The 288,358-nt window shown below is 36.8% G+C and overlaps 9 protein-coding genes and 1 long non-coding RNA gene across 11 annotated transcripts in view; 5 read left to right on the top strand and 5 right to left on the bottom strand.

Moving 5' to 3' along the window:
• LOC135155493 (uncharacterized) overlaps positions 1-13,347 on the top strand; it is a 15,256-nt gene extending 1,909 nt beyond the window's left edge. Inside the window, exons 2-6 of the long non-coding RNA XR_010294637.1 lie at positions 4,357-4,413; positions 10,878-11,102; positions 11,905-11,940; positions 12,381-12,415; positions 13,094-13,347. This is a non-coding gene — a long non-coding RNA (uncharacterized LOC135155493). The remainder of the gene's footprint in view (positions 1-4,356; positions 4,414-10,877; positions 11,103-11,904; positions 11,941-12,380; positions 12,416-13,093) is intronic.
• Positions 13,348-27,507: 14,160 nt separating this feature from the next.
• LOC129268822 (uncharacterized) lies at positions 27,508-46,555 on the bottom strand. The gene is made up of 7 exons (XM_054906317.2): positions 46,329-46,555; positions 44,811-45,019; positions 43,157-43,356; positions 33,555-33,714; positions 31,234-32,308; positions 30,333-30,533; positions 27,508-29,060 (listed from the first exon to the last, which is right to left on the bottom strand). The coding sequence occupies exons 2-7, from the start codon at positions 44,999-45,001 to the stop codon at positions 28,716-28,718; spliced, it is 2,172 nt and encodes a 723-aa protein (XP_054762292.2). The 5' UTR covers positions 45,002-45,019; positions 46,329-46,555; the 3' UTR covers positions 27,508-28,715.
• Positions 36,387-41,440, top strand: LOC129258891 (uncharacterized). The gene is made up of 4 exons (XM_064104305.1): positions 36,387-36,462; positions 38,460-38,821; positions 40,257-40,373; positions 41,053-41,440. Exons 2-3 carry the CDS (start codon positions 38,460-38,462, stop codon positions 40,258-40,260), a joined length of 366 nt encoding a protein of 121 aa, XP_063960375.1. The 5' UTR covers positions 36,387-36,462; the 3' UTR covers positions 40,261-40,373; positions 41,053-41,440.
• A 5,752-nt stretch (positions 46,556-52,307) lies between the features above and the next one.
• LOC129267787 (pneumococcal serine-rich repeat protein-like) lies at positions 52,308-88,244 on the bottom strand. The gene is made up of 14 exons (XM_054905412.2): positions 83,970-88,244; positions 80,039-82,945; positions 76,125-79,160; positions 72,692-75,124; positions 70,281-71,732; positions 66,449-66,588; positions 63,823-64,060; positions 61,986-62,042; positions 60,886-61,025; positions 59,097-59,337; positions 57,641-57,845; positions 56,602-56,779; positions 53,898-53,963; positions 52,308-53,472 (listed from the first exon to the last, which is right to left on the bottom strand). The coding sequence occupies exons 1-14, from the start codon at positions 88,234-88,236 to the stop codon at positions 53,428-53,430; spliced, it is 15,405 nt and encodes a 5,134-aa protein (XP_054761387.2). The 5' UTR covers positions 88,237-88,244; the 3' UTR covers positions 52,308-53,427.
• Positions 88,245-88,456: 212 nt separating this feature from the next.
• On the bottom strand, positions 88,457-157,068 carry LOC129267797 (mucin-2-like). The gene is made up of 7 exons (XM_064105064.1): positions 157,018-157,068; positions 155,145-155,342; positions 154,461-154,634; positions 152,660-152,771; positions 97,482-97,568; positions 88,867-96,941; positions 88,457-88,765 (listed from the first exon to the last, which is right to left on the bottom strand). The coding sequence occupies exons 1-7, from the start codon at positions 157,066-157,068 to the stop codon at positions 88,457-88,459; spliced, it is 9,006 nt and encodes a 3,001-aa protein (XP_063961134.1).
• Positions 155,251-169,889, bottom strand: LOC129261421 (uncharacterized). 2 transcript variants are annotated; one of them, XM_064104615.1, is made up of 3 exons: positions 168,508-168,697; positions 163,018-167,940; positions 155,251-155,342 (listed from the first exon to the last, which is right to left on the bottom strand). In XM_064104615.1, the coding sequence occupies exon 2, from the start codon at positions 167,786-167,788 to the stop codon at positions 165,206-165,208; it is 2,583 nt and encodes an 860-aa protein (XP_063960685.1). In that variant the 5' UTR covers positions 167,789-167,940; positions 168,508-168,697; the 3' UTR covers positions 155,251-155,342; positions 163,018-165,205. The 2 variants fall into 2 exon arrangements, with proteins under 2 accessions (XP_063960685.1, XP_063960686.1); XM_064104616.1 differs by lacking the exon at positions 155,251-155,342 and adding an exon at positions 162,223-162,450 and having other exon boundaries at positions 163,018-169,889.
• Positions 169,873-181,448, top strand: LOC129268823 (carbohydrate sulfotransferase 4-like). The gene is made up of 2 exons (XM_054906318.2): positions 169,873-170,190; positions 177,764-181,448. The coding sequence occupies exon 2, from the start codon at positions 177,828-177,830 to the stop codon at positions 179,280-179,282; it is 1,455 nt and encodes a 484-aa protein (XP_054762293.2). The 5' UTR covers positions 169,873-170,190; positions 177,764-177,827; the 3' UTR covers positions 179,283-181,448.
• A 2,499-nt stretch (positions 181,449-183,947) lies between these two features.
• LOC129268321 (carbohydrate sulfotransferase 4-like) lies at positions 183,948-187,144 on the top strand. The gene has a single exon (XM_054905889.2). The coding sequence runs from the start codon at positions 184,247-184,249 to the stop codon at positions 185,699-185,701; it is 1,455 nt and encodes a 484-aa protein (XP_054761864.2). The 5' UTR covers positions 183,948-184,246; the 3' UTR covers positions 185,702-187,144.
• A 30,322-nt stretch (positions 187,145-217,466) lies between these two features.
• Positions 217,467-225,073, bottom strand: LOC129267795 (uncharacterized). Its single transcript, XM_064104304.1, has 4 exons — positions 224,467-225,073; positions 221,885-222,061; positions 220,505-220,619; positions 217,467-220,256 (listed from the first exon to the last, which is right to left on the bottom strand). Exons 1-4 carry the CDS (start codon positions 224,582-224,584, stop codon positions 220,025-220,027), a joined length of 642 nt encoding a protein of 213 aa, XP_063960374.1. The 5' UTR covers positions 224,585-225,073; the 3' UTR covers positions 217,467-220,024.
• Positions 225,074-228,546: 3,473 nt separating this feature from the next.
• Positions 228,547-247,752, top strand: LOC129268825 (centriolar satellite-associated tubulin polyglutamylase complex regulator 1-like). Its single transcript, XM_064104614.1, has 7 exons — positions 228,547-228,695; positions 237,758-237,860; positions 239,263-239,393; positions 240,539-240,709; positions 241,037-241,244; positions 244,120-244,296; positions 245,375-247,752. The coding sequence occupies exons 1-7, from the start codon at positions 228,638-228,640 to the stop codon at positions 245,436-245,438; spliced, it is 912 nt and encodes a 303-aa protein (XP_063960684.1). The 5' UTR covers positions 228,547-228,637; the 3' UTR covers positions 245,439-247,752.
• The last annotated feature ends 40,606 nt before the right edge of the window (positions 247,753-288,358 follow it).

Below are 288,358 nucleotides of genomic sequence, written 5' to 3'. Positions count from 1 at the left end.
CTGTCCAAGTGTTCGAGTTCAAGCTTGTTCCATTCAACTATGCCAGCAGCATATCTCACTAGGGCTACTGCCCAAGTGTTAACAGCCTTCACCATGTTTCCAGCATTTAATTTGGATTTGAGCACCTTCCGAATTATCCTGATATATTCTGCCTCAATCTTCTTCTTCGTTTCTTGATGTTTCAACTGATCTGCCTCTAGTATTCCGATATATTTATAGCTACCACCGTCTTCGATTGATCTGATATCTTCTCCGTTCGGCATTTGGAAGCTGTTGTCATTGGCTGGCTTACCTCTCTTGAGAGTAATCATTGCACATTTATCCAACCCAAACGGCATACCGATGTCTTCGCTGAAGATCCGCACAGTGTTGAATGAGAGACTCCAAGTCACTTTGTGTCTTACCAAACAGCTTCAAATCTTCCATGTATAATAGATGGTTGATTTTTGCCGTGCTCTTGAACTCATATCCTAGCCTGGATCTTCTGATCACCTTAGTTAATGGTGTCATCGCCATCACAAACAGCAATGGAGATAGATATCTTCCTGAAAGATTCCTCTCTTGATACCAAGCTCTCCAAGCACTTCACCATTACTTTCCAACTTAGTTCTCCATCTCGTCATACTTGTAATGAGGAACCTTCTGATATTGTCTGCTACCCCTAATATTTCCATAGACTCGATGATCCAAGAGTGCGGAACCATGTCGTATGTTTTCTTGTAGTCAATCCATTCCATTGCAAGGTTCGTTTTTATTTTCTTGCTGTCTTTCATAATTCATTTGTCGATGCATAGTTGTTCTTTTGTTCCTCTACTTCCTTTTCTACACCCCTTCTGTTCCCATGGTAGTATCTCTTGATCGTCCAGGTGTTGACATATTTCTTCTGATATTATGCCAGTCAGTAACTTCCAGAGAATCGGCAAGCAGGTAATTGGACGGTAGTTTGACGGAATGTTGCCTTTGGTAGGATCCTTTGGGATGAGAACCGTTCTTCCTTTTGTCATCCATTCACGACAATCTCGTTCATTTGCATGCTCAGCCTTTCATGAAGATTCGGGAACCTCTCAACCCAGAAAGCTTGCACACCGTCTGGACCGGCAGCTTTCCATGGCGCCATTTTCCGAATGATCTTTTCTAGCTTGCTGTTGTTAATTGTCAGATCATCCTGTGCAACTATAGTTGCACATTCCTCTTTCGTTGTTTTCAACCACATAGCTTCTCGGTTGTGATTGTGTGGTTGGCTCCAAATGTTGCTCCAGAAGGCAATTGCTGCAGCTGGATCTGGTGGTGGAACTTCGTCTTTCATCTTTCCATTAATATCTTGGTAGAACCTCTTCTGGTTGTTCTCAAACAAGGAATTTTGTTTATACTGTGACACTCGATCGGTGTACCTCTTTACTTTTGTTGTAGTGTTGTTATTCTTTGTTTTAGTTCCTCCACGACGGTCTTCCTTCCTTTCCTTCTAAAACTGTACTTCTCCTCAATGTACTTAAAATCATTGATATCTGCGTTGCCAAGGTTTATCTCTGTCAGTCTTGATAGTTCTGTCCTCCATCCCTTTATCCGATAACCAGAGTAATAATATATATGTAAAGCGCTTAGACACGCCGCACCGTTCCGATGTATTCAGCGCTACATAACATCGGATTATTATAATAATAATACATTTTCATATAATTGTTGTTATTATTATTGTTCATGCTACTGTTGTTGTTGTTGTTTTTCTTCTTGTTCTTGTTCTTCGTATGATTATTATACTTATTGATAAAAGAGTAAAGTCAAACTCGACATTAAAGTAACAACATTCAAGCATTTTTACATCTTTATGAGTTCATAAAGACAGAGCATCTATATGGAATATAATGATGTAATTTTAAACATTGTAAATGTATATGGAATATGTCGTAATGAAGTTGGTATGACATTATTCATATGATACATCGACGAACACACACATACACAACAATGAAAATTTCCACCACGATAATACATTCAGTCAGATGGTAAAAATGGATTCTGTCAACTCCATCAAGGAATAAAATTGAATTTGTAGGACTAGGGGGATGGAATCACTTTTGACGTTTCCAATATCATCAGAAGTGTACCCGGATGGGAATCCCATTTCGGTAAAGTAAGCCTCTTTGCCGGGTGCATTCCTTAGAAGGCTGGGACAATTTCACCAGGTATTTTGGCTATTTCAGTCACAATAACCTCATTAGTGTTGACCTAGGTAAGAGCTGCCTTCTTGGGTTCCTGACACAAAACCTAGTAATTGATCATAATGTCGAATTTTACGACCGATTTCATTTATCGTTTTGATGCAACCATTCTAAGACATATAATGAACGATCTCTGAGATTTGTGTTAAGAATTCAAGAAATTAGTCGGTAAAAGAAGATTAAACCTTAATTAATACCGGTTTTCAAATCGTAATATATTATGTAAATCTATTCTCACCCTTTCTCCTTGTCATTCTACGAGAGAGAGTGGAGGAGGGGGGAAGGGGTAGGGGAAAACGGGAATGCAGGACTGCGAGATAAAGATAAAGAAGCGAGAGGGTAACATTTTCTTTTTTCCAGAATGACTGTATGAAACAAAATCTGTTGTAAAGCAAGCGAAATCCCCTAAAAAACTTGGTGGATAATGGGAAGATGATTAAAAAGGGAAAGACCATTATACCGTCAAAGGAATATGAAATTGTTATTTTTTTCATTAATATCCTGATGATGGTAAGTGCAAAATGAGGAGCTGAGGTTGCACTTATCCTTTTTTCGGTATTGATCGGTATTAAAATAAGGTCACTTCTAAATGCTACTTTTTTATAAATTAGGGCGGATTCTGTTACTTTTTTGGGGGATGTTGCTTTAAAATTAGTTATAATGATCATCTCCTGATTATGACAATGCACGTAATCTCTATCTATGTTGCTGCATTTTCATAGTTGTGAATGATCGGAACAATCGCAATGTTTGGCAAGACGGGGGGCCCTGGAGTCGCTTGAAAGCTGCGACGAGGCAGGCCATTGATCCACATCTACCCAAGGTTACTGGCTTTATCATAAAATGGCTTGCAAGAAAGATAATCAATCGATTCGGGAGTAAAGACATGCTGAAAACACATGGTGTACCTTCTAGTTGTATGAGAAACAACGTCGCCTTGGTTTAGTACCATAAAGTGATACATTATGCCGACATTCTGGAGCGGGTGCAGTATATGTATCATGCTTAAATATAGTAGCTGGAATGCTTAAATAATTACTTGTGTACAAATTGTACTAAAATTGTACGTTTTATCAAACATTTATCTAAATCATTAATGTATGTCCTGTTCATTGGAGGGCATGTAAAACAGGTATATACATGTAAGTATATTATGGACAAAGAGTTTTTAGTATCTTTAGAATTAGCAAGAAATTGTGTTTTTGGGGTATGATGTCAATGCACGGAGGGGAGAGTAGTTGTTGTGTGACGTCACAAATTTTGGACTCCATTGCTTGTTGGAAGATCTGCATAACATTAGTGGTTGCGACATGTAAAACTAATATTGGTTCTTTTCGTTTGTCCAGTTGTAATACTTAAACTTTCATTGATTAGTATTCCTTGAATTTTCTGCTTTGACACAATCTAGCTTACACCAAAGGTTTCGTTCTCCTTTTTTTACATGTTTTTATATTTCAAAGGGATGAACCAATATGGGAGTCTACGAAACATCTTTATCACTCTTATGTTTGACATTGCTTTCATATAATTATGATAATCAAAGCGATATAGTGTTGAATAATCAATTGTCCGAACACAACACCGAATTACTATAGAGGGTTTCAAACTGACATCACAAGCGGCCACGTTAGAGGACATAGAGGACATCTGGCGATGCACAGCGGCTGCCGGGCCCACGATCAATTGGGCAAAGCAGATTTTCGGAGTATTTCATTTCATGTCTATTTCGAACAATAAAATATGGATTTTCATCATCATTCTCATCATCATAACATTTGGTTCCGATGCATCAGACCATGAAAACAGTAAATGATGCACATCTTTTACTGTTTGTCCTCTAACATGGCTGCTTGTTAAAACTCTCCATAAACTTTATCTTCAAAAAAAAAAATACACAAGTTGAACGAATTCAGAAACAACGTTATTTAAAATTTCATAAAGACAATCGATCGGAAGTTTGGAACGCATGATTAAAACCAAGGAAACATTGTTAGAATTCATTATAGTACAGAAATCTTAAACTCGGTCACCAGCCTCACAACTATATATAATTGCATGAAGGAAAACAAGAAAATGAGACGAATGAAAGAAAAACATATCTGGTTCGTGTTGCTCTTTTTTCTTTTCCTTGAGACAGGAATGACGTCATATTTAGGTCGCAGTCAACTATCAAAATACCCAGGCGCCTATCCTGGTAAGTCACATATTTTCTTTTCTATGGAATTCCTGTTCACTCAAACAAACCCTCACTTAACTGTTTCTATTCTCATCATAATCAACACACACACACACATATTCCTTTTTTTTTGCTATCTCCCCCTCCCCCCTTTTTTGTCTTAGTTAAAAAAAGGTGTCCCATAATGTATACAATACTGGGTTGAGGAGGAATAGTTAGAAATCATGTTCACATTAACACATAGAATAATAAAATTGAACGTTGTGACCTCGTTATGATCTCAGAAGACTGCATTATAAAACTTTTACACTGTAAAAAGAGTCGACAATAAAATTATCTTCACATTGTTAAAGTTGAGAATATTAACTCTGGGTGTCCTGTGTTCACTTTACACGCACAGTGAGTACCCTATGAATTCAGTGTCAAAGCAAGTACAATGTAAAACACAGTCAACACATAAACACACTGTGAACACATTATGAATACCAATGGCGTAATGAGAGAAAAAGAAGGGGCTAGATTTTGCGTATCGGGCAACATTCATTAAAAACTTGCGAGAAAACGATGCGATGTTGCAAACACTTCGACATTTTTACTACAAATATCCCACTTTGTGAAAGATTTTGACATAATATTCAGACAATTAAATAATGTTTATTCTTTTTTTTTTCTTTCTTTTCTTCCTTTTTTCACTGGTCGTGATTTTTATTTTTTTATCATCATTTTCATTATCTAATTATTAATTTCTTATTATCAATATATGGTTTTTTTGGAGGGGAGAGGAGTAGGGGCTTCGAAGTCCCACCCCATCTCCATTCGCCATTGGTGAAATACACAATGGACACTTTGTAATCACGGCATAAAACACTGTAAACAAATCAAATCGTGAATTTTTGTGAGAACACTCTAAACACACTGACCCGTACTCTGAAGACTGGCTTAACTTAGCCCACGGTCTAAATCTGTGCTTAAACTATGGGGGAGCCCAAATTTCAGAATTCTGTGTATTTTGTATATTTCTTATGTTCACTATTTGTTTTCCTTTTGCTTTCATAATGAGGAAAGATACTTCAGTTATCATTCCTAGATAATTGAAGAGCTCACTTGCAAAAGGGGTTAGTAGGTCCATTTTTCATCAATGTATAGATTTTCAGTAGCTCTATAAGATGATACCAAAGAAAAGATGAAATTCCCATTAAAAAGTGGAATAAAATGGCAACGAAAAATCCTTCTTTTTCAAAAGGGGTTAGGTCCATTTCAGTTTAGTTCCAAAAGGGGTTAGGTCCACACAGATTTTGCTTGGAAAAGAATATTTAAAAAATATGAAGACAGGTAGATTTCTTTTATACCAAATTGTATGTTCTCATGGTAGGGTATCATAAAAATTTAGGTTCGCATAAGAATATTGCAATATGGGAGAATAAAAAAAAATCATTTTCTTAGAGTGGACCTAACCCCTTTTGCAAACAAACTAACCCCTTTTAGCAAACAAACTCTTCTGAAGAGCTGATTTGTCAAAAGGGGTTAGGTCCATTGTTCATACATTTTATTGTTTTCTGTCTCAAAACCTAAAAAAAAAGGTTAGTCGCTCTGATTAAAACATAGAACATTTGAAATTCACATGAAAACGTGAATAAAAGTGGCAAAGAAAAATCACCTTTTTAAACAAAATAGATTGGATCCAATTCAGTTTGCTTGCAAAAGGGGTTAGGTCCACAATGATGATTTTTAAAAGAATGTATAGAAAAAAAAATGAAGACAGGTACATTTCTTTTATACCCAATTTTATGTTCACAATGTTCACATGATAGGGTAGTACATCATGACCATTTATTTTCTCATAAGAATATTGCAATAAATGAAAATAATTTTTTTTTTTTTCTCGGAATGGTCCAAAGTGGATCTAACCCCTTTTGCAACCAAACTCTTATAAACAATTTGGGTGTTGTATGAGTTAATGCATTGGATGGAACTGTTCGTGTATTGTGCCCCGATCGGATTTCCATATTTAAACCACAACTTTTAACCAGGGTTCAATTTAAACCCGAGTTCAGAATACGGGCCGCTGTCATTACACTGGAAACACAATGTGTGACACTGTTGTATTTCAAGAAGGGGGCATTACCATCGTCATAAGATATTAACTTACTCGGAATCATAATCAAATTATTTAAACCACACTTAATAAAAAAAAAAGTAAATAGATAACTTAAGCGATAACAGTAATGATCTTTTTTGTATTCATAGATGAGTGAGTACGCAGTCTGAGTGAATATTAACTATAAAGGATTTTTTAAAGTCACAAGCCTACTTCATAAGTGAAAACAACGATAAAAAATAGAAAACATTTTCAAAATAAATGTCTAAATGAATAAATAAAAATAAATAAAAATGAATAGGAAAAGTAAATAGATAAATGGCATTTGTATAAATACATAACATATAGAATGGAAATGCACGGTAAAGCCTCTTCAATCGATGTGCTTTTTAAAGGAAAAAATAACAATCATATCTTACTACCATTCAACAGCAATCGCCAGTTTTTGCAGAGAGACCTGTTTACAGGAGCAATTAAACGTTTGTACTTTTAGGGAAATTATAATGAATTATTAAAGGGGAATCCAGCCTTGGCCATAAAAGGTTGTGTTGGGAAGAAGAAAAATAAATTAAACAGAATGGTGAAAGTTTGAAAGAAATCGGACAAGCAATAAGAAAGTTATAGCTGCTTTAAAATTGAGATCACTAATACTATGTAGATTTCAAATTGGCAACTGGGTAAGTAAATTATGACAAGGGGCAAGGACAACTTTCCCACAGGCCATGTACTTTATTATCAGGGATTTGTGGTTTTCTCCTAAGTACCCATTCCCCTGGGGCAGTAATCTAAATATAACCCAGGTAGTATATTGTTTTATGTCCTCATGAAAGAAAAATATAATTTGAAATAAGACTTTTGGGAAAAATGACATTTTAGCCAGAATATGTATTGGAGTACATGGAAGAGTAGTCCTTGCCTTACATCACTATGACATCACACATGCGGCCAATTTGAAGTCTCCATGGATATAGTGATCACCAATATTTACAACTTTTAAAAATCCATAACTTTCTTGTTGTTTGTAAAATATTGTTCAAACTTTCACCTATCACCTTGTCTGATTTTTCTTTTCCTCACAAAAACAGGTTTTTGTTTGGGTTGGATTCCCCTTTAAGTATTTCGTCGATAACTTTCGGTTTCTGTATGCTTATTCAAGAGAAAGGCAAACTACTCTATTTTACTCTCTACGAAATTGACATGATCAGACTAAATTAGGAATTTCCCTGACGGAGGTGGGGGGGGGGGGCAAGGGTATATAAACACTACCCACACAAATAAAAAAAAATGTGGAATAACAATTCACATGAGTTTGATTTGGCATGTATTGAAATGTCAAGGTAAAATGAAGATTTGGTACTAAAATAGCTAATCGTAATAGTTTTGTGGCTTTACTGCGAAAAAAAAACCCTCTAAAAACAGTACGCCTAGCCGCTTGGAGGACTCTTGTTATAATGAATGGGAGCAAATATTCTCTTGTGCGACACATTATGTGTGCGATGGAACGTTAAAATCTTCTTTCCTTTTCTGTATTGATTGCCCCCCAAACTCGCTGAAAATACACACGCACAAGCTTTGCGTGTTTACAAAATGCAGGCTGAATAAACCACAGCGTGGGTTTTTGTTTTGCGCCTCTTGCCAGCGAAACAATTTGACTTGCGGGAGAAAATACAGCTTAACTTAGAGTTGTCATACATGTACATATGCCTTCGCGTAAAGCAGTCTTCGGAGTGATGCACTTTGGGGTTAAAATAGATATGTACCTGATTTTCCCCCAGTTCTCAAGTGAGTGTTTGATAGAACCCTTGTTCTTCTTACCTCTGAATAATATTGCGAGGGCAAAATCCAATCGAAGCCTTGATTTACCTTTCCTTCAGCCAATGTCGTTTTATTTCAAAATACACTCCACCCTCACTGGTTTATTGGGTAATTGGTAGAGAGTGAAATGGATGGAGAGAGAGAGAGAAGGGTAGACGGAAGGAGCACCAGTTCATATATGGAGGAGGGGGGGGGGGTTATGAATTGTAGCATTAGCCCCGAAAATGTTCCTCGTGTCGCCCTTCTCGCCCCCCCCCCCCCCCCCCGAAAAAATAGAAAAAGAAGGAAATTGAAGAGAGAAGGATAAAATGTGACATAATTTTGTATACATTATTTCAAACTCTAGTGGGATTTTTTTAAGTCGAAAAGTCTGCTCGCTTCCTTCGTACTCTCGATTTTTTCTTTATTTTGTTTGAAATTTTGCCCCATACGATGTACGATATCTTGACCCACTCAGAGCCTTCTTCTTTTGCTTATTCTAACACTAGGAGAGGGATGAGATGTAAGACTAGGGGGGGGCAACTTTTAATGCAGTTTAGTAACTGTAATAAGAATGATAATATTTGCAATAATAGTAATGAAAATAATATTAATAATGATAATGATTATATATGTACTAATAATGATTAATAAAAGTAGTATGATAAAAGTGATGGTAATACTATTATCTCGACGTAAAACGAAATATATATTCGAAGATTCTCGACCAGTTTGACATTATCAAGAGAGAGAGAGAGAGAGAGGGGGAGAGAAGAAGAAGTAGAAGAAGAAGCAAACATAAAAGGAAGTATTAATTTATATCTTTGTTTAGGAGAAGTACTGGAAAACATAAATTAATATTTTTTTATTTGTGGTCAGGGGGAGTTCAAAAGAATATAGAGTATCAACAACAAGAAAGAAATCTGAGCAGTAAATGGCAAATGATTAATTTCAAGACCGGATATTAAAACTACCGAGTATCGGTCTCTCGGTGGACTTTGAACCTTGTTTCTTATCCCCTTTTGATGACCCCATCTCCTTAAATCCAGGACCAATATGATTATTTCATTACATTGTGAATTTCAAAATCTGACAATCAACAGGCCCTTGAAAATGTATAAACGGTCAGTACAATTTTTTAAATACTTGGAAATAAAGAAAAAAAGTTGGATTATAAACCAAAACATGACTGCATAAGATTTTTTCTGGTCAACATGTTTGTTTTCATTTTACCACGAAAAAATGTATTGTCCCCATCCACATGAAACTAATGCATACTAGAAAGAGGTAGTCTGAGCACTGCATTTTCATTTTTTTTTCATAGTGTATTATGTAGAGATGAGATAAATGGTGTTAAATGTTCATATTTACATGTGCGAAGATGATATTATACTGTGGACATCTCTACAGGCTAAGTATACACAGTGTGATAACTTTGTGGTTTATGTGAATATATGGTCCACACTATCAAAATGCTAAAATATAGAGGGTGTGAAGAAGATATCATACTGTGGACATCCCTACGGTGCAGATCAGGTTCACAGTGTGCTCAAATAGCATGCATATAGTGGACTATGTGGGATGTCATTCAGGCTGCTAAAATGGTCAACTTCAAATTTTGCAGCGATGATATCATAATGTGGACACCTATACAGTCTATTATAAAGTGGTCACAGTGTATGCGTCAAAATTTGATTTACACTGTAAAAATGCTCCAAAAACACTCTGTAAGAATTATATCATACCGAGGACACCTGTACAGTATGTGTGTATGATATACTGTGGACACTTACACAATCTAAGTGATTACAGTGTGTTCATCAAAATGTGATTTACACTGTAAAAATGCCAAAATAAACTGTGCAAGAATCATATCATACCGAGGACACCTGTACAGTATGAGTTACCACAGTACATTCACATGTGATTCGCAATGTTAAAATGTGAAGATGGTATACTGTGGACACCTCTATAGTGTAAGTGGACACAGAGTGTTCATCAAAATGTGATTTCACTGTGAAAATGCTCAAAATAAACTGTGTAAGAATTATATCCTACCGCGGACACCTGTACATTATGTGTGTATGATACACTGTAATCACCTCTACTGTCTAATTGGTCACAGTGTGTTCATCAAAATGTGACACTGTAAAAATGCTCAAAATAAAATGTGTAAGAATTATATCATACCGAAGAAAATTGTACAACCTGAGTGTTCATAATGCAGATGGGCATACTATGATACATGTGCGGTGTGATTGTTCACAGTGTATTCACATAGGAAGCAATGTAAAAACTTGATTCAAACATTAAAATGGTAAAATTTAACAGTTTCACTGTGAACATCAACTTCGGTTAATAGGAAAAGCTGTGTTCCTAACGTGGCGCCCGCAAAACACAAATCATAAAGTATCTTGCTCAACATGCTTATGATGTTCACATCTTTTCTACCTTGCGCAACCCTTTTCTACACAAAGAGACTTTGCACGAACGGTTCCATCTATGTAAATTAATTAATATGCGTGTTAAAATATTTCTAAGCGTCATGTCGAAAGTATAATGGCTGCCGTGTGTTTTACCCTCGTTACAGGTGAGTCATTGGGCGTTGTGACGTATATCGGAAGGACGATGTCTGCCCCATGCAGTAGCTGTGCACGCTGATCAATGATTAATACTGGAGTAGAAAAGATGAGTGGAAAGTGCTACATTCAACGACGGACACACAACGAGCTTAACACACGCACCTCCATAGCCACGAACACACCCACACTCTAAACCGCCAGATACACAGCGAGTCAACGGTTATATGGGTTTTGTATGCATGCATTGATTTCGTATAATAAACTATTCTTTCGCTTTTCAGACAAAATATTTAGTCACATTGCTTTCATGGCTTCTACCACAAAGCTCGTTATTGTCATTATTATAATTATTATTATTTTACTATAATATCTTCTTTGAATAAAATTCAATTCACTAAAACGATTTCAGAATAAGACTTTCTACCTCAATGAGCATTTTCACGTTTATGTTTACAATATTTTTTGTTTACTTAGCGGTATTTCTAAGACCTTTTCCTTAATGATTGATATATACATATATTTTTTTAATATTCCATCTTAATCCAGGGGCAACGAATGGGTTTTAATGAACGTTAAAAAAAAGTACTAATTGTCAATTAATTGTGATGTTTCTCTATGTCCTATTAAAGCTTTAAGGATCGCTTGATCCACTTTTTTAATTTACGGATTAAAAGCGAGCAGGGCTACATACCGCCGTTTGAAAATTACCTTAAATTCTGAGAGTTGTTGAGGGGGGGGGTGCCAATATTTGGTCATATTGCTTTCATGGCGTCTACCACAAAGCTCGTTATTATTACTATTATTATTATTACTATTATTCTTATTACTATTATTATTATTATTATTATTATTCTATTGTCTTCTTTGAATAAAATTCAATTAGCTAAAACGATTTTAGAATAAGACTTTCAACCTCAAAGAGCATTTTCACGTTTATATTAACAATATATTGTTTTACTTAGCGGTATTTCATTAAGACTTTTTCCTTAATGATTGATATTCATATATTTTTTTTAATATTCCTTTTTAATCCAGGGGCAACGAATGGGTTTTAATGAACGTTAAAGAAAAGTAAGTACTCATTGTCAATTAATTGTGATGATTTCGCAATGTCCTATTAAAAGTTTAAGGATCGCTTGATCCACATTTTTAATAACCTTAAATTCTGAGAGTTGTTGAGGGGGGGGGGGTGCCTTCCGTGTTGAGTCACATCCTCATTCGTTTTAATAAATCTTGCAAATGTGACCTCCTCTGAATATCAACAGTATATTCAAGCTTTTCGTATGTTTTTTTTTACAAGAAAATTCATTTTAAAGGTCTTGAATTTGTGACATCACAATTTTTGCAGCTGCCCTTCGAGTGTTTATCAAATTTGCAAAAAAGAATAATCCGCCCTGATAAGCTTTAATTAAGATCACGGTTTTATATAACAGTAATGTATTTTGTATTTATATATTTTTTCTCTGTCTTTCCTGTCATTGATATTTTCCTTATTTTTCCACTATATAAAGGGAATACGGACGGCCATTAAAGAGACCCTCCTTTGGTAAATACAAATATGTCGTAACAATGAACGATAAAAAAAACATACATTAAGATCATAGTTCAATGGATACACGACCATTGTTTGCATAGTTTTTTTAATATAATTATGATTGAATAATAATATGTCTAATTGGATACAATCGAAATGATTATTTCTATTGCACTTACTGCTTTTATTGGTTTAGAATTAAAACGGCAAAAATTTTTACGGGATCCATTTGTTTTATTTCTATGATGTTGAACACATAATATCTACTGTGTAAGCTTTGGTTCATGGTCGCTTCCCTCTTGTCTTGCGAAAAATAAATCCAAATAGAAATGACTGAGGGAAAATAACTTATTGGAGGAGAGCCATAAAGTTTGGGGAATGCATGAGGTGGGTAAATTTATTTAGAATTTCCCTTAGACGGAAAGGGAGATATTAACATGCAAGCGGAACGTATCTAAACAGGTTCAGGCATAATGTTTTGGTTCGTTTGGGGAGGGCAGTTTATAAACTTTGTCCTTATACAAAAATAAATGATATTGGTGGCTACATTAAAAAAATATATTTAAGATTTGTAATGAAGATTTTGTTAGAAGGATATTTGTTCTAAATTTAGCAAAAGTAGAAATGCAATCCTTCATGTATAGCTTTGCAATCACCGTGTTTAATTATCTCTGCATATTTTCATTGCAGAAACGTACCTAATACGACAGATAAGATGATCGTCGTCATCGCGTTCTTATCATCGATCAAATCAACAACGACTTCTTTAATGACTTCATCAGTCTCACCAAACTGCCGAGGACTGTTTTACAATTCATCAATGAAACTTGCAAAACTAATTCATCGAAGAACTTACGAATCATTCTACATTTTTTTCAGCGCAATTCATCGAATGCAACGTGATGTTTGAACGAGCAAGAATTGCTATAACGCGTTAACTATATAAAAAAAAAAAATATGTGAATTAAGAAAATATGAACAAACCCCCTTTCTTTTGAGTTGAGTCCCTATTTTGGAAGTATTGTTTTGTTACACTTTCCTATAAGCATAAGTAAGGCACTGATAGAAGACGTCTCTTTTTAAACACCCTTTGTGTTATATCGCAATTATCTTTCGATGTTTTTCTTTAACTCCAGATATATTTCATATTTCATATATTTCATATTTTATTTTGATAATAACATGAAATTGCAGTTAGATATACATTTCGAAATTATTATAGTGCCCATTCAACTATGTTTTGTGAGCTCTATCTATTTGATTGAAACTATACAAAATTGTTTACTTCCAATAATAGGAAAACGTCATGACATCGTGATTAGGGCAGGGGGGGAATAACCTTAGGGGCCTATTTTTTCTTTTTCTTTCTTAATAAAGGAATACGGCACAGCCATCAGTTTTCAGCACTCTTTTAAATGCTACAGTTTTTCCATTCCGCATATTACATATATATATATATATATATATATATAAGTAAATATATATGTATATATAATCTTATTGTCAATAATCAGTAGAAAAAACCAGGGGGTTGAGGCCTGCTTACCCCCTGCCGCCGCTATGTAAATGGCAACATCTGTATGATGAAAAACCTTTATTCAATTCAACTAGACATTACAGTTATGTATATTCATATACCACCTTCAATTCCTCGGTTGAGTTCATAAATATGGTTATACCTCCAGTACAGACACCACTTTTGCAAGGGAATCTTAACATGTTAAAGCAATGCAGTTTGTACACTGTATGTACATCGCCCCCTTCTCGTACAACCTGCCATTTTAATAATACCCTAGGAATTTAAAGGAGATCATTGGCTTCGTTTCCATAGCAGCGATGGTGGTAATAATGCTATGATTGTGAGGTAAATGCTTGGTTTATTTCACATCCTAGGAAATATGTATTTCGAAAAAGATTAAGGGAGGGATGTTAGGAAAAAATATTTCTGCATAAGCAACGCATTTTCCCTTCTTGATGGTGACGTCAGCACTCTGCGGGTGCCTGGAATCCATTGACTATACACATCCAAATTACCGGTGTCAATTTGACACCAGCATGTGATATAGATGTTGCCACATCGGATAGGTGCTAAAACAAGAACACCTTGAAATCAAACGGGTGAACCGCTTTAGCAATGGAAGGTGTTGTGTAAATACCAAGTGTTGTGTACGCTCTAATTCGGTGAATGAATGGTTCATCTCATTGGTGAGATAAAGGTATAAAGGTTTTCCTACGTAGAGTTGATCAAAACTGGTTTTGTTGCAACCCTTATCCGGTATCATTGGCTGGTGTCACGTTACCACCGACGTTTCTTTTGTAGCAGATAATTGATCACGGACCTCAACATTTTTCAAGGAGTGTCTATCTGAATACATAAGAGGTAGGCCGTGTTCAATGCAGTGAATAAGATTAGAGGATTTTTAGTATTGGGGGAAAGAGGTTGATTGTATTTTGTTAATAGGAATTTTCGCAACCACTATGTAGACGCCTTCTGGAACGCAAGAAATCTATTGTCAAAATATCTTTATGACAAAGAACTCTTTGTCGAGAATCGGGGATTCATAACAGGCACTGAACAAACGACACGTGGAAAAGAGTTAAATGACATGTCCAATTGCTTATCTACCTTTTTTAAACAATTACAAATGATTTCCTAGTGAGGCTTATCATAATTAAAATGCAATGAAGAGCACATGGACCATTTCTCCCAAGAGTAAATCTTATATGTTTCATTTCATTTCATTTCATTTATTTTATTTTCCACAAATCAATCAAAATACAAAAACATATAACTCATTCCAAAATAGTATGCATAATTACAATATAAATGCAGATTCAAAGTGGATGGACCTAAAGTCCGCTTGATATGCGGGAATGTTGATGTCATTTTCCTCTGAGGAGTATTCGTAGTATGCACCTGATTCTGAGAAATATAATAGAGATAAGATGGGATAAATTGTGAAATAGTTCTGTCTGAACTTACCAGCCGTATGCTGATAGGTGACAAGATACGATTATAAATGTTTGTATATATTTCATTCTGAGGCAAAGGCCCGTATTCTGATAGCAGGTTTAACTTAAACTCGGGTTTAAAGTTACGGTTTAAGTATGGATAGCCAATTGTTACATAAATCACTAACAGTAGAGATATCATACTTCAGCTCATTTGGCTCTCAAATCATTCATAATTGTCTCGGAAGTATAAGATATATGATTGTCCTCACCATCGATGAATCAGGAAAGAGCACAGTAAACATACGAAACATACAACTTAATAACAATTTTGATACTTTTGGCTTCACATACTTAAACCACAACTTTAAACCTGAGTTTAAGTTAAACCTGCTATCACAATACGGGCCAAAGAGTGGATTCGTCGAACCTACTGTGAACATTCCAAATTAGGCAGATAGGGTTTAAAGAACAAATCACCTCCCTCGTCATACTGTGTTATTCTATCTAGCGTTCGTTCTCCATGTTATGACGTCATAACAAGACAGCGAACGAAACTTCGATCGAAAACCGTAGTTGTCTTTGTTTCTTTAGTTACGTAAGACGGATGTACATGCGATGAATAAATTTTGAGCTCTAACTTTTCTCTGGTCATCTTTTTGCATCTAATGAGAAAGAAATCTTACATCAAGAGGGTAATTCTTAGTTATGATATATTCAATAAGTTAAGAGCAAATCTACGTGCAGAAGATTATTATTTTTTGTGAACAAATGAAATAGTGAGAATATAATACGCTTGATATCATTAAAATAGATTTTGAAGATGTTTATTTTTTTCTGATTAGGTGTTTTACACTGCAAAGATGTGGTCTAAGAACTGGTGATAAAATTGTACTAAGAATATTGCCATTGGTGAGTTAATGGTGGTACTTCAAAAGCAATGGATGTTTGTTTTTAGAACCGGTTGATGTTATCATAACATTATGTAAGTGAAACATAATACTGTTTTATGTTATGTTACAAAACCGTGGTATATGATCGACAAAATACGATGTTATTTTCTCACATCAAAGGTTGGTGTTGATTTTACCCCGTAATTTTTATAGTGTATAATATCAGAGTGACTTTCTGCAATCGTCGCTGCCAATTGAGATTTAAATTTTGTTTTAGATTTTGCTAGGAATGCCAAAAATGTAATGATTATTGAATATTATACAATGGATATTTGTATAGCATTCACAATTTAGTGACTTTTTAAAGTGTTGATATTATACGAGTAATTATTGTACTTATGATACAAATCTATGCAAAAATATTATATAGTGATCACATAGTATGATAGAACTTGTATATCAAGATAAATTATTACTTTTGTTTACTTTATTTTGCTTGGGTGACAAGTAGTATTTTCCCATCCATTTCTCCATTTATTACTAATTTGTATCTTTAATGGTCATAAAATAACGTATATATGATATTCCCTTATTGTTATCATCATTGATATAATTTTTATTTTAGGTAATGATTTTTAAATTTCTTATAATCGAATCTCATGCTGATATTTATTATCATTATTAATATCATTATCATTTCTTTATTTTTGTTACTGTCATTTTCATTGTCACAACAATCGTCGTAATTACTTTGAATTTCGCGATATTTTGTGATATTGTTTCGTCTTGTTGTCACTCAATTTTAAAAGGGGTGCTCCAGTCTGAAGTAAATATGATTTGAAGAGATAAAGAAATTTCAGGCGAACAAAACACTGAAAACATGATCAAATTCGGACAAGGAAAAACACAATTATGTCATTTTATTGGGGTTTCTTTTAAGTGAAACAAAAACAATTCTAGGCATGTCTTCATGAATATTCAATCAAATAGACAATGTCTTATCCCCACTTGTTCGTTTGTTTTTTTTATTATATGAGATTAGGTTTATTTAAATTCATCCCTCCAAAAAAAAAAAACTTGGACTGACAACTGATTTAGTGCATGAGATATGCAGTGCTGCAACATGTTTCATTATAAGGGAGACATATTACTCACACATGTATGAAATAATGAAACAATAATGATTTCATGTAAAAACATAAGAAAAGGAAAGTGGAAATGTGACATCATCAGCCTACATTATGAATATTCATGACGATGTGCATATTTGTTTTCAAAAACTATTACTAAACTTTAAAATTCAATAACGCTGTTATTTGTTATCCGATTTTTATGAAATTTTCGTCATTTAGCTCTGTAAAGTTTACCCTATTTATTCAGATATAAATATTTTCAGCCCGAAGCATCCCTTTAACGTTCTGTTTCCCAATCACATGTTGCCGTGAAGCATTTTTAATTTAGTAGCATATTCAATTTCGTTCCCACATTTATGATCTGCCACCCTTAAACCAACAATAAGTCGTCGGGGAAGAATCCCTATCAATAGCCAAACTAGTAAGTTGGCCTTCAAAAGATAAACAAGAAATTGACTCATCTAAAAGAGTGATTTCTTATTGTTTATACTGTCATATTTAAAGTTGTAAAGTGAAACAACAGACGACATATGGGATTTGTTAACACAACTTTTTCTTGACTGTTTACATATCTTGCATTGAGATTGTATAGTGAGCCGATATCATGCTTGACATAACCTTGCACTCGACAAAATGAAGGGTAAAAAATTCACCCAATATTGGGTAGAAAGGGAACAAGCATGTTTGCTCTGTAATTTTCCCTCAATATTGTTCAAACTGCAAGTTTAAAGGGTATATTTCAACGCAACATTGCCAAAGGTCTGTCAAGTATTTGGTATCATTTTCCCCTACAAACAGACGTCCCCATTTTACCCGATATTGGGTAAACTTTTTAAAGAGTGTATATCAATGCTTGTTTTTACCTTGGTCAGTAACTATCTTTTAATTTTTTCTACAGTCAATCAAATACTTGGGTGGGTTATTCCTTAAGTTTGTCAAGTTTCAAAGTTATACACTGTATCATTTTAAAGCTTTTTTTTCAAGCCCAAGGGAAAGTCTGAAAATTAGTTTTGGGTGATTTATTGTTGGTTTAGGATGGCAGATAACAGTTGTCTTTTCAACCATTTTTTACTATTATCAGTAAAATTCGACTTGGTTTTATTTGAATTATCACAGTTATTAGATAAATTTATATGAGATCGATATTCCTTAGTACTAAGTGTGTATCTATTCATTATGATATATATAATGTAATTCACATGTATAAAGGTCTTTTTGTTATACCCCTTGTATATACTTCGGACATGTTGTGTCTGATTTATACACTATTTATATAAAAGAAAAATACAAGTAGTTAATATAATATTATATTATCAAATACCATTGTAACAGTAACAATGACTATCATACACAATTATATATCATGCTTGTTGGTAAATGTTTATCGATACTATATAAAGATGCATATACAACAAACTATTAATCTGTGAACGCGTTGTTATTTAACGTTGAAGAGATAGTTTATTAAAAGGTTGATTTTAGATTTTTTCTGAAGTTGAAGTCCGCAGCAGAAACCTGCCGATTTTATATTTTTAAATAAACAAAAATACAACAGTGCGTGTTTGGCTTTAAGCGATTGAAAATTGCTTATTAAAATAATAAATTTGAATATTATCCTTAATATAAAAATTGTTCTTTGCTCAACGTCATTTTTATGGAAATAAGAAAGTACAATACGTCAATACTCCCCCCCCCCCCCCCATTTAACACCTCTCATACAATATGGAAAAAATAGTAAATTGAGTCTTTAAATACATTTAAAATCCATATGATTGCTTTGGCCTTAATCTATGCGATTTCGATTAAGGTTTTTATATGGCAATTCAAGTATTAAGATTATGTCGATTTCGAGATACCTTTTTTTACATGCAATCTTATTTAATGATAATGGCAATTTAACAAAATGGGAACAAGCATGTCATGATTTAGTACCATAGTTCGATATTTTTTCTACACATTTTCAAATGAAATGGAACTATTTTAAAGTTCATAATATAAATAAATAAAAAGAAAGTAGTAAATGGCATAATATACTTTGTAGTCGCTAGCCTTTTTGCATAACACTGTTTTTTTTGCTTTAAATCATCTTTTATGGTGGACTTTGCTCTTTCAGAACTTGTTTTTGTTTCTTTCATTCCTTTTTATAGGGATGGTCCGGGCTGGAGATATTTATATCTCAATAAATAGAGTAAAATTCATACAGCAAAATATTAAAAATTTGATCAAAATCGGATAACAAATAACAAAGCTATTGGATATTAAAGATTTGCATTATTCCGGTGAAAACAAATCTTGGCATGTCTTCATGAATAATCGTTAGGTTGGCTGATGATGTCATGTCCCCGCTTGATTTTTTTTAAATTTTATTACTTGAAATCGGGTTCATTCAAAAAATTTCAACCAAGAACTAAAACAATTTGATTGACAACTGATTAAGTACCTTATAGTTATTTATTGCCGCAACTTGTTTCATCATAATGGAGATATCATTTACACATGTTTGAAAAAATGAATCAATTATGATTTCATGTAATAACATAAGGAAAAGAAAATTGGGGATATGACATCATCACCCCATCTAATGAATATTCATGATGATGTGCATATAATTCTTTTCACAAAATATTGATATACTTTAAAATTCAATAACTTCGTTATTTGTTTTCCGATTTTGATGAAAGTTTCAGCATTTCAGCTCTGTAAATTTTACTGTATTATACTTTCAGCCTGGACCATCCCTTTAATTTCTTTCTTTCTGACTGCCTCCCTATCTTTCTTTCTTTTTTCCTTTCTTTTTTTTCTTCTTTCCCATCTTTTTATTATTGTGGTCTTTTTTCACTTCCCCTTTTCATTATTGTACTTTTTTTTTTCTTTCATTTGTTTTTTTCTTTTTTACTCTTCTAGTCTAAGACTGCTGATTTTGCAAAACATACGTGTTAACTTTTCCATATTTCTTTTTTAATAAAAAAATTTTAAGAACTATACGAACTGCATTTCTCAGCCAATCAAAATTAAGAAAAGATGCAGATCCGGCAACTTGGCGGGGAAAATGCTATTGAAACGTTCTCTTGAGCCCATAGGCGGCGGGGGGGGGGGCGGGTCCTGCCCCCCCCCCCTAAATTTGTAAATTTGAGATGGGGGGCGAACCCCCGCCTTATAATTTCTGTTGATAACCTTTTTTTTTTGCTTGTCCAATTTTTTACCTGTGTCCATCCCTAAATTTCAGGTGGACCCCCCTCAATTTGTTGGCTTCCGCCACCAATGCCTGAACCCCTTCTCACAAACAGTTGCAATTGTTCCGATAAATCATAACCACAACAAGCCAGCAACGCCGACATCTTAAATGAAATTTTGTTCAGAATATGGTCCAGATATCATCTTATAATATATCATCACTCGTACATTCATCGTTTTGCTGGAAACTCGGTGTGCTCCACTTTATTTACAAAGGACATTGTGCAATTGGCTGTTGGAAAATTATGAAAATTATAGTTAAGGTTGATTGGACCTATCACAACTCTTTGTAAGACGGAATCCTGGTAGCATTTCTAGAAGAATTTCATCGTTTTAAAAAACCAATGAGATACAATACATCAGTACCTTTACAGATGTCAATGGAAGTTAATGGCAAAAATCTACAACAAACGCTATCCTCTTTCTTCAATTTTATTTTCTAAATTTGAATGAAGTGCTTCGGGATGAGCTCCGTCTATTACGTATTGAGTTGCCCAGCCAAACTGCAAGTACCTCTGACAATTCCTGAGAGGGCGTTCTACAAAGGGAATTAATGTTTGTGATTGAGTATTGGCCACAATACAAGGTTTCAGACGCACCTCTTAGTGTAGTGGTTGCCAATTTAAAGAGACATTACCCCCCACATTCAAATGGGGAATACCCGCAGCAGACAATTATGGTATAACTGTATGCATACATTTAATTCATTTACAAAATATAATTATGTTTTATTACCCAAATTAGTTTCATTGATTGAATTTGATTGTATTTTTTTTATTTACATTTACATTTATGTTTGTACTTATTTTGAATCCTTTTTCCATTTGTTTTTCGTTTATTTCGTATTTGTCTATTTGTTCGTTCATTTCATTTCATTTCAAAATGTATGAAGGGGGAGGGTCCGCATTATTATGTCAATCTGGTCATGCTTATTAGGAAAATAATCGCACCGTGGCATCACTTCTGGAACAATAGTTCCCAAAACACCCCTTATTCTGTTAGACATACATATTTGTTCAATGTGTCTTCGTTTTTAGATAGGCTTGCCCAATCCCGATCAGAAATATCCTGGCACTTGAGCACTTGCCCTGATAAAACAGCCCATAACAAATAAGAGAGAGAAAAAACACATGTTTGCGTAAAATACTCATTGAAATAAAACTTCAAAGAGAAACATTTATTTTGTTATTTCAGATTAAATCGATAACAAAGCAAAACACATAAATATGGCACAGGCTTATTTCACTCAGCACATGCTATAAATATATACACAAGATGTATACATAACTCTATACATTGGGATAAAAATCAATCAAATTGATAAGGCAAATTTATCTAATCAAATAGAAACGACAGAAATTCTGACACCAAAAATGAAATTTCTACAAAGCATCACAGTCCAATTAAAAAAAAAAAAAAATAAATAAAAATGAATATTACAAAATATGCAATTTTAGCCCAGTTAAATGTAAATGTAAATAAAAAAGGATTTTAGCATTGTCTACATTCCATTTGAAGCCCATAAAGTGACTGAAGTAAGGTACTTCATATTCAGATCCACAATACACACAAAAGAAAAGAATCAGAGACCTGCAAAAACCCAAGCCTGCGTACCTGGTCTCAATATTTATAATAATAATAATAATACATTGTATTTATATAGCGCTTAATACATGGTGTTTCTAAGCGCTTTAAAAAAAAATATATTTTAAAGGGGAATTCAGCCTTGGTCATTGTGTTGTGTTTGAAGGGAGAAAAATAAATAAAACAGAATGGTGAAAGTTTGAAAGAAATCGGCCAGGCAATAAGAAAGCTATGGTTGTTTTAAAATTGAGATCTCTAAGACTATGTAGATTTCAAATTGGCAACTGGGTATGTAAATTATGACAAGGGGGCAAGGACAAATTTCCCATAGGCCATGTACTTTATTATCAGTGATTTGTGGTTTTCTCCCATGTACCCATTCCCCTGTGGCTGTAATCTAATTATAGCCTTGGTAGTATATTGTTTTATGTCCTCATGAAAGAAAAATATAATTTGAAGTAAAACATTTGAAAAAAAATGTGATTTTAGTCATTTTATGTAGTGGAGTACATGGAAGAGTAGTCCTTGCCATACATCACTACAACATCACATTTGTTGCCAATTTGAAATCTCCATAGGTATAGTGATTACCAATATTCACAACTTTTAAAAATTCATAACTTTCTTATTGTTTGTCCGATATTGTTCAAACTTTCACCTCTAAAAGCAATATTTAATTTGGGTTGGATTCCCCTTTAAGCGCTTTAAAACATTACATTTTAAGAATACCCTTGCTAATAATAAAAATTATTATCAGAAGCTATTCAGTGCTCTACTTTATCTTATTGCTATCAACTTTCATTCGAGGAGTGTATAAATTTGACAGATTTGGTCGTTTGGAAAGACATTTTTAGATGAATTACCGTTTTCGTTAACGGAGATGGAACTTAGCACGAGACCAATGTACATCGTTTTTAATCTAGATTTATTGAATAATTGATATTGATCACAAAATAAATATTTGATTTGATTTGATTTGATTTATTGTTTTCTTCTGCATCCATAACATTTGTTGCATAAAAACATTAAAAGGCCTATTGCACATTAGTACACCTAAATCCGACATTCTCAGAGCTTATACATGTAGATCGGAGAAATATGGGATAGTAAGGGCAAGGTATTTATGAGGCGCCGAATGTACCAATATTATATAGAACAATTATTTGTTATATAATCATTATTTATTAAATAATAACTATTATTTATATATAATTTACATTTTATTTGTAAATAACTACTATTATATAAAATATCATTTCTAATTATTTATATATAATTCCAAGTAATACTTCATTATTTGTAAATAATAATAGTTCGACATTCCATTATTTATAAATAATGATTATTTGTTTTTCATTATTTATAAATAATGATTATTTGTTTTTCATTATTTACAAATAATGATTATTTGTTTTTCATTATTTATAAATAATGATTATTTGTTTTTCATTATTTATAAATAATGATTATTTGTTTTTCATTATTTACAAATAATGATTATTTGTTTTTCATTATTTATAAATAATGATTATTTGTTTTTCATTATTTATAAATAATGATTATTTGTTTTTCATTATTTATAAATAATGATTATTTGTTTTTCATTATTTACAAATAATGATTATTTGTTTTTCATTATTTATAAATAATGATTATTTGTTTTTCATTATTTATAAATAATTTGTTGAGTTTTCCATTATTTATAAATAATGATTATTTGTTAAATAATGAAAACGTCTACTTCATTATTTATAAATAATCATTATTTAATGTTCGAGTTTTCCATTATTTATAAATAAAGATTATTTGTTAAATAATGAAATATCTACTTCATTATTTATAAATAATAATTTTGTTTCAATATCCCATTATTTATAAATAATCATTATTTATAAACAATTTTTACAGTTTGCCATTATATACAAATAACCATTATTTATTAAATAATGCCATTATTTATTAAATAATGCCATTATTTATTAAATAATGCCATTATTTATTAAATAATGCCATTATTTATTAAATAATGGAAAACTCGCTATAACATGCAAATGTGGGACCGCCCATGATATGAATATTCATGATGCAATTTCCTTTTTCGTGATTTTTCTTCACAAATTTTTGTCCATTTCCTCTTCATAATGACATTTCTTGAAGCAATTTTCTAGGGATATGGTCTGATTGTAATATTCTTCATTTTCTATATAACTTCGTCTTCGTAGAAATATCAAAAAGTGTAATTTTATACGATTTTTCCTACAGTTCACAATCCCCATAGGCGCGCGTGTACTGTAGGGACAACCGGTGAATCGACGGAGTGCTCTTCATCGAAATACTACGTTGGTTGGTCCCCGGAAGTGGCGGGCGGAATTTAGCCCGAATCCTCGATGGAAGTCGATCAAGTGCATATGAGCTGAGAGAGTGAAATATCAGTGTACTTGTACAGGCCCTTCTACTTTTTATAAATATTTCTTGTTGCTTTTTTTTAAGTTAATTTTTCCTGGTGTAGAGATAAGTTTCAGTTCTAATAATGCACTTCAAATACATTTTGGAGTGTCTGTTTGAGGCGTTTGGGGCGATTTCACCCTGGCCCCAAAATGCTCGCAACGACAATACGGGGGCATGATGACCCCTAAATTTTTAAAAACTTATTTTTTTATTGAAAATTATCACAAAATTCACCAAAAGTGTGCACGAAAGCCTTCGTATTTCACTTTTAAAACTCCAAAAAGTGCCCAAATGACAAGCTTGGTCGCTTCGCTGTGTCGCTAGCTTTCAACTTGAGAACGTTTACGCGTCTGCTTCCCCCCCCCCCCTCCTCCGAAAGAAATTCTGTATACGGCCATAAAATCTTGAAAGCGAGACAGCCACGGGACCAAGCCCAAATGACAAGCTTGGTCGCTTCGCTGTCTCGCTTTCAACTTGAGAACGTTTACGCGCGTCTGCCCCCACCCCCCGAAAGAAATTCTGTGAACGGCCATGCTCAAAAGAGCATATATGGCACATTGATTTATATGTACTTTTCATTTTCATTATTTTTATCACATTATCATCATGGCCTTACACAGAATTTTTACCGGGGGGGGGGGGGAGCAGCTAGGACGCGCGTAAACTTTCTCATAAAAATCTTGAAAAAGCGAAGCGACCAAGCTTGTCATTTGAGCTTGGTCGCGTCGCTGTCTCGCTTTCAAGATTTTTTTGAGAAACTTTACGCGCGTCCTAGCTGCTCCCCCCCCCCCGGTAAAAATTCTGTGTAAGGCCATGATGATAATGTGATAAAAATGATGAAAATGAAAAGTACATATAAATCAATGTGCCATATGCTCTTTTGAGCATGGCCGTTCACAGAATTTCTTTCGGGGGGTGGGGGCAGACGCGCGTAAACGTTCTCAAGTTGAAAGCGAGACAGTGAAGCGACCAAGCTTGTCATTTGGGCTTGGTCGATCCCGTGGCTGTCTCGCTTTCAAGATTTTTTTGAGAAAGTTTACGCGCGTCATGCTCCGGCCCCGGCCCCCCTGGAAAAAATTCTGCGTAAGGCCATGTTGATAATGAGATAAAAATAATGAAAATGGAAGTATACATAAATCAATGTGCCAGGCTCTTTAGAGCATGGCCGTATACAGAATTTCTTTCGGAGGAGGGGGGGGGGGAAGCAGACGCGTAAACGTTCTCAAGTTGAAAGCGAGACAGCGAAGCGACCAAGCTTGTCATTTGGGCTTGGTCCCGTGGCTGTCTCGCTTTCAAGATTTTATGGCCGTATACAGAATTTCTTTCGGAGGAGGGGGGGGGGGGGAAGCAGACGCGTAAACGTTCTCAAGTTGAAAGCGACACAGCGAAGCGACCAAGCTTGTCATTTGGGCACTTTTTGGAGTTTTAAAAGTGAAATACGAAGGCTTTCGTGCACACTTTTGGTGAATTTTGTGATAATTTTCAATAGAAAAATAAGTTTTTAAAAATTTAGGGGTCATCATGCCCCCGTATTGTCGTTGCGAGCATTTTGGGGCCAGGGTGAAATCGCCCCAAACGCCTCAAACAGACACTCCAAAATGTATTTGAAGTGCATTATTAGAACTGAAACTTATCTCTACACCAGGAAAAATTAACTTAAAAAAAAGCAACAAGAAATATTTATAAAAAGTAGAAGGGCCTGTACTTTTGTACAAGTACACTGATATTTCACTCTCTCAGCTCATATGCACTTGATCGACTTCCATCGAGGATTCGGGCTAAATTCCGCCCGCCACTTCCGGGGACCAACCAACGTAGTATTTCGATGAAGAGCACTCCGTCGATTCACCGGTTGTCCCTACAGTACACGCGCGCCTATGGGGATTGTGAACTGTAGGAAAAATCGTATAAAATTACACTTTTTGATATTTCTACGAAGACGAAGTTATATAGAAAATGAAGAATATTACAATCAGACCATATCCCTAGAAAATTGCTTCAAGAAATGTCATTATGAAGAGGAAATGGACAAAAATTTGTGAAGAAAAATCACGAAAAAGGAAATCGCATCATGAATATTCATATCATGGGCGGTCCCACATTTGCATGTTATAGCGAGTTTTCCATTATTTAATAAATAATGGCATTATTTAATAAATAATGGCATTATTTAATAAATAATGGCATTATTTAATAAATAATGGTTATTTGTATATAATGGCAAACTGTAAAAATTGTTTATAAATAATGATTATTTATAAATAATGGGATATTGAAACAAAATTATTATTTATAAATAATGAAGTAGATATTTCATTATTTAACAAATAATCTTTATTTATAAATAATGGAAAACTCGAACATTAAATAATGATTATTTATAAATAATGAAGTAGACGTTTTCATTATTTAACAAATAATCATTATTTATAAATAATGGAAAACTCAACAAATTATTTATAAATAATGAAAAACAAATAATCATTATTTATAAATAATGAAAAACAAATAATCATTATTTGTAAATAATGAAAAACAAATAATCATTATTTATAAATAATGAAAAACAAATAATCATTATTTATAAATAATGAAAAACAAATAATCATTATTTATAAATAATGAAAAACAAATAATCATTATTTGTAAATAATGAAAAACAAATAATCATTATTTATAAATAATGGAATGTCGAACTATTATTATTTACAAATAATGAAGTATTACTTGGAATTATATATAAATAATTAGAAATGATATTTTATATAATAGTAGTTATTTACAAATAAAATGTAAATTATATATAAATAATAGTTATTATTTAATAAATAATGATTATATAACAAATAATTGTTCTATATAATATTGGTACATTCGGCGCCTCATAGGTATTAGCTATGAACGTGGAAGCGTCGTGGTGTAGCGGTTCTGTCTCTCGCCTTGTAATCAGAGGGTCGTGTGATCGAATCACATCATGACCTAGCGTCCTTTGGCAAGGCGTTAATCCACACTTTGCCACTCTCCACCCAGGTGTTAAATGGGTACCCGGTAGGATGTGAAAGCCTATTATGTAGTATGCCTAGCAATTGAGTCTTGGAACTCTTGTTGGAATGCTCCCCAGGGAGTGGAGAAGGTGCATACATTTGTATGCGGGCATGCAAGGATCTGATGACCGGGGTAATAATAATTATGTAAAGCGCTTAGAGACGTCGTTTCGATGTATTAAGCGCTATATGAATGCGGAATATTATTATTATTGTTATTAAACCATAAATAGTGCATCATTCTTCTGTAATAATCTATTAAGACTTTCAAAATCTTACAAATTTCATTTACAAAACAAATTAATAATAACGTGTCTGATGTTGCCCCTTGGGGTATTCCAGATCTCGCCGCCATTTTATCTGATCGACCATTACGAAATAATAAATACTGTTTATAGTATTTATTCCATAACAAATAAACTATACACAAGAACAACTCCCTAATTCCATGACTATCTATTTATAGGTCTTCAAAAATCTCAGAAATGTAATCTATAAAACTATTCAATAATAAAGGGTATCATGTTTCCCTTTGGGCATTCCCGATCTCTCTGCCATCATTTTGATTACCGTTAATGAAATAATAGATACTAATATTTCATAAACAACTAAGCCACACAAATAAAAAACACCAATCCATAATTGTGTAACTTGCTTTAGAAAACAATACTACACTCTTAAAATAGTTGGGCAAAAATCCCAAATTATAACCCACCCTAGGCAACATACTGTCCACACAACTTTTGGCTAAAATCTACCCGAATTGGGTAATTAAAACTAATAATTGAATAATGAATGTGCTTAATTTGATATAAAAATTCCCAGAATATGTATTTTCCCAACATACACTACCCAACACAGTGGACAGTATATTGCTCAACATTTTAAGTGTGTATGATCTAGAAAATCAATTGCCTAACTGTAGTATCCGGTATCATAAATATGCGACTTGCGACACAAAACATAATGATCAAAAGAATCAAATGCCCTAATATTTCCGGCAATACAGGATTGAATGAAATCGCTATGCATCCGACAAACTTTGCGAATCCATTTCCATATCGAGGGATCCATCGTCTACATTTTCTGCAATGTTTACAAGTCCACACGCCCTCAACGACTGACTCAGTCTACAGCAGGTGGCATCCTTCCCTTTCATTTGACGCCACATAAGAAGCATCTGGTACTTCACCTCTCTGACGTCATTGTGCTTCGTCTGCAGCTCTTCGATCAGTGATTCGATGTGGTTATCACCGATGAGGAGACGGCGGCATAAATCTTTCCACTTATTCAAGGGAATTTGAACAGCCACTTTTCTCACGAGGGTGGGACTGATGATACCAGGAGTTGATGACACTGATGAATGGGTCTGGGAATTGAATAATGGATAGAAAGATAATGTAAGGACGATGATAATGTTACTATCTGTAATGATCGCACTCATAACAACAATCAAAATTGTTATGACGATAATAATATTAACAAAATATAACACTAGTAATGATAATATTAATAAGATAATAATAGTAATAAAAATAATAGTAAAAATAATAATAAAATGATGATATAGCTACAACAACAATAGTAATGATGATGATCAATGATAATAATAATACAAAACTATAATAGCAACAACGATCAATTACTTTACATCTAACGTCGGGGGAAATGCCCCTCCCTCTCTCCGTAGATTTGGTTCCCCTTAACGCCATCTGTACCGCTGTTCTCTTAGGATCTCCCTAACGTTGACCCCCGTCACATATCACAAGCAATTGTGTTTTCAATAATCGATTTCAAATCACACACACATGCTTTTGAAACAATCACTGGTCCCCCCCCCCAAAAAAAAAAAAAAATGATATTAGACTAAAGAAAAAAAACAATAAAGGCCATCACATAGTTTTGGCATTACCTGTTTATTAGTTTTGAAAAGTCTATCAACATTTTGTTTCAAATTATGATATCTATTTTTTGGTGTTAATAGATGCTCTGAAGTCTTATCTTCCGAATGCCATTAAGGAAATAGGGTTTGTTCATGCTTGAGCAAACAAGAAAAGGTTCGATCGGGGGTTCAAAAAGAGGCTTGCGCCAAAATGGCAAAAACAATATTACCATATTAAAGGCTTCTTGTCAATTATCATAGCAGGTTTCCTCTTAGAATTCTCAGTATCTTTGGCATAATTTTCGATGAAAACGTATAATGTTCGTTCATGCATAAACAAACCCTATTTCCTTAATGGCATTTGGAAGATAAGACTTCAGAGCATCTACTAACTCCAAAAACTAGATATCATATTTTGAAACATAATTTTTTATATTCTTTTCAAAACTGTTCCGTTTTTATACACACTGTACTATTGTCCGTTTGATAACAGTAAAGTGTCCTTCTCCTGTTTGGCCCTCCCCTCAAAAAAGAAAATAATAATAAGTTGGATATTAGGGTGTGTCACATCTGGACATTAATTTCAGGCTAGGTCGACGTAATTTATGTGTGGCCAGCCGTTTTTTTTTATCAATCATTCCATTCTTGAGAGGACGAATTTAAAAAGTGGTAATACGAGAACGCCTTGCCATAACCTTATAAAATCGAACTACGCTGGCTACAATTTTCAGGTATGACAGACTCTTTACTTCAACTCACATTGCAGGCGTGCCCCCTCAGATCGAAGGCAATTGTAATCGGTAGGTCCAAACCGGTCTCCTTCTGTTTGTAAGAAACCGCTGACTCAAAGAGACGCGATGGCATCGACGGGCTGTTTGATGTCTTTGGTCTCAATGAAAACGTCACAAAGTACGGCACGGCATCGGAGCAACATCGAACAATATTCCGTATTGGAATCGCCTGGTTTAGACACAAGGAAATAACAGGTGGGAGTGTTCCCATGTAATAATGGTTTAGAAGGAAATGTAAAATATGAAAACAATATGGAATTATTCAAGTGACGATGCCTGAATCATTATGAAGCAGTTTACTGGGACTCGTTGCCCGATTTCTTCATCGGAAACTCTTAAACTACCACTATTAAAGATAACAATAATCAGCATCTATTCAACATTTATGGATTCTAAGGGCGCTACTCCTAAAGGCAATGTTAAAACATAAGATGCATTTCAAAGGTTTCCTTTTTTCAAATATTCGTTATATCGAAGGTACTTTATTTCGAATAGTTTGCTTTTATATAAAGATTGTCGTTAGTCAGGAAATCACAATTGTTATCCGAATGTTTTCAAAAGTTTTATTATTCCGAAAGGCCATTAATATGACAATGAACTATTTTTTCAGAAGGTTCGTTGGACCACCAATAAATAAAGGATCGGGTCAGAGTAAGCCCGAGAATATGATCAACAAACGATGGGAAACTTACTTCATTTTTGGAGTAACAAATTAAAGGAATAACGTAACGTATTGCCTTTTTTGATTGACAACAGTCGGAGTAACGAATAATCTTCAAAATCAGACTTTGAAGTAGTTGAATTATGAGACTAATGAGCTTTCGGAATACGAGCTGTAACAACGTGGAGCTAATAGAAAAATGGCTTACCACAGTTGTTGGCCTATGTCCCCCCAGAGTCCATGGTATCCATTCGCCACCATCTCGTTCAGTCTCGCTTTCCGTCAAGAGAGAAACTACAAGTGGCTCTTTGCTCTTCAAATGAATAGGATGCCTCTCCGAGCGAGGGCGCTGTCCTTCATTTTCATTAACCCGATGCCAGTAGTCTTTGATAGTATCCGCAATGTAGCAGTTCAAGTCAACCTGTTGGCGGTTAGGCAGATTCAGATATTTTGCGGAGACAAGCGCTTCTAGATTGAGGTGCCGTTTCTTGCCGCAACCGGAGCAAGCGTATTTCGAGAAGTGCGTGGTTTCGATGACAAAGTGAGTTTTGTTCGTCCGAAAAGAGACATCTGAGTGGAAAGGCTTTAAGGAAAAACTGCGACGGTTGTCAACATCCTCGTCGATTGTTTTCCAAGGTTCTTCTGTCTTTCCATGAGAACAGGTATAGTGAACCTTAAAATTCCAATCAGGGTCCATGCGCGCTCGATGCGGTATATGGATGACTACCCTGCTCTCGAAAGAAGCAAGTCCAGGCGATAGGAGTTCAACTACTGGAGACAGACACACCTCATCCTTCTTAAGCTTGAAGTCGAATCTGGATGTGACCAAAGCCACTTTGGCTACTATCTCCTGTCGTTTTACAGTTTTCGGTATCGCCCCTGGAGGTATTTCTAAGTAGACATCCGATTCTTTGCATCGGAGCACGCCACCTTGGGGCGTGAACCAGCCTCGCATCACCAACCAGTAAGGGTCCTCTCCATCTGTATTTACATTAATATCTTCGGCGACAGGAAGATCTGAGGAATTCATCAGTTCTCCCTCCTCGTCAGCAATATCACAATCCATTTTAACCACAGAAATTATATCCAAACTAATAACAGAATTTAATGTAATTGAATTGGCAGTGCTTAATCCATCCATGAAATTTTCGCACCTCTGCTGATATGGCTCAGCCAAAGAAGTAAATGCGTATTTAGAAGACTTCCTTTGGTTTATTGGATTACGCTGAGGTAGAGATGACCGTGTACAGCAAAGCTTGTTTGGAGAAGCAATGAGGTTACCTCTAAGAGAATTAGGGACATAGGGAAAGATGCAAGAGTAAATATGAAGAAAATAAGCAATCATATATGCATATATAAATATATATATATATATATATATATATATATATAGTGCGTCCTACAAAAACGAAACCGAGATTTATCGATGGGTTATTATAACTTAATCACAAATACAATAGACAAGCGACCTACCATTGTAAAGCTTAGAATCTCTTCTTTCATAGATTATTCCTCATTCACGCATAAGTGAGCAAAAACAATTTGAAGAAAATATACCAACAACTTATATGGCAAGGGTATCTAAATTTCAAAAAGAAAATCACATTCCAAAAAGAGTTCAATATCTGTTCTTTTATTTGATACCTTAATCACATAAAATGGTCAAGAAGTAAAAAAGTTCTGTTTCCTCGAAACAATGCTTGTATTTCCATAATTTCATTAAAAAAACGTGTGTTCACCAGTTTTCCACAGAAGGTACCACACGGTTAACAAAAGACTTAATGCATGGCTGATCGTCAACAAAAGGGAGTGTCGAGTGAGTCTGACCGCTAGCCTGTAAAACCTCTTCATTTTATGAAATTATTAAAATTATTATTGAAATTCAAGATTTATTTCAATTAAGCAGAACTTTGTTATTTCTTGACTATTTTCTGTAATTGAGGTATCATATTAAAGAGCAGATATTGAACTCTTTGGAAATGTGGTTTTCTTTTTGAAACCCAGATAGAGCCCGCCAAGTGACTTTTTAGCATCCCCTCTTCAAATTGTTTTTGCTCATTCATGCGTGAATGAGAAATAATCTAAGTAATTTCAGATGAAAGGGGATAGTCTAAGCTTTACAATGGTAGGTAACTTGTCTATTTTATGTGTGATTAAGTTATGATAAATCATCGATAAATCTCGGTTTCGTTTTTTCTTGACGCACTGTATGTATATATATATATATATATATATATATATATATATATATATATATATAATTATATATATATATATATATATATATATATGTGTGTGTGTGTATATTATACACACACACACACAGGGAGAGAGATATGTCCTTAATCAAAGCAGTTGGTAAGTGTGCGGTTTACGGAAAAGGGTTAAGTAGAGAGAGTCACTCAACTGAAACAAAGAAACAAACGCAGGTTTAAAAATGAATTTGATCAATACAACAAAATTAAATATAAACTAAATTAACAAATTTGACAAAAATGGAATAATGCAAATGAGTACTATTCCATTTACCTTCTGCGGGCAATCAAAATGATCACCGCTGAACCGAGGGCGATACATGCGACGACTCCCGAAGAGATGCCGAATGCACGAATGGGTGATATATTTGCTTTCGATCTCGCAGTGACGGTCTCCAAAGCAAAGGTTGATACTGTCATTGTTGTCGGGTAATCTGCAGATATTTGAATAACAATAGGAAATTGGAGTGGATGAGTGACGGACAAATTGTATATTAAATCGGTAATATAATCAAATCAACATGTTTATAATGACCAGTAACATATCTTTTCAATTATTTACTGAAAACCTATTCACATGGTTAATCGCGACTCCAACATGCTGTATTCTAGGCAGACTATAATGAACATTTCCGCAAGGCCGGCATACAAATGAAAAATTTGAATGACAGGCATTTGCATGTAAATATTTGTTTACCTATTTCCTACTTTATTTGACAAATTCTTATCATATGTCATGTATGAACTGTCCTCTAGTTCTGGACAACTTGCTATAAAATTGCTTATTAATGACAATGAAGTCACTCAGCCTGAAATAGTAGCTGAAAAACTTAATGATTACTTTATTGGTAGTGTTTCGAAATTGCTGGGTGACGTGAAGGAAGGTGATTTTGTGCCCACATATACAAATATAGTAACTGACAATTCATTATCAGAACTAAATTCTGATAATCAGAACGAAACTTTTGACATTCCTCTTATATCATACGATTTTGTTTCAAAAGAAATCGATGGTTCTTCTGTGAAAAAGGCCACAGGGCCTGATGAAATATCGGTTAAAATTTTGAAAATGATGAATTGTTCCACATCTGTAATAGATAGTCTTATTTATGTCTTTAATCTTTCATTATCTAAAGGGTACTACCCGGAAGCCTGGTGTCTTGCCAAAATTCGTCCAATCCACAAGACTGGAGATCGATCATGTGTAGAAAACTATCGTCCAATATCCTTGTTATCAATTGTTTCCAAGATTTTGGAGAAGTGGGTACAAAAGCATTTGCAGGCACATTTATTAGATATCCATTTTTTTAGTGATAAACAATTTGGCTTTAGACCAATGCATTCCTGTGAAAGTGCTTTATTGTGTATGGTCGACGATTGGGCAACTGAAGTTGACAAGAGTAAGTTTTGTGGAATTGCTTTTATTGATATGCGAAAGGCTTTTGATTCTGTAAACTATGATGTTTTACTACAAAAACTGGTTGCAATAGGATGTTCTGATAATGCTATCGCTTGGTTTAAATCTTATTTTTGTTTTAGGAAACAATACACAGAAATAGGAGGGATCAAATCATGACGAAAAACCTCCCTTTGATTACACTATACCCCAGATTTTCTCAATGAATTCTCTTCTCCAATTACGAAAACCCTACTGCCCGAGGCATGCAATGTAAGTATCAAAACACCTGTTTCTTGACCTCGGTCCGAAGATAACAAAACAGCCCGAGTGCGGTCCGGGAAAACATGTCGCCATTTTTATTCACTTACTTTCCTTATTTCGAGGTTGATTTTCTTCGTTCGAAATTGAAAATGGGCTAGCATTGAATTCCTGAATACAATATGCCTTTGAAAACGTGATTAAATATCGAATACAATAATTTAATTCCGAAGGTCCTTCTACAGGCGGAGAAGACTTACGTAATAGCACAGCTGTTGTTTATCATTTCGTCCTTGGCTCAACGCTCATAATCTGGCCTGTGGGGATTACCTGGCCAAGCGGGGTTGATCAGGCGGGTGTTTCATAAGGCTGTTCGTAAGTTAAGAGCGACTGGTGATCATGTCTTGCGGTAAATGGTACAAACCATTGGCGATGATCACCAGTCGTTGTTAAAGTCGCTCTTAACTTACGAACAGCTTTATGAAACGACCCCAGGGCTTGGAAATGATGTTTTAGATTTTCAAACGCAAAATGGGGTGAAATACCGCAGTTTGCAATCTGATCTGCGGTCCGTTCCCAAACGGGGGTAAGACGTAATGTCGAGTATAAAATCAACCTCTTCTGGGGTTCCACAAGGCTCAGTTTTAGGGCCCCTACTATTTACAATTTATATTAATGATCTGGCTTCTTGTATCAAATCAGGGAAGATTGTTATGTTTGCTGATGATGCAACGTTGTATGTTAGTGGTAGTACCATAGAATCTGTAGAAAATCAGCTTAACTCCGCAATGAAAGAAGTATATGAGTGGACATGTAAAAACAGATTGATATTAAATGATAAAAAAACCAAAGTAATGCTTCTTGGTTCTCGACAGCGGTTATCAACCTTGCGGGCCAAAACACTATCTGTAATAATAAATAACACCAGTTTAGAGCGTGTATCACAGCACAAATGTTTGGGCGTGATAATTGATGATACTTTGACATTCAAAAACCATGTTGATTCAATTGTAAAAGTAATGAAACAAAAGCTTGGGTTAATTAGAAGAAACAAACATATATTTAATGTGGAACAACTTAAACGATTATACATAGGGTTTGTTCTCCCTCATGCAATGTATTGTTCAAATGTGTGGTCGTATAGATCTGAATCTAATTATAATACGGTGCAAAAACTCCATAAACGTGCTGCTTACATCGTGAGCGGTTATACATGGGAAACCCCATCAGAGCGTATTTTTCAAATTCTCTCCTGGGGCCCGTTTCATAAAACTTTTGACTTGCAACTGTAACATCTCCCATATCTATGACAAATCTTGTTATTGCAATGGCAACTTGTCATAGTTGCAAATATCCGTTTCATAAAAGCAATAACAAATTGTTATCGTAAATAAAAATAAATAAATGAAAAATAGTTCGTGAACGAGCCTGATTTGCAGCTAACAGCCGGTTTTTTTCTTCACACACGTCGTCTGCGATAAAATGTTGATGGTGACAGAATTGAAGTAAAATTTGAATCGGAGATGTAAGTACTTTCTAATTATTGTATTTATTCAATTATTACATCATTTGATAAAGTAGTAAATAAATCACTTCCAAAAGAATGACATTGATAATACATATCATATTTCCATCGTTTTCTACGAGGTAAAAATGCATTTTGCCCGGGGATATCGTGGAGGCATCATCGAGATGCCGAGTGGTCGCTATCCCGGAGCTTCGGCGTAGTACACCGTACGGCAGTAGTGTTGATGTGTGTGGGGCCGGAGTGGAGCTCGAATGAGCGGCGTTGCGACTTGAGTTGCATCTGTCTTTCTTTCTGACTTTAGTCTTTAATTACCTAATTCAGTGCGATATGTGAACAGCTGTGTGAGAGTGAGCCTTTATTTTTTTGTGGCTTGGGTTGTTGTGGGCGACAAAAATACAGTCAAGAATCGAGGAGCATTGATGGGTGTTGATTGGTATTCACGCTCATGTTTGGCCTCGGCTTTGGCATGTTTTTTTTTTTTTTTTTTTTTTTTTTTTTTTTTGGGGGGGGGGGTGACTGTCACAAATATTGTACTCTGTAACTGTGAGGGATTGTTTTTCTTTTGGTTTTCAGGGGGGTGGGTGGCTTGCGAGTATAAACAGTTTGGTGGCCAGACAGTAATAAAAAAAAGGCAAAATTTTTTTTTTTTTGAAAGCTGTGAGTCAGTTAGCAAAAATTTGGGCCTTTTTTAGAGGATCTAAGTACTTCTAGATCTAGACTCTATACAAAATCTGATTTTGTGATAGATTTCGAGTAACCCAGGCAACTGCGGCCCGCTGTACGGGCTGCAGCCCAGGAGCTGCCCGTGTATTACACGGACAGCTCCTGGGCTAGCGCTAGTTGGCAGACAAATGGGGTAGAATTGTGGTCACCATATCACCCCAAATTAAAGGGGGAAAATTATGCACTTGCCTCTATTACATTGATGAAGATCTATCGAGACACAATACTATCGTCGATGCATAAAGTGTAAGCTCAAAAAAGGCGAAAGTTATGTCGCTTTCGTTCTCCTGCTTTCAAAATTGAAAACAAAATGACAGATCGATACCGGGGCTACTTTTGCTTTTTTGAGCTTACAGTTTATGCATCGACGTTAGGAATGTGTCTCTCAATAGACCATTTTTTTTTTTAATTTAGTCAATACAACACTTCTTTGTGTGAATCATATCTAAATGCATAACTATTAGTGTTGTATCCTAGGCTGGGTCAGCCGAGACAGAGACCGCTAAAAAAATTTGCATGTTTTTTTGTTGAATTCAATTGACCATTGACCCCCCCTCAAGAAAAATAAATAAATGAATAAATGAATGTAAAAAATTGAAAATAAATAAATAGAATAAATTAAAAAAACAGGCAAAATATATATATATTACCGGTATAATCTATAGAGAGGGGGGGGGGTGGGGTGGAATCTAGATCTAATAATAGTGTGTGCATTAGAAATTCACATTGCGTTGATGATGGACACAATTTATGTGCTGGAAATGACTGCATTTGTCAGGCCTCGGAGCCGAGACATCAAGACAGAGCAACCGAGGTCGAGACATCAGGCTTCGAGGCCGAGGACGCAAATTCTGGTCCCGAGGCCGTCCTCGGTACACAACACTGATAGCTATAGAATCAGCATGCTCTCTATACCCTACAAGATTTTTAACAAAGACATATGTGTTTCAACAAGAAATAATTGGTCAACGTATATCTGAATGGGGTATTGTACAGTACTATTGATCAACCAATGATACGAGTTGTATTCTGAGATTTAAATCCATGTTCCTCTTTGACCAATGTTGTCAAATAAAAACCTTGCTTTGAGCATAACATCCTCAAGGTGGTCTGAAATTCTATTAGAAGAAGGTACATGTACTCTTCTGTAGAAGTTCATTTTATGCTTTGACTGCTATATCTACAAGTTTTATTATCAATATACTAGTGTTCTGAAGTTGATGTGTTAATAATCAAATGTTTTAATGTTTATTCTACTTAAAACATAATAGATGGCAGCAGGAGCAAATGTTGGTCGTGATGAGGCGTATACCACCATCAACAATGCTGCAATTGCAGTCACCACCACCACTGCTGCCACCACCATCAGTGCTACTAATGCCACCACCACCAAGTCTGCTTCTGCCACTGCCATCACCATTGCCACCGCCACTACCAAGACCACTCCTGACACAAAGCCCCCAAGTCCTCAACTGACCAGATATTTCAGCTGGAGAAGGATAGACAAGGAACTTCAAAGCCAGGGCTTGCCGGTCTCCTACAATAAGAAAAATGCCAAGGGCCCATCTAATGAACTTGTTGCAGAATATTTGGCCACAGTTGTAGAAAAGCAGAGACTAACATGCAGCCACAGGTAAAAATCAATGTCAGATATGATGGATAGTCTTTGAAATATGGGTTGCAGAATGAATATCAGTAAAACCCATCATGATGTGCAATCTGATTTAACCGTAAAAAGGCGGTGGGGGGGGGGGCTCAAAAATTTTCGCGATAAATCCACAACGTGAAAGATGGTGCCGCGTCATTATATGCCTTTTTTTTTAAAGATTCATGAGTTTTCAGACAAAATTTGTGACACGTGGGTACCCGGTTCTGTAATTACGCAACGTTGTGTAATTACATGTCAGAATTACTTTAAAATGTGATTTCATGAACAAATCCAATGCAAATTCTGTTTCTAGCCAAAATTCATAATTGTATCATACCGGTAATTTTTATTTTTACTGATTAAAATCAATTACTTTCAAGTTGCTTATGATCAGAAAATTTTGTCAACAACATAAAAAAAAAGTAAAAAAAAACAACAAAGAAATACTTCAGAAAAAAAAAAAAACAGATGAATGGAATTTGATATCATTTAACGTTTATGTGTCTGAACAAAAAAAAAACACTTCAAGGGCTTTGTTTATAGATTTCCAGCCAAATTCTAATTTCATGCATGAATAAGTAAAATTTATTAATTACAAATAAATTTAAATAATTTTAGAACGATCAAATATACAATTTTTTCATCTGTGACAGGCATGTTGCATTTTTTCACAATTGCGCAATTAACGGTCAAGATCTTGAGGGCCCCCACCCCCCTTCCGCCCATCTTTCCTGCCTCCAAAATACCCTGGCAGTCTTATTAGGGTTAGATTAGGTTTACATTAAAATATAAAATTCTTACAATGGATTTCAGTGGCGTAATGAGCCAAATATTTTGAGAGGGCTAAATATGGTGGATGGAACAAAAGTTCTCCAAAGATGCAAGAGAGCGAAGGGAGTGAGCAAAATTGTTGAACTTTTAAATACAGAAATCAAATTTTTAGAAAGATTTTGACGTAATCAGAAAATAATAGACTATTTCACCCTTTCCCATTCCCTTTTTTTTTTCTTGGTCATGAAACATTGGGGGGGGGGGGAGGCATTGCCCCCTCATCTATACACCAGTGATGGATTTAATACTTTTTGCATGTACGATGACAACGCTCGCTCTCTCTCCCTCACCCATCCTCACTACGTGTACATGTGTGTGCAAGATAAATTATGAGGAACAATTGCATAGCATATGAAGTGATGTTTCTCAACCAGATATTCCTTATATATTATCTATTGTTGCATGTTTGCATTTTTGTTCATCATATTAACCCATCTTGATCCCTTTACCCCCCCCCCCCCCATGATAAAAACTTAGTAGTCAAATGACGTTTCCTCTTATTTTCTTTTGATATACATGCAATGTATACATGTGAGAGAAAAAAGTGCCAAACATTTTTTGAAAATTTCAATTTAATTTATTCCTTCAGGTGAGGCTTTGTCCACATTTCCAGAAAGACACAAGATAGTATCAGAAAGCCATGCCAAAATCAACGACTGAAGGGTTCGGAGAGCCATTCAAAGAGCCTAGAAATGTGATATCACCTGTAAGTTAAACACTCTTGATTATAATTCTGATTCACTTTGGCATAGGAAGTATGTCACATGATAACAATTTGAATGATTTTTGTCTTCTTGATTTGCTCTTCGTCAAGTGTTAAATTGATATATGATATTTCTTTTCCAGCTGCAAAAACAACAAACCAATATCAATCATTGGTAGATAATGTGACTTGCTTTCTCTTGCCAAAGTGGTACATGAATATTCTGCATTTCTATAATTATTGACCCCCACCACTACCACCTAAGATGCAACATGTCAAATTACTGCAAAGACATAGATGCTAGTTATTCACTTCATCATATTTTTAATTATTAATTTGTCAGTAAAGGAGTAATAGGACTCAGGTAGATTACCCGAAGAAGCTCACATAATTTTTTTTACTGGTAGACCCTTTACATTCATTTGATGAATTGAGTTGATGCAAAATCAACTGAATGTAAGGAGTACAAAATCCTGTTAATAAACCTTACTAGGTGAGGCTATTCTGGTAGATCATCCCGGGGGCGCCTGAGGATCTTGTCCATTTTGAGAAATCTTGCAAAGTATCGAAAGGTGCCTCCACCCCCCCCCCCCCCAGTCTATTAAGGGTTAACAATGAAAATGAAATTAGGAATAACTTTGGTATCTTGCTTATATGCATTATGAATTAATTTCTATTTCAGGTACTTCAATCACATGAACAGCAGCAGGAGCAACAACAACAGCAGCATAAACAATTTCTGCAGGAGGTGCAAAAACCACACCGGCAACCTCAACAACATCAAGATGTCCAACAACCACTCCGGGAACATTAACAGCAACCACAACTTCAGCAAGAGTTTCAACAAACACATCAGCAAAAACCAACAGCAGCAGCAACAACAGCACTTATGAAATGAATTTAATTAAAACTCAAAAGCCAATGAGGAAACATCTTTTACAAAATGAGACATCATTTGTTCATTCTTTTACAGGATAAAGGAAAGCTTTTTTGAAAGTGTAAATTTGCAGGAACGCAATGTATGTTCCCTCTGTATCTATTTATTGAAATAAATTTGACTTTAAAAAGAATGAATGATGATTCAATAAATATCTACTTTTTATTTGTCAATGAGTAAAAATACATGTATTTTCTATTTAGAATGACAAAAAGCAATTTATCAAATCAAAATCATCAAAAAATTGACCAATATGGCTCTTAGGCCCTCAAAATTGTTGGTATTTTGATGAAAAAGCTGTTTCTGCGGCAATATTGCCGCAGAAATTGTCATTTGCCGCAGCTCCTTGAGCTGCGTCAAATATTGCCGCTGAAATTGTCATTTGCCGCAGAAAGTATCTGCGGCAAAGTTTTATGAAACGGAAACTTGACGCTGTTTTAAGATTTGCCGCAGAAACACAGATTTGCCGCAGAAAATGGGAGTTGCCGCTGCGGCAAATGTTTTATGAAACGGGCCCCAGGTCTTCTTTAAAAGAATTGTACAGGAAATCTACATTATGTATGGTATATAAGTGTGTAAATGGATTAGCTCCCCATTTATTAAGTACCAAATTTATTTTTAATGATGATGTATCAGTGCGTATAACACGAAGAACTAATAAATTAATGCTACGAGCCCCGGAATTAAAAACGCAGTATTACAAAAACACATTTATACCGGTAGGCATACGTGAATGGAACTGTTTATCTCAAGACACTCGATCTGCTCAATCATTAGCAATATTCAAACGTCTTCTGAATTCTTAAAAATATTCCCACACCATTTTGTATCTTAATTGTATATTATTGTAAAATTTGTTTTCGCTTAATATGTAATATTAATATGTAATCATAATGTTGAATTTATTATATGTTACAAGTCTGCAGAGTGTAATGGAGGTGTGTGTGTGGGTTTGGGTGCTTCTGTGTGTTTGTGTGTTTCTGATGAGGATTGGGATTTTTAAAGGTTTATTTCTTGTATATTTTGCATATTATGTACTTTATAATTTGTATGTATTTTGATTAACAGGGCCCAATTGCAAACCAGCTTTTTATCTTTGTTAATGTTTTTATCGTGTATAGCTGAATTGGTCACCCTGTATAAAGATGTGAAAAAAAAAAAAAAAAAAAAAAAAAAAAAATGATTGCACTGTGCCTTTATCTGGTGCTACCGCAGTTTTAACGATTTGTTGAAATCGTGTGTGTGTGTGTGGGGGGGGGGCTTACCACATTACGTGCAAAACAAAGGTTTCCTTACTTTATAATGGAAAAAAAATGGACCCTAATTAATGGTGTATTCAACATAATGCAACATTAATGAAAACATCCCATAAAGGCCAATGAATCCTTCATAATGTCAATAAAATATACAAAATATCATAACGTTGGGATTGGATTAAGTTTAATTTCTTTAATAACATTAATGACTGTATCTACTTGAATACTCTAATATCGACGCCTCTTTAGTGTTGAAAAAAAAAACCTTTCTACTTTCAATTATATGATTTAATATTTTTGACGGGCATCCGAAAGACGTTGTGTAAAGAATGACCTCTCACCCCCCCCCCCCCCCCTGGGTTTGAAGCAGACAAGGCAAAATTGAAACAAAAATGGAATCATAAAAATGAAGAGAGAGTCAGTTTGATAAAATAAGGATGGTTGGCACGTCCGGTCGATGTAAAATTAAAAGGTTAATTTTGCTCGTTTCTGATGGCATAATCATAACAATAATGGCAATAATAAAAATAAAGGTGTAGATTATAGCCATACCAATAATTATAGTACTATTTGATTGATGTAACGATAGTTACCATTGCTGAGGTTGACACTTTGTTCGCTATGGGAGCAATTTTCAACTTCTCCAAGCGATGAGACACACGCCCTCAGAGTTCGGTTGATGACAGCGCTTGGATCTTCACACTGTTGAGCGCATACAGTATCCATCGTAGAGTTACACTCTCGCATTGTTTTGACACCACATGGGCAGTTTGAACACGGTATACACTTGTGACTACACAAAGATAAAATAGATGCAATTAGTCTAGGGACCTTTTCACACGTAAATCTTGAATCATCATTGTAATGATGATTGCTACTGTAATCGTGACTGTGATTAGCGTTCGTGTTCTAATCATGCTCTAGTGTGGTTTCACACGTGCTAATTATTCGCCATTAGCCTTTTTCACTGGAATCATTCAAATTACGATTTTTCTGTGTGAAAGGGTGGTTAGATAATACAAACAAAACAAAAAAATAATTTGAAATAATGTTCACAACATGAAATTTATGGATTTCGTATTTTTAACAGCCCGATGCATAACACGTTTGAGAGATGACGCACTTTTCTTGGTAAGGGCGACACAATTAGTATTTCATTTATTCGCAGATTTGGCAGAAAGGAAACTATTCATTGGAGCACAATGACATGTATTGCATGAAGGGCAAATCCACATGTTCAAGGCAGGAATCAAATCTAGTTTCACATCATTATGAGAAAAACCAAATATTTCCCAGTGAAATGCAAAACATATTGGGCGGGGGTGACGTCATCGACACCGTCATTTATATATCAACCAATATTTGCTTATTACTGATTTTTGTTATGATTGTGCAAAGCGTAGAAAAAAAATTCTTACATCAATATTGATGATACAAAAAATATTGTTTATTAAGGCTCTGATGCACCGCCCCCAGGACAGAAGGAAAGAGAAAGAATTATGTTTATTCAATGAGAAAAGGACATCAACATAACAATCCGAACTGGAATCAAACAAAAGGGGGTATGGCAGGCCCCCATTTTGTTTGATTCCGGTTCGTATTGGTCTGCCATTTCGAATGACGAGACTTGAATTCAGACTTTGGACTTTGCGCACAATAACGTCACACTTATATAGGCAAGGTGGGGAAATCCCCTTTAACCATTATCTATCCATCGCGCGGCCTGCCCGTTCGTTTCGTTTCTCAATTGGTAAACACGTAATCCTTTTTTGTCAATGAACATCGATTTATTTTATCTTATTGTTCCTAGGATAATCGTAGTGATGGCAGAGGAGGCACAAGGGGGGGGGGCATTGGCGGTCACGACTCTGATTTTTGCAGTCGTGAAAAGCGACAACAAATATAAGAGAGAGAAAAGGGAAGAACGGATAAAGAACAGTATGATAAGACAGATCTAACCCTTGTAGCTATATTTCATCCCCGGAAAAAGAAAAAAATAAGAATAGAAACACTCTAAACTTCTTAAAATATCTCACCCGCTTGAGTTTTTTTTTCAGTTGTTTTTCTTGAATTTTAAATTTCTCATCCATTGCGTGAAATATTTGGATTTATAGAAATAGCCCCCCCCCCCCCCCCATCATGCGCTGTTAGGGGGGTGGCGGGGTGACGCAGCGTCGAAAGAGAAGAATCCCCGTCAGTGGCTGTCATGAAATATAAATCTCCCGAATAATTATAACAAGAACTTACCTTGCTCGTCCCGATGCCAGGTACGTAATTTCTCTGAAGGTACCGTTGCCACATTCCAACGACGTCCCATTTTCTCCAGGCGGCATCGTACTCCCGAGCGGGATCACTCCCGCTGTAGCCGGGTACATCTGTCTTGAGAATCCGAAAAGAACGATTATGAGAAGCGGGAAGCGGCTCAGCAATTGCACCATTTTCAGGACTTGCGTGGACTATTATAGAATGAGAATGGGTGAAATAAAAGGGAACGTTTTTAGTCTTACAGTCGGTGCTGTAATGAATAGCCAGAAAAGCTCGTTAGACCCTTCATATTTGAAATTTTCCTCGTCATGCCCGGTGGTTTCGAAATATTTATGTGCCCTGTATGGGGGGGGGGGTTGGCCAAGATGACCCTTTCTCGTAGGCCTTGCTCAGAATTGATGTTGAAGGGAGGGATGGGGGGGGGGGCGATTTGTATACAATGTTATTTGCCCCCTCCCCCCCCCCCAAATAAAAGAAAAATCAGTCACTTGGAGTAGGCTATCAGTTAGTCTCATCATTGACTTTTATGGCTACGTCTGTTTTCATTTTATTCGTTATACGTGGAATACATTACCCTTTAGCCACTTGTTATTATTTCCAACTTGTCCATATTTTTTCCTTCGTTCCCTCTCCATACTATTTGGGGCCCGTTTCATGAAACCCATGTAAACAGCAATTAAAGAAACATTTTAAAGCTACTGATATCGTTAATTTTGATTGGTTAATAAAGGAATTGTGCATTTTTCATTACAAAATTAATTTAAGAAACGTGGCCTTGTTGATGAGTGTCATTTTCGTAACATTGTCTATTTTTTTTATTTTATATGAACTTATGTATACTCGGATAAAAAACACAATGCAATAAAAACATGCCTATTGAACAGGGGACGTTTCATAAAAGGACTTGTCGGACGTTTTATCCGACAAGTGCTTCTTTATCCGACAGTTACCATAGGAAATGTACTTCTCAGCCAATCAAAATCAAGGAAATCTGTAACATCTGACAATTTTTTTGATAAAAATGTTGATGAAAAGATCCCTTCATTTCAAACTAATATCAAAGCACCATAATAATAATAATACGCATTTATATAGCACCTCACCTGGGTTGAGTGCAGCACAGTGTGGATGAATTTCTTGCTGAAGGAAATTGCGCCATGGCAGGGATTCGAACCCAAGACCCTCTGTTTCAAAGTCGGAAGACTAATCCACTGGGCAACAATGCTCCACATTGTGCATAAAATCTTTACAATCTTACTGCCCTGTGTAAATTTATTTGGTAAAATTACTGAAAGTTGAAAGTTGGTTTTCTTGTATGAAACTTTCCAAATTCCTTTAATTTCTTTTCTTATTTTTTTGCATAAAGACCTATTTTATTAAATGACAACAAATCTATGTTGGAAACATTTTTATAAATTCTTATTTTTTCTGTAAAGTCTTTTAGTGTATATAATTTCTGTAAAATTCTATATATATTTTTGTATAATGTGACTAACTCACCGTCTGGGTAACAAGAACAGAACACTCTCTTCGCTGTGGCCAAATTCTGATATAAAATCCAAGTTAGAAATTATGCGTCGCATTCGACTTTCTGGTGTCCGTAATGTATAACCAAAGTTTGGTGTATGTTTCTTTTGATGTAAAGAGTCCTTTAAAAAGAGCGTTTGCTATAATCCTGGTACTTGATACATATCAGTGAGCGAGGAACAAGTACTTTTTTGCAATACGTGATAGGGTGGAGTTAGCATATACATATACTTATCAGCTGAAATGCGTTTTTATACCAAGCTTCCTTTTGAAAACGAAAGCTACCGGTCTTGTTAGTTCTCCACCCAGTGTGCGCACAAACGGAACATTCCCGGAGGACTAGCATCCTAAAATAGATCTGGGGGATTTCTCAGATGATTTCGAAAGACCAGGGTGAAATAGGATGTCCCGTTGACGTGATGAAGTTATTGTTATGCCCATAACAAAGACAAAAAACATGGAGTCACCTGACTTTCAATAAATCCCCACATTCACTAAAATGTTGTTAACCAAGCTATAGGGTTGGTTAAAGTGTGAACCAACGATATGTTGGTCAAGGAAATTCTCCATTCATTTACATGCAAGTTTCTTTCACCAACATCTTAGCTAGTCACATATTTAATTTTCTTGAGAGTGCATGAACTCACTTATGATCCAATTTAAACTTCAAAGCACTATAAACAAGAATTAGCAACAGAAATATAACCTCTTATTCCAAACAAATGACTCCCTCACACCTTCCCTCAAAATTCTATTGATTTGTTTTTTGGTTTATGTAATTGATTTGTACGTTGAAAAATGGATATGAAAATTAAAAAATTAAGAAATACATGTACATGGAGAAATAAACTCAATTCCAACAGCCTCTCCTGTGCAGTCGGGGTATATCTATTAATTTATTTCACCCAACGTGTATTTTTTTTCTTAGATAATCAATTTCACATCTCATATGGTAGACATATCCTAGCTATTAAATAAAAAAAAAACATACATTACGGTAGCAACGGATGGATACGAGAAACCTGAAATCGAACATTCGCTGGATGCAGGAAGCATTATTACACTGCAAAAATTCCGGTGTTGATTTACCACCAGCCCAGAATATACATGTTCACACCGGAGAAGTATTAAAACGACACCAGTTTGGAATCAAACCGATACTGTTCTAATACTAATTGGTGTTTTATAAACACCTAAATGGTGTTAACCGAAACCGAACTGGTGTTGTTTAACACCTCTCTGGTGTGGACATAATAGATTTCGAGCTGGTGGTAAATCAACACCAGAGTTGTTTGAAGTGGTGTTGGTGTTGGTGGTGATTTTTTACCTGATTGGTAAGAAAGCATGAATGCTTGTAAGCAAGCAACCAGAGGACCGACGGCTTAAGGTCCTCTCCGAAGGACCTGGTACTGAGGATTAATGCCTTACCAAAGGGCACTAGCGCACCAAGTGGGACTCGAACCCGGGTCACCGGAATACGAATCCCCCGCTCTACCGACTGAGCTATCGCGCCTCATAGTATATGCTATAATGTACAGATATCAATGGTAAATGCATACCATTTGTAAATGTGTTAGATTTACTCGGTCTGGGGTACGTTCACCAGTTTGACTCTGGCACAAAAGCTAAGGTTATAGAGTTGACAATGGTTAGATAATGAGACAATTTATCTGGTTGTGGGTCTGTGAATTGCTTTTGAAAATAGATTGAAAAGGATTTGTTGATAAAACATAAAGATAATAACGAAAGCAATACGAATAACAGTAGCAGAAAAAGCAGTATTAGTAGTAGCATAAGTGGTGGTGGCAGTTGTAGTAGCAGCAGCCGGAGTAATACTCACCAGTACGCACACACACAGACACGCGCGTGCGCTCCTCAAACGTACTCACACACACAAACACGAATAAACTAACCAATACACTTATACAAGATCGCAACAATATAACAGAAAAAAATATGAACTGAAATGTTTTCTTAAGAAAATTTCATCATAGCCAAAGGCTATCTTTCAAAAAGTTAATTACAAAATATGTGACCTGCCACCCAAAAATAAATCGACCAAAATGAATATTGCAATTTTTATTGAGCTTGAAAATTCATTTCCTAACCTTTAAAATGACATATATTATGTTAAAATTGACCAAAAATAACCATTACAAGTACTTGATTGAATGCAGAGGAAATTCAGCAAGAGTTTAAAAAATAAAGAGAAAACAAGGTTTGAAGTTTGGGGTTCACTGAAGCATGAGATGTGCATACTGTGTCATTCCAGCGAAACTTCCAAGCAGTCTGAAAAAGAAGTGTCCAAGAAACTCTTGTATCTTTTATTTTATTCAACTTCACGACTTCACTTTTTTACACTATATGAAGACGAGAATTATATGCTTTTCACACTGCACTTTTTGTCCTAAATTGGTGGGGCTAAGGGGGGGGGGTCTTAGCCCCACCAATTTCCCAGGGTTAAGCTTAGCCCACTTCGTTTTCACACTACGTTTTAGCAAAGTGGGCTAGCACGGTAAATAGTACGGTACTATATGGCCCTGCAAAAAAGCAGGGTTAGCCGGCATATTGCGGTGCTAGCACCACAATTGCAGTGCTAAGAGATGCAGTGTGAATCGAAACCGGGCTAAGGAAAAGTGGGGCTAAGCATTAGCCAATCACAGAAGTCGAAATTGCACGTTAATCGCGCTCTGTATGGTAAAATCATCAATATTAATGAGCTGTGTGATTGCCCGGGGTTAAGGCGTTAACCCCGGCTAAGCAAATAGTATGGGGTTAAGAAAGACAGTGTGAATCGAAAAAAAGATAGTATGGGGTTAAGGATAGTCCGGGGTTAAGGATAGTATGGGGTTAAGGAAATGCAGTGTGAAAATCATATAGGCTATCTTTTTTTAGACTAAATTACTAATTTGGCTATTGACAGAGAAGCTTACCTGGCGACCTAATAGTGGTTTTGGGGTGGAAGGTCACATATTTACAATATCAATAATATTTGATTTTTTTTCTTATTCGTTTATTCATATATAATAATCAAAATTATTTTTTTCATTTATGATATTTAAAACAAAACAGAAATGACGTGGGAATAATAAAATCATTGTTGCTAGGTGGAAGAAAAGAATGATTCATATATACGTACACACACACACACACACACATACATATTTATATATAAACAGTAATCTTAGATGTTTGTAACCATTGCACTGTCTTGGGATAAGTAAAAGACAAAAAAAATTGTTATATGATTGTATAACTACGTAATGTTTTACTTCCAAAGGCGGAGAATGATGAATTTTTCCATTACAACTTTATTAAAATTGAACTAGGTTAAAAAGATGTACTAGACGGAGCAATATAAAGGTAACAATTAAAAACGATTTACATCTGGCTTAAACGAAACAAAATATATATGAAAGAAAAGACGTAAATAAAACGAAAGATAGAAAGAAAAAAATAAAGAAAAAAAAAAAAAAAAAAAGGAAGGAAAAAAGAAAGAAAGAAAGAAAAAAAGAAAGAAAAAAGAAAGAAAGAGAGAAAGAAATAAAGAAGACATAATATAAGTTTATAAAAGATGATAGCCAACAGTGGTAAATACATCTAAATTTATAAAACTGAACAAATTATTTCACCACATTGCAATTACTACCGTTCCCCGAATTGAACTGTTAATTCTTTGTCTATTGTTGCGTGACATCATCTTCCAAGCCTGTTTGGGATTCCCCTCTCCTCTTAAATGATGAGTGACGCATTGTGTACAGAAACCAATATGCTCCATTTTTTTTCTCTGCCGAAATCGGGCAGAAGATTGTTTTGGAATTTTCTAGGCTATTCTTCTTTCGCTTTATCAACGACGTTATATTTATATATATTTGCCCAAGCTCTACAATAATTATGTATAATTGTGAATAATTGTGTAGGTATTAACAATATTTTCTTCTTTTTTCATAACGAGAACATTAGAGCCTTATACAGCTTTGTTTATGGAATGCTCATTCCTTCTACAAAGAAGAAAAGGAGACATAATATATGTTTGTAAAAGAGGATAGCCAACAGTGGTAAAGACATCTAAATTTCTAAAACCGAACAAATTATTTCACCGCATATTTGTCTATCGTTGCGTGACGTCATCTTCCAGGCCAGTTGGGGATTCCCCTCTCCTCGTAAAAGATGCACTGTGTACATAAACCAAATATGCTCCACTATTGCTCACTTCCGAAATCGGGCAGACGATTTCTTTGGAATGTTCTAGGCTATTCTTCTTTCGCTTTATCAACGACGTTATATTTATATATATTTGCCCAAGCTCTACAATAGTTAACAATTATGTACAATTGTAAATAATTGTGCGAGTATAAGCAATATATTCTTCTTTTGTTTTATAACGAGAACATTAGAGCTTTATACAGCATTGGTTATGGAATGCTCATAGCAATTTCTCTACCACTTCAATTCTACAAACCTGTCTGTTAAAATTACACCACTTTTCCCTCATCAAGATCTAAAACTATTTTTTAATCATGTATTTTTACGTAGTGAAGCCATTAGCAAATAAATATCATGATAGAATGTATTGCGAAAATAACGAAAATTTTGTAGAATAGTTGCAAAAGGATGAGAACGGTTTTTGTGTGGATTTTAATAGCTTTCTCTTTTGGTAATGCAATCGATTTTCTAGGCAAAGATCCTTTGAATATTTGTCTTAACACTCTAAATTGGCTTCTGATCCCTATTAAGAACTCCATGATTGGACCGGGCGAAATGTTTGAAAAACGTTTTATTTTACTGTTATTTCATTTTTTATTTCATTTTAATATTTATTTTAATTTAGTTTTAGAGCAACCCGATTCCCTTATGGACAATTTGCTATTGGGTATGGCTAGATACCTTGATGTAGATCGCATCTTTCATCTTACGTGGGTTTTATGACGATCTTTCATTATGCATATTTATATACTAATCAATTCTAAATTAGAATATGAGGTTTGTACTGGACAAGTTACTACGACGTCTCTCTCTCTCTCTCCCACTCTCTTTCAACCCTCTTCCCTCCCGCCTTCTTCCCCTCGCTCTCTCACTCTACACACCTCTATCGGTTTATCTCCCTCTATCCGACTCTCTCATTCTCTTCCTCTTTTCCGTTCTCTCTCTCTCTCTCTCTCTCCCTATCTTTCCTTTTCCCCAACCTATTTTCTCTTTGCTCCCCCCCCCCCTAATCACTTCATTAAAAAGCCGCTCTTAAGACCTCGACATCAAAAGAACAATATGCGTCCATCTGGCTTGTTAAAATTGAGTTTGAATTTAGCTAAAGTATACACAGATTGATCAAATGCATTCCAAGACTGATTTCCATACCAATATTTCAATAACTCAAATGTCCCAATCTTAACACTTCTGCAAACTTTCTTTTGCTACAGTGGATTTAAAACCTGTTTTAAGCTTTGATAAAGAACAGTAATGCTAATTAGAATAATCTAACATTACAATATTACAAGACGAAGGGAGATTGGTCCATGTGGACATTAGACCTAATGCCAGTTAGAACAAATGAGCATTAGACAAAGTAATGAATGGATAAACTGCAATTATATAAATTTGGTATAGTAGAGAAAGAGAGTTTAGCCACAATGGTTCTACACACTCCAGTAATCAGACCGTCTAACTGAAGGGTTACATGACATTTGCTCCTGCGACAATTGCTCCACTCAAAATTCCACACATTAATCGAATGACCAACTTCAACACTGGATTTAACACTATACCCTTTCCTAAACCTAACCCTAAACCTAACATAAACCCCTACTGCAACACTAAACCCAACCCTATATCTTAGACTAAATAAAGCCCGGAGCAATTGTCGCTGGAGCAAATGTCGTGTCACCAACTGAAGACCGTGTAGATGTACATTATCTTTTACATACAGCACTCATTTAACAAGACATTTAAAGAAAGTCACGATGGAGAGAAAAATATCTTTATTAATAACATAATGTTACAAAAGAAAATAATAGTTGCATAGCACATAAAGAAAACACAAAAAATCAGCTCTAGAATAAATAAATAAGTTTTAAAATTAGACTTCAGTTCATTATTTCACATCAACGGTTTAGTCTAAATCATCCTTACCTACGTTTTAAACGATGTAGATTGACTTTAACGTAATTCTAATTGTTTCGTAAAAGGATTCCACATTTTCATTAAAATTGGAGCAATTCACGAATATGAATCATTATACAAAGATCAATACTGTAATAATGTTTCATTAAAAGCAGCAATTAGGCCTATTTGGAACATAAACTTGTTGTTTAGATAAGAACATACAATCATTTATAGATCACGATAATCAAAAAATCTAAAACATATTCATAAATTCATGATTAATAAACGCTTCATTTTCTGAATAACCGGAATGCCTGAAACATGAATATAATCAAAATAGAAATAACACATAAAATTCTCTTCTGCAAATCGTATTTCGCAATCATCATACGATATAACGTAAAAAAATATTTATAAACGCATGTTTTTTAGATCAAAGTCCTTTACATGACTGGAAGCTCACTAAAATTGAAATTCATGAAAGATAAAGAACAAAGCTTCAGTTTGTTCTTTGTGGAAGACTACATTTAATGTGGGGTAGCTTTTTTTTTCTAAGAGAAGAACATAATGATCATCGATTATAAAGAATACAATTTAACGATTCTGTTTCTAAATTGTACACATATTTACTACCAGGCTTGCATAGACATATACTTTTTCAATATAAGAACATTACATTCCATTTATTTTTCATAGTTTCATCGAAAGAAAATCAATCAACTATAAATTATTATTAGAGGAGCATCGCTATCTAAACATATATTGACTATATATTATCCTTCTTAGATAAAGAATACAAAAAATATTGTACAATAAAATTTCAGTCTCTTATTGACATACATTTTTTTTCACTTTATATAGAGCTTCATTGGTCTAATATTTATCGCATTATGTACAATATAAATAAATAATTACACATCCCTCTCGATGTATGGTAGGAATAAAAATCGCATTTTGGCACTGCGTATTCCAATTACCACATGTGCGAGGCATGTAGTGGGTTCCTTTCAATGGCTTCCTGTAATGAAGAGGGTTTTAAAAGAAAAAGGCCGTTAAAATAATTACGTTGAATAAGAAAAAAAATTGAAATGAGATAAATCACTCTAGTCCCGGCGTTTTGTTACACCATGACGACCCCCCCCCCCCCTCTCTCTCTCTATCGCTTTCCCTCTTTCTGTCTATTTCAACAGCACTTTGAACATTTGAACCTACTTTGAAATGTCACGGTAAAGAAAAAGGATTGACATTTCTTACTCCGCTATATTAAAGTCATCCTTATTGATTTAACTCCATTCCTAAGCAGGGATTTGGATTCAACACCTTAAACAAATACGATGGCAGGGCTTTCTAGTAAACATGAAAACTGATGATGTGATGATTATTTGCTTTATAATATTATTCCAATATCTCTAATTATTTATAAAGGTACTGTGAAACACTCACCCCATCCATGCCGTCCGTGACATATGGTCTTATGTAATTCTGTGCTCCAAATCCTTCCGATGTATCCTGCAAAAAATAATTATAGTTTTAAAAAAATGTTACTATACATATTCAGAAAATAGGTGTCAGAAAGCACATTTTTACGTATCAACTATGCAAAAATTACGTGTTTGAAGTGTGTCAGTGCAGAAGATTTTAGATTTGTTTTTTGTTTACATTGTGAAGACATTGTGGAACGCAGCGTGTCATAATATGTTATTGTGAGCTGGGATAGAGATAAGTCCTACTGTCCTACTATGTATTCACAGTGTGGAACAGAATGTGAATTCGCGTCCACATTGTTAAATGTGAGCATTACGACAGTGTGAATCACATATTCACATAGTCGGTCATGTGAATACGCTGTGACAGTCCCACTGTCTACGTGTTCAGAGCAGGGCGGAAATCCCAGGGGGGCGCGTCCCCCAACCAAAATGGTAGGGGGACACAATCTCAAATGTCCCTCTACTATGTTTCATCTTTTATGATGGAATAAAAATCATTCAAAATCGAAATAAAAAAAAATTTGGACGGAATGACCATATTTTGGGGGTGATAACCTTTTTTTGTTTGTTTGTTTTTGCTTGTCAAATTTATTTTCGTCGAAATGACCTTACATTTGGAGTGATAATTTTTTTTTCTTGCTTGTCGAATTTGTTTCCATTTTTCTACGATACCATTTACAATTTAGACGTTAATATGTCTATTCTCGTTGCGCATTCATATAGTTTATCTTTGTCTGGGATGCGGTCGAGGCCGGCCCAAAAGCAAAAATCGGCCGGCCATAGCCTTGGCATCGGGCCGACTCACGTGTACAAAGTCTATGGGAGAAGGTTTTTCTCTAGATTCCTCGTGACTAGGTTATAGGTAGTTTTCGCATTTACCATGGGGGAAACTCTACAACGCTTCGTTTCCTTGGAAGATGCAATCAAAATCACAATGGAGAGCTGAGAGGCATTTGTCGAAAGTTGGTGGACAGGGGAAGCAGATTATCAGAAGATTTGCACCGGACGAACAGTTGCAAACATGTTGTTAACCTGAGTCACTCCAAGTCCACCAACTTTCGACAAAAGCCTCTCAGCTATCCATTGTGATTTGACTTGTACCCCGTTTAAATTTACCACCAAACGCGAGGTAACCAAGGGGGCTACTGGAGGTCGTCCTTTGTCCACTTTAGATCTAAACGGTCTCGGCAAAAAGCACAGAGCACGAATCTTAGGTAATCGCGAGGTAAAAAAAAAACCTAGACAGTCTATCACAATCGCAAGGTCACACGGCGTGATCCTCTGTTGGACTGTTACAGTAGATCTAAACGGTCTCGTTGTAAACTCGGCAGAGAAAGCAGAAGTCCTTTAATATCAGGGCGATCCGTTGTACAGCGCGCGCATTTCCCCGCGGTTGATATTTTTGCCATGGTAAAAGTTATTCGCCAGTCCAAAGTAGTCTACAAATGAAGAGTTTAGTTGCAAAAGGGCTTAGGTCCACTTTGGACCATTCTGAGAAAAACCATGTTTTTTATTCTCACTTACTGAAATATTATTTGTGAACATAAAATTGGGTATAAACGAAATCTACCTGTCTTCAATTTTTTTCTATAAATTCTTTTTAAAAATAATCATTGTGGACCTAAGCCCTTTTGCAAGTAAACTGAAATGAATCCAATCTATTTTGATTAAAAAAGTGATTTCTCTTTTCCACTTTTTTCACGTTTTCATGTAAATTTCAAATTTTCTTTGTTTTCATCAAAGCGACTAAACATATAGAGGTTTTGAGACAGAAAACAATAAAATTTATGAAGAATGGACCTAACCCCTTTTGACAAATGAGCTCTTCGGTAGAGTTTGTTTGCAAAAGGGGTTAGGCCCACTCCAAGAAAATCATTTTTTTATTATTCTCCTATTTTGCATATTCTTATGCGAAACTAAATTTTCAAAATTCCCTACCATGACAACATAAAATTGGGTATAAAAGAAATCTACCTTTATTCATATTTTTTTAAATATTATTTTCCAAAAAAAAATCGGTGTGGACCTAATCCCTTTTGCAACTAAACTGAAATGGACCTAAACCCTTTTGAAAAAAAAGGGATTTTTCTTGCCATTTTTGATCACTTTTAAATAGGAATTTTAACTTTTCTTTGGTATCATCTTATAGAGCTACTAAAATTATATACATTGAGACCAAAAATATCAAATTTGATGAAAAATGGACCTAACCCCTTTTGCAAGTGAGCTCTTTAAATGTAGACACACATCTGCAGTGTGTGTACCACAGCTGATTCAAGGAGTCTGCATAGCAGACTAGGTCTACCGTGGATGCAGATCTAAACGGGGTATTGCATTTTCAAAGGAATTGGTGCGTTGAGTTTCTCCGTAGTAAATGCAAAAAGTATGGAGTTAGTCTGCCGGTCACAACCAATTCCTAGTCTGTTGCGCAAGCCCTTCACTCGACTTAAGGGTCTGAAGGTGCAGCCTATAATGCTCTGCGTATAGAACGCCCTAACCACGGCAAATTTTATATGGTCTAATGATTGCGTGGAGATCCACTTTTTGATCAAAGTTTCACTCACTCTCCCTACCGGCAGACTAACTAAAAATCCCTCAGGCTTGTTGTCATGTTGATTACTTGAAATGAAAAAAAAAATATCTGAAGCTGAACTATTTACCTGTGAGTATTCCGACATCGGGTACCTCGTTTCACCCATCCTGCGTAGGGCCTGGCCTACCACGAACCGTCTATCGTCCAAGGAAGAGCCGCCGGAAAGGTCTTCAGAGTAGAGCGTCTCGTCTTCGAGGAAGCTCAGATTGTCATCGTAGAATGCCAGATTGGGTTTATGACGTCCACTGGTGGTTGCATGCAATGATTACAATAATAATAATGATAATAATAATAATGATAATGATGATGATGACGATTATAGGCATTTATATAGCGCCATCTATCTAGAAATAATATATTCCGAGGCGCATTGTTTATTATTGTCTTTGTTATTACCCTGGCCTTAGTTCGAGCTGCCTCGAGCAGATAATTATGGCAATTGTCGTATTGGTAGTGTCGCGTAAGCGTCAGCACAAAGGATTATCCTTTTTTTATTGGGGAGGCATCTATTGCTGCCCCCCCCCTTTGCTGTCGACCACGGGTAGTGATAATTAAACTAACCATTTCTATCATCAGGATTCATGATTTTTGTCATCATCGTTATCATTATCAATATCTTAATATCATTTCGCCTCAACTTATCTTTCCATTGTAATATCTATGCAATAATTCTCAAAACCAGTTTATTATGTCCTTAATTAGTTGTATGCCACTTCCAATAATTGATTTAGTGAAATATACGCCACATTATCTTTATCTTTGTTATTATTATTATCAGTATTATCATTTTTATCATATTTAATATTATTACCCTTTTTATCAATATTATAACTATTATATTAATACTGCTATTTTCATCATTGTTATCAGCTTTATCTTGCTAAACAAATGCAGGGAAATGAACGCATAATTCAAAAAACCTAATGATTTATTTTCTGCCCCAAAGATACCCTGAATCTTGAGATTAAACAACAAAAATAACGATAACAATGAGAAAAGAAATAAAATAAATAGATGCATATAGGTGAAATTAAAACAAAATAACCAACTGACCAACTAATCTAATTAAAAAGAACATCAAAGGAAAAAAGTAAAGGACTCCTTACGCAATAATAATCTTTTCCTGTTGAAGTCTCCTCATGCTTGCGATGAAACAGGTACAGAACAAGATAACAGCGATCATAACAAATGCCAGGACACCAAGCACAATGCCTACAATGGCTCCAATCGAGATAGTAGATGAGTCGACAGAGGGCGCTGTACCCACTGTAGTTGTTGGAGCTTGCGTTGTTGTAGGTATTGTAACGGTTACTGAAAGAGAGAGAGATATAGAGAGAGAGATGGAGAGAGAGAGATGGAGAGAGAGAGATGGAGAGAGAGGCTTAGTGCAGAATGATAAACATTAAACATATCTCATAGTATAAGATCGTTAACAGATTTCAACGTATTCCATTCTGCGTTAAAAACATCCATTGTAAAAAGCAAATGACATTAGCCTTACACAAATATTTTTTTATTCACACGCATAGAGACTATCAATATGATAATACCCGAAGATTATTGCTCATATAAATACATACTTTTATTATAAAAATGATACCTCACAAAAACTTAATTTAAAAAAGCAAATACATGTCATGGACACAAAATTATCAAATATGACAAGAAAAGACTATCTTCAACCAATAAATTTGATATCTACTTGGTATGTGTTAATACTCTGGTAATGTTAATTGGCGCCGAAGTTATGTAAGGCGTGTTTATGATAATGAATCCAGATCTCAATCATGTCATAATCATGCCATAATATAGAAAGGTTGCATTAAAACTCATCGCATAAAAAAAAAGTTTTCAATCATTAACAATTAGATTGTTTAATTCACTTTTTAGTATCAATTCTCAAGTAAATTTTCTTGAAAATGGATTTGCAAATATTTTTACTAATTCATGTAGGATTATGACATCATTGACATCTGGAATCATTCATTGAGCCATGCCTTACTTTGGCGCTCATCTATTTAACTGTATATCACATTGAAAAAAAAAACCTCTTGATTATCCAAGCGTTAACTCATACTGCATAAGTATGGTATCAAATTATTTAGGAGAAGACACTCTTTCATGCCATTATTATGTGTTCAGTATTTTTCTTGAAATTGAGGATTTGTGAGGTGTCCAGTTCTTTTTGACTAACACGGAATATGCAAATCTTACTTCGAATGGGAAGGTCTTGTTCAATAGTGGCAATTGAGTCCAATATTTGGATTCCTCGTGATCAATGCATTTTAACAGTATATCGAACCGAAATGATATTTAAAGCACGTTTACATAATTATTACAAATTATTGTCATCTTAGACATGATATAATAATAATAATGATTAACTACAGCTGAACCTTGACAATCAGTAAATACCCGGGGAAAGGAAGAAGCGTGGCCACTTAAGACAGGTGAACTGGCCTTTATAAACATGTACCAAAACTTTTATTCCTTTCAATTGGGAATGAGTTTCTGTGGCCAGTACTACATGTGTGTATCAATTGAAAGCATTAAGAGTCTTACTTGTGTAGGAGGACCCGACTCCAAAGAGGGTCCCATTCACTTCTATTGAAGTCGGGAATGCTATGTTCTCTAGGGCAGCTATATTTTGCAATTGTGCATCAGTAACTGTTCCCCGTATGGCCGTCAACAGCGCCAGAATATTCCCGATGACACTTCCCGGTTCGAAGCTAATGGCAGTACAATTGAAGGTAATGATCGGGTTGAGGTCCGTCGATAATTGAGATCTAGAGACGTTTTCAACCTGCGTTTGATGAGAAAAGATAATAATGCACGATGTTTACATGGCGGACCAATATGGAGTTACAATCGATCTTATGTATTGACCTGATCATGCTGATCGGGCCGCCATCTCGGAGGCTGAACCTTCGCCTTGCGTTGGTGATCTGAAGCTGGCGCATCTTTGGCAACTCCATATACGCTTTTCCCTATATCCTCTGAGTGAGGGCACTATATAATTATGCATAAGGCCAATGAATGCAAAATCATAGATTCTTTCGGATAACCTCAAACCTCTGTTCACGACACTTTTCTTTCTTGTTTACTTTGACAATTACTGGAATGGCAAGTGTCACATGGGATTAGGCAGGGGGTGGTGACATTCCTTCAGAGAGTTTTCTGACAATAGAAGAAAGGGATGAACATGTGAACTAATCGTTATTTGGAAGAGAGGGCATGATATTGGAACAGAATGACGTCCTTTATTAATTTTTATAATAAAGCGAAGAAGTTCCCATTTAGATGAACCACCCCTCTCGTTTAAACCATCAGGAGACCCGTTATAACGGGCTGTAGAAAGATTTGGGCTTAAAAGCCAAAAAATAAAATAAGTAAAAAATAAATTAAAATCCTAACTATGCGAATTTAATTGATTTATAAACTTCATTCTTTTTGGCAATCGATTTCATCTCTTTATGCAAGTAGCCATAGGATACACCGACCTGCCTAGGGGACAGTGAATAGAAAGGGTTAGACAGAATGAGAATATACGGAAGCAATTACATGGCTTAGGCCAGTGAGTAGATGAATATCTAAAGCCTATGAAACACAGCAGCATTTCAAGACTAACACTATACCGACATCTGGTTTCATATTCAGGATGAAAAAATCTGATCATGTAGTCTTGAAGATTATACCTACTTGAATGGTGAGTCAATTTCTGTCAAAAGTCTATGAAAATGTTTTTTTTTTTATTCAGTTTCAGTTGAAAAGTCATAATTCATTATAAAAAAGGTTTATATTCAATTCGTCCAATTACCAACTCGCCTACCATCAGTTCGTCCACTATCCACGTTGTCTAATTGCTATTCTGGTCCACTCACAATCTCGTCTAATAACCAGCTGGTTAAAAGCCATTTAGTATATATACCATTTGGTCTAATTGGACTATGTGTTAATTGGGTGAAATGATTGAAAAGAAAATGGGTATTACTCCAAATGGTTATGAAACGAAATGGTCATAGACGAACTGGTGGACCAAATGGTTTGTCAGACGAAATGTTGATTGACGGACTGGCATCATTGGTCTAAATTAAGATAGACAATGTGATGAGTGGATGAGTTGGTAATAAACTAATCGACGATCCCACCCCCCCCCCAAAAAAAAAAAAAAAAAAAAAAAAAACATGAAGAAGTCCGCGTAACAGGACTCAATAAACATAATGGTGTACGGACTGTAATATGAGTATCCCCTGTAACCAATCGCCTACTGGAACCAAGTGATCATTGTATCAAACTTATGGGAACAAAGACATTCAGTATTCAGTGAGCAAGGATCGTTAGGTAGACTTACGGCTCGGCAGAAATAATCCTGGAGTTCGAGGAAGCGAGCTGAGGTTCTGTTGTTGAGGTCGTCGGTGAAGTTTAGTGGTTGTCCGTCCTGGGTTTCATATGCCAAAACGAACGTAACGGAAGCAACCACCTCTACCACAACTGTTACACGAGGGAATCGAGAGGAAAGGTTATTTGACATATGCAATCTGAAAGTATACTCGATATAACGTTATGACCAAACACGATGGATCAGCGGTAGAGCACCCGCCTCATGAGCCCAAGGTAGTGGGTTCAATCCCCGGCCGAGTCATACCGAAGACTAAAAAAGCAAAACATTTCCACTCTTTTTGTATTTAAAGTGGAAAAGGCCGAACAAAACAGAAATATGTAATGTTAACGGAGCCCGCTATCAAAGCAGTTATATATATATATAAATATATACATTATATTATCCTGATTATATATTTCTATTTTACAATAATGTGAGAAGTCACTCTCTATTACGAATTACTTTTGTTACCAACGCAAAGGTAAAAAAAAGTAATAATAATCATACATATCTTTAACCACCATCAGGTCGAATTGAATCAAAGATGTTCACATAAAGCAATCGGGATATATAATGTTTAGAATAGTTGACGCAGATAAAAAAAATGAGAACTCAGATTATATCATCATTCTTTTCAATCATCAAAGAAGGGTGACGATGTTATCAGTGTGAAGATATTTAAAACTCTGGAAACCTTAACAGTGTGTCTTTTCACAGTGTGTTCACATGGTCGACTCGGTTTGTTTGTTTCTTTTTTTATTTCCATATAGGAAGAATAAAATATATACATGATCAAATTTAACAAATCGTCAAAAACTGGAGATTGCCCAATTAACCGTATTAACAAAATATCAATCAATGTTCTTAGTTATGTTATTCACACTGTTGAAATTGCTCAAATTCAATGTTGTTAAGTTGATTTTACATCCTGTTTTACATTGGGAACACGATGTCACCCGGTGAGACATTGTGTTCTTTTTAGTGCGGTTTTATTTTTTATTTATTTATTTTTTTTTTTTTTTGGGGGGGGGGTCAAATTATGTATTATGAAAAGAAAGATGATTATTTACCAGGCGTCGTTGGAGTTGTAGTTGGAGCGGGCGTCGTTGTCGGTATCGTAACATTTGCTGTTAAGAGAGCAGAAATGAAGAGGCAGAAGGGGAGAGGGGGAGAGAAAAAGAATAAGAGAGAGGATGAAAAAAGGAATATAGTAGAGAGGATGAGAAGAGAAGGAGAAGAGAGCGAAGAAGAAGACGAACAAGATGGAGAAGCAGAAGACGGAGAATGAGTAGGAGGCAAAAGGAAGAGAAGAAGACGAAAATAAAGAAGAGAAGATGCAAAATAAATAGACGAAGAAGAATAAATAACCGAAGAAGAAAGAGAAAAAAGGGGAAGAAGACAGTTGATGTGAGAGTAAATGAGAGAAAGAGATAGATTTAACACGTTACTATTTGTTATAGCATTTGTTGTAAGCGTACATAATCATACCCACTACATGTTTTGTTTCATTTTAGATAATTGACAATTACGCCATGATCACAAGAAGCAAAATAAACAAAAATTTAAAAAGGAAAAAAAAATTGTGACAATGTCGCCTATATGCATTTTTTTTGCTGATATAAGAGTTGATCAGTAGTAAAAGTCGAATTGATTTCGAAAATCTTCCTCTGGCCTACGATTTCTTACTGGAAAAGTTTTAAGAATAATAATTCAAAATCAGGAAAATTTATGATATTCAAAGTTTCTGTGGTTATGATCGGATGTGATTGTGTGTGGTAATGGTGCTTTTGGTGAGGTGTATGTCCAATCCAAGAGTTTCTTCCAAATTAAGGATAGCGAAAATAGATAGATAGTTATTGTGTAGCGCATAACATATTTAGTCATGTCATTTTTTTTATGATAACATAATTATAACGATGTTGTTCTCATAAATGTCCTTTGTAATGATAAATAATTGAAGAAATTACAATCACTGCTAAAGGCAAATAAAAAAATTAAAAAACTGTTAACATAATTTGTATATTCACTATGAGGCCCCGTAAAGTATCACGTGAAGGCTTAATTTAAATTCCAAAATGTGTTATTGCTGAATTTGTATATAATGTAATTGTCATTCAGGATGTCATTGGTAATTCATATCCTCAAATCTCTGCACTCTAAAATAAAACTTTAAAACTTTACCCAATATTGGGTAAAAAGGGAACAAGCATGTGGATTCCATGCGCGACCATGGGCTTTCGAAAAGCACCCTAAACAAGTATTCTCCATATTCTGAAAATGCACCCCTTAAAAAGTATTGGCGTGTGAAACCCTACCCTTAACAAGTATTAGAAACAAAACGATACTCTTAGCAAGAATTCCATAAATTGAACCCCTAAACAAGTACAGCGATATTTTAATTGTTATATCACGGACGTTGGTCGTGAGTTTTATCTTTACCTACATCATGTACACCATTGGGTACGGCCCCACCTCCCACAAGTACGGCCCCACCTCCCACACCTCGCGCAAATCGTACTCTAAACACGTCGTGTTGAATGTTGGGGCAAAAAGTACATCCTTTATAAAACATTCAAGTATTTATTATTTTATAAACCCTCACAAATCTGACCCTAAACACGTAGCTTTCCTAGCGATATAGATACCTTTTATTCATTATTTTAGTGTTTTAGACAACCTTATTACGTTACGTACGTAACGTGCCCTGTATTGAAAAAGTCATCCTTTTTACGTGTTTTTGGTCGCGCATGGTATCCACTCGTCAATGAAAGTGCGCCCCCCCCCCCCCCCCCCCGGGAATATGGGTATTTTCATTGGTTCAAGTTGCGTTTGATTTTTAGAGTTTGGTTTGATTGCAACTCTTTCTGCAACCGGCCCCTGAACTTGTCTGCTACACAGAACACTTACTACTTAAAGATCCCACGGTGAATATGGTGCCATTGACCACAATAGTATCAGGAGCTGTTGTGTTTTCCAGTGCGGTAATATTTTCCACCTCTGCCTCGGTAATCGTTCCCGACGGCGCCGTCAGCTCGGCTGAGAGGTCCGCTACCACACTGCCTGGAGAGAAGCTGTTCACCACACAGTTGAAGGTGAGGAGGGAATTCAAAGAGCTGGACAATCTCGAGCGGTAGAGGGCTTCAACCTGCATTTAAGAGAGAGAAAAAGGAGTTACGAAAAAAACAGAACAGTGCAAGATGACACCAGCGCATTGTGAAATATGTTCTTGTATTTTCAAGTGAGTGGGAATGTTTTCAGTTGTTTCTCTGGAGGTTAACACGAAGTCAGGCATTATACAAACTCTTCTGAAGAGCTCATTTGTCAAAAGGGGTTAGGTCTATTGTTCATGAATTTTATTGTTTTCTGTCTCAAAACCTCTAAATTTTTAGTCGCTTTGATGGAAACAAAGACAATTTGAAATTTACATGAAAACGTGAATAAAAGTGGCGAAGAAAAATCATTTTTTTAATCAAAATAGATTGGATTCATTTCAGTTTACTTGCAAAAGGGGTTCAATTCAATTCAATTCAATTTATTTCACATTTGCATAAAAAGACAATACATACAATTAAAGTGATAAAAGGCATATAATACATGAGATCACACAAAATACAGAGAATACAAATGTGTGGAATTTAACAAAGGCCAAAGGCCTATCAAAGGCAAATCCCAAACGGTTGCAAGCAGGAAAAAAGTTTTATAGATAAAAAAAAAAAAAAAAAAAAAAACTAACCAAACACAAAAGGAAACGACAAAACGGCTTAAGGAACAATTCATGAGTTTACATGAGGTCCACAATGATCATTTTTAAAAGAATTTATAGAAAAAAAATGAAGACAGGTAGATTTCTTTTATACCCAATTTTATGTTCACATGATAGGGTAGTACATCATGACAATTTAGTTTCTCATAAGAATATTGCAGTAAGTGAGAATAAAAAACATGTTTTTTCTCAGAATGGTCCAAAGTGGACCTAAGCCCTTTTGCAACTAAACTCTTCATATAAACAATATATATCCTACATACATTAAATCCTGCATGCTGATTGATGTAAATATCATCTTGTGACTAAAAATATTCTCACTATTTTGCCATGATGTTGAAAATGGAACGCCTACTTATACGCGTTTTGCGCGCTGAGTGCGTGGCTTCAGGAAATGTAGGATAGTCAGTGCAGCGGGTTATCTATTTGGTTCAGAAAAAAAAGGATGAACTACGAGTACAATAACTAAATTATCACGATATATTGCTTATTAAAGAAGAATATAACAAGAAAATATATCAGGCCTTTATTTCGAAAGTATAGAGGGGATTATTCATCCTCGGTTGGACTGGCAAAATTACTATTTGCCACTCTGGAAAAATAGAAATTCCAGTCCAACCTCGGATGAATAATTTCCCGCTACACTTACTCAAAGCCTGGTATATTTGTATTGTATATACATGTATATATATAACACTTATTTGTTGTACTACAGTCACACTAGAAAGCATACCGATTAAAAAATTACGTTATTGCGAATGGCATATTAATAGTGGATTTTGAGTTGTTTTATGAGGTATGAACACTCTCACAAAATTAAACCCATTATTGGGTAGAATGGGAATATTCCTATTGCTTGGATTAAAAAAAATTGTAAATTTTACGCGATGTTGCGTTGAAATTTACCCTTTAAATATGCATTCTGCCCAATATGGAGTAAACAAATAATACCCTGCAAACATGCATGTTTCCTTTTTTACCAAATATTAGGTAAAATTTTACTGTGTTTTAGAGTTAATGAACATTGATATGGGCGCATACTCGTGCACTTGATTATACTATCTTTGTCATGTTTGTTATAACAATGCATGAGTCAAACTAATAAACACAGTATGACACCAAGACCGACTGATGCTACGTCACTCCAACTAATCTAACAGCCTTGGTCGGACTCTGGGGTAGGTTAGGGAAAGGGAGTGTAAAATGCATTATCAAATGCCCTTCAAATGAAAAAAGAAAGAAAACTACCTGGAAATCTTTAAGGGGCAATTGGTGAACTGAAACTTTCGTTTCAAGTTTCAGAGATAACAAATTAATGGAAATAAGTAGTTTGTCCTCACTCAAGGGCTCCTCTTTTGTAGTTCTTTATATTGACGAGCATTTGGCATCACAGTTTACTCCGTTCTTGAATTTTCTGTACGTCGCTGAGTGGACATTTCCTTTGGCGGTTATACCTCAGTCACATTACCCCACCGGCTGCCGTACGGCCAGTCCAAAACAGCCGTTTTAACAATTTTGTGTACCTGCTTCATAAAACATGTTATAGACAGTTTGAATTAAAAAAAACATAAAACGGCTGTTTTCGACTCGTCGTACGGCCGCTGTAATGAAAATGTGACTGAGGTATAAGGCTTGGGCATAATCATACAGTCACACGGGCAAAATTGGCCCAAAACTGATCAAAGTCACATGACCTTTTAAATGGCATATCATGGTTCGGTTTGGGTGTCGATTTTCTTGGTCTGACTGTGTCGTATTTTAAAGTCTTACCCCTTCACAGAAGAATTTCTCGAGGTCCAAGAAGCGAGCCGAAGACGAATTATTGAGGTCGTCTGTAAAGTTTAATGGCTGGCCGTTTCGCGTTTCAAACGCTACCACGAAGGTGACAGTAGCGACGATTTCGACCACAACTGCGAAAGTGAAAAAAATACAAGAAAGATTACTTTTACTTTTGTCTATTACTAATGCGGAATTTTGGATGTGCCACGTTTGGCTTTCTACCCCCATGAGTTAAATAGGTACCCGGTGGGATGTGCACACCAATGTGGTTAGATCTGCACCGGTGTATTGGAAAACATTGTTGTTTGGCTAGATTGTGCATATGCTTCTGGTTGCGTGTGGAACAGCGGTTCGTCCGATGACCGAATAATAATAATGACAGGAGAAACCCGCTTGCCCGGGGCAAGTGAAAATGACGTGCGGGCAAGCATTCCTCAAAGTCAATTGCCCGATCGGGCAAGTGGTTGTTTTGGAAATAAGATAATAAAATATCAGTGATAATCACAACTATCCCTCATATAATGTCAAACCAGTCAAGAAACAGTGGAAACTGATGTAAACTCAGCGCCAATACAGGTAATTTATCGCCAGGTACCTCGTTCGAAGAACCGTGCCATCTCCTGTTACGTTCTATGTGCGCATGCGTTACTATCTTGGGCAAATTGCCGATGCAACCCCCCCCCCCCTCAAAATAAAAATAAAGAAACGGGCAAAAGTTGCTAAAATTTCACATTTTTAATCTTTAGATACATAAAATGGCCATCTATTTTCCATATTACCTTGAAATTGTTTTGATTTGGTTGGAACAACCGAAAAATGAAAAATATTCAGCTCTTCCTTGTCTCTGATTTTGATGATGTTACACCCGGTAAATGTTTGTTTTATTATTGTTGTCCCACATGTAGACTTTCATGGTGTTGACCAAGTGAAAAATTATCATAAACGAGCAAACGATCAACGATCGTTTTCAGTTAATGTTGCAACACCATGAAAGTCTACATGTGGGACCACATTAAAAAAAAATGACCGAATGTAACATCATAAAGCGATGAAGAAAAGACAGGAGAGAGGTGATAATTGTAAATTTTAGTTTCCAACTAAATCAAAACAATTTCAAGGAAATACGGAAAATAAATTGCAATTTCATGGATTTAAAGATGCAAAATGTGAAATTTAGCCACTCCATTTTTGGTGAAAGCTTTTTTGTAACATCATAAAACGATCTCACCAGAGTCAAGAAAAGCTGAATATTCTTAATTTTCTTAAAAGTTTCCAAATAAATCAAAACAATTTCAAGGAAATGTGACAAACAGATGACCATTCATGGATTTAAAGATGAAAAATATAAAATTGTAGCAACTTTTGGTGAAGGTTTTTTTTACCTTAAACGCCCATTTATAGCGTAAAATAAAATAAACTTCTCAATGTGTGTTCCTTATGTACATGATTCTCAATTATTTTAATTTTGTACTGACCTTCAAAATAATAGTACCATCATAAAAAATAATGAAAGAAAATAATAAAACAAACTGGGCAAGCAGTCTTTTCTATTGGGCAAGGAAACATTTTCATCACTTGCCCTGTCGGGCAAGTGATGAAAACAAAATTTGTAGAGGCCTAAATTTAATGATGATAAAAAATACCTGTAAAGTGCTAAAAAATGCAAGCGTTAACTAAAGCGCTCCGAAGTTAATGTAACAGCGATATCTACCACAAACCGCAAAGATTCGTTTTTTTATTCCTACTCCCATGACTGCGGAGGGGTAATGATGTCCGGAATAATTCCACAGCTTTAACAGTGGAAAGACATAAACATATATATATATATGGTTGTATGTATGGACTTGGAAACTCTGTTGGAACTAGTACAATGCATTACCTCTTTGCCTCTTTTATCTGATATATATATATATATATCTTTATTTATTTATATATGTATGCGTGTGTGTGTCAGAGGGGGAGGGTGAGTGTGTGTGCAAGAGGGAGAGAGTGAGTGTGTGTGTATGGATATACAGAATCGTACAACGACTGAGTGAGGGTCATGATTGGATATGCATGATTAGATATGCGAATGTAGATGGCTACGTTAACATTGAAATTAAACAAGGTTTTGATTTCCCATTATAAAAGCTTGTGAAAGGCGTATCTATTTGACTGCAGATTAAGATTCTTAATATTGAAAATCATCATTGCTGTAACTGTTGGAGAATGTTATTAGTATTATTAATATGATTATTATTATCATCATTATTGTCATCATTATTATCACCATCCACACCATCATAATCATTATCATCATCACCATAATCATTTACGGACCCTGATGAGGTACTCCTGACTCTCGCCTTGCTATTAGATGGTCATGTGCTCAAATCCCAGCCCAGCATAGCGTCCTCGGGCAAGGCGTCGACCACACTCTACCACTATTCAGGTATTGATAAGTACATCAAAGGCACTCTTTAATTGATTATGCAGCGAAACTGTTTCCCATGGCACTATTATAAGCAACATGTTCTCTGCTAGTTCTAAAATGTTGAATATTTCATGCAATGTTGGGGGGTCAGCTTTTTCAATCACCCTAACAGTAATGTACTTCAAATGGTTGAGATTTTTTTTCAGAATCAGTTCATCCATCGAGAGCTACGACAACGTTGGGTACAGACAGATAATTCGAAGCTTTAATAAAATGAGGTATTTTAAAAATAATGATTCAATGTGTTATTTTTTAGCTACTAGCTGGCTTAGGCCGTTTAAGTTGCACATAAGTTTCGGGTAAATTTGTATGGGCAGGTGTGAGGGCCACAATTAAACGACCGATTTAGTGGAGCGTAAGCTAGCTAGTCAATAGCTGGCCAATTTTTTCCTAGTCCTTCAAAGAACAATCTACCAAGAAATTACACAAGTAGTAAACATTCAAATTGTGCAATTTTCCCAAATTTTCCGTAACAAGTCCGCGGATAAATCATGTCAATCAAATCCCCAATTTTACAAACCCAATTGCATTGCGCACGGCTCTAGGAAGACAGCAGTGGGACGCCCGACCATTCGCATGCATGCATGGGGCGTCGCTAGGGAGGGCGAATGTCTACATACGCTTGTTAAAGAAGTGGGAAAATAACAAAGAATAAAATGATGAAATAGAAAAAGGAAGGAAAGAAAAAATAAAGACTATCAGGAATTCAGATATGAATTTGCCTCACTCTATATATTCCCTCTTTTTCAATTTAAACAAAATGGCATCCCATTTTTGTCTTTTTGCCCCCCTCAACCTATCAAAAAATCCTGACGTTTCCCTTTGCATACACACGTACAATTTGAAATGGAGAATGCAAAATTAAAATGAAGAAATTCGAAGGTTATGACTTTTGGGGGGATTTAAGAAAAAAAACATTGTTCTGTCTTCTTGAATTCATACAAATAATCTATAAAAGTAAAAGAAAAAAAAATTGTAACTCTTGAATGGATAATTTAATCTTAATCTGATTCAATATTACAGTGTCTCACCTTTTATTTAAATTTAACAGCTGGCTAGCTTACATTTAACTTACACTGACGTCTGATTTTGGCCCTTACAGCTGCCCATAGAAATTACCCGAAAGTAACGCGCAACTTACCCTTTCTTTAAAAACGAGCCAATTAGCTTTAAAAAATAACATATCGGATTTGCAGTTAGAATACAGATCTCAGGATGGGAATGGCTTGATATATGGGTATCATGATGCCCACAAATATAACCGTGGAGCGTCCTTAATCTGGATAACTTTTTCTGAACCTCATTAAATTTGGGAGACCACTAAACGTAAGAAAAAACGCATATCCTTACCAGAACTTGAGGTGGTTGCTGTCATTGACGAAGTAGCGGATACTGTCGTTGTAGTTGCTGAAAAGCTAGGAGTCATTGAGGAGGTGATAGTTGTTGGTGTAGTACTAGGCGTAATTGGTGATGTAGCAGTTATGGCTGTAGAAGTAGGTGTTATTGACGAAGGTGCCGTTGTTCTTGTACTGCTCGTGGGAATTGAAGTAGAAGGTGTTTCTGTTGTGGTCGGAGTCATGGACGACGCAGTAATACTTTCAGTTGATGTTGGGGACATGAAAGATATAGAAGTTGTTCCTGTAGTGCTCTGCGTCATCGAGGAAGTTGCAGTTGTTGCTGTAATACCCATCGTCACTGACGATGTAGCAAATGTAGTTGTAGTGCTCGATGTCATTAAGGAAGCTGCAGTTGTTGCTGTAGTACTAGGAATCATTGGTGAGGTCACAGCTGTAGAACTGGGCGTCATTAAGGAAGGCGTAGTTGTTGTTGTTGTTACAGTACTTAGCGTCATAGAGGATGTTGTTGTTGTCACTGTAGTGCTAAGGTTAATTGATGATGTTGCAGTGGCTGCTGTAGCACTAGGGGTAATTGAGGAACTAACAGTTGTTGCTATAGTGCTCGGGGCCATTGAGGATGTTACAGTTGTTGTTGTTATGGTTGTACCCGGAGTTATTGAGGAAGTAGCAGTTGTTGTAGTGCTCGGGATCACTGTTAAAGTAGTACTTGGGGTTATTGAGGATGTAACACTGGTTGCATTAATACTAGGAGTCATTGAGGAAGTTGCAGTTGTTGATGCAGTGCTCGGGTTCATTGAAACTGTTGCTGCTGTAGTACTAGGAGTCATTGAAAATGAAGCAGCCGTAGCTGTAGTACTAGAAGTAAATGAGGGAGTAGCAGTTGTTGCTGCAGTGATCGGGGTCATTGAAGATGTAGCACTGGTTGCTGCAATACTAGGGGTTATTGAGGAAGTTGCAGTTGTTGCTGTAGTGCTTTGTGTCATAGGAGAAGTGGGAAATGTTGCTGTAGTACTTGGATTCATTGACAGAGTTGCAGTTGTTGTTATAGTACTCTGTGTCATTGAAGATGTAGCAGTTGACATAGACGTTGGAGCCATTGATGATGAAGCAGTTGATGTAGTACTCGGGATCATTGCGGAAGTTGAAGTTGTAGCTGTAGTACTAGGAACCATTGAAGAAATCACAGTTGTTGCTGTAGTACTAGCGGTCATTGCGAAAGTTGCAAATGTTGTTGTAGTACTAGGGGTTATTCCGGAAGTTGCACTTGTAGTTGTAGTACTTGGGGTCGTTGCGGAAAATGCACTTGTAGCTGTAGTACTAGGAGCCACTGAAGTAGCAACAGTTGATACTGTAGATAGAGTGCCTGGCGTCATTGAGGAAGTTTCACTTAATGCTGTACTTGTAGGTACCATGGAAGACGTTGCCGTGGCTGTTTGCTGTATTGCTGTAAAAAGAGGAGAATGAAAAGATATGTAAAAAAAATTAAAAAAATCGTACCACAAAAACAAGAGAACTTTCAAAAGCTTTTTTTTAGGTTGATAATTAATAAGCTCTGGGGTTTTATTGTTAGTGCCGTATTGCACGTGGTATTTGATTTGTATTTCTTTTTCTCCATGGAAAAGATAAGTAGTTACGTAGTTAGTATTAACATGATTATTTATCATGACAATTATCATATTTGTTTTGGTTGTTGTTCTTCAGTGCTGTTGTCGTCATTATCATCGTCGCCATCGTCGTCATTACCATTATCAATATCACAGCTAATACCATAGCAATGAGAAATGGTAACCCATTGCAGTGTGAAGATGCTATTTATTATGACAATGTTAGTGCTCGGAATATAAATATCAATTTTTCGTTGATATCAGCAATTGATATCCTATCGCTTTGAATAGGCCTATAATAATTATTGATATTGTTATCATTTTGTTATATTCAAGAACTCACGAGATCATCGGAAAAGCTCTTACTTTTTTATGTTCTATGACTTATTTCAATAGCGGCATTAGCTTGCGTAAGCTGTCTATTAAATTTAAAGACGGGTGGCATATTAAAAAAAATTAGGCAATGGGTTGGGAGTCTATTTTATTGTATATACCTAACATGTATATATTACACTACCAATTTTTGCGGCATAATGTTCAAGAACGAGTTCAATCCATAAAAACGTCATATTGTCAATTCAAAATAATAAATTTTCGGTTACGGAGAAACATCAAATATACATTCCGAAAATGCATTTAATGGCTGTTCCTTTTGCTCAAATATGTGAAATATTTTTGTAGAGCAACAGCTCAAAACTGTTAAGTGATACAAAACTTTCAAAAGATATTTCACACTTAAATTGGATAACTTTTTATGATACCATTTTTCAGTTTAAAAACAAAACATATTGATTCTTACTAGAACTTGTGGTGGTCGCTGTCAATGATGATGTTGCGGACGCGGCCATTATGGTTGTTGTAGTAGAGCTAGAAATAATCGAAGAAGTAGCAGCTGTTGATGTAGTGCTCGGGGTTATTGAGGAAGTTACCGTTAAAGCGGTAGTACTAAGGGTAATTGAGGAGGTAGCGGTTGGTGTAGTAATACGTGTCACTGAGGAGATAGCAGCTGTTGCTATAGTAGTAGGTGTCACTGTTGCTGTAGTACTCGGGGTCAATGCTAAAGTTCCAGTTGTTATAGAACTGCTCGGGTTCGTTGGGGAAGTTGCGGTTGGTGTACTTGTTGAAGGGTTCGGGGTCATTGAAGATGTAGCAGTGGTTGTTGTAGTGCTAGCTGTCATTGATGAAAACGCAATCGCTGATGCAGTACTCATTGCCATAGAGGAAGTTGTAGTTGTTGTACTAGGTGACATTAAAGTTGTGAATATTGTAGTACTAGTAGTGATTGAAGAAGCAACGGTTGTTGCTGTTGTGATCGGGGTCATTGAGGAAGTAACAGCTGCTACTGTAGTACTAGACGTCACCGAGGAGGTAGCCGCTGTTGACGTAGTACTAGGTGTCACTGTTGCAGTTGTTACTGAGGTACTGGCGGCAATTGATGAACTAGTCATTGTTGCTGTACTAGGATTCATTGAGGAAGTAGCAAATATTGTAGTTGTTGTAGCGCTCGGGGTCGTTGAACTGCTAGCTGCCATTGATGGAGATGCAATCGTTGACGCAGTACTCATGGCCATAGAGGAAGTTGCAGGTGTACTTGTTGTGCTAGGTGACATTGAAACTGTTGATATTGTAGGACTAGGAGTCATTGAAGAAGCAAATCCGGTAGCTGTTGTTGTCGGGGTCATCGCAGAAGTAGCAGTTGTTTCAGTAGTACTAGACGTCACTGAGGAGGTAGCTGCTGTTGACGTAGTACTAGGTGTCACTGTTGCAGTTGTTGCTGAGGTACTTGCGGTAATTGATGTACCAGTCATTGTTGTAGTACTAGGAGTCATTGAGGAAGTAGCAGTTGTTGTAGGGTTTGGGGTCATTGAAGGTGTAGCAGTGGTCACTGTAGTGCTAGGGGCCAATGAGAAAGATGCAATCGTTGATGTAGTACTCGTGGCCATAGAGGAAGTTGCAGGTGTAGTTGTTGTGGTAGGTGACATTAAAGTTGTTGATATTGTAGGACTAGTAGTCATTGAAGAATCAATTGTTGTTGCTGTAGTGCTCGGGGTCATTGAGGAAGTAGCAGCTTCTACTGTAGTACTTTGGGTCATTGAAATTGTTGATATTGAAGTAATAGGAGTCATTGAAGAAGCAACTGTGCTTGTTGTGCCTGGGGCCATCGAAGAAGTTGCGGTTGTTCCTGTAGTACTAAAAGTCACCGAAGAGGTAGCCGCTGTTGATGTAGTACCAGGTGTCACTGCTGCAGTTGCCGCTGAGGTAATGGCGGTAATTGATGTACCAGTCATTGCTGTAGTACTAGGAGTCATTGAGAAAGTAGTAGTTGTTGTAGGGTTCGGGGTCATCGAAGATGTAACAGAGGTTGCTGTAGTGCTAGGTGCCAATAATGAAGATGCAATCGTTGATGCCGTAGTCATGGCCATAGAGGAAGTTGTAGGTGTAGCTGTTGTGCTAGATGACAATAAATTTGTTGATATTGTAGGACTAGGAGTCGTTGAAGAAGCAACTGTTGTTGCTGTTGTGCTAGGGATTATTGAGGAAATAACAGCTGCTTCTGTAATACTTTGGGTTATTGAAATTGTTGATATTGTAGTAATAGGAGTCATTGAAGAAGCAACTGTGCTTGTTGTGCCTGGGGCCATCGAAGAAGTTGCGGTTGTTCCTGTAGTACTAAAAGTCACTGAAGAGGTAGCCGCTGTTGATGTAGTACCAGGTGTCACTGCTGCAGTTGTCGCTGAGGTAATGGCGGTAATTGATGTACCAGTCATTGCTGTAGTACTATGTGTCATCAAGGAAGTATCAGTTGTAGCTAGAGTACTAGGAGTCATGGAAGCTGTTGATATTGTAGTAAAAGGAGTCATTAAAGAAGCAAGAGTGGTTACTGTTGTGCTCGGGGTTATTGAGGAAGCAACATTTGTTACTGTAGTGATTGGGGTCATTGAAGAAGTTGCAGGTGTAACTGTAGTACCTGGAGTCGTTGAAGATGTAGCAATTGTTGCTGTTATACTAGGGGTTATTAAGGACGTTGCAGTTGTTGCTACAGTGCTCGAGGTCATTGAGGAAGTTGCAGTTGTAGGTGTAGTACTAGTAGGCATTGTTGTTATTGTAGTACTATGAGTCATAGAAAAATTAGTTGTGCTTGTTGTAGTGCTCGGGTTTATTGAGGAAGTTGCAGTTGTTGCTGTACTCGCAAGTGTCGTGGAAGATGTTGCAGTGGTCGTTCCAAGTATTGCTGTAAAAAGGATAGAATGAGAGGATATTACAATAGAAAATAAAAATTAAATTGCAAAAAAACTTGTCACAAAATCAAACCCGTAATGCAGTGGATTCACAATACGGTGCGCCATCTATCGGGCGGAGGAAGAATGCCCCGATTTTTTTTATTTAGCACAGAATATGCGGCAAATTCCGTTCCCATCTCCTGGACCCTGAAAACCGCATATGCAAGTCGGCCAAGGCACGTTGGCCAGAGAATGATATACACTGTATGCACTACTACTAGAGCGCGCAACAGATGCCGCCTTTTTTCGTAAGAGGCATTGACAATTTCGGCCAGTCCATTGCACCCCCTAAGTGGCGCACAGTGTTGTGAATCTACCGAATTAAATTTGCAAACCTATTTTCTTATTTTGATAATTTAATAAGCGTTGGGTTTTTGCTGTTAGTGCCCTCTTGCACGCGGCATTTCATATATATTTTTTGAAGGGGAAAATGCTGTATATTTGGTTAGTGTTATAATAATTATTCATCATGACATTATCATATCTGTTTGGTTCCTGTTCAGTGGGTCTTGCTTTATTGGGTTGTATGACTAATTTTCACAGCGGCATTTATGTGTCCATATTCGCTATCAAATTAAAATAGTTGAATATTTTATTGAAAACAGGGGATGGACTGGGAGTCTGTTGACTTTTTAATACCTGACATGTAGTCAAAAAAACAAAAAGAAAAATGTTGCGACAAGAAAAGTTAAATCATATGGAATATTGCACACGCTCAATTTGACTAAAACTTTTTTTAACATCAATGAAAAATTCCAAACATGCGTTTCATAGCCGTCCATCGTTTTAAAATGTGTGAAATATTGTTGTGGAAGAGCTCAAATTTGTTAAATGATATTAGAATAGATGCTTCCAACTTAAACTGGATAGCTATTTAAGAACCACATTTTTTTTTTTTGGGGGGGGGGGGAATAACTCAAAATGTAAGAACAAAAACATGGTGATTCATACCAGAACTTGTGGAGGTCGCTATCACTGAAGACGTAGCGGATGCGGCCGTTGTAAGCGTTATTAAAGCTATAGCAGTTGCTGTAGTGCTCGGGACCATTGATGAAGTCGCCGTAGTAGCTGTAGTGCTGGGCGACATGGAGATCGTTGCAGTTGTTGTTGTAGTACTAGGATTCATCGAGAAAAATGTTCCTGAAGTACCAATTGCCACTGAAGATAAAGCAGTTGCTGTAGTACTAGCCGTCACTGAAGATGTAACAGTTATTGGTGTAGTACGCGACGTCCTTGAAGATGTAGCTGTTACTGTAGTGCTTGTGGTAATTAAAGAAGTTGTTGTTAATGCTGTAGTAGAAGGATTCATTGAAGATGTTGCCGCTGTTGCTGTAGTACTCATCGTCATTGAAGATATAGCAGTTGCTGCAAAACTAGGGGTCAATGAAGATGTCGCGGTTGCTGATATACTAGGGGTCATTGAAGATGAAGCAGTTACCGTAGTGCTCGGAGTCATTGAGAACATTGCAGTTGTAGCTGTAGTGCTGGGAGCTGAATTTGATGTTGTTGCTGAAGTACCCATTGTCGTTGAAGAGGTAGCAGTTGATGTAATAGTAGGCGTCATTGAAGATGTAGCCGTTGCAAATGTGCTCGGGGTCATTGAGGAAATTACAGTTGTAGCTGTTGTGCTGAGTGACATTGACGACATTGCAGTTGTTACTGAAGCACTAGGATTCATTGAAGAAGTAGCAGTTGTTACAGAACTGCCCGAGTTCATTGGGGAAGCTGCTGTTGTTGCTGAAGTACCCATTGTCATTGAAGAGGTTTCAGGTGATGTAGCACTTAGCGTCATTGAAGATGTAGCAGTTGCTGGAGTAGTGGGACTCATAGAGGAAATGGGAGGTGTAGCTGTAGTACTCGGAGTCATTGATGAAGTAGCAATTGTCGATGTAGTGCTGGGGGTCATTGAGGAAATTACAGTTGTAGCTGCAGTGCTGGGCGCCATTGGCGAAGTTGCAGTTGTTGCAGTAGTACTAGGGTTAAATGAGGAAGTAGCAGTTGTTGCAGAAGTGCTTTGGATCATCGAAGAAAATGTTGTTGCCGAAGTAGCCATAGTCATTGAAGAGGTAGCGGTTGATGTAGTACTAGGATTCAATAAAGATGTAGCCGTTGTTGTAATACCGATCGTCATTGAAGATGTAGCAATTGCTGGTGTACTAGGCGTCATTGAAGATGTAGCAATTGCTGTAGTACTAGGCGTCATTGAAGATGTAGAAGTTGTTGCAGAGGTGATTAGGGTTATCGAAGAAATTGATGTTGTTGCTGAAGTTGATGTAATAGTAGGCGTCATTGAAGATGTAGCCGTTGCAGTGGTGCTCGGGGTCATTGAGGAAATCACAGTTGTAGCTGTAGTGCTGGGTGACATTGACGACATTGCAGTTGTTACTGAAGCACTAGGATTCGTTGGAGAAGAAGCAGTTGTTGCAGAAGTTCTTTGGATCATCGAAGAAGATGATGTTGTTGCTGAAGTACCCATTGTCATTGAAGATGTATCAGTTGCGGTAGTACTAGGCATCATTGAAGATGTAGCCGTTGCTGAAGTTGTCGCGGCCATTAATGATGTCGCCGTAGTACCTGCAGTGCTGGGCGCCAATGAAATCGTTGTAGTTGTTGCCGTAGTAATAGGATTTATTGAGGAAATTACAGTTGTAGCTGTAATGCTGGGAGACATTGACGACATTGCAGTTGTTACTGAAGCACTAGGACTCGTTGGAGAAGTAGCAGTTGTTACAGAACTGCCCGGGTTCATTGAGGAAGCCGCTGTTGTTGCTGTAGTAGAAGGACCCATTGAAGATGATGGAGTTATTGTTGTTGTACTACCGATTGTCATTGAAGAAGTAGCAGTTGCTGTAGTACTAGGCGTAATTGAAGATGAAACAATCGATGTAGTACTCGGATCCGTTGAAGATGTAGCAGTTGTTGTAGAGGTACTTAGGGCCATCGAGGAGGTTGCTGTTGTTGCTGAAGTATCCATTGTCATTGAAGATAAAACCATTGTTGTTGTAGTGCTGGGCGCCATTGACGACGTTGCGGTTGTTAATGTGGTACTAGGATTTACTGAGGAAGTAGCAGTTGTTGCAGAAGTGCTTAGGGTTATCGAAGAAGTTGATGTTGTTGCTGTAGTACCCATTGTCATTGAAGAGGTAGCAGTTGATGTAGTAGTAGGCGTCATTGAAAATGTAGCTGTTGCAGGAGTGCTCGGGGTCAATGAGGAAATTACAGTTGTAGCTGTAGTGCTGGGTGACATTGACGACATTGCCGTTGTAACTGAAGCACTAGGATTCATCGAAGAAGTAGCAGTTGATACAAAACTGCTCGGGTTCACTGAGGAAGCTGCTGTTGTTGCTGTAGTAGAAGGATTCATTGAAAATGATGGAGTTATTGTTGTTGTAATACTCATCGTCATTAAAGATGTAGCAATTGATGTAGTACTATGATTCATTGAGGAAGTAGCAGTTTCAGAAGTGCTAAGGGTCATCGGAGAAGTCGCTGTTGTCATTAGAGAGATAGCAGTTGCGGTAGAACCAGGCGCCATTGAAGATGTAGAAGTTGCTGTAGTAGTGGAACTCATTGAGGAAATGGGAGTTGTACGTGTAGTACTCGGAGTCATTGACGAAGTAGCAGTTGTCGCTGTAGTGCTTTGGGTCATTGAAGACGTAGCAGCGTTTGCTGTAATACTAGGGGTCATTAAGGACGTTGCAGTTGCTGTTATAATGTTCGAGGTGATTAAGGAAGTTGTAGTTGTAGCTGTAGTACTAATAGTCATTGTTGTTGTTGATATTGCAGTACTAGGAGTCATGGAAGAAGTGACTGTGTTTGCTATAGTGGTTGGGTTCATTGAGGCAGTTGCAGTTGTAGCTGTAAAAGCAGGAGTCATTGAGGAAGTTGCAGTTCCTGCTGCATTGGTCATTGTCATTGTAGAAGTTGCAGTTAATTCTGTACTCGTAAGAGCCATGGCAGATGGTGCAGTGGTTGTTTCCAGAATTACTGTAAAAAGGGGTGAATGAGAATATATACAAAAATAAAATAAAGAAAAATAAAATGTACTACAAAATTAAATCCGCGATTCAGTGGATTCACAATACGGTGCGCATTCTATCGGCTGCAGCGGACAGGTCAATTTATAAATTTCGGATCGACAGGCAGCGCATAGTGCCAGTGTACTGTAATGTGACAGTGATGCTTAAAAACTGGTGACTATAAGGCGAAAGCGGATGGAAAAAATCACCGATATTTCTCTAAATTTAGCCAAGACTTATGCGGCAAATTCCTCTCCAATCTCCTGGACCCTGGTAAGCAGCATATGCAAGCCAGCGAAGCATATAAATTGCATGCATGTACTAATAGGAGTGCACGCAAGGGATGCCTACTTTTTCCCAATAGGCATCGCAAATTTCGGCCTGTCTGCTGCAACTGATAAGTGGCGCACAGTATTTTGAATCTGCAGAATTAGTAGTGCAAATCATATTTCTTATTTTGATAATTGAATAAGCGTTGGGTTATTGATTTTAGTACTCTCTTGCTCGCGGTATTAGCAGATATATATATTTTAATGGCGAAAATCGTGTTATTTATTTTATGTCACATATTTAGTAACTATTAAATATTTATTCATCATGACAATTATCATATTTATTTGGTTCTTGGTCACTGCCTCTTGCTTCATTTGGGTTGTATGACTAGTTTCAACAGCGGCATTTACGTGCACATGCTCTCTGTCAGATTGAAAGCGTTGAATATTTTGTTTAAAAAAGAGGGGATCAAATGTGAGTCTATTATCTTGGTGCCTAACGTGTATTACACTATGGAATCTAGCATGGCTTTTGAGAGACCTCGAAAACTAAATGATAAATGATTATTCTTACCAGTACTTGTGGAGGTCGCTATCTCTGAAGACGTAGCGGATACGGCCGTTGTACTTGGTGAAGTACTTGGCATCATTGAAGAGGACGCAGTTGCTGAGGTGCTCGGAATCATTGAGGAAATTACAGTTGTAGCTGCAGTGCTGGGTGACATTGACGACATTGCAGTTGTTGCTGAAGCACTAGGATTCATTGAGGAAGTAGCATTTGTTGCAATACTGCTCGGGTTCAATAAGGAAGCTGCTGTTATTGCTGTAGTAGAAGGATTCATCAAAAAAGTTGATGTTGTTGCTGAAGTACCCATTGTCAATGAAGAGGAAGCAGTTGATGTACTAGGCGTCATTGAAGATGCAGTCGTTGCCGTAGTGCTCGGGGCAATTGACGTTGCCGTAGTAGCTGAAGTGCTTGGCGCCAATGATGACGTTGCAGTTGTTGCAGTGGTACTAGGACTTACTGAGGAAGTAGCAGTTTTTGCAGAAGTGCTTAGGGTCATCGAAGAAGTTGCTGCTATTGTTGAAGTACCCATTATCATTGGAGAGGTAGCAGTTGCCATAGTGCTCGAGACCATTGATGAAGTCGCCGTTGTTCCTGCAGTGCTGGGCGCAATTGAAAACGTTGCAGTTGTTGATGTAGTACTAGGATTCATTGAGGAACTAGCAGTTGTTATAAAAATGCTTTGAGTCATCGAAAAAGTTGATGTTGTTGCTGAAGTACCAATCATCATTGAAAATGAAGGAGTTGCTGTAGTGCTCGGGGCCATTGATGAAGTAGCGGTAGTACCTGAAATGCTTGGCGCCATCGAGGATGTTGCAGTAGTACTAGGATTTATTGAAGATGTAGCAGTCATCGTTGTATTGCTGGGTGCCAAGGATGACGTTGCAAGTGTTGCTGTAGTACTAGGATTCATTGAGAAAGTAGCAGTTGTTGGAGACGTGCTTAGGGTCATCGGAGAAGTTGATGTTGTTGCTGAGGTACCCATTGTCATTGAAGAGGTAGCAGTTGCGGTAGTACTAGGCATCATTGAGGACGAAGCCGTTGCCATAGTGCTCGGGACCATTGATGAAGTCGCCGTTGTTTCTGCAGTGCTGGGCGCGATTGAGGATGAAGCCGTTGCCATAGTGCTCGGGACCATTGATGAAGTCGCCGTTGTTCCTGCAGTGCTGGGCGCGATTGAGGACGTTGCAGTTGTTGATGTAGTACTAGGCTTTATTGAGGAAGTAGCAGTTGTTATAGAAGTGCTTTGAGCCATCGAAAAAGTTGATGTTGTTGCTGAAGTACCGATCATCATTGAAGATGTAGCAGTTGCTGTAGTGCTCGGGGCCATTGATGAAGCAGCAGTAGTACTTGAAGTGTTTGGCGCCATCAACGATGTTGCAGTAGTACTAGGATTCATTGAGGAAGTAGCAGTTCCTGCAAAAGTGCTCGGGTTCATTGAAGATGTTGTAGTTGTTGCTGTAGTGCTGGGATTCATTGAGGAAGTAGCAGTTGTTGCAGAGGTGCTTAGGGTCATCGAAGAAGTTGCTGTTGTTGCTGAAGTATCCATCATCATTGAAGATGTGGCAGCTGCTGTAGTGCTCGGCGTCATTGAGGATGTAGCGGTTGCTGTAGTACTAGGAATCATTGAAGATGTAGCAAATATTGCTGTAGTGCTAGGATTCGTTGAAGATGTTAAAGTTATTGCTGTAGTGCTGGGATTCAGTGAGGAAGTAGCAGTTGTTGCAGAGGTGCTTAGGGTCATCGAAGAAGTTGCTGTTGTTGCTGAAGTATCCATCATCATTGAAGATGTAGCAACTGCTGTAGTGGTCGGCGCCACTGATGAAGTCGCCGCAGTACCTGCAGTGCTGGGCACCATTGACGATGTTGCAGTTGTTGCTGTAGTACTAGGATTCATTGAGGAAGTAGCAGTTGCTGCAGAAGTGCTTTGGGTCATCGAAGAAGTTGCTGTTGTTGCTAAAGTACCCATCATCATTGAAGATGTAGCAGCTGCTGTAGTGCTCGGGGCCACTGATACAGTCGCCGTAGTACCCGCAGTGCTTGGCGCCATTGAGGAAGTTGCAGTTGTTGCAGAAGTACTAGGATTCAATGAGGAAGTGGCACTTGTTGCAGAAGTGCTTGGGGTCAGCGAAGAAGTTGCTATTGTTGCAGAAGTACTCATTACCATTGAAGAGGTAGAAGTTGATGTAGTAGTAGGCGTCATTGAAAATGTAGCTGTTGCAGTAGTGCTCGGAGTCATTGAGGAAATTACAGTTGTAGCTGTAGTGCTGGGTGACATTGACGACATTGCAGTTGTTACTGAAGCACTAGGATTCATTGAAGAAGTAGCAGTTAATGTAGTACTAGGATTCATTGAGGAAGTAGCAGTTGCAGAAGTGCTTAGGGTCATCGGAGAAGTTGCTGTTGTTGCTGAAGTACCCATTGTCATTAGAGAGGTAGCAGTTGCGGTAGAACCAGGCGCCATTGAAGATGTAGAAGTTGCTGTAGTAGTGGTAATCATTGAGGAAATGGGATTTGTAGCTGTAGTACTCGGAGTCATTGACGAAGTAGCAGTTATCGCTGTAATGCTTTGGGTCATTGAAGATGTAGCAGTGTTTGCTGTCATACTAGGGGTCATTAAGGACGTTGCAGTTGTTGTTATAATGTTCGAGGTGATTAAGGAAGTTGTAGTTGTAGCTGAAGTACTAATAGTCATTGTCGTTGTTGATATTGCAGTACTAGGAGTCATGGAAGAAGTGACTGTGTTTCCTGTAGTGCTCGGGTTCATTGAGGCAGTTGCAGTTGTAGCTGTAAAAGCAGGAGTCATTGAGGAAGTTGCAGTTCCTGCTGCATTAGTCAATGTCATTTGAGAAGTTGCAGTTAATGCTGTACTCGTAAGTGTCATGGCAGGTGTTGCAGTGGTTGTTCCCAGAATTACTGTAAAACGGAGAGAATGAGAGGATATAGAAAAATGAAATATAGAAAAAAAAAGTACCACAAAATTTAATCCGTAATTCAGTGGATTCATAATACGGTGTGCATTCTATCGGCTGCAGCGGACAGGTCAATTTCTAAATTTGGGATCGACAGGCAGCGCATAGTGCCAGTGTACTGTAATGTGACAGTGATGCTTAAAAACTGGTAACTATAAAACGAAAGCGGAGGAAAAAAAATCACTAAAAATTGTCTAAATTTAGCCAAGAAATATGCGGCAAATTCCTCTCAAAACTCCTGGACCCTGGTAAGCAGCATATGCAAGCCAGCGAAGCACATGAATTGCTTTCTTTTTCTAATTGTAGTACACGTAAGGGATGTCTACTTTTTCCTAAGAGGCATTCCAAATTTCGGCCTGTCCACTGCAACTGATAAGTGGTCGCACAGTATTTTGAATCTGCAGAATTAAATGGGCAAATCTAATTTCTTTTTTTTAATAATTGATAAGCGTTGGCTTGTTGGTGTTAGTACTCTCTTGCACGCCGTATTTGTACATATTTCAATGGGGTAAATCGGTGTTATTTATTTCATGTCACATATTTAGTAATTATTGCAATATTTATTCATCATGTCAATTATCATATTTGTTTGGTTCTTGGTCACTGACTCTCGCTTCATTTGGGTTGTATGACTAGTTTCCACAGCGGCATTTCCGTGCACATGCTCTCTGTCAAATTGAAAGCGTTGAGTATTTTATTAAAAATGAGGGGATCAATTGTGAGTCTATTATCCTTTTTACATGTATTGCACTAAAAATTGTTGCAACAAGAACTAGCTCAATCCTATAAAAAAATTGCACATCTTCAATGCGTTTCATAGCCGTTCACCGTGTTCAATTATGCACAATATCTTTGTGGAAGCAAAAGCTCACATTTGTCAATTGACATTACAATTTCATAGATGTTTTAAATTTACACTGGATGGCTTTTGAAAGACCTCAAAATAAAGGAGAAATACTTATTCTTACCAGTACTTGTGGAGGTCGCTATCTCTGACGAAGTAGCGGATACGGCCGTTGTACTTGGTGAAGTACTTGGCATCATTGAAGATGTAGCAGTTGCTGCAGTGCTCGGAATCATTGAGGAAATTACAGTTGTAGCTGTAATGCTAGGTGACATTGGCGACATTGCAGTGGTTGCTGAAGCACTAGGATTCATTGAGGAAGTAGCAGTTGTTGCAATACTGCTCGGGTTCAATGAGGAAGCTGCTGTTATTGCTGTATTACTAGGCGTCATTAAAGATGTAGCAGTTGTTGTAGTATTAGGAATCATTGAAGATGTAGAAGCTATTTCTGTAGTACTAGGAGCCATTGAAGATGTAAAAGTCATTGCTGTAGTGCTCGGAGCCAGTAATGACGTTTCAGTTATCACTGTAGTACTAGGATTCATCGAAGAAGTTCCTGTTGTTGCTGAAGTACCCATCATCATTGAAGATGTAGCCGTTGCCATAGTGCTCGGGGCGACCGATGAAGCCGCCGTAGTACCTGCAGTGTTTGACGCCATTGACGACGTTGCAGCCGTTGCTGTAGTACTAGGATTCATTGAGGAAATAGCAGTTGCTGCAGAAGTGCTTAGGGTCATCGAAGAAGTTGCTGTTGTTGCTGAAGTACCCATCATCATTGAAGATGTAGCAGGTGCTGTAGTGATCGGGGCCACTGATGAAGTCCCCGTAATACCTGCAGTGCTCGGCGCCATTGAGGACGTTGCAGTTGTTGCAGTAGAACTAGGATTTACTGAGGAAGTAGCAGTTGTTGCAGAGTCGCTTTGGGTCATCAATGAAGTTGCTGTTGTCGCTGCAGTGCTTGGCGCCATTGACGACGTTGCTACTAATGCTGTAGTACTAGGATTCATTGAGGAAGTATCAGTTCCTGCAGAAGTGCTGGGATTCATTGAAGATGTTACAGTTGAAGCTGTAGTATCCATCGCCATTGACGATGTAGCAGTTGCTGTAGTGCTCGGGGTGACTGCGGAATTTGCAGTTGTAGCTGCAGTGCTTTGCGCCATTGACGACGTTTCAGCTGTTGCTGTAATACTAGGATTTATCGAGGAAGTAGCAGTTCCTCCAGATGTGCTCGGGTTCATTGAAGATGTTGCAGTTGTAGCAGTAGTACCCATCGTCACTGAAGATGTAGCAGTTGCTGTACTACTGGGCGTCATTGAGGATGTAGCGGTTACTGTAGTACTTGGAATCATTGAAGATGTAGCAGCTATTTCTGTAGTACTAGGAGCCATTGATGATGTAAAAGTCATTGCTGTAGTGCTGGGAGCCAGAGATGACGTTGCAGTTATCACTGTAGTACTAGGATTCATCGAAGAAGTTGATGTTGTTGCTGAAGTACCCGTCATCATTGAAGATGTAGCAGTTACTGTAGTGCTCGGGACCACTAATGAAGTCGCCGTAGTACCCGCAGTGCTGGGCGCCATTGAGGACGTTGCAGTTGTTGCAGTAGCACTAGGATTTACTGAGAAAGTAGCAGTTGTTGCAGAGGTGCTTTGGGTCATCAATGAAGTTGCTGTTGTTGCTGCAGTGCTCGGGGCCACTGATGAAGTCACCGTTGTACCTGCAGTGCTTGGCGCTATTGACGACGTTGCAGTTGTTGCCGTAGTACTAGGATTCATTGAGGAAGTAGCAGTTGCTGCAGAAGTGCTCGGATTCATTGGAGATGTTGCAGTTGAAGCTGTAGTACCCATCGCTATTGAAGATGTAGCAGTTGCTGTAGTGCTCGGGGTGACTGCGGAATTTGCAGTTGTAGCTGCAGTGCTCGGCGCCATTGACGACGTTGCAGCTGTTGCTGTAATACTAGGATTTATCGAGGAAGTAGCAGTTCCTCCAGATGTGCTCGGGTTCATTGAAGATGTTGCAGTTGTAGCAGTAGTACCCATCGTCACTGAAGATGTAGCAGTTGCTGTACTACTGGGCGTCATTGAGGATGTAGCGGTTACTGTAGTACTTGGAATCATTGAAGATGTAGCAGCTATTTCTGTAGTACTAGGAGCCATTGATGATGTAAAAGTCATTGCTGTAGTGCTGGGAGCCAGAGATGACGTTGCAGTTATCACTGTAGTACTAGGATTCATCGAAGAAGTTGATGTTGTTGCTGAAGTACCCGTCATCATTGAAGATGTAGCAGTTACTGTAGTGCTCGGGACCACTAATGAAGTCGCCGTAGTACCCGCAGTGCTGGGCGCCATTGAGGACGTTGCAGTTGTTGCAGTAGCACTAGGATTTACTGAGAAAGTAGCAGTTGTTGCAGAGGTGCTTTGGGTCATCAATGAAGTTGCTGTTGTTGCTGCAGTGCTCGGGGCCACTGATGAAGTCACCGTTGTACCTGCAGTGCTTGGCGCTATTGACGACGTTGCAGTTGTTGCCGTAGTACTAGGATTCATTGAGGAAGTAGCAGTTGCTGCAGAAGTGCTCGGATTCATTGGAGATGTTGCAGTTGAAGCTGTAGTACCCATCGCTATTGAAGATGTAGCAGTTGCTGTAGTGCTCGGGGTGACTGCGGAATTTGCAGTTGTAGCTGCAGTGCTCGGCGCCATTGACGACGTTGCAGCTGTTGCTGTAATACTAGGATTTATCGAGGAAGTAGCAGTTCCTCCAGATGTGCTCGGGTTCATTGAAGATGTTGCAGTTGTAGCAGTAGTACCCATCGTCACTGAAGATGTAGCAGTTGCTGTACTACTGGGCGTCATTGAGGATGTAGCGGTTACTGTAGTACTTGGAATCATTGAAGATGTAGCAGCTATTTCTGTAGTACTAGGAGCCATTGATGATGTAAAAGTCATTGCTGTAGTGCTGGGAGCCAGAGATGACGTTGCAGTTATCACTGTAGTACTAGGATTCATCGAAGAAGTTGATGTTGTTGCTGAAGTACCCGTCATCATTGAAGATGTAGCAGTTACTGTAGTGCTCGGGACCACTAATGAAGTCGCCGTAGTACCCGCAGTGCTGGGCGCCATTGAGGACGTTGCAGTTGTTGCAGTAGCACTAGGATTTACTGAGAAAGTAGCAGTTGTTGCAGAGGTGCTTTGGGTCATCAATGAAGTTGCTGTTGTTGCTGCATTGCTCGGGGCCACTGATGAAGTCACCGTTGTACCTGCAGTGCTTGGCGCTATTGACGACGTTGCAGTTGTTGCCGTAGTACTAGGATTCATTGAGGAAGTAGCAGTTGCTGAAGAAGTGCTTAGGGTCATCGATGAAGCAGCTGTTGTTGCTGAAGTACCCATCATCATTGAAGATGTAGCAGCTGCTGTGGTGCTTGGGGCCACTGATGAAGTCACCGTAGTACCTGCAGTGCTTGGCGACATTGACGACGTTGCAGCCGTTGCTGTAGTACTAGGATTCGTTGATGAAGTAGCAGTTGCTGCAGAAGTGCTTAGGGTCATTGAAGAAGTTGCTATTGTTGCTGAAGTACCTATAATCATTGAAGATGTAGCAGGTGCTGTAGTGCTCAGGGCCACTGATGAAGTCACCGTAGTACCTGCAGTGCTTGGCGCTATTGACGACGTTGCAGTTGTTGCAGAGGTGCTTTGGGTCATCGATGAAACTGCTGTTGTTGCTGAAGTACCCATCATCATTGAAGATGTAGCAGCTGCTGTGGTGCTTGGGGCCACTGATGAAGTCACCATAGTACCTGCAGTGCTTTGCGCCATTGACGACGTTGCAGCCATTGCTGTAGTACTAGGATTCATTGAAGATGTTAAAGTTATTGCTGTAGTGCTGGGATTCAGTGAGGAAGTAGCAGTTGTTGCAGAGGTGCTTTGGGTCATCAATGAAGTTGCTGTTGTTGCTGCAGTGCTCGGGGCCACTGATGACGTCACAGTAGTACCTGCAGTGCTTGGCGCCATTGACGACGTTGCAGCCGTTGCTGTAGTACTAGGATTCATTGAAGACGTTAAAGTTATTGCTGTTGTGCTGGGATTCATTAAGGAAGTAGCAGTTGTTGCAGAAGTGCTTAGGGTCATCGAAGAAGTTGATGTTGTTGCTGAAGTACCCATCATCATTGAAGATGTTAAAGTTATTGCTGTAGTGCTGGGATTCAGTGAGGAAGTAGCAGTTGTTGCAGAGGTGCTTTGGGTCATCAATGAAGTTGCTGTTGTTGCTGAAGTACCCATCATCATTGAAGATGTAGCAGCTGCTGTGGTGCTTGGGGCCACTGATGACGTCACAGTAGTACCTGCGGTGCTTGGCGCCATTGACGACGTTGCAGCCGTTGCTGTAGTACTAGGATTCATTGAAGACGTTAAAGTTATTGCTGTTGTGCTGGGATTCATTAAGGAAGTAGCAGTTGTTGCAGAAGTGCTTAGGGTCATCGAAGAAGTTGCTGTTGTTGCTGAAGTACCCATCATCATTGAAGATGTAGCAGCTGTTGTAGTGCTCAGGGGCACTGATGAAGTCGTCGTAGTACCTGCCGTGCTGGGCACCATTGACGATGTTGCAGTTGTTGCTGTAAAACTAGGATTCGTTGAGGAAGTAGCAGTTGTTGCAGAAGTGCTTAGGGTCATCGAAGAAGTTGCTGTTGTTGCTGAAGTACCCATCATCATTGAAGATGTTAAAGTTATTGCTGTAGTGCTGGGATTCAGTGAGGAAGTAGCAGTTGTTGCAGAGGTGCTTTGGGTCATCAATGAAGTTGCTGTTGTTGCTGAAGTACCCATCATCATTGAAGATGTAGCAGCTGCTGTGGTGCTTGGGGCCACTGATGAAGTCACCGAAGTACCTGCAGTGCTTGGCGCCATTGACGACGTTGCAGCCGTTGCTGTAGTACTAGGATTCATTGAAGATGTTAAAGTTATTGCTGTTGTGCTGGGATTAATTAAAGAAGTAGCAGTTGTTGCAGAAGTGCTTAGGGTCATCGAAGAAGTTGCTGTTGTTGCTGAAGTACCCATCATCATTGAAGATGTAGCAGCTGTTGTAGTGCTCAGGGGCACTGATGAAGTCGTCGTAGTACCTGCCGTGCTGGGCACCATTGACGATGTTGCAGTTGTTGCTGTAAAACTAGGATTCGTTGAGGAAGTAGCAGTTGCTGCAGAAGTGCTTAGGGTCATTGACGAAGTTGCTATTGTTGCTGACGTACCCATCATCATTGAAGATGTAGCAGCTGCTGTAGTGCTCACGGCCACTGATGAAGTCACTGCAGTACCTGCAGTGTTGGGCACCATTGACGATGTTGCAGTTGTTACTGTTATACTAGGATTTACTGAGGAAGTACCAGTTGTTGCAGAGGAGCTTTGGGTCATCAATGAAGTTGCTGTTGGTGCTGCAGTGCTCAGGGCCACTGATGACGTCACCGTGGTACCTGCAGTGCTTGGTGCCATTGACGACGTTGCAGCCAATGCTGTAGTGCTAGGATTCATTGAAGATGCTAAAATTATTGCTGTTGTGCTGGGATTCATTGAGGAAGTAGCAGTTGTTGCAGAAGTGATTAGGGTCATCGAAGAAGTTGCTGTTGTTGCTGAAGTACCCATCATCATTGAAGATGTAGCAGCTGCTGTAGTGCTTAGGGCCACTGATGAAGTCGCCGTAGTACCTGCAGTGCTGGGCACCATTGACGATGATGCAGTTGTTGCTGTAGTACTGGGATTCATTGATGAAGTAGCAGTTGCTGCAGAAGTGCTTAGGGTCATTGAAGAAGTTGCTATTGTTGCTGAAGTACCCATCATCATTGAAGATGTAGCAGCTGCTGTGGTGCTTGGGGCCACTGATGAAGTCACAGTAGTACCTGCAGTGATTGGCGCCATTGACGACGTTGCAGCCGTTGATGTAGTACTAGGATTCATTGAAGATGTTAAAGTTATTGCTGTAGTGCTGGGATTCAGTGAGGAAGTAGCAGTTGTTGCAGAGGTGCTTTGGGTCATCAATGAAGTTGCTAATGTTGCTGCAGTGCTCGGGGCCACTGATGACGTCACAGTAGTACCTGCAGTGCTTGACGCCATTGACGACGTTGCAGCCGTTGCTGTAGTACTAGGATTCATTGAAGATGTTAAAGTTATTGCTGTTGTGCTGGGATTAATTAAAGAAGTAGCAGTTGTTGCAGAAGTGCTTAGGGTCATCGAAGAAGTTGCTGTTGTTGCTGAAGTACCCATCATCATTGAAGATGTAGCAGCTGTTGTAGTGCTCAGGGGCACTGATGAAGTCGTCGTAGTACCTGCCGTGCTGGGCACCATTGACGATGTTGCAGTTGTTGCTGTAAAACTAGGATTCGTTGAGGAAGTAGCAGTTGCTGCAGAAGTGCTTAGGGTCATTGACGAAGTTGCTATTGTTGCTGACGTACCCATCATCATTGAAGATGTAGCAGCTGCTGTAGTGCTCACGGCCACTGATGAAGTCACTGCAGTACCTGCAGTGTTGGGCACCATTGACGATGTTGCAATTGTTACTGTTATACTAGGATTTACTGAGGAAGTACCAGTTGTTGCAGAGGAGCTTTGGGTCATCAATGAAGTTGCTGTTGGTGCTGCAGTGCTCAGGGCCACTGATGACGTCACCGTGGTACCTGCAGTGCTTGGTGCCATTGACGACGTTGCAGCCAATGCTGTAGTGCTAGGATTCATTGAAGATGCTAAAATTATTGCTGTTGTGCTGGGATTCATTGAGGAAGTAGCAGTTGTTGCAGAAGTGATTAGGGTCATCGAAGAAGTTGCTGTTGTTGCTGAAGTACCCATCATCATTGAAGATGTAGCAGCTGCTGTAGTGCTAAGGGCCACTGATGAAGTCGCCGTAGTACCTGCAGTGCTGGGCACCATTGACGATGATGCAGTTGTTGCTGTAGTACTAGGATTCATTGATGAAGTAGCAGTTGCTGCAGAAGTGCTTAGGGTCATTGAAGAAGTTGCTATTGTTGCTGAAGTACCCATCATCATTGAAGATGTAGCGGCTGCTGTAGTGCTCGGGGCCACTGATGAAGTCACCGTAGTATCCGCAGTGCTGTGCGCCATTGAGGACGTTGGAGTTGTTGCTGTAGTACTAGGATTCATCGATGAAGTAGCAGTTGTTGCAGAAGTGCTTAGGGTCATTGAAGAAGTTGCTATTGCTTCTGAAGTACCCATCATCATTGAAGATGTAGCAGCTGCTGTAGTGCTCGGGACCACTGATGAAGTCGCTGCGGTACCTGCAGTGCTAGGCACCATTGACGATGTTGCAGTGTTTGCTGTAGTACTAGGATTCATTGAGGAAGTAGCAGTTGCTGGAGAAGTGCTTAGGGTCATTGAAGAAGTTGCTATTGTTGCTGAAGTACCCATCATCATTGAAGATGTAGCAGCTGCTGTGGTGCTCAGGGCCACTGATGAAGTCACCGTAGTACCTGCAGTGCTTGCCGCCCTTGACGACGTTGCAGCCGTTGCTGTAGTACTAGGATTCATTGAAGATGTTAAAGTTATTGCTGTAGTACTAGGATTCACTGAGGAAGTAGCAGTTGTTGCAGAGGTGCTTGGGGTCATCGAAGAAGTTGCTGTTGTTGCTGAAGTAATCATCATCATTGAAGATGTAGCAGCTGCTGTAGTACTCGGGACTATTGATGAAGTTGCCGTAGTACCTGTAGTGCTGGGCGCCATTGAGGACGTTGCAGTTGTTGCTGTAGTACTAGGATTCATTGAAGATGTTAAAGTTATTGCTGTAGTACTAGGATTCACTGAGGAAGTAGCAGTTGTTGCAGAGGTGCTTTGGGTCATTAATAAAGTTGTTGCTGCAGTGCTTGGCACCATTGACGACGTTGCAGCTGTTGATGTAGTACTAGGATTCATCGAGGAAGTAGCAGTTCCTGCAGAAGTGTTTGGATTCATTGAAGATGTAGCAGTTGCTGTAGTACTAGGCGTCATTGAAGATGTAACAGCTGCTGTAGAGCTCTCGGCAACTGATGAAGTCGCCGTAGTCCCTGCATTGCTGGGCACCATTGACGATGTTGCTGTAGTACTAGGATCCATTGAGGAAGTAGCAGTTGTTGCAGAAGTGCTTGGGGTCATCGAAGAAGTTGCTGTTGTTGCTGAAGTAATCATCATCATTGAAGATGTAGCAGCTGCTGTAGTACTCGAGACTATTGATGAAGTTGCCGTAGTACCTGTAGTGCTGGGCGCCATTGAGGACGTTGCAGTTGTTGCTGTAGTACTAGGATTCATTGAAGACGTTAAAGTTATTGCTGTAGTACTAGGATTCACTGAGGAAGTAGCAGTTGTTGCAGAGGTGCTTTGGGTCATTAATAAAGTTGTTGCTGCAGTGCTTGGCACCATTGACGACGTTGCAGCTGTTGCTGTAGTACTAGGATTCATCGAGGAAGTAGCAGTTCCTGCAGAAGTGCTCGGATTCATTGAAGATGTAGCAGTTGCTGTAGTACTAGGCGTCATTGAAGATGTAACAGCTGCTGTAGAGCTCTCGGCAACTGATGAAGTCGCCGTAGTCCCTGCATTGCTGGGCACCATTGACGATGTTGCTGTAGTACTAGGATCCATTGAGGAAGTAGCAGTTGTTACAGAAGTGCTTGGGGTCATCGAAGAAGTTGCTGTTGTTGCTGAAGTAATCATCATCATTGAAGATGTAGCAGCTGCTGTAGTACTCGGGACTATTGATGAAGTTGCCGTAGTACCTGTAGTGCTGGGCGCCATTGAGGACGTTGCAGTTGTTGCTGTAGTACTAGGATTCATTGAAGATGTTAAAGTTATTGCTGTAGTACTAGGATTCACTGAGGAAGTAGCAGTTGTTGCAGAGGTGCTTTGGGTCATTAATAAAGTTGTTGCTGCAGTGCTTGGCACCATTGACGACGTTGCAGCTGTTGCTGTAGTACTAGGATTCATCGAGGAAGTAGCAGTTCCTGCAGAAGTGCTCGGATTCATTGAAGATGTAGCAGTTGCTGTAGTACTAGGCGTCATTGAAGATGTAACAGCTGCTGTAGAGCTCTCGGCAACTGATGAAGTCGCAGTAGTACCTGCAGTGCTGGGCGTCATTGACGACGTTGCAGCTGTTGCTGTAGTACTAGGATTCATTGAAGATGAAGCAGCTGTGGCTGTAGTACTAGGATTCACTGAAAATGTTAAAGTTATTGCTGTAGCGCTGGGATTCATTGAGGAAGTAGCAGTTGTTGCAGAATTGCTAAGGGTCATCGAAGAAGTTGCTGTTGTTGCTGAAGTACCCATCATCACTGAAGATGTTGCAGCTGCTGTAGTGCTAAGGACCACTGATGAAGTTGCCGCAGTACCCGCAGTGCTGGGCACCATTGACGATGTAGCAGTTGTTGCAGTAGTACTAGGATTTACTGAGGAAGTACCAGTTGGTGCTGCAGTGCTTGGCGCCATCGACGACGTTGCAGCTGTTGCTGTAGTACTAGGATTTATCGAGGAAGTAGCAGTTCCTGCAGAAGTGCTCGGGTTCATTGAAGATGTTGCAGTTGTTGCTGTAGTACCTATCGTCATTGAAGATGTAGCAGTTGCTGTAGTACTAGGCGTCATTAAAGATGTAACAGCTGCTGTAGAGCTCTCGGCCACTGAAGAAGTCGCCGTAGTACCTGCAGTGCTGGGCACCATTGAGGATGTTGCCGTTGTTGCAGTAATACTTGGATTTACTGAGGAAGTAGCAGTTGTTGGCGAGATGCTTTGGGTCATCAATGAAGTTGCTGTTGTTGCTGCAGTGCTTGGCACTATTGGTGACGTTGCAGCCGTTGTTGCAGTACTAGGATTCATTGAGGAAGTAGCAGTTGTTTGAGAAGTGCTTAGGGTCATCAAAGAAGTTGCTGTTGTTGCTGAAGTACCCGACATCATTGAAGATATAGCAGCTGCTGTAGTGCTCTGGGCCACTGGTGAAGTCGCCGTAGTACCTGCAGTGCTTTGCGCCATTGACGACGTTGCAACCGTCGCTGTAGAACTAGGATTCATTGATGAAGTAGCAGTTGCTGCAGAAGTGCTCGGATTCATTGGAGATGTTGCAGTTGAAGCTGTATTACCATTCGCCATTGAAGATGTAGCAGTTGCTGTAGTGCTCGGGGTGACTGCGGAATTTGCAGTTGTAACTGCAGTGCTCGGCGCTATTGACGACGTTGCAGCTGTTGCTGTAGAACTAGGATTCATTAAAGATGTTAAAGTTATTGCTGTAGTGCTGGGATTCATTGAGGAAGTAGCAGTTGTTGCAGAAGTGATTAGGGTCACCGAAGAAGTTGCTGTTGTTGCTGAAGTACCCATCATCATTGAAGATGTTGCAGCTGCTGTAGTGCTAAGGACCACTGATGAAGTCGCCGCAGTACCCGCAGTGCTGGGCACCATTGACGATGTTGCCGTTGTTGCAGTAATACTGGGATTTACTGAGGAAGTAGCAGTTGTTGGCGAGGTGCTTTGGGTCATCGATGAAGTTGCTGTTGGTGCTGCAGTGCTTGGCGCCATCGACGACGTTGCAGCTGTTGCTGTAGTACTAGGATTTATCGAGGAAGTAGCAGTTTCTGCAGAAGTGCTCGGGTTCATTGAAGATGTTGCAGTTGTTGCAGTAGTACCTATCGTCATTGAAGATGTAGCAGTTGCTGTAGTTATAGGCGTCATTAAAGATGTAACAGCTGCTGTAGAGCTCTCGGCCACTGATGAAGTCGCCGTAGTACCTGCAGTGCTGGGCGCCATTGAGGTTGTTGCCGTTGTTACAGTAATACTGGGATTTACTGAGGAAGTACCAGTTGTTGGCGAGGTGCTTTGGGTCATTGATGAAGTTGCTGTTGGTGCTGCAGTGCTTGGCGCCATCGACGACGTTGCAGCTGTTGCTGTAGTACTAGGATTTATCGAGGAAGTAGCAGTTCCTGCAGAAGTGCTCGGGTTCATTGAAGATGTTGCAGTTGTTGCTGTAGTACCTATCGTCATTGAAGATGTAGCAGTTGCTGTAGTTATAGGCGTCATTAAAGATGTAACAGCTGCTGTAGAGCTCTCGGCCACTGATGAAGTCGCCGTAGTACCTGCAGTGCTGGGCGCCATTGAGGATGTTGCCGTTGTTGCAGTAATACTGGGATTTACTGAGGAAGTAGCAGTTGTTGGCGATGTGCTTTGGGTCATCGGTGAAGTTGCTGTTGGTGCTGCAGTGCTTGGCGCCATCGACGACGTTGCAGCTGTTGCTGTAGTACTAGGATTTATCGAGGAAGTAGCAGTTCCTGCAGAAGTGCTCGGGTTCATTGAAGATGTTGCAGTTGTTGCTGTAGTACCTATCGTCATTGAAGATGTAGCATTTGCTGTAGTTATAGGCGTCATTAAAGATGTAACAGCTGCTGTAGAGCTCTCGGCCACTGATGAAGTCGCCGTAGTACCTGCAGTGCTGGGCGCCATTGAGGATGTTGACGTTGTTGCAGTAATACTGGGATTTACTGAGGAAGTAGCAGTTGCTGGCGAGGTGCTTTGGGTCATCGATGAAGTTGCTGTTGGTGCTGCAGTGCTTGGCGCTATTGGTGACGTTGAAGCCGTTGCTGCAGTACTAGGATTCATTGAGGATGTAGCAGTTGTTTGAGAAGTGCTTAGGGTCATCAAAGAAGTTGCTGTTGTTGCTGAAGTACCCGACATCATTGTAGATAAAGCAGTTGCTGTAGTGCTCTGGGCCACTGGTGAAGTCGCCGTAGTACCCGCAGTGCTTGGCGCCATTGACGACGTTGCAGCCGTCGCTTGAGTACTAGGATTCATTGAGGAAGTAGCAGTTGCTGCAGAAGTGCTCGGATTCATTGGAGATGTTGCAGTTGAAGCTGTAGTACCCATCGCCATTGAAGATGTAGCAGTTGCTGTAGTGCTCTGGGCCACTGGTGAAGTCGCCGTAGTACCTGCAGTGCTTGGCGCCATTGACGACGTTGCAGCCGTCGCTTGAGTACTAGGATTCATTGAGGAAGTAGCAGTTGCTGCAGAAGTGCTCGGATTCATTGGAGATGTTGCAGTTGAAGCTGTAGTACCCATCGCTATTGAAGATGTAGCAGTTGCTGTAGTGCTCGGGGTGACTGCGGAATTTGCAGTTGTAGCTGCAGTGCTCGGCGCCATTGACGACGTTGCAGCTGTTGCTGTAGAACTAGGATTCATTGAGGAAGTAGCAGTTCCTGCAAAAGTACTCGGGTTCATTGAAGATGTTGCAGTTGTTGCAGTAGTACCCATCGTCATTAAAGATGTAGCAGTTGCTGTATTACTAGGCGTCATTGAAGATGTACCGGTAGCTGTAATACTAGGATTCATTAAAGATGTTGAAGTTATTGCTGTAGTGCTGGGATTCATTGAGGAAGTAGCAGTTGTTGCAGAAGTGCTTAGGGTCATCGAAGAAGTTGCTGTTGTTGCTGAAGTACCCATCATCATTGAAGATGTTGCAGCTGCTGTAGTGCTAAGGACCACTGATGAAGTCGCCGCAGTACCTGCAGTGCTGGGCACCATTGACGATGTTGCAGTTGTTGCAGTAGTACTAGGATTTACTGAGGAAGTACCAGTTGTTGCAGAGGTGCTCTGGGTCATCAATGAAGTTGCTGTTGGTGCTGCAGTGCTTGGCGCCATCGACGACGTTGCAGCTGTTGCTGTAGTACTAGGATTCATCGAAGAAGTAGCTGTTGTTGCTGAAGTACCCATCATCATTGAAGATGTAGCAGCTGCTGTAGTGCTCGGGGCCACTGATGAAGTCGCCGCAGTCCCTGCAGTGCTGGGGTTCATTGAAGATGTTGCAGTTGTTGCTGTAGTACCCATCGTCATTGAAGATGTAGCGGTTGCTGCAGTACTAGTTGTCATTGAAGATGTAGCAGTTGAAATAGTGCTAGGAGATATTGATGATGTAAAAAGTGTTGCTGTGGTACTGGGATTGATAGCAGACGCAGCAGTCGTTGCTGTAGTACTAAGAGTTACTGAAGTTGTTGCTGTATTACTCGGTGTCATTGACGAAGTTCCAGTTGTTGCTGTAGAACTCGTGGTCATTGTGGATGTAGCAGTTGTTACCACAGTATTTGTTGTTATTGTTTGAGTAAACGTCTTGGACACTGTAATGATATGAAGAAGAAAGAAGACTGTATGAATATCATATCCATTTTTTATTCTAAATAATACAAGTTCTTGATTTCAAAAATGTCTTGATCCTATCTTACATTTCGTATGTATTTTTATTTTATTTTTTTTTGGCCCCGGAAGCGAAAAAAATATATATATACATATCTATTGTGAATGTAATAAAGAAATATCTATGCACCTGAGAAAATGTTAGGAATAACTTACATGTATTATTTTAGTAATACATTATTCATCATATTCTTAACACTAAAGCAAATCATTACCAAGTGATCTTTAATTCTGAAATAATCCGTACATTTTCAAGGAATATCCTTCTGAAAATTAAGTTTTCAAATACACATGTAATTGATTCATGCCTCATAGAACGCTCTCTAATAATAATGTCCACTTGTTTTTATGATTTGATGTTTATTCTATCTAAAAACAATAATAATAAAAATAGTCGAAAGCGCATTTAAAAGGTAAAAATTTACAACTATACTAATAGTCTTAAACATGCATCATTCACTTACCGTTAAGTAATACAACGAGGATGAAAAATAATAACGCCACCATCGACGTTCGCCTTCCATTGAAGTTGTTTTTCTCAAAAGCCATATCTGTTGAATAAGCAAATAAATGAATTAATTAGTACATCAAGGAATGATGAGTAAGAGGGAAACGAACACAAAACAATTATGACCATCGATATAAAAAAGATGGATAGAGCCAAAAGCGCTTTTTGTGGTCAGGGGAAACACTAAGTACTTCAAAATGTCTCCCTCTCTTTCTCTCTCTATCTCTTGCAAGTGAGTGCGATTGCTTATCTGTTGGTTTTGGCCCCTCATACCTTTAAATGTGCCAGGAATACTTTTTCCGTTAGCTTCAATGTCGTTTGTGCGGTAGTTTACAACGAGCTCTATCCGGATTTTTGATATCGATGGTTATTATTCTTTATGGTACATCCGCACAGCCTATATGGATTTCGAACCATCAATAGTTATTGTCATTTACATATTAATGTTATCAAATTTTTTCTGACCATCTTAAGAAGTGAAAAATTTCATAATAAAAAACAATATACAATAGGATAATAAAGAAAAAGTTTTAGTATAGAAAATTTGTGAGGTTTAATACACCTTTCTATAATTTTACACAATTCATGTAAGATCTGCTTCATTTTTTTCACGAGAAATAAGGGGTGGAGGGATGATGGGTAATGTTTTAAAACTACTGTTTAGGTCTCTCCTTCCTTCCCCTCAAATCTTGTTCTTCTTGCTATTGTTCATCTTTTCTTTTCTTTGAATCATTCTCCTTCTATTCCTTTTCCATTTTCTTCTTGGTTTATTCTAATAGGACTCGGTGTTTCTTGTGCAAATGAATTTAAATGACATGAATATTACACCAACTGGTTATGAGACGTATTGGTCATAGACGAAATGGTAATTAGACGAAATGTTGATGGACGACAGGGACTAAACGAAAGTAGACCATGTGTTGAGTGGACGAGTTGGCAGTAGACGAACTGACAATATACGAATGGATCATGACGTCAAAGGAGAATTTAAAATCAATGCCGTTCATTGTCTCCCGTTTCCCCTAACTCGTTTGGACACACCCAATAGGCATGATAGGGGGTTATGACCACAGGGCAGGTCAAGCGATGCGACGGTGCAAACGCAAAATTATTTCCGCTAAGCGTATTTCAGTAGTAATCGGAGCAGTTGAAAGGCAATAGAGAGTTTTCGCAATTACTACGTACCCCTCTCTGCAACGCACCTATTTTTTTAATGCAAGTCAAATCAAATTAATAATAATGATAATAATACCAACATGATAATATAGCGCATATCACTGTCAAATGTGTCCCTGTGCGCTTTTTGAAGAAGACAAAAAAAAAGCAAAGAAAATAAAATTTGCTGGCAATCGTGGCACTAAACCGGTTTTTAGGTGGATTTGAACTTGAGAGTAGAAGAGTTTTTTTTTACATATGATGGGGTGGAATTTCAAAGTGAAAGGACATCATGCAGTGAGAAAAGGATCGTTCTCCATAAATCTTTGTCTGAACATTAGGAAAATTCAAAAGAACCTTCTAAAATATTTTGAGATGTTACATTCCTTACCATGGTGGTAAAAATAAAAGGGAGGGACAACTACAAGGACATTATTTAGAAACAAACCTGTCATATCTTTTGGCATCATATTATACTTTGGAACTCACTTTCACAAGCTGTGAGAAATAAGCTTACAATTCATAGTTTAAAAAGAGCAAGAAGAAATATGGGACGTATACTGAACACACAGTTAAACCATATTTACAAAAGGATGTGTTCTAATAAATTGAGTTTAAACTTCGATAAACATAATGTTTGTTGATTGGATCCCGCACTATGTTAAATAAGTGTTCCCCACTTCAGATATGTATACAGGGAAAGTGGACCCAACCTAAAGAAATAGCTAAATATCTTGGAGTGGTTATTGATCAGCAGTTAAAATGGGACAAACATATTGAATACTTAACAGTATAAAGCGAGCAAACTCTTTTTTCGGCCGCCTTCGACACAGTTTTAATAAGGCTAGATTCAAATTTATCTCCCAATAAATTATTCTTCCTATTTTTGACGATTGTACTAACAAAGGATGTGTTACCAAGTTGCGAAAGTTGCAACACAGAGCTGGACGAATAATACTTGGGATAAGTCCATTCAAACATATACCGAATTGTAATATAAACCAAATATTAAACTCGGAATCTTTGATATGTCGTCGACAAAAACATTTAAACTTCATGGTTTTGAAAATCATTCATGATATCAGTTCCCCTTACTTAAAAATGTCATCTAATACTATTTATCACAATTATTCTTTACGCTCAACTGGAAATGTATCTTTACCTAATGACCTTAGCCACGTACTGAATCGTACCGTGGGGCCTCGCAATTTAATTATTTATCCCCTTCTATAAAATCATCTTCAAATTAAAATACATTTATTAGGACACTTAATGACCAAATCCCGAAAACTTTTTCCCTTTAAACCAAAGTTCAAAAATATAATTTGGGGGTACTTTTGGGGTGGGGTTAGGTACTAGGTTTCTACTGTAGGGTGGTGTGTGATTGCCGCCCTTTCTCCCTTTAACTAATGTTGATTTTATGTCATACAAATTTGTTAATGAATTTATATTTGTAATATGAATTTAACCTTGTTAATTTAATATAGCTGGACCCTTGGCAGAACAGTTGTGCTGTAATAGCTCAGCTGAGTAGGGCGATGCATCCAATGTTATTTTATCATGTATTATACATGTATTATGTTGTAGTTTTATATGCATTGTTTTTATATTATTAAATCAAATCAAATCAAAGCATTAAAGTAATCTCATCAATAATTATGAGACTCCTATTATGCTTTATGTTTAGCATATTGTGAGTTTCTTCTATTCTTCCATATTCTTTTTCACCCCTTCCCCCTCCCTCTCCACCTTATTCCGTCTCTGTCTCTTTTCATTCTATCTACCTGTGCAGTTTTGTGTTTTATTTGTTGTTCTTTTGTTTATTTATTTCGTTTTTCTCGTTTGTATGGTCCTTTGTTATATTAATTTTGTTATACATGTATTTTATCCCACGTTGTAGTTTTTTGTTATGTCTTGTTCGTGTATAGTTTTTGTCATGCTTTGCTCTTGTACCGTACCGTTCTGTTATGTCCTGTTCTTGTAACGTTTTGTTTCGTGTGTCCGTTTCACTCTTTTGTCATATTTTGTAATATTGTTCAGTCTTGTTTATCTTTTACCTGGGAGAATATGAAAAAAAATATATATATATTTTTACAATGATTTATAATTAACTTCTACCATAAAGATATGATGATTTTTATATTGTACATAATTGAAACTTCGTAACTTGTATTAATATGTCTTATTTGTTGTCATGGTTGTAGGAAACCTTAATTATCAAGCTTTGCTTTTCACTATTCACTTTTCCATTTCATTTTATTATGTTATATTATAATTCGTTTTACTTTGTAATTTTGTTGAAAATTTTAAAATGAAATAAATTCGCTATCAATCGATATGCGAATAGCTTCCAATTTCCAACAAGTACAAAAAGAATACACAGGTGCACTGCACATACATTCGTAATTCCGACGCTTCGTTATTCCGAAGGTTCAGATATTCCGAAGGTTCGTTATTCCGAAGGTTCGTATTTCCGAAGGTTCGTAATTTCGAAGGTTCGTTAGTCCGAAAACAAAATGAGGTTCGTAATTCCGATGGTTCGTTAATCCGAAAAAGAAATGAGGTTCGTATTTCCGAAGGTTAGTTAGTCCGAAAACTAAATGATTAACGAACCTTATTTCGTGTTCGGATTAACGAACCTTCGGAACAACGAACCTTATTTCGTTTTCGGATTAACGAACCTTCGGAGCATCGAGCCTTATTTCGTTTTCGGATTATCGAACCTTCGGAATAACGCCACAAATGTTCGGATTAACGAACCCTTTTACGTTTTCGGATTAACGAACATCGAGGTATAGGCAATTTACGTGTTTCGGAATTACGAACCTTCGGAATAAAGAACCTTTGGAATTACGAACCTTCGGAATTACGAAGTGTAAGCGGTGCACTGTAGCAATTGGTGGTGACCTGTGATGCTGCCAGTTTCATGCGAAAACTGAAAACTGATTGTCTTAAAAATATATAGTTTGAATATGTTCATTTTTATTTGAGAACAAAACATATATTGAACACATGGCGAAATATTCATCAACAGCTTATTGTGTCCTGGAATCGGGCGAATTATTGAATGATAAAATGTGATTAAAAAATAATATGACGGGTTTTTTAATCCCACAAACTGCCACTCTAAAAAAATATCATGATTAGTTTCTTGGAATGTATTAATAAAATGATGCTATGTTTCAGAACTGCAGCCAAACGCGGCCAGTAGAGTAATTTCAAATCATATTTCAAGAAATATTGCAACATTTATTTTTGCTGTATCCTGTGAAAGTGAGCAATGTGTCTGCTCATATTGTCCAACCAGAGTCAGCGTAAAGTAATTATCATTGAAAAATCATGTCTCCGATGTAATTCGCCTTTAAGTCTGTAGTAAGGCAGGAATTTTTGGTCTACAATCTGCAAGAAATATGCAATGAAACACATGTGTAATAATATGTTATCATTGCGGCATCAAAGTGGCTTATAAAGGGAAAGTGTTGGATTGTTGTCCGTGTCCTAAAACTCGTTGACTTAACTAAACATTCAATAACATGGTTTGATTTGTACAAGGAATAGATGCGTTGGAGAGAGCGGTACTGTAGTAAATGCGAAAATCAAACAGTAGATTTATTAAATTCCCAAACTAAGATAAAACCTGTGTGTGAGTACATGTAATAAAACAACAATTATAAGATGAGCGTCGAAATCTAAAAAATAAGTTTAGCCTCGAGCTTGGTCGATCTATACAAAACAAAAAAGTAAGTCCCCTCTTACACAAACATCAATCATTTCCGAACCACTGGGAGTTTTTGAATATATCTTTACATGAGGGTGATGGTAATTGTATAAACTACCCATTACGTTACGGACGTATTTTATGTCACGCTTCAGTGAGCACCACCAGAAGACAAAATTATCACTCTTTAAAATTCACAAGCCAAATATCGTGACTTTAAATCAATTTCATTGGAACGAATTTCACATTTACATCATGAAACCTCGTCAGAAGTCCTTTAGAAGACACTTTCTAAAAGATGATATATTTTTTGTGCTAAGTTTCACGGTTGAATAAACACAAGTTAGAATTGTCTAGAATTTGATTTCGTGCACATTTCTATCGATAAAAATGATCGAATATGATTACAGTTATATTGGGGAAGAGTGTCTTCGTAACATTCATCATTTTACGGTTCAATGAACATTTAATGAAAAAATATGATCTTCTGATATCATAGGCAAGTATTGTTTGATTTTGGGAACTGAAATTGACCTATCCACTTTGTTTTAGTATGTTCATGACCAATTAGCATGCTTCAATGATTCAAAGGCGTTTGATTAAACGTTCACGCTTGAATGAACATGTAGAATGTGAATAGCTCTTTTTTACGTTATTGGAAAAAAATCAATTGCTCACTATTAATATATCTTCTTGCATAGTTCATTTTATTTGATTTTTATGAAAATCCCGATGTCTAATGCTTCAGTGAGCACAGAATAATCGAAAATTATGCAAATGAGAAGAATTGTCAAGGCCTTGGCCTTACATTGTGCCGTATCAGATGATTATTTTGGTGTGCCCGCCTTTTGGATAGTATAACTTTGAAGCCATTTGCGAAGTTTCGTGAAAAAGAAACTGTTGGCAGAATGTAACAAAAACCGTCTTTGAAACAAATCCTCATTTCACGTTTGTTGAAATTTTGATTTCCTCTCTCATAGACATTGTGTACACTATGGGTGCACATGTTCAAGAATAGGTAACCCATTATTCCGTTTGGTGTACTTTTTTTCAAACTGTCTTTGCCAATGTCATTTGGCAATGTTTATTAACATACAGGTAAAATGTTCGGTGCAAAAATGAAATCAAAAAGTATGTTTGTGGGTGAGTGAGCACGCATCAAAGGGGAGAAAGGGGCATTTTCAATGTTACAGAGTCATTCAGATGAGTTAATATAAAGTGAATAATGAGAGAAAATTTGGTTTCAAATGTAACTTAATTTCTATTGTTTTTATCATTAATCATTTTTATCACCACACACTTTCTGAAATATTTATGTTTTCATGGTTGAGCGAGCACATTCGAAACCTAGAAATGGATACTCTTTATATTGCATAAGTGCATTATTTTCACATGCAGGCGACCCGTTCCAAGGACCCTCGTTTTCACAAACATTTGTAGTTCCGAAGCCCGTTCCGAGGACCCTCCTTTTTACAATAAGCCTGCTCCAAGGCCCCCGTTTTTTGTCTCGCCAGCGGCACATACCTACTACTTTTTTGGTAGAGTACCCCCCCCCCCCCCGGGATGGTATCACAGGCCTGATTCATTTCCCATAGACTCGTGTGTTAAAGTGGCACTTAAAAAGAATTCATAACAAATAAGGAGGAAATTCGAGGGTTGAATGTTTACTACCAGTGGATAGGATAATTGTCTGACATTCCATATCTGACCAGAAAAGGGTACCTCGACCGGCTCATTTTGAAAATAAATCAGAATTTATGAAGACTACACCTGACGGGATCAAATTCATCACTTGAGAAAGTAAAATGGCCCTAATACTTTCGCCAGTAAAAAAAATAGTTCCAAAGTAATGATATATCTTTCCAATTTGGAAAAAAGAAGTTCAGTAGATATTCTCCCTAGAATCAGTGTTAGATTGTCAATCATATTAATTCATTTTTGTCAATCAGCAATATCAAATTTAAAAATTGAGCTACATGTATGGGTTGGCTCGAATGAATATCTTATGCCTGCCAGTTGTAGTTAGGTCCATGTGACCCGACGAAATGTTATTTCTCAAAATTATTCCGTTCAAAAGTTACAGCATTTTGATTTAGGGGGTACTTACTTTTTTTGTGTGATCATTGAGATTTACTAAGTAGAGATAGAAAACGGAGATCTTTGGGAAGTATTCTTCCTTGGTTGGTATGGCAAGTTTACTTTGTTTCCAGAGGCTTCGTTATAATCGGAATAAAAACACAATAAGCCAGTTCACGGTTAGCTCATGATCAACTTTTCTCAAATGACCTTTGTGATTTTTCATTAGGATAAGCATTATCATTTTTAAATGTTGCGTAAGCTTTACCAGTAGAGTATTCAAATTCTAATAACAAAAGGCGATGTATAGCCCAGGTGACTAGAATAGTACCTCAGTGATAAAGTTTGGAAATCTGTTTTATTGTCTGCCTTTGGCACATTTGACTATTTTTTTTTCATTTCATTTCATTTATTTCACATTAAAAACCAATACACACAATTACAAAAGGAAGAAAAGGAAATTACTCCATGTATATATAAAAGAGAGAGAGAGAAAAAAAAAATTCAACAAAATTAAAATACGATGGTAAATAATGTGACCGGGGCTAGAAAAAGCAGAGCTTATCGAGGCTAGCCCCGGCAGAAATGGAGAATACGAGAAGACTATTGTTTAGGCTACTGTCAAATACCAGTGATTATGAAGGCTCTATTTATTACTCTTCAGCTTGGATGTGATAAAATGAATATTTTGAAAGGAATACATGAATAATCATCAAATCACAAATGCCCATGTCAGTGAATTTGAAAGCCACCTTCATGGTTTATCTCAAATGACCTTTTTCTGCTCGTGCGCAGTTTACAACCGTGAACAGGCTTATTGCCGGACCAACCGTGGGATAGAATTTAGACACGGATGGAGAGTGTCGGACCTCGAAACGATGCATTCATCCAGAAGGGTCAGTAGTAAAAATGGTGGAATGTTTTATTCATTTCAGCAAAAATATGACAAGCAAGAAAAACTATTTAAAAAAATATTTAAAAAAAAGGAATCTCTGATATTACAAGATGTGCATTAGACCAGTTTGGAGTTACCTCATGGGCAATTTTGGTCAAATTACCTTTCATTTGTTCTTTCGTTATGATAGGCAGATTTCAAAGCAAGATATTATGTAAGCGTGCCTTACGTAGCAGGGTGCAGAAAATGCGTAGGTCAGGCGACTAGAATAGCAAACCAAGGAACACTCTGTGAAGGTATTTGTTACATTTCTACTTTGAATGCATTGCCATGTTGTCAGAACAATGTACTTGGCCAACTGTGAAATACCAGTCGATTATGGACGCATTGTTTTGTGTGGTTTTTTGTGGATCTCGTAAAAAACACAATCCAAAAGAATGCATGAACAATCAAGATATTAAAGAGGGTGCTTATCTCATTAAATATTAAACCACCATGTTATTTTAGTAATAGTACCAATGACCTTCTTCTGATCATGATCAGAAAGGAACTCCGAACTGGCTTATTGAGGCATTCTACATGCTACTGCGCCCACCATTCGTGACCCTGGGAAGCGGGGGTGTCGGGGGCGCTTAATCCCCCCCCCCCACAGATTTTCGTAGGGGTGATGCATGTATTGTCCTTCATAGGCAGCACCCCCTGGAAACCTGGTAGGTGTGAAACAATGGAGAAAATTATACAAACTGGCCTTCATTTTGGAGTAAAACCCTTCTAATTTTATTGCTCGTCAAATTCCTAGGGACCAAAATGTCCTTCATTTTGTAGTGAGAACCCCCTTTTTTGTTTGGGGGGTGTACAATTTACATCACCCCTCCCCCCTGTTATGACATGCGTTGTACTTTCCTCTAAAGCGGCTGCGACAAAGACTACTAAATTACGGGGAGAAGAGTTTTTGCTTAGCCACGAGTAAGTGATACGCTCGACGTGTCGTCGGGTTTCGTCAGATTTCTTTTAAAATTATCTAGAGTTATGCAATAAAAGGAAACATCACACAGTTGTTGAATTTTTTGTTATTTGCTACTTCGTTAAAACAGAGAGTTGAAACTAGAAATTAAACAACACAAGACTTTAAGGACAGTTTCCACCCATCTTATTATTGCAACAACGTGTTATTAAGTGTTACATCGCTAATTCGCCCCCCCCCCCCCCCCCATTAAAAAGAATCCCAGGGCCCTGCCACCATTACAATGAAGCATAGAGCTATTACAGTAATAGCTCTATGCTTGAAGGCATCACCGGGTACGCGGTTCTAGCCAGTTCGTAGTTCCTTTCTGCGCATGATCAAAATATTGAGGGGCCCACATTGTACAAGCATTGCTTTTTAGTGGGTCCCTCCATTTCCATCTTAAAGGTAAATTGTGACATTGGTTTATTTCAAAACTTTCTTTTAGATTTCACTCTTCGCTTTTCAAAATACTCATAAACAAGTTCTGAGTCCATAAAATGTATTGCATTGGCCAAAAGAACTGTTTTTATTCTCAAAAAAATATATAAAGAAGAGAAATTTTGCCAAGTGAGCTTTCTTTTGATGCAGATTTTGAAATTGATATAAAAAATGAAGAGCGCCACCTTGAGACCAAATGACATCAATACCTGCTCATGAATATTCATATCCATCGCCTCTGCGCTTGTCTCACGTGCCGATCTGTATACCGGCTATACAGTACAGTATCGGATTGAACGGCGGAGTCTGTTTGCGACTTTTTCATTCATATCCTGTAGGAGCGTGTGCATTCGCGCAGTCCCTCGACGGCAAATTAAATAACTTGGAAACAACCAAGGAACTTTTTTAAATGACCATCATAATAATTGTGATGTTATGCACGTTGTTTTTCAAATCGCGGAGAATAGGTCCTACGTACATCTTGATATCTGGGCAGAGTACCAGGTACCGAGAGACGGCTTCCTTCCCTTTCCTTGCTTTTCATCTTTGCTTCGTTTCTCTAGCTGTATTTTTTTTTCTTTACTTGTCCAGGGTATGAAGGGAGGGAGAATTATGGTTGCTTGTGAAAGGGCTATTCTTATTTTTTTTCCCGTTTTTTATTTCTATTTTATAATTATATTTACATACGCATTTTTGTTTCGATTCCGATTCACTGAATCGTTATCAATTTCTTCAGGTTCTGTATTTTGATTTGTTCATTATTATAACGTGTTGTAACATTTTTTTTAAAGGAAAAGGAAATCATTTTGTATTGAACTAGCTTTGCCGCCATTCTTCATTATTTTGCTTTGTGCGTTATATAGGCCTATAAGATGCTCTTTCTCTTCCAGTGATTATTTGTCAATATACTGCCTCAATGTATTTATCACAAAAAAATGACAAATACCGCGTGGCCTATGCCTTTTTTTTAAAACAATATATTCTGGGGCGGATCCAGCTTTCACTAATAACGGGGCCGGGGTGAACAATATTTTCATCCACATTTTTCCCGATCGATCGGCAGCTCAAAGCTAGTTTTTGTTGGAATCTATAGTCGTAACAGTACTAAACCCTATAAAAAATGCGAGCGTGAGGTATTATTTTCGGACTGTGTATTGTGTCCTGAAAATTGATCTGAGCAATATGATCATTAAACAATTAAGATGCACACTGACGGATAAGGTGCTCAAAAATTTGAATAAGTAAAGGCCTATTTAGTTCCCTTGTTCGTTTTACTATAAGCCCTTCAACAATGTTTCCGTGTTTTGTATTACATTGATCAGTTAATATTTCTTTATTTCTCATACTATTTCGATATGAATTATACCTTGTCATTGTACTTGTTACTATGATTTTATATACTAATAACTCTGAACTTGTGAACCTGTTTAACCATGACTGAATGAATAAATCAATAAATGAATTGGTATAGATGAAAATATGTTCCATCGAACAGGCAATGCGAACACAAAGCGCGGGCTAAATTGTTTTTATACTTGTGTAGTGACATGATTGGCTCCCACCCCTCCCCAAGTCTGAATTCCCCTCACCTTTTTTTATTCATTCTTCCTCTTATATCCCCCCCCCCCTCTGCTTTCGTTCATATTACTTTGCGCCGCCAATATCGGGGGGGGGGGCGTAACGTCGGCCTCCTGGATCCGCCTATGATACCGGTGCGTAGGTCTGTATGTTATAACCATGTAACATCGATCCCCCTCCAAGTTTCTCTTTGCATTTTTCTTTTCAACTTGTTATGGTAGTATACTGAACAAGAACAAGTATGACGTCTCCTAGGTGCCTCTCCCTCCACCCACTCCTCCTCGGTCCGCTGCATGTGCTCGGATAATAAAATTACGTACTTATCATGGTGATATATATATAATAAAATTGCAAATTTTATTGCAAAAACTGCATTACTCGTGAATTTGTGTTTCGCATTTCTGATGTCTTATTAAATATATATATATATATTCGAGGACATACAGCTAGGCGGAACTATTTGGGGGAAGGGGTCTTCCATCTCTGTGTGATTCCGAAGTTCCGATGATGGTTCAGAGAATGTACTTCATGCAAAATCACGTTTTGGCATGACCTCTCAGCGCTGGGCATATCGACGGACAAAAAAATGCAAAAATGTGATGGATCGAAATGGTAAAAAATATATATTTTAAAGAAAACCATCGTTATAAAATGCAGTCATACCAACATATTTTTGTTAATACCAGTTTGAACTTAGATAAAAATTATAACCCGAGGCTATATTAGCAGCAGGGGCGGCGGAACCGGGGGGCGGCAGGGGCACTTAACCCCCTACATAAAAAAATCCCAGTAGGAAAAAATGCCTTTTTTAAATGGAGAGTGCACTTATTTCAAAATGATGTACATGAATGTCCCTTTTCAAAATAAAATACCCTTTTTGAAGTCAAACGATACATTTTAGGTTGGAAATCACAACATTTTTGGCTCGCGCTTCGCGCCCACATCATTTATTTTTTAGGAAGGCACTCACTTTGTTTTGGTTACAACTTGTGCTTATAATGTTCAATTTACAGGTTTAAATGTCAAAAATCTTCAGCTCGCGCTTTCCGCTCGCATCAAAGGTACACATTATGTTCTTGGTTTCAAACTGCTTAGAATATCCAGTTTTCAGGTTGAAATATTACAAATTTTCGGCTCGCCGCGCTTCGCATCAATTATTATTTATTAAGACACACAATTAAGTTCTTGGGTTAAAAAAGTGCTTAGAATGTCAAGTTTTCTGGTTGGAATATCGCGCTCGCGTCCATTCTTCAATTAGATGCACATCTTTTTCATAACAAAATTGCTCGGAATGTTTGATTTTCATGTCTTATTAGTCATGTTAGTACAAGCAATGTCTAGAATTTATAGCTCGCGATTTGCGCTCTTAACACCTCGCAAGAATGCTCTTTTAACAATAATTTGCGCGATTTGACCAAAAAGCGGCGAGTTTCACAACTTCAGATTTGAAAATGTTCAAACTGTTTGCTTGCTACGCTCGCTCCCGGAAAAATAAAGCCTAAATAGATATTTTATCAATCAGAAAAGACTTTAAAAAGGTTTTGCTCAATTTAATTACTACAAAACGCACAACTACTTAACACAGATGATAATCTCATGGTGAAAATATAAGTTTGCATAAAAAATGCAATTTTTTGCATATAAGTGCCTTTTTTCGCTTTGTCCCCCCCCTCCCCCCAAAAAAAAAAAAAAAAAAAATTGAAAATACGTTCCGTCGCCTATGATTCCGTCACCTATGGCACTCGCTGGTATTTGAATATATCATCATTTACACCCTCTCAAAGAAAGCAGACTTACTTTTGCCCTTTATTTTGCCCACAATGGAACTTACAGGAAAGCATATCAAACAGGATGCAAATGGAGGTCTATTCAGCCGGACGTTATTATACGCTTTGGAGTTTGGATTCTTGTTTGCCTAGAAAACGTAAAGTATTTCAAGAGTTTTTATATTTTCATTACATCTTTGTCCTTATTTCTCTATATCCGTAGCTCTACCATGTGCGTATTCGGGGGCGCCAAAATAGGGAGAAAAGGGAAGGAAAGAAAAGGGGTTGACGAATTGCTGTTTGACATGGGGGGGGGGGGTGGATGCGCCGAATTGATGTTCAACCTAGAGTATGTATATAGCGGGTGCCGAATTTATGTTTTGCTTAGGGGCGCCGAATTGATGTTCGACCTAGGATGTGCCAAATTGATCTTCATCCTAGGGGGGGGGGGCGAATTAATGTTTTACCTCGGGGCGCCGTATAGATGTTCGACATAGGGGCACCGAAGGGCACCGAAATGATGTTTAACCTTGGGGATGGGGCGCCGAATAATTTTTTTCTATATACGGTTGTCGAGTTGCTGTTTGACATATAGGGGCGCCGAATTGATGTTCAACCTAGGGGGTGCCGAATGGATATTCACCACACGCCAATTTGATATTTGTCTCGGTGCATCAAATTCAGGTTCAATTTACCTAGGGAGGGGAGGGGGTGCCAAACTCATGTTTGCTCCCATCAATTACCAATCATGTTCATGATTACCAAAAGTGCCTAGAAAGTCCTAATTTTAGATCAGAATATAAAAACAAATTCATCCTACTCTTCGCATTAATTGTTTAGTAAGGTGGCGATCCTGTTCATGGTAAGATAAGTGCTTAGAATGTCTGACTTTGTATCAAAATATATAGATTTTTATTCAGCTCGCGCTTCGCGCTCGCATAAACTGTTTTGTTACTGATCATCCTTTTCATGATAACCGAAAATGCTTACTCAAATGTCCAAATTTTAGGTAAGAATATGAAAAAAATTTCATCTCGCTCTTTGCGGACGCATCAATGTTTAGTTAGATGACAATCCTGTTCATGATTACCAAAAGTGCTTAGAATGTCCACATTTTAGGTCAAAATATCAATCACTTTTTAAGCTCGCGCTTCGCACTCGCACAAATTTACGAGGTCAGAATATCAAAAAATTTGAACTCGCGCTTAGCGCTCGCATTAATTATTTAGCTATATACCCATCCTGTTCATGGTTATAAAAAGTGCTTATGATGTCCAGTGTTGGATTGGGAATTCAAAAATTGTCAGTTCGCACTTCGTGATCGCATAAAATGTTTTGTTACTGATCATCCTTTTCATGATAACCGAAAATGCTTACTCAAATGTCCAAATTTTAGGTAAGAATATGAAAAAAATTTCATCTCGCTCTTTGCGGACGCATCAATGTTTAGTTAGATGACAATCCTGTTCATGATTACCAAAAGTGCTTAGAATGTCCACATTTTAGGTCAAAATATCAATCACTTTTTAAGCTCGCGCTTCGCACTCGCACAAATTTACGAGGTCAGAATATCAAAAAATTTGAACTCGCGCTTAGCGCTCGCATTAATTATTTAGCTATATACCCATCCTGTTCATGGTTATAAAAAGTGCTTATGATGTCCAGTGTTGGATTGGGAATTCAAAAATTGTCAGTTCGCACTTCGTGATCGCATAAAATGTTGATAGATACTCATCCTGTTCTTGATTGCCAAAAGTGCTCATAGATTTTTTTCCCCTCAAATTTTAGGTCAGAATATAAAAAAAATTCAGCTCACGTTTCGCGCTCGTATCAATAATAATTGTTTAAATAATTCATATACATATCATGTTCACGGTTGCAAAAAGCGTAGAATGTTTGATCGGAAAACAGATGAAAATATCCCCCTCCCCTATTGGCGAAAGCTGGATCTAGCCCCGGTTAAGAAATTACAGCTCCCGCACATAATTTTAGTATGGTCTACCACTCTGCTGAAAAGTTGAACTAAATTGAAACCTCAAAACGCTTAAAAATTCTATGCTTTCTGGTCGCATTCATTCTTTTCAAGAAGTGGATACAACTTTGATCTTTTTTTACATGGACACACTATGGACACATTAAAAAAAATGGTCTTCGATTGCCTTTTTCACGTGGTTGTGGAATAAGACAATTCAAAATGCATTTAGGCACTTTGGGATTGCCTGAGTGGTCGGGTCGGGGTGCAATTTTCCGAAAAGTTCACAGGGGCGCAAAAATAGTGACCCCCTCGTGGTGCAAAATCCTGGATATGCGCATGTCCGTCGGGCATCGTTTCCACTTTTGTACCTCTTTATCTATACCGGTGTGATACTATATAAGTCCATGGATCAGTTTACTTCCATTTCGTCTGATGCCAAATCGTCAAATTGCCAACTCGCCTACTATCATTAAAGTCTACCATAATTATGTTCATCCACTATCGTCTAGTAACCAGTTGGTCCAATAGCCATTCAGTCCATATACCATTTGGTCTAATTGGACAACGTGCTATTGTGCAAAATGAATGAAAATGAATTGGATACTGGACCAAATAGTTGTTCGACGAAATATTGATGGACGGAATGGATATGGACTAAATTAAATCAGACCATGTGGTGAGTGCAAGTTGGCACTTGGCAGTCGACGACTTGGCAATTTACCAATTGACCTACTAGGCCACTAAATTGAACTTGTCCGAGTGTGCCATAACACCTAAACTGCAGGCTTTCTCATATCCGATACCCCCCCCCCATCCCCGCCGCCCCAAGAAAGGGAAGGGGGGCATGGAGGAGAGAGAAGAAATAAAGAAAGAAGTAGATTGTTGAAAGGGAATCAAAATAATATGAATCAAAGGGAATGTAAACGCAATATCATACTCTGTTTGAATCGCTTCTCTTTCATGGAATTTATATTTTGAATTCAATTCAAATTCAAATTCATTTATTTCACTTCCATCAAACAAAAACAAATTGTATACCATATATAAAACATAAATATTTGTATCCGTTGCAAACAAAATTAATTATACATATGTAGTGAAAAAAAAAAAAAACACTTAGACGATTTGGGCAACACATTGTAGGTTTTAAATATATATACTATTTTTCAATATAAATTAAATTAAGATGGAAATGGAGGGACCCACTAAAAAGCAATGCTTGTACAATGTGGGCCCCTCAAGAAATAGATAACACAACAAATAACAAAATGACAAAGTATAAATACAGATAATCAAATGAGAAAAGAATGAATAAATGAGAGGGAAATACTCACAAAATAAATACAAAGTAATAAAAAATATACAGTTTGGTGAAGGACAAAACGACCCGTCCTAAAAATATCTACCCTTCCCACCCCCCCCCCCCCCAGAAAAACTTGAGAAGAAAAAAAAAAAAGGGAAAAGGGGGAGAATGCCCTGAGAAGATGGATGGGTGCTGCTGTACGTAGATAGAACACATGCCGTCGTGGACTCAAGCAAACTGGATTCAATGATGTGTATAAGAGGAGAAAAAATATATAAAATAACCTGGAAAGAATATAATGCACGAAAAATGTGATTGATGCCGTTAAACAAATAACCGGTAGGAAGGCGGATAAGCGGACTGGAGAGGAGAAAATAGAGGAGAGGATAGACACAATAATGAGCACATCTGAGAAGGACCTGTGTCAGATTTTTTTAATAAAAAAAGGATAATAATTTTATGTTTTAATTTTAGTTTAAAGTAATAATGATGATGACTTGACATAATAATGATGATGACTTGACAGAAATGATGAATTAAAATGAATAGATCGTTTCATTTCAGTCTTTCACATTATTTTACTTTCAACCCTGTATTTCATCAGCTTTACTATCAAAAGCCTGCGTAGCGAATTACAAAACGTCCCATCCTTGTTTCACCACCCATGACATTACGTAATTATCATTTTATTATTATCATGTAATGAAATTCATACTGTGTTTACACGCTGCATCTGCTGTCAGTTTGACTACCTTGTAAATATTTATTTACAAGGTAAAGCTTATTTCCAAGGTAATATTTATTTACAAGGTAAAGCCTATTTCCCCACTGGAAAATAGCTTTAGAGCTTTCGTGGGTCATCCTGTGTAAGCCTGTTGTTTTTAATGCTACTGTATATATATTATGGTGACTTACGAAATAAAATCAATCAATCAATATTTTTTGACGATATCCAGTTGAAATCAGTGGCGTTCAAAATAATGGGGAAGGATTGGGGCTATATGGATTCCCAAATTTGTCACGGCCAATACAAAAAGAAAGCGAGAAGGGGAACTAATATCTGAATATTATGTCAAAATCTATCACCGATAAAAAATGATTTGTGCCCGACACATATATCTGGCCCCTTAATTCATATATTTTACGTTTATTATTTACGCCAATAGTTCAAGCAAGGTTCCTAACATCTTTCTGTATTTTTCGATGTTTACACAATTCCTAGCCTTGGGTTGGGGGTTGTGTGTATTCCTTATGTTCGCATTTTTTAATGTTATTTTTCTATTTATTTCAATATTATCCTCTCCAACTTTATTATGGTATGACTATTCAAGGAATTATAATTACTCGTTTGCTTGCATGCTCCATGACCGCTTTGCCTTCACTCCGGGGGGGGGGGGGGGGGCACTTACATTGACGAGTGGATACCATGCGCGACCCCAAAAACACAAAAATATTAAAAAAAGGGTATCTATGTTGCTAGGAAAGCTACGTGTTTAGGGTAATATTTTCGGGGATGATGAAACAAAATTAAAATGTTTTATAAAGGATGTCCTTTTTGCCCCAACACTACGTGTTTAAAGTCCGACTTGCGCGAGTTGTGGAAGGTGCATGGGGCCGTACTAAACCAAAATAATGATGTGTAAAGGTAAAACCAACGACCGACGGACCCGACATAACAATAAAATATCGCTGTACTTGTTTAGGGGTTCATTTCGGGAATACTTGCCAAGAGTATCGTTTTGTTTCCAATACTTGTTAAGGGTCGGTTTGAGACGCCAATACTTGTTAAGGGGTGCAGTTTGAGAATATGGAAAATACGTGTTTGGGTGCTTTTCGAGACCCCATGGTCGCGCATGGTATCCACTCGTCAATGGAAGTGCCCCCCCCCCCCGGCCTTCACTTCTCTCAGTGCGTATTCAGAACTATTACTGTATTCTCATTGATCCCCCTGGAGTTGTAAAAAACCCATAAAGGCAAAATATTATATTTTCATCGGCAGCACATGTGCATTAATTACATCATCATAAATTAAGTACATCAGGGTCCATGATCAGAAAAAGCGTATACCCATTAAACCTCGCCAGATGGGGCTTGTCCCAAAATAAAAATTTTATTTTTGTCTCGTTTCGAAATTTCATTTTTATTTTGGCTGCTATATGCTTCAAGCACATATTTGCTTACTGTATATAGTTTGCCTATGCATTTTACTCATTATATATATATATTTTTTATATATTGTATTTCTCCAGTCACTACATATACGATTGTCACTTGTATTATGATCATGTCTCAAGCATTGTAAATTTGTTTTGTATATTATTCCAATAAATGCAAAAAAATCCTGCAAAAAAAGCCACATCACCACATAGTTGAACCATTCCAACTATTTATACGATCAATACGATCGCCTCGACTGATCTGATACGATTAATTATTCCGCGATTATAATTAAGGCCCTTGGAACCGGGGGTGCAAAGCACCCCCAAGATTTTACAATGGGGTGCGGCGTGCATTAGTTTTCCATGTAGGCAGCTCCCCCTGGGATTCTGGTATAGGTGTCGAATTTGATAAATGTAGGAAAATTACCAACATTTTGTATTGGAACCTTTTTTAATGTTTTTCTTTTGCTTTGTCAAATTTTCCTCAGCACCGCCACCAAAAAAAAAAATCGTGACAGTGTGAACTTGGCACTTTTTTTTCAATCATAAAAAATGATTATATTATTTTCCCGCATGAGTTTTGAAATATTGACACGTACGCCAGAATCTCTTTGGTCCTAATATGAAGCATAAATTTCCACGTCTATAAAACAACAGTTATCATTCGTTTTTCCTATAGTTATAGCAGGGAAATGGGAGTTACAATTCCATTGATAAATAAGTCTAAAATGTTATGCCAATCAAGATGCAAGTCCCGGATGCAAGTAATGTCTTTGTCCTGCTCATGTCGCAGTCATTCACATTTTTTCAACGGTTGAACTGCTCGTGCACACTCTGTATGCGTATAGGCCTTTCCCGGAGGCCTTTCTTCCTCTCATTTGTTATAAAATTTCATCTTTTTATCAATTCTTTCTACTTGTTTACTGTCTATGAAGGGGTAGCAAGTTGATCTCCCATGGGGTGCCCCTATCTATTGCTGCATCATTTGTATCCATTTCTCTTTGACCATCCATTTCTTGGGAAAATACATCAATTGGATGATCCATTTATATATGCCTATCCATCCATTCTTTCAGTCATCCATCCACCGGTCGTGCTGATGGTTTGATTATAGCATGGACGTAATAGGTCCATGATTGTATAAAGTATAAAGCGCCCTACTATATCATTATAGGCTACCCCCACCCCCTCCCCATACTACATAAAAACTCGGCAACCCATGTACACATTTCAAAGCAGACGTAATGTACATGCACAATTCCCTTGTACATGTTGCACCTTGCTGCTTCTCCAGGTTTGCTTAGTCTTCTTTCACATACGTTGTTGCACTTTGCCCCACGGCGTGCCTTGTAAAGTTCTGTTGTAAGACTCTACATGCTGGTCGGCCCTGGAAATCACAACTCTGAAGCACGTGCACCGCGCAATACTCAACTTCTCATTTTTCCATATCTCGATGCAAGCTTTCTTGTGTGGATGCAAAAATAAGAGTTTTCCCAGAAATCTTGTCCCTGACGTCATGTCTGCCCCCCCCTCATTTTTTGACTCATGACGCCTTTACTCTGCTTGTTCGACCTTGAGCCGTTGGTCCCCTGGTTGCTTGCTCACAGGCATTCGTGCTTTCTTAGCAGTCAGGTAAAAACCTCGGCACAGAAATAACAGAAATTAGCAACTTGATGCGTACGTTGGTCACATTCATGCTATCACGGTCTACACAATGTAGACTACACGTACGTACTTCGCATCAACAGGTTTCTCAGCTCACCTTTTGACCTCGCGAGTTCAATCTAAACAAACGAAGAGTAGTCAAGTGTTGCATTGGGATTGTATCTTCGTTATGTTTTACTACAGGCCTATATTTAACCCCGCATTGGGGTTGCATCTTCGTTATGTTTTACTATAGGCCTATATTTAACCCCGCATTGGGGTTGCATATTCGTTATGTTTTACTATAGGCATATATGATTGCATCTTCGTTATGTTTTACTATAGGCCTATATTTAACCCCGTATTAAACAAACCCTGTTTTATATCGTAGAACCTGCTCTGAAAGTAATCGTTTTTCTCTTCGCCCTTTCCCTTCATGCTTGGCTGTAGACAGAATGGTGGTGGCCGTCTGTTTAGAGTTTTAAATATTTTTGGTCTAACTTTTTTTTCCAATTTCTCCTCTGTACTTTGCGAGTGGATCTAAATAATCTGAAACTGACTGAAACATTCAGGAAAGATAAAAAAAACACCAAAATATCAAATTAGGGTATGTTGTATCCATATCCCTTTATGATGGCTCTCCTGATTCTCTTTCACCAATCCACTTCTTTCTTTCTTCTCTCTCCTCCCTCCCCCTTTCCTTTGGGGAGGGCCAAGGAGTCAGTATACAGAGTATACATACAGTGAGCTGCGCTATAGCGCCTCGCTGTAGTTCCCGTATATGTATCACGCCAAGCTATACATGAAGGGAAAGGTGCATAAAAGAGCTACAATCCACATGAATAAAGATCAAACTCGGAACTCGGCCCTTGCCCATCTCTGGGATTCTCGTATCTCTTTTAGTCTTGGAATACTTTCAGATTCATGACATGAGAGTCCGAAAGTAAGCCGTATTGGGCAATCCTTTGCTTCGTCATTCACGTCAGATAATCAACGTGTCTGAATCCTTTTTCACGCGTACGAGTACGATACATTTATGGATATAGCTCAATATAGTATTCTTATCCTGTGTGTGCTATCGCAAATAGTGGATTATATCTGAAACTAATGCAGAGCGCAAGCATGTCGCTAGCCGCCTAGCATCGGCTCATTGAGCTTGCACGCACCGTTCGATGTTTGCTTTCTACTCAGCTACACACACAGAGTACTGCACTTTGTTGATACGGGGATTTCTTGATACTGCGCATGCGCCATGACGTATTTCATCAATATGCATGAGTCGTAATGAATATGCATGATTCGAACGGTGTTCTAATATCAATTTATTTTTTAACCCGAGAGGGCGTCAATAAGAAAGTTCAAACTTTTATCGTTTAACCGAGATTTGTTATAATATATGTTTCACCCCTCAATATCATGAGAATATAAAAGTTATGCAAGTTTCTTTTCCGTGATAAAATAGAGCAATAATATAGGTATTTAATGAATGTAATAATTTCAAAATTGATTCATTGCCCTTGTCTGAGATCAACCAATCATACACTATACCTTTAATATAATTTCTATTGAAAAATAGTATACTTACTTTAAAACCTACAATGTGTTGCCCAGATTGTCTAAGTGTTTTTTTTTTTCACAACATATGTATCATTATTTTCTTTTTTTGCAACGTATACAAATATTTATGTTTATATATGGTATACAATTCATGTATGTACAATTGATGGAAGTGAAATAAATAAATTTGAATTTGAATTTGAATTTGAATATTCTACGCATGATCAGAGGAAGGTCATTTGTACTAAAGTGACATGGTGGTTTAAAATCTACTGAGATAAGCACCAACTTTGATGTCTTGATTATTCATATATTCTTTTGAATAGTGGTTTTCATTTACATCCACAACAAACACCAATGCGTCCACGAACGACTGGTATTTTACAGTTTGCCACGTACAGTGTGCAACATGCTATGATATGCATTCAAAGTAGGAATGCAACAAATACCTTTATAAAGTGTTCATTGGTGTGCTATTCTAGTCATCTGGTCTATTCAATTTATTCATCCTGCTATGTAAGGCAAGCTTATACGTAATATCTTGCTTTGAAATCTGCCTATCATAATGAAAGAAATGAAAGGTCATTTGACCAAAATTGTCCATGAAGTAACTACGAACTGGTCTATTGCTAAAAATAAACCGTGGATTCGTGTATAAACTTAATGCAAATATCATTTTGAGCAGGGCCCTGTCCACGGAGGAGTATTTTATTGTTACTGGGGGTGTTGAGCATTGTCACAGCACCCCAAGTAACATTAGATAATCCTCTGTGGTCAGGTATATGGTTTTGAGCCAAAGTTCATAAATGTATAATTATTACTACTTTTACTAATTGAACTCAATTAATTTTATCTTGTTCATGGCCAAAATATAATTGCAGACGATTTTTACAGTTAGTTAGTTTTATTCTTTATTAAAGGACAAGTCCACCCCAACAAAAAGTTGATTTGAATAAAAAGAGGAAAATCCAACAAGCATAAAACTGAAAATTTCATCAAAATCGGATGTAAAATAAGAAAGTTATGACATTTTAAAGTTTCGCTTAATTTCACAAAACTGTTATATGCACATCCTGGTCGGTATGCAAATGAGGAGACTGATGACGTCATCCACTCACTATTTCTTTTGTATTTTATTGCATGAAATATTAAATATTCTGATTTTCTCCTCATTGACAAGTGATACAATGATTAATTCCTCCCTGAACATATTGACTTAGCATTGTTTAATACTATATGGTTCAGTCAAGTTGGTCCCTATTGTCAAATTTATAAAAATTGAAATATTGTATAATTCAAACAATAAAAAACAAAAGAAAAAGTAAGTGAGGGACATCATCGACTGTCTCATTTGCATGTCACTGAGTTGTGCATATCACTGTTTTGTGAAAAATAAGCAAAACTTTAAAATGTCATAACTTTCTTATTTTTCATCCGATTTTGATGAAATTTTCAGCGTTATGCCAATTTGATTTTTCTCTTTTTATTCAAATCAACATTTGTCTGAAGTGGACTTGACCTTTATAAAATCACACCCGTCAAAACCCAAGGCCGGCCTAAGAAGGCCTATGAGTGGTGACATCAAAATGTAGTCAAAACAGTCACATACAATTACAGAAAAAAATGAAATCATAAGGTATTCACAGAGTAAAGTTAACATTTGAGGGAAAAGAAATGTTGGAAGTCAAACATTATTTCTTGAATATATTATTTCGTTACGAACAGTGAGAATTGCATTTGCATATCTGGCTATTGAGCAGCAGAGTGTATCAGAAGACATAATAAAAATAAACGCCATTCTTCAACTCAAAATTTTACGACTGGTCCGGATCAACGAGTTACTGAAAGCGGTATAGCCCAGACTTAAAGGGATTGATGGTCCGGGCTGAAAATATCTATATCTAAATAAATAGAGTTAAATTCACAAAGTAAAATGCAGACAATTTCATCAAAATCGGATAACAAATAGCGAAGTGATTGAAATTTAAAGTTTATCAATATTTTGTAAAAACAGTTATATGCACATGCATCGTCATGAATATTCATTAGGTGAGCTGATGATGTCACAGTCCCACTTTCGTTTTTCTAATGATATTACATGAAATCATAAATGCTTCATACATAAATAAATGATGTGTCTCCATTATGATGAAATAAGCTGCGGCAATAGATAACTAATGCATTTAATCAGTTGTCAATCGAATTGTTTTAATTCTCGGTAGAAAAAGTTGAAAAAACCAAATTTCATATAATAACATACAAAAGAACATATGGGGAAATGACATCATCAGCCCACATAATGAATATTCATAAAGACATGCCTAGAACTGCTTCACCGGAATAATGCAACATTGTAAATTTCAATAACTTTGTTATTTGTTATCCGATTTAGATCAAATCTTCAGCATTTTACTTTGTGAATTTTACTCCATTCATTGAGATATAAATATCTCCAGCCTGGACCATCCCTTCAATACGGTTAACGGTATTGTTTCTTATTCTGGGGACACACACCCCACTACCCATTCCAAATTCTTGGCTGAAACCAATCCACTCCCATACCCGCCCCCCCCCCCCCCCCCCATTCCTCCCCGAGGTATGAAACCTCCTTGCGAGGTCCAGGGAGCGGAAACTCCATTCCCTGCTGCGAGCATTTCGTTTTCATTTCATTTATTTTCCATTTCCAACAATCATTTACAATAAGTTTTGTTACATACATCTTGATATAATTATAATCAATAAAACAAGGAAACTTTATATGTATAATGAATCAAGATAACCATGTATCAGGTCGGAAACGGAGGAAGCTGCTAAAAGGCAAAGCATGTAGAATGCAGCCTCTTATTACATACTCGTATGAAAAATGTAAAGAAAACACAAATACAACAGGGTAGAAATTAAAGCACGAATCCATTTGAATATATAGTTTAAAAAAGCATTCTGCAAGCCGCTATGAGCATGGGGAGCCTAGATAAGGTTTTTCAAACATTCTTTGTATGTATTGCATGACTAATCACAGTTCTCTATTACAAAAGAACATCAAGGGGATGACTACACAAATTGAATAGTTGTATTTACATTGTTTGGCAACATTCCTTTAGAAAGGAGTGTAAAACTTCCTCTTCTTTTTTTTCGGGGGGGGGGGTGGGCAGTTTTGTTCTTTTTCTTCTTTTTACTTTTGTTCATTTTCTTCTTCTTCTTCTATTTCTTCTGTTTTTCTTCCTCTTCTTCTTCTTCTTCCCTTTCTTTCTTACCTTACCTTTGCTTTCTTTTTTTCTTATGTTTCTTCTTCTTCTTCCTCCTTCTTTCTCGTCTTCTTCCGCTTCTTCTTCGTCTCCTTTCTCCCCCGTTCTTCTTCTTCCCTAGCCATTGAAAAAAAAAGTCATACGCAAAGATTTTTTTTAAGCTCTTAAGTGTAGACACTCTACTGTTTCAATTGAATTTGGTTCGTTCGACAGCAGGCCTTAAAGTAACGTGCACATGTGTTGCATTTGCACATTTATAACATTAAAACATTAAAACATTAAAATCTGGGACATCACATTTACATTTAGAATGAAATACTTACTCATGTGTAGTGTGTGATATCAAATATTAAAAGGGCGCATAGATGACAGGCATTTGCATCTATTAAATTGGGATCATTAATATAAAAACAAATAAAAATACAAAAAAGAAAATACGAAAACTATATACATAAGACTTTTTTTATTGCAAAAAAGGTTAGATCCACTTTTGATCATTCTCCCGTATTGCTATATTCTTATAAAATTTTCTGCAGCAGAGTCTCGAGAACTCCTGTTATCTTTACACTGTGTAATCTTACATGCAATTGTGTAAAATTGCCGAAAATTGGTATTTGGCGTATGTAACCTTACAAATTTATTCCTTTTTTTTTAACAGACCTGTTCTGTAAAATTGTAGAAAAAATTTAAAAAAATCAAGGTAAAACAATCTACATAATAATTTGGTTATTTATTTCTGTGAAATCTGTTTTAATTGTTTTTTCTGAGAAATCTTCTGTTATTTTAACAGTGTGCTTACTAAATAATTGTCATGATAAACTACCTTACCATGTGAACATGAAATTGGCTATAAAAGAAATCTGTCTCCGTATTATTTAAATATTTTTAATACCATTGTTTATCTAGCCCCTTTTGCAAACAAACTGAATGGGATCAACCTGCTTTTGAATAAAAAGGTAATTTTTATTTGCCATTTCAATTCAAGTTTTAATTGGAATTTCATCTATCCTTTCCTATCATCAGAGCGACTAAAAATTTATACATTGATACAAAAAATCTGAAAACGAATCTAAGCAATTTTGCAAGTGAGCACTTCAGAAGAGTTTGTTTGCAAAAGGGGTTAGATCTACTTTATACCAATCCAAGAATAAATAAATGTATATATATATATATATAAATATATATAATGAGATGAGGCCAACTCAAAGATGACGCAGGACACCATTCTTAGCCTCATTCCTGCGTCATCTTTTGAGTTGGCCTTATCTCATTATGTTTCATACTCACACCTCAAGAGCGTTTGGTACAAGTAAACTTGTCATCACATTATTTATATATATATATATATATATATATATATATATGTGTGTGTGTGTGTGTGTGTGTGTGTGTGTGTATATGTGTGTGTGTGTGTGTATTCTCCCTTATTGCAATATTCTTCTGCAAAACTAAAATTGTCGTGATACACTAACCACGTGAACATAAAATATAGTAGAAAATAAATCTGACTGTGTTTATACTTTTAAAAAATATTTTTTTCTCCAAAAAACACAATTGAGGATCTAGCCCCGTTTGCAAACAAATTGAACTGGATCTTACCCCACTTAAAAAGCGATTTTCTTTGCCGTTCCGTTTCACACTTTGAGGGGAATTTTGAATTTTCTTTAGTGTCATTGGTATCATCTTATACAGCAACATACATGACATAAAAAGCAAATTTGATGAAAATTGGATCTAACCCCTTTTGCAATTGAGCTTCCATATATAAATATATATATATATATATATATATATATATATATATATATATATATATATATATATATAATATGTATAATATCCTTGCTTTTTTATTTTTGTTGTTGTACGTTCCTTAGTCTTAGCAAATTTTTTGACTTACCTTTTCTTGATTATTGATATCGACGGTAGAAATCTAAGCAATCACTAAACGTAACAGTAATTTTCCTTGGTTCATATTTAATCCAAAATGTACAAGTATCCAATGTGAAAAAAGCGTCCGTATGAAGAATGTAAAATCATATTTTACCATTTATGAAAATCGTCAAATGTGAGTACGTTTCAGTATTTAATGGCCGTCTTTGCAAATGCCTTTGAGATTGTAATTTCTGTATTCCACTGTCTGATGTTATCATTCGATTTCCTATTCTCGTTTCCTTATTAATAGTAACTAATCACATTATGCGGTGCACTTGATTCCATAAAGTCGTACATTTCACACTCGCTTCAGGGTTTGCCAACGTAGCGCACCACCTTCCTTTAGCGTAGATGCTCAACAAAGGTTAACTCACAGCGCGAATCTTAGAGTCCGGGTCCTCATCCAAAAAAAAGGAAAAAAAATTGTTCCAATTTCATACTGTTATGAAATAGCACAAACGAATTTCACGCCGGCAGAGAAAATAGGCCTTTTGTGACTTATTAACCGTGCAAAAAAAGCATTCACGACCCCCGTTATATTTATTTTGCGTGGGTCACGCCCAGTGGAGGTTTCTCCTATTGATGTTAGAATAATAATGATGATTTGAAGGGTGAATATTTTCAGGGAATATGCGGTGTGTCCTTACAGAAATGGAAACTTACCTGATTTCCAATTACTTTATTTTGATACCTCGGTCACATTTCCCACAGAACAGCCGTACGGCTAGCCGAAAACAGCCGTTTTATTTATTTTTCTTTTGTACCAACTACATATAGGTGGTTTGAATAAAACTGAATAAAAATGAAGCTTTTATTTTTTACTACACGTAGGGCAGTTGTAGGAAAATGTGAATGCAGCATTATTCATATTAATACAGGACAATTATTTTTCCCTTTTCCTCTTATAATGTGTGATTTCCATCAACACAGGACTACTCACGAACCAGACAATCGGTCATAAGTAAAATTTGATGAACACTCTATAGCAAACTAATAATATGATTACTATACAATTCGTTCATTCTCTCATATCTAAACTATTGTGTTGCCGTTTGGGGAAATTGTAATCGAACGAAATTAGAAAAAAAAAATTTAAATTGGAGAAAACGGCCCTTCGTATTTTCATGGGATGCCTTTATCATGTTTATCATGCTCACTCTGCATGCCCCACTGTTTAGAAAACTAAGGTCTCTTAATATTTTTTATTTGTACTATTTCTCTATAATATTGCTCTAATCGGTTTTCTTTATTTTCAGAATAAATTACCTCTTAATGTCAATGAAATGTTTTCTCTCAATCATCAAATCCACCATCACGATCCATTTTTTAAAGATGTTTCACTAATAATGTAATGAATTACACAATTTCACTGTTTTTGAAACTCGACCAATAAAGATATAATTGAGTGTAAGATAGTTATTTCCTTTAATAAAAAGGAGAAATTAGAGCAGCTTCTTTATCTGAAGTATGCGTAATCATTTTAATTTATTGTAAATTGTCATTTCTTATTCTTTTGTCTCTATGTACTTTGCTTTATTATGTATTTTATCTTGTCATTTCTTTACAATGTATTTTACATACACTGTCATGTTTTGGAAACTGCACATAAGTTCATTTAAGTTCGTTCATTTTATTTGTCTTCCAACTTTGAGTTTGAATACATGACAAACATACAAGTGTGTATGAAACAATAAGCAGAGTACATGATAAAACATACAGGTATACATAATACAGAGTATGCAGAAAACATTGTTTTAAATACATTATACAGCTTTAAGACAGAAAAGAAACAATTTTAAAGGAAGACGAGGAGACCTAAGTGAAGCAATGCTTGTAAATTAAGGTTCTTCATAACGAATTCAAAGAACATTGGATAAACAACACAGAAATGGCAATATAATATAATATGATAACTAAAGAGAGAGGCGGGAGAGAAGAGGGGCACATTTATGTACAAAAGGGACAAAAAGGGGACATGAGGACAGAGACCAGCCAGGCCCGGAAAGGGGGGGGAACCTATTGATAATTTAGCATTAACTGATAAATAACACATGAAAAATAGGCTTTAAGAATCACTTCCATAGTTACTCAGTAAATAAGATTTCAATTTTCGTTTAAACACTGTAGAACTGACAGCATGTGTATAATGTCAGGGTCAAGTGCATTCCAAAACCTGGATCCAGTGCAAGCTAGAGTGCCAAAAGTGAACTTTGTTCTTGCACGAGATATATGGAGAGTGGAAGATTATCTAGTATTGTAATTGTGTACTTGACTATTTTTCTTTAATATCAGTGCCAGGGCTAAAGAGAGACTTCCTGAATCAAAATCATACATAAGAGATCCTAGCTGCATGAAGTAAATATCTTCCACTTTCTATAAGTGATCGTCATGAAATAAAACATTTGTATGGGCACGATAACTGACATTACATATACTTCGAATAGCTCTCTTCTGAACAATGAATAATTTTTGCAAATGCGTTTTAAGTGAGTTGCCCCAGGCAAGCACACCGTAGTTTAAGTAAGGAACAATTAATGAGGAATATAATATAAATAAAATTTATTTAGGGAAAACTGAACTCAACTTGTATATAACACCAGTATTTTTTTACAACAGTTTGCAGAGATGATTTACATGAGGTTTCCAGTTCAATTTCTCATCAATAAATAACCCAAGAAATTTAGTTGAGGTAACTCTTTCATGACAGACATTATTAAACATTACATGTACAAGGCATCTTGGTTGATTGATTGATTGATTGATTTTATTCGTCAAGAATATCACAGGAGATTACAATAAAATTGAAGAATACCTTGACAGGATAGCCCATGAAAGCCGAAAGGCTTATTTCCAATGGGGTCCTATAGTTAGTATAAAACATTAACATATTGTAACAAAAAGTAAAAACTACGACAAGTACTGGAATATGGTTTTAAAACAATAATAATGAAATACATACATACATATCCATCAGTCAAATAATATGCAAACATCTGAAGCAAACAACAATCCTCCTAATATATGAAACAAGATTATATTTCAACATACCCTACAATATCTACAATACTAGAAACCAACAGTACAAAATGTTTGATTTTTACTGGTTATATTGCTCTCGGGTAGCTTCCAGTTTTAGGTGCTTCTTTAATGCACTCTTAAATTGAGAAAATATTTTAACTGCTTTTACTTGAGTGGGAAGAGCATTCCTAGATTGGATGCCATTAAAATAAAAAGTGTTCCCTATATGTCCTTCACGTTTTGGCTTTATTTTCAAGTTCCTCATTTTTTTATATACATTGAAACAAACAAAGTCGTAATAACAATGAAGTACATGAAGGGTATACGAAAAGTACAGAACAGAAGGGTAACAGTAAAATAACGAAGGGGGGGGGGGTAATAGTCTGGTCTGTTAGCGGAATTATGTGGACACGGTGGACAAAAGCATGATTTTTTCTCCAGACCTTTGTTTATGTATGAGAATTAAAAATGGGGTATGCTCCAAAAAATCTGGCTGCAGGAACAGTGAAAAAAATTGATGAAAATGTCAGAATTTATGAGTTTAGATTTGTCTGATATATAGACTAGCGCTAGTGCAAAACTCAATAGCAGTGCATTATTTTGCATTGGTTTAGTTCTTGAATTCAGACCCTTTTTGAACAGATATTCTGTTAGTCCTCACATCTCAATGCACTAAATATCTGAATGCAGATGCTAAACAAGCCGAAGGGTGGTGGTGGAGGGGGTTGAATGTTGGTATGTACATATTTTGGTCTTGGGGTAAAGATGTGCGAGACACATTTTTTGCATGTGTTGGAAATTGTGTTACCATGGTAACAGTGTATTATGGCAAAATTAAGGTACAAATCTTGCAGTTAGAACTTCTTCCTCTGTTTTCATCCGATTCTCATGAAATTTGGCACACACATTGGTCTTGAGGTGAAAATGTCTGTCTAAGACACATTTTTGTGTGTCTTTCGGAAATTTTGTTGCAATGGTAACAACATATCATTTGGTGAAAATTGGGGAAAAAACCTTACAATTCAAACTGCTTCATCAGTTTTCAATCAATTCACATGAAATTCGGCACACACATTGGTATTAAAATAAAGATGGACAAGGCAATTTTTGTGTGTGTTTCAGAAATTGTGTTGCCATGGTAACAGCATATTATATGGCAAAATATAGGTAAAAACCTTGCACTTTAGAGTTCAGGCCATTCATTTGAAGTCTAATGCATTCTGCTTTGGTAAAAAAATTGTTTACAGTAGCCAATTAATCATTGTTTATTTATACTCTCCTACTCAGTCTTTTATTCATATTCTATTCTATTGATTTTGAACTTCACCACACCATTATTATAGATTATGAAGAAAACAATAAATGTCATGGTATTATATTTCAGTGTAGGTGTAAGCATTCAAAATGGAATAATTGTTGCTAGATAATAATGAATTAAAATAGCAAAGAAAAATGTACTTTAATAGAGAGGGAGAAAAAGAGGGGGAGAGAGGAAACAAAACAAGAAGGTATGGCAAAGCTCAAAAGTGCAAAAAGTGATGTAAGAAAGTCAGAGTAGGAACTAAAATGAACAAAGACTGTGTAGGAGATAAATAAAAAGTTGATTAATTGGGCACCGGAAATGATCTTTTATCAAACCAGAATGTTTTAGGCTTTAAATTAATACGCTGAAGTGTAAAGGATTTTTCTTCCCCCCCCCCCCCTTTTTTCTTTTTTTTTTGGGGGGGGGGGTTCAGTTCCTAATTGTAATTATTTCCTTTTACTCTTTATGTGGCAATTTTCTAAAGCCACCCCCCCCCCCCAAAAAAAAAAAAAAAAAAAAAAAAAAATGGAAGGGGTGCTTTCTTTAAGAGTGTTTAAATTCCTAATGGTCATTGCCTTTAACCTTCTATATTTTTATGTTGTCAGTTTTTTAAGGACCTCCTCCGCCCCCCCCAAAAAAAAAAGAACCTATAAATATTATTGATTAATACCATGAATACCCTGCGCTATTAATAATAATAATAATAATATAGGATATTTATATTGCGCACATATCCACCTTGTTAGGTGCTCAAGGCGCTCCTATATTACCCGGCTAAGCTAGGCGTTCATAGCGCACACAGCTTTTTAAGGAATTACTTCCTACCGGTACCCATTTACCTCACCTGGGTTGAGTGCAGCACACTGTGGATTAGTTTCTTGCTGAAGGAAATTACGCCATGGCTGGGATTCGAACCCACGACCCTCTGTTTCAAAGTCCGAAGACTAATCCACTGGGCCACAACGCTCCACATTATATGATGTTAAAGGGGAATCCAACCCAAATAAACACTTGTTTTTAGAGGAAAAGGAAAAATCAGACAATAGGTCAAAATTTGAATATCGGACAAACCATAAAAAGTTGTGAATATATAAAAATTGTAAACATTGGTAATCACTATACCCATGAAGCCTTCAAATTGGCCGTATATGTGATGTCATAATAATGTAAGGCAAGGACCACTCTTCCATGTATAGGAATAAATAATTGACTAAAATGTCTTTTTCAAAAGTTTTTAGTTCAAATTGTGTCTTTCTTTCATGAGACATAAAACATTATACTTACAGGTTTATATTACGGCCCCAATGGAGTTAAGGAGAACAAAAATCAAAGTACAAGGCCAATGAGAAAGTTGTCCTTGCGGCCTCGCCCCTTGTCATAATTTACTTACCCATTGCCAATTTGAAATCTACATACTAGTAGCCTTAGGGATCTTAATTTTAAAGCAGCCATAACTTTACTTTGCTTGTCGATTGCTTTCAAACTTTCACCATTCTTATTTTTCTCCTTTTCCACACAACATTTTATGACCAAGGCTGGATTCCCCTTTAACATTGAATATGAATCTTTACCCAAAATGAATATTTGTGTAAACTTTTCTGAGCACAGGCTGAAAACTGAGAAGTAGATTGATCCACAATTAATAAGTTTTCCCCGTATTTCTGACTATATGACTTTGTGGTCACCAAGGCAATGCACTCTCTGACAAATGAAAAAAAGGTTCTTGCACATCTTTATCTCAAGGCCAATGTGTGAGCCATATTTCATGAGAATTGGTTTGAAACTGATGAAGTAGTTCAAATTGCAAGGTTTTTAACTAAATTTTGTCATATAATATGTTGTTACCATGGCAACACAATTTCTGAAACACACACAAAAAGTGCCTTGTACATCTTTATTTTAATACCAATGTGTGTGCCGAATTTCATGTGAATTGATTGAAAACTGATGAAGCAGTTTGAATTGTAAGGTTTTTTCCCCAATTTTCACCAAATGATATGTTGTTACCATGGCAACAAAATTTCCGAAAGACACACAAAAATGTGTCTTAGACAGACATTTTCACCTCAAGACCAATGTGTGTGCCAAATTTCATGAGAATCGGATGAAAACAGAGGAAGTAGTTCTAACTGCAAGATTTGTACCTTATTTTTGCCATAATACACTGTTACCATGGTAACACAATTTCCAACACGTGCAAAAAATGTGTCTTGCACATCTTTACCCCAAGACCAAAATATGTACATACATACCAACATTCAACCCCCTCCACCACCACCCTTCGGCTTGTTTAGCATCTGCATTCAGATATTTAGTGCATTGAGATGTGAGGACAAACATAATATCTGTTCAAAAAGGGTCTGAATTCAAGAACTAAACCAATGCAAAATAATGCACTGCTATTGAGTTTTGCACTAGCGCTAGTCTATATATCAGACAAATCTAAACTCATAAATTCTGACATTTTCATCAATTTTTTCACTGTTCCTGCAGCCAGATTTTTTGGAGCATACCCCATTTTTAATTCTCATACATAAACAAAGGTCTGGAGAAAAAATCATGCTTTTGTCCACCGTGTCCACAAGTAGGGTGTTTTTTACGCTAACAGACCGGACTATAATGAACTAAACGAGATGCATATAGGCCTGATGAGGGCCCGTGAACGAAAGCAGCCAATAAATGAGATATACGATTCAAAGCTACGTCTAGCGTCCATGCCTGAATTCTTGTACGTCTATATAGAACATGATGCGCTGCAACACACGTTGTGAAATGGACCCTATTTCTCCAACATGTGTAATAAAATGAACGTTGAACTAATGAACCGTGAACTACTGAAATTTGAAATATGTGATTTACGTCAGCTTTGAAATTTCGGTGTCAGAGTTTGATTTTATGCCTATATTTTTATATATTGTATATATGTATATACATACATATATATGTATATATATATATATATATATATATATATTTATATATATATATATAGCAGACTGCCTGAAGATCACCGAAAGTGTGAAACCGACGGTAGTAGACCGAACTGACCAAGGTATAAATATATATATATTGCTCTGCCCCGGCATTGAGCACTTTTGGAAACAACCTCAACCAATCCCATACCAAGTGGATATATATATATATATATATATGTATATATTATATATATATATATATGTGTGTGTGTGTGTGTATGTGTGTGTGTGTGTGAGGGTGTGTGTGTGTGAAGTTATACATGTACAACAGCTTTGGCAACTCTTTTATTCACACTACATATATATATACATATATATATATATATAAATGTATAGTATAGTATATATAGAGTGGTTTGATTTAAATCCAAATTGAATAATGATGGGAAAGAGAGGGGGAGAGGGACCAAACAAAAGATCGCGGTTTATAAAGTTCTGCTAAAATAACGATTCCCAACGACAACGTCTGGAAAGGTTCATATTAGGAATAACAAAAAAAACATTGTTTTAACATTCCAATGTTACAAACGCCAAGGGAGCGTTAAACCAATTTTCATTCATGTTTTTTTCCTTAAAGAATCATTTTAAAATTTATGATTTAAATGTACTACGCATAACATTTTCTGAGTAGGATAGGTAAGGAAAAAGTACCCCCATTCTCAGGAATCCCACGCTTGGAAATTAAATAAAAACCTTTTTTATAATATTAATTTCACATGATTATCTATAATTTTATGCACTAAAATGTTAATTGGCAATTTTGTATATATTACTTACCACATAATTCTCGTGTTGCATGATGTGTCATAGAAAAGGAAATGTGTAAAACCGATCTGAATAGATTAAAATTAAAAAAAAAAGAACGTAAAAAGATAGCTAGAATTCATCCGAATGCAGATAAATTATGTATTAAATTATTACATCGCTCGTTGCATGTTATTAACAATTTGAACATAAACAAAGAACAAAATAATAATTAATGAACATAACTAAAATTCCTCCCCCCCCCCAAAAAAAAAAAAAAAAAAAAAAAAAAACCGTTGCAACTGCACTGCAAAAACGCCGGTGTTAATGTAGCACCAGCCTGGTACATCGGTGCACACCAAAGAGTTGTTGAAACAACACCGGTTAGGTGTTAGGCATTCAACTAACACCAATTAGTGTTAAACCAATATCGGTTTGAATCTTAACTGGTGTTGTTTCAATGCTTCCCTGATGTGATACTTGGCTGGTGTTGAATTAACACCGGTGTTTTTGGCAGTGTGAGTCTACCCTACTGTGCAAAGTCGTTAGGAATCAACAGAAAAGGGTGTACCGTGACAGTGATTCTTTGCGGTTGTTATTACGCACTCAAAGTGTAAAATCATATTCTGTTATTACAATAATGTTATGATTAAAACAAGGATTGTTATTCTTCTCACACAATGATAAATGTAAATGGGTGTAGCTTGGTCTTGCGAAAGGTGCATACGTCAAACGATGTCGTTCTCTGACGGCATTGTAAAAAGGTGAAATTTGACAAATCCAATAGAAAAGACTCAGTCACCACTTGACCAACTACGCCCAATTGCAAGTCATCTTTAATACAAAAAAAAAATAAAAAATTATTGTCCCATGGTTTTTGAAAGAAATATCAAGCTACGATACATTGATTATTAAAAATATGGGTATTTGACCGGGGTCTGTTTCACAAAGCTGTTCTTAATATTACGCGTGACTTTACCCGTGACTTGTGAATAATAAATCTTCGGGTGGTCGATTCTTTTACTCCCTTATGATATTTTTCAGTTAATTTATGCGAAAATTTATAAACAGCTTTTCATACATGTATACCACTGATGGGTGTTTTATAAAGCTGTTCATAAGTTAAGATTGCCGTTCAAAACGACCTTTCATACGCGCTATAAAATAATCACCAATTAACATTTAATGGTGAATATCATTTCCCACAAGAAAGGATCAAGGTTAAAGAGTTGTTAGAACGGATAGAAACCGAAACGGAGGTGGAATTTTGATCTACATTAAAGAAAATATTTTGTTTAATTTCAAACGTGACCTTATTGTTGATAGTTTAGATTTGACATGCGTTTAAATATGCATTGATAAGCAAAAACTTTTTATCATTGTGTATTGGTACAGACCACCAAACTGTCAAAGTGCTGTTTTTTATTTGTTTGAGAAGGTACTTGAATCTATTGAATTTTTGTCTAAAGATTTCATTCTTTTAGGAGATCTGAATTGTGCCATTGCTACATAGCCCCCACTTGCCAAAAAAACGAGTGTTAAACTTTGTAGAAGAATACAATTTAAAACAATTTGTTGATAAGCCAACGAGGATAACGCAAACACTTCTTGATGTTATATATTCCTCAAACATAACAAAATAACTTTTTGTGATGTCATTCCACTAGGCATGAGCGATCACTATATGGTGATCTGCTCATTAGGAAAGCACAAATCTCCATCTGTGTGTCATAAAAATGTGCGTTCAAGGAATCTAAAGAACATGAATATTAGCGATTTTAAGAACGATTTGAGCGATGTATGTTGGCAAAATGTTCTTTCTGAAACAGACGCTAATATTGCCTATGAAATTTGGTCAAGTAAATTTTGTTCAGTTTTGAATACACACGCACCTCTTCGGAAGAAAAGAAACCCCATGGATAAATAGTGACATATCGACCGAGATACAATTACAAGCTTCGCTTTTTAATAAGTCCCTCATTTTCATTTTCACATGCTAACTGTAATCTATAATTTGTCTAATCATCAAAATGTATCTTGAACAAAAATTGTATACATTTCATCTATTTCCTACGAATTTGTTAATTGATTATTGAAGTATACTTATAACACTTATTTTGTTTTGTACATTTATACATATGTATATATATGTTTGTTATGTTTATTATCAGAAAATGGAAATGAAATAAACTAAACTGAAAACTGAGATAAAGGAAAGGAATGAAATAAAAAACCGTTGTAAATTTTCTAAATCTGACAGTGACTGGATATTACTACAGAAAACTTAAAAATAATGTTACAGATATGATACGAAAGGCAAAAAAAGCAATATATTTCAGAGATAATCCTGAACAACAAAGGGAATTGTTCTGCTATGTGGAAATCTTTACTATGTATGTTTCCTAATAAAAAACACAAGAAGTTAATCCAAAAACTGTCTTTTAATGGTAATAAAGATATTTTGGGATTTTAGGAAAATGCTACACGCTTAAATGATGTTCACCTTGTTGACATGGCAGCTAAACTCAAAGAAAGGTTTACCTTTGACGACAATATGGATCAATAATACAAAAAGTATCAACCACTTTCAGTTTTAAGCCAATCTCAAGTCGAGATGTAAAAAAACACATCAATGAAGTTGCAAGTAATGAGGCCATTGGCCTAGATCAAATTCCAGCACATGTAATTAAAGAAGTTATTGATAACATCATTACGCCATTGACACATATTGTCAATACTTCACTGTCCACGGGGAGGATTCCTGATGCTTGGAAAAGGGCTCGTGTAACGCCGATCTTTTAAAAGTGGTGACAATACTAATCCGTCAAACTATAGACCAATCTCGGTACTCCCGGTTTTGTCTAAAGTCTTTAAAAAAATTGTGTTTAAGTGTATTACTACCTGTTCGGCGTTCTTCCGAACCGTCGTATCAGTCAATTTTGGTTTTAAAAAATAGATTTTGAGATTTTTGCAGAAAATGAATGTATAAGTCCTATTCTATTCATTAATGAATTTCTAGGCAGCAATTTATTTTAGTTTCTGAGATATGATGGGATTTTCACGGCGATGCCATACAATTGTAATAATAAAATGCTTGATCCATGCCAGCATGGTTTTCGTCCAGGCCACTCAACAACTTGTTAAATATTACTGATGATTTCGCAAACAAAATTGATCAAGGTTACGTTATTGGTATGGTCACTATAGACATGGAGAAGGCATTTGATTTGACATCGTCTGAATTATTTTTAAAGAAATTATCGTACTTTGGATTTGATCAGGATGCAGTAAAATGGTTTCGCAATTATCTTTATGGAAGGCAGCAATCAACTGTTGTCAATGGTAATATGTCAGGTTTTCGTACTGTTGATATTTGAGTGCCTCAGGGGAGTATCCTAGGCCCCCTCCTCTTTATAATCACTCTAAATGATTTGGTCAGATCTGTAGAACAATGCTCCCTTACTTTATATGCAGATAATACATGCATTTACTTTGCATCTAAAGAGCCCAGAAATTTAGAAATGATTATTATCAGAGATTTAAAGTTAATTTCTAGATGGTTTTCTAATAATGAACTATTAACCAACACCGATAGATGTCAATTTATGTTATTAGGATCTAAAGCAAAGCTCCGTCTATTTGATGATATAAAAATACAAATGCGAAATTATGAATTGCAAAGGGTAAGCCAATGTAAATATATTGGCGTAGTAATATTGTACAGCTCCCTAACCTGGACCCCCCAAACTGACAGTGTTCGGAAAAAAGTTTTGGAGACATTTTATTCCTTAAAACGCATTCGATATCATATACCAAAAAACACAGCTCTTATGCTGTATAAGGCTTTAATCCAACCGATATTTGACAATTGTTGTACAATCTGGTGAAATGGCAACAAAAGCCAACTCAATCGTCCCCAAGTTCTACAAAATAGGGCACTGAAATATGTCTTAGAAGTAAACAGTCGTTTTCGTACAGCGAATATATATGCCATTTTAAAGGTTGATCAACTCAACAAGAGATGGAACGATTAGTCAATTTTTACCATTTTCTAATTGGTCAATAATCTAGCTCCATCTGTCCTTTGTACTCAAATCATACTTAAACCACGAAAATATCTTCTAAGAAACAACGACCGACAAATTGAATTACCAAAGCCCCATTCTAATTATCTAAAAAAAAACAGTCCCCTTTATTCAGCTTCTAAATTATTCAATAACCTACCCGCAACAACCCGACTAGAAAAAAAACCCGAAAACATTTGCATGTCTCATATCACTTTCTTAATTCAAACCTCCACTCCGATCACCCTTGTTGATACTGTATTATATACCGTAAATTTTTAATGTTTTATTTTGACATAACTTTGTATATCATTTCGTCTATTTATTTTTCATTTTTCTTTACTCCAATCTTATTTTTTCCCATTGTATTTTAGTAATGCTTTGGTATATTTTGTTTTTCGTTCTTACTTTTTATGCTCATTTCATGTTGGTAGTATTTGTTATTATCATTCGTTCACGGCCTTGCTGAAAAGCAGCTTCTAGCTGAAAGCAGGCTTTTTAACCGTGTTAAATAAATAAAAAACAATACCAGTTGTTATTAAAGCCACCTACGAACAGCTTTATGAAACGGCCTCTAGCCTAAAAACATAAATACGAATACAGTGGTTATGCTCAGAAGTAAGTGAGTCCCACAAGTGACACTCCTTCGTGATGAGCGTTGAATGTAAACAACACAATGTTCGGCGAGCCCCGAGAAATACCAACTTTTTTTAAATGTTAAATTCACAATTAAATACATAATACATAAATCTCCGTTTTCTGGTGAGGTTCAATTACTTTTGATCATTTATATGTTTATATATATATATATATGTTTATATATATATATATGTTTATATATATATATATGTGTGTGTATATATATATATATATATATATATATATATATATATATATATATATATATATATATTGTCACTGTTCAAAACCCACCTTCACCCGTCAAAGGAAATTATAATTGGTATGGTGTCGAAAATCTGTCTATCTGACGGTCAATCGGATCGGGGTCGCCCTAGCCACTAACCCGTCTCTGTGGTCTAGTGATTAAGGCACCGGCGTTCAAAGCTGGGGGCCCGGGTTCGATTCCCGGCAGAGACATTTTTTCGGCATCACCAATTTTTCCAAAGGGTAGATAGCTCTGGGGAACCTTGATTTAAGCTACGCCTACCATTGTTCTCTTCATCCATTTCTTTACAATATTTAAATAAAAGAGTTGCCAAAGCTGTTGTGCATGTATAACTTAACACATTTATATATATATATATATATATATATACAGTGCGTCCCAGACAAAACGAAACCGAGATTAAGCCATGATTTATCATAATTTAATCACAAATACAATAGACAAATGACCTACCAATGTAAAGCTTAGAATCTACTCTTTCAAAAACTCATTTGGCGGGGGGTATCATAATTTCAAAAAGAAAATCACATGCCTAAAAAGTTCAATATCTGCTCTTTTATTTGATACCTTAATCACACAAAATGGTCAAGAAGTAAACAAGTTATGTTCCCTCGAAACAATGCTTGTATTTCCAAAATTTCATTAAATAAACTTGTTTTCACCGGTTTCCCACAGAAGCTATCGCATGGTTAACAAAAGACTTAATGCATGGCTGATCGTCAACAAAACGGAGTGTCAAGTGAGTTTGAACGCTAGCCTGTAGAACCTCTTCATTTTATGAAATTATTGAAATTCAAGCCTTATTTCAAATAACCAGAACTTTGTTATTTCTTGACCATTTTCGGTAATTGAGGTATCAAATTAAAAAGCAGATATTAAACTTTTTTTAAATGTGGTTTTCTTTTTGAAACCCAGATACAGCCCGCCAAATGACTTTTTGGAATCCCCTCTTCAAATTTTGTTTTGCTCACTCATGCGTGAATGAGAAATAATCTAAGTAATTTCAGATGAAAGAGGAGATTCTAAGCTTTACAATGGTAGGTCATTTGTCTATTGTATTTGTGATTAAGTTATGATAAATCATCGATAAATCTCGGTTTCGTTTTTTGTGGGACGCACTGTATATATAAATGCGTGAAATAATATGTACACACAAAATTACACACACGCACGCACACAGTGCGTCCCCCAAAAATGTCCCTCTGATATATCGGTGAATTTGTTCCAAAATTGAATATTATTCTGAATTAAATGTGAGGTAATAGGAAACTCATTTTATGTTCTAACTTCTATGAAATAAAAAAATAATTGGTCTTGCTTCAGCGGTTTTGAAAACATAATATATTATGTAACAGTGGTACTTTTCAGCCCATTCCAAGTTTACATGCTGCACTGCTATATGTTCTGCATTGTTTAGCATATCAACCCCCTTTGATCATCCAGAACATGACCAGTGAATTTCCTGATCTGACCAAAAACATATCCATGATCGAACAAGACCCATCAAATTGCAACATAGAGCCTGTTCAGAAAGGCGACAACAGTGTTTGACAGTCCATTTTAAATTTGATAATGAGAAATACACACTGATGGAGGCAACATGCCATGACTCTTTCATGCCCAATTTCAACGAATGCATTTCGTTGTATTGTTATTATTTGTTATTAAGTTACTGGTGTCAAGATAATTCACTGTAAATGCACTTGTTTTAATACAAAAAGTAAACTGTACTGGTGTGATACTCTTGTGGTTTGCCTTCATTGTTCAGCTTTTATTACTCATCCATCATTCAAAATTTCTTTCAGGTTTTTGCGCTGATTATCAATTATCAAACAGACTTCGTTCTGGTCGTCTCTTGCTCTTCAAAACATGCTCAACTTTATGATTTGATAAGCCTGGATAGTTCAGGGAACTGTCCCTGCTCAGATCATGGATGTTATAAGGGGGTTAACATGCTAACAGAAATGCTACAGAAATACATTATAAAGTGCTGCAAACATGGAATGGACTAAAATGCACCGCTGTTATATAACAGAGTGTACATTCAAAACTGCTAAAGCGAGACCAATGGAATTTTTATACAATTTAGAACATGAAATAACATAGTCCTGTACATTTGATTGAGAGTGCTATCGTGTTTTGGAATTAATTCAGCGCTATGTCAGAGGGACATTTTTTACTGGGACGCACTGTATATGTATATATATATACAGTATATACGAAGAAATGACAAGACGATTGGACGTTGCTGATAATTATATACCACATATTATTCCAAGCTGTCGGCTTCAAGCCTTCTTGAAGGGTGATATAAAGACAAAATTAAATGAAACATATAAATAGTACAAAGGGTGCAACAGATAGGCCTACATGTTTGTACAGATGTAATAACAGATATAATAACAATGTCGTATATAATATATATATAATATATATATATATATATATATCTCAATGTAAAGTAATTTTACCTGAGTCTTTCGGGCTTATGTGTGCAGGGTGTCGTGTGCTCGGTATTATGATGTGATATAATGTTAAGTGTCATGGAGCGTGTCTTAAATGAGAATGAAACACTTGAAACCAGCTGAATCCATATCAAAGAAAAAAATCAAAGAAACATATTGTTGAAAGTTTGAGGAAGATTGAATGAATATTAAGAAAGTTATGAGCATTTGAATATTGAGATCACTAATGCCATGTAGATCCTCCCATTGGCAATGCGACCAAGATCTGTGATGTCACACACGTACAACTCCCTCATTACTTTAGTACATATTTCACTTATATTCTCACTTTTATAGAGTCTATCACAAGGTGAGGTGTTCTCTTTATGAGAGGACAAGTACAGAGGTTTCACAACATTATATCATTGATGAATCGTTTGTCATATGATTAGAATGAGCAAAAAGAGATGTTTTGGGGTATATTTTCAGCGTCCAAAAGGGGAGAGTTGTTCATCAGTGACATCATAGATCTTGGTCGCATTGCCAATGGGAGGATCTCTATAGCATTAGTCTGCTAACTCTTCTATTGCTAGTCCTATTTTACTCAAACTTTTGTTGATCTTATTCTTTGATTTTTCTGCTTTCACAAAAGCTAACTTGCTCCAAGAGTTTATTGAATCGGAAAAGGTAGGATGATCAAAGTGGATAATAGGTTACTAAGCTATACATTCTTATCACATTGTATATATCTCAAACCAGAATGTCCAACCTATGAAATTCTATGTCTATGAAAGTTCGAAAGGTTAAATTATAAAAACAAATTACGTTGAATACGTAATACTAACATTATCATACCAATTACAAATTGCAATTTGACTGCCCGCCTTTCTATCCTTTTTTTTTTTTTATTTCTACACTACGGTACGGAATACAAAGACTTTTGCGAAGGACGCTTCTTCTTAAGATAATATTACGTCTTTCGGCTCTATTCTTGGTATGTTTTGGTGTGGTCCGAAGGCCTACTTTTGTATTGTTAGAAGGAATTTAATAAAAACAATTTCATAAAGCCGTCGGAACTGGATTGTTTTATTGTGTGTGTGTTTTTTTTTCAAGAGTCCGCGGTTTTCCGATATATAAACCAAATCGCCATCAAATGTTTATTCCTTGCGCAGATCTCATACCCTCCTCATACATATATTTTAAAAATACATTTACAAAGATTTCTGTGAAAGGACCTTCATCAAATATGTTAAGAAAATATACAAATCATCTCATATATGAATGTTGTCAAATCATGGGCACTGACGAAGAATGTGAGAGTCCCTTTCATTTTTTAGAGTTATGCTCCTTTTAAAATCTACGATTTTATTTCTACGGCATTAACAGAACTATTTGTCATGTTTGTGATTATTTTATTCCATATGCCGAAGCAGACTAATTCTATTTTACTCAGACAATTTTTATTGGTAAACCTCGACTGTTGGCGGTGAGGCCCTTTTCAGATTTTCCTGTTTTGGAGCCGGAGATTCGCCATTGTTATCATGGTTATCTTGCAGTCATGGCAACGCCTCCTTAGATGCGTCTTTTAAAGTGCGCATCCTCCATCGTAAGCGCATTCATTTCTTTGAAAGGTGTGTTTCACAATCCGTATGCCCATGAACAGACGTGTTTTTTTACGACTGTTTCAGAAACGGAAATTTAATTCTCTTTTTTTGTCACATCATAGGCGCTGACGAAGATTGTGTCCTAACCTTTAATTTTTGAGAGCTATGTTCCTTTTTAAAATCTACGATTTTATTTCTACGGCATTAATACTAAGCCATTTGTGATACATATACACACACACACATCCTTATATATATATATATATATTTATATATATATATATATTCTTTTTCTTGGGGATGAACGGTTGTCCCTATTTTGGGCATTGTAAAAGAATGTATCTTTACTGACAAAATAAATCTGTATAATGTCGTGCTGTAAGTATTCCGATACCAAGTGATAGGACGAGACCTGAAATTGTCACTTTGATAAACGAAACAGGCTGCTAATGAACACGTCATAATTTTGTTTTCATATTCTAAAAATAATTTTCTTATGCAACCTGACGTACATGATTCATGTTTTATTCGATATGTTATGTATGGTAGGGTAATCAGCCATTATGCTCTAATGGAATCCAGGGGAGAGCCCAATGAGGCATTATTTCAATAATTTTCAGTGACAAATTTGCTCTGAATCAATAAGATTCAAGAATTTCAATAGCTTATTACTTATAACATCTTATAATCTCTCTCTCTCTCTGTCTCTCTCTCTCTCTCTCTCTCTCTCTCTCTCTCTCTCTCTCTCTATATATATATATATATATATATATATGTATATATGTATATATTTTTTTAAACCATCTGTGCGCCCCAACAAAATATAGCTTCCAGTGAATGGCATTATTTTGAAGAGTGCATAATTTTTTTTTTCTGAATTCAATATTCTTATATAACTCTTCTTCTGGTTTATCCATACTATAAAGAACACCTTGAGAGTATAGCACAGTGTGTGTCAGGGTGTGTTTACAGTGTGGAACACAATGTACAATCCCCTTCACACTGAAGCACGAATTCACATAGTCGTCCATGTGAACATGCTTTGAACATTTATACTGTCGATGTTTCCACAGTATTTATATATATTTACGCTGTTGAATTTGAGCATTCTAACAGTGTAAATAATACGTTCACATAATCCTTTATGTGAACACACTGTGATCACACTTTGTGACACATCTTGATAATCTAGTTCTCGTACTCGTAGTTCATCCTTTTTTAATCTGAAAAAAGGAACACCCGCTGCGCTGACTGACCAACCTTTCCTGAAGCCACGCGCTCAGCGCGCGGAACGCTTATTAGTGCGTGCGCCGTCATGATCTGTGACGTCAATGATGATGGAATAGTGGACTATTCCATCATTGACGTCACGGAATAGCAGTTTTTCTTTAGTCGGCGTTCTATTTTCAACATCATCACAAAAAAGTAAGATTATGTTTGGTCACATGATGTTATTCAAACCAATCAGCATTTATGATCTAATGTATGTAGGATATAAACTTCAAATTTCCTATACTCCGGGCCTATTCTTCTGGGAATCAATATTAATTTAATTTTACTCATAATATTCTATTAATGCAAATGCAAATAGTAATAGTGATAATAATAATAATGAAAATAATAATAAAATGCACATTTTCTTTTTCTTTTAGCATCATACGCATGTTTTTTGGTGTTAAATTGAGGTAGTTGAAATTGTTCGAAATGTCAACGTTAAAATCAAAAGATTTACTCACTTATTTTTCAAGGACGCATTATGCAGTTGGTTTATACTATCCACGTTGTGCTTGAAGTCAGATAACGTTCAAAGCTAGCACTTTATAAATAATCGGCATTTATCCTACCACAGCAATGACAGTTGTAGACGGCATGTTTATAACAAATGGTCTATGATAAATTTGATCACTGAATGGCTATTATCAGCTGCTGTTCTGGTTTACGTCGGTAAAATATACAATATGAAAAAATATGATTGGTGTCGCCAACTGTATTTCATTGCACTGTATTGATTTTTTCCTCAGCCCTTTGTCGATAATAATATTCGTTTACAATGGCAACGCATTGATTTTATATAGTTATTTGCTTTGTTTTTCGAGAACAATCACTATGCAGTGTGTGAACATGGGTTTGTGTTTTCATGCATCATTCATCTATGAGAGCGATACAGCAACATTCTGATTTGTCTGTAAAGTTGTCAGCTCGGACAACTTTCCTTGAATTTGATTGGCTGAAATGCTTAGTTCCTATGGGAACTATGCGATAAAACATACACTGTCGGGCTTTTATGTTACACTGCAAAAAATATTGGGTAAAATTTTAACCAGCGCGTGGGAAATTACGTGGCCAACCTATTTGGGGCAGTACTTTACCCAATCCGGCAAGCGTATTAATTAACCAGTAAGGTTAAAAATAAGCAGCAATAACTTTAGAATGGGGAAAATTTCCACCACACTGGATAAATAAAAGGTGCCCCCCCCCTGCAAAACAAGAAATAAAAAAAAAGAAACCGTGCTGGTTGGACACATAATTACCCTCATGGAGCATTTTTAACCAATATTTTTTAGAGTATATGCACTTTCTCAGTCATGACAGCCATTTTAGCCGCAAATCCCCGGGCTAGAACACAAAGTGAACAAAATTCGAGTCCTCAGACTACTATATAATTTACATTTTCCGCATTCGATATGTATGAAAGAATTGAACATAATAAAGAGGATTTTTTTTTATCAATGGCATGATAGTGATAACCCAAGTCAGCCTAGAGAAAATACATTCATTAGATACAACACAGTCTTTGTAAGAATTACAAGCTAATTTCGAGGGCAAAAACTACTGATACGGCATAAAATTAAAATATAGGATAATTAATCAAAATAATTGATCAGTTAGGGACAATACATGTGTCAAAGACACATAAATATTTATCATTTACAAATCACAATCAGTTGGTCTGGTACAGTTGTAACCTGCACACTAACACATGATGGGTTTAAAGTACAAGTATAAGTGTAGAGGGGTGGGGTCGATTAATTTGGAATCTTTAGGGGATAAATGAAAAAAAAAGATGGCCCCTTACTCCTCTTCCTAACGGCTAACTCCGCATAAAAATAAAATAAAAAAGTAAAACCTGAGCCTAAGGTCGTCTACCCCTCCCCCACCATTATGTTAGTCGTACAATGTCACCGGCCCTGCCTGTCTCGACCCTTTTTTACTCTTTCTTCTCTTCTTGTTTTCTCCTTCTCTATACCCCCCCCCCCCCCCCATCTTGGGCTCTCCCTCTCTCTCTATCTCTCCATGATTCCTTTTACTCTTTCAACTCCATCTTTATCCACTTGTACCTAACCACCTTCATGGGATTCTGTGTCTCCCATTCTTTGCTCTCTTAAAGGGGAGTGAACTGTGTGTGGTCTCTCACTGACTGTGTGTTATGAAAACATAGTCTTAAATTATACATTTTTCAGACATCTATTTATACTACAGAGAATACATTAGCCTGTAATTGTAATTTGTATAGTGAAACTGAAATGTTTTGAGAGGAAAAGTAATTGTTTTGCTACTTGGTAGCATAGCTATTGCGGTTATAAATGTATTGAGTAGTCAGTTAACACTTTATCATTCAAGTGGGTCATATTACTAGACTACACTAGCATTATGGGTAAGGAAACTGGCCAGGTATGTTTAGTTGAGGACTCGGGGTGGCGCTATTGGTACGTATCTGCTTTAAATTCGTATCTGCTTTGAATTCCAATAAAATATTATTCAAAAAAAAAAAATCCAACCAGTCCGCCCCCAGCCCTCCCCTCGCAAATGGAAAACGGTAACATATTATCTCCAAAAGGATGGGGCATCATAACATACTAATATACAAACAAGTAATATTTTTTGAAAGACTATTTATTAACATATATACATGATCAATTAAATAACAATAAATTTTGATACGCGTTAAGCAGTAACAAAAGTACAAAGGAAAACAGCATTCAGTATAGCGCCACGGTCACACCAACGGAACAGAATCTAAACCGACCAATGATATACCGATCAATATAACGCAATAATTGTGATCGATCGAGAAACAGTTTCGCCAATGTTACTGGGGCAAAAAAAGCGCCTCACAATCGCAGTAATAAGCATTTTATACCTCATTCACATTTCCCCTATGGCGAGTCAAAAACAACCGTTACATTCATTTATATTCAAACCACCAATACGTAGCTATTACCAAAAAATGTTAAAACGGCGGTTTTCGACACTCTTACGGCCGCCGTAGAGCAAATGTGACTGAGGTATAAGTTACAACGTCAAAGTTTTGTTTTGTTTTGTGTGTACAATCACAATAACTACTTTCCATTTCATAACCAGATGACAAAATTAGAAGCTTAATTTAACGGAATTTTAAGGAAATAGAAGAAAGGAAACCATTCGGATTCTTGTGCTGAAAAAATAATGTAGATAATAAATGATCAGGCATATGCATTTAATATTGCCCACACAAATGGCCTCTAATCGCCGTATTGTAGGTGAAACAACTTGCAAACGCTTATTAAATAGACTCTCCTTTTTTTTCTTCCACAAAAATTCCGTGCTGTTTTTCAAATGCTTTGTATGTACATTAACATCTTCACCAAATAGAATTTCTTTTAAACGTCGCCCTGATAGCACAAACATTAATTCTAAACCCAAATGTGGTTAATGAAGGGTTAATGATACACGAGTTAATGTTTTTTTTTCCGAGAAAAGTTTCCCACGTTTGCCTTTTTCACTAAAAAAATTTGCTATTTAAACACAAAAATAAATAATTGAATACGCAACAAGCATATTGTAGATTTTTTTCACAAGACAGCTTAGCATTTAAAGTGTTTTTCTGATCGCGCAGATAAACACAGATTACATGTTTCATGGGGGAAACATATTGCGTATCAAGAAAATGAAAATCAATAAAGAAAATGTCAGATATTTCCTTTTTTTCCTTGGGGCAGACAAATAAATGAGTGCTACAGCATTTAATGAACTGACAAAAATAAAATTAAAGTAGGAACTAGGGAAGGGCAAGCCAAATAAATAAATCAATAAAATGTTGAAGATTTCCATACTTTGTTTTTACTTTACATTTTACAAAATCAAATTTAATGAAAAATCATAAGTCAAGCAGCAATAACCATTGCTCCTGATCATGTTTAGTTCTGAAACATAAGCACAACAGCGCCCTCTTTATTTAATGCCTTTGGCCTTTCATACAAAGAGATGGAGAAACGGTTCCATAACATTTGCTCCGGTGACAATTGCTCAGCTCTAAATTGCGCACACTAATCGAATTCAACCTTGGGTTTAACACTCTACCTTACCCCAAACCTAACCCTAAACCTAGCATACAATCCTCTTGCATTCCTAACCCTATATCTTAGACGAATTAAGCCCGGAGCAATTGTCACAGGAATGAATGTCGTGGCACCGAGAAGGTCAAGTAAAATGCCTGTATTATGACTTACATGTACATTTGCCAGATTTGGATTAGTCGACAATAACTTTATTTCAACTCAATCTACAACCCCCTACCCCTCAAAGTAGAAAATAAGTGTATGCATTTATTACGTCATTTCCTGTAGCGTTTGCAAATCATCTTCTCTTAAACATGTCGGGGGTAAAACAAAAAAGTAGTTGCAGCAGACAACTATTTCATTATAAAGTTTTTTAAATCAAGGTTAATTATAGTAATACAACAGTAATGGTCTTTATTAAGCATCAAATCATTCTTGGCAGCCAATGGCTGATTTATAAATGTTTGTACACGGTAAATACAAATGTTTTTACAAGGTAATATTATCCTAGATCTGTACAACTCATCTTTGTGAAATCATGATTTGTTTTCTTCTGAAAACCAATAGTTCTAATGATCATTAACACAAAAAGGCATAGGTGGGACAATATATCAATATTGCTTGTAAAAATACCCGACATTTTTTATTGACTTCCGTTTTTATTTTGCTAATTTCTCAGCAATTACACATTTTTCCTAGAGCCAATTGCCACATAATTATTTATACATACAAACACATGGGTAGTCATTTTAATGGACTCTGTTCAAACTCATTTCAAGATCATTATGAGAAATAGTGTTCATCTTTAATGAAGAGGTCCACTCCCGAAAAAGAAGAAAAAACTACAATAAGTACATGATACAATCTTTACAAGAATATAATCTAAGAGGACTATAATACTGCAATACAAAATGAAATCTTGATAGAAATATTTTTTGTTCACTATGAGACTGATTTATATTGTTCGCATCTAATACTGCCACCCCCTGCCCCCCCCCCCTCCCAAAAAACCTTAATAAAAAAAAATTAAAAATAAAGAATTAAAAACATAGAAAATAAAATCAAGAGCCACACGCAAAGAATTTGCTTATTATATATAATACTCTGTTTTGTTTTACTTATATATAAATATCACATATTGTACATGCCTCAATTTATATTGTCTGTATAAGTTTATCGTAATTATTTCGACCACTTTACTTTATTCTTTAAAAAATGAAATAATTTGAAATTGAATTGAATGAATATATCGCCACGTATGATGTATATATATGTATATATATATTTATATATATATATATATATATATATATATTTATATATATATGTGTTAAGTTATACATATACAACAGCTTTGGCAACTCTTGTTTTTTAATATGTGAAAGGAATGAATGAAGAGGACAATTATTGTAGGCGTAGCTTAAATCAATACAAGGTTCCCCCGAGCTACCTGCCTTTTTTGAAAAATTGGTGATGTCGAAAGAAATGTCTCTGCCGGGAATCGAACCCGGTGCCTTAACCACTAGACCACAGAGACGGGTTAGTGCGACCCCGATTCGATTGACCGTCAGATGAACAGATTATCGACACCATATATATATATATATATATATATATATATATATATATATGTGTGTGTGTGTGTGTATGTGTGTGTGTGGGTGGGTGAGGGTGTGTGTCTATCAAATCTACAATATAATTAAGAGAGCGGTGTTTTGTCATCATATAAAACAATTGTTTTGCACATCATACCGGGATTAATTATTCATTGAATCTGTCAATCACAACAACAAAAAAACATGAAAATCATATTCATAACCCTGGTTAATCTAAGATTTAATACAACTCTTCAGAGAGTTGACCTTCAATTAATCAAGAAATCAATAATCAAAGAGGAGAAAATTGTTTTTTCTTTCTAGATCCATCTCCATTGCCACCAAGATTCAAAGTTTGGATAATCTAAATGTCAAGAGGTAGAGAGAAAGAGAGAGACCAGGGCGCCCCTCGGACCAGTTTAGGAAAAAAAACATGGAATTTGAATGAAAACACAGGCTGTCGCGTGAAACCATATCAAGAAGCTTTATAACAATTGAGCACATGGCCAGTCTTACCTGTCTTATAACAAAAATGCGATCGTTGAAGTTGATTTCATAAATAGGAAGCCGTGGTGTAAGAATTCTTTATCGCCCGAAGTGGTGTAATTATGCGCTAGACTAATGCACCCCTCCCTCACCCCGAAAAAAAGCTGAATGATCGAAACAACTACCCACGTAAGAGGGTATATAGTGCACACAATAAATACGTTGTTTATTTTTTTTTATACAAACTTTTTTAAGTAAAAAACTAATTAAGATTTAATTCTCAATAAATTGATTGATTGATTATTTGTGACCTGCCACCCCTAAACCAACTATAAGTCGGCCAAAATGAATATTGAAATTTTAATTGAGCTTGATATTTCATTTCCTAAGCTTTTAAATGATGTATAATATGTTAAAATTGACCAACAATAACCTTTTTGAATGCAGAGAAAATTCAGCAAGAGCTTAAAAAATAAGAATAAAACAAGGTTTGAAGTTTGTGGTTCACTCAAGCATGAGATGTGCTTACTGCGTAATATCAGCGAAACTTACAAGCAGTCTGAAAAAAGTTGTGTCCAAGAAAATCTTGTATTTTTCTTTTATTCATCTTCACGCCTTCAAATTTTAGGAGTATGAAGAAGAATGGCTCTTTCAGATAAGCTATTTTTTTTTCGGATTTTGGAGACTAAATTACTATTTTGGCTATTGACAAAGAACCTTACCTGACGACTTAATGTTGGTTTTGGGGATGGTAGGTCACATTTTAACTGCTAAACAGGTAATGTAATGTCATATATAACAACGCTGTGTAATATATTAAAAGGCGTTTTTAATGTCACTGGGACCAACAGCCGACTCCATACCGATCACAGATATCGTGTGATTTCAAATGGTATGCGATCGGTCGGTTTGGTGTAAGTTGCGTAGGTGTAACTGGTGAAGTAGATTGGCATTCACGATGTATGCATTCTACATAGATGGCATACGTCCTTCGCGTTCCATACTTGAGATTGATTGGAACAATCGCAGCTATTTGTGTTTGTGAGACGGGGCCCTCGTTTCATTGACTTGGTAGTTCTACATAATCGAGATTGTCCGATCATTCCTAAGCATTGTAAGGTTTCTCATCGTCTTCATCTAACTCTCGTCTTATTCTCTTGCATAGGAAAATCGTTAAGATCATCGCAAGTACCTGGAGAGGAGGAAATATATAATTTGGTCAAGTAAGTTTTATTATTTGTTTCATTTGCAAGCTGCTTGATAAATCATCACATTAATAATACAGTGGGTTTTTTTTCTAGACTACATATATGACTGGAGCTTTACACAAAAACGAATTAAAAATCACAATCCATTTAATAATTAGGAGATAAATATCAATTTGTGAAATGAAAAAAAAAAAAAAAACGAGCATTCCATAAAATTGCTTTATTTAAATCCATAAAAACAACGGCGGTGTTTTTATCCAAATAGTGATTTATTTCAAATGCATTTAATTTAGAACGCATGGTATAATCCATACATGAAAGAGCACATGGTCACACAGTGCGTGAACAGTGTGGGCTGTGCAAGTGAAATTCACTCTTTGTTATATTGCTGGAGTTCAACGGTGTAGATAATACTCTGTGGACACATCCGCACTATGGGTGTTGAGAGTGTGTCCACAGTGAACTAAAGATGTAATTCACCCTCTTAAAATACACAAATTTAGCTATATGAAGATAAATGATATGCACACCTCATCTGTGTCGACAAAGTGCACCATGTGAATTTGTAATGCACACTCTTGTAATTTAACAGTGTGAAGAGTAAAGTCACACTGTGGATATCTGTACAGTGTGGGATATCACAATGTGATCACAGATGGGGGTGTGTGTGTATGTGAAGATCTAATAAATACTCTTAAACTGATAGAATTTAACAGTATGAAGATAATGTCACACCATTGAAACCTCTACATAGTGGGAGTTCAGTGTGTTCACATACATGTGTGTGAGAAGATATAATTTATACCTTTAAGTGCTAAGATGTAACAAAATATAGATCCCGCCACACTTTCATGACTTTGGGTACATGTACAGTGTTAGTGTACAATGAGTTTCCCTCTGTAGAAAAACTGTGCATACACTGTGAAAACGACGTAGGACACACTTCAGATAAACTGTGTATACATCGCTGGGCACACTAATGTAATCACGCCGAGGACACATTGTGGACACAATATTCATATTGTAAAGAACAGTGGTTCACAGTGTGTTCACAGTGTGGAACGAAATGTAAAATCGCCTTTGCACTGTTAGATTTAAGCATTTCAACAGTCTGACTCCCATAATCACATAGTCTTCTATGCACACACACACTGTGAACATCCACACCATAGAGGAAGCCACGGTGTGAAATTCTTTTTCGTACTGTTAAATTTGATGATTTTAACAGAGTGAATAAGATGATCTCACTGTAACCATGGGCAGAAATCTTTCCCGAAAGGTAGGGGGACAAGGGGCTGGAAAATTTGACAAGCAAAATAAAGCTAATCACCTCAAATGTTCAAGCTTCAAAGCTGCATTGACGACATTAAGGTTTGGTCTCGTAAAAACAGACTCTGCCTTAAAGAACGGAAATCTGAAGTTATCCACATATTGTCAAAGTTGAGAAATACCACTCCATTCCCTGATTTATTTCTGATAATGTTTCTCTGAAGGGTAGTGAGTGGGAACGTGACCTCGGTGTCATGATCGACAATAAGCTTACTCTTCAACATCATATCAAACATATTTGCAGGTCTGCGTCATACGGTATTTTCGAAATTGGGAAGATTAGGAAACTACTCGACCGACCCGCAACTGCCAAACTAACAAATGCATTTTTTCCCTGTCACCTAGATTATTGTAACGCAATATTTTCTAACCTCCCTCGTACATACCTACTTCCACTTCAACGGGTTCAAAACTCTGCTGCTAGACTGGTCTCTCTCTGTAGGAAATCTGAGCATATAACCCCAATCCTGCGTTCTCTCCACTGGCTCCCCATACATCATCGTATATCTTTCAAAGTCCTCCTCCTTACCTACAAAATTCTTAATGGTCAATCCCCCAAATATCTCACAGATCTCATTTCTTTACGTTCTAGCACCTCCTCAAGACCCCTCCGTTCATCATTTACATTGCAGTTAACTCCTGGACCGCGAACTTCTACAAAATATGGTGACCGTGCTTTTTCTCCTATTGCCCCTCCTCTTTGGAACAAGTTACCCTCTTACATGCATAGTGCCAAGTCCGTCAGTCAGTTTAAGGCCCTGCTCAAAACATACCTTTTCAATCAATGAATCCCAGTTGTGGGTCGGTCATTGGAGGTGCACACCAGTTTTAATCTGTTAGTATTTTTTTTCTCTCTTAATGATTTTTGTCACACCTTGTGTTATTGCGCCCATTGAATTTTTTCCCCATGTAAAGTTAAATTCAGCACACAGCGCCCTTAGAAACGCCCGTATTAAGCGCCCTATAAATGTTTTGTATTATTATTATTATTAAATGTAAGGTCATTACGGCTAAAATGAATTTGACGAGCCAAAAAGAAAAAGGGTTATCACCCAAAAGGTAAGGTAATGTCGTCCAAAAAAATGTTTTATTTCGATTTTGAAGGATGTATTTCTTTCCATCATAGAAGACCAACAACAGTAGAGGGACATTAATTTTGATATCGTGCCCCCCTACTATTTTGGGTAGGAGGGACGCGTCTCCCAGGGATTTTCATACATGGCTGTGACAGTGTTTCTCCTTCGTAACCTACTCACCTCAACCAACGCAACAGTTGCACAAGCTACGCCTACTATGTACAAGTTCTGTTTGAGTATGTCGACAATCTTTACTTTACAACCCTGAAAAGATATATTGAAAGAATAAACATTTTGATACAGATTTTAGTATAAATCCATGAAAACAAAGCATTTGTTAGATTTGATGTTACGGCAGTGGCGTAATAAGTTTTTTAAAAATAGGCATATTGAGGAAACTCTCTGCAAATAGCTTACAGCGAGCGAAGCAATCTAGACAAAAAAATTAATAAAAAAATATACATATATATTTTATTTAATCTCACACTGTGATAATCGGATTATTTTAACTTTTCCCTTTCATTTCTGGAAGAGAAAAACAAGTGAAAAGCAGGAGGAGGAGGAGAAGAAGAATGACTAATCATAAGTCATACGTGTACCTCATCATACAGACCCTCATTGACCGTGTCGTAACATCCTTCGGTACAATTCCTCCCGCAAGAATCTGGAATAGGTTGGTTTGATAACGCCCAGTCATCAGGACCGCTGGCTCCACAGCAACGAAACTACATTTTAAGAGAAAGCAGTTTAGGAGCAACATTTCAAATTGCATTTTTTTACATTTCTAACGAGAGGGAAAACGGGTATATTTTGCCCTCGAAACATTTATTCAACATATTTACTCAATGAAAATTATTGAAGATAACAAAAAATGTTGTCCTTAAAATTGGACATAATCAACTGTAAATAAAATACATTCATTTATTAACTGGGCCATATGTTATAAACATAAGCTGACCAGCACCACATGCTGAAGGGTTACAAATGTGGGCCTATATTCCACTCATCTTCGATTCGTGGAATATTTGCCCCAACTCGTGGAATATTTCTGGAATTCCATTCTGAGCCATCCAATATAAACAGTATAAATATCACATGGGCTAAACCCGTTCTGTAAGATATACATTCGGTCTAACTTCTGTTCGGTCTGCACTGCTTTAGTCAAAATAAAAGTAAGCGTAATTTTCATTTAGTCTAATATCCCAAAATGGACTAATTCCTAATACGTCTACTAATTCTCAAATCAGAATTCGGTTTAAGACGGGCAGTGTTGCATGAAACCAGAAAATTGAGGGGGCGGTAATGGCGTATCGGGCAAAGTTATAAAAAAAAAAGTTGCAACCGAGCGAAGCGATAGGGAGAAAAATACATTTTGTATTACTAAATTCCAATCCGTTATGAATTTTGACATAATATTCAGAAAATAACATTATAGATGGCCTTTCTCTCCTCCATGTCTTTCCCTTTCTCTTTTCGTGTTGCTCTGCCGTGAAAGATTTATATGCTGTCACTTCTTCTTCTTCTTCTCTACAAGTACAGGCCACCGTCTGGCGTATTGTCGTACTGTTGTGCAGGTGCAATGTATGTACAGTGTCTCAAATGAGGGGTCTAAAGTAAACTCTAAGAGTGTGCAGCTAAAAAGACATCCGTAGAAAGTCACATAGTCACACCAGTTACATAGGATTGATGGTGTTAGACCACATGGATAGTAAACGAAATTGGTACAGTCTATACATAAAAAAGGACAAGATGGTAAATGAGCTACTTTAGTAGATAAACTGGTTTTAGTGAGAATTGTGGGAAGGGACCAAACAAAGAGTACCCAAGCGCGTGCAGACCAATGGCAGCTTACTGGAAGTCCGCAAGCACAGATGCAAATTTTACACTTTAACCAGGCAGAGTGAAGACTAGACGCCAAACTCTATGGCCCGTAATCTGACGTCATCGGCTTAACTTAGACCATGGTCTAACTCTATGATAAAATCATGGGAAGCCAAAAGTGTCAAAATTTGTATTAAGTTTTATGTTTCTTATATTTACTGTGTGCTTTTCTGATTCTTCAATGGTGAAGCCAATCATCTATTTATACTTCCTAGACAATTATGAATGATTTGAGAACCAAATGAGCTGAAATATGATACCTCTACTGTTAGTGATTTATGTAACAATCGGCTATCCATACTTAAACCACAACTTTGAACTTGAGTTTAAGTTAAACCCGACTTCAGAATACGGGCCTATGTTTGTGTCTCATAAGAGCCTTGGTAGAGCCTGTCACAGTACATAGCGAATCTAGTTTCACTAATCCAGACTCTGTATTATGCACGATGCGAGTTGCAAAAACCAGGGGTCTGTGCCTCCAGACTAATTTCCTGGTGAGGGGTCGGGGCATATCTCGGGGGGGGGGGGCTTACCCTCTTTTGCGTGTAGTCCACCAGTATTTGCACGGAAACATCCCCGCTGTATTTCTCTTGCACTAGTTTGTCAAAGTACTCCCCGACCGAATCCCCTATCTTATCCTTCTCTATATACATCCATACCCCGGCTGCTATTTCCGCGCAGAATATGATGAACACTATGACGAAATACTGCAAATTAAGAGAAAATGCAAAAGTACATAAATGTTTTACAATTATATTTAAAAAAACACGTCATTGAAAGTTGAGGGCGTTTGGAATGCTTATTAATTTATTCACTTATTTATTTATTCATTAATTTAATAATTTACTTACCCACGGTATTTCACATTCAATTTAAAGCTGCTTTACAAAAGAGCTCTTTCAAAGGTTACGAGGGCGTGTGATAAATATAATGCCCAAGCAAAACGATGTGAGTTGTCTGTTTTATAAGATAGTGAAAATGGATGATTTAATACTTTTAATCTAATTTGCCCCCCCCCCCCTCCCCTCTCCGGTGAAATAAAAAAAATTTAATTTATTGAGTACGATGTTCATAAATACCACAAAATTATCCCCTCCCCAAAAAGCAAATTAACACATCTGGTTGAAATAGGGGAGGCAGTAGTATCCCCCACCCCCACAAAAATGGGGGGAGGCTTGTTTTTAACGTCAAACTAGAGACCCCATTGGTATCCTTACCGTAGATAGCTGACATACACTCTCTCTTATAGCACCACAGCACCCGAAAAATCCAACAACCATTATAGCACCCCCAGCGGCCATGACTATATAGGTTCCGTCGTAAACTCCTATGCCAGCCTCCTCTGGTATTTGCTTGAAGAAATCTTCATTAAATCTAATCCATATTGCGAAGCCTAGAATCGTTCCTCCTGCACACTGAAATAAAGAATAAAGACAATTTTAAACGGTATTAAACTACGTAATGACGTCACAGCTGTAGCCACAAAATAATCAATATTACGAAAGTCTGCAGCATATAATCTAGGCTGGGGCTGCAGTTAGACTTTGCTGTTTTTATTCTTTATTTTTATTTTTTATTTTTATTTTTTTCAACAAGACAGTGCACGCCTAGTTTCCAATAATGTATATAGCATTTCCATTTATTTGAAAGCAGGATAAAAGAACATTGCAGATTAAATGCCTTGCTCACGGGCATAGGTGCCGCGGCCGGGGATCGAACCTCGGACTTTCCATGTATAGCCAGGCGCCTTAGACCACTCGGCCACGGCTGAGCGCAATCGATACGTCTGATGTGGCAAAGACTACGAATTTGGACGCGAAGAAGAAACGTTTTGGAGCGTTTTGACCCAGTGGAGGAGTCTAGGGACTGTAAAACAGAGGGCCACAGGTTTGGATCCTAGCAATACTATACCCATGTTGTGTTGCACTCAACCCAGGTGAGGTTTATGTGCAAGCATTGTTGGAATGTGCGCTCTATAAGGCTTGAAGGGTTACAGCAAAGATACTACAAGGGGAAGATCGGGCAGTACATAGGCAGCATAATGAAATGCTTGGGAAGAGCGCCCCACAGCGTTGAGTAGGTAACGACCCTTTGTTTACCTTTGCGTATCGTGATCTGGTTGTGTACAAAACATATGAGAGAAATGGTGATGGGTTGAAGGAATTCATAGACGATTTTAACTTTTTTATTCATTTTTTTATTTTTAAATTTAAGATTAATATATTTCAGAGGTTTCTGGGTAATAAAAGATGGAATTATTCCCATGCACCACCCTTGAGCCATCTCCAAACTTCCCTCTCTCGTTTCCCCCATATGTTTTATACACAGCTACGTGCCGATATGCGATGGTTTACTTACTCAACGCTAGTGGGCGCCCTTCCCCATGAGCATTTATCGAGCGTTTGGGAACGTTTCAAAAAATCGCCGAAGTGTCCGATCTTCCCCTTGTAGTATATTTGGTTACAGTCATGGTATTATTATTTTTTCTTATCAATATTTTTTTCTGGGAATCTGTTTACAAGCTATGCTTTTTGAATAGGTTCCTCATATTTCACGAATTCTATATCACTTTGTAAAAAAGAAAGTGAATGTAGTTATTATTATATTCTCATTTGCTATTTTTCTGGAATTTGAAAACAAAATGAAATCAATTATTATCATTGTAACTATTCTAATATGCATCATCATCAAACTCATATCTGATTGATACACGTCTGACAAAACTCAAATACACACACACACACACATACTAATAATTATTACGGTAATGATAATTATTATTATTGTTTTCATCATCTTTATCATCAGCATCGTCGTCCTCGTCGTCATCTTTATGCATGCAGAGACACCCGAGGAGAATACGGATGATTACATATTAACAGCTGGAGGGGTTTGTTACAATCCAGGATGATACGATTTTTTGACGGGGGGGGGGGGCATTCATAGCCAATGTCTGCAATTCTAAGTTGTGGCACCATTTTACCATCTACACAAAGCTTAGCAATCACCTTCGAACATTTTTTAAACAAATGATTGCATTGACTGCACTACAATTAATCGTGAAAATCAAGCGTACGTTTAAATGCTAACATTTGTGTTGTGAGACTCTGGTGCTGCTTTAGCATGAGGCAGGCGCTCCATATGCTGACGCAATGTTTACTTTTATCAATCAATAAATCAATCTTCCTCTTGAACGTGCAAACAGGATAAGTCTATATCATTCACTTAAATATGGTATTTCATCCACTTAGCCTCACTTTTCAAGTGTGAAATACATAGAACTATAATGTATAAGTCTATACCTGCTAACAATTTGACAGTGATCTTATTTTGAAGAACGTGAAACCATAACGTTGCAGCTATTTCATTCTATGCATGTATAAACGACATTATGAATGGGAGTCAAAGCAGATTTTCCCAAGAAATTCAATGTTTGTAACCTCATGAATTATTTTTTAATAATATTGAATGGAACATGTTTATGAAAACACACAAAAATACCTTTCAATTTTTATCAAAAAACACCTAATTTGAAACAGGAGTAAATTATTAGTTACGGGTCAAGTCCACCTCAGAAAATGTTGAATTGAATTAATAGAGAAAAACCAAACAAGCATAACAATTACAATTTTATAAAATTGGGATGTAAAATAAGAAAGTTATGGCATTACAGTAATACTTATTTTTCACAAAACAGTTCTATGCACAATTCAGTGACATGCAAATGAGAAAGTCGATGATATCCCTCATCCACTATTCCTTTTGCTTTTCTATTGTTTGAATCATACAATATTTCCCTTCTTACAGATATACAATAATGGCCAACTTGACTGAACCATAAAATGTTAACACTTCAGAAATTCCACATTTTCGTTGAGGAATAAAACGTTGTTATAAAGGACAATGAGGAGAAAATTTGAATATTTCATAGTTCATGTAATCAAATGCAAAATAAATAGTGACGTCATCAGTCCCTTCGTTTGCATACCATCCAGGAGGTGCATATAACTGTTTTGTGAAATAAAGCGAAACTTAAAAATGTCATAACTTTCTTATTTTACATCCGATTTTTTTGAAATTTTCTGTGCTATGCTTTTTGGATGTTTCTCTTTTAATCAAATCAAACTTTTTTTCAGGTGGACTTGTCCTTTAACAAATGAATGAGTGCCTCCTTTATCTTAGTATGAGGATAACTTGGAAAAGGGTCCTCTAAAGCTGATTCCTGAATGCGTATACAAGATTACCCTTTGCACATTACTGTGTGATATGAGTCAAACCTGGCAAAAGTCGATGCAATCCTCAAATGGAACCTACTAGAATACAGGCTGAATGTTAGACTGCTTTTGCGTGTGACTCCCTTTCTTAAATCATGGATCAATACTTCCCAATTAGCACAATTAGATTAAATACGAGGGAAAATATCAGCTCTCCCTTGCCGTTCGGCGTTAGAGGATACCATAGAGGAGGACATTATGACCTCGTGCTGCATATGACTTTAGCCGCTGTCCATACGCGCTACCTTTATCGGACGGTTAATTGAAAGTGAGCTAACGAGTTGGCGCTTGCTTAAAGATAAGATGGGCGTGTGTAAATAATGAGAAAGATAAAAACAAAATCATTTACTTTGAGTATCACCATCCCCCCCCCCCCTCCCCCAAGACAAAAAAAAAATACAATAAACAAATTTAAAAAATCCACGACTAAGAAAAAAGGGAAATGAGCTAGGGTAAAATATGAAATTATTTTAAATATAGATATACGGTCAAAATTTTAACATGAAATTCTTGTACTAAACATTTTCCCTCTCAAAATCTTTGGCTCGATCATTAAGCTACATGTAGGTGTGTCATAAGATTTCAGAATTACTGAAATGATGAGATCAAAATAGCCTCTTGAAAAAATCAGGAACGCATAAACTGCGCGCTACTGCTGCTGCTGCTGCTACCACTACTACTGCTACTTCTACTACTACTACGACTACTATTAATAATAATAATACCTGTAATAATGATAATATTAATCATCATCATATTAATCATATACATGTAACTGCCACCATGACCAGGCCTACTACATGTAGGACTACTTCTCTTACTACTACTACTACTACTACTACTACTACTACTACTACTACTACTACTACTACTACTACCACGACTACTACTACTACTACTTCAACTATTTCTACTACTAATACTTAGTCTACTACTACTACTACTACTACTACTACTGCTATACTCCTATACTACTACTACTACTACTACTACTGCTGCTGCTGCTATTAATCAACTAGCGCATGTAAAACATGGTTATCGCTACTTTTACTACGAGTAAAAAACAACTTGTTCTTCTTCATTTTCTTAAACAGGGGAGTCTAGTATCGATGGAAAGGAATCAAAATGCAAATTGGTCTTTAAGACTGTGGCTGACCTTACTGTCTTTGCTAGGATCAATAGGTCCATGCTAGGATGAATCCAGGGGGCCCTTTCATAAAGCGTCCGTAAGTTAAGAGCGACTGGTGGTCCTTTCTTGTGGTAAATGATATTCACCATTAAATGTCGGTTGGTGATTAAAGCGCACGAGAAAGGTTAACATGTCGTTCTTAAAGGAGAATGAAATTCTTGGAGCAAGTTAGCTTTTGTGAAAGCAGAAAAATCAAAGAATAAGATCAACAAAAGTTTGAGTAAAATAGGACTAGCAATAGAAGAGTTATGAGCATTTGAATGTCGAGATCACTAATGCTATGGAGATCCTCTCATTGGCAATGCGACCAAGATCTATGATGTCACAGATGAACAACTCTCCCCTTTTGGACACTGAAAATATACCCCAAAACATCTCTTTTGCTCATTCTAATCATATGACAAACGATTTATCAATGATATAATGTTGTGAAACCTCTGTACTTGTCCTCTCATAAAGAGAACACCTCACCTGGTGATAGACTCTATAAAAGTGAGAATATAAGTGAAATAAGTACTAAAGTAATGAGGGAGTTGTACGTGTGTGACATCACAGATCTTGGTCGCATTGCCAATGGGAGAATCTACATGACATTAGTGATCTCAATATTCAAATGCTCATAACTTTCTTATTATTCATTCAATCTTCCTCAAACTTTCAACAATATGTTTCTTTGATTTTTCTCTTTGATATGGATTCAGCTGGTTTCAAGGGTTTCATTCTCCTTTAATGTCGCTCCTAACTTACGAACAGCTTTATGAAACACCCACCCGGCTTAGGATCCTGATCGTAGTGATGATGTCACGAGCTACCTGAGATTGACGTAATCAGAGGTCTGAGGGGGTGCACAGATATATTGTATTGCAATTTGAAAGAGGTCACATGACTACCAACGAAAAATGCTGTAGGCGAAGATGTAGCAGCGCAACGACGTGGTATTGGTAGATGGGGTTGGGAATATTATCATTTCTATTTTGGTGAAAGATAAAGCGGATCCAGGATATTCCAAAAGTGGGGGGAGGGGCACATTTTTCAGGGGAAAAATTTGACAAGCAAAAAATGATAAGGGTTTTAACCAAAAATTAAGGATATTTCGTCCCCGAAAAAAAATTGACAAGCAAAACAAAAAATGGTTTTAACCAAAGATTTAGGTCATTGCGTCCCCGCCAAAAATTAACATGAAAAAGAAAAAAAAAGAATATTCACTTTCAAGGGGGGGGGGGGGCAATTTCTGTTTTAACGGCATTTTAACATTACTTATTTTAATTTTGCTTCTCAAGGGGGGGGGGGCACGGGCCGGCTGTGCCCCCCCCCCCATCCCTCTCCCTGGATCCGCCAGTGATCCCTTGCATCTATAAAGAAAGTACGCGGTAGTCAAATATTGTTTTGGACCTAAAAAATAAAAAGTAAACAAATTGATGTGCACATTCGCTCACGTGAAAAAAAATCTTTAAAACATCGATTCAGCTATAAACGTTTGTTGTTTGGGGTGTCTTACGGATTTGATATTAGAAAAAGCCCTCAGAGTCTGATGATTTCTAATGACATAGAAACTTGTTGTGTGTCTAATCCTTATCGCACAGCATTGGATTCTATCAAATATCCATTTGTCTATACACTTCCCTCTCACTAATTGTTTATACAGAGAATCAAAATATCAAACTACCAGTAAAACTGAGAAGTTCATATTTTCTAACTCGAAACGTGGCTGACAGAGAAGCCAGCGTATGTGGGAATAAACAAATACTAATAGATAATGTAGGATTTATATAGCGCACGTATCCACCTTGTTAGGTGCTCAAGGCGCTCCAATATGACCCTTGCTAAGCTATATTCTACCGCCAGTTCCGTTGCTTTTTTATGAATTTTCTCCTGTCGATACCCATTTACCTCACGGCTGGGAATCGAACCCATGTCCCTCAGATTGAAAGGCGAGAATCTTAACCACTAGACCCGGACCCCTTCCACATATTATGTCGTGTTTGTACTACAGATAAGACGCAAAATTGGAGATACCATTCGCATCCTCTCGAATTTGGGTATCATTTATCTGTACAAACCACTTCCTTTTATTTCCATGTTACAAACACAATGACCCTCCATGGGAAGACAATAAGCGTGCACTTAATTATGCAGAGCAAAACATCCCTTACACATTAACAGCCAATACCCCGGGACTCCTTTGTTAAATGGTCCGTATAAGACTGGGGTAATATTATTGATTGTTAGTCTACGTCTAACTGGTCTAATTGTTATCAAGAGGGACAGACACCTTTTTAACCTCTTGGTCTTTATTGATTTACTTAAGTCTGAGTTTAGTCTACCTAGCCAGGGGCCGATTGCATGAAAGGGCCTTTGCAAGGATCGTCCTAAATGTGCGTGTCGCCGATTTATTATAACGCAATGTATGCATGAGATGCCTCTCGACAAGTCATTTGCAAACATATTCCATCTAAAGGTAACGAAAAATGTAGTGAAAAAAATGTAAAATGTTGGTATCCAGTGTTGAGTGGTAATCATTCTCTCACTTTTGATATGTCGTATATTTCAAATATTACTCTATATAACTTCTGTTATTCATTTTCTAAGACCAAAAATCAAATTTGTTTCAAGTCGTCAAAGTTGATAATCAAATTCTGTTCATGGTAACTCCCGTAGGAACTCGGCAGGACAACGTTTTGCTGTTAAACGCCAAGCTGGTATATAACCAATTACCTAGGAAACATTTTACGTCTAGGTTAATCAGTCATAGTGGCTGACCTTATAGACGACAGATATTACTAATTCACAAGGATAAAAATAATTATACTTAGCATGTCTACTTACAGTATCTTCCTTTTATTGTTTTACTGGATTACACCTTATTTATTACTTGATTATTATTATCATTATTACTTGTTTGTTTTTTCTTAATTCTTTGTGTTAACAGGGCCACATGAAAAGATCACGAAGTTGGTGATATGTGCCACCTGTGGCGTGTGATACGTCGAAACCAAACAAACCCAAGAATCAGACCGAGTCTATAGTGTGTTGATGTGTGCACAATGAGACTGGTTCAATCTGCAATTTAATAACAGAATAAACAATACTTGTTTAAGCTGAAATGACAACAAGTCATGACACATATAAATAATGTACACAGATTTCCAAACAGGCAAATAACGTTGACTCGCATTACAACTTAAATTATTCAATAACCAAGAATGACCTTGACATGTTTCAAGGTCATATCAAGTATAAGCATACTGTAAATATCATGTATTGATTAATGCGCCCTAAATTCACCTTTTCTGTAAAACAGTTTTCATAATAAAAGAAATCAACTACTACTTTAAATGCGTATCTGTTTACTTATTTATGTTTACATAGGTTATGACAATGCAAACCTCACATGCCCGAAGGCGCCAAATTCAAGTTACATACACAACTACGTATACCGCTGCGTACGCTTTCTATTACATAATGCATGCATGTACACGTATACGGTGTTTTCATTAGAACAAATTCACTGAGCCTACATAACTTTGCCATATTAATTCGTAATAACTTAAACCGTATTTCAGCATGCCACTCGGCTTATCTGAGAATATAACTACTTAACTTCAAAATGAACAAAATAGAACTTACGTCATTGGGCTCGTATCACGAAATTATAGAAATTAACAACTAAACTGACAAGCGACACGCTTTCCATGACTGTACCAAAAAAACAATGCGCCCTCAGTCGGTGAGTTCGAATCTAAATAAAAATCGATTTACAATGTAAAAGAAAACAGTATCAAAGCAAATTAGAAATTACTAAAAACCTTATCCTGTACACGACATCCCGGCCCCCTTAAATGAGAAGCCTTTCTGAACATTTAACAATTCATTCTTTTACGAAATCAAAATTACATAAAAACTCACTATATTCATCATGAATTCCTATATCAACAACTGTTTTTTTTTTTTTTTAACAACTTTCACCTTTGAAATATTTGTTTATATCAAAACCCAAAATTCACAACTTCAGTTGATTAACTAGGCCTTAACCTATAAAAAATCCTTTCATAATGAAGAATACCTTTTAACCAACTGCATTCACTAGCCAATAATTTTTAGCATTCCTAAGAACAGATGGAAAATACCAAATCCAAAATAGCATTAAGTATATTGCAATGAACATTCTTCTAACGTCACCATGACAACAACCAAGTTCAGAGCTTCCAACTTTCCGTGCCTGAAGGAGCATCGTTTTGGTAAAACATTTGACACAAAAGGAAACTGATTTGTAACTACAATTCCATACACCAGGAATGACACTGGAAAATGTTTAATCAAAACGACATCTTCCTTCTGGCTAAGAAAAAGGACATCTGTGACACTAGGAGAAAATTACTATGTTAAACAAGCAATCATAAAAACTTGCCGTTTCTCAACACGTTCATTTTGCAAAATACAATATATAAACTCTGACTTTAACTTCTCACTAAGAGTTTAACTCTTCCTGTCTGACTCAATACAAACCGCTCTAAGAATGCATTGACAAGTTCATATAACATTCAATACATTTTTGAAGTTCTGCTTCAAAATAAATTTGCATATCTTTCATTTATCATATCAAATTGACAGTACTGATGTTTCTAAACCATCATTTGAATACCATATCACCATATAATAACTTTCTAGTATTGTCTTTTGTCTAATCTGCACAAAATTTGCTTAGCATGACATGTCGATTTTCTGTACTAACAAAAAATCCTGAATTTCTAAAACAATCCTTTTTATGGTTATTTCTTCTTCCATCACATTCAACTTAAGTATGGTGACCTAAAACAAATACAAAAGTATTCACGTTTTCACTGTAGCTTAAATCCTGTTAAATCAGATTTACAATTCACACTGGAAATCATCAATTTTCTAAATTACATAACACATTGTAAACTTTGTCAAATGTTTTATGTCAATCGAGCAAATGTCTTGAAAATGACAACATGCATTTTTTTTTACATATGCATGAATAAACATGAATATTCTGAGAAATCAGTCCACATGTGTATATACAGTCTTCTTAATCAGTTTACAATTTCAAGTCCATTTTTTGTAAATTGTTTATATTAGCTTCTTAGTTCTTGTCCCATTTCAGTTTTCAGATATCAGTACTGGTAAGACTACTGTTGATACACTGTCCGCGTTAAAGTCACTTGTTAAATCCAGCTTACAAGATTATCAATCACGCTATAAACTTCCCGCGATGATACAAATCAGTTTGACGCTTGATGTAATCACTGTCGACATTATGATATTACATTTTGATGAATATATAGTAATGCTTTCACGAAGCAGAATCCACATGATTTCATATTTTGACGATTATTAATGACTTCAAAATGTTCATATCGCGATAAGTTCAAAGATCACTGCACAAGATTATCTAAACTGATCCTATCCTTGCAAAGACAATTGTTGATTCAATTATCATAAATTGCATATATTTCACAAGTTTCTCTTTCTTCTGATAAATAGGTTCTGACTTTAAGTTCTACATCAGCATTATAATCAATAATGTCCTTTCAGAAAAATGTATAACCCTGAGGTAGGTAGAATATAATTATGCTAGTCTTAGTTTGGATTTTCCGCGGTTGACCCCTTTCTTGCCTGGAAATTCTGGAGAAATCTTCCAAGCAGTCACAAAATAAGTGAAGAGTTTCCATTGGCTTCAAGCACAAGGCAACTAATTTGTAGATTGCAATGCGAAGGTTTCAACGTTTCAAATTTACACATGAGGTAAGTATTCTCTTGACTAGTATTTAAAGGTGTCTGCTAAAGATTGTACCTAACTCTGAGTCATCTTCGAGACATCTGGTCTGACTGTTACTTCTGGAAGTAGCTGTAGCTTCCTGTCTAACAGAAGTAAGAGCTTCGAATTCAAATCTTCCTCATCATAGACCTTTGGTGATCCTCTTGTTGGTGGCCTGCTGCTGACGATGCCTGTGATCTTGGAGAAAAGCCCTACCAGACCTTCATCTTTCTCAGGAGCTGCATCAAGAACCTCTTTAGCATATGATTCTTCCAGCAAGGACTTCATCTCCTCCCTGTAGTTAGCGTGTAGACAATCATCCTTATTCAGACGAGTCTTCAGGGAGTCTTGTCTGCTTGTCACTTGAGGATTATTTGGCAGATCCTGAGTTAGGGTGTGAGATGGAAGTTGCCAACTATTATCATATCTGTCAACTCTTTCTAGCTTACAAGTTTGATGAGGTTCGACTCCCAGAGGTATGTTTCCTGCAGTAGAAACGAAGTTAGATGAAGCTTGATGAATCAGTAGATTACTTTCATTTCCTAGCGGTCCATTTAACGTCCACCCAAGTGCTGTCCTGATGGCATAGACTTCACCTGGAGCACCTGCTCTGATTTCCAGTGGCATCAGAGCCTCGGGCATATCCTGTCCGATAAGTAAAGATACCTCCTTTCCTGTTGTCACTTGGAGATCAATACCAAAAAGATGTTGATATCTGGAGATATCTTCTTCAGTGGCCATGTTCACTGCATTGATATTCAAGCTTGGACGTGTAAGGAACTCAGCATCTATCTTCTTGCTTGATGTACCAGAAGACCCTTTTACACTCAGCTTCACTTCTTCGCATTCCATAGTGTGGTTAGGAGCTTCTAGTGTAGATACTGATACGATCTTCTTTCGTCCCTTTGTCTGGATCTTCTCTGCTATTTCCTGTAGACAAAATGAGTTTGTGGAACCAGAATCCAGCAAAGCATAGGTCTCAATAGTTCCTCCTACTTCACCTGGGACACTAACAGTGACCGGTACTATCGGAAGAGCGATTCTGCTAACTCCGGCCCCCATGGCGCCACAGCTGGCATGGGATGATACATCGCTGTCAGTTTGAGTAGACGCGTCACTTGCACTGAGAAGCGTATGGCGCTGTGGAGATGATGTCATCATCCTTCTCCCAGTATGTAGGAACTTTGTGTGTCTTTGATCGCATCCTCTAACAGAGCAGGTTCTGTTGATGTTGCATCTAGAAGAAATGTGGCCAGGTAAGAGGCAATTGAAGCATAATCTGTTCTTGAAGGCAAAATCAAAGCGTTCATCAGGATTCATGTTCTTGAACTCCTGACAGCCAAAAAGATCATGGCTGGCATTACACATAAGGCAGTTCTGAGTTGATGGATTGGCTGAAGTGGTAAATACGCTCACCTGACCTCTACCTAACATGGTTCTCACTTTGTCAGTACTTCCGCTCTTTGATCCTCCAGTAAGAAGTGCACCAAATACAGGATCATTAAGCTCATCAGCTGCATCAGTGATAAAGTCAACTGCATCTTGAATGGTAGGCTGTCTTCCAACATCTCTGATGGATTTCACATGACGTACCCAGCGGCTCTTCAGGTGAAATGGCAAACGGTCAATGATCTTCACCAGTTCACTCCTAGAGCTTAACTCTCGGAGCATTCCTATTGCCATCAATGTTTCTCCACAGGTCTTAAGCTGATCAGCGAAGTCCCTCAGCTGCTTTGGATCATTTTGTATGATAGGTCCTTCTGTGATCTTCTTGATCCAGGCATCACAGATCTTGAAGGCATTTCCAAATCGATCAGTCAGTAGCGTCCTTGCATGTAAGTATCCATCATCTGGATGCATCATTAGACAGCAATGGATGATGTCTTTGGCAGCTCCACTACACAGATGATATAACTTGAGTAGCTTGGTGTTATTGTCCAATGAAGATCTACCAATGACGCTGTCAAACGACTGCATGAATTCATAAAAATTCAGAGGGTTACCATCAAATGACATAATGTTGGCAGTGGAAATGGTGATAGCTTCCAACAGCTGCTGATGTTGTTTCTGTCCTTGCTGTAGGTGATGGAAAATGTCAGAATGCATCTTACCCATCATCTTATCACTTTCACTGGTTGAAGAATTGTCACAAGTTGGTGTCAGTTTTGTCTTAGCCGGCATTGTCGAATTGTCCCTGGAAGGTTCAAGCTTACAAGATTCTTCAGTCTTGTCCTGTTCTAAAGGATCAGTCTTTCCTTTGACCTTGACATCTGACTGTGTACCTTTATAAACAGCTTCTTCTGCCTCTGCTACCTTCAATTTCATTTTAAGAAGAAGTTCAGCTTTCCTTTGTTTCAACTTGATTTCCTCAAGCTCAAGCTCTTGTTGCTCTTGCAGAGCCATAACTTCCGCTTGTAAGGCAGCTCTCCTAGCCCTAGCTCGAAGCCTCCAACTAGCTGACGTGGTACTGCTACTACCCCTCTGACTCACAGAGTCTTCGGGCCTGATGTCATCTCTGTTCATAAAGTCACTCTGCATCTTGGCACTGTCCATCTTTACACAATCCTCCGACTTACTATTGACCTTAAAGGTGACTTCTTCATCTGTGCTGCCTTCCATTGCAGTGACGTACTTAAAGGAGGATGACACTCAAGACACTCAAGCTGACATTGAACTGTAGATGTGGCGTGTGATACGTCGAAACCAAACAAACCCAAGAATCAGACCGAGTCTATAGTGTGTTGATGTGTGCACAATGAGACTGGTTCAATCTGCAATTTAATAACAGAATAAACAATACTTGTTTAAGCTGAAATGACAACAAGTCATGACACATATAAATAATGTACACAGATTTCCAAACAGGCAAATAACGTTGACTCGCATTACAACTTAAATTATTCAATAACCAAGAATGACCTTGACATGTTTCAAGGTCATATCAAGTATAAGCATACTGTAAATATCATGTATTGATTAATGCGCCCTAAATTCACCTTTTCTGTAAAACAGTTTTCATAATAAAAGAAATCAACTACTACTTTAAATGCGTATCTGTTTACTTATTTATGTTTACATAGGTTATGACAATGCAAACCTCACATGCCCGAAGGCGCCAAATTCAAGTTACATACACAACTACGTATACCGCTGCGTACGCTTTCTATTACATAATGCATGCATGTACACGTATACGGTGTTTTCATTAGAACAAATTCACTGAGCCTACATAACTTTGCCATATTAATTCGTAATAACTTAAACCGTATTTCAGCATGCCACTCGGCTTATCTGAGAATATAACTACTTAACTTCAAAATGAACAAAATAGAACTTACGTCATTGGGCTCGTATCACGAAATTATAGAAATTAACAACTAAACTGACAAGCGACACGCTTTCCATGACTGTACCAAAAAAACAATGCGCCCTCAGTCGGTGAGTTCGAATCTAAATAAAAATCGATTTACAATGTAAAAGAAAACAGTATCAAAGCAAATTAGAAATTACTAAAAACCTTATCCTGTACACGACACCACCCTTTATAATTATCCGATCAGAAATACTTGTAAATGAATGAATAAACTACAGAGAATACAAGTTCAAATAATTAAACGTTTATCATGAGTTATATATATTTTTTTTCACGTTTATCTTATTTTCTAGAAATTGAAATGATCAATTATTTTTTTTTATTGTCAAATTAAACAAGATTTATGGAATCTGCCTGGAATTAAGAGACCTTACTAAATTTGATTTCTCATTGCTAACGAAAAAAAAAAGGTGTAATCCTTGGTATATTTTCAACATAATCTGTTCCCATAACTCACACATTGGGTTCCAAATTAGTAAATGTATATCGGTGGATGCAAGTCATATAAACCCGCAATATCTGACGTGTTAATTCATTAAGTAAAGATATAAATGTATATGTAAAAATAATGTTCATTATATATATTCATCTAATGCTAATGCATATCTTTAGAACAGTTGACAATATACATTTAACGTATTGAAGCCAATAATCCTTTGGCGTGACCAAATGAGATATGAGTGGTACGTTTCATCAAATAAAATTGTAAGGGGGTTATTTCAGTAACCACATTTCATCCGAAACGGACTTGAAAGGAATCCTATAAGTTCGAAATATATGCTGAACTCAGACTTCAGCCAATTAATAAATAAATAAATGGATGAAAATGGGGACATTTAAACATTAATGAGAAGGAAATAATGAGGAAAGGCCGTGTTGTTACCTTTTTTTCAATTGGGAACACAAATTATGTTATGATGATCATTTTATTCAAAAGGAGGTCATCGCATTGCCTGCATCAAAATGCAGGTATATTAACATATTTATTCTCACTAATGTTATGCATGGAGAACATCTTTAAATACTTCTTACGCCGTTCGTTTTACACTTAAACAATAATTAGGATATAAGTTACACCATGTGTCCTACTAGTAGGATCCATGGTTACACAAGCCGGCATGGGGCTTCTTGTTTTTTTATGTTATGTTCTTCTAAAGCCGGGCATTGGTGACACGAGATTCAGAAAGGAAGGCCCATTTGCCAATTTAGAGTCTTTGAAAAAAAGAATACCTACAGCAGTGAAAGCTGAAGTTGTGATGTATGACGTAACAATATACTCATTATTTGACTCTCTTCTTCACCACAATCCGTTATGCAATCACGTTTCACAAAGCAAGCAGACAATAAACCATCGACGGCTTCGGATGAGAATGACGTCTTCCGCATCGGTACTGGCCACTGGGGCATATACTAAGCCACTCACACAGGATATACCAATAACATCATATATGTTTTACCATGGTAGGTCCATGGTTTTACCTCTCGATACTGTCGACCGCGAGCCGAAGAAATGGATTGGTAAAACTCATGGTAAATTATTATATTATGATGCCTTGCAGTGATTTGCGTTTGTGTTTGCTGTACATGCTGGAAGTACATTGAGAGATAGAGATATTACATTCCCTACAAACTGCTATCAAAGATTAAGGTAAGGATAAAATGACGCCACGTACATCCTCTTACATCATGTATTCATGCAGTGATTTATAGTAGGACATTAATCGTATGCTATTCTCACACGTACTAATGAAACCGACGCCAAACCAAACACTCGATGGTATGGCATTGAAAATGACGTTAAAACAAATTGGCTGTCTTGTGTCCCGTGACACAAAGGTTAGCGATTAAACGTACGCTTGATCCTTACGATTGATTGTACATTGTATTCAATCGCAGAAAAGTGTTCTTCGATCATTGCTCAGCTTTGTGTTACGGAACCTTGGTGTCGGTTGCAGCAATGAGACAGTCACTGTGCCACGGTTCTGATGGACTTCAGCTTCTCATTGAAAATAAGACCTAGTTTGAGAAACGACCTTTGTGCTAGCTTTCATTCGCTTTAAACATTTCGACCTTTGATTGTATAAATAGGCATATATCATCTGTATAGCTACTTCTGATTAATTTTCAAAACCTTAGTTTAGATTATTATTCAGGATTATCATCTCATTAAAAAATAAAAGGCAATATAGTAGTAGTAGTAGTAGTGGTGATGGTAGTAGTAGTGGTGGTGGTGGTCGTAGTAGTAGTAGTAGTAGTAGTAGTAGTAGTAGTAGTATCAGTAGTAGTAGTAGTAGTAGTAGTAGTAGTAGTAGTAGTAGTAGTAGTAGTAGTAGTTGTAGTATTTGTTGTAGTAGTAGTAATACTTACAATGGTAATAATAATAATTATGATAAAAATAATCATAGTAATACTGGTAATAATATTGATAATATCAATCATTCTAATGAATATAAACTAATGATAACAACAATAACAATACAATAATTATTAATAATATTGATTATCAAAATGACACTAATAATGATGATAATTTGCTAGTGCATAATTCGCATCAGATGTCATACATTAAAGGTCAAGTCCACCCCAGAAAAATGTTGATTAGAATGAATAGAGAAAAATCAAACTAGCAGAATGCTGAAAATTTCATCAAAATCGGCTGTAAAATAAGAAAGTTATGGCATTTTCAAGTTTCCCTTATTTTTCACAAAACTGTGATATCCACAACTCAGTGACATGCAGATCAGTCCGTCGATGATGTCCATCACTCACTATTTTTTTTGTTTTTTATTGTTTGAATTATACAATATTTCATTTTTTACAGATTTGACAATAAGGACCAACTTGACTTAACCATATAGTATTAAACAATGGTGATTCCACATGTTCAGGGAGGAATTAATCGTTGTTTCACTTGACAATGAGGGGAAATTTAGAATATTTAATATTTCATATAATAAAATACAAAATAGTGAGTGGATGACGTCATCAGTCTCCTCATTTGCATGCCGAACAGGGTGTGCATATAACTGATTTGTGAAATTAAGCGAAACTTTAAAATGTCACAACTTTCTTATTTTACATTCGATTTTGATAAAATTTTCAGTGTTATGCTTGTTGGATTTTTCTCTTTTTATTCAAATCAATTTCTTGTTGGGGTGGACTTGTCCTTTAAACAGATGAGGCATCTTAGCCATGCGATCTGAGGAAATCTGGGGGAATTTGAACTATACTTCACTACAGATTAATTGTGATATCCGTTTGATAAAAAGGCAAATCGAATATTGACACTAATTCCAAGACATGAATTTATAAAGCCATAATGGCCAAATGATATCATGATCATGCGTTTGCATTTGATTATTTTTCGATAAAATACACATTTTCGATGAAGGGTATTTTTGGATAATAATAATAATAATAATAATATAGGATATCTATATTGCGCACATATCCACCTTGTTAGGTGCTCAAGGCGCTCCTATATTACCCGGCTAAGCTAGGCGTTCATAGCGCACACAGCTTTTTAAGGAATTACTTCCTACCGGTACCCATTTACCACACCTGGGTTGAGATAAGACATTTAGCAAGATGCATTTTCAATATTTACACAATGATTACTTTAGTCGTCTATGCATTATTTTGCTTAGCTTTAAATGCTTAGCACCAATATCTCAGCGAAGTTAACCAAACTAGCACCTGCGCATTATTTGCATAATTAATAGTCAAACACAAAACGAGTTTTATCACGCATTAGCCTTCGAAACTCAATTGGACTCAGGGTGGATGGAAATAGATTACGATATAATTTCGGCTACTCTGCTAAATAACGGCATATGCCTCACATTAGTGATGATTTTCATCGTCTTCTGGTCGGCAATTGCAGAACTACTCAATTAAAGCGAAAAGAAGGCAGGTAATATCAATCGTAGTAAATGCAAAAAAAAGTGATATATTTTAGGAATTTGCCTACTACCGGTGTGAGTGTGTTGTCAATTAAATTAAGTTTCATTGTGTTCTTAAAAAGAATCCACATCGGGGGAGGTTTGGTTATATATTTCAGAAACCCTATCGCTACTCAGTAACATGCTATTCATTGTACCCACTTTAGAATGTTATTTCATTTTATCTGTATGCTATTTGAATTGAATTGAATTGAAAAGGTTTTATTGAAATTATTGCACTTTGCAGCCAAAAGGCTGAATTGCGTACAATTTACAGGCATATATACATAGAGTGTACAGATTTAAAAACATCAAACTTGAAATGATGACGAAAATATAATGCAACTTAATATATGTATAGTAAAAGGAAAAGATGAAGTAATAAAAAAATACAAACACATGTGGTGGTGGAAGGATGCTTATTGATAAACGTCTTAATTCAAACAATAAAAAAACTTAGTTTTAAGCAGGAACAAAAACGAAAGACAGGAGGGTGTCTGGGGACGAGCGAGCAGTCAAGTCCAATGCACAGCTCCAGCCAAGGATTGCTAATCCCACAACACCATTCAACCTGAGCAATGAAATTGGTTATTCAAATCCATCGGTCAGGTGGAACTTTGTAGGGTCAGCTAACTTCACCGGAGCTATGCATTAATAGGGCCGACAAACAATCACTTTCAAAACAAAACGCACTCACATTCATACCACGCTCCTCATTCATCCAACAACCATAAAGACACTAAGTCAAACAACTGAACTCACCCACCCAACAGTCACCCCTGGCACCTTGAACTCATTAAACATACGGATAAAAAAAAAAGTATGCGGGGGTGAGTGATCGCTCGTCCCAGGAATCCGTCCTGCTCAAACCTGAAGACATTTACTTAAAATATAAAAGATGACGTAGTTTTGTAAAATGATATAAATGTCTTCCACCACATACATAAATTTTGATAAAAATGAGTGAAATATTGGTATAAAAATCCAAACATCGTTTCCTTTTAGTTGTTACAATGTGAAATACATGCATTAAAAGCATTACAATAACACCTGTAAACCTATTCAATTATATGTTTGAGTTTAAAAAGTTCTAAAAATGGTAAAATTGTAAAATTTTCATCACAAGCACATAAACTAATAATAATAATAAACAAATTGGTATCAGGCGCGATGTATTAGCATAACACGACTTGCACAGCAGAGGTTTGTGTGTATATCAACCGGGTAACTAAATAACTAGTCAAGATCTGAACGCCGGCAGGCGTTCCTCGGCGGAACCCCACGGCCACCCGTCCCATACGGCGCGTGCACCAGACCCGCCCAATCCTCCTACCCCTCGCTCTCTGTCACAAGAGCGAAAAGTAGGAGGGCGAGGCTCCTGTGAACGTACCACGTGGGACCGGCGACCGTGGGTCTCCCCAACGCCCAGCAACCAACATTCAGATCCTGACTAAGGAACAATACAAGCTTATTTCAAATTACCGTTTAGTAAATTTATAAAGTAAGGCAATGGACTGTTTAGAAAACGTTTGGTTTTACAACGAAACTGACGATATTTAGGTCTTCTCCTCAATGAGTAATCAACATCGTTGTTGAGAGGTAGCCAATGGTTACAAAGTGGACTGTTGGCAAGGGATACAGCAAAGTTCATGCACAATTGTTTTCGTCTTTCAGATAAAGATTGTAAAGAACACACTTCTAAAGCATCAGTATAATTAGTGTATTCTTCACCTAGCATAATTCTGCATGCTCTTGACTGAATACGTTCTAAACAGGAAATTTGGTTTTGTGTTAGGTTTCCATTAAAAACTGGTACTCCAAAATCCAAAATTGGCCTAATGTAACCCTTATATACAGTTATTAAATCGCAAAGTGGTAATTTATACGTTTTGAGACAACGAAGCATATATAGTTTTTTATTACTACGACGTAATAGGTGTGAAATATGACTATCCCATTTTAAGTTAGACTGAACAATTATACCTAATATTTTAGCTTCTTGCACTGTTCTCAAGCATTCATTTCCAATGAAAATACGACTTTGATCAACAATATTTTTAGAGAAAGTTATATGCATGCACTGACATTTAGATGGATTAAGTGTCATGTTATTGCTAACAGACCATTGGTTAAATTCAGTAAGCGTATTTGGAAGTTTGGATGGTTGTAATTGAACGCGACTTTCAACCAGTGTGAGATCGTCAACATATTTAAAATATGGAATTTGAGATTTTATACATGCATCATTAATCATTATTAGAAAGAGAATAGGCCCAAGTTTTGTACCTTGAGCTACACCTGCATGTGACACTGACCAAGGTATTTGACTCGTTGTCGTCGATTTTCGAGGAAGTCCAAAATCCAGGAAATATGACACGGTCTTACTTCAAGGTTAAGTAATTTTTTTGCAAGGATATTGTGATTTATTCTGTCGAAAGCTTTTGAATAGTCTGTAAAAATGAGTGTTGATATATATTGGTATTTTTCTGCATTTTCATACAATTGGTGAAGCAATCGAACTAGGTAATGATTTGTTGATAGCCCTTGTCTATTTCCAATTGGTTAACATCAATGTGATCTGATATATCTTCTAATAACCATTTACATATGAACGACTCTGCTATTTTTGCAAAATAGCTAGTTAATGCTATTGGTCTTAAGTTCTGCACTGTTACTGGTAAACATTTAGGAATGGGTATAATCTCAGAGCGTTTCCACTGACATGGTACAACAGACCGGTAAAAGGAATTGTTCAAGATATCAGTTAGTGGTGAACACAATTCCAAGGCGAACTCACGAATAATTCGGACGGATTTTTGTTGGTTCAAAGTTTTCAATTGTTTATATACTTCGTAAGGTTGTACAATAGGGCAGGTTTTCTGAGATGGTAAATAAACAGGTAATTCATTTCTATTTAAACTTTGTAGATCACTTGCCACGTTCAAGAAATGCTGATTAATATAATTAGCAATATTTTTATAATGATTAGGATCATTTGGGTCAATATTCGGAATATGGATTGGGCTATGTTTTTTGTGAGTGTTGGTTAAAATCCGAATCTGTTTGTACCATGCTGCTGGATTACTAGTTTTCAAATTTCTAACTCTGGTATTATAATATGCAACTTTTCTTTGTCTGATTAAGCGTATCACTTTGTTTCTTAAATAACGCCACAGACTTTGGGAGTTGTTACTGAAAGCTTGCTGTCTTTGATGTATAACATCTTTGACTTCCGCATTGATCCAAGGCTTATCTCTACAATGCATTCGAATCTCTTTTGTCGGAATGTGAATATCTAAGTGAGTCATCATAGTATCTAATAACATTTGACATTTCAAAGATGGATCATCTTCTTTATACATTTCTTCCCAAGTAAACTTAGTTAACCAACTACCAAAAGCTCTTTTGCCACTGTCAAGAATCGGGCGACCAATTCTTTTCTTAACTTGATTAATACGATGAGCCTTTTCCTTGGGTATCCAAAGGATACAGTTATGATCACTCATGCCAATAGGGGCTAATATTTTGGTTTCTTGGTACAATGGGTCTATAGTGGTTACAATCATATCAATAATATTGCCCTCTCGGGTTGGTTGAGTAACAATTTGTTTGAATTTGTTATTTTCAAGTAAGAAATTAATATCTAAATCATTGAAATCACCTACTACCGAGATCCCAGATTCTGGATAGCGAAGCAAAAGACTGTCCAGGGTGGAGAGAAGGTGATCAACATACTGCTGCTTGTTGGGGTTCCTTGGAGGGAAGTAAATCACGCAGAGTATCAGTCCGCTAATTTCCCTTGGAAGTCTTTGGGGTCTCATGTAGATCCATAAAGTTTCAACTCCTTTAGGTGTAGGTACATCGATTATCCTCGCTTGAAGATGATGTTTTGCGTAGAGCGCGACTCCTTCCCCTAATCGATCTTCCCTGGGTTTTGAATATAAGCAAAACTCCGGTATTGAGAACATATCAAGGGGTTCTTCTGGACTAAACCATGTTTCGGTAATCGTTGCTATGTCCACCTTATATTCCTGAATGATTGTTGACAATTCGTCGATCTTATTCCTCAGTGATTTGGCGTTCAGTAGTAGCAGGGTTGGGACGTCGTAGCCATGGTGACTCTGATGAGCAGCGTTGTCGTGTTGCATCGGCGTGATTGTAGTAAAACATGCTGGGCGAGGTTTGCGTTGTGAAGGTAAAAGGCGTTGTCGGATAAGTACAGGTATGCCTTGCCCCTGGTACGGTCTGGGACAAGATTTAGGATGCTTCCTAGAACCAGCTCGTTTTCCTCGCTTGCGTAGTGGTTTTGGTGTGATCCCGAGGTCCTTTATCACTTTCCATGTCGTTGGCGGTACGGTCCTGTAGCTATTTCTTTGACGTAGGTTATATAAATCTTGAATTGAATATTTAAATACAGTACGAGTGCTGGGTTGACTTTGGTTTTGGTTTGTCGGCCCAGGGTTGGGGTGTATATCACCGCATTTGAGGAGCTCAATGTTAAATGTTGATTCACAGTTGCTGTAGTAATGTATACTGGCTTGTAAATACTTCAGATGATAAAAGTTCTTTCCATTCGGAGAAGGAATATGAGCCTTGTAGTTGTACAATGCAACGCTGGCTGTGCAAGTGTGCTTGACTTCATGTAGCTGCTGTATTAACAGCAAGCTACCCAAGAAGAAGGCGAGTGTGAACATAATGGGTGGATTGCACCATCAGGCATGCTATTCAGGTGGAGGAATTCCAATCAATTGTCTGCTTCATTACCATTTCTGAGGCTGGATGCCAAGGTTGAGTAAACAGACAAGCCTGCAATGGTCAATGTACATGATGTAATGGCTACTGTGTAGAGACAATGTAGACAGATTTACAGGATATGTGCAAAATATAAATCACATTGAAACTCGATGAAAACATACAAAAAGTGTTCCAAAACGTCTTCAAAAGTTGCTATGTAGTGCAACAAGATGGTTGATACTATTAAAGATGGAAATTGTCCTTCAACTAAAGCAATATTCTCCTCATAATTGAGAGCTCAAACTTGCGCGATGCTGCCTGTTAGGCGCCAATCAAGCCTTGATCACGGCGAAGATTGTCCTTCGATCTTATGATAATTGCTCCTTGTATCAAAATTTTCTGATAAATGGACGATTCGATCAATTCAGTTTCACGGATGACCTGTGTAGGTTTTCGCAAAACATGATGAAATATTTGCTGATTTACTACTTTTTGTTCTTGCAATTTTCATTATTTCTTTCTGTATTTCGTTATTTTATTATCCAGGCCTCCCGAGCAGCGATCCATACATCATTTATATTGAGGTGTGGGAATAAAGGTGACCGAAGATATGAGGGTTCTTTTACATTGTAGACGTGTATTTCTGGCAAAGTGGAGTATCGGCGTAGCATTATCCATTGCTTTTATTTATATCTCCCTGATGACAATGAACTATGGCAAGTTTACTCTTTACAGCAATGGCAAGGACAATCCGAGGAGGGCGTCACACGGCACCGAGGTCAACTCTCGGCAAATTTCCCAGATAATTTTTCAACATTTTCACCGCAAAAAACCAAGCAGTACGCCAAATAATATTGCCCGAAATTTGTCTAAGGAAGATAACTCAAAACTGCCAGAAGGAAAATCCCAAAATATTTCCAACGAAAATTTCCGAAATATTTTGGAAGAACGTGAATCAGTGGAAAATATCACAAGTCGGAAATCCGGACTTCCAGGAGTCTCAGACGAGGGCAAAATTAGTGTCCGCACAGATGACCAGGGAGTGGTCGAGTCCCGATCGACAACGTCCATATCCTCATCGTTGAGGGTGTCATCGACATTTGTTGTCATCCTGGCGCAGTGGCGTTTTGGCTCTTCGATCATCGGAGAGCTTTTCAATCAAAGTCCAAATATCTTTTTCCTCTTTGAGCCGTTGTGGTTGGTTGATAAAATTAGGAATAAAAGGGAGCTTCCGTTTTCTCCATTCCCGCGAGAACTTCATGAATACTCGACGAGAACTCTTAGAGATATCGCGGCGTGCAATGTGTCCCAGGAGTTTGTCCGTTTGACAAATCCTTGGGGCGGTCTTATCAACAACCGTGCGATATGTCAGGCAACAGGAAAAATAAATCAATGTAAATTTCGAAGTTCTGACATGGTAAATAACCTATGTACTACATACAATGGTATCATGGCTACGAAGGTCATCCGGGCTGATCTCGGGAATATAAAACCCTTGGTAGTCGAGGACAAGGTCAATGTCAAGGTCATTCACTTAGTGCGAGATCCAAGGGGGTCAGCTGCTTCGCGTATCCACTATTACTTTGAGGAGTGGAGCGACCTGGTGCGAGCGCATGAGGCGGAGTTCCAGAAGAAGGGCCGGCTTGCACCCCTCGGGCTTACAAACTCTACTGAACGCATCAAAGACTCCATTCCTACCATGTGCAAATGGATGCGGGAGACTCGAGAAGAAGCAAAAACAATGCCAGACTGGCTTCGGGGTAGATACTACCTTCTCAGGTACGAAGACTTCGCGGCAGCGCCTCTCAACACAACGGAGGACCTCTACCAATTTGTAGGGTTACCCCTGCCACAGAGCGTCAGGGAATGGGTCCGCAATAATTCACAGGCAAAACACAGCGATCCTGGAACGTTTTCAGTGCATAAGAATTCGCGCAAGACCGCTCAGAAATGGATGAAGGATCTCAGAGAGCTTGAGATTAAACAGGTTGAACATGATTGTGGAGATGTCATGGAGGATCTTGGATACCAGAGATACGCAACGCTCAAATTAGCACAAACATAAGACCGATCTTAGTTCAACATAATCTATCCTGCATAAAATGCGAAAGGCGGAAATAGTAACTACAACTCATAATTTGAACTCAGTTGCTGCTTGGAATATGACTGTGTATGACATTTTGACAACGAGCTAGCTATTATAGCTCAGCAATACTTAGTCGTAAATATTCACTTCTGTAAGTCCTTTTTTTTACAGTATTGTTAAGATTGTATTTTTGGTAAATTGCCGAAAAATGTACTCCTGTTGGTCTAAGTTAAGCCATATTATATGCCTCCCCATTTCAAAACAACTTAAGTTCATTTAGTTTGAGGAACTTTTTTCTTAACGCAATTTTCACTTGAAAAAATAAAAGAAAAAAGATGCAAAGAGGAAACTAGATCTACTGAACATTGTGTTGATTGAGAGTTAGTCCAAATTCCTGTCTCACAGAGAGCTGCGAATGATCCCATTAACCTCAACTATGGAAAGCCAGCAACGCCAACATCTGAAATTCACACTGAGGTGTGTGTGAGGGTGTGTGTGTGTGTATATGTATGTATAAGTTTACATTTGCAGAAATGGGATGAACTGAAGGTGAAAAGGGATTTGAATGTGAACAGGTGGGATTTGTCTAGTGTGGTGCGAGTGTGAATCCTGGTGTGTATGTTGATGTTTTTTTTTCTTTTTACTAGTTTTTTTCAATTTCCCCTTCTCTTGTATCAATATGATTTGCAGGTTTTTTTTTTTTCTTTCTGTATCCTATTGCGCCAAAATGTTAAACGTTCATTATGCAGATTTGTATATATTATGTTTCTTTACGTATGCGTGGTATGTGCATGTGTGTATGGGTGTTAAGGTGGGTGTGTATGTGTGTATAATTATGTAAAGTTATGTTGAAGCTTGATTTAAAATGGGATGCAATGATAATACATTTAGGTTGATTTCTGTTTTCCTGCAAATCATTTATATAGCCATTTAACATTAATTAGTATTGAAATACATAGAGGGTTGGGGACTCAGTTGAGTTATTTTTTTTTTTCAGATATAAAAGTATAATTTTAAGGAGTTTCATTCCGTCCTTATTTGCTTCAGTTCTTGGTAAATATATATGTACTTTTTTGCATATCCTTGTTGATATGAAATGAAGATTTGTATTTTGTTTTGTATTCATCTGCAGTTTATGTAATTCATTTGAATGAAATCCTTAATAAAAACATATTGAAAAAAAAAAAAAATGTATATGTATACACACATCCACATACACACACATATATATATATATATATATATATATATATATATATACATATATTTTATCTTATAATTATATGTGTATATATTCATATACATGTATCGACAATTAAGTGTGTGGTGTATTTTTTCTTCTTTTTTGACGAAGGACGTGGTGCAAATTTCCTGCATGGAGTATCATGACAAGTATGGATTTCCATTAAGATAATGTTGATCAGATCAATCACAACTCTTTGTAAGAGGAGACCGAGATGAACCTTACATTTTTATCCAATCAGTATTAGTCTCGAAAGTAGACCAGGTGGAAATAACCCCTGCGTTTTCATGATTTCGGGGGGTCGACTTCTTTGACACGGTTTCGAGCATAGTACGTAGTTACACAAAAATGAAGTGCTAATTCAACACTTACAGTGCTTTCATAGTGACTGCACAACGAGTGCTGATTTTCTAGTTTAAATTTGAACTAGAAAATCAGCACTCGTAGTGCAGTCACTATACAAGCACTGTAAGTGCTAAATTAGCACTTAAATTTGTACAGTGTATACACTGCAAAAACACAGGTGTTAATTTAACACCAGCCTGGTATCTATATCGGTCCACACCAGAGAGGTGTTGAAACAACACCGGATTTGTGTTAGGCTAACACCAATTTGGCATTTAAGCAACACCAATTAGTGTTAAACCAATATCGGTTTGATTTACTGGTGTTGTTTCAACGCTTCTCTGGTGTGGACCGATATAGATACCGGGCTGGTGTTAAATCAACACCGGTGTTTTTGCAGTGATATGTACTGCTAAATTAATTAAACCTAGCAATTGTAATGCATCTGGCTCTTCATATGTCATCTTCCAGTGATAAAGACGTGTTATTGTTGCTACTTTGTGTTCTACAAAAAAAAAAAAAAAAATCCAGCTCAAACAAGTGTAATTGACAACTCTTTTGACTCGGGTAGTGATTTTTGTAGTATAATTGGCCATCTATGAATGAGATAAGAGAAAGAGAGAGTGGGAGAAGGGATGGCTTGGTCATTATTGACGGAGATAAAGGGAAAGAGAGGGCTAGAGGGGGAGGGAGAGAGAGAGAGCGGCGGGGGGGGGGGGGGGGGTGAGAAAGGGAGACAGATAGGGTGGAATGGCAATGCATTATATACATGTATCAATTCTCTACATACACAACTAGCTTAGGAATGGGAAAAGGGTTAGGATCGACGATCTCGTGAAATAAATACTTCTTGATCTAATCCGGCAAAGTTCTTAGAGCTACAGTAATCCAAGTTTATACAAAGTAGCCAAGGGGTCCGTTTCAGAAGTTACAACTGTCAGTGGTAAATTTGTAATTGTAACTTCTATGGTAACAGGGTTCAGCAGCCAATCACATTAAGGGTCCCTGTAGCAGTTACAATCATTGGAAAGTTACCATGTCATGTACTGCTCATTCTTCATGACATATCGGCCGCCCAAACGATTGTTACTGATTTAGACGAGTGGTGCATCTGCAAAAAGAGGGAAAATAGCACTCAGGGCAAACATCATCTCCATTTTCAACGGAGTTAAATTTGATTATTTATGTTTATTTTGGTTTTTGTTTTAGAAAAGGAGAACATCATACCTTCACGATTTGTCCCCTTACCCCCTGTTTCATTTGTCCCCGTCTACTTTGTTTGCGTCTCCTCACAGAGGCCCCGGGTTTCTTATCTCACCCAACCCCCCCCCCCCCCCCCCCCCACTTTGCCCCATCCTCGCATACCCCCACCCCAACTCTCGTATTTTGGTCTTCGTGAATTTTGATCAATCAATACCATTTCATTATCATCATCTCATTAAAAAAAAAAAAAAAAAAAAGGCAATAGTAGTAGTATTGTAGTAGTAGTAGTATTAGTTGTTGTAGTAGTAGTAATAGTAGTGTTTTTTGTAGTAGTAGTAATAATAACAATGGTAATAATAATAATTATGATAAAAACAATCACAGTAATACTGGTGATAATATTGATGATATTAATCATTCTAATAAATATAGAATAATGATAACAACAATAACAATACAATAATAATATTATTAATAATATTGATTATCAAAATGACACTATTAATGATGATAATTTGCTGGTGCATAATTCGCATCAGATGTCATACATTAAACAGATGAGGCATCTTAGCCATGCGATCTGAGGAAATCTGGGGGGATTTGAACTATACTTCACTACAGATTAATTGTGATATCCGTTTGATAAAAAGGCAAATCGAATATTGACACTAATTGCAAGACATGAATTTATAAAGCCATAATGGCCAAATGATATCATGATCATGCGTTTGCATTTGATTATTTTTCGATGAAATACACATTTTCGATGAAGGGTATTTTTGGATAAAACATTAAGCAAGATGCATTTTTAATATTTACACAATGATTACTTTAGTCGTCTATGCATTATTTTGCTTAGCTTTAAATGCTTAGCACCAATATCTCAGCGAGGTTAAAGGAGAATGAAACCCTTGAAACCAGCTGAATCCATATCAAAGAGAAAAATCAAAGAAACATATTGTTGACAGTTTGAGGAAGATGGAATGAATAATAAGAAAGTTATGAGCATTTGAATATTGAGATCACTAATGCCATGTAGATCCTCCCATTGGCAATGCGACCAAGATCTGTGATGTCACACACGTACAACTCCCTCATTACTCTAGTACTTATTTCACTTATATTCTCACTTTTATAGAGTCTATCACAAGGTGAGGTGTTCTCTTTATGAGAGGACAAGTACAGAGGTTTCACAACATTATATCATTGATGAATTGTTTGTCATATGATTAGAATGAGCAAAAAGAGATGTTTTGGGGTATATTTTCAGTGTCCAAAAGGGGAGAGTTGTTCATCTGTGACATCATAGATCTTAGTCGCATTGCCAATGGGAGGATCTCCACAGCATTAGTGATCTCAACATTCAAATGCTCATAACTCTTCTATTGCTAGTCCTATTTTACTCAAACTTTTGTTGATCTTATTCTTTGATTTTTCTGCTTTCACAAAAGCTAACTTGCTCCAAGAGTTTCATTCTCCTTTAACCAAACTAGCACCTGCGCATTATTTGCATAATTAATAGTCAAACACAAAACGAGTTTTATCACGCATTAGCCTTTGACACTCAATTGGACTAAGGGTGGATGGAAATAGATTACGATATAATTCGGCTACTCTGCTAAATAACGGCATATGCCTCACATTAGTGATGATTTTCATCGTCTCCTGGTCGGCAATTGCGGAACTACTCAATTAGAGCGAAAAGAAGGCAGGGAATATCAATCGTAGTAATTGTAAAAAGTGATATATTTTAGGAATGTACCTACTACCGGTGTGAGTGTGTTTGTCAATTAAATTAAGTTTCGTCTTTGTGTTCTAAAAAAAATCCACATCGGGGGAGGTTTGGTTATATATTTCAGAAACCCTATCGCTACTCAGTAACATGCTATTCATTGTACCCACTTTAGAATGTTATTTCATTTTATCTGTATGCTATATTTTCTGATAAATGGACGATTCGATCAATTCAGTTTCACGGATGACATGTGTAGGTTTTCGCGAAACATGATGATATATTTCCTGATTTACTACTTTTTGTTCTCGCAATTTCATTATTTCTTTCTGTATTTCGTTTTTTTTATTATCCAGGCCTCCCGAGCAGCGTTCCATACATCATTTATATGGAGGTGTGGGAATAAAAGTGACCGAAGATATGAGGGTTCTTTTACATTGTAGACGTGTATTTCTGTCAAAGTGGAGTATCGGCGTAGCATTATCCATTGCTTTTATTTCTATCTCCCTGATGACAATGACCTATGGCAAGTTTACTCTTTACAGCAATGGCAAGGACAATCCGAGGAGGGCGTCGCACGACATCGAGGTCAACTCTCGGCAAATTTCCCAGATAATTTTTCAACATTTTCACCGCAAAAAACCAAGCAGTACGCCAAATAATATTACCCGAAATTTGTCTAAGGAAGATAACTCAAAACTGCCAGAAGGAAATTCCCGAAATATTTCCAACGAAAATTTCCGAAATATTTTGGAAGAACGTGAATCAGTGGAAAATATCACAAGTCGGAAATCCGGACTTCTAGGAGTCTCAGACGAGGGCAAAATTAGAGTCCGCACAGATGATCAGGGAGTGGTCGAGTCCCGATCGACAACGTCCACATCCTCATCGTCGAGGGTGTCATCGACATTTGTTGTCATCCTGGCGCAGTGGCGTTTTGGCTCTTCAATCACCGGAGAGCTTTTCAATCAAAATCCAAATATCTTTTTCCTCTTTGAGCCGTTGTGGTTGGTTGATAAAATTAGGAATAAGAGGCAGCTTCCGTTTTCTCCATTCCCGCGGGAACTTCATGAATACTCGACGAGAACTCTTAGAGATATCGCGGCGTGCAATGTGTCCCAGGAGTTTGTCCGTTTGACAAATCCTTGGGGCGGTCTTATCAAGAACCGTGCGATATGTCAGGCAACAGGAAAAATAAATCAATGTAAATTTCGAAGTTCTGACATGGTAAATAACCTGTGTACTACATACAATGGGATCATGGCTACGAAGGTCATCCGGGCTGATCTCGGGAATATAAAACCCTTGGTAGTCGAGGACAAGGTCAATGTCAAGGTCATTCACTTAGTTCGAGATCCAAGGGGGTCAGCTGCTTCGCGTATCCACTATTACTTTGAGGAGTGGAGCAACCTGGTGCGAGCGCATGAGGCGGAGTTCCAGAAGAAGGGCCGGCTTGCACCCCTCGGGCTTACAAACTCTACTGAACGCACTGGAGTCTCCATTCATACCATGTGCAAATGGATGCGGGAGACTCGAGAAGAAGCAAAAACAATGCCAGACTGGCTTCGGGGCAGATACTACCTTCTCAGATACGAAGACTTCGCGGCAGCGCCTCTCAACACAACGGAGGACCTTTACCGATTTGTAGGGTTACCCCTGCCACAGAGCGTCAGGGAATGGGTCCGCAATAATACACAAGCAAAACGCAGCGATCCTGGAACGTTTTCAGTGCATAAGAATTCGCGCAAGATCGCTCAGAAATGGATGAAGGATCTCAGAGAGCTTGAGATAAAACAGGTTGAACATGATTGTGGAGATGTCATGGAGGATCTTGGATACCAGAGATACGCAACGCTCAAATTAGCACAAACATAAGACCGATCTTAGGCCAACATAATCTATCCTGCATAAAATGCAAAAGGCGGAGATAATAACTACAACTCATAATTTCAACTCAGTTGCTGCTTGGAATATGACTGTGTATGACGTTTTGACAACGAACTAGCTATTATAGCTCAGCAATACTTAGTCGTAAATATTCACTTCTGTAAGTCCTATTTCTTACAGTATTGTTAAGATTGTATTTTTTTTTGTAAATTGCCGACTAGTATACTCCTTTTGGTCTAAGTTAAGCTATATTATATGCCTCCCCATTTCGAAACAACTTAAGTTCATTTAGTTTGAGGAACTTTTTTCTTAACACAATTTTCACGCCATTTTAACCTCCCCAACCACTCCATCACTGACATGATGCTACAGGGCATCGAATCTTTAGGTACCCGTCCTGACACAGTCCGTACTAGCAGAGAGAAGCTCTGGATGAGACGACTTCGCACCACCCAACCTCATGGCTTGAACATCCAAGAGGGAAACGACTGATTATTCTTTCCTATCCACTTTCAATTTATATATACATATCATTTTTCCCCTCAGCTCTTTTGAATAGTTACATTATAGTTTCTTCCTCTACTTTCCTCCCATATCTCATACAAGCTCGGCTCCAATTTTTCCTTCCTTATTCAGGCGATATAATAATTATTATATATATATTTTTTTTCTCCACTCACCTCTTTTAGATTTACCACATTTGCTTATTTACATGTATACTATGGTTTCTTCATATAATACACCCCCTCTCATCTATATTTGCTTTTACCTTTTTAGGCAATTTGCTTCCTCTTCCTCACATATACAGGTTTTTTTTTTTTTTTTTTTTTTTTTTTTTTTTTTTTTTTTTTTCCTACTGTATAGTCCTATGTTTTTTTCCCGTCACACCTAGCGGATTACAATATCAGTTACACCATATGTGTATTTATATTTTTTCATATACTTTTCTTTTTTGGATATATTTATAAACATATCACTTATAGATACATATTTACACTTACCTTCTTCTCTTAGTTTGTTTAATGCTTTATCATATATACTTATACGTCTTTCGCACATTATCAGTTGTTCCCCATTCTTTTCCTTTTTTCCCCCACTCTTATGCACCAGTTTATTATGCCTTTCTTTGTAACCTGTTTGACCCACCTCTCACTAATTCTCTAGTTATTCATCCCTCTATCACTGTTTTGTTCCAGATCCTGTTTGATGTTGCCTGCCTCATTATCTTAATCCCTCTTGGCCTTACTTACACTAACTTCCCTTTGTGTCTGCCTACTCCTTTTCTTTCATCCCCTTCACTAACATGATTGGTCTTCTCTACTCACTGATGCCCCTTTTGTCTCCTTGTTTCTAGGATCGAAAGCTTAGGCCCCTCATTGACCTTACAATTTTCACTTGAAAAAATAAAAGAAAAAAAATGCGAAGAGGAAACTAGATCTACTGGACATTGTGTTGATTGAGAGTTAGTCCAGATTCCTGTCTCACAGAGAGCTGCGAATGATCCCATTAACCTCAACTATGGAAAGCCAGCAACGCCAACATCTGAAATGGACACTGAGGTGTGTGTGTGTGTATATGTATGTATATGTATACACACATCCACACACACACATATATACACACATATATATATATATATATATATATATATACATATATATTATATTATAATTATATGTATATATGTTCATACACATATATCGACAATTGAGTGTGTGGTGTTTTTTTTCTTCTTTTTTGACAAAGGACGTGGTGGAAATTTCCTCTTTGTAAGAGGGGACCGAGATGAACTGTACATTTTATTCAATCAGTATTAGTCTCAAAAGTAGACCAGGTGGAAATAACCCCTGTGTTTTCATAATTTGAGGTTGGGGGTCGACTTCTTTGACACGGTTTCGAGCATAGTACGTAGTTACACTGTAAAAAATGAAGTGCTAATTGACTTACAGTGCTTTCATAGTGACTGCACTACGAGTGCTGATTTTCTAGTTTAAATTTGAACTAGTTTAAATTTGAACTAGAAAATCAGCACTCGTAGTGCAGTGCTAAATTAGCACTTAAATTTTTACAGTGTATACACTGCAAACGCAGGTGTTAATTTAACACCAGCCTGGTATCTATATCGGTCCACACCAGAGAGGTGTTGAAACAACACCGGATTTGTGTTAGGCTAACACCAATTTGGCATTAAAGCAACACCAATTAGTGTTAAACCAATATCGGTTTGATTATTAACTGGTGTTGTTTCAACCCTTCTCTGATGTGGACCGATATAGATACCGGGCTGGTGTTAAATCAGCACCGGTGTTTTTGCAGTGATATGTACTGCTAAATTAATTAAACCTAGCCATTTTAATACATCTGGCTCTTCATATGTCATCTTCCAGTGATAAAGACGTTTTATGGTTGCTACTTTATGTTCTACAAAAAAAATCCAGCTCAAACAAGTGTAATTGATAACTCTTTTGACTCACTCGGGTAGCGATTTTCGTAGGATAATTTGCCATCTATGAATGACATAAGAGAAAGAGATAGTGGGAGAAGGGATGGCTTGGTCTTATGGAGGGAGGTAAAGGGAAAGAGAGAGGAGAGGGCTAGAGGGAGAGAGAGAGAGAGAGAGAGCGGCTGGAGGGGGGGGGGGTGAGAAATGGAGACAGATAGGGTGGAATGGCCATGCATTATATACATGTATTAATTCCCTACATACACAACTAGCTTAGGAATGTGAAAAGGGTTAGGATCGACGATCTCGTGAAATATATACTTATTGATCTAATCTGGCAAAGTTCTTAGAGCTACAGTAATCCATGTTTATACAAAGTAGCCCAGGGGTCCGTTTCAGAAGTTACAACTGTCAGTGGTAAATTTGTAAATATAACTCCATGGTAACAAGGTTTAGCAGCCAATCACATTAAGGGTTCCCATAATAGTTACAATCATTGCAGAGTTACTATGTCATGTAGTGCTAAGGCTTTATGACCTATCGGCCGCCCAAAACGATTGTTGATGATTTAGACGAGTGGTGTATCTGCAAAAAAAGAGGAAAAATAGCACTCAGGGCAAACATCACCTCCATTTCCAAATAATTTAGAATTTATCATTGACATATATATATTTTTTATTAATCAATAAAGAGAACATTAAACTTTCGCGATTTGTTTATTTGTCTCCCCCGTCTACTTTGTTTGTGTCTCCTAACAGAGGCCCCCCGGGTTACTTATCTCACCCCAACCCCCCCCCCCCCCAGCCCCACTTTGCCCCATCCTCGCATACCCCCACCCCAACTCTCGTATTTTGGTCTTCGTGAATTTCGATCAATCAATACAATTCCATGGTTAAACGTGATGCACATCCCATGAGAAATAAATAAATCCCCAAACTATGATTTCTGTAGAACGTGGTTTATTTGCCTACGAAATGTCGTATGTAGCTACCACTTGAAAACAGGGCGAAACTCCAGCATTATTTATTAACTTATAATCCTGTTCATCATGTATGATTAATCATAAATTGTATATTTTTAGTTTTGGCTTTAATAAAATGGAGAAAACTTTCGCGATTTTTTATCCCCTTACTCCCTGTTTCATATATATATATATATATTGGTCTTCGTGAATTTCGATCAATCAATACAATTTCATGGTTAAACGTGATGCACATCCCATGAGAAATAAATAAATCCCCAAACTATGATTTCTGTAGAACATGGTTTATTTGCCTACGAAATGTCGTCTGTAGCTACCACTTGAAAATAGGGCGAAACTCCAGTTTTATTTATTAAATTATAATCCTGTTCATCGTGTATGATTAATCATAATTATATATTTTTTTGTTTTGGCTTTAATAAAATGGAGAAAACTTTCGCGATTTTTTCCCCCCTTACTCCCTGTTTCATATATATATATATATATATATATATTGTGTGAAAGAAATGGATGAAGAGAACAATGGTAGGCGTAGCTTAAATCAAGGTTCCCCAGAGCTATCTACCCTTAGCTCTGGGGAACCTTGATTTAAGCTACGCCTACCATTGTTCTCTTCATCCATTTCTTTCACACAATATTTAAATATAAAAGAGTTGCCAAAGCTGTAGTACATGTATAACTTCACACATTTATATATATATATATATATATATATATATATATATGTATATAAATTTATCTATATAGATATTTATAGATATATTTATTTATAACGGTACACGTACATCAGCCAAAAGCTGTTCTTCAAAGCATCCATGTATAATAAGCACATATTACATTGTACATACAATTAAGAAATACAAAGTAATACAATTCAATTTACACGTAAAACATCGATATTACACAAAAGAGAAAGTATAAAAAAATATATATATATTCAAAAGAAATGAAAATGCTAATGATGAGTATATTCATGATTATACTCATTATGCTAGTCAGTTTGCATGGTTATAGCACATATTACATATTGTACAAGGCCTACTTAGCTGTACGCGAGCAAATGGGAGGCTGAATGTCAAACATTCGTACCGTTTATGGCGCGCCATCTGTTTCATAAAGGCGATAAACTCAGTTTATCGCCGAAAAACCTAGTTTATCAATCGAAAAACCTAGTTTTTCAATTGAAAAACTAAGTTTTTCGGCGATAAACTTAGTTTTTCGCCAATAAACTAAGTTTATCACTTGAAAAACTAAGTTTATCAAGAAAAACTAAGTTTATCGCCGAAAAACTTAGTTTTTCAATTGAAAAACTAGGTTTTTTTGATAAACCTAGTTTATCAATTGAAAAACTAAGTTTATCGGCGAAAAACTAAGTTTTTCACCGATAAACTAAGTTTTTCAATGAAGATAAACTGAGTTTTTCAAGTGATAAACTTAGTTTATCGGCGAAAAACTAGGTTTTTCAAGTGATAAACTTAGTTTTTCAATTCTGATAAACTAAGTTTTTCGAATCTGATAAACTGAGTTTTTCTAAGAACGCCATTTGTCCCATAAAGGCGATAAACTAGGTTTTTCAAGTGATAAACTGAGTTTTTCTAAGAACGCCATTTGTCCCATAAAGGCGATAAACTAGGTTTTTCGCCGACAAACTAGGTTTTTCAATTTCGATAAACTAAGTTTTTCAATTCGAAAAACTCAGTTTATCGATTTCGATAAACTAAGTTTTTCGAATTGAAAAACCTAGTTTATCGAAATTGAAAAACCTAGTTTATCAGATTTGAAAAACTTAGTTTATCGGCGATAAACTAGGTTTTTCAAGTGATAAACTAGGTTTTTCAATTTCGATAAACTAGGTTTTTCAATTCGATAAACTAGGTTTTTCAATTCGAAAAACTTAGTTTATCACTTGAAAAACTTAGTTTATCATATAACTCTATTTATCAAATGAAAAACTGAGTGTATCGCTTGAAAAACTAACTTTATCGAGAAAAACTAAGTTTTTCACTTGAAAAACCTAGTTTTTCATTGAAAAACCTAGTTTTTCATTGAAAAACTTAGTTTATCATTGAAAAACTTAGTTTTTCGACGATAAACTTAGTTTTTCAATTGAAAAACTAAGTTTATCAAGAAAAACCTAGTTTTTCAATCGAAAAACTAAGTTTTTCGGCGATAAACTTAGTTTTTCTTGATAATCTTAGTTTTTCAAGTGATAAACTTAGTTTATCGGCGAAAAACTAAGTTTATCGGCGAAAAACTTAGTTTTTCAATTGAAAAACTAGGTTTTTCGATTGATAAACTAGGTTTTTCGGCGATAAACTGAGTTTATCGCCTTTATGAAACAAATGGCGCACCATAACCGTTGCACAACAGACGTACCATCCAAAATGTACCGTCCAAAATGTACCGTTGCACGGCTTTAGGAGGTGACGTCACAATACGATTTAATTCATTGCGCTCGGTAAAAATGAACAATACGCGTATAAGCCAGCTGGTTAAAGTGATCATTTCACTTTGTTCTGATTTAAAAAATTCTCCTTTTGGTTCCTAAAAATGGGCTAATCATTAGGCTTATAGTGTAAAAATACCATCCCAAAAGTTTCAAAATATTATATTTACAGGATCAATTTTAAAACCTTGGAGATGTAAACCAAAGTTTGGAATAATTGGGAGTTGGTTTCAATGAATATGTGTATACAGGGAATCTGTGCACCACAACACATTAATTATAGATGAACACAGCATGACCTACATACAGTGTGTAGAAGGTATACACTGAATGTACAGTGCAGCTAATAGTGTGTGTATAGGAGATACACACAACAGAAGGCAGTCAAAATAGCCAACGGACTTTTTGAATTGGAGAAAACTGGTCATAAGCTAAACCCGGCTACTAGACGGTTCTCAAAATCAGGCTAATAAATTGCTACTTGTATCTAAATTAGAGTTTTTCATCCTATATTGTGGTCTGTTTCAGGGTTTTTGAGGACAAATACAGGCACTCATACGCACATTTCAACTCAGTTTGAGAATTTTTTTAATCAGCTGCTCACAAAGTTAAACGATCCCTTTAAATGCACAAGGCTGCCCAAGGTCATGTGGGATTTCGCTTTCTGCTTTCGGTATTTTTGCTCCCTTTTCATAGATTATTATAGGGATAAACTCTTTGTTTTTTCATATTTTCGCTAAATTCCGAGGCGTTGTACAACACAAATAGCGAATATTCTTATTCGTGCAATGGTGCGAGATTTCGCATTCGGTGAAAGAAAGAACGCTCTATTCAACTCGGCTCACGCCTCGTTGAATAGAGCATCTTTCTTTCACCTTAATGCGAAATCTCGCACCATCGCACTTATGCCTATTCGCTATTTGTATAATGTATCTATGCCTCTATGCTCTCTGGAGCAAAACAAAATAAACAGCAAAAAACTGTTACCTTGTCCACTTTGTTCAATTGAATTACAATTTAAATAACTAACTTTCGTTAAAGCTTTTTTAAGCTGTCAAATAGGCAAATTGTTTTTCTTTTTTTAAATTAAGAAAATAAATTATCCGTAAAACTGGGGCAACATGTGCAAATGGTCGTTCATCATATATTATCGTTTATTCAAGATTGGACGAACAATTCAGCAAAATATGTATTTCGTCATTGATTAACATCTATAAATGTGAATGGCATTTCACAAAATGGGGGAGGGTGGGGTGTGGGGAGTAACAGTTCTTATGCCAATATGCAGACAACACGAAGATTATCCGTCATTACTGTCTAATCTACTGTACAATTTGAATATCAACACGAATGACACGACAAGATGTGGAAACCGTTCGGTGGTGAAATAAATAAACAATAGTGACATGGCTAATTCAAGTGATGTATCATCCACGTTGGGCGAATGTTTTCATTGTTTATCTCGAAATACGCGGCATGCAGCTGATGTCTTTTTATATTGATACTTTAAAGCGCCATCTACTTTGACGGGGTGGCAAGATGTTTTATCCTGCCATTCAATTAGAAGTTCACCCTGACAAAACGTTTATTGTAAGAGCAGTAGAACCCCCCCCCCAAAAAAAAAAAAAAAAAAAATTATAATAATAATAATAATAATAAATAAAAAAATAAATAAATAAAATAAAATAAGAATAATAACAACAAAAAATAATAATATAAAAAAATAGCAAAGTTTTGAGGAAAAATCTTCAGAGAATAATAAAGTTATCAGAATTTTGATCATTTCATTTGTGACGTCATATGCGAGCAGCTTTCCTGCATATCATATTGTTAAAAAAAATGAAATGCCATCTTCTCAGAAAAATGAAAATGGTTTTATGGTACCCTAATTCAGTATATCAATACCCAAGTTATTTTACACCCTCTCCTCAAAAAAAAAAGATAAAATTGGGCCATCACAGACCATCAAAAAAATTAAATTCATGCATTTTTACATTTGGGTGAGCTGCTCGTTCATGACGTCAAAAATCAACAACTTGAAATTATAATAACTTAAGCTTTAATGGATTTATTTAATACCATCATCAATATTTTATTATTTTTCTGCTATTCATACAACAAAGTCTACGTCAGGTGAACTTTCCCTTTATTAGCCTTATTGCATCGATATATATATTATAATCGTTCTTTACAAGGTTACATGTCGAAATTGTGAGATGAATTTATGTTTCCTTGCCAGGCTGAGTTATAAGAAAATGAATGCCAACGTGACGTATCAAACACTGTTGTAATATTTAAACCCACCCCCTCCCCTTCCGCCCTTCTCTCTCTCCCTGTCGTTCTCTCTCTCCCTCTCTTCTTCTTCTTTTCTCTCTCTCTCTCTTCTTCTTCTTCTTCTTTTCTCTCTCTCTCTCCCTAAACTTTGCCCGTTGGCTGCACTTTCATGTCACGTGGACGACATGCCACATACATCAAATACATCAAGCTATCATCAGCTTATCATAGTCAATTCACCGACCCCTGACAGATTAGCTCGTCCAATCGCTTGAATATACCTAGGGAAATAGTCCCTTCTGGTATTGTGACGTCACAGTGACTCTGTGCGATAGCACTTGCTATCTGCCATAGGGAAAATGCATGCGCAAAGGAAGATAACATTTGCAGCAAGTTTCTGCTATTTGCACGCATGCACTTTTTTGTCTGAACCTATGAAAGCATTACACTCATTTCTGCTTAAATGCCTTGCGTGTACCATGACTAACCTTTAAAATAATATAGGGGGTAATACACTTATCATACTTTCTATATATGAAGAGTTTAGTTGCAAAAGGGGTTAGGTCCATTCCAAGAAAATCATTTTTTTATTCTCCCACATTGCAATATTCTTTAATATGCGAAATGTTCATGATACCCTACCATGAACACATACAATTGGGTGTAAAAGAAATCTATCTATCTTCATATCTTTTAAAATATTCTTTTCCAAAAAAATTATGTGTGGACCTAACCCCTTTTGGAACCAAACTGAAATGGACCTAACCCCTTTTGAAAAAAGTAATTTTTCTTTGCCTTTTTAGATCACTTTTTTAATGGGAATTTCAATTTTTTGAGTATCATCTTATAGAGCTACTAAAAATCTATACATTGAGACAAAAAAAAAATCAAATTTGATGAAAAATTGACCTAACCCCTTTTGCAAGTGAGCTCTAAGCTCTTCATATAGAAAATTTTATATTCTCTTTGGAATGTTATAAATCCTTAGGCTATTCTTTCCACAGATCTAGTCATGTATTTTTTAAATATAAATCATATTACATCCCACGTTGGTAATATGATTTTAAGTAGATGGTGGTGGTGGCAGAGAGAGAGAGAGAGAGAGGGGGGGGGGGTGTATTGATACCAATGAGAAATGGTTAGCTTTGAATAAATTTTATAATTCTTCGTTTATTTTACCAGAAAATATCATGAAGACTTATTACACTCCGTGACGATAGGGCATGAAAAACGAAAAGAAACTGATCAGATTTTTAAAATAACTTTAAGTATCCGAATATCTATGGTTATTTATATATTAAAAGCAGTCATGTTAAGCACTCAGCATGTCAGACAAAATCATCTATAAAGTCAAAACCACAAAATGCCAAGATATTCGTAAAACTTTGTACAACTGATATACAATGCTATAATTTGCAATTATCATGATAAGTGTTCCATGATCGTAACGCAATATATGATATTTGATTGAATCGTTCTTGTGGCGTTAAATATATAAATGGGGCGTACTGTTCGTTTGGAAATATTATTAAGCGAATAACGGACCCTTAGCTACAAGTGCATGCATACAACGGCGTGAACATGATGTAAACATACGAAGAGAACATACATTTAAATGTCACTTCATTTAATAAACTAGACACTGGACGTGTGTGTTAGCCTGGTAAAAAAAAGGATGGGGGCTGATCAGGAGATATGTGTTGCATTTCAGGAGGTCTCGGTGCTCTTCAACTGCGTCAAATTATCGTTGCTCTAACCCTACACAAATGGTTCTTTATTGGATACGTCGACCTACTAAGTATATTAATTCATTCCTAAAATTCATGGAAATATTATAGTATTACAGTACTTTATTACAATCTAAAAAAAAAGAATAGTCAAAGTCTGTAGGTGAATGAAATCTCTCTCTCCTGCCAAAATAATGATAAAAATTAGCAAAACATATCATCAAATTCACGGCCATAATCCACTTAAATTTTACCATGATCTGGTATTGTAGATGGGCATACCTGATTAATAAATGTGTTTGCATTTTACCAATCATTTACTTTTTAAAAATATTCCTGACTCATTACACAGACAATGGTACCAATGTGTTGCGAGGGTAACTGCACTTTCATGTCCACACACGATCACGACTGAGCAGTAACAATCCCTAAGGGGGTTTATATAATATACTATTCGACCTTTCCCGCAAAATATCTCCTCACTAGAGGAAAATTCCTTCCGACGTGGAGTTTCATACAAAAAGCTATCGGCTTATTTTCAGAGATTGGACACTTGCTTCAGGTGTATTTCTAAGCCAAACCTAGAATGCGTATTTGGCATGCTTGTGTCAATGCAGCAGCTTTTCGTTGAAGAGAGCTTGTAGCCCAAGGAGTGTAAACATTCAAGTTACCTCCTAATATCTAATTATTAGAATTCCAGGAATTGCATACTTTCATCATGGTATAAAGAATGCACTGTGGCAAAGTAAATGATATTAGGGTATTTTTGCGGCCACTACGCAGACGCTTTATGGAACGTGGAGAACCTATTGAAAATGCCCGTCAACTCACAATAGAGAGATTAGATGTAATTGTCGGCAGTAGCGGACCGTGACCAGGAGGAGACAAAGCATTGGAGGGACACTGTATTGTTTGTGAACAATGCTGTCCCCCCCCCCCCCCCCCCACCGAATGCTTTGGCTCCTCCCGGTCACGGTCCGCCACTGATTGTCGGCAGTTGATTGATCGGGACAGCACATCGGTTTAAAAATCGGGCAGGACGAAAGAAATGCAAATCTGTCGTTTGTACAGAGTGGAGGACGACACTGCTGCTTTGATTCACCTCATTCCGACAAAGACTGCATTATTATGAAGGGTTTTTGACAAAAGATTTTTTGCGTTATAGAAAACGTCTGCGTAGTATTTGCGAAAATGCCCTATTACCATTCTCAATGACACGAAAAAGTAAGGCAACCAATTGCCATTGCATCGTATTATATCAAAGTCCACTTTAATGAATACCGTATTAATTGCATTTGAAGTATTGCATTTATCTTGTACAAACAGAATATATGACGACGGAAGAGGGCGCTATTCATTTTTTTTTTACTAAGAATCAACATTAACAAAAAAGTAAATCAGTTGGCAATACACTGTTCATTGTCTTAAATATAACATGATACTCGAATATAATTCATATTATTGACCATTCACCACAAGCCGGTAGCACTCCCACCACAAAAAAAAAACAGACCGCCAGTTGGTATGCCATTCAAAATAACGTAATATTTATGATCGGTCTGAAGACCCGGTTTAATTTGTGTGACTGTAACCAGGGCCCTGGGAAAGATTTTGTAACAGGGTAATGTTGGTTTAGAAAATAATTGACAAGCAAGAAAAAGGTCTCGCTCGAAATGAAGATGATTTTGTTGAGACAAAAAAAAAACAAGCAAAGAAATAGGATAATTCTTGCTCCTAAATAAATGATTTTGGTTTAAAAAATGACAAAAAAAAATCATTATCCATCCGAAATGGAGGTCATTTGCTTCAGAAAAATCCTGGATCCCACATGAAAGTGATTTCGGTCAATTTTCTACTTTGAAGTATATTCTGTAAAACCTGATTACCAGGGGTGCGGCCGATGGTGTGTAACATATAGGTAGCACGCCACTCTCCAGACAAATCTTTGGGGGTGTTTTAGCATCCCCTTCGCTCCCTATTCACAGGGCCTTGACTGTCGCGTTAGACCGAGACGCCGTCAGAGATTTTGTTAATGGAACTTGTCCTCACGTTCTCTTATTTTGATTTTCGCCATACGAGTGTCAAAATTGGGAGAAATATGTCGCCTAAACGGTACGGTGGCATTTTGTGATTAATTATGATCAAGACTAGTTGAGTTCTTCTCTGTGATCGTCTGGATTGTTTATCAGTAAAATGTCAATCAGTGCTGGGCTCATCATCGAGCTAATCATCGTCGCAATCATCCTCCCTCGCTGGGAGTATAATGACACATTCACGTTGCATCAATCCAAGAGCATCACTTGGTGGATGATTAAAGGGGGTCGTCAAGCATGACAAGCAATTAAAAACAAATGACTCGGACGAATACATTATTTCTTCCTTTGTCCTTTATGATTATCACATATTATAGCACTATTTATATTTTATTCATTCATTTAGTAATGACTTTCTAATTTATTCATTTTTTTTCATATTCATTTATTTATTTATTGCAGTTTTATTCATTCAGGGTAAAATATACTCATTAATCATTTTTTTCTATATAAATGTGTTTATTATTGCGTCCATACATTCAGTCGTTAAATCATTGATTGTTTTTTCCCATTTATTTATTAATTCTTTCAATCGGTAAATCATTCCTCCCTTTACCCAGTATTAAGTAATCAATTCGTTCACTCAATTTCGTTTACCTTGATGTATTTACTAATTCCTTTATCCATTAATTGATTCATTCATTCATATATTTATTCAATTATTCCTTCCGCCGGTGAGTCAGTCAGTCATCAGAATCAGTAGGATTGCGCTTTGTATAATTATGGTTGACAAATGAGCGGCTTCGATCAACTCTTAGTTCTGCATAAGAACACTTAAAACATGTCAAATGTAAAACCATAAACCTGCATTCGTATCGAATATTTAGGGGGATAATCAATAATCATTCTAACATGGTAGTGTATCGATACAACTTCCAATTCAGCCATTTATTACAAACGGAATGAAATATACCAAACCAAAACAATGAATCCAGTGATATTAATTGCCGGAATAAAATTAATATGATCGTCCTTCTACTTCTTACTATCAATCATGGACATTGAAATCGGGTTATGTCATAAACATGTCTGCATTAAAGTAGTCCGAAATTGAATTAAACTGTAAATTGAAGAACCGCCTACGTTATCTGTCAGCCTCATTTGAATTTGGAATTCAAGGCTTCGGTGTTATTAGAGGGTGAAGAGATATTAGATCTTTTTCATGTTCTGTCCTTCTATATACATCGCGCTATCTATAACACGACTTTCTGGCGTGTTTTGGTTAAATACCATGGCCCGTATTCTGAAGTCAGGTTTAAATTAGACCACGGTCTAACTCTTTGCTAAAATTATGGGAAGCCATAAGTATGAACAAAAATTAAGTAGTATGTTTCTTGTTTACTGTGCTGTTTCCTGATTCATCGATGGTGAGGACAATCATCTATTAATACTTCCTAAACAATTATGAATGATTTGAGAGCCAAATGAGCTGAAATAAGATATATCTACCATTAGTGATTTATGTAACAATTGGCTATCCATACTAAAACCACAACTTTAAACCTGAGTTTAAATTAAACCCGACTTCAGCATACGGGCCCATGTGTACTGGCTTCATTTTCGTCATAGCACCAGATAAATTAGGTTTTTTTATCCTCGAAACATATAAGCACCAAATCAATGAACCAAGTTTCTTTCTTTCTATTGTGAAATTCTTTGTATGCATTTTCTTATTAATGTTGTTTGGTGTGCATTGCATATATATTTTTTCGATGAGAAAGTGCAAATAATAATTAAAAAAAAAGGTTTTAATGGTGGTTGGGGACCTGGGGGGCGTTTCATCAACATTTTCGTCCGACAAGTTGTCAGATCTGACATCTTTCTCTGATGTTGATTGGCTGAGAGGTACTGTTACTATGGTAACTGTCGGATAAAATGGGACTTGTCGGATAAAACGTCCGACAAGTCCTTTCATGAAACGCCCCCCAGGTTGACCGTGTCGTCGTCTTTCTGATAATAGAGACTTTTCGTTTTCTGTGACGAGCCATGTAGACGTACGAGATTAAGGAATTTTGGGAGCGCTGCGCATGCGCGAAGTAATCTGTGACGAGCCTTCTCGTTCACTGCCCAAATCTGTGACTGGTATTTGAGGGTTTTTACGTTCGGTGTCATAGTGCTCGAACGAGCGCTGATGGTGTTCGGTTGACTTACCAAGTAGTTGTCCTTTCATGAAGACTACGTTCTACCGGTTATAAATAAGAATTTAAATTGGTGAAGACCCACTTTTTTAAAAAGGAGCATTTACTAAAGGGTCCCGGTGAACTGTTTGCCCCTTTAACTTGACGTACCTACTAAAAGACACAAATGAGTATAAAATATTGGCGGATACAGGGGGTGGGGGGTGGGCAAAGCCGGCCCGTGCCCCCCCCCCCCCCCCCCTTTGAGAGTCACAATTAAAAATTGTAATGTAAAAATGCCATTAAAACAGAAGAGTTCTTTAAAATGAAGATCTGTTTTTTTTTGTTTTTTTTGCTTGTCAAATTTTTCATCGGTAAAATGTGCCCCCCCCCCCTTGGAAAATCCTTGATCCGACCCTGAGTATAAAGCAGTACTTGTATTGGTTGGCACATGAAATACAATAAAAAAATATGAATATCATAATTCATTTGGTTAGGCGCTTAGTGGTCTCTTAGATTTAATCTGGTAATTTGAAATTAAAATGCATAATCTCCGGATTCATCCCTGAACTTACCACAGACCATGTAGTCTATATCAGGGCTAAATATCATTTCTGCTTTCAATAAAACGTACAAATAAATAAAAATAAAACAAAATTTAGGGGAAACTTTTGCAACACTTGTGCCAGTCGATAAGCGGGCTGTACTGCTTTCCAGATATGGTCGCTTTGCATTCCTCAATTTCCGTAAAAGTACCCGTGTAAAAAACACAATTCGGTGTTGTCAGAGCATTGCAAAAAAGTAGGTGCTAAAACTCATACACCAAATAGTGTTGACATAACACTATGCAGGTGTTGTTATTGCATCGGTCATGGGTAATTAACTAACACCACTGAAATTCAGCCATCTAAATTCTATTAAATCCGAAATGATACATCATTAAACATTATATATTCCGCTCATGACAACATTATTTTGTTTTCTAGACATCCCCCACTGTTCCGTAAATTGGCAATGTCATTTTGCCTTGTCAATCACGAGGACACCCGGCGAGAGGACGCACGACATTTTAAATTGTTTTTGGTGCCCCGTTTCGGGATGACGTCATAATAACATTTGTCTTTCAAAGAAGGATGTTTATATAGATGTGGCGTAAGGTGTGGTCTAATGCACAATGGAACTTGTCAAAGATTGGCGGGATGTTTTTATTCCTTACTTCGTAGACAAGACAAGACAATGTTTGCATTTTTTTAACAGTATAGCATTTTTTTACGTGTTATGCTAACCTTGTTCCAAATTTTACCATGCAACATTGGCACACCATGCACTAACAAATAATCATCAGTTTATGCAGCGTTTTAGGTCATGATGGCTATAGTCCTTTTTTTTTCTCTATCTCTCTCTCTCTCATTCTCCTTCTCATCCTCGTCTGTTTCGATTTCTTGTTCTCTCTTATCCGATCCCCTCTCCCTCTTTCGATTTTTTTCTCCCAACACCCCCCCCCCCCCCGTCTTCATTTCGTCGAATATCAATATGATGTCCATTATCCTGTTCTGTGATATCAACATTGGTTCCAAGAAGCTGATCCTTGTTCGAAATGGATCTCCCCGCCATCTCCCATCTCTTCTATACACATCCCCCCCCCCCCCCACATGTCATTTCACATATGTCACATCCACATACATTAACACACTAAATAGCGATTTCGGTGAAAATGCACAATAAATTGATATCATACATGGATTGCTATATATCGTGAATACAATTTTTCATTTTTTTGGTGGGACAACACATTTTAACGGCTATAAAAAATCATTATCATTTAGAAGTGAACTGGGGCCCGTTTCTCAACACATGGACAAGTTAGTCATATCTTTATCCACCAACCACGGAGTTAGTTCCAATCTTACTAAACCTGTTTCTCGAAAGGCTTCCTAACTAGAATACCTTGATATCGATACTATCGTTAAAAAGAGCAGACGAGACGTAGCCTTAGTCACAAAATAGCATAATTTTCAAAAAGAAAAATTATGACAAACTTGCAAATATTATGATGAATTGGGAAATAAATCTTTTCAAAATAATAGCACAGGTGAATTATGCATCATACATACTTAGACCATGAAGACTGGAGCATTCAATTGCAGAGAAAATTAAATTCTGAATAATTCATTTCATGACTAAAAAATCACTTGTGGACGTTGAGATGGGTACCCCCGGGAGACCCAATTTTAATAGCTTACGAAAGTAAACCATAACGGTTTTCTTTGTAAAATGATGATAATTATACGGACTTTTACGATTCCAAACGTCATCAAATTATAGTTTAACAAAATATTTTTAATCATTGATACCGAAAGATACGATATTGGACAAATTATATGCATAAATTAGAGAAAGAATTCATCCAACTGTTAATAGGGGTCTGAAAACAACAAATACGAGTTCAGTTATGGATGGCCTGACGTGGTAGAATCTTTATCGATTAAATCATTTTACTATTTCAAAATGAATGGTTTTGTGGCGTTTACCAACAGTTTTTATAGTTTCTTTGTATTACAATTATCATTGAATGCATTAACCCACTTGTTTTGTGATGTAATTTCAACCACTATGATTGATTACGTAAGATTATAATTTTAAAATTTCTAGGCACTTTCGCATGTCATAGTCTACCCACGTGATGCCACTACGTCATTAAGAAAGAAGTTAAGACAGGTTCGGAGGTGTCATAAGTATTTAGTGAGGTTGTTGTACCCGATCTTGGTAAAGAGGGCTTCGTGAAACGGTTAGCGGACAAGTAGCTCACTATCTCCGATTTAGTCAAGAAGTTAGACTTATGACGGTGTTGAGAAACGGGCCCCTGGGCACTATGTTTTAATACAGCGGGAACAAATAAGACCAAGTTGCGAGCAAACCTCTGTACCCCTACTCTTCAATGATTAAATCATAGGCTATAATTGTAATCTCCCATTATCCTGATTAGGTTCTGTCATCAACTCCATGGCCCACTTCTATTCAAATTGACCTAATTATTCGGAATCTTCACTCATAGAAATGACAGAAATGGTTTAAACCCACTCCAACGTTGGTTAACCTATGAAACAAATGAATGTTTATTTTAATATCATTTTACATTCAATTATGATTTAGCCAGACGTTGGTAGGTTCATATGTAAACAAATGGTTTAACTTTTTGTTTAGTTTAAGCTATGACAAATTCATCAGGACACCGTTGCATAAGAGTTACCAGTACTTTGCCATGCAATGATAACTTGCATGGAATCCTTGATTCTGATGGGCTGTTGATCAGCGTTACCATAGTAGTTACCATTGGATGGCAAAGTTAGCATAATGGTAACTTTTATGCAACGGGGCCAAGAAAATGACAACGTCTTATACCTAAGACCTGCATTCTTATACGTAACGATATGATTTCGTAATAATTTATCTATTTTATCTATTTACATATTAATTTCTTTTTGGGGCGGAGGTTAGTTTTATTCTGTATAAATAGCGTTTGGAAACTTGCTCACCCTTATGAGAACATACCACCGCCTTTGACAAAATAATTTGTAGCCCTACCGCGGGTATAGGCGACATCATAATTCAGTAACTGAAGAAAATACATTCTATCGTGAAGACTTAACGGGAAACATGAATACCCTTCAATTATTTGCGTACAGAATGGGGAACCAAGAGAACACCCCCCCCCCCTCCAACAAAAAAATATAAATACTACTACTACGTCTTCTACTACATGTAGTACTACTTCTACTATTAATGATAATAATAATGATGATGAAAATAATAATAATAATAATTTTAATAATAATAATGACAATAATAATAATGATTATAATAATAACAAATAATAACAATGATAGCAATAAATAAATTAATAAAAAAAACAATCAATGAATTGAATAAATAAATAAATGATAAATGAAAAATGAATGGAAAATACAAATAAACAAAAAAAATAGTAATAATAGCAAAATGATAAAAGCAAATATGATCATAATAATTAAATAGATAAACAAGACGGGTAAAATGAACATGAAAGAAAATACATTTATATAATTATGATATCATTTTCTCAATTTATCTCAACATTTGTTATGGAATTGCATCAAACAGATTGATTTTTATGCTCGTTTACTTCACTCCCTTGCAGCATTTGTTTAAAAAAATTGACCCCATGCAACATGAAATTCCCAGTTCATTACAACACTATCTTTAATAAATGTAAACTTTAAACAAATGACAGGAAAGTAATGTAGGTCCTACATCGACGCTTGCACCAGCCTTTCAATGACGTCACATTAGCTTGATAACAACTGACATCGCTTATCCCTTCGTCATCACGTGATTAACCATGCATGGGACTATGGCTAATCGTTTTGAAATTAATACTTCATCATTAAGTAGCAAGCGAAGCGTGTCTCCGTGAATGCATTCGTGCGAGATACCAAACTCTATTATCATACATGTATATATCTTAAATGTTAAGCTGAGTAGGCCTGCAGTTCAGAAAAACACAATGAGGTCGGTCAGTATATGAACATTCTAACTTTGGATTAAAAGAAAATAATAATAATTAATATTATATATTATTATCATTCATATTATTATGCTTATTATTATTATTGTTATTAATATTATCATTATGAATACTTGTATTATTATAATATGTATTATTAACATTAAGTATTACATTATTATTATCATTATTATTATCATTACTATCGTTATTATTAATATCAAGTCATGTTAATACAGAGCAGCCTCATCAATGACACACACTGTTCTCCCAAAGGGCCCTGTTACATGTAAACACATACAACAACAACAACAAAAAAGGATAACAAAGAACAAATAGAAGAAAAAAAGTGTGTTAAATCTCGGGCTAGGGTCTGAGGGTACTCCAATATATTACAATGAAGGATTGTAGTAAACGTTAAAGTTGCTGCCTTTCTTATTGCAGTTGGAATATTATTCCAGAGTTTGGAACCGTGTACGGATATCCTTTTATTGGATACTGAATGTTTTGAATTGCGTGTAAAGAGAATGTTTTTTTTTTCTAAACCAACAGTGGGGAGGTTTTTATGTAAACCGATCTGGTAGGTTGGTTGAGACGTTTCAGACCGGCAGAGATAGCGCATGACCTAGGCGCCCGTTGTACACAAGGATGCAATCAATCACAGTTCAAAATGTCATACACAACTCGGTATATGCAACCAGTCGAAAGCGCACGTTCAAGACTTGTGCTTGAGTCCCCCCCCCCCCCCTCCATCCACACTCTCTTTTCTTTAGAAGAAACTATTCCTGCAACGGTCCGTAGTTAAGGCATGAAAAACGAAAACGCATTTATTTAAATGTATTTAATACTGTTGGCTAGGTCTGTTCAAATTTGAAAAACTGCTTTACAAAGGCGCCTGCAATTAAACATTCAACATGAAAATATCCCTCATACAACATTATAAACTGTAAACAAATACATCATTATAAACATCATAGCTTCATCCAAAAATGAAAAATAAACAATAAATAAATGAGAAAAAAAAATTTCCGTTTCAATTTTCCTGAACTCTTATACATAAGTAAATTTTACTGGTTATTAATTACTTATGATTTAAACATGGTGCCAAAATTAGCAACTTGAAATGTATTATCTCTATATTCAACCGCTTAAAACCTGAAGACAGTTTTCTTATTCCGTGAAAATAGATTTGAAATGTGAATTCAAATGGATTGCGTTTTGGGCAGACGCTATTGGCATGGTTCTGACTTGAATGTTGAAGAAGAAAGAAAGAAGTAAAACGGCGTTTTCCAAGTTTAAAGCCGTGAAGATAAAAAAGAGTTATAGGTATACATTTTTGGTCCGGAAAAAAAATGCTACAGTTACACTAACAAAACCGATTCCGAAGCGACCGATAACATGCCATTTGAAATAATGTCGATATCGCTTTGATCTTTGGTCTAGACTCTAGAGTCAGCTTCAAGCAGTCAAGGATGTGGCTGTAGCATTTCTGCCGTCTTGTTACAATCTATTCGCTTCATTGGTCGACTAATGGTGGTCAATTTCAAAGCTCATCTATAATTCACCCAAATAGGTCATGTGGATGAGGAGGAGTAATTGGGAAATTTACAGGCAGACAACCTTTCACACTAATCAGTGAATCAATTCCAGGTCAAATTTTATTTCGCAATTAAATGGCGTCATTTTTATCATCGGACTATAATGAGCCAAGTGTTGTATCAATTACATTGCTCTAAAATCCCACATAAAGGTATATACTCGAGCCAGTTTCTCATCATGTATGAAAACATGTAAGAATTACACAAAATCAGACGGCAATATTTTTCAACGGAGTATAATCCAAAAGGTCCCCCACCCCGTTACCAGGGGCGGCGTCGGGATTGTTTTGATAGGCGGCGGGTGCAAGAATATTTTAATAAACATGACGTTTGTAATTGAATTAATGTTATTCTTTCCGCTCTCCATCATATATTTCTATGCCAGTCTATATCTTCTATTTGGTATGAATTACCAATTGTACAAGTATTTTCGTGCCTTTGATGTTTTGTTGATAATACCTACATCACTCACTATTTTTTTTTCATGTGACCATTATCTTATGCATTTTGTGTACGTTGTTTGACAAAATCGTTTTATGTTAACCATGTAGCAAAACAGTTTATATAATCTGAACATGTCATCCTGTATAAAGATGCTTTATTAAATGAATAAATAGATAATTACTATTATTATCATTGTTCTAAGGAGTAGCACATGTATATCATTACATAAAATAAATTTAGCCACTGGAATGCAATGGGCAGAAAGAGGTAACTTAATGAAAGGGACATTAAACCTTTCACAGGGGAACTACTATATAGCCATGATGGCCAATAACTTTCCTTTTCATGCTTTTATTTGCTATTATCCCCCCCCCCCTCCCTTCGCTTCTCGTTTGTATTTTGTTTTCACTTCTTAAAAAATCACAGGGGCAGTTGCCCCCGTCCACTGTGTAACCGCTCTTGCCCCCAATCATATACGAACACGCCTTGATTATGTACTGTTACGTCGCCATGACTTCTTCTCGTTTACATCTGCCTTCACAGGATAGACTGATTGATGACTATCCTCGGTGGTTTTCACAAACGATAAATCATTGTTCTAATTGATAAACACGAAACAATCAAGACGCGAATTGCATGAATAGGATGGTTCAATGAGGAGAGTACCGAATATTGCTATGAGCTATTTCGCGGTTATCGGGTATTGTCTGTCGGTTTATGTAGTTCATCTCCGCACCAATCACTAAAATTACTAGTAATCTGTATATTTCTATTTTTGTTCTTGTTGTTTTTTTTTTATCCGGAAGAGACAGGTGGAGAGAAAGAGCAGAAGGCAAAGATACATAGGAGGGGGTGAAGAAGGAAAGGAGATGAGCGGGGCAAGGGATTCGGGTTATCGATTTTTTACTTTAATTTTCCGTTTTTACTTAATTCATTTTTGCTTCAAAATCTACAATTTGAAAAAAAAAATATGTAGGAAGAGACAAGTGAACAGGAGAGAGAACTAGAGAGATCGATGGGGTGTGTGAGGGGGGGGGGGTATAGACATAACCAACGGGGAAGGAATGGAGATGAGACAAACAGATAGGGAAGAGTGGGGGGAGGGAAGCTCTACAAGCGGAGGAGAATCCTATCTCTTTGTTGACCGAAGTTGTTTGAAGGAGGATGTCCATGTTCGCAGTGTCGTCAGCACACATTAGAAAGCAGGAGACTATTGACTTTCAGGTATCCCGAGCTGTTGAAAGGTGATCTCAGTTTCTTGGCATGTTCCCAATCTTAAAGGCACCCTACTCGCCGGGCTCTTATCGGAAGGGAGAGTTTCATCAACACTTGTTGGCTGACAAGTTGTCAGATCTTACATATTCCTTTGATTTTGATTGGTTGAGAATAGTGTTGCTATGGTAGCTTGCGAATAAAACGTCAGACACGTGCTTGCATGAAATGCTTCCGGGTAAATTAGAATTCACGGGTAGAAATCTTTGTAAAGACCACGGGAAAGGGATGTAAAAAGGATCCCCACATCCCTCACACAAATTCATTTGCCTGCTTTGGGCATTGCCGGAAGAAAACAAATGAAATTCACTTGGTTGAAAAACAACATTTAAGACGCCCTCTACATGTCACTATATCACATGATTAACCAACGATAAGTATGAAAATACCATAGAGATGTATACTAATTATGGAAAATACATACTAATTAAAATACATATACAAATATATATGCGAAAGAATTTAAGGACAAAGGAATAATGTAATTAGTAATCGGAAAAGAGGGTTTGTTTTAAGAGTTTCTTAAATAGAGTTTGATGATTTGATATGTAATAGAGAATGTTGATCTATTCTTCAGATGCACTTATAATGCGATATGCCATCACCATATTTGTACGAGTCTTTGGAATGGCAAGCAGAAATGCGTCTTTGGTTGAGCAGAGATTTGGACAAGATGGCCTGTGAGAGGACAACATGTAAGACAGACGATATGACTTTGATGTGTCGTTAACCCCGGCCAGTTAAAAACCAGAAGACATAAATCCTTGCCAAAGGAAATCATGGAGGGAAAAAATAAAGGAAGAAGAGGAAGGGTACGAAAAACAGAAAAGCTATATTGAAAATATTGAGAAGATGACAGCAGAAACTTATATGAATGCTGTGAGATAGCACTGGACAGAGAAAGATGGAAAACCGTGACATTCAACCTCTTTAAAGAAAAGGAACAGCGGTAAGGTAAGGTAAATAAAAAAAACCACAGGATTGCCAGTGCTAGCAGGTCAATATAGGTTATCACAACTTGTTTTTCACCGCACCAATGTGGTCACGAGTGACGATGGCTCGTGATGCGCGATCAGTCAGCTCTCCCTGTTAAGAACCATTCTCCAACCTATATATCACCAATGTTGGTTGCATAACAACGCTATCCATAGGGATTGGTGATCCTATCTGAGAGTTGGGCAATACACACCAATGATGTTTTATATAGGCTAGAAAACTAGGATCATGTTCATGTTGTTGTTGTTTTTGTTTTACAATACATCCTTGATCTCTAAGTTAGATGTGAATTTACTCTTCATTGAATATTATAATAACCTAACGAATTTGCCTTTAATTCCACCCAGCTATAATTAAAATGACTAGTGCTAGTATGCCATCATTTAAGACTTATTGTTCTTCACTGTACCGATGTGGTCCCGAGTGATGATAGATCGCGATGCGCGGTCAGTCGCCACTCGCGATAAAACGAGCATTCTGGCGTGTAATCTATCACCACTGGTTATTGGTAACGCTATCCATCGCGATTTGAAATTACCTCAAAGGTAGGGTAATAATATCGGTATGTTTATATAGAAAATACGCACTGAATTTATATTTTTCATTTTTGTGTATTCATATACCTTTTATGTAAGACATTGCTGTCTCCGTTAGATATGAAGCTATTCCTAGTATAAAAGTAGATGATTTAATGTCCAAATTTCAATTCAGAAATCCCAGAGTTGAATGTAAGAGTATCCCTAATAAATTGCTTGCGCGATGAGGCAATTGAATTGAATTGGGCTTGGGTTCTCTTGCAATTTATGACCTTGAACAATCTATGAGAGAGCGAAACGAGAGAGCAAGACATTTGTTTGTTCACGTATCATTCCGAAGTGGATGTCGGTTGTGGAACGTCAAAAAAATGAATACAAAAATATTTATACGTATTTTCTAAAGGATACTTCAGGAGGTAATAAAAATTAAGAGAATCGTTCTTCTTGTTGATAAAAAATGATCTGAATATCATTACTCATAATTAATATCTTTTCATGGCGTGCTAAAAGGATGAATCTTTGCTATCATTAGCCACGTAACCCACACAATAATTAAACGTCATAAGAATCGTACACAAATGTGACCTTCTGTTTATGTAACCTAGATAACCATTATCAGGTCAACCTTGTAGGTAGCAAGATGTCAACTGACCGCATTTAGAGGCATTCTGTGCCATCGGTGAAAGATAGTCTGGACATCTGGACATGGTCAGAAAGAAAGGGGCGCCGCGATCTTTATAGCAAGGCCTAGCTTTATAAATTAATAACACAACTGATAATCGCTCGAAGTAGGCTTATACAGGAGGATCTTACGTCAGCATTGACGGACGTCCGTCACACTCGGAGAATGCTCAAGGACTTTGGTTAAAGTATACAGCTTTCAGGTTACCATTACAGTAACTTTGCCATCCAATTTTAGCGGACAGCAGCGAATCGAAGTTAATGGAAGTTTCCACAGGGTGGCAGCGTTACCTCACTGGAAAACCCCCGGTGTTGATTTAACACCAGCCCGGAATCTATATATGTCCACACAAGAGAAGTATTGAAACAACACCAGTTTGGAATCAAACCAATGCTGTTTTAATACTAATTGGTGTTGTATAAACACATATCTGGTGTTAGACCAAAACGAAACTGGTGTTGTTTAACACTTCCGGGCTTGTTTTCAATCAACACCAGAGTTTTTGCAGTGCATAATCATGGGATTTGATGGTAAGTCAATCATAAAGTTACTAATATTATTAGTTACTTTATGCAAAGGGTAAACGATTCCGTAACACAATCACCGACACAGAACAGTGGCCAACACGTGAAAGAACAGCAAGAACAACAGACCAACAATCGTTTCAATAATGGTGATACTGATTTCATTGCACTAGGCCCTTCCAGGATGTAGCTAGGAATTCCAGTCGGTGATACAAAACTTTTACTGTATTTTTGGAATATACAGTAACATGTTAAAGGAATGTAGTTTGTGACAGTCAGGTTCAGGGAAGCAATTTTCATCAAAATTTGTTGACTGACAGTGATGTCAGCTCTGTCATATGTACTGTTACTGTTACCTTGGTAACTGTCGGATAAAACAGACTCTGTCGGATTAAAGAACCGACGAGTCCTTTCATGAAACGTTCCCCTTGTGACATGCATGCCGCAGTCCCATGGACGAAACCAACTCCAGGGGCCCGTTTCATAGAGAGTTACAACTGTTGTATAACCTTGCCATTATAACTACCATGGTAACCTTGATTTTGATTGGCTGCTGAGCCCTGTTGCCTTGGTAGTTACCATAATGGTAAAGTTACAACAGTTGTAACTTCTAATGAAACGGGCCCCAGACCGATCAAATTTACATTACCTTATATTCAATTACATTCCATCCGTCGGTTTCGTTGGTGTGACTTACGCAACTCTAAAAATCATTTGCAGCTTGATTTTCAACCAATCAACAGCGCGCATTTTGGACTTGTGATTGATTTTTCGACTAGCGTTTAAACGCAACTCTTTCTGCAACGGACCCTTGGTGGCGCATCATGCTCCAAAGGAATTGAGCCAGCAAATGTGAAATATAATACGTGATATCATCACATCACCTATTGCTATACCCCTAGGCTAGAGTCTAGAGAGATGAAAACACATTTTCCCAGCATGAACATAAAATTATGCACGAGTAAGTCATAGGTATCGGCGTTTGCACATATCGGCTTGCAGGTACATTATGGCAAACATCCATCCTACATTGAAACCTTTTACATTTGCCCACCTAATGTCTTACAAAGCTAGCATGTGGGCATAACAATAATGTAATAATAATTATAAGTGTATATATTTCTTTAGAGACAAAGAATATCCTTACTTCAGCCCCCATCCCAATAAAGTTATATTAATTATAATAATAAAAAATAGATAAATGAAATAAATAAATAAAACATCTATGTTGTACTTGATGATTACAGTGGAATATTTCAAGAGTTATGGCAAATATTGCACGATTCGTAGGGCAGGGAAATACACCCCTTCTTAAAATTTCCTTGCCCCATATAGCTCGTCTACCCTAATTGCACACGACTGTGGATACGTCTAATATAACAGTTATGAAGAACCCCCTCCTTTTCCCTCGTCCAACCCTGGCAACGACAAAACACAACACATCGGTGTACAATGCCTGATGCACAGTTACAACAACGAAAGAAACTCAAGACCGATCAAAGCTTTCACGTTATATCGTATGGCGTACAATCGGTCGATTTGAAATCGGTTTCATCGGTGTGACCGTAACTCATCACCTAAGACCAATGCCTTTCATCGAGGGTTCACAACCGACTAATAATAGGCCAGTGTATCTTTTCCCTCCTGCACGGTGCCTCGTTACCATATAATCCAGTTATGTGAATTATTTTAAGTGAAGGTCTAATCAAGATGTTCATCTCTGCTGAGTAGCATGGTGTAATATTATCTTAATACGATGAACCTCGCAGGGTTGATTTAAAGGGAAGGGGGCCCTCTGTCAAGAAATTGTAGTCAAATACATGTCTATCGAACGCCCTTTTCTCGTCCTGGCTGGTAGCTCTAAATATGAAGAAGTATCATTTCAAAATTTTGAATACATTTTGAAACGAAAATGAAAATTTACCATAATTGTATGTTGCAATTGAAATATTGAAATTGTAAAATGGAAATAATATTTTCATTCTCTTTTTCATTGTCCTCTTTTGGTACAATATACTCTCTCAAACATTTAAAATTCCATTTTGACTCGGTGTTTTTTTCCAACAAAAAGGGGAAATTACACAATATAAATACATTTATGTACATATCAATGTATGTAGGCCTATATTCAGAATGTCTTTCACCATGAGTTTTTTTTTGTAATTTTCTAGCCCTCCCTTTTTCGTACATTATTTTGTATTGTATTTATGTTATAGGTCTACCCCGTCACAAGATTTTGCTATCAGGGAACTACAACTTTTTCCTGTTAGGAACTAAATATTATATATTTAAATTTTTATGTCAATTATTTGTTTTCATACTTCATATTGAAAAATGATATTTGTGAGGAAGAAATAGAAGAAATGTTGATTTGATTTGAATCGAATCGAATAACAAAATATTCAAATAATAACTAAAAGGTTTGATAGAAGTTAATGTTATTGTATGCTGCGACGAGCTAATCTAAAAAACCCGTTGCTCTCGAGGAAAAAAAATGATCACGATTTGAAAACTGAACCTGGAAATACCAAAGCAATTTCACGATTCCAGATGAACAGTCCGGGCAATTGTTATCCATTCAAATGGAAGGGATACATTATTCATGTAAAATATTTCGTAGAAAAAAACATATTCAATTGATCAAAGAATTACAAAACATTGCGTAAAATGTACTGAGTATTAAGCGATATTTGACCAAACAATGTCCTTTTTTTCCTGTTTAACTATATAGTAATTGATTAATTTTTAGTATAACGCCAATTAGAGTTTAAAAAAACACACAAAAACACACGATAATTGTTGAACTTAGAATTTGATATTGGTGTAAAACACTTCGTGTGATCCTTTCTAAGCACTGGTGTAGTTTAACATAACTCTCCTTGGTATTATACACCATATACAATAGTTTGAATAATACCTTTATTTTTTTAATTAGCGGGCATCAGTTGGGCCGCATGCCTCTAGGTACCATTACACGAGAGGTCATGTGCAATTACCTGATACGGATATGCAGTCTACCGTAAAATGGCGGCGGTGTTTCTCCAGGGACTAGGGCGTATCCAGGATCTGGGACACAGGGAAATAATTACCGACCAGCACTTCTCGAAGACATTTTTAGAGCAAATTATGTAAGTATGCACACACACATGTATATATAAATATATATATATATATATATATATATATATATATATATATATATATATATATATATATATATATATAATATATATATTCAAAGGACGACCAATAAATCCTCACTTAAAAAGATGGCTTATGATAATAACAATACCGTGTTTAGCAGGGCCTATACTGGGCGAACAGTTTACGGAATTGAAATGGCTATATTGGGTAAAATATGACATCACTGTAAGTATTATTACTATCATAATCATCATCATCATTATCGTTATAACTTCAAAGGTAATCAATCCCTTGTAATCCTGATTAAGAAAAAAAATCATTATCATTTTTCATTTGTTAATTTTTTATTCTTTAATTTTCTTGTTTGTGTAATTATTATTAATGTCCAATGAATATTTAGTTCCTGAATTAAGCATATATTTATGCGTTGCTTTTTTGCCTGTTATGCATTTCTTTATCCATTTATTTATTTATTCGGGGCTGGCGTGCAGATGAAGATCAGGGACATACTGTATATAGTCCCACATGTTACCCTGTTACTAGCCGCCGTGGCAAGATGATTGTCAGTGACACATGGTGGGTAGATATACAATGACTATGACCCCAAGATTTATGACCCATAAACATTTCAATTCCTTCCCACCGTCGCAGTAACGGGTAATATCAACCATGTAATAGTAATAAATATATACTGAGTGATATAACCCAGTGACAAGTTTATGTCTTTATGCAAAAGCAACTAATAATCCACTTAAAGAGCGCTCTTACTGAAAGATTTTACTTTTCCTTTCTTTTCAGTAAGAAAAAAAGGCGATATCAACCACGCTTATGCAAAACACTGTTAAATACCGGTTACAAATTCAAACCAACCCGGTATTTATATCAGAACCCCCCCCCCCCTCCCCTCCAAAAAAAAATGTTGGAATAAGTCGAACAATTAATTTAGAATCAAACCGGTGCTGTTTTACACTTACTGGTGTTAGACACCAGTGTCAGTTCTGGTGTCTGAGAGAGAGAGAATCCACAAGAGCGGTCATGTCGTGTACCCCAGTAATTGAATTAAAAAATGACGTCATACTTTCGACCATTTAAACGCTTATTCCCCTTCTAATAAAGTGCCATAGCGACGCCCCTGAATACTCCCACAAATAGGATTTATGAAAGACCATTATCATATCATCCTAGGTTCTTTAAATGTCGATTCCACGCAATATCAGCCATGAAGAAATAATCAATATCGTAAAACATAATGGCCCGTATTCTGAAGTCAGGTTTAACTTAAACTCAGGTTTAAAGTTGTGGTTTAAGTATGGGAAGCCAAAAGTACCAAAAATTTTATTAAGTTGTATGTTTCTTATGTTTACTGTGCTCTTTCCTGATTCATCGATGGTGAAGACAATCATCTATTTATACTTCCTACACAATTATGAATGATTTGAGAGCCGAATGAGCTGAAGTATGATATATCTACTGTTAGTGATTATGTAACAGTTGGTTATCCATACTTAAACCACAACTTTAAACCTGAGTTTATGTTAAACCCGACTTCAGAATACGGGCCAATGACCCGAAGCAAAATTGATCATTAAAAGAATAGGGAATATCGTCCGAATCGGTCATTGTTCTAAAGATAAGTACAGTGAATGTGCATAAATATGATTAGAATCATATTTATTTTTGTTTCGATCGAGTAATTTGAAAATAACAAGTCACCCCCCCCCTTCGTCCTCCTCATCCCCTGTCTTATCTGCCCCCCCCCCTGCCCTCTCTCTCATATCATTGTTCTTCAGGTTATCCAACGTGTAAAAACTAGACGACCATTCCCTGAGCTGTTCATATCACACCGTACAAATCTAACAATCAATTGTTTCATGCTCATACACAATAGGTCTACAAAGTAACATAAATTGGATTCTTAAAAAGGATTGCCTTTTTGAACAAAAACAAGTAGGTCCTATGTTATTAAAATGACGGGGTCTATGCACTAAAAGCAATGCGTGTAAAGTGTGGACCCCCTTGACAAAATAAAATAATTGGGTACTTAATATGATACACGGATTATAATAGGGGAAAAAAGATGAAGACATTACAAAGGTAAAGATTTGATTAACTTTTAGTCACACGAGAAGGTCTTTGCCTAAATAAATAAATCTGCAGGCACGCATGGCGGAACCCCCGGTGTTTTTTATTTTCAAAATGAAATGTGCCCTTCTTCAAAATGAAATTCTATTTTTAAATTAGTTAGAAAGTCTATTCATTTAATTACCCCATAAACGTGTCCTTTTTTCCACAGGGTCAAGGTTATTTCGTGAGGGGACAGACATAACGATACGTCATATTTTTTTCATTTTGTATTACTAGTATTTTTTTTCTCAATTGGATAATAGACGCATCTGATATTATTGCGTAACGCAGACCTTCTTTTCTTTGTACACTTCTTCTTTCTTTCTTCCATTTCCCCCAGGGCATCTCTAATTAACTTGTAACAGTCGTGGAATCGGCGGGGGGCTTCAGCCCCCACTTTTCTTCCAAAACCGTGTACAAAGACGTAAAAATGACCATAATCATCTGATCATTGTGATTTTTTGGCATGGTCAGCCCCCCCCCCCCCGTTTTAAAACCGTTCCTCGGCCCGTGTAGTAGGCCCATTTTGGGGCGCCTCCTTACCCCCCCCCCCCTTTTGGTCCCACCATGCCTACCCCTGTGGCACCGCCTCGCCGTTCTTTTTCCAATAACAATTTATTTTTTTACTAAAACACGTCCAAAAAAAACGTCTGCTCATGAACAATCTTTACGCAATACATGCGAAAAAATAAATAACTTTTGGGCGGGGCTACATTACATTACAGTTTATATTGACCCTTGGGGGTTACGTTTTCGTGACTTTTTTTCTTGGGGGGGAGCTTTTGGGGGCCAAATCAGCCCCGAGCCCCCGTGTAACATTTAATTATTAGTTTACAGAACGAATTTTAAGGAGCCAACGTATATGACCACTCTGTGTCATTTATAAGTGGAATGTAATCACAAATATGGTCAAGAGTCTGACGCGAAAATATGTAAAAGATATAAATAAACCAAACAAAAGACTTACCCAAAGGACAAAATTGAAGAAGAAAAGTAAACATTTTACAACAAGCATGCAGCCTCCTCTAACCGCCATCTTTCGTTTCTTTTTCTTCCGACCGTCGCTTCCTGGGAAATTGTGACGCCGGCCGATGCCCGAGGCTTTGGAACGACGACCCCGCTCTTTGTCTTTAGAGTCCCGCGAGCGCGAGTTGGAAAGTGATCCCAAAATGAAGTATTCCAGGGTGGCTGAGTGGGAGTCAGTCACCGAACGAGTGACTTTCAGGAGTCAAAGACTTAATCTCGCCCAGGCTTTGCATTCCTCTTCATCTACGTAAGCCCTGCTGCAATCCTGTCGTCTGCTCCAGAGCCCTCACTCTTTCCAAACCCCACGAAAAGTTTCCCGCGAAAAATCGTAGGCGGATCAACTCACAATGCCGCAGCTCTGCTTAGTTAAAAGAAAATTATGCCCGAAAGATTCGATATAATCTAAACAAAATGAAAATTCAAAGTACTTGTTTTAGAAGCATATAAATGTGATGAAAGGGGTATGAAGATCCCCTTAAAGCTTTTGCTTAAACGATAATGCGATCCGAGAGATTAGCCATGGTTGTTTACTCAGCGCTATCTTATACGGTGACTGGATAAAGAGATACCGGGAAGGAGCCCCGCGTGTAAACAAAATGATAACGGATGAACGAAATGCTCGGGCACGAGGCCGCGTGAGTTGCTCCGGTGTCCGAGGGAGAGCTATTGATATCTTCCGTAGATATTAAAATACACCAACTAGTCTCATTGGACAGACAGCTTGTGGCTGTAAGCCATTTGTTTCTGAAACTGCTATGACAAACGATACAGGAGATATGATTGCTTTGTTCACAATTTATTTCCTTTTTTTTCAAAATCAACAAATTACAAATAAAAGAAATGAGAAAGATTATTTCAAGAAAATCCAAGAGAGAAAATGTGAACGAGTTTATAAGATTTTTTTTTCAAAACTTGGCCACGATTTTTAGTGCGTTGTTATAAAAATTATATTTCAATTATTATATTCATTGAAATTGATAATAAAAATATTTGCTCGTTTTTTCAGTTTCGAAATATTTTCCAAAAAAAATATGGTGTCTCGAAACTACGAACGAAACATGTATTGTCATCATATGAAAGCAAGAACAAGAGGTGTTTACTATAGCTACACCATGGAATATGAAAATAACACAAAATATTGTGGAATAATAACATTGGGTGATGAGCTAACTCCTGAAGCTAATTACGTTGTGAAAGTCGGTACGCTAATAGTAATGACCGATTCAATTTTGACACGACTGTTCATGCAATGTGTATTTAAACAGCAGACTTTTCATTATTATTATCATTATTTATTAGATTCGGTAACAAATAATAACGCACAATCATTTTCGAAGGATGTTCGAAAATCAAGAATACACTCATTTGTCTACCCCCCCCCCCTGAAAAAAATACGAGCGAAGAGACGTATACATTTTTGCCTACGCTCTTTTTCAAAGTCAAGAATAAAGATTTTGGTGTGTACTAATTCCGTGAATTCTTAGAAAAATAATGAAATGATATTAAATATTGAAAACGCCAGAAAGCTACAGCGCCACCCCCCCCCCCCAAAAAAATCACCATCATCGTAAATGATTTTTAAATGAGAAAGTCAAAAAGGGGCCTAAGCTTTCGATCCTAGCAGAATCTTCGTCGGAGGCAAAATGACAAACATATAAAGTGGAACAACCATAATATAGACCACAAACAAGCTACAGCAACGCTAGAAACAAGGAGACAAAAGGGGCATTAGTGAGTAGAGAAGACCAATCAGGTTAGTGAAGGGGATGAAAGAAAAGGAGTAGGCAGACACAAAGGGAAGTTAGTGTAAGTAAGGCCAAGAGGGATTAAGATAATGAGGCAGGCAACATCAAACAGGATCTGGAACAAAACAGTGATAGAGGGATGAATAACTAGAGAATTAGTGAGAGGTGGGTCAAACAGGTTACAAAGAAAGGCATAATAAACTGGTGCATAAGAGTGGGGGGGGGGGGGAATGTTCACACATACGGCAACATCACTTTAAGTCGACCATGTGCCCCACCATCTCAAGTGTCTTCTTCCTTGACATCTTTGAAGTGACATGAATCTGGTTAAAGGTATTGTTTAACTTTGTGAGCAGCCGATTTAAAAAATTCTCAAACCAAGATGAAACATGTGTACAAGTGCATGTATTCGAACTAATAAACCCTGAAAACAACCATTATTGAGAATGAAAAGCTAAAACTACAAGGCAAACCCCGATTTTGTAAATAGGCGTCTTATAGACGCCTAAATAGTACACATAAGTGTATGGGATGAAATTAAGATGGTGTTTTCGGTCACTTTATGTTTCAATTTTTGAAGCACTAAATAATTATTTTCGAACGCAATTTTTTCTGGGCTTCATTTTAGTAACATATCACAGACACAGGTGACAAGTGTGACCTTCTAGCTCAGATTTTTAAAAAGTCAAACCAATGTTAACCAATCACTTTAAGTACCATGATGAGATGGTATATTGTGAGAACTGGCATGTACGGATCCAGTATAGGGGGGGGTGTTCGGGCGCATCCCGTATATAAAATGTTTGAGGAAAAAATGGCGCATCCTGCATGTAAAATGCGTTTAATTAGGGCGGGTGGTTTTAGGTATGCGGGAAGAGGTGGGTGGGTACGTGTATAGTGTGTGTTTTTTCTCATTTTTTAGGGGGGGGGGGCAAACAGATTTTAACTGATGGACTTGTTTTTGCTCGACAATTTTTTTCCAAAGACAAAGCGACTAGTGACTGGTTACCTATTTTCCCCCTTTTGTGTCTGACAAAACGACCTTCATTTTGGACTGACGACCTATATTTTGTTTCTGTTTTTATTCTGCAGACGAAATTCTGTTTTATTTGATATGCGTGTGATCCCGTTTAAGACAAACGAGCTTCATCTTTAATAGACTGATGACCTATTTTTGTTTTCGTTTCTTTATGCAGACGAATTATGCTGCCTTTTGATTTGCGAGTCTGAGGAGTCAACTATGTTAATGACAAAACCGATTCGAGCGATATCCATTTTTGCTGAAATTGCAGTTTGAAGGTGGACAATAATTTCAAATCGGAATGGCGTATTAAAAACGAAACTCCAAGTGCACCCATTCGGCAAACAGATGGAGGGGGAGGGGGCTTTGGATAAAGGGTGGGGTTATCACCGAATGCGGCGCGACACTGCCCGACATTTCGTTTCAATTTTTCATTTTCCGGCAAATCCTCTTTTATCCGACAATTACCATCGTAACAGTGCCTCTCAGCCAATCATAATCTAGGAACGATGTCAGATCTGACAACTTGTCGGACAAAACTTAATGATGAAACACTGCCCAGGATCGCCCTGTTCTAGTTCTTTGGAACTGCCAGAAAACCATCCTCAGTAACCGAGTAAACCCTGTCTCCATTTACTCCACCTTGGAAGCTCCCCCTTGACGATGGATTATTTGGCGTCGTGCTATTCTTCCCTCCAGAGTTGGACGCCTGCTCATCGTAAATGACGCTGTTTAAACGTGAGATGCTTGACCGTTGAGTGGAGGAAGCCCTTGAAAGCCTGGATTGTACTTCAGCTCGGAAGACCCTTTGAATCAAATGAAAAAAAATATTGTAGACTTAGTATAGAGTTGTCATGCTTATGAATTTTGAATAATTTTGATTCAACAAGATTTGATTTAACTTTATTTCCGCAAAAATATACATTTGTGTAGGTCTACAAACAAAATCATTAACATTAGAATAGCATTTTATGTGTCAAAAGAAGCACAAAGATTAGATAAAGAAGAATAACAACCGTAACATAAAATACGAGTAAGATTTTTTTTTTCTTACCTCCGTCTAAAACAGCAAGCGGCTATAACACCTAACGACACTGCGATGACAAGAAGAACGTAGAGCACTATGAGTGCTATTATACCAGGACGACCAAGGTCATGAGAACTTGCGTCTAAAGAGAGAGAGAGAGAAGAGAGAGAGGGGGAGAGAGAGAGAGAGAAAATACAATATACATAGGCAGAGCGGTGGTGATGTATATTACAAGCTGATTACTTTAACACATTGAAGAAGATGATGAAAAGGAGGATGATGGCGATGATAATGGTGGTGATGATGATGATGGTGGTTACGATGAATATGATGATGATGATGACAATATTGGTGTTGATGATGATTATGATACTGATGATGATGATGATTATGATGTTGATGATGATGATGATGATTGTTATAATGGTATGGTGTTCAAGAAATGTGTAGATGATGATACAGGTACTGTTGTTGGTATGGAAAGTGATGACAGCCGATAAATATTACTGATTAATTAATAGATATATGAAATGATAGATGGAATGATTTGTTGATAGGTTGACTGATTGACTGATTGATTGGTGATCGATTAAAATGAAGATTTATAATAATGATTTGTTCATTGATAAGGTGGTAAATTAATTGACCGATCGCTTTATTGATTTATCAGTTGAGTGATACATTTTAATCAATTAATCAACACGTGAATTATTTAAATATAGTCTGATTTGTTTATTTACGCATGGTATGCATTGCGTTGACCTATTCATAAACGAATGTGAAAAGATCACATGAGCCAAATAGATAAATAAATAAGTAAACGAATGGTTACGTAATATACCACCACACATGTGTAATTCCTTTTTTGCTATTGTTTGTGATTATCATACAAACAAAATACCTCACCAACGAGTCTTCGTTATCAAAACACGATGTCTTGTATTTTATATATTGTTAGTACTCTCTTCATGTTTCTCTCCTATCCAGTTCTCTCTTTCCCACTCTGTTTTTCACCACTCACTCTATCTCTCTTGCTCTCCTTTTAACTTTTATTTGATCTTCGCATCATTGAATGTATTCTTGTATAGCCAATGTATAATTATGTATCTTTGTATTTTTCTTGGAACATCGTTCCCAAGCTCATAGGGCTTTTGATGCTCCACTCATGTATATATATAATATGAATGATTATACTAATGTGAATATTATGTAATCTTGAAAATGATGTATAATATATATATATATATATATATATATATATATATATATATAATATACATTTATATGAATAAAATCAAGCAATAATACGAGTTTAATGGTACACGTACTGCATAACCAACCAACAATTATTTAATGATTGCGGAAATGTTGCCCTCCAAAACAAAACAAATCAAAATAAAAACCTACCTGATGTCAAAATCGCCGTAGTCGAGAACTCGTAATGCCTTTCCGTTAAACCACCGTTGAAAGAAGCCGATGACGACGACGATAGAACAGGTGATGGCAATGAAGATGACGATATTGATGGTGACAATGATGTTGATGATGGAGGTGACAAAAACAGAGTACTTGAAGAGTCAAACTCTATTGATAGATGAAAATAATTGTCCTGCCCGATTATTGTCATATCATGATCCAATTATTTTTAATGACAAATCACAATTAGGCCTATATCAGCCTTTCGTCTGAGCAAGGGTAATTGTGCTTTTTTATTATAGACAGCCTGGGATTCTTAACGTATTTATACGCGTCATACTATTATCGTCAGTATAACCATTATGCATAATATTACACAGTAAAAATGCTGTTTAGAACTTAATACAACCTTATTTACTACATGAATCCTGCAGGCAGAGGTCGTTTAACAGTTTAAACAACATATCAAATTGATTGAGAATTAAACATTGAAATAAAAACTCAGTTTTTTAATATTTTAAACTCTCGTTGAAACTGTTTAAACGCCTACTCTATTGTTTAGATAGTAAACAGCGTTTTGTAAAAAAAAAAAATAAATGAATATATATAAATAAACAGCATTTTTACTGTGTAGTTTTTAAAAAGAATACCTACGTCTATAAATATGCTAATTACCAATATTCCCGAGCTTTATATGTCCTTTATTAAGAAAATAACATCAAACATACATATGAAATAGATTCCGTTGTTGGCTGTAAGCCCGCCTATGATAAGCTTTGGTAAATGGTCAAGAGTGTTATCTATAATCGAGTAACATTTAAATACCTGTGACAGTTGAACAAAATCAATCTTTTTGAGCGTTATTAAATTTTATAATTCATAATTCATTAGGTATTTAGCACCATCTTTCAGTAGTGATTTGTTTTGTTTATTTAAAGGCAATCTTCATTTAGGGTCTGCATGCGGAATAGGGCGAGAAGCTGCAGGCTTCAGCCCCCCCCCCCCCCCCCCCCCGACACACCTTTTCTCAAAACTGTGTATTTAAAACGTAAAACTTGATCTTTGAAGGTTCCATGGTTGAGAGAATAATGGAGGTTGTAACGGTAAACACCATGGCCCGTATTCTGAAGTCAGGTTTAAAGTTGTGGTTTAAGTATGGGAAGCCAATTGCAAAAGTATCAAATTTGTGTAATAAGTTGAACGTTTCTTATGTTTACTGTGCCATTTCCTGATTCATCGATGGTGAAGACAATAATCTATTTATACTTCCTAGACAATTATGAATGATTTGAGAGCCAAATGAGCTAAAATATGATATCTCTACTGTTAGTGATTAATGTAACAATGGGCTATCCATACTTAAACCACAACTTTAAACCTGAGTTTAAGTTGAACCTGCTATCAGAATACGGGCCCATGTATGTAGTCCTGAAAGGACTGTTTGTTATTCTTTCTTGATTGTATGTTAGCTCTGAAAAGAACTGTTAACTGTGTTACAGTTTTTTTCAGAGCTAACATACAATCAAGAAAGAATAGAAGTCCTTTTCAGGACTACATACATGGTGTTTACCGTAAAAACCTCCATTAACGTAAAACGTATCATCTGATTGTGATTTTGCGCGTGGTCGGTCGCTTTCGGATTACCCCCCCCCCCCCCGGGCCCCTTCTTTCAAAACCGTTCCACCCCTGTCATAATTCAAATGATTGCTCTATACCTCCCTTGCTATTTGTTGCTATTTTCCCTATTTCCCTTACTTACTAATCGTCCTTCCTTATCCCTCGGTGACACTGACCAACTTTCCGCCCTTTCACACGGCACCAAAATCGTAATTTGAATGATGATTCCAGTGAAAACAAATCCTAATGACGAAAACCAAACTAGAATCACGAACGCTAATCAGCGTTGTAGCGTTGTGGCCCAGATGATTAGTCTTCGGACTTTGAAACAGATGGTCGTGGGTTCGAATCCCAGCCATGGCGTAATTTCCTTCAGCAAGAAACTGATCCAGGGGGTGCTGCACTCAACCCAGGTGAGGTAAATGGGTACCGGTAGGAAGTAATTCCTTAAAAAGCTGTGTGCGCTATGAACGCCTAGCTTAGCCGGGTAATATAGGAGCGCCTTGAGCACCTAACAAGGTGGATATGTGCGCAATATAAATACCCTATATTATTATTGTTATTATCACAATCACGAATTCATATTCTACTCCGAATAAGAATTCCAGTTAAGTTTCACTCAAATTACGGTAAGAATGTTACGTCTGAAAGGGTTAATTGACCTCCAAAACGTAGAGGGGCGGAGCTTACGTGACCTTTCAAGCACTTCCGTATATAATACAATTGTCATGCACTCATCGTAGTTTCTATTTTTGCGATGCAGTGCTATGTTTGGGTTTGATTGACAGGTCACCAAGGACACAATACCGCCTTCTCTCAGAAATTCGAATTCAAATCACAGTTTTCGAGTGAACGTGTGAACGGTGCAATGATTCTAAAGACAAATTGCAATTATCACTACAATGATGATTCAAGGCTCTCGTGTGAAAAGGCCCTTAAATTTGTCATTGACTTACCTTTCATATCTAAAGGCCTTCCATTATTCCACATGCGAATGTTTAGCGGGAGCGCGTAAATAGAAAAGATGAAGTCAAACATACATACAATACATAAATAATCCAGTCTGAATTCCATTTCACGTTCCCATCGATCCAAAGATTACGGTGAAATCAAATTAGATACTGTGAACACATTTAAAGTTTGATGCACTGACAGGAAAACCGTTATGTTCGCGAAAAAAAAAATAAACGAAAAAAATGTAAGGAAGAAAAAAAAAGCTCAAAAGGTTTGTAAATTTGCAGTTGCCATTGCCCCCGTATCTGCGGCCTGTTCCATGTTATCAATAATCAATGATGCTTTCTCACATTGAGTCCAGAATTGTCATGATTGTCGTACTGAGTTGATAAATTATCGGTCATTATTTCAATATTGTAGAGGAGTCATTTCGAACACGTCAGCAAGTTGACAACCATATTCTTGCCAAAATTCATCAGTTAATTGCCAGTATAATGGTGACAATGCTTTATTTGTTTTCTCCTTCTTCTGACTTTTTTTCTTGCGGCTTGAGCTTCTTGTGTTGGTTTAGGATCCATCATTGTGTGATAATTGTCACGTTTATTGTGGGATGTTATTATAGCACTGGTGGCGTTCGAGGGGCAGGGTGGCCAGTGTCCTTCATGATTTTAAGAGTAGAGGAGCTAAGAGAAGAGAGAGAGGGGGTGGAAACGCGAAGAAAGACGGGTTTAAAGAGTCTATTTTTATATGTCGTTTAAATAAAACGCAAAATGTGGTAATACCCCTTTCAATGACTTATAGCAATAACTTTTTAATGCCATGACCGTAGTATGCGTCAGCAGTAATTAATTTACAAGGATTTTGCACATAAAAGCATCACTATGCTAATAAGGCAGTAGATTTTTTTGTAATTATACGATTTTATTTAATTATCGTTTTTACTTCCATTAATGAAATGGCTATAGTTTAATTTGTTACGGAGAACATAAAATCATCATTAGAGGGCAGGGATCCACCGTGGACCGTCTGATTGTGACTTTTTGCACAGTCACCACCCCCCCCCCCCCCTCCCCCCGACTTTTACTTAAAACCGTTCAGCGGTCCCGTTCATGCAGGCCTATAATTCCCTGTGATTCGTTTGGAAACCATTTCCATCATGCTTTTTGCAGATTGAAACTGAATCAAAAAAAAAAAAAAATAGATTCAGACATTTTATTTAAAAGAAATGCTAATTATATATACAATCGGGAAAAGGCATTCATTCTCACAATGTTTTTTTTTTGCTTAATGGTGTTGGACATTGTTATTATATAGCCGCCTCAGTTGTTGTGATAAAGAACAATACGTTTGAAGGATAGATCAACGTTCAATTTTATGACGTTAAGGGCGTTATTCCTGACGTGAAGCCTGATTCAAAGAAAAATAATGAATCAGAAATGAAAGAGACATATTATCATGCATGAGGGCAGGGGCGAATCCGGGATTTCCAAATGGGGGAGGCATTTGATGTCCCAGAGGAATTTGACAGGCCGGGGGGGGGGGGCCGGGGGGGGGGGGGGCACGGGCCGGCTGTGCCTCCCCCCTGGATCCAGTGCATGAGGGTGTCGATCCGGGGGGGGGGGTATGATGGGAGGATATACCCCCCAATATTTCGGGTGGGGGATGCCCTGCATTATCATCACCTAAATAATTTATCGTTGAACACTATAATATTCCAATATGATGAATCATGTGGTCGACACGTTAATATTATTATTATTATCATAATTATTATCATCATTACTATTATTATCATCATCATCATTGTCATTATCATTATTATTATCATTATTATTATCATTATCATTAACATTGTCGTTATCATTATTATTAATGTTATTATTATTATTAGGATTATTACTATATCATTATTATTATTATTATCATCATGATTGCTATTATTATTATAATTGATATTATTACTTTCATTGTCATCATTATTGTTATTATTATCATTAGTAGTAGTAGTAGTAGTAGTAATAGTAGCAGTAGTAGGAGTAGTAGTAGGAGTAGTAGTAGTAGTATCAGTGAAGTTAGCAACTTTCGCATCTGTTGCGCATAATGAGCGCTGAAATTGTTTTACTCGTGATTTTCACTTATGTTTGTAGCTATTTGAATGAAAAACATTCTTTTCGAAAACTGTTACAAAAAAATGGATGAAAAATAAATATTGAAAAGATCCAGGGGTAAAATAGAATAGAATAACATGATTATTCATATTTATGTTTTTATATGACATTATATTTTTGAAATCTACACCTCTCCACTGCGAAGCACGAAGGTTTTCTTCGTTTTTTTAACCATGTGCACCCTTTGAAATAACACTTTTTTTGCGTTAGTTTTTTTATTTTTTTTTAATTTATGTTCATGATATAAAATGAGTATAAGAAATGAGAAATGAAATTTGAAAGAGTGTATGAACATCCATGAAAACGGCCTATAAGAGTCCGCAAAAATTGTTTATTTTAGGTCAATTTTTCGAATAATTCAGGACAAAGCTATATAGCATGATACTTCAAACCATGTTCAAACTTAGGTCTCAAAGACTAATCCCCGCCCCACTGGCATACAGAAGTGGGGTTTGGGGCTATTGATCCCCCTCCCCTTAAAGAAAGAAGGAGAAAACAAAGAAAGGAAACATTTTTTTTAAATATCATGTCAAAATGTATCACAAAATTAAATTTTCTATTAAGATGGTCAAACTTTTTACTTTAGTGCTCGCAGCTTTTTTATAACTAAATTTGGCCCTTTACGCCATATCTCGCTCCTTAAAAGAGTAGGCTTTGCAATGCCAATGACACCGCCCCCTAAACTAAATAATAATAAAAAAAACCTCACAGAGAATGATTTTTTTTTTCGGTCAACCCCCCTCCCCCGCCACCACGAACACTGGTCGACACCAATGGTCTCATGAATATTTACCAAAAGAACACATTTTACCGTGAATGTATAACTTTAAGTTTTCCCTCTTTTTTCTCCATGCAGTTTTCCCCTTTCGCCCCTTTTCTTCATATATGCAGTTTTTACGATAACATCAAGGTTGCACGAACCTATTTACATCAGGGAGGTAAAAGATACTCATTTTTTTTACTCTCGTGATACCACCAGAGTTGTCTGTGTTGGGGGGGGGGGGGGGTGGCCTCCTTCCCGGGCCTCCGGCCTGGCCCTAACTTATATTATTTTTATAACATTTAATTTAATTTATTCTTTTATTGGTTTCTGCAACACTTTTTCATAAACACATTAACAAAGAAAATACAATAACAATATACATATAACTGACAAGCAAAACATTGAACAAAATTGCATTTTTAGAAGGTTGCAGGGGTTGCCACTATAAGTTAAGCTTGACTGCGTGGCAACCCAGAAAACAATAATTATTATTCATCCTACATAAATTATCTTAACGTAAGGCATGCAAATCTGTAATTGTGTTTATTTCCAAGAATTTTTTTAATTCAGCATTAACTTATAATTCTGCGGTTGTCTTTATTTCTGTGGTTGCTTTTATTTCTGTAGTTATCTTTTTCTAAAGTTTTCTATTATTTTAAAAATTTGTTTTATTTGCGAGATTATCTATTTCTTAACGATGACATTCATTTGTAAAACATACTGCTATTTCAATTACGACATTTTTTTCTGAATGAGTCTTATATTTCTAAAATCTTTTTTTGTATGATTGAATAGATTTATTTCTGAGTTGTCTCTTATTTCTCAATTATATCAATTTCTGGTTAAATGTTTTTATTTCTAACTTATGTACTATTCGTCTAAAGTAATGTATTCATTTCTGATAGTTAGATTTCTGAGATACTACTTTTATTTCTGAGGAATTTAATTTATTTCTAATAAACGGCATTTTTTTTCTGAGAGACCATTTATTTCTGAAAGACTACCGTATTAATGAGATACTACATAACATCCATTTCTGAGACTTTCTTTATCTTTTGGCTAGCTGCCCTTAAAAGGCGAAAAAAAAAAATCCATTACAAGCGCCCTCTGCGTTTGTAACCGATGTAAACTAAGTTGGGTATCAGACGGTCGATCGCGAAGACGAAGTGACAGTGACACTTGACTTGTGTAATTTAACATTTTGTGAATGAAACTTTGAAAGACTCAGTTCTTCAGTCAATAATGAGCATCCACCTGAGCATGTTGGAGAGATTCTCTATTTCACCAGAAGATTATCTTGGTAATATGTGCAAATGGTTTGCTTTAGTTCATAATACTAAAGTTAGTTGGCTTCGCAGCTTCGCCGCGGTTGTTAATAATAATGTTATCGCGAACCTGCAAAACAACCCGCCGTCTGCGCTGCCGAGCAAGGCATGCATGTGGCCTGGCCTGGCCTGGGCATGGCACAGCCACAGCATCCGGATATGGAACCCCGCGCCGCGCTGCTGCATGCTGCTTAGACAGGAATAACCGTCGTTTCTGGGGATTTATTCAACAATTTCTGACATTTTACTGTAATCCCCATTTACCGACGGTAGGGTGTACGTGTGGGCTCGCATGTGTTCTCATTCCCTCCCTTTTGTCAATTCACAGTCCAAAGTTTGATGTAATTTTACACATCGAATTTACAATCTAAGCCCGGTAACTTAGTCTAAGGATGTATAAACAACAAACTTTTAAAACTTTATATTTTAACATTTAAATACTTTAAACGATATAGATGAAAAAGGCATGAAAAATATACTTTACCAATGTTTAATTGGGTTGAACACGATAAAAATGGTCAAAATGGCAGCCAAACTATAAGTATAAAATATTTACAAACGAACGTCAACAATCACGAATGTGATATCGATATTGCTTTCGATATTATACGATCTGCTCCATATGCGAACGAAACCGAAGATAAACGATACTAGTTATACTAGTACTAGTACTAGTTATAATCGCGATATATCGATTCGAGACATTAAGTTAATACGATAATGACGTCATTCAAGATGGCAACTTGCAAGAAAAACCGTCAGGTCAGGTGAAAATGTCTTAGATGACAGATTTCTCAATCATCCAGAGGATTTTTTTCAATAACTCCGGCCCAAGGTATGCAATTAGCTTTTGGTCTACATGCTGCTGAGTAGACCAAAAGCTTCAGTCTCTGTATTTTGGTTGTTCCGCTGAACTACGTTGGCTCCACTCACCATACATAGACTGAAGGGGATGGGGCCCCGTACCTACAGCCAACGTATAGTGAACTAGCGTTTTATAGATCGCGATTTAAAACTGTTTTTTAAGCAAAATTGAAAGTTTCATGGTTTCCATTATCAGGGAAATATAAATAACTTAAGTAATTGCATACCTTGGGCCGGAGTTATTGAAAAAAATCCTCTGGATGATTGAGAAATCTGTCATCTAAGACATTTTCACCTGACCTGACGGTTTTTCTTGCAAGTTGCCATCTTGAATGACGTCATTATCGTTATTAACTTAATGTCTCGAATCGATATATCGCGATTATAACTAGTACTAGTACTAGTATAACTAGTATCGTTTATCTTCGGTTTCGTTCGCATATGGAGCAGATCGTATAATATCGAAAGCAATATCGATATCACATTCGTGATTGTTGACGTTCGTTCGTAAATATTTTATAGTTTGGCTGCCATTTTGACCATTTTTATCGTGTTCAACCCAATTAAACATCGGTAAAGTATATTTTTCATGCCTTTTTCATCTATATCGTTTAAAGTATTAAAACATTGAAATATCAAGGTCTAAAAGTTTGTTGTTTATACATCCTTAGATTGTAAATTCGATGTGTAAAATTACATCAAACTTTGGACTGTGAATTGACAAAAGGGAGGGAATGAGAACACATGCGAGCCCACACGTACACCCTACCGTCGGTAAATGGGGATTACAGTAAAATGTCAGAAATTGTTGAATAAATCCCCAGAAACGACGGTTATTCCTGTCTAGCTGCTGAGCTGTGAATAAGCCAGTTCACGGTTAGCTCATGATCAACTTTTCTCAAATGACCTTTGTGATTTTTCATTAGGATAAGCACTATCATTTTCAAATGTAGATGTTGCGTAAGCTTTACCGGTAGAGTATTCAAATTCTAAGAACAAAAGCCAAAGGCATTGTTTTGTAATTTCGACTAACGTTAGACCAGCAGTAACGTTAGAGGCGCAAGGCCAATATTGGAGACTAGACTGTCTCCAATGTGGGAGATTATCTCCAATATCAGAGACTTTTGTAAAGAATTTTGGTATCCAATTTCAGAGACAGTCTCAAGTTTTGGAGTCCAATTTTCTTTGTTTACATTTGCTGCAAAAGGATTAGGCCTACCTTGGCGGCAAATAAAAATGTGATAAGCAGATTCCTCATGAAAAATTACCCCTTTTCACCGTCTACTTTAAATATTCACCGCACCGTCTACTTTTGTTTTGATTAGGATTCAAGCCTTGCCGCTGTGCACGGGAAAATCGAGGCACCACGCATGCAACTCTAGACTAGTAGTAGTATGAGCTGAGCTGATCCTTCTACTTCTTTCCTGGAGTCCTGGGGCCTGTGCACGACGAGATGAGCGATGCGTAGGAACGTCCTACTCCTACTAGGTCTAGGACTTTTTTTAGGAGTAGGACCATTCTTCCGAGATAGGAAGATTGGCGACAAATCAGCGCTTTCCGTTTCACGAAGGCAATCTTGTCTTCCAAGTCCGCGACATCGTTTGATATCGATATTATCGAAAAAATATTTAGTCTTCATCGTCACCTGAACCTTTTTATTTTGAAATGACGACTTTTCATAAAATCATTTATTTCAATTAATGGAGATCAAATAATTTGTTGTTTATTACCGATAGTAGAAATGATGTGGAGCTTACTTTATGAGGTAAAAGGAGAACAAAAATTGAAGATTCACAAGCATACCTGGATAAAATCGAAATTTTAATTTAATTATTTCCCCTATCTAAAAATAAAAATTGAAGTAACTAAGTAATTTCAGCATTATATTATTTCAATATTCGGACTTTTATAGAATACTCATCTAAAGTGATAATTTTGCAAATTATGCTTTTAATATTTGTTGATGGAAAATGGGGTTTGAATGGAGTAAACAAAATCAATTCAACGTGTCTGATTGTATGAGACTATAAGGAAAAATATGAGAGGCTGCGTGTGAAAAATCGAATTTATTTATTTTATCATCAGATATAACGCAAATACAAATGTGAGTGTTTGGAGTATAAACATACATTTGCATGAAAATTAAGTTTAAGTAACCAAGGACAATCAAAATATGAAACTTGCTGCAAACATGTCAAGTGGGTAAAGTAGCATTACAATAATAAAACATAGAAAAATATGTGAAATCAATTTAACGGGGAAAAATACTATTTACAGAAACAATGCTAAAATGACAATGATCATTTACGTTTAAAGTTGATAATTTTATGGAAGTTTAAATAACATAAGCTTCAATAATATAAAAAAGATTTATGTTCAACATGAAGTTAAGGAGTCGAGACATCATTGCTTTAACGTGACATATGGCCTACCCTACGATGAGCCTTTACTTTCGTATGGACTTTCCACAACCCTGTCTATCATAGGTACAATGAACTTAACTTTATTTGTAATGATTGTGATGGATTCATAAACTATAGGCTTAATATTTTTAATTCAATTAGTTATTTTGTTACCGGCAGATTTTTTTTCATTCATCACCTTCACACCAATTCAACAATTTTCATTGATTGACATCAATCTCAGCAAAAAATAATCATGATAAAGAAAATTAATTAAAAAGAAAGAAACGATTAAGCATGTTTAGTAACATCTCAGTTTTGTATCGTGTTTTATTTCATTCATTTATTTTTTTGCTGAATGTTATAAACACATGTTAATTCTTTACCATACATATTTTTTCATAATATTTATCTAATGATAAAGCATGGGGGTCAGAGAGGTTGCCGCCGCTTTCAATATTTCAAGTTTGGTTTAAAAAAAATGGAAAGGGGGTGGAGAAAGAGGGAGAAATGTGAGGAAGTAAAAGAAAGCATATTAAAAAATATATATTTGGGCCTAGATTACCCTGGAGAAAAATGACCTCTGTTTTGAAATTGATGCCAGCCACGTGACTTGGCGCCATCCAAGCCCCATCCAAGATAAAATGCATCTGAGTGCAATCGAATGACCCCCCAAAATGTTTAAAGGTGATATGTCAGTGTGGCTTGCCGTAAACGCATTTTCTTTCAATGCCGATGGTGGCGGGTGGTGTCCAAAGAAGATCATGCCTATGTAGGACATGTCTGGAGGTGTCTTTCCAAGGACCATTCTTCGTATCGCCCAAATCAGCTTTGTGAAACAGTTGAGCGATATTTCGTTCTTACGTAGAATGGTTCTACGAAAGACCATTTCATGCAACAGGCCCCAATTTTGGATATGATGTAGCTTAGGTCTTACTCTTTCTAAGTTATTGCATTTATTTTTCATTTTAATAAACGGATCATCCTCAAAAATGGCTAATAATAAAGGCACGTAATTTTTACTCATTTTGCGTGTAATTTCTATGGGACATGACTTTTTCTCAAAACTGGATTCTACATTCCTTTATTTCGTGAGCCATATCTCCATTTTTTCTTGTCAGTTATCCTAGATCTTGTAGTATGTTGTACATGTAGCTGAGATTCTAAGCTGTCAGAAGTGTTCCCTTCATTTTTCGATCAGATGCCGGGATCATGCCCGTAGTTCACTTGCAAAATTGGATTTGAGATTCCCGTATTTTGCATACGTGTAAAGTCTATGGGAAATATTCTAGCTCAATCGGTTAGGCGTCAGACTTACATCTCATTCAATCATGTGGGCACGGGTTCGAGTCCGAGGGTGAACATGATATTTTTTTTTACTGTCTTGCGCACGATCAATTATAAGAATTCTAATAAATAATAGTTAAAATATTGCAAAATAAACAGATTATAATTACTTTTTTCATATTATATCTATCTAATCATATCCGTCTATCTATCCGCTATCTATGTTATAAATCTTTCTATCTATTTTTTCTATCTATCTATCTCTCTGTCTAATATATATATCTGTTTGAATATGTCTCTCTCTCATTCTATCTATCTATCCGTATGTCTGTCTGTCTGTCTATCTACCTACATTGTATATCTATCTATCTGTCTAATATATAAATCTATCTGTTTAGATATGTCTATCTATCTATCCATCTATCTGCCTGTCTCTATCTGTCTATATGTATGTCTGTCTGGCTATCTATCTAATCATATCCGTCTATCTATCCGATATCTATGTTATAAATATATCCATCTTTCTATCTATATATCTGTCTATCTACCTACATGACATATATACCTATCTATCTATCTCTCTGTCTAATATATATCTATCTGTTTGAATATGTCTATCTACCTATCCATCTATCTGCCTGTCTCCATCTATCTATCTATCTATCTATCTATCTATCTATCTATCTATCTATCTATCTATCTATCTATCTATCTATCTATCTATCTATCTATCTCTTTATCTATCTATATGTATGTCTGTCTGGGTATCTATCTATTTATCTAATATATATCCATCTGTTTGAATATGTCTATCTTTCTATATCAATCTATCTGTCTGTCTCATCTCTATCTATTTATCTATCTGTCTATCTGTCTGTCTATCTATAACCAACTATCATTAATCTCTCCATCCATCCATATATATATATAATTATCTTATATGTATCTGTTTGAATATGTATGTCTGTTTCTCTATCTTTCGATCTAATATTTGTTAAAGTATTTTTTTTTGTTTATCTATCTATACGACAGACCACCTAATTTTTCCGTATGACAAATTAAAATCTAGTTCTCTTTGTTTTGAGCATGGCACATTTATAATACATAGCTTATGGGGAATTGTACAAGCTTTTTATTTAAATCTTAAAGTACTCAGATTGATTTGACATATTGCCATATGATTTCTTTGGTTCAAGGGCAACTACCCCTGGATGATTACCCCCCCTGGACAATTACCCCCCACCCCCCACCCCCGGACAACTACACTGTACCCCTATCCAAAAATCTACACCTAACCCTATTTCGGGTGTAATTGTCCTGTGGTAGGTTTGTGCACAGGGTAAATGTGACTTGATATTGATTTTTTTTGCTTGAACATTAGAAATTAAGTTTTCAATGAGTATAATTCGTAATCAAAGAAAGAGAATTACAATAATAATCTTAGGATTTTTAGAAAAAAAATAAAGACAGATTGATTTCAATTGTCTATTATCTCATTATTGTCTCATTATGGTTATTGTGGTCTGAATAAAATTGTTGATATTATTATTGTCTCATCGTTTCAATATTGTCCCAATTATTATTATAATTATAATAATTATTATTATCATAATAATAGGAGTGGGCTATAGATGGGTGATTTTTTGTTTTACTGTGCCAACAGTTTTTTTGTATTCCTTTTACCCTATCTCAACATGAAATGATAATATTTTTGTCTCGGGTCCGAGAAAAAAGTGTGCCGGGCCAAAATCCAAAATGGCCGCCAAAACCCCCCAAAATTACAGTTTTGGCAACAATTTCTTTATTTGGTGGTCTTTTTCTCTGGTTTTGGTGTCTATTCATATGTCTTTTGGGGCAGGCAATTTGTTTTTCCATAAATTACTACTTTTAAACCATTATTTGTAGAGTTATAAGGTGATTTTACTTAAATTTACTAATTTTTAGACCCTTTTTTCAGCCCAAAATTAGGTTTCATTGTCTCATGGTTCTTGGATATTAGACGATACCAGTTGAACAGTAGTAAGCAGCTTCACATAGATATAGAGCGTTTATATCTTTAAATTGGGGCTGACGGATATTTGCGAAATTTATGTCATTTGTCCATAGGGGCTGTATATGGTACACAATGTACTGTACTACACTGCATATATATCCATGCATTGACCACCATGACATATATAAACAAGTCCTGTATATAAACTATAGTGTAAGTGAGCTCCTGAGGTTTAGAATTAGATTGTGACTTGTGAATTTGATTGCTTGTTAGCTGATATACATGATGGAAATATGTAACCCGATGATAAACATAAATCGCACATACAGTGTAAACATCATGTACATGTACACACATCACATTTTTAGCCTTATCTTCTCCATTTGGAGCCTTGGAGGCTTGTTTTTACCTGGTTGTGTCTTACCCTATGTTTATGTTGTCAGTTAACTACCATGGTAACGCTTATCAACGGCCAATCAGAATCAAGGATCCCATGCAAGTTACAATTAAATGGCAAAGTTACCATAATGGTAACAGAATAGCCACAGTGTACATGTGAATGCCATAATGTGGGGTTGACTATAATCCATTCCCCTCTCCGCCCCCTGAATGAGCATATTTGACAAAACATGTCTTTAATTTCTGAGTCAAAACATACAGTATCTTCAATTTCTGAGGCATCTAATTCAAGAGGTAATTTCTATGACACTATAGTACCTGAAGACCGTGCCATGGTGTTCAATGCATGGACATACATGTATGCAGTGCAGTATGTACAACATTGTATACTGTATGGCCCCTATGGATAAATAACATTTTTTTTTTAAATATTAAAAGATATATTTTGTAAATATCCGTAGAATCCAAAGTAGAGGAATAAGAGCAATATAGCATATGGAACTACTCGCTATTGTGGAGCTCGTATCGTCCAATATCCAAGAACCACAAGACGATGAAACCTAATTTTGGGCTGAAAAATGGGTCTAAAAATGTGTAAATTTAGGTAAAATAACCCTTTAACTCTACAAAAAATAGTTTTTAAGTACTCATTTCAGGTAAAACAGATTGCCTGCCCCCCAAAACATATGAATAGACACCAAAACCAGAGAAAAAGACCACCAAATAAAGAAATTGTGGCAAAAACTGTGATTTTGGGGGGTTTTGGCGGCCATTTTGGATTTTGGCCCGGCACACTTTTTTCTCGGACCCGAGAAAAAAAATATTGTCATTTCATGTTGAGATACATTACAAGGAATAGATAAAAACTGTTGCCATATTAAATTGACAAAAAAAGTATTTTTGACCCATGTATAGCCCACTCCTAATAATAATAATTATTTTAGTTTCATTTATAATATTGTCTAAATAATTATTACAATTATAATTACTATCATTATAATTATATTTGTTATCATAATTATTTCATAATAATAATATTGAAATAATAATTATTATTGTCTCAATAATTATAAGGCCTTTGATTATAATTACTATAATAATGATTATTTTTATAATTATAATTATAATAATTTTTATAATAATATATACTATTGATGACATATTGATATTACTGTCTCAGTAATTATTACAATTATGATTACTTTCATTATAATTGTTATTACAATTATTTTATAACAACAATTATTACAGTAATAGTTATTATTCTCTCAAAATTTTATTATAAGGCCTGTAATTATAATTACTATAATTATAATTATTTCTATAATTTGCAAAAAAGTGTAGGGGCCTAATCATCGTCAATAATAATGTTATATAATGTTTTTTAAGCTATTTCATTTATTGGTGCCCATATTTAATCAAGTAATCATAAGAATTGCACATTCAAAGAATTTAGACAGAACCGAGGAGCTGAATCAAAGCTGTGAAATTTATTAGCGTCACCATCGGGCTTCCTTTTATTTCCGTAGAAGAGATGCGAAGGTACTTTCCGGGCCGAGCTATTACAAATTTGCTCTTTTTTGTATGATTTTTATTTTGTAATAAAAAAAAATGATTGTATGGCTACTCACCAGAAAGAGCCCCAATGAGAAGCGAGAAGGAGTTTTGGCAAATATTACATGTACTTCTATAATGAAGCGATGTTTGCCGACTAGAATAGAAATCCAGGGCCAAACGCGGTTCGGTGTACAGAGGTTAATATAGCATACTAACCTCGTACTAGTGTGGGTGGGGGTAGCCTAGAGGACCCCGTGATGATTTTTTAAAATGATTTTCATTAATTTGTTGGTCCGTTGAGCTTGTAAACTTTACACTGTCATTAGGCCTAATGTGTTGATCTGCAGGCCTAGCGCTGGTCAACTCTACTGCTCTTCTCTCAATAATTTGTTGATCTTTAGAGCTGGTTTGTACTTTATTAAACAATCCTTTCATTAATTTGTTGATCCATGCAAACTAAACAACTCATTAATTTGTTGATCTGTAGAAATTGCTATCTAAGCAACTCTCCTTTCGTCAATTTGTTGATCTGTAGAGCGCCATCATGTGCTGACCTACTTAGAAGATGCAGTGACCCAGTTGCTAGAGTTCAAAGACGATCAACCTAAAGCAGATCCAGCCATCTTTCTTCAAGAATAGTAAGATCACGTTTTTAAAATCAACTTTTGGATAGCATCTCTAAAACATGAGACCCTTCACTTTTCACTTAAGGGTAGTAATTAGATGGAGAAATATTAGAATGAAACAAATTTGGTTGACATAGTAATACCATACTCAATGCAGAATGTCACTCGTTTGATAATCTTGTACAATTTTGCATTTTAGTTAGTGTTTTCTTCAGTTGAACCTACATGTATACCATTTACTGATGGTTCAAGATCTTGAGGAAGTTTATGAAAAAAAAATGTTCATTGAATCTGTAAAGGATTTTGTTATTTATAAACATCCATGGCATAAGGTAATATTCAAAGCTCAATGAATTAAACAGGCTGGGATTTTTTATTTTTTTCTGTAATGAAGGGACATTTTAGCTTCTAAATATCTGTGTGCACAGTTTATGAAACATTAATAATAAAAATTAATAACAAGACATTTATAAATGCGCAAAACATATCCACCCTATTAGGGGTGCTCAAGGCGCTTACAATAAACTTAACTCACTACTGGTACACTTACAATTTGGCCATTAAATAAGTTTTCAAACTGGCCTTGAAATGTTCTACTGATCTACACTCTTTTAGTTTAGTTGGAAGATTGTTCCATACACGGGGAGCAGCTGATGCAAATGCACGATCTCCCCATGACCGTCCGGTTTATTGAATAGAAAGATCGAGAGTAGAAGTCTTAGAAGAGCGAAGACCAGAGCGACCAGGTTTGCGAAAATCAAGAAGAGATGAGATGTATTCTGTTTATTTTCTTAAAGGAGAATGAAACCCTTGAAACCAGCTGAATCCATATCAAAGAGAAAAATCAAAGAAACATATTGTTGAAAGTTTGAGGAAGATTGAATGAATAATAAGAAAGTTATGAGCATTTGAATATTGAGATCACTAATGCCATGTAAATCCTCCCATTGGCAATATGACCAAGATCTGTGATGTCACACACGTACAACTCCCTAATTGCTTTGGTACTTATTTCACTTATATTCTCACTTTTATAGAATCTATCACAAGGTGAGGTGTTCTCTTTATGAGAGGACAAGTACAGAGGGTTCACAACATTATATCATTGATGAATCGTTTGTCATATGATTAGAATGAGCAAAAAGAGATGTTTTGGGGTATATTTTCAGTGTCCAAAGGGGGAGAGTTGTTCATCTGTGATATCATAGATCTTGGTTGCGTTGCCAACGTGAGGATCTCCATAGCATTAGTGATCTCGACATTCAAATGCTCATAACTCTTCTATTGCTAGTCCTATTTTACTCAAAACTTTTGTTGATCTTATTCTTTGATTTTTCTGCTTTCACAAAAGCTAACTTGCTCCAAGAGTTTCATTCTCCTTTAAACATCTAAAATACATATATTCACCTTACAGTTTCACCAGTATCTTGAAAGGTACCAATGTGTTGTATAGGGAGTATGACTATGTTCGCTCCACGCCCCACAACCGATCTGCCTTCATCAAGCTATTTTGGAGATGCTTCAAGTACATCGGCAAGCAAGGAGGTGAGATGTATAGTAGATTTGAATGTGAATGTCCCGTTCAGTGAGGAATCCTTGTATTGGATGGGGAAATATGTTGAAGTTGCTATTCACTCACTATTGAATTGAATTGAATTGAATTTATTTTCATACTTCACATTTCACAAGATAGCAAAATAATAACATAATACAATTGAGAAATACATTTGATTATATACAAAATACAAAATATAACATGTATAATGGCAGTAAATAAAGTGAAATATGAAGGAACCTGCATAAAAAGCAGAGCTTGTAATGTCTGCAGGTTCCTTAAAGTAATTATGAAACTAGTAATCAAGGAGATCGGACACTACATAAAAAAAAAAAATCAGACTACAAAGGATAAGCCAAAGATTAGCGGAAAATCGCGGGGTAAAGAACGAGAGGGAAAGTGGACAAATGTGAAATAGAGGGGGGGGGGGGATGAGCGAAGAATGAAAAAATCAAAACTAGGCAGTATACCTAAAAAGGTACAAATCAAATACATTATATATATTCAGCCAGTGAGTCTTAACGGGGTCCATAACTTTGGTGGGCTGTACAGGGTTAAAAAATATGTCAATGTTTCAAATCACAGAGAGGACCAATTCCAAAGTTGCAGTTTGTGCTCCCTGAGCATTTTGACACCTTTTTCGGAAAAATCGGTCGAACATTGATGGGGTGCAGCCCAAAAAACGATTTGGGGCAAAAAGGTCGTTGACCCCACCCTTTTTGTTCAAGATTGTATATCTCGGCTTCTGCACAAGCTCTTTAATGACTGCATCAATTTCTTTGTTATTTTGGACAAGGAATTCATTTTTAACAACAAAAAGATATATAAATGCTGTCTTTGTACTTAGAATTGAGTTCTTATTTTGGGAGGGTGTCAATTGAGCCCCCTTGATGAATTTCGTCATTACACGACCGCTCTATTACTTTCAAGCCTTGAACATCTTCTGAGACCAAATTTGCGATGCCTGGGTAGTACACAGTTGAAAAATTACGCAACACTTTGTAAGTGCATGTCGGGTCCAAAATTGCTCAAAAAGTGATTCCGTGTACAGAGTCAATGCAAGTTGTGTTATTAACCCAAATTCAGGGGAAATATTCATCTCTTTACGTACATTTGTTCTCCCATACATGTGAAGATCTACTAACTGTCAGTGAATACCACTCCCTGCTTAGTCTACTCTGTCCAGACTTTCCTGTTGACCCAGTCCATCGTACAGCAAGGATCATCTTCCTCGAAGATGCGATGGACTCACTGACATCGTTTGCTGACTTCCTCTTTGCCTTCCAAGTTCAGTTTTACTATGACGGTGAGAATCTTCCTTTCTTCTGCAAGTGATTCAAGGATAGATTTATAAATTTTAAATATTTTTAAATTATTAGTGAAGGTATCCCTTCCATTTAAGAAAAAAATCACTTAAGAGTTTAAAGCAAAATTTACAATCATTTTCGGTTACCAAAGTTGAATTTCTTAATCGTCTGGATATCTATGAATGTCAGATCTCTGCTGCTTATAGCCCACGATTGATGGCCCTTTCTTAAGTACAGTATGATATATGTCTGTATTAGACATCAATCTTTTCAGAGAGGCTATTATATGTGTACGCTCTTACATGTTTGTTGACTTTTGATTGTAGAATTTCTTCAGCGGTGTCTGGATATCTATGAACGTCAGATCTCTGCCGCCCAGAGCCCACGAGAGACCGTCTACATTCCCAGCGAGGCATCTCCACGGCAACAGAAGAAGCCATCGCAGTCCTCTGCAGATCACCCTCCTCCTGAAGGGGTCGACACCCGATATTTCCTGGATGCGATCTCTAAGGAATGCCAGAGGGCTAAGTTCAGGTGTGCTCATTTAACCCTATTAATAGACTGGGCTAAGAAGACCTGGGGGGGGGGGGCTGATTTAGCCCCCTTTATGATCTTGGCCGTTGATTGTGCGATCACGACAAAAATTGACATATGTGTTACCCATGGCATAATCTACAAAATTATAGTATCAAATTCTGTGAAAAATGTCATTGTGAATTATGCTCATTTATGCATAAAATCAAGTTTGCTCTGATTAACTAAATAATGCCCCTAAAATGGAAATGTTTGGTTCTCAGACTCTTTAAAGGAATGTAATCAAATGTATTAAAAAAAACCCCCAAAATTCAACATCACATTTATTATCTTACATATTTTATTGTTTTTAAATTTCTTATGTATTTCTTTGTTTTTCGACTTTTTTTTTTTTCAATAGATATTATCGGGGACTTAATTGTACCCTAAACAAGATGAAATAAATTTATTTTAATCAGTAAAAGGACAAAATAATTATATATTTATGAATTTTGGCTAAAAACTCTATTTGCAATAGATTTGTACACAAATTCACAATTTTAGGTCTGCATCCTCTTTCTTACGAAATGTTGCGTAATTTCGGATCCCTGTACCCGGGGGGGGGGGGGGGGGGGGGGTGCAATTTTGGTCTCAAAAGTTGTGCAAGACTTGAAATTAAAAAGGCAACAAGCGACGCGGTAAAAAAATTTTGCTCAGCAGATTTATCGAGAAAAATGTTGAGGGGGGGGGGCTGAATCAGCCCTCAGTCTTATTAGGGTTAATCCTTTTCACTAATCCTACATGGACCATTTTAGTTGTGTGCCATTTTTCATTAGTAATTTGTAAACCGGATGATGCAAGTATGTCAAGCAAACAATAACTTGCATAGTGTCTTAAAATTCTGTCAAATCATTCCACGGAGGCCTTGCCGGTAACTTTTTTGCTAGCGGCAGGTCGCCGACATTGACAGTATCTTGCATGTATCTTGCACGCCGTTGCCCACAATGCGCACCCATGGCTAATTTGCCCCAAGTAAATTTTTGAACACCCTCAAAACATGTTGTTTTTGGTGAGTTGCATGTGATTGCCCACAGCTCACCTGCAAGGCTTGCATGGAACAATGTGACGGGGCCTTTAGCAACGCAACTGGCTTATTTATTGAAAATGCTTTTTTTGTTCTCCTTAGTAAGCCATTTGGTGGATTCACAATACCGTGCGCCGTCTATCAGTTGCAGCATACAGGCCGAAATTTGCAATGCCTCATGGGAAAAGGTCGACATCTGTTGCACGTTCTAGTACTACAGTGCATGAATGCATGCGATTATTCAGCGCTGGCCGATGCGGCTCAGCTGGATATGTTGTTTACTAGGGCCCAGGAGGTGGAAGGGAATTTCCCCGCATATTTCTGGGCGAAATTTTTCTTTCCAGTTCCTGCCATATGGTTTTCATTTTTGAAGCATCATATTCACATTACAATACACTAGCACTGTGAGCTGCCTGCGCATGCGGACGATGTCGACCGCGAAGTTAGACAATTGGCCTGTTCGCTGCAAGCAATAGATGCACACCGTATTGTGAATCCACAGAATTATTAGCGGTTAAAGCTAGAGTTATCTTGACCCTAATAAGACGGGGGGGGGGGGGGGGGGGGGGCTGATCCAGCCCCCCTTTACATTTTTTGCATTAATTCTGCTACGATCAATTTTTTCACCGTGCCACTAGCTGACTTTTTATGCCCCCGCAGACGAAGTCCGGAGGAGGCATTAAGCGTTGCCCCTGTCCGTCCGTCCCTCCCCCCACTTGGTTTCCGCGCAATTACTCGAAAAATATTTAATGGATTTTAAAATTTGTTGGTGTGTTGGTAGATGGCACCAAAATACAGGCTAAGTTCGAATTCGGAGTCCGCAGGTCAAAGGTCACAGCTTATTAAATATACGTGTTGGTTTCCGCATGATAACTTATGAAATATTCAACAAAAAAAAAAAAAAATTGGGTGTGTAGGTAGATGACACCAAAATTTAATATAAGTTCCAATTTGGAGTCCGCAGGTCAAAGGTCACAGCTCATTACATATGCGAGATGGTTTCCGCATGATAACATGAAATATTCAACAGATTTTTAAAAATGTGGGTGTGTAGGTAGATGACACCAAAATACAGGCTAAGTTCAAATTCGGAGTCCGCAGGTCGAAGGTCACAGCTCATTATATATGCAGAGCTGCCAACCAGTACGTTTTTGCAACCAAAGTAATACATCAGTACGATTTTTTCTTTAAAAAAATACAATTTTGAAAAAAAAAAAAATCATCTCTATATATCTCTATTTCATAAAAGTTACACAAATATGGTTATTGGATCAATGTAATTTCTGGTAACTTGTTTTGTTTCGTTTTCAATCGTTTTGTTAAAACCAGGGTGAGATTAACAAATGATTGTGATATTGATTTTTTTGTAAGTACATTTGATCAGAATCCTATAAAGAGTCTGTGAGTAATGAAATAGCATTTTAGGGGCCCTATTTAGTTAATTAGAGCAAAATTTTGATTCCATGCATGAATTAGCAATGAGAAATTAGGAAGAACTTGATCCCACAGTATTCTAGATCTTGCCATGGCTACAGCGTGTGTTGATTTTCATTGCAACCGCGCATTTGACGGCCGAGATCATAGCCTCCCCCCCCCCCGTCTTATAAGGCGTCAAAATAACCCAGTCTTTTCAGGTTTATGTCTGAAATCTGGATTCATCTATATCAGTTCAAGACCTTATCTCTCTCTACTGAAACCATGTTTGACAATTTTTCAAAATTGATACGAATCAATATGTGGGTCTAAATTGATTGAGACAACTTCTTCAGTGTGTTGAGAACTAAAACAGAATTTATGAATCTTTGATTGCAGCTACCCGGAGATGTCCGACCTGCGAGGTGTTCTTTCCTCTAGCAGCCGAACATCTTTCTATGGCTTCCTCGTAGCGCTGTCCAAAGACGATGCAATCAATGCGGGAATCGGTGTGCTGCCCTCTAGGTCAGCTCTGTATGATGAGTTATCTGGTGCTCCGTCTGCTCCTCTTGAAAGGTAAATTGAGCTTTCATTTTACATGGGTAATAATAATAATAATATTCCGCATTTATATAGCGCTTAACACATCGGAACGACGTCTCTAAGCGCTTTACAGATATATAACTTAACTATAACTGGGTACTGGCAAGAAGCAAAGATACTACAAGGGGAAGATCGGACAGTACATAGACCGCATAATGAAACGCTCGGGAAGAGCGCCCCACAGCGTTGAGTAAGTAACAACCGTTTTTTACCTTTGCGTATCGCAAGATGGTTGTGTACAAAACATATGAGAGAAATGGTGAAGGGTTGAAGGAATAGACAATTTTTACATTTAAATTTTATTTTCTTAAGTTAAAGCTGAATATATTTCAGAGGTTTCTAGGTTTTAAAATTTGGAATCATTCCCATGCACCACCCTTGAGCCCTCTCGAAGTCCCCTTTCTCATTTCCCCCATATGTTTAATACACAGCTGTGTGCCGATGTGCCATGGTTTACTTACTCAACGCTGTTGGGCGCCCTTCCCCAGGAGCATTTTTCGGGCGTTTTGGAGCGTTTCAAAAAATCGCAGAAATGTCCGATCTTCCCCTTGTAGTAACTTTGCAGGAAGTAATTCCTTAAACAGCAGTGAGCAGGAAGTAATTCTTCAAGGTAAATTGCAGTTTGTCGGCTGCCAACCCGTCCACTCACCACATGGTCTACCTTTATTTAGTCTAATGCTATTCTGTCCATCAAAATTTTGTCCAACAACCATTTGGTCCAATCATCGCTTCGTCTAATCACCAGTTGGTGTATGACGATTTCATCTCATAACCAGTTGGTCTAATACTCATTTTATTTTCATTAATTTTTCCTAATTAATACTTGGTCTAATAAGACCAAATGGTATATGGACTAAATGGCTATTGGACCAGCAGATTATTAGACGAAATGAGCAGTGGATGAAATGGCAATTACACCATGTGGATATTGGACGAACTGGTGGTAGACCAAATGATGCCAATTTTGAGGACTATTATGAATTGACTAAAAAAATATTGATTAACAATGCAGATGCCAAGTTATGATTTAATCTTTTTTTGTTATTTTCAGGAAAAGCAAACGGAATACAACAACTCGACTTGGAGGGATGTCGTTGAGGCAAGATGAGAAATGAGATCGGGGGGATGGATGCGAGGCTCAACAAATCCTTCCAGTCTTCCTGTGGATGACTCCGATGTCATCCGGAAGAACCTGGTCACTGGGATGTCTCTGGACATAGATGCTTCTTTGTTCCTGATCTCCTTGGCACACTCGCACCTGATTTACCTGCAGCCCTGTCTGAAAAATATATATATATATATTTTTTTTTTAAAGGTTTGCTGTTTGGTATGGTAAGATGTAGAGGCCAAATGATTTATAAGGATTGTTTTCCCATCTGGTATGAATCTCATGAAATCAAAGGAGGAGGACAAGACGCGACAAAAAAACTCAACCAGGAATGAATTCGTCAACATGTGAAGTTGAAAATGTGACAAGCAAAGAAGTATTCAAAACAATGGATGTGATTTGTTAACATTCGAAAAAGCACATTGGAAATGTTAGTACTAGTACTGTTTCCTCAAAATTGTCCTTACAAAACATAAACAGTAAAGAAACAGATGACAATTACCTTTTCAGGAATGATAACTTTTCCATGGGGGAGGGTTGGGTTGTCATGTGAATCCCCTGTTTGAATGGCGTGAGCTTTACATTGTGCAATAATCAGATGATGTTTTTGTTTCTGAACCCATAGTAAAAAAAACCCACAAAAGTTTGTTTATTGGTGAATAGATGTTTTCTTAAGGCTGTGTCATATGCTAGTACTGAGCATTCTCTTTCAGGAGCACATATGGAGCTGCTCTTCTCTGTGATTTGAAACATCAATTTTTTTTTTCACCCTGGTATAGCCCACCACTAATGTCATAACTTTCCTATTGCACATCGAGTTTTCCCCCTCCCGCGTGAAGCACGGAGGGGGGGAGAGAAAAATGTCGAATTGCGGAGGCCCCAACGTTTCTTTGAATCGTTCGTTCTCTGCATCCGCTCTTACTTTTTTCTGCCTGAAATGGGGAGGGGCACAGCCAAAAATTTCCCGGTAACTAGCTAAGTCTAAAATAAGTGGCGAAGCTAGGATTTAATTCAAGGGGGTGGTAGTCAGCACGCGAAGCGCATAAAACACTGAGCGCGCAAAACATGTTCCGGGGGATGCATGGAGGGAGAAGCTGTGACGATCCCTTGAACTATTCCTTGTCTGCTCTCGGTCGTCTTACGTTCTCCTATACCTTTTTATTTTCTCGCTCATGTTTCCCCCTTCTTTCTTTTTGGGGGGGTTGGCGTTTATTTTTTTGCTATGAGGGTGTAATCAATTGATGAATATAATTGTTCATTTATTTATTTATTCATTCATTCAACTATTCATTAACTCTTTGCCCGCCACGGACGACTCGCGGCACATACAGCGGACTGCCAACGACGACTCAAGTCACAGTTCGCACACAATGCATACGGAATGCATTGAATTGTAATTGTGTGCACACACATACAATAGCGACGCGTGTATTGCATTGTTTACAAATCTAGCTTTCGTGTTATAGCTTTCGCCGACGTTGTTTACATAGAGATTTTTCGGGTAAAATTGAGTTTTTTTAACTGCTTTAGGATATATTTAGATGAGCTTTCAATAGCTTGCACTGCTTTCCTTGCAATAAAAGAATGATACAAATTGCCACCTCCCTATAACAATAAGGGGATCAAAGTATCAATAGACGGGAAGTCTATTGAGAAGTAGCCAGGGACAATTTCAATAGAAGAGTTTAGTTCATTGTCAGTTTACTCTTTTTGAATGCCCCATTTCAATCCTAAACTGCTTAGCTCATAATGACCATAAAGACATAGATTTGGTATGTAATGAAAGCTAAAGAACACATCTTTTCAATGGACTAACTTAGAAATTTAACCTTCATTAGGAAGTATTGAATATAAGAGGTATAAAATACCCTCCTAAACGAAAAATTGGAAACAGAATGTAAAGTTAAAATTCTCAAAATCTATGATATTATACATAGCAAAAATTATACCATTGGCAAGAGTATTTATTTCTCTAAAACTTTGCTACACAATTTTTTTCAATACGGCAAACCAGTAAAAAGTTATTGCGAGTTGAATAAGACAGTGCACGCAAACTCCCTCTGAATGTGGCACCCCAAAATTAATGTGGCGCAGAGGGGATAGTGTACGTGGCGGACAAAGAGTTAATAGATTCCTTTTTTAATATCAATTTTCTTTTAGATAACATTTCAGCTTCTGCCGGAGTATTATTAGACTCGGAATAGTTTGCAAAAATGCTTTTCATAATACTACGAAATCCGACACCCCATTCCCTCACATTTCATCATCTAACGAAATCATACCATAGTCTCTGAAGAAATCTACTCAACCGAGGTGAAACCAAAAAAATGTTACAACAATTAGACTGATGAACCCAAATACAGTGGCGCCGCATCCGAAGTGGGTCGTTGCAAATTTCAAGAAATTTTTTCAGAAGTATCCTAACCATATTTGCATAGAAACGCACACACTCATCCCACACACTGATAGACACAGGCACATTCAAATAAATTGGATATTCTTCCAAGTTATTTTCCTCCGTACTTTTTTCACAGCTCTTTTTACTTTCAATTTCTCCTATCGTTCCTCTTGACCTCCCTCTGTATCCTTCTCTGTTCTCTTTAATTATGTTAACATCTTATTCCTAAATCATTTCGCTTCTTTTTTTCTTTGTGATTTTTGTCTGCGTCTTTTCTCTATGCTCTAGGTGAACTCGGTGCTTCTATTAATTTATTTTCCTTCCGTTTTACGGCCATTTTTATTATCATTTACCTCATCTACCATTTTTTTCCTTCATCTGGATTTCTCTTTTCCTCTTTCCTCTCTATGTTATGTCCTTCCTCTTTCACGCTTCCTCTACATTAATAATATTAATAAAAATATCAATAATCATATGATGATAATGATAATAATGGTGAATAATAACGATATTAGAAACAAATATTAGGTTTATCATGTTTTAATGCTTTAAAAAGAGTATTCACCTTTACTCTATATCAGACAATCTTAATGTTCCAGTGCTAAGAACTTTGCAACCGAAAACCATTATACTCTCACTGGCCGAGGGGTACCCCTCCCAGAAGGACACCCACTCTATCAAGAACCTCCAAAAGAATCCCATTTTCCCATGAGAAATGCCCCTTTACAAACGCGTTCAGTGCTATTTTCTTTCTATCTTAAACAACGACCCATTTTCTTATACACTGCTTATGTTCATCTATTGAAAAGCCCCATTATTTTTCTTCAAGTAATTTACCCCTTAATAAAATTGATAAGTGCCCCTTTGAAAGCCTGATTAGTACCCTTTTTCCATTTTCCTTTTTTTCCATTTCTTTCTCTTCATAAATTTTTTTTTTCATTTCTGAGTGTCCATTTTGAAATGGGCTCATACATGAATACACGCCCCTTTTTAACCCTAACTAGGCCGGGCTTTTTTGGCTGTTCTGTGGCCGGGGGGGGGGGGGGGGGGTTGACTCAACACCCCCTTAGATCTCGGCCGCCGATCACGCGAGCGCCGCAAAATTTTGCACGCTGGTAGTGTGCGATGTAATCTACAAGGCTGTATGGTAACATTTTCCTAAATAATGAGATTTTATTTTATATGAATTAATTTATGCATAAATCATATTTTTTGCTCTAATTCACTAAATAAAGCTCCTAGAATGCTAATTTTTGGTAAAAATATTCTTTGTAGCATTCTTAACAATCGCACTTGAAAAAAACTTCGGTTTGGAAATCAATTTTCTTATGTATTTTATTGTTTTATGAATTTCTTATGTATTTCTTTGTTTTTCAACCTTTTGTTTTTCTTTATTTTTTTCACTAGATTTATTGCACAACCTTTTTGAAGCATAATTATGCTAAAAACAATTGATTTCAGCTGTTTAAAGTAAAAATAATCATATCTTTATGAATAAGATGAGAAAACTCAATTTGCATTGACTTTGTACACAAAATCACGTTTTGGAACAATTTTTGGTCTGACATGCACTTACAAAATGTTGCGTAATTTTGGAACCGCGTACCCGGGCGTTGAAAATTTGGTCTCAAAAGATGCGCGAGACTTAAAAGTATAAACTCTGCGAGTGGCGCGGTCAAAAAATTTCGCGCAGCGGAATGATCGCAGAAAATGTTGAGGGGGGGGATTGATTCACCCCCCCCCGGCCATTTTAGGGTTAAGTACCTTGCTTTCTTATAAATGTCATACCCTATGTACAGTTTCTAAAAAAACTGTTTAACTGATTCTCAACTTGGACAGTTTCCACATTTCAAAATGGTACAAGGTGGACATAATCATGATTTCTGACAAGCCTTGTACTCCTTTTCCTTCCAAGACAGTTCCATATTCTCATTTTGATATGAACCACTTTTTTTTTACAATAATGCCCTTTCCATTTATAGTGCTCATTTTAGATCTGATAAGTTGCCCCTTTGAATGCCCCTTTCAGTGCCCCTCTTCGATTAACGGTTATTTCTGGCTCGATCACAAATTAATGAAAAACAAAGGTGGGTGTGAGCATGTTGGCGAGGGTGTGTATACAATACAATATGACAGTTTTTCGTCAGTGGCCTTCCGTGCTTTTGCTATCCCTTCCCCGGTTGCATTAAATCGCCACCACTGCATATCTGTGCACCTAGCATGTTGCAAATTTTTTAATTTTTTTTTATGCTTATTCTTTTCATGGGCTCACTAATACATTGATAATAATGGGTGAAGGTAATAAAAAATGTGGCAAAGGCCGAAACTTCTTTTACATCAGCGTTTGAAACAGTCCAATACAAAACAACAGCGTAATATTTTTCCTACCCTGTTTCGCTTGCTCATGATGAGTAATATAAGACCATTTGTGAGGCGCAGAAGTTGGTGCAACAGGAGTAGGGAATGGGGACTGCCTGCACCCCAATCCGGCTAAAATTACAAATACATGCAAAATGAATCACAAAAAAAACGATAAAAGGGGAAAACCCCTCTGTCTAAATTTCTTATAGGCTCGCAAACCATCACCTCGATCACGTCTTTTAATAGGGCATTAGCCCTTAGCCCCCCCCCCCCCGGAAAAACATGTTCTCCAACCCCCAGGAAGTTGACAGGTTTGGGGTATAGGGGTTACGCATTTAGGTATGTTTTAAGTTAAGAGACTCGGGTTACACTTTGGGGCAGGTTGCACCTCAGGGCCAAGTATAATTTAAAAGCCATATGCAAATCAAGTTACATTTTCGGCAGGTTACAATTTAGTAATTAATGTGACAACTTTAACCCTAACTAGGCCGGGCTTTTTTGGCTGCTCTGTGGCCGGGGGGGGGGGGGTTGATTCAACCCCCCCTGAGATCTCGGCCGCCGATCGCGCGAGCGCCGCAAAAATTTGCACGCTGGTAGTGTGCGATGTAATCTACAAGGCTGTATGGTAAAATTTTCCTAAATAATGAGATTTTATTTGATATGAATTAATTATGCTAATTTATGCATAAATCATACTTTCTGCTCTAATTTACTAAATAAAGCTCCTAGAATGCTAATTTTTGGTAAAAATATTCTTTACAGCATTCTTAACAATCGCAATTGAAAAAAACTTTGGTTTGAAATTTAATTTCTTATGTATTTTATTGTTTAATGAATTTCTTATGTATTTCTTTGTTTTTCAACCTTTTGTTTTTCTTTGTTTTTTTCACCAGATTTATTGCACAACCTTTTTGAAGCATAATTATGCTAAAATCAATTGATTTCAGCTGTTTAAAGCAAAAATAATCATATCTTTATGAATAAGATGAGAAAACTCAATTTGCATTGACCTTGTACACAAAATCACGTTTTGGAACAATTTTTGGTCTGACATGCACTTACAAAATGTTGCGTAATTTCGGAACCGCATACCCGGGCGTCGCAAATTTGGTCTCAAAAGATGCGCGAGACTTGAAAGTATAAGCTCTGTGAGTGGCGCGGTAAAAAAAATTCGCACGGCGAAATGAACGCAGAAAATGTTGAGGGGGGGGTTGATTCAACCCCCCCCCCCCCGGTCAGTTTAGGGTTAAGACTATAATGTATACAAGAGACAAAGGTTAAATTTTAGAGAAGGTTATGCTTGAAGGGCAAGTGACATTTTCAAAGTCATTAGGCACAAGAAACAGGTTACACATTAAGGCAAGAAGGTTGTACCGTTGAAGAGACCAAGGTTACCTTATTGGGCACATTCATGCTGTTACAGAGGTGACAAGCATTAATCATGTTAATGATGAGATTTAATGGCATAAGTTATTGCCCGCCAATACTGCATCAGTGTGCGGTCACCTCTATTGTGCGAGTCTTGCAATCCTCCTCTCCAACCTCCTCCACTTTCTCTTCCTTACAAAGAGGAGCTCTCCCATCCTTGCCTGTCTCAGTCCTCATTCCGTTCTTCATCTTTGAGACGGCGAAGGAACAGCCAGAGCGATGGATGGTTGATTCCAACCTCTAGATTCCACTTGTAGTTCTACTACCTTAATCGGCTTTCTGGCTCCTTGAGAAGCTGCCGTTCATTATAGAGTTTGTTCTTGGCTACCTCCTTTAGTAACTTTTTATCCACGTTCGGAAAACATGAGGCAGCTTTTTCTGTGAAAAAACAAAAAACAAACACACACAAACATACCATTACGATAACATAAACAACAGTAAATTAGCAAATGTTTTGCCACTATCTAGATCTCTTTGCACATACCTGAACTACCATTAGTTCCTTGCAGTCATCTTGTTTCCGTTTTTTTTCAAGAAAAAATGGTTCATCCTTAAGGTCTTCGGAGATGATGTGTGACCCGATGGTGAAAAAAGAAATTACTTTTTACTTTAATATATGCATTTTTAATGCATCTGGCATACATCTTTGCGTAGTTCGGGCCATACGTCACAAATATCGCTGGGAAGTCAAACAATGGCGGCTTCCATGGGTGAGAAAAATGGGTTCAATCAACTGCAATTTTCTGTGCAATTTGGAATCGGGGAGACATGAACGATATGTCATTAGAAAGGAAAAGATGGGCCTTTCTTATGACGTTTTTTTTTCTGCCCTGGATTCCCCTTTAATCTATCAACCAGGAGACGATCTTAAGTTCTTGTGATCCTTCCATCCACTTTCCATTCATGATCCCTTATTTTGGGAGAATAGCAAGGCTAAAACTCAATAGCAGCATGATGTATACAGTTTTAACACAAGAGATAGTCCCTGATGGTCTTGTGGTCCTGCCATTCACTTTCCATTTCTTCATTCCTACTTGTATATTCTTTCATGGTTGCTGTTGCTTCTACCAAGGAGATGACATCTCTTTGCTATTACCAAGCATATATATCTGTTGATAATTGTGATCTTCCAGAGGTCCAAACGGCATGTTCTTGAGTAAGTTAAATCAACAGTTTTCTTGAAGTACTTTCACTAACTTCATTGCTTATCCCCTCTAAAACAGCAACTGGTGGATGCACCTGCATGCACTTATTCTTTCCATGCCGTAGATGGTGGCGCTGAAGTCGAGCACTGCCCGACATGAAGAAGTTGAGTGCTGTCATTATCTGCAAACTAGGTGGCAGTGCTTGACCCTTTGCAGTTGCATGCTCAAGATGAGGTCCAAGTATTTTGATTAATCTTTGAAGCCCCTCTCGGGAATCTCTTCCGATGTCATCAGCTGAAAATTCGTCCATAGGTACCACTCGATTTTGGAATATTCTTTGTTGACGAGGAACCCTTTTAGGTTCCTCACCTATTTCACATTTGGCATTATATTGAATAGTTCTAACAGGAAACGTTCCGAATGGCTTTTTGGTCATCCCGTTCACTTTCCATTCATTATCCTACTCTTCTATGACCGCTGTTGTAACACATGTACATTGGCCAATAGTAGTGAATCTACATGTACCATCTCTTATGATCCTGTGGTCCTTTCGTTCGATTTCCATTCATTATCCCATTCCTACTTGTATATTATTTCATGGTTGAAGTTGCTTCCACCAAGTAGATATCTCCTTGCTTCTAGCTAGTATATTTGGTAATGATTATGATCTGCAGAGGTCTCCTCTACACCCAAATGATGTGATCTTGAGTGAGCTAGATCTATGGTTTTCCAAAGTATTTTACTCACTTCATTGCTCATCCTGTCTAAAATGTCAGCCACATGGTGGATGCACCTTTATGCACTTATGCCATGAATGGTTGCAGTGGAGTTAAGCACAATCCTCAAGATATCCATGGAGTATGACGCAGCAATATAGTTCAACCTTGTTTTTAGATATTACTTCATTACTTCAGCTATAAGCTCCAATACAAGAATGTGGTGATCAGGGAAAATAATTCTATGGTTTAGGTGATTAACTACCTTTGCTCTTACACATATTTTTCTTCTAATTTTTTTCCTGTGGAAGGTTTACGTCCTTTCTTAATCATCATCTCTGCTACCATTGTAATGGCCAACACTACCTGTTCTCCTTTCCGACCTAAACCTTGAGCTAAAATAAGCTTGCACTCAAAAGTCACAGACTGGGATGAATGATTATGATCTTGCAGAGGTCTACTCAAGACCCAAACAATGTGATCTCGGGTATTTCACGCACTCCGTAACTCTTTCCCTCTAAAACGTCAGCCACACGGTGGATGCAACTTGATGCACTTATTCTTTCCATGCCGCGGATGATGCCCTTATAATTGTTTTGCATAGTCTTGTTTAAAAATTGCTCCAACTACAAATCAAAGGGCGTGATTTATGCAAGTTTACATGTCATGTATGAATGTAAGCCTCAGCCCATCATAAACACAGAATTGCAACATGTGATTCGATTTGCTACATTTCATGATTATTTTCGCCATGTACCAAGTCAAAGAATTACTGCGCAACCAGTTAACCTCATGACGTTCAATACTTGATGTCACTACATGAAATAGTTAAGGTCATGTAGCAACTTGAATTCATACTTGTTTGAGTCATGTAGTAATTTCAATTAGTACATGGCCTAAACAATTAGGACATTTAGCTCAGAACTGACTCCAATAATTATGACCAATTCATCATGACCTCAATCATTTGATGTAGCGACATCAATCATTTAACATCAGCATGCTCATTTGATGCAGGGTAATTCTATTTAATTATTCGAATTGGAACATGTCATTATTTAGGTCATGCAGCAATTCAAATTACCACCTCAAGTAAACAAATGTAATATGTAGCAAAAGGAATTACTACATGACGTAAAGTCACAATAAAGTTCTGTTTTTGATGGGCTCATGCTTCCATATGTTAACCCTAAATAGACTGGGTTATTTTAATGCGGGGGGGCTGATTTACAAGGGTAACATGTTCAAAATGGTAACTTATTCTTGGATTATCTGTTGGCATAAATGTGCTTGAATTCCTACAAGAATGATAAATTATGTTGACTTGTCAGAATATGACCCTGCCCCATTGTAGTTCTACTAAGCCTCAATCGGCTCTCTGGCTCATCTTGAGAAGCCGCAGTTCATTAGAGAGTTTGTTCTTGGCTACCTCCTTAATTAACTTTTTATCCACGTCAGGATAACATGAGGCAGCTTTTTCTGTGAAAAAAAAAAAAAACACATACAAACATACCATTACGATAACATAAACAACAGCAAATTAGCAAATGTTTTGCCACTATCTAGATCTCTTTGTACTTGTACATACCTGAACTGCCATGAGTTCCTTGCAGTCATCTTGTTTCTGTTTTTTTCAAGAAAAATGGTTCATCCTCAAGGCCTTCGGAGATGATGTGTGACCCGATGGTCTTGCTTTTAATGCAAACTAATATTTTTGTCCCCCACAAGACAAAATATTTAAGAATGGCAAATAATTTACAATGCAAACAAATTATTACAAGCACATATTGAAACTTTTTTAATTATCAAAACGAAGAATTAATTACAATTCTCCTTATTTGATTTAATCTCTACAGTCACTCCCTAGTGAGAATGCAACATTATTAAACTGTCAAATTTATTAAATACAACTCATTTGGACAATTCTGTTGCTGCCTTTGGAAAAGGATTATCCAATTTCTTCCCAATGATTTTGAATTGTATAACTGCATCAGCATAATATTTGAACAAGCATTAACAGAGGATGGAGTGCATTTTGTCCAGTCCTGGTACATGTTGTACAAAGACTTTGGATATAGATTTAAAAAAAAAAAATCACCAAAGATTTCACTCATTTCTCTGGATTAATTTGGGGTTTAGCGATTTTGCCACCATTGGCATTTGATGACGTTCCTGTTAGGGAATGTGAGGCCATTTCCTCACGGGAAAACGCCATCACCATCAGATCACTGATGTATTAGTGACGCTTGTTTCGTACTTCCTGAGGCATATTTCGGTGACAGGTCCTGCACGCATACATTATAAAGGCAAGAGAGGAAATATTTAATAAAAGTACATATAGCTGCATACTGATATCATGCAGGAAAACAGTGTTAACCCCAATTTTACTGGGCTATTTCAGACCAGGGTTTTGCAGGGCGTCAATAGAGGTCTTGACTGCTGGTTGTGCTATTTCCCAAAAATTGCACGCATGTTTTATTGGTTATATTATATAGTTCTTTTTTTTACGATGCACTGTGTCAGGAACTCTTTTTCGATGATAAACAGCCTAAAATAATTCCATTCTAACCAGTAAAAGTAAAAATAATAATACATTATATATTTGGTTCAAAACACAGTTTGCATTGACTTCTTACAAACAATATTTTTAACCATTAGGGGTCTGATGTGCACTCAAAAATTTCATCCCCAAAAGTGCGCAAGACTTGAAAGTAAAAAGTCAGCGAGCGGTGCGGTCAAACAAATTTGTGCAGCAGGAGTAGTCACAAAACTTGTCAAGGAGTGAAGGATATAATCTAAAAATGTGCTTGATTAAATAAATCATTAATTTGATGTCAGAAAATTTCGCTTGGGTGTCCAAACAAAATAAATTTCTCCATATTTTTTCTTGTTTATATAAAACACCTTCTCAAGCATGGATATGTTTGTCAGTAGCCTTCTTATATCCAATTACTAAATATATATACAAGTGCTCAAACAGCTATCTTAAATAAATGTAAAAACATTACAGACAGAGGGTACTAAATAAATGCATTTCATTTTTATGGGTAAAAATACATTCAATGACTACTCTGCTTTTGCAATACTGTAATGTTTGACGATACTTGAGTATAGTTCACATTACTGCCCCCTTACCAAAGCTGAAGACTGGCTTTAAATACATGTTGTATTTCCCATGGATCTAGCTTTTGTGTCAAGTTTGAATAAAATTTATGCAGAAACAAAGAAATGAGCAGAAGTCATACAAAAAGAAGACCAACAGAAACAAGGACTGTCACAGTTGTCCTTGATCATTCAGGCAAGACAAAATGGAATATGCAGCTGCATGCCACTACTTCTTATTGTCGGGGGGGGGGGGGGGGGTACAGTGTAATATAAATCATGAGATAAATTTAAACATTACTTACTCCTATCGGGGAACGTGCATTACTGGGTATTCCAGCTGAGCTTGACGAAGGACTGGTACATGGAGACGACTGTGGAGTAATTGAAGTTCGTACTGCTGTCATCTTTTTTAACAACTCGGGGAGCTCTGGATGAATAGAACACAGATATTTTGATAAGGTACCCACAGTTTCACAATCTCATCAAAATATATATTCAGAGCATCACAATATTTGTCTTAGCTGTATGTATGTTAGATTCAAAACCTATGATACTTCACAATAATCTCAAGAAAAAAAATTGAATCTTCGTAATTCCTCCCGAATCTAAAAAGATGTCTACATCTTCCTGAAAGTTTAAATTTCAATCTGTAACTAGAGAAAAAAAAACTTATATTCAGGAAAACAAATACAATAGTATTGTTTATATTAAAGGTTGTGTAATGACTCACTGCTACATAACATACTATCTCTCCATTTTACAACAAGTAGTTTTATTATGAAATGTCCAAAGTAATAGAAAATATATTAAAATTCACCATTCAAACATGCCACTGCAGCAACTAAATCTTCTCTTTCTTTGGTCACCTTGTCTAATCGGCACTGAAGTGCAGCATTTCGTTCTGCTAATCTGGCGAGTTCAGTCTTCTCATTCTGCAATAGTTAATATGATCAAGTTAACCAAAATTTTTTTTAAAACAAATACTAATATATCACTATTTTAGACAAATTGATATACTGACCTATGAAAGATATATCAGATCTCTAACAATTCAGCTGCATAGACACACCAATGAAATGTAACCTAAAGCTGTTTAATCGTTAATATACATGTAAATGAGTATTCAGCAAAATTTTGAATATATCAACGGGTGTGATTTTCAGAGGCATATCATTTCATAGTTTTGAAACATTAACATTTCTGGTAACAAATTCTAACATGAAATAGCGTTTGTCCGAAAATGAAGTATGGTTCTTTAAATTTTCGGCAGTGGTGGACCGTGACCCGAGGAGACACTGTATTGGAGGGGCACTGTATTGTACATAAGTGAACAATGCTGTGCCCCTCCAATGCTTTGTCTCCTCCGGGTCATGGTCCGCCACTTATTTTTGGACTAACGAACCTTCAGAATAAAGAAACATCCCTAGTGTCAGCAGGCTGTATTGTACATGTACATTTCAAGGATTGCTCTACTCCTGTTTTGTTGTCTGGTTTTTGATTAACCACCACAAACATCACTTTAAGTCTTACCGAAATTGACGTTTTCTTATCTGGTTGAAACCCAGTGTCAGAATCAAGGTCATCTTCAAGAAACCGAAAGGGTCGCCTTGATGGCTTCTTAGTACTGGCAGTTGACTTGCTTGTCGTTGCTTCGTCTTACTCCAGAAGCTCATCCCGCTTTTTGATCAGATCTCTGTCTTGTCGATATGAGTAAAGACTATCAACATGGTACTAAATAACCGCATTTTACATAAGAATTTTGCTATAGAATTTGTTAGAATTAAAAGTCAATCACGTTATAAAATGTAGTCGCTTCATCAAGCATTACTGGTGGGATGGAACTTTTGTGTTTCGCTGATCACTTCAGCTCATAGAATCTCATAGCACATTAAAAAGTATTCGGAATACACACAAATCAAAGAGGTCATTGTCACAAGTTTTTTGGTCCATCTCTCTCCTATCACATGCAGTGACGATCACGCAAGATCTTGATGCGCACGCTTGCAGACCTCGAAGTGGCCGTTGCTCGATGAAAAGTAGAGTGATGCTCTTGCAGAGGGTCCATCTGTGTTCAAAGGAGTTAACCTTCCTTGGATCTTCTCTGTTGTTCATGGCATAGATTTTGAAGCTTTTGACGCGACATGTGTCTAGAAGAGAGGCAAATGCGACCATTGTCCACCTTTTTGATTTGCCTTTGTTGTGTAGCTTTGTGCCCTCTGGTCTATGATATCCGTCCCTCCTTTCGTGAAGTTGTACAACTTGTACACAGCTGGTTTTCTCTTTCCATCATCCTTGGTTTGTGCAAGCAGTGGATTCATGGTGGTCAGGTGCTGCACTATCCTGAGTTTGCTCAATCTCGAGATTTTAGCCAGTCTTGTAATTTGGATTATACACATCTGGGTAGTTTTGCTGCATGCAGTGGAGGTACTTCTCTCTTACCATTCCAACACTTTGCCACATTTGATTCATCAATGATACTTCTTTGTATGTGTCCACATAGAGATTCGAAAATGCATCGGCATGAGCAGTATGCTCTTTGAATTTGTATCACCATGGCCTTGAACTTTGTTTTGTGATCATCTTTGATATAGTCTCTATAGCAGGAGTGATGGTAATGTGCTTCCCTAGCAACAGGATCATTGTCATTCACTTTACCTTGGAGCTCATAATCATCTGTGTCCAGTGCTCTCTGCTTAATCAGCTCAGATTCAAGAAACCCCATCTCCACCATCGCAAGAAGAGCGATTTCTGCTCGAGCGAGGCAACTGGCCCGATATTCCGAGCATGTGCACTTTCGGATCTTGGGAGTTTCAACGGCGCGCCCTTGTGAATAACTTCCCGCAATATGCAATCTACGTACTCCCTTTCACTTTCGCTGAATTTGACCGGTGTAAACTGCGCTCAGCGAGTTAAAAAGTGATGTATTCCTTGTTAAATATGATGGTATTAAAAGGCCTTACATTTCGTGAAAATTCTGTGCTTAACTGAGCTATTACATATTTTTTACAAAGCCATAATTTTTTTATCATGGATATACAAAACTTGGATGGCCGTTTTATTGGATTCTGTTTGAACTCATTCTGTAATCGTTACCACAATTGATATTTCTCTTTAAACACCAATTCTTGGTCCTATATAATCTATCTTCTGCAGGGGCGGATCCAGGATTTTCCAAAAGGGGGGGGGGGCAAATTTTCGTAGGAAAATGTTGACACGCAAAAAAAAATGACCACAAATTAAGGATAGTCCATACCCGAAAAAATGACAAGCAAAAAAAAAATATATATCTCAAAAAAATCTACACATCTTCAGGTTTATTGCAAGCCCCCTAGGTTATATCTTGTAGCATATTTTTAAGATTTTACGGTAATGTTGTCTTCAAAATTCATTTTCATTTTTAACAGGATGACCAAAACACCTTTAATTTGCAATAAAAATTCATTTGGAGTAATTATAAATACAATGCACATTCTGATCACATGTGAATGTGCTATCAGTTTTTAGCTTCCAGCCTAGTAGTAGCTGTTTGGATGGTTAATTTTTATAGTGATTAAAATAAACATTGAAATATATTTTAGCAAACAGCCATAAATAGTGAAGATTGATCGTGGAGAAATTATTTTAAAAAATACCAACCATTCTCTTCTTCTTCTGACAGTACCAAACGGACAGCTGGTGGCTGTCTTTGTTCTGCATTCACGTGTGTTTCATCAACAGGGTCTGAAATTATGAAGAAGAGTAAATAGTATAATTTACCAGCAACCTATCTTGGATATAGGCCCTACTACAAAACAATAAAAATAAGGCATTGTTCGTGAGTGATTTAGAGTTTGTGTTGGATACTGGCTGAGACTGGGTGCATTATAACATACCTTAATGTGAGTTTCTGACACAAATAATCAAAATTTAAATACTAGGGCCTGATTTTTCTGTGTTTGGCCGATTGTAATGAACCCTTGATTCATTGTTAGTGGTGTAATGGTACACCTTTCTTACATCAAAATCATTTCATCTTTTTTACATGGTCCCAAGACACAATCATTCAAATTAAAAGTGATTTGATGAAGAGGGGGCACTGCCAATGGCTGTGTCTGCAAATGTTGTGCATCACAGAATTTCAGAAAAAATAACTTACCATGGGGATCTTCATCATCTACATCTATATGGTGTGGAGAATCATCGATTAGCTCCGGCTCCAACTCTTCTTCTTCTGGGTCATCTAGGCCATGTAGATTGACATCTATGGCGCTGTCAACAGTGTCATCAAGTTGTGGCTCTGCTGACGACTCCAAAACAGATCCCCGTGGAGGATCAACACTTGGTGTTCCTCCAAGATTCTCTCCTATCAAATCATAGTACTTTCCCTTCGGTACCGCCACCTCTCCTCTCGTACGCCAAATGTCTCTCTTTTTTTTTAAATTCCGATTTCAAGTTTTTGATCTTGTACTTGATTTGTTTCTCGGTGAGCTACCCCGATCGGAAGGAGTGTTAACAGTCTCCTATGGGACTCCGGCTCCTGGATGCCCAACTCTTTTTTTTCTGGGTGTAGATCTAGATTAACATCTATGGCGCTGCCAACGGTGTCATCAAGTTGTGGAACCGGCTCTGCTGACGACTCCAAAACAGATCCCCGTGGAGGATCAACACTTATTGTTCCTCCAAGAATCTCTCCTATCAAATCATAGTACTTTCCCTTCGGTACCGCCGCCTCTCCTCTCGTACGCCAAATGTCTCTCGTTTTTTTTTTAAATTCCGATTTCAAGTTTTTGATCTTGTACTTGATTTGTTTCTCAGTGAGCTACCCCGATCGGAAGGAGTGTAAACAGTCTCCTATGGGACTGGGTGTCTGATTGTGTAGTGTCATCAGCCGGCGTTGTCTTGGCCGGGTTATTAGTGTTCTTGTTCTTCGGCTTTGTCTTGGCCGCCTTATCATCTTTGCTATTATTATTTCTCGGCTTTGTCTTGGCCGAGATATTGGCCCTCGACTTCGTCTTGACCAAGTTTTTCTCCCCTTTATTGAGATCTCTTGGGTTGGGGGAGGCTTGGGAATTATTAATGTTTATGTCACTTATTTCCTCAAAATACGTGATTCATAAAGAAAAGCACTGAAGCTCGGTGGCTAAACGTTTCGAGTGTACTCAGCGACGTCGCGGTAATGAAAGAGGAGGCTTACATGCGGCGAGCAGGTTTTATGGGTCTTGTACCGTGACGGGTTTCCAGGGCTACCTGATTGCAGTTAGCCTCTTTCGGGGAGTTTTTTACTGGTGGCTATTCGGGTCAGGGTAACGAATAGCCATTCGATGAGATGGTATAGGTAAGTATAGCGCAGTGTAGTAAATAATATGCTCACTACTGAGCATTCTGTTACCCCCACACTGCTCAGAAGATGAGCCAATCGTTTGTACACCTTCTTACTCCTTGTGTTTTTGCAGGCTATTTCGTCAAATATAGAATCCTCCCTCCAAATGTCAACGAGGATTGCTATTTCTTCTGTCCAGTGAGACATCCTTCCGCAAATTATTGGTAATATATGGATAAAAAACAAAATTCTTGGACAAATAATATCAATAGTACCAATCTAATAATAATATAGCGTGCGCAGGTAAGTTGACATTCGCGTGTATAAAGTTGATGTTCGCATGTGTTCAGTACGATCGCGATGTCTTTGTTTTGACCAAGGCGGAAGTGGAACGCGAATTGCATTATGGACTGACGTAATGAATAAATTGCCCCGAGTCCAATCTCGAGTGCGTCTGCACCTGCGAATTAGCGGGATAATTTGTATAATAGCGTGCTATTTAGCAAATAATCCCAAGTTGACTTGGGATTGCAGTCTCGAGATTAATCCTGCGAACTAGCGGGATAATTGCGTCTCCATTGCAAACACTTTCGAGATTTTTCAGATCGGGATAATTTGCTGGATCAGAAATAGCGCGCTAATTTGAAAACTTGGGGTGGTGCAGATGCCCCTTTTGACTTGTATTCATCTACCTTTCTTTAGACAGTAGGGATTAGGAGATGAGGTAGAAAGAGGGAGGAAGTGTGAACAGTAGGTGTCAAAAGAGCATAAAGTGTACTGTCAAACAGACTCAAGCTACAGTGCTTGGGTGCAAGTTCTTTTGATTAGTGCTAGTTCTTTTAATTAGTTATAGGATTAGAGATTTGTCTATCTCATGACAATATTAAAGGACAAGTCCACCCCAACAAAAAGTTGATTTGAAAAAAAGGAGAAAAATCCAACCAGCAAAACACTTAAAATTTCATCAAAATCGGATATAAAATAAGAAAGTTAAAAAATTTTAAAGTTTCGCTTAATTTCACAAAACAGTTATATGCACATCCTGGTCGGTATGCAAATTGGCAGACTGATGACGTCACCCACTCACTATTTCTTTTGTATTTTATTATTTTCTCCTCCTTGTCAAGTGAAACAAAGTTTTATTTTTCCCTGAAAATGTGGAATTACCATTATTTTAACAGTATATGGTTAAGTTAAGTTGGTCCTTATTGTCAAATCTGTAAAAATTGAAATATTGTATTATTCAAACAATAAAAAACAAAAGAAATAGTGAGTGATGGACATCATCAACTCTCTCATTTCCATATCGCTGAGTTGTGCATTTAACTGTTTTGTGAAAAATAAGCGAAACTTGAAAATGTCATAACTTTCTTATTTTACATCCGATTTCGATGAAATTTGCAGCGTTATGTTTGTTTGATTTTTCTCTATCGATTCAAATCAACAATTTTCTTGGGTGGACTTGACCTTTAAACTGCTAGTGCTTTCCATTGGAATGTCAAGAATGAAATAACCAAAAAAAATGATTTTTTTTTCGAGTTTGAATAAGATTTTCTTGACCGCTTTTAATTTCTTATGTATTTCTTTGTTTAATTTCTTATTTATCCCCTTGTTTTACATTTTCTGTGTTTTGTATTATTTTGACATTGGTTCTGAATTGGGAAACTAAAAAGGCACTGAAGATGTTTTATTTCATAGAGAAAAGAGACTGTATTTCACATTATTCTCATGATGTCACATTACACACATATATGGAAAACTCACTATTTTTCGTAACCCTTGACCCTTTAAATGTCATGTGACCTTGAAACGCCTAGTCCGATTAAAAAAATTTTGTACCAAAAGTTGCGCAAGACTTGAAAGAAAAAAGTCATAAAGCGACAGTTTCATATCTGCTACGGTTTCCGCAGGGCCGTAAGATTTCGACGGGGGGGGGGGGGTCTAATTGACGACACACCTGGCTATGCTAAGATTCAAACAATTCAATTGAAAAAAAACTGTCACAATAAGGTTTCATAGGAAAACAAAAAATAGAACTTCATGCAAACAAGGACATGTACCATATACATGTACTACTTTAATATCAGTACCCTGCATGTTAAGGAATTAAAGAAGATATGTTTTGAGCCATTTTCAATGAGGATGAAAATTGAAAGGAGCCTGGCATCACAACACATACTTCCTGTATTCCCTGAAAAAAACAAGCAGAAGCAATATCAACTTTTACACAAACTACATGTGACCAGCCATGGAAAAATTGTGAGAGGTAGTAGTCCCATGTCACAGTTTAGGTGCAGTAGAAATTTTTGATTACCAAAACTTGATTACAGCCCTCAAACTATTTAGTCCATTGTCCATCCCATATGCATGCTTGAACCAATTCTGATGTTAATTCATCCATCAGTTATGAAGTTATGGAGAAAACTAAATTGGTTGAGAAATACTGAAGTTGTGGATTTGGCATGACTAACCATATGAGCATATCATGCATTGCTTTTTGACAAACATAAGTTAACAGGCAAATTAACTCTTGAGACACTTCTTTGATTATTGCAAGGCAGGAGACATGAAACCATTTCTTGCATAGATCACATGCCACCCAATAAGCCAGTTCACGGTTAGCTCATGATCAACTTTTCTCAAATTACCTTTGTGATTTTTCATTAGGATAAGCACTATCATTTTCAAATGTAGATGTTGCGTAAGCTTTACCGGTAGAGTATTCAAATTCTAAGAACAAAAGGCATTCTATAGACCAGGTGACTAGAATAGTACATTAGGGATAAAGTTTGGAAATCTGTTTTATTGTCTGCCTTTGGCACACTTGACTATTGTTTAGGCTACTGTCAAATACCAGTCATTATGAAGGCTCTATTTATGACTGTTCAGCTTGGATGTGATAAATATTTTAAAAAGAATAATCATCAAATCACAAATGCCTATGTTAGTGAATTTGAAAGCCACATTCATGGTTGTCTCCAATGACCCTTTTCTGCTCGTGCGCAGTTTACAACCGTGAACAGGCTTATTGATTTCATTGCCACTAGGCCTACTGCAGAATGGAAGGGCACAAAGCCCACTCTTTAATGGAACTCCTGCAGATCCCAATACCCCTGCAATGTAGCATCTATATGCAGGCACATGGCATGGCCTCATAGCTGGAGAAAGGCCTCGCACCACAGCATCTGCATTCTGGATATAAAATAAAAAGCAGTAATTTTACTTTATTAGTATACATCTTGCACAACCAAATTTGTGATGAGCAAATAAATGTATGCATTACCAATAAAACAGATTCAAACTTGGTCGAGAAATTAAATATGCAATCAAAATGTGTGCCTCCACCATTGCCGGATCGGATATACAGTGTGTCCCAGAAAAAGGGGAAACACGATTTCATGGAACAAAATTAACAAATCTCTCTCAATCATAATTTTATTTTTTATGAAGTTATCAGTGTTGCCAATTTGCAGAGCTGCAACTAGTGTGGTAGGAAATCTATTTTCCTTGCTCAAAATTAAAGATGAGTTATCTGGTGAATAAAAAACAATACATCAGCCAAGATATGAATGAAAGATAGATCATTCATGATTTTTTTTTTAACAGGGGCTTGGCTAATCATATTTTAAAGATTTTGTTTAGTATTGACTGTGTGCTGCCTAATTTCTGTACACACAGGGTATTATTAGAGCAACACAAGGTTATTCATAACCTGGTCCTTTTGCATTGTAGGAGTGCCACTCACAGTTACCAGGTGTACACATGCGTGTCCATGCATGGGTTTGAAAAATACCTCTAAACAGGGTTTATACTTTGATGAAACAACACCCCTAAACAAGGATATTGGCGCCGCTTCTCATATAATACCACCCCCCCCCAAACAGATTTTATATGAATATTACTCCCTAAACAGGTTTCTTTCTTTGTTTTTGTTCGTTTTTAGGACAGCCTTTCAATGAAGAGTGTCAAGGTGTAAAATTTATCCCCTAATTAAACACGTTCACCTAATCGCCAAAAGCTGCCCTTTTAGTTGAAAATCAGTGTTTTTTAATCCTTAATTAAAGGGGAAGTCCAGGCTGAAAATAACTTGATTTTAAAAAAATGTAGAAAAAATAAAGAAAAAATGTTGGTGTACACACTGTAGGTTTGATGAAAATCCGTCGAATAATAAAAGCTATAAATATTTCAAGTTTTGATTTTGTGACGTCACATGCAAGCAGCTCTTCCATATGTCATGTGGTAAAAAATAAATAAAATGACATTAAATTTTTCTCAGAAAATTAGAAATATTTTGATCTGAGCTTTTGATATATCCTCAGAAATATTTTACAATTTTTTACCATTTTTTGAGGAAAAACTGTTTTTATTCTAGAAGGGTGTCTGAAGCCACACTGAAAAGTGTCAGCATAAAACAGGCTGATTTAGGAGAAAATATGGCACATTTTTTCGGGGAAGTTCAGGCTACTAGAAAAATGTGATCTGAATTGATTATTAACTTGTGTTTGGCATGTATGGAAAGAGAAAATTCAGGGGCTTCTTTTGACAGTAAGGACAAGTTTATATGATCATTTTAAATAAGGATTTAGAGATAAATCGCAAACCCTTATTTTGTGTGTGTGTTGAGATTGCCATTTCTCCATGCGTTTTCTATGGGAAAATGAAATTTCTGTTTTGCACATTTTATTTCACTTTGTCGCAATTTTTCATTGTGATCTGGTTTCTAAATCCTTATAAAAATCATACCATCAGATAGAGCATAAAAAATCCTATTGGACTCTTTATGGACAAGTTTTTGGCATTAATAATAAATTTATAACAGCTCTCGGAAGCTCAAAATTTGGATTTGTGTGTGTCCATTTCTTAACTACACAGTCTATGCCAGAGAAATGCTGAAACTTGACCTAATTTCATTCTTCTTTTTTGCAGCCAATAATTTGATTTTTTTCAAAAATGTTACATTTCTGTCAGTCTGAAGGTCATTTCTCTTCAAATTCACAAAGAAAATGTGATATTTTCTTGAAATAAGAAAAATATTTTTTTTCTCCAGACACCCTAATTCTAGGTCATGAAAAAAAAAATGAATTTAACATTTTTTTCATCACATGACCAATGGGGCAGCTGCTCGCATGTGATGTCACAAATCAAAAATTTTAAATATCCATAACTTTTTTATTATTTGACGGATTTTCGTCTACGTACAAAACCTAGCTCTCCCTGTTGTACGTAGATTGTCCCCTCTTTTATTGATTATCACTATTATCATGATTATTTTTGTTATAAGTATCATGATTACTATTATCATTGTGATTATCAATATCATCAACGTTATTATTATCTCTATTATCACTATCATTGTTATTACTGTTGATATCGAAGAACTCGTCACCATTGCTCAACCAGGCATACACTGATCCGTTTCTTTTGCGCGTCTACTTCATACTCGATATACATCACCTGTGAAAAATTCTCTTATTTTAGTCCAAATGCAGATATGTTTTTCTCATCGTCTCTCCTTGTGGTTATTCTTCGTAAATTACTCATTTCATGCATCATGTTATTGTTTATTTAACATTTTTCTTCCCCTCTTTTGGCCACTATCATTATTTTAATAATTAATATTAATGAATAATTTGTTTTGAGGGGTCCACGATTTACAAGCACAGCTTCACAGTGGACCTCTCCATTTCCAGCATGTTATTTTCGGCCACAAATATTTAATGATCCATATTAAAGGGGAATCCAACCCAAATAAAAACTTGTTTTTATAAGAAAAATAAAAATCAGACAAGTTGATAGGTGAAAGTTTGAACAATATTGGACAAACAACAAGAAAGTTATGAATTTTTAAAAGTTGTAAATATTGGTAATCACTATACTCATGGAGACTACAAATTGGCCGCATATGGGATGTCATAGTGATGTAAGGCAAGGACTACTCTTCCATGTACTCCAAAACATATTATGGCTAAAATGTAATTTTTCCCAAAAATTTTATTCCAAATTACATTTTTCATTCATGAGGACATTTAACAATATACTACCTGGGTTATATTTAGATTACTGCCCCAGGGGAATGGGTACTTAGGAGAAAACCACAAATCCCTGATAATAAAGTACATGGCCTATGGAAAAGTTGTCCTTGCTCCTTGTCATAAATTACTTACCCAGTTGCCAATTTGAAATCTACATACTATTAGTGATCTTAATTTTAAAGCAGCTATAACTTTTTTATTGCTCCGATTTCTTTCAAACTTTCACCATTCTGTTAAATTTTTTTTCTCCTTCCCAACACAACATTTTATGGCCAAGGCTGGATTCCCCTTTAAGTTTCAAATGTATAATTTAGATAAATATACATATTGTGTTACATGTTTCTTTATACATTTCAATTGTTATAAATGTATTTATGATGGATTTTGTATACTGTTTTGTTGGAAATGAGAAAAAATAAAACTGAAACTGAAAACTGAAACCTTGACTACCGGTAATAATTTTCTTTATTATTTCTAATTTTTTTAAAATCAAGGTATTTCCAGCCTGGACTTCCCCTTTAATGCGTCATGTATTCCACATTAAAAAAGACAATTTTTTACGCGTTTTCTTAGACATGCACGTGTACAGCTTTTTTCTGTGAGTGACCCCCCCCCCCCCCAGCTCTCCACTTCAGGCTAGGCCTAGTACTAAGTTAGTAGTGGCAAACTTACATCTCACCTACCTTCTTTATATACCAAGTGTCTTTTAGATACAAAAGAAAGGGAAGATACCCTTTCAAATTGCCTTTTGACATGTAGTGCTTTATCTAAATTAGCCACCCATCCACAATTCTCCGTGATTTGGTGTCACTGCCAGATCCAATCACGGTGTGGGCATGGTGGATGTCCGGCAGGAGATGTGAACGGCACGGGCTGGCCGTAGTCTGGTCTGTTAGCGGAATTATGTGGACACAGTGGACAAAAGCATGATTTTTTCTCCAGACCTTTGTTTATGTATGAGAATTAAAAATGGGTGTTATGCTCCAAAAAATCTGGCTGCAGGAACAGTGAAAAAATGGGTGAAAATGTCAGAATTTATGAGTTTAGATTGGTCTGATATATAGACTAGCGCTAGTGCAAAACTCAATAGCAGTGCATTATTTTGCATTGGTTTAGTTCTTGAATTCAGACCCTTTTTGAACAGATATTCTGTTTGTCCCCACATCTCAATGCACTAAATATCTGAATGCAGATGCTAAACAAGCCGAAGGGTGGTGATGGAGGGGGTTGAATGTTGGTGTGTATGTACATATTTTGGTCTTGGGGTAAAGATGTGCAAGACACATTTTTTTGCATGTGTTGGAAATTGTGTTGCCATGGTAACAGTGTATTATGGCAAAAATAAGGTACAAATCTTGCAGTTAGAACTACTTCCTCTGTTGTCACCCGATTCTCATGAAATTTGGCACACACATTGGTCTTGAGGTGAAGATGTCTAAGTCACATTTTGTGTGTCTTTCAAAAATCTTGTTACCATGGTAACAACATATTATTTGGTGAAAATTGGGGAAAAAATTACAATTCAAACTGCTTCATCAGTTTTCAATCAATTCTCATGAAATTTGACACACACATTGGTATTAGAGAAAAGATGTACAAGGCACTTTTTGTATGTGTTTCATAAATTGTGTTGCCATGGTAACAACATATTATATGGCAAAATTTAGGTAAAAACCTTGCAATTTGAACAACTTCATCAGTTTTGAACCATTTCTCATGAAATTTGGCTCATACATTTGCTTTGAGGTAAAGATGTGCAAGAACCATTTTATGTGTGCATTTGTCAGAGTATATTGCCATGGTAACCACATATGATAGCCAGAAATGCAGGAAAACTCATTGTGGATCAAACAACTTCCCCTTTTTTTAGTCAGTGCTCATAAAAGTCGGAAGAAATATTCATCTTTGGGTAAAGATTCATATTAAATTCTAAACTGCATTAAAATATATGAGTGTGGGGGTATTAATCACCTTCAGTAATATTTCTAGGTTTTGGGGGAGGAGCGGGATTGGTCCTTAAAATCTGACCTCAAAATAAAGGTTAAAAGCGGTGTCCATTAACACTCTTGAAATAAGCATCCCCTCAAGGGCATAGGCTGGGGGTACACTGGGTGAATGTGAAACCTTCCGCTCTGGCAAAGGAGTTCCAACACTGACAAGCAAAACAAAATGTGTACCCCTTCTACTTTCAACGGCTGATTTTCCAAACCTTAGTTCCACCTTCCCAAGATGTGCACCCCTCCCCATACCACTTCTATCTCCCTATGCTCAACCAGTCTACGCCTTTGCCCCTCAGGGGTCTTTGTATTTTAAAGCGAGACATTACTCCCTTTTTTTTTTTGGGGGGGGGGGTCTTTAGAAAATGACCTCATAAAAGTAAAAGTTAAAGGATTATGACTAAGAACTTAACCCCCCCCCCGCAAACAAATGGGGCTGATATATTTTTTGAGCTGATATATTTTTTGAGCAGAAAAATGCCCCCCCCCCCCATTAAAAGGTAAGTAGATTCATTTGCACTTCAGAGTTCAGACCATTCAATTGATGTTTAATGCATTCTGCTTTGGTAAAAAATTGTTTACAGTAGCCAATTAATCATTGTTTATTTATATTCTCATACTCAGTCTTTTATTCATATTCCATTCCTACTCTTTCTATTTAACTATATCACATCACTCTTGATTTTGAGCTTCACCATACCATCTTATGTTTCCTCTCTCCTTTTTTTACCCTCTCTTCTCTCCAAGTATATTTTTTCTGACATATTATAAAGTGAACCTTTAATCATGCAACTAATTATAGAAATATATATATATATATATACAAAAATCTCTGCACTTGTTTTAGAAATTCACTTGCAAATCCATGACTCAATAGCATACCATATCAAAAATATGCATATGTGCACAATAATTTGTTGCCTTCAATTTTATTTCATTTAATTTTTTCAGTATAATTGTCAAAAAATGAATATTATGTTTCAGTAGCAAAATTGTTGGATGCAAGATCTGACTGTCACAAAAAATGCAAATAATTTTGCATTGGAGTAAGGACGAACGTATTCACTGTTCATTGAGCAAATGATGACTTTTATTTCTCTACATATATTCTAGTCATATCCCTTTCAGATGGTGGTAACTGCAGGAATGGGAAAACTCAGTGATATAACTAAAATTTTCACAGAGGATTTTCGGAAAACAACTAAATCCATTTTTTTTTCAAGCAACAGTTATTCCATTCTGAATGCTGCAACTATGAATTTGATGCACCTTTACCGAAATATAATATCATGACAGCCATTTCTTCAATTCTTTAAACTAGACATTAAATATAGCTAATAGTATTATTTAGGACAGAGTGTAGCCAAAATAGAGTTTAGAAGATTATGAAGAAAAGAATAAATGTCATGGTATTATATTTCAGTGTAGGTGTAAGCATTCAAAATGGAATAATTGTTGCTAGATAATAATGAATTAAAATAGCAAAAAAAATGTACTTAGAGAGGGAGAAAAAGAGGGGGGGGGGGGGGGGAGGAAACAAAACAAGAAGGTATGGTAAAGCTCTAAAGTGTAAAAAGTGCAAAAAGTGATGTAAGAAAGTCAGAGTAAACACTGAAATGAACAAAGACTGAGTAGAAGGAGATAAATAAAACGTTGATTAATTGGGCACTGGAAATGATCTTTTATCAAACCAGAATGTTTTAAGCTTTAAATTAATACGCTGAAGTGTAAAGGATTTTTCTTCCCCCCCCCTTTTTTTTTGGGGGGGGGGGGGGGTCAGTTCCTAGTTGTAATTATTTCCTTTTACTCTTTATGTGGCAATTTTCTAAAGGCCCCCCCCCCCCAAAAAAAAAAAAAAAAAAAAAAAAAAATGGAAGGGGTGCTTTCTTTAAGAGTGTTTAAGTTCCTAATGGCCATGTCCCTTAACCTTCTATATTTTTATGTTGTCAGTTTTTAAGAACCTCCTCCGCCCCCCCCCCAAAAAAAGAACCTATAAATATTATTGAAGGTGATTAATACCATGAATACCCTGCGCTATTTTATGATGTTAAAGGGGAATCCAAACTAAATAAACACTTGTTTTTATGAGGAAAAGAAAAAATCAGACAATAGGTCAAAGTTTGAACAATATCGGACAAACCATAAGAAAGTTGTGAATATATCAAAGTTGTAAACATTGGTAATCACTATATACCCATGAAGACTTCAAATTGGCCGCACATGTGATGTCATAATGATGTAAGGTAAGGACCACTCTTCCATGTACAGAAATAATTAATTGACTAAAATGTCTTTTTCAAAAGTTTTACTTCAAATTGTATCTTTCTTTCATGAGGACATAAAGCATTATACTAACAGGTTTATATTACGGCCCCAATGAAATTTAGGAGAAAACCAAAAATCAAAGTACAAGGCCAATGGGAAAGTTGTCCTTGCGGCCTCACCCCTTGTCATAATTTACTTACCCATTATCAATTTGAAATCTACATACTAGTAGCCTTAGGGATCTTAATTTTAAAGCAGCCATAACTTTATTTTGCTTGTCCGATTGCTTTCAAACTTTCACCATTCTTATTTTTCTCCTTTTCCACACAACATTTTATGACCAAGGCTGGATTCCCCTTTAACACTGAATGTGAATCTTTACCCAAAATGAATATTTGTGTAAACTTTTCTGAGCACAGGCTGAAAACTGAGAAGTAGATTGATCCACAATTGATGAGTTTTCCCTGCATTTCTGGCTATATGTGGTTATCAAGGCAATGCACTCTCTGACAAATGAAAAAAAAAAAGGTTCTTGCACATCTTTATCTCAAGGCCAATGTGTGAGCCATATCATGCATGAGAATTAGTTCAAAACTGATGAAGTAGTTCAAATTGCAAGGTTTTTACCTAAATTTTGCCATATAATATGTTGTTACCATGGCAACACAATTTCTGAAACAATCACAAAAAGTGCCTTGTACATATTTACTTTAATACCAATGTGTGTGTCAAATTTCATGAGAATTGATTTAAAACTGATGAAGCAGTTCGAATTGTAAGGTTTTTTCCCCAATTTTCACCAAATGTTATGTTGTTACCATGGCAACAAAATTTCCGAAAGACACACAAAATGTGTCTTAGACATCTTCACCTCAAGACCAATGAGTGTGCCAAATTTCATGAGAATCGGATGAAAACAGAGGAAGTAGTTCTAACTGCAAGATTTGTAACCTTATTTTGCCATAATACACTGTTACCATGGCAACACATGCAAAAAATGTGTCTTGCACATCTTTACACCAAGACCAAAATATGTACATACACACCAACATTCAACCCCCTCCACCGCCACCCTTCGGCTTGTTTAGCATCTGCATTCAGATATTTAGTGCATTGAGATGTGAGGACAAACAAAATATCTGTTCAAAAAGGGTCTGAATTCAAGAACTAAACCAATGCAAAATAATGCACTGCTATTGAGTTTTGCACTAGCGCTAGTCTATATATCAGACCAATCTAAAATCATAAATTCTGACATTTTCACCCATTTTTTCACTGTTCCTGCAGCCAGATTTTTTGGAGCATACCCCATTTTTAATTATTATACATAAACAAAGGTCTGGAGAAAAAATCATGCTTTTGTCCACTGTGTCCACAAGTAGGGTGTTTTTGACGCTAACAGACCGGACTACCGGGATCGCAGGCCACAGAGCCGGCACCAGGATCAGGGCTCCGAGTCCGAGCAGGGCCAGGGGGATCCAAATCCATTAAAAAAAAACCTGTTGAGATTACAGATCTAATGAATATGATATCCCTCTGAACTCTATTCTCTACACATGGTCTGAATATCAATCATATCAGAATCAAAATTTCTTTCTATTATTTGATTGAACCTTACCTCTTTCTCTCGACTATTCCTTGCCAGGCGCTGTATGTAGTAGTTTGCATTTGGCGCGCTGACACTTCCGGGTTTCTCCTCTGATCTGACCCGCAAGACGCCTAAGCCAGCCAACAGCAAGCCAGCCAACAGTTCCAGCCAACAATATCGCGATATAAGATAGATCAGATACAGGATTTTGCGCACGAAGAGAAGCGTGCATTCTTGTACAAATCAAACAAACGGGGTCAGGTGGGGTTTCCCTTCTTTCAATTTGTAAAGAAAAACAACGGGCTAGTGCTTTAATTTTAGTAGCCCACACCCCTAATATACTCTATGTTTTTTCGTGTATTGAGGAGTAAATTTCAACTAAACGTCCTCTTTATAAAACACAATTCGAAGATTGCTCCTGAAATATATTTTTGGTGTGTGGAGGGGGGTTTCCCTTCTTTCAATTTGTAAAGAAAAACAAGGGGCTAGTGCCTTCGTTTTAGTAGCCCACACTCATATACATTCCTATATATTCCACGTTTTTATATATATTGAGGAGTAAATTTGAACTAAAAGTCCTCTTTATAAAATACAATTGGAAGATTGCTCCTGAAATTTATTTTGGGTGTGTGTAGGGGGTTTCCCTTCTTTCAATTTTTAAAGAAAAACAATGGGCTAGTGCTTTAATTTTAGTAGCCCACACACCTATATACTCTATGTTTTTTCGTATATTGAGGAGTAAATTTCAACTAAAAGTTCTCTTTATAAAATACAATTGGAAGATTGCTCCTGAAATATATTGTGGGGGTGTGGAGGGGGGTTTCCCTTCTTTCAATTTCTAAAGAAAAACAACGGGCTAGTGCTTTAGTTTTAGTAGCCCACACCCCTATATACTCTATGTTTTTTCGTATATTGAGGAGTAAATTTCAACTAAAAGTCCTCTTTATAAAATACATCTATTGCGAGCTCCATGTCAAGTTCATTTTCTCCATGCAGCGAGTCAAATGACGCAATGGTCTTCGACTTTGGCTGAAAGCCTATAAGAAACCAATGGGCGTTTGTGTTGACTGGAAACAATAACCATTCGTATGATGTAAGATCTGTATTCCTTGCCCACCTCTCTATCAATGTCGCACCTTTCAGAGTTACAAACTGGTACAACTGGGAGAGAAAGGGGTATATTTTCGCTGCCCTACCATCAGTCCTTGACTTCAGATGTATCAGCTCAAGATAAGCGTTGATGATCACGTCATTCAGCCAATTTTCCCTCAGTAATGTTGCCATGTCTCTGTAGCAAACAGCAACTTTATTTATTTGTGCCATAACATCATTAGGACACCGTTTGCAATTAACTTTGATAGCCTCTATGATGTCATCATTCAAGGTAGACATTTCTGCTTTCCTTGCCTTCTTGAGACCTCTCTTTGTTTGGGTATGGCGAGACTGCTCTTCATCTTCTTTGGGTAATTTCGTCTCCATGATGTCATTTTTCCAGGTGGAACTCTCTGCTTCTCTTCCTTTCTTGATTCCCGTCTTTGTTTGGGTATGGCTAGACTGCTCTTCGTCTTCTTTGGGTAATTTCCTCTCGATAATGTCATCTTTCCTGGTGGAACTTTCTGCTTTCCTTCCTTTCTTGAGGCCAGTCTTTGTTTGGGTATGGCGAAACTGCTGTTTATTTTCTTCTTGGAATTTTGTTCCTCTAGCCCCTTAACTGGGTACTCTACTGCTGCTTGGATAGCACTGGTCTGACCCTTCTGACGTAACGTATTCATACAAGAGCATATAACTCTGGTCATAGACTGCTGATATGTCTTCAGGCCTGGGCGTTTCGATGATGTGGTCATCACAGAGGACCCATCCACTGATGGCTTCAGGTTCCCTAACCATGGCTACATAATGTCCTTGTTGACATGTATCTCCTTTGTGTACAACTACCGACTTTAACTGGAAATGGCACGTGGTGTCTGCATTTTTTGTTTCCTCGGAATCTGTCATGATAATCTCATCAGAGGGTTCCACATGTGAGAGTACTTTTCCTTGTTTTTGATTTCTCTGGATAACAACCAACAGAAATGAAGAGACTGTCTTCAACTCCTTCTGTGCTACTCGCAAGCCTTCTTTCAGACAATTGTTACAAGGTTTCCCACCTTCTAGGACGTCAGGATACCTGGTCGCCCTATTAACCTCTTCCTGCAAATTGATCACATCTTGGTCATTGAGCACAGGCACAATGATTTCCCTGAATTCTTGTCTAGTTGTAGTTTTTTCATTGCAATGTGTGCAGACCACACACTGATTAACCTCAAAGGTATTAAGTCCGAGGTATGACATCATAGGCCCAAGGTAACGTGCGATGAGTTCATGAGCATCATTTTGCTGCCCATACTAGATTTCTTCCTCTCCGGAAGACGACAACACTTGAAGGAGTTGCTGAATATGTTCTTCCATAACGTCACCGTTGCTTGTGTATTTTCTAATAAAATCCGTGATTGCCCTTTGCTGCTGGTTTTCCCATGAAGTAGCAGAAACCTGTAAGATAGCTTCTGCAGCTCTCGTAGAAGTTAAAGCCTGGATCATATAATTCAGCCAACAGTTGCTCATGAGGTTGGGAAGCGGTCGGAAAGGGTATTTGCTGTACCTTCTTTGAATTTTTTTTCTTTTCCCGGTATGTTTCCTCGTCAACGCTTAGTTGCAAGCTTCTCTTTTTCTTCTCCCTTGGCTGCTTATCCTTCTTGGTCACTGAATTTGGTGTCGAGGATTTGGTGACTGGTATGTCCCTAGAAGGCGGCTGCTGCTGGTATTTTCCAAGCTTCTTCTCACGCATTTGACATGGTTCGCGAACCTTTTTGTCCCATGATTCTTCTACTAAGATTGTCTTCTTTCCGCTTGCTCTCTTCGTCCGTTTGATGGTATCACTTAGTGCAAGTGTCTGAACTGCTTTTGTGCTGTTCATCAGCTTCTCTGAAAATACATCTATTCGGTTCCTTGATTTTCCCTGTAGAATAACCGTTTTGAGGAGATTGAATCTTCCCTCTTGAACGCTGGTGGTTTTGGATGGTTCCCGTAGTCCTCGTACGAAATTGTACCTCTGATAGGGGGCTGATTTGCCATGTCTCCCTAAGTCCCCGTGCATTATGGCAGACCAGAGTGGAATCTTGGGAAGAAGCAACCTAGACATCTCTTCGAGGAATTTGGGGCCATACCTCCCATTGTCTTCCATTGTGTTAGCACCAACTGAAAGACTCATCTTCGCCCGCTCGATTGTTCGTTTGGACCATGTTTTAAAGCACGTTCCTTCTGCTAGCTGGAAATATTCTTCCTCAGTTTTGTTCATGTTGTCAGTGTATTCTTCTTCTTTGCTAATGCTTGTACTCTCTTTGTACTCATGGGCTTCTGTCACCTCTTGCACTCTGTCCTTAGAGAGAAGCCTTATCCGTTCAGACATTCTCTCGCTCGCTTTCTGAACTTCCGATGTCAGTTTGCGGCCTTGCAAAATCACAGCAAGATCGAAGAGTGCACTCTCAGCCTCTTCCAGTGAATGTTTTCATTGAATGGCTTTTGGCCATACCTGAAGACTTCTTTAAGTTTTTCTCTCTCATTCCCGCGAATGGGCCGTGCGTGCTTCTGCCCAATATGATGCATAACGACGTCATCGCTGTAAGTGACATCTACTGTAAACTTTTTATCCATTGTAAGTGTGGCAGTAATGGGACAATCTTCGAATTTGCAGTAGAGATCTACGTGAAAAATTGACCTGCCGCTGTGGAACCTCTTCTTTCCTGTGGTCACTCGATGGCGTTTGATCATAAGGACACAGTAAGGATTCGATTCTTTCGTTCCTTTGATGAAAGGTTCGTGCCATTGACCTTTCTGGAAGTACCTGGTCTTAACAGTTTTACACATTTCTGTCCACTGTTCTTCTGTTATGCGGAAAGTTGCATTTTTCTGAATGCGAAACTCTTTAACTACATTATCACCCACCTCTTCTCCAATGCAGGCACTTATGGTTTCCTTATCAATTGGGACATCTTTCATGAAGGATCCCATAGGTGTTTCATCTACATCAGTCTGCAAAGATGACGCGTCAGTGGTTAGGTTAGCACCATCTCCAGTGCAGGCACTTATGGTTTCCTTATGAATTGGGACATCCTCCATAAAGGATCCCATAGGTGTGTCATCTACGTCAGCCTGCAAAGGTGACACGTCAGTGCTTAAGTTAGTATCATCTTCATAATTTGTTTTGTTATCCTCATCTTCGGATTGCATCGACACATCGCTACCTGCACGGTCACCATCATTCTTATTGTCCGTGTCTTCCTGTGATTCTGCCGTATGAGATTCACTGGTAACATCAACTTCAATGTGCGTAGACACATTGCATTCTACATCGTCGTTATCATCATTCTCACTGCTCGAGTCATCCAGGGGTAAAGTGTCTTTGATGCCACTTCCTTCTTTCAGGGTACTTGGTATTCGGTTTATTTCATTATTACCATTATCATTACCAGCCTCACCTTTATTGACTTTACTTGATTCTTTTGCGTTTGTCGTTTTCACTCGATCCTTCAGTCCAAATACTCTTTCCCCAGTGTTACAGCCTCTATAGCCGCAATAGAATGTATATGCTGTCAAGTCTTCACTTGAAAACTGTTCTAAATAGACACAGTCGAAGTGGTACAATTCATGACACTTCTCGCATTCTATACAAGCACGTCTATCAATACCTTTCCACGGTTTTTGACAGAGACACATTTTGTCAGTTTCCCAACACTTAGGGAATCTATTGGGTTTTGCCTTTCTTTTCCTCCTCTGTCTTTCAGTGAGTGAGGCTCTGTGTTCACCTTCAACATCAGTCATCCAATTAGCTTTAGTGTGTGTCCTAACTTGACCTCTGTCTTTTCTCCATATGAGCTTCAAATACTTAATATTAACAATTGTCACAGGCCATCCTAAATCTTTAAGAACAGAAGCCCAAACAGAGGAATATGTCTCTTCAGAAACATTAGATTGCTTCTGAATGTGTTTGGTTCACACGGATTTGATAAGGTTGTAGTTGACATATTTTCTCTTCCTCTTAAGTGGCATGTTTAATCCCGTCGACTTCTCAAGGAATGTCCTTAAATTTCTGTAAATTAAGAAGAGAGAGAGAGAGAGAGAGAGGAATAAAATATTAAACGTTTTAGTTTTTCACAAAAAACTTCCTATGGTACGTGAGCATTTTCCACACTCTATAAACCTGCTCTCCACTTTCACCTATTATTTGATTTTTGTAAGTAGTGGGTTTCTAAAGTTCTTGAGCACATCAATACTGTATGTACATATTTATTCATTTATTATTTATTGAGTCTTTTTATAGATGGTAACTTTAATAATACTAATAATAATAATAATAATACATATAGTAATAATAATGATGATGATGACGATGATGATGATGATAATAATAATAATAATAATAATAATAACAGTAATGATACTGATAACAATTATAATACAGTGGAACCTCGTTATAACGAGGTCTTGGGCACCAAAGAAATTACCTCTTTATATCGAAACCTTGTTATATCGGGGTAAAAAAAATAATAAAATGCAAAGACATGGGACCTGGAAAATCACCTTGTTGTAACGAGAGTTTGTCATATCAGTGCTCTTTATAACGAGGTTCCACTGTAAAATTACGATAATACAATGAACATGACAAGGAAATTTACGAATATACACCCATTTATTATTGCAATATTTTTGCCATGTCTACTGGTGAGGAATCATTATTTTGTTTGTTATATTTACACTCCTCATTCGGTATAGAAATAGATAGAAATAATATTGAGTAATGAATATAACAACAACAGTAACAATAATAATAATTGTAATAGTAATAATAATGAAAATAATAATAACAATAATAATAATAATGATAATAATAATAATATAATAATAATAATAATTATAATATTAATAATGATAATTATAACGGAAGAATTACTAAAATAAAAGGATGTGAATACAATGAAAATAAGTAAAATTACGAATATATTACTGCAATATGTATGGGATGTCTACTGGTGAGGAATCATATTTTGTTTGCTATTTTTTTTACAATTTTAATTCTGTATATACCATTATCATGTTCAAATGTTTTGTTAATTGTAATGCTGGTGGAAAGCACATTTCCATATCATGGGCTTCAATAGATATCAACTCATCAAGTTATCAACTTTATCAATGGTCAATAAGCACTTTTTTACTTAAAGGTCCTGTTACACAAATAATAAATAAAGAAAGCAGAATACATACATACTATAAGACACAAATAAGAAAATCATAAAAAATAAGGGTGCATGACAATTCACTGTATAAACCTACTCTCCACTTTTACCTCTTATTGGATTAAAAAAAACAAGTTTTTGGCAAAAAAATAAATTATCAAGCAAAGTGAGTGAAAAAAAAAAAATACCTTTCTCTTGAGCATGCCCCTTCTTAGGCAAAAAAGTTCCCCTTCGGCCTTTGCCTGGAAAAGCTGCGTCACTTTTCAGAGAAAACGAGAACATTTTTTTGGTCCTCCGAATAGTTGGGGCAGGGGGGGGGGCACAGGGAATATTGTGCAGGATTATGACATTTAACTTCTACTTAATATTACTGTATATGACTTGGAATTAACTAAAACAGGTGATTAAAATTAAAGATTTTGTGAGGGTACAACTAGTATCGAAGTTAGTGAGCTTTCAAGAATACCATCGATTGAAATTAACAAAGAAGATATTGATATGCTTTCAGTCAATGGAGAACAAAACAGAATAGCGAGTTTGAGCAGAATTGGATGTAAATAGGATTCATTTTCCAGAGCACTTAAAAACATGAATTGGTAAATAAAACAAAATAATGAAAGATCGATGTCCGAGCTGAATTATGTTTTGTATATTGATATCAAAACTTGATATTTTAAACTACATATCAGCCTATTGAGCAATATTGAGCGATATATATCTCATCGAACAGGCAATGCCAGTGCGATGCGCGAGCGAAACTTTAATATAGTGACATTAAATATTAAAAAAAATTGTTTTCCAAGTCTTCTCCTGACCTTATTGTATTCACTCGTCTTCCTCCTTTTATGTTTCGTCTTCTTTTTTCTCCTTTCTTTCCCCCTTTTTTTCCTTCCCCGTTTTTCACAATTTATTTGCTCTGTCAATAGGGGGGAGGTTGCCCTCGGGCCGCCTCGATCCGCCTATGTTAGTAGTTGTTATGATGAACACGATGCATATGTATTAAGAAATGAATGCGACCGCGAAGCGCTAGGTGAAAACTTTTATAATGATGAAATGAAAAATAAATTTTCAGTTGTCAGGTTAGAATATCAAATATTTTCAGCTTGTGCTTCTCGTTCGCATAAAAAAACCGTAAAGTCGGGATGCGTATATAACTAAACAATTTATTGATGCCAGCGTTAAGCGCGAGCTCAATTTTTTATATACTGACTTAAGAAGGACTAAGGTATAATTCCTATTCTAATTGCTTGTCCTTTTTCTCTTCCTTTTTTTCTGTTTCTTACCCCTTTTTGCGCCACCATGGGGGGCAAAATCTTTGCCCCCTGGATCGGCCTATGTATGTTGACTTGAAAAACACTAACACTTACATGTGCATTGAAGCAGAGGATGCATACCTCATTAATTAAATATTGCGAGCGCTTAGCGCGAGCTGAATTTGATAATAACCCTTTTTTGTGACCCTGAACAGGGTATCTATCTCGCTAAACAGACTTAACCCTAATTCTCCCGGGGGGGGGGGGGCATAATGGCCCCCCCTCGACAATTTTCGCGATATATCTGCTGCGCAAAATTTTTTGACCTCGCCGCTTACTGACTTTTTACTTTCAAGTCTCGCGCAAATTTTGAGACCAAATTTGTGACGCCCGGGTACACGGTTACGACATTACGCAACATTATGTAAGTGCATGTCAGACCCAAAATTGCTCATAAACGTGATTTCATGTACAAATCCAATGCAAATTGTGTATTTAGCCAAAATTCATAAATGTATCATTATTTCTACTTTTACTGATTAAACTTAATTAATTTTGCCTTGTTTATGGTCAGAATTAAGTCTGGAACGATTTCCATTGAAAAAACAATAAAAAACAAAAAGTAAAAAAAACAAAGAAATACATAAGAAATTCATAAAACAATAAAATACATAAGAAATTGATTTCCAAACCGAAGTTTTTTTTTATTGCAATTGTTAAGAATGCTACAAAGAATATTTTTACCAAAAATTAGCAGTCTAGGAGCTTTATTTAGTGAATTAGTGCAAAAAGTATGATTTATGCATAAATTAGCATAATTAATTCATATAAAATAAAATCTCATTATTTTGGAAAATTTCACCATACAGCCTTGTAGATTACATCGCACACTACCAGCGTGCAAATTTTTGCGTCGCTCGCTCGATCGGCGGCCGAGATCTTAAGGGGGGGGGGGGGCCATAATGGCCCCCCCCCCCCGGGAATGACAAGAATCAAAATACCCCGGGAGAATTAGGGTTAAAACTCGAAAACATTGTTCTTTCTGTTATCGTAAAAACGGGATATTTTAATTCAACCGCATTAATTTATTTTTTTTGGGCAGGACATATATTTCACTATAAACAGGCAATACGAGCAATGTTGCGCCCCCGGTCGAAAATGAATCTGCATGAAGCCCTTTAAGTTCAAGGTCAATATGGCGCCCTCGGTTGAACATAAACTTGGCGCCCCCATGTGAAATATAACTTTGCCCTCCCTCCCCCTCTCTGAAACATGTATTTGTCGCATTATGGTCAAAATTCAAATTAGCGCTCCCGCTAGATCAAACATCAATTCGGCGCCCCATAGTTCGAACGTCATTTTGGCGCCATCAAATCGACGTCCAGGTCAACATCTCCCTCTTCCGTTTCCCATCTCCTTTTCTTTCTTTTTTCTTTCTCTTATATTCATTCCCCTTCCTTCCTTTCTCTTTCTTTCTCTCTTTTTTCCCCCTCTTCTTTTCCCCCTTTTCTTCTCTTTTCCCCCATCTTTTCTTTCCCCCTTTTCTTCTCTTTTTCTGTCTTTTCTTTCCCTCTTTTCCTCTCTCTTTTCTCGTTTTTCCTCTCTTCCCCCCTTACTCTCTCTTTATTCTTCTCTTTTCCTCTCTTCCTCTCTCTCTCTCTTTTCTTATCTTTCTTCCCATCTTCCTCTCTCTTTAAATATTATTATCTTCCTTCCTCTTTTTTTCTTATTCTTTTCCCCCTTTTCCTTACTCTGTTCTTTTCTTTCTTTTCCCTCTTCCACTTTTTCTCTTTCCCCCTTTACTTCTCCCTTTTTCTTTCCTTTCCCCCTTTTTTTTCTTTTAATCTTTTATTCTTCTCTTCCTCCCCTTCCTGCCTCCCTCTCTCTCTTTCTTCTCTTCTTTTCCCCTCTTCCTCTCTCTCTCTCTTTTTCTTATCTTTCTTCCCATCTTCCTCTCTATTTGATATTCTTCTCTTCCTTCCTCTTTTTTTCTTCTTCTTTTTCCTCCTTTTCCTTTCTCCTTTCTTTTCTTCTTTTACTTTTCCCTCCTCTTTTTTCCTCTTCTTTCCCCTTTTCTTCTCCCTTTTTTTCTTTGTCTTTCCTTTCCCCCTTTTTCTTCTCTTTTTTTTCTTCTATTCCTTTCTCCTTCTTACTCTCTTTTCTATTCTCTTCTTTTCCCATCTTCCTCTTTCTTTTTTTATTCTCTCCCTTTTCCCCTCTTCCCCCTCTTTTTTGAGGTGGGGGGGGGGGGGGTGAGGCAGTTCCCCCCCGCCCCCCCCCCCATGGATCCGCACCTGATAGAACCCCATGGCCTCGTATCATTTGACCTTTGGACCTCTCGATGACATTTGATATATCTGATCATAATTTTACACACACTGCGGACTATCGGACCCGCGGTCTATCGGACCCGCGGACTATCGGACCCGCGGTACGGACCCGCGGTCTATCGGACCCGCGGTCTATCGGACCCGCGGTCTAACGGACCCGCCGTCTAACGGACCCGCGGTCTATCGGGATGTCCCCAAATTTTTAGCAGAGGTTCATCGAAATGTATTTTGTAATTTTAAGAGAGGATTTTTTTTTCGAAAGTGCCTGCAGATATTATGTAGCCTTCCAACCCCCCCCCCACCGTATGCCCACCTTTTTCCCTTGTCTGCACTTGCACTTTTTTTTTCTCTCTCTCTCTCTTTAAGTTGACCCTCAAATATTGGCGTTTTTGTTCCTTAGTCTTTTTCTTTTATAAGGGAAAGGTTGTCATCATATCAAACATTACGAATGTTTATGATGACAGCCCCTGCATCTATTATAATCATTGGCGTAACTACGGGGGGGGGGGGGGGGGGGGGGCACGGGGAGAGAGAAAGAGGGGGGAAATGGGGAAAATACTAAATTTGTAAATTTGTTATATATTATACACTTAAAATATGTTTTAAATTACAACTGAACCATGAAACACCCAGCTATCTCTCTTCAATGTTTCCAATTTAATTCAAGTTCAAGTCAATTTTCATGGAAAAATTATGTTTTCAGGTAGTGTTTCGAGATAACTTTAGCTATCTCACGTCACTAGTTGGAAACTTTGTGCAAATCTATCCAATTTCATGTCAAAATCACGCCATTGCTCTATTGGTTTTTTTTTCTAAAATAATCAGTTCGCTTGCAAACCACAAATTACACTGCTAAAATGGACCAAAAAATTGAAACATGAACATTGCTGAACCTCAGGCATGTGTAGGAGAAAATGTGAGAGAGATGCCCAGGTCCATCACTTATTAATGGATATTGATCATTAATTACCCATTGTTTATACGGCATATTGTAAAAAAAAGAAGAAAAATAAAACATACAAAAAAGATAAAGAGGTCATTCAAGCTCAGAATGCATGCGGGAATAGTTTTTTTTTATTTATTACAATTTCCTAAAAGGATTTTTTTTAATATAAAATTCCTTTTTGATATTTTTATCTACTTTTTTATTTCATCTATTCGTTTTCAAGAAGAAAGTATAAGTGTTCAAATTCGAAAAGGAAAATCAGCACTCCGCAGTAGTGCAGTCCCTATACAAGCCCTTTTTAAGAGTGTAAAACTTGAAAATATGGTTTAACTCGAAAATGCCACTCGAAACTCGAAACTTGCAGGATAGAAACTTTCCTCCCGCCAATCGACATCATGAGCGCGCACGAGTATTATAATTAATCGAATTTAAATAAAAAGTCTCATTAAGTTTGCATGAAGGATATTCAATTCAACGTTGTAAAAATATTCGTTTACCTCACAAGCAAATTTGCTCCTCAATATACGAAAAAACATAGAGTATATAGGGGTGTGGGCTACTAAAACTAAAACACTGGCCCTTTTTTTTTTTCAAATTGAAAGAAGGGAAACCCCCCTACACACACCCAAAATATTTTTCAGGAGCAATCTTCCAATCGTCCTTTATCTGGAGGACTTTTAGTTCTAATTTACTCCTCAAAATGCGAAAAAACATAGAGTATATAGGGGTGTGGGCTACTAAAACTAAATCACTAGCCCTTAATTTTTTTTACAAATTGAAAGAAGGGAAACCCCCCTACACACACCCAAAATATTTTTCAGGAGCAATCTTTCAATCGTCTTTTATCTGGAGGACTTTTAGTTCAAATTAACTCCTCAATATGCGAAAAAACATAGAGTATATAGGGGTGTGGGCTACTAAAACTAAAACACAAGCCCTTTCTTTTTGTTTACAAATTAAAAGAAGCGAAACCCCCCTACACACACCCAAAATATATTTCAGGAGCAATCTTCCAATTGTCTTTTATCAGGAGGACTTTTAGTTCAAATTTACTCATCAATATGCTAAAAAACATAGAGTATATAGGGGTGTGGGCTACTAAAACTAAAGCACTAGCCCTTTCTTTTTGTTTACAAATTGAAAGAAGGGAAACCCCCCTCCACACACCCAAAATATATTTCAGGAGCAATCTTCAAGATGTCTTTTATCAGGAGGACTTTAAGTTCAAATTTACTCCTCAATATACGAAAAAACATAGAGTATATAGGGGTGTGGGCTACTAAAACTAAATCACTAGCCCTTTCTTTTTGTTTACAAATTGAAAGAAGGGAAACCCCCCTACACACACCCAAAATATTTTTCAGGAGCAATCTTTCAATCGTCTTTTATCTGGAGGACTTTTAGTTCAAATTAACTCCTCAATATGCGAAAAAACATAGAGTATATAGGGGTGTGGGCTACTAAAACTAAAACACAAGCCCTTTCTTTTTGTTTACAAATTAAAAGAAGCGAAACCCCCCTACACACACCCAAAATATATTTCAGGAGCAATCTTCCAATTGTCTTTTATCAGGAGGACTTTTAGTTCAAATTTACTCCTCAATATACGAAAAAACATAGAGTATATAGGGGTGTGGGCTACTAAAACTAAATCACTAGCCCTTTCTTTTTGTTTACAAATTGAAAGAAGGGAAACCCCCCTACACACACCCAAAATATATTTCAGGAGCAATCTTCCAATTGTCTTTTATCAGGAGGACTTTTAGTTCAAATTTACTCATCAATATGCGAAAAAACATAGAGTATATAGGGGTGTGGGCTACTAAAACTAAAGCACTAGCCCTTTCTTTTTGTTTACAAATTGAAAGAAGGGAAACCCCCCTCCACACACCCAAAATATATTTCAGGAGCAATCTTCAAGATGTCTTTTATCAGGAGGACTTTAAGTTCAAATTTACTCCTCAATATACGAAAAAACATAGAGTATATAGGGGTGTGGGCTACTAAAACTAAATCACTAGCCCTTTCTTTTTGTTTACAAATTGAAAGAAGGGAAACCCCCCTACACACATCCAAAATATTTTTCAGGAGCAATCTTTCAATCGTCTTTTATCTGGAGGACTTTTAGTTCAAATTAACTCCTCAATATGCGAAAAAACATAGAGTATATAGGGGTGTGGGCTACTAAAACTAAAGCACTAGCCCTTTCTTTTTGTTTACAAATTGAAAGAAGGGAAACCCCCCTCCACACACCCAAAATATATTTCAGGAGCAATCTTCAAGATGTATTTTATCAGGAGGACTTTAAGTTCAAATTTACTCCTCAATATACGAAAAAACATAGAGTATATAGGGGTGTGGGCTACTAAAACTAAATCACTAGCCCTTTCTTTTTGTTTACAAATTGAAAGAAGGGAAACCCCCCTACACACACCCAAAATATTTTTCAGGAGCAATCTTTCAATCGTCTTTTATCTGGAGGACTTTTAGTTCAAATTAACTCCTCAATATGCGAAAAAACATAGAGTATATAGGGGTGTGGGCTACTAAAACTAAAACACAAGCCCTTTCTTTTTGTTTACAAATTGAAAGAAGGGAAACCCCCCTCCACACACCCAAAATATATTTCAGGAGCAATCTTCCAATTGTCTTTTATCAGGAGGACTTTTAGTTCAAATTTACTCATCAATATGCGAAAAAACATAGAGTATATAGGGGTGTGGGCTACTAAAACTAAAGCACAAATCATTTCTTTTTGTTTACAAATTGAAAGAAGGGAAACCCCCTTACACATAGCCAAAATGTATTTCAGGAGCAATTTCCAATTGACTTTTATCAGGAGGACTTTTAGTTCAAATTTACTCATCAATATACGAAAAAAACATCGGGTATATAGGGGTGTGGGCTACTAAAACTAAAGCACTAGCCCTTTGTTTTTGTTTACAAAATTAAAGAAGGGAAACTCCCCTCCACACACTCAAAATATATTTCAGGAGCAGTCTTCCAATTGGCCCTCATTAGGAAGACATTCGTTCTAATTTACTCTTCAATATACAAAAATACATCCTATATAGGGGTGCGGGCTCCCTAAAAACCAGAAAATCTTTTTTTTTTTTTTTTTTTTTTTTTTCTTCTTTTCATTTTGGTTTTTTTTTTGGTTTTTTTTGGGGGGAGGGGCTTTTGTTTTGCTTTTTCCGGCTCGCTCGCTTCGTTTCTTGCATTAAACAATACCCTTTTCAAGGTAGGAAATGTCTCTTTTCTTCTGTGCCCCCCACTTCCAACTTCGCTCCGCCGCCCCTGAACAGGAGTGCTACTAAGACATGGGAACTAGCCCCGTGTTTGTTTAAACAAATTGAAAGAAGGGAAACCCCACCGTTTGTTTGATTTGTCAAAGAATGCGTGCTATTCTGCGCACGCAAAACCCTGTATCTGATTTATCTTAGATATCTAATATTGTTGGCTGGAACTGTTGGCTGGCTTGTAGACGGGTCAATATACGACCAAAAATACCCTTACCCGGAACAAATTGCAACAAATTATTTTTCAACGGTTTTTTGTACTATGTGACCTCAGGAATAACATACTAAAAATCTACCAAAATCCGCATCCGGGAAAGTGGTTATTTTTAAGATGGCGTCCAAGATGGCCGCCATTCACTGAAAAATTGATACAACCGACTCATTATCCACCCTAGAATCCTATTTCGGTTCATATTACATGGTCTAGGGTTAAGAAATTGATGATAGAGGCAAGAGTGAATTATAAGCCCTCTAGTGTACCTGGCAAATCCAAGAT

This window comes from Lytechinus pictus, chromosome 9 (genome assembly GCF_037042905.1).
Source record: "Lytechinus pictus isolate F3 Inbred chromosome 9, Lp3.0, whole genome shotgun sequence".
Classification (NCBI taxonomy): Eukaryota; Metazoa; Echinodermata; class Echinoidea; order Temnopleuroida; family Toxopneustidae; genus Lytechinus; species Lytechinus pictus.
Note: the sequence above shows the minus strand (reverse complement) of the source record. Positions and strands in the feature narration are given on the sequence as shown.

Bases quoted from the DNA above. Each gene is read 5' to 3' on its own strand.
- LOC129268822 (XM_054906317.2), bottom strand. From the start codon at position 45,001: ATGGTGCAATTGCTGAGCCGCTTCCCGCTTCTCATAATCGTTCTTTTC. The intron at 43,357-44,810 runs GTAAGTTCTTGT...ATCTTTGTGTAG, and splicing joins CTGGCATCGGGACGAGCAAG to TCACAAGTGTATACCGTGTT. The intron at 30,534-31,233 runs GTAAGCCATTTT...TGTCTAAACCAG, and splicing joins GACATAGGCCAACAACTGTG to GCGATTCCAATACGGAATAT.
- LOC129267787 (XM_054905412.2), bottom strand. From the start codon at position 88,236: ATGAATCCTAGTACTACAGCAACGGCTGCAACGTCGTCAATGGCGCCA. The intron at 82,946-83,969 runs GTAAGAATAAGT...TCCGTTTTACAG, and splicing joins AGCGACCTCCACAAGTACTG to TAATTCTGGGAACAACCACT. The intron at 56,780-57,640 runs GTAAGGAGTCCT...TGCAACCACCAG, and splicing joins CAGGAAAAGATTATTATTGC to TGGACGTCATAAACCCAATC.
- LOC129268825 (XM_064104614.1), top strand. From the start codon at position 228,638: ATGAGCATCCACCTGAGCATGTTGGAGAGATTCTCTATTTCACCAGAA. The intron at 240,710-241,036 runs GTGAGAATCTTC...TTTTGATTGTAG, and splicing joins AGTTCAGTTTTACTATGACG to AATTTCTTCAGCGGTGTCTG. The intron at 241,245-244,119 runs GTGTGCTCATTT...CTTTGATTGCAG, and splicing joins TGCCAGAGGGCTAAGTTCAG to CTACCCGGAGATGTCCGACC.
- LOC129267795 (XM_064104304.1), bottom strand. From the start codon at position 224,584: ATGGAATTCAGACTGGATTATTTATGTATTGTATGTATGTTTGACTTC. The intron at 222,062-224,466 runs GTAAGTCAATGA...ATCTATCAATAG, and splicing joins AAGGCCTTTAGATATGAAAG to AGTTTGACTCTTCAAGTACT. The intron at 220,257-220,504 runs GTAAGAAAAAAA...TTTGATTCAAAG, and splicing joins GCTTGCTGTTTTAGACGGAG to GGTCTTCCGAGCTGAAGTAC.
- LOC129268823 (XM_054906318.2), top strand. From the start codon at position 177,828: ATGAGGGTTCTTTTACATTGTAGACGTGTATTTCTGGCAAAGTGGAGT.
- LOC129268321 (XM_054905889.2), top strand. From the start codon at position 184,247: ATGAGGGTTCTTTTACATTGTAGACGTGTATTTCTGTCAAAGTGGAGT.
- LOC129258891 (XM_064104305.1), top strand. From the start codon at position 38,460: ATGGCAGCAGGAGCAAATGTTGGTCGTGATGAGGCGTATACCACCATC.
- LOC129267797 (XM_064105064.1), bottom strand. From the start codon at position 157,068: ATGGAGCGCCTGCCTCATGCTAAAGCAGCACCAGAGTCTCACAACACA. The intron at 154,635-155,144 runs GTAAGGATACCA...CTTAATTTGCAG, and splicing joins GTGTATGTCAGCTATCTACG to TATTTCGTCATAGTGTTCAT. The intron at 88,766-88,866 runs GCAACTTCTTCG...AATGAATCCTAG, and splicing joins TGGGTACTTCAGCAACAACA to TACTACAGCAACGGCTGCAA.
- LOC129261421 (XM_064104616.1), bottom strand. From the start codon at position 167,788: ATGGAAGGCAGCACAGATGAAGAAGTCACCTTTAAGGTCAATAGTAAG.